We start from the raw sequence: 288,358 nt of genomic DNA on the forward strand, positions 1-288,358 counted from the left end.
CCTTTTCCAGTAAAGCAAGGCCGTCTTGTCTGTTAACATATTTAGAGCAGTAACTGCAAAAATGTGCAATGTTATGGTTGAAGCGTTTTATGCCATATGTGTTGATGGAATGCTTAAAAGTCTCTCTCTGCAATAAACGCAAACCCTGCCAGACTGAATTATTAGGGCCAGCGCAATTCAAGACTGCACCACCGAAACCGCTGAGGTTGGAAGCCTACGTCGCATTCGGAGTGTGTCCAACGCTTCCTCTAACAAAGGCACTATCTTGAGGCAATTTCGCGGGCCATTTTCTCCCTCCCAGCGCCAGCTTTGTCTCCTCGCTGGTGTGAGGCTGAGACTTGGAGAAGCCCCAGCTGCTTTACAGTGCGAGCAAGCTCTGAGCAAGGGCCAGCGTGGGAAGCTCCACCGAGCCGCCGCTGTGGTTTCCTGCAAACTGAGCGTGCCATTAGAGGAAGTTGGAGTGCTGCAGTTGAAAGACATACCTGCAGCCTTAAAATCGGGGCTGGACTTGAACACTACGCATCGATTACTGTCGTATAAAGGAAACTCAGTCGACCGGGGACGTCGGAGGCCCGGGGGCTCTCAGTCTCCACCGCTGGTGGCGGAGGAGTCGGGGTCGGCGTCGCCAGCGTCCCCTCAGGAGGCTGGGGACGGCAGGCAGGCCTCCCCGGGCCTGGGCCTGAGAGGGCCTGACGCCGCGCCTCGTACGCGAACCCCCCTCTCCGCTGCCGCTGCCGCCGCCGCCGTCGGCCCCTCCCCGCAAGGCCCCGGGCCCCCCGCCCCCCGCCGCCCCCCGCCGCCCCCCGCCGCCCCCCGCCGCAGCCGCCGCCGACGTCTGCCCGCGCCGCCCCCGCGCGCGGTGACTGGCTCGCGCCGGCCTCCAGCCCGGCAGTTGGCGGTTAAGGCGAAGCCGGCGGGAGGCCGCCCCGCCCCCGCCAAGAAGCAGTTGCGCGCAGTCTCTTCCCCCTCACCGCTGGGGCGGTGGCGCTGTTGCCGCCGCGGCCTGTGAGGCAGTAACTCCCCTCCGCCCCAGCTCCCTTCCTCCTCCTTTCTCTCCTCTCTCTCCCTCCCCTCCCACCCCTCCCCTCCCCTCGCAGTCTCTCGCTCGAGTGAATGTGGCGCGGCGGCGCGGGACGCAGCCTCGGCCCCTGCCGCGGCCCCGCGAGCTCGTGAGGAGACCCAGCCGCCGCCTGCCCCCACCTCCTGCGCTTCCCCGGGGAGCCACCGTCGCCGGGGAAGAAGAACGAGGAGGGGAGCGAAGGGACGGCGGCGGGAAAACGGGAGAGGGAGGAGAAGAGGGTTCGAGGGCAAGTAGGAAAGGCGGGGAGGGACGGACGGAAGAACGGACGGCCCGACAGACTGCCCGGGGAGGGGGCCGCCTTCGAGCTTGCCCGGCCCCTCGGCTCCGGCCCCGGGCGGCCGCGGCGGCGACGGCGGCGGCGCGGGCGAAGGGCGCGGCAGGCTCTATCGAGACAATAACCCCGCCGCCCGGCTCTGGGGGCGGCGGCGAGGAGGAGCTGGCGGCCTAGCGCGGCCGAGGCTCGCCCAGCGCCCCGGCGGCATCTTGGCCCCTGCCGGCCGGGTTCCGCCGCCGTCGGGTGTGCGGGGCGCGCCGGACGCCCGGAGCCCGAGGCTTTCGGCTGAGGCCCCGTGCCCTCCCCCTCCCCGGCGCGCGCGGAGCTGGTTTTCCGGGTTCCCCTGGACCGAGCTGGATTCTGCTTCTGCGCCAAGGCAGGAAGTGAGTTTCGCACGGTAATTCCGGGCGGTGTCACGAGTGAAAAGTTTTTTTTCGGCGGAGATCCTAGTTGGGGCTGGGAAACTCCTGCATAACTCGAGACCAGGAAACCGGCGCGTTTCCCAACCCCCTCCAAAGCCACCTACTCGTCCTACTGCGGGAGGCCACTCCACATCCGCTCTCACCGGAGAGAGAAATTCGGCTGGATCCAAAGTGACTAATGAAGGGAAGGAAATCATGTCAGGCGAAGCCTTGAAAAAGCTGCCGTGAGACACTGCCCGACCGAAAGGTAATTTTCACGAAAAGCGTGTAAGAGTTAAAAAGCTCTTGGGCCGGGAAAGAGAGGATACTTTAGTGTTTCTCACTTCTTCCCAAGTTGCCCTAGATTAATCTTTTGTAGTGTCGGACTGGATAGTCTTTCAGGTGCTAAAGAGTAGAACTGATTTTTCCTCCTTTCTACCATCTGGACTCTGGTTACTTTAGAAGAGATCGTAAGAATGTGGTGAGACGAAAAGTTTTGAGCAATCGGAAGAAAGAGTGCCTTTGTTCAGCACTAGGTCCAGAAGTTTTAGTTTCCTAGAACATACGCAATGTATAGTTTTTATTTATTAAGTTGCTGAACCTGGCAACTTGTGTTTTGGAAAAAAGTTAGGTCTCTGCAGCGACGGATTTACTGTTGATGAGATGGCTGCCACATTTGTTTATCCTGTTACCGATTATCTGACTTTTGCGTTAATTATATATATAGTTGTTTTAGTTTCAGCCCTTAGAGATGTATTTGGTTGGATTTTATAAACAAATGAACTTTGCTATTCTTTGTGTTTTTTTAGGTGGATAATGTATTTCTTCAGTAACTGGTTCCTTTCAGACACTTACAGTCATATAATACTTGTTTGGTTAATTAATCGAAAGCAAGCGTCTGCTTAATTTTTCTTATAACTGACCTAAGTAGGAGTAGGGGAGAGTAGTTAAGTATTACGGATAGAGTTGTAGTTAAAGAACAAAGTAGTTTGATCTGTTAGGGTTTCTCTGCAGTTAAGACCAGAATGTATAGAAAGGGAAGTAAAATGCTTAAAACGATTTTCATGGGAGTCATATTGATTGTAATAAACATCTGTCCTTTTTGAATAGTACAGTGTTTACATTTTGGTATTGGCCCAAATGTTTTGGCCGGTTCTGCTTAATAAGTGATAGGTACCTACTCTGGGGGCAGGAATTAGTGAAGCATGGGAGACATTCCGCCAGTTAGTTACAAACACTTCTAAACCAATCGGTAGTCTTTATAGATAAAACGGAGTTTCTTCGCAACAAACACAATTGGCTTCTTTATTGGTGTTTTGTTAGGCTTATATTTTTTTTTTCTCAGTACTTTTGTGGTAAAGGAGGTGTAATACTGTGCTTTTGAATAAATATTGAATACGTCTGGCATCCTGTTGGTAATTATATTTCAGCTATAAATTAATATCTAGTTTGCTCATGCTACCCCATGAAAAATAGTTGGCATTCTTTAGTTCAGAGAAAAGATAGCTTTGGAGAGCAGGATCAAATAATTTCACAACTTGTTATTATGTTAAGTACATTTCAAAATGGGAGTCTTTTGACTATCTGTTAATATATATTGTGATTTTGTTCCCCCAGAGTGTAGTCTCTGGAGATCCTTTATAAAAATTTATTGTTTGTTTTATTTATTTGTATTGGTAAGATTGTGAACCATCAGGTCATTCCTGTTAGGTCCAAGTAGCTTTATCAAGGAATTTAAAGTGTATAACTGATCTGCTTTATAATTTTGGAACGTAATGTTAGGCAAGGAGAGAGGTTATTCTTGGGCATCTGAAAGAGCAGAAGAAAATAGATGGCATTGAACTTCATTTTCCTTATATGGCTTATACTTGGCCTCAGAGCAACAGAGCCTTAATAGAGCAAGTCTTTTATAGAGAATTATCACTTTGTGAAGATGTTTCTCTGCATTAGTAAATTTTACAAGTGAAAAGTATAGTAGCACTTGAAAATGACTGCTTAAAACCCTGTTTTTAGATCAAGTTATTGATTTTTTTTTTGAGGGACCAGAAGTAAGTTTAGATACAGACAGCACACTTTAAAAATGTGAAATGTTCACCTTTATAGAACCTTTGATTCCTTTTGTCCCATAAAGGCAAAATTTACTTTGTGGTTTACTGAGAATTTTGTTAGTTTAGTCCCGAATTAACTTAATGAATTTTAAGCTTTATGCTATTGTCAAAGTGTACATATTTTCAAATCCTTGTTTAAAATGTGATCATGGTGTGAAAAGAGGTTAAAGAAAGATGATAATCAGTTAAAATATTTTCAGGTGACCTTTCATTTTGAGTATTCTTCTTCGCATTCTATGGGTTTTCTTAGATTAAATTGGCAAATCTAGAGTACTTCCAAAGGTTTTGTTTACATTGCCCAAGTTACATATTTCATGGCACTCTTTATAGAAGGTACTTAGGAGTTTTCAATAGTGATAAACTTAATCCTTCAACTAATTAATTCACATAGTATGAAGTCCATCTGCTATTTGAGGTGAAACTATTGCACGCTTGTATGAAAAGCTTACAGTGGTTCAAATATGGAAACCAAATTTTTATTGCGTGCTATTTCTTAATGAAGTGATAACTAGTTAGAGAAATTATACATATATCATTAATAAATGTCTAAATTTACTACTTTTAAATTTTTTTTTTTCAACGTTTATTTATTTTTGGGACAGAGAGAGACAGAGCATGAACGGGGGAGGGGCAGAGAGAGAGGGAGACACAGAATCGGAAACAGGCTCCAGGCTCTGAGCCATCAGCCCAGAGCCCGATGCGGGGCTCGAACTCACGGACCGCGAGATCGTGACCTGGCTGAAGTCGGACGCTTAACCGACTGCGCCACCCAGGCGCCCCATAAATTTACTACTTTTAATTCAATAGTGATATTGAACTCTTTGTAGTAAATGATAACTTAAAGAAACAATAATTTCAGAAAATTAGGTGCATATTTCAGTACTTATTTTAAATGTTTATAGGTAACAATTTAGAGTCTAAGCTGTTTGGGTTTAGAATAGATTATGGCAGTGTTTACAAAGTATTTGGCTTTATGCAGAATTTTAGTGATGTTGGATAGCAAAGTAATTTTCTTTTTTTGAGTGCTATATAGCCAGATTCTTTTTAAACATGCTTTGTTGCTTGGATTTTTCATTTTGACTCTTTCCATTGCCCATCTCTTTCCCTGTTAGGTGCTTTTCTTCTAAAGAGGTCTTTCTCTTTTCCTTTCCTGACAACATTAATTGTACTTGTGCTTTGCTGTTCAAAATAGATGATTCAGTTTTTGCATGTACAGTTTGCTCTTGCCATAGAAATATGTACATGAATTAGGCTCTATAATACATACTTTTGAATTTTGTAAGGAAATAAGCTCAGCATTTCTGATCCCCTGACTCCACATTTTTTGTTTCTTTCTTGGTGCCTTTCATCACTAACTCTTGACCCCATGCTACACTCATTTTTCAGATTTACCTTTAGCTTTCTGCTCAGTATTATGTTTCCTAATTGTAAAAAACCTATTATTAGGCTTTCTTTTCTAATTTCTTTAGCTTCCTATTTTTCTGGTTCAGTTCATTGACTTCCCCTATTTTTTCCATGTTCAGCTGTTGTTTTTTGGTATGTTGTCCTTCTCCTGTTTTCTAAACTAGGAGTCCATGCTCATCACCTAAGAAAACTGTTCACAATATAGTAGAAAAAAATTTATTCGGGGGCACCTGGGTAGATCTAGTTGCTTAAGCATCCTCTTGGTTTCTGCTCAGGTAATGATCTCAGGTTTAGTGAGTTCAGTTTCTGCCTCGGGCTCTGTGCTGACTGCACAGAGCCTGCTTGGGATCCTCTCTCCTTCTCTCTGCCCCTCCCCTGCTTGTGTGCTCTTTCTTTCTCTCAAAATAAATTTAAAAACTTAAAAAAAAAAAAAGAAGAGAAAAAATTTATATGCCCCATTTAATTATAAGTATCTCTTTTGCATTCCTATTCAGTTTACATGCCAGTGTTTTAACCTGATGCTCATTAATATATTTTGTTTTTATTTATGTTTACTGAACTCTTTTTTTGTTTGTTTTTTGAATACCCCTGGAATTACCTGTTCATATAACATCAGGTTAATGACTGTATTAAGACTCTGTACAAACCCCTGTACCTTCTTGTTTGATTATGCTTTTGACCTCTTAAAACATACAAGCTTATATCTCTGTGTTTTTCTTCTCCGTTTTGTTCCTTTCCTTTCTGTCCTACCTCTCAAGTTAGATGTCTTTTCTGTCCTAAAATTTTGAAATTGCCTTCCTTTGTTTTTATGAAATAAGCACAGTGGAAATCTATCATCATTTAATTCTTGTCACTTCAAATTTTGTTCCAGGTACCATTGGTTGAAGCTTTATAAAGCTTGCAGGCTTTATAAATTATAGTACGTAAGACAATAGATTATCTAAAAATTAAGATAGTAAACAATACTATCTGGAGATTATTCATGATTTTACGTATATAGAATGTAGTATGAAAAAGTAGAAAATAAAAAGACAAGTAATCAAAATAGGTGTGGTAATATTTGGGGACATCAATTCTAGGGACATCTTTATTCAGAGCCCATTTTTGGTACATAGTGAATGGTTTGCTGGCTTTTTGCTGTACTAGAAGGAGTGAGAAAGGCAGCCTGTGAAATATGACCTTTGGTGTTATCCAGAGGAGTATGAAAACGGAGAGAAGACTCAATAACTTAGGAAATAGGGTAGTCTCAGACAACTTGCTTTGGGACAGTGTGCCTTATACATTGCATTTGTCCTTTGGCAAATTCACTCTATTATAGCATAGTATAATTACAAATAATAGTAGTAGACCTAAGGCAACTGTTCCAAACTTTTTGTTCTTAGGATCCATTTATACTCTTACCAATTACTGAGAACTTCACTGAGCTTTGGTTTTTGTGGGTTATATTTATTTTATTTTCCATATTAGAAAATTTTAAATATCAGTTTGTTTAAAAACCATAAACCATTACTTGTTATGATGACATCAATTTAATAAAATAAAACAAAACAAAACCAACTATTTTCCAAAACAAATCTTAAGCAAAAAGAGTGACACTGTTATATATTTTTGTAAGTCTCTTAATGTCTGGTTAAGTAGAAAACAGCTTGATTCTCGTATCTACTTGTATATTCAATCTTGTAATATGTTGTTTTGGTTGAGGTATATGAAGAAAATCCAGCATTATACAGTTATGTGGTTGGAAAAGGAAGGAGTATTTTCATAGCCTTTTTAGATATGGTGGATATTCATTGATACCACACCAAAATTTCTTAAAGGATAGCTGCAGTGCCCATTCTGACAGTGTATCACTGAATTTTCCATATCTTGTTATCTGAAAATCCTTTGGTTTATCTTGCACTTTGAGTGAATCTTTTACCTGTTTATGATTTTGTGACGTTGTTTGAGAAATACTGGTTCATTGAGTTATATGTGTTCCAAATGTTGATGCATTTTACTAGGTAGTAACAAACAAAAGAAAAAAATTGTTAATATCCCCACTAATTCCATCAAAAGAGTCTAGTATTGTGAAGCTGTCAAGTTCAGGGTGACAGATAAACATTTTCCACATTTCTAAATTTTCACTTGGAAGTTTGAATATTAATCATTGGTAACAGATACTGTTAGTGTGTTTCCCTTGAAGTTGCAGGCTTAGTTGGTTTATTTTTGAGAAAATGTCTGCCAGATTCCTAAGTCTACAAGCATAGTTTTGTCATTTGTTCTTTTAGGTCAAAATGCTGTTTCATGAGAAAAAGGCTAATTTAGCTCATAATTTGAAGTAATTACATAAGTGATTTTCCTCAACATTGCCATTCCTTCACATAAAATGTGACAAAGACATCTATTAAATAGTTGAGATTTAATAAAATTATTATTTAAAAAAATTTTTTCTTAACATTTATTTATTTTTGAGAGACAGAGAGAGACAGAGCATGAGCAGGCGAGGGGCAGAGAGAGAGGGAGACACAGAATCCGAAGCAGGCTCCAGGCTCCGAGCTGTCAGCACAGAGCCTGACACGGGTCTCAAACCCACAAACTGCGAGTCCATGACCTGAGCCGAAGTCAAACGCTCAACTGACTGAGCCACCAAGGCCCCCCAATAAAATCATTATTTTTAGTGTTTATTTTTTGAGAGAGAGGGAGACAGAGTGTGAGCGGGGAAGAGGCAGAGAGAGAAAAGGGGCAAAGAATCTGAAGTAGGCTTCAGGCTCTGAACTGTAAGCACAGAGCCCAATGCTGGGCTCCAACTCTTGAACTGTGAGATCATGATCTGAGCTGAAGTCGGGCACTTAACCTGTTGAGTCACCCAGGGTCCCCAAAATTGTTTTTCTTAAAGTTTATTTACTTATTTTGAGAGAGAGAGAGGAGAGGGCCAGAGAGAGAGGGAGAGAGAGAGAATCCTAAGCAGGCTCCACACTGTCAGTACAGAGCTCAAGGTGAGGCTGCAACTCGTGTACAGTAAAATCATGACCTGAGTGGATATAAAGAGTCTGTCGCTTAACTGACTGAGCCACTCAGGTGCTCTGTAAAATTATTTTTTACTGCTTTATTAAAGATATTAATTGAAAGTGGCACTTAAAAAGAATCTGGAAATTGACTATAGAGAACAAACTGAGAATACTGGAGGGGAGGCGTGGGTTAAACAGGTGGTGGGTATTAAGGACGGCACTTGGGATGAGCACTGGGTGTTATAAGTAATGAATCACTAAATTCTACACCTAAAACTAATATTTAAAAAAAATTTTTTTTTAATGTTTATTTATTTTTGAGAGAGAGAGAGAGAGAGAGAGAGAGACAGAGCACGAGCAGGGGAGGAGCAGAGAGAGAGGGAGACAGAACCCGAAACAGGCTCCAGGCTCTGAGCTGTCAGCACAGAGCCTGACGTGGGGCTTGAACTCGCAAACCGTGAGATCATGACCTGAGCCGAAGCCGGACGCTCAACCAACTGAGCCACCCAGGTGCCCCCTTAAAACTAATATTTTGCTGTATGTTAACTAGCTGGACTTTAAATAAAAACTTGGAAAAAAAAAAAGAACTCTGGGAGTATGAAGTATTGCTTGTATAGCTTGATGCCAGTGCCTTTTCACTAAGGTGCTAGCAGTTTTACCCACCATATTTTTGCACCATTGCTGTTGATATAATGGGAAAGGGCAAATGATGTTTCAGTATTATTATGAAAGTCGTTTTGATCTTGAAGACGCTTTGAAAGTGTCTTAGGACTTCCAAGGTCCGTGGAGCACACTTTGCACTTTGAAAACTTTAGGTGAATGTTGGGATTTATGGAGCTTTCATAACTTCTTTTGATTGTGTGTGTGTGTGTGTGTGTGTGTGTGTGTGTCTGTGTGCTGGTATTACATTCTGAAAGAATCCTGAGGCTTGATATTTTAGCTCATCAATTTGGTCTTCAGTTCTTTTCAATTACTTTATGTAGTGGGGAGAATAGAGATTCTGGGAACTCTTGCTTTTTCATAGGAGTTGATTTTTTCTTTGTAGTTTTGTTTTTGGTTTACTTGTAACCTGTTGAATCTCTGAGATAAAACTTTGTACGTGGTCTCTTTTTTCCCCCCTCTATTAACAGTATAGGAGATTTGATCTTATTGTGCTTGGTATATCCATCCTGCTTCTCGTTTTTCCTCAAGTGTCAGAGTTTTCATTGTGGTTAAAGGTTTCTATTATGGTCCAGATTGCATGGTATTGGTCATTTCATGGTATTCTCCCAGCCCATGTAAATCCCTGTTATTCTGGCTTTGGTATATTTATTTAGGTAATGGCTTTCTCCTTTAGGCTATGTGGGTAGCTTGTCCTCTTACACGTGTTTCCTGTCCCTCAGGGGGATAATATTCCACTGTTTTCACAATTATCCTGCCCAAGTGTCAGATCTCCCACAGTACAGAGAGCTTGCTGGAGGCCTTAACCATGCAGCTGTTCTTCTATGGTTTTATTACCTGGCTCACTGCCCAGGACACACTTCTCCTGATCCTTCTTGGTAAGGAAACTTACTCTTTTTGGAGATCCCTCTTTACGCTTCTTTTGTGTATGTGGTTCCTCATATGTGTTGTGTTCTGTTGTAATCTCCCCACCCCCATTCATTTTGGATTCTCTACAAATTCCATTCTATGTTATTATCTGTAGATATACCCCTCCCTGATACTGCTATAGATTTTTTGTAATTTTTCTTTCATATTTAAAAGTTTGGAATAATGACAAATATACAGAAAAGTTGGAAACATAATACAAAGAACTTCTGTGTTCCTGAACTGTATGACAGTAAGTTGCCTACCCAGTAGTCTATTACCCCCAAATACTTTAATGTTTATTTTTTTTTACAAATAGGGACATTATGCTATGTAACAACATTATAACTATCAAAATTAGGAAGTTAACAAAGAATGCATTACTAACAGCTAAATCTCACCAGTGTCCCTCTGTCTTTTAAAGCAAACAGATCCACTTTAGAATCTTGGATTACATTTAGTTGTCACGTCTTTTAATTTCTTTTAATCCAAACAGTTTCTGTGTTTACTTTCAAGGATTTGGCACTTTTGAAGATTATAGATCTAGTTATTTTGTAGAGTCTGTGATGTCTTTATGATTAGATCTTTGATCAGATTTTCATTAGATCCTTGATTAAATTTATATTTTTATGATCAGATCTTTGGCAGGATTATCATGGAAGTGATGCTGTATTCTTCTCATTGCCTTTTATCAGGTAGTAGGCAATTTCAGTTTTCCTGTTATTGATGATAGTCATTGATTATGTGATTACAGTTGTAATTACCAGATACCTCCTATGTCAAGGTATCCTTTCCTCATTTGTAATTAATAAATATTTGGGGGGTAGATACTTTGGAACTATGTAAACATTTTGTTTGTTATTTTTAACTTATTTATATCTACATGGATCATGGTTAGCTATTCCATTCTCTGGGTTATAATCCATTATCATTTATTTTGATACTCAAATTGTTCTTGATTTGTCTAGTGAGAACCCCTTCCAGCTGGTTTATTTTACTTTTTTCCTTCTTGTTAAACTTGCCTTCTTGAGTACTTCTTTGTATTTAGCATAATATGGTGTTCCAGAGTTACTGTTCAACTAGTGTCAGTTATTTTTAGGGGAAAATGGTACTTAGAAGCCAAGGTCTTAGCAGTTGTTGTCTTCATTGCTCTTGGGGTGTTGCTGCCCTCAGGCCTTCTTCGTATATAAAGCTAGGGGATATTGTTTTCTTTTTTAAAGCTTATTTATTTATTTTGAGAGAGAGAGAGAGAGAGAGAGGAGAGAGAAAGAATTCCAAGCGGGCTCTGCACTGTCAATGTGGAGCCTGATGCAGGCCTCGAACCCATGAACCGTGATATCATGACCTGAGTTGAAACCAAGAGTCAGATGCCCAGCCAACTGAGCCACGCAGGCGCTCCAGCTAAGGGATATTTTTATATGTACACACATATACATTCACATTTAGCATATATTTCTTTTTTTTTTTTTTTAAGTTTTATTTATTCATTTTGATAGAGAGGGTGCGAGCGAGGAAGGAGCAGAGAGAGGGAGAGGGAGAGAATCCCAAGCAGGCTCCGAACTCAGTACTGAGCCTGATATGGGGCTCAAATTGATAAACGGTGAGATCATGACCTGAGGTGAAATCAAGATTTGCCTGCTTAACTGACTGAGCCACCCAGGTACTCCATGAGTATATTTCAATAAATGTAAAATGATTTCTTAATAATACATCCAATTCTAATTCAACGCAACAGTGTTCATTTCTTATGTTTTCCCTTTCCATAGTTGAATTTATCTTTGACACTGAGAACTAGTTTTGTTTCTATACTTTTTTTGATGAGGGAGATGAAGTAAACATTTATTCACACAGACATTTCAGATAGAAGCTGTGTGGTCAAATTAATTTTCAAAGTATTTCTAAAGGGATAAAATTCTAAAGTGTAATATTTGTTACAATACATTTAGATGAAATATTTCATTCCTTAGTAATCCCAGGTTACTATGTGAAAAGTGGCTGGAAAGAGTCAGTCCTTTTAGTGTTTACCCTGGTATGTCCTTGTGGAGGTAATGTTGGAGCTCAATTTTAGTAGAGTGCAGTGATTTTGATGTAATTGTGTTTTTCCACATTGAGGATATATTGTTTGCATGATTCCAAAGTTTGATGCATGGATCTATCTTCTTGTTAATGATGTCCTTGGAATTTCAAACCTTAGACTAAATCTAGAGTCTGGAGGGATAGGTAGGGATCAGATTGTTTTGTTTGTATTAGGACCAATGCAAGAAACCTGTAATTTCCTTGCCAAGGCTATCACTTAGCCTAGAGTAAGTTGGTTTGACTTCCCCATCCCTGGAGATTTTGAAGTGATTTAAGAAGTATACTAGGGTATCTTTTTGTGACTGCAATTAAGATTTACTCTTAGTCTTCTAGGAAAAGATAAGGATCCTGGCAGCAGCACATAAATTCTTTGGATGTCCTGTTAATCTCTGGGGACTTCAAAGATTTTGTTAATTATCCTGGGAGTAACTGCAGAATAACAGAGGCTGTGTATAGTAGACGCACTTTGATTTGTCAGAGATACTTGATATCAACATAGTGTCTTGTCTGCTCTTTTGAAAACCATCCCCAAGCCAGAAACCCTGGGAATTTTCTTCTTGACGTTAGTTACTGAAATCAGTACTACTTCTATCAGTTCTTTCCTTTAAGTATCTGTAGAGTGAGATATTTTAAGGTAGGCTAGGAAGGCTGGTAAGGTACAAAGCAGTGAGAGGCTTTTGGTAGGCAAAGGGCTAAAAATTATGGTAAATTTTTTTCTGATAATAAAAATTCAAATACAGAACCATATAGCAAACCATAATCCCATCTCTTAGAGATACTCATACCAGTGTGTTATATGTTCTTCTGAACACTTCTGTATGTATTCTACTGAGGCAGTGAGCATATATATATATATATATATATATATATATATATGTATTTTTAAATATAAATGGGAGAATGTATTTCATTTATGTGGAGATATAGTAGGCATATATATGTGTTAATTAGCATTAGGATTATTTCTGTGTTGTTATACATGATAGTACTGTACAGAGTATGTGTTCTCTGCGCATAAATGTTTGTACTTTTTAAAAAAAATTTTTTGGTAATGTTTATTTATTTTTGAGACAGAGAGAGCTAGAGCATGAATGGAGGAGGGTCAGAGAGAGAGGGAGACACAGAATCAGAAGCAGGCTCCAGGCTCTGAGCTGTCAGCCAAGAGCCCGACGCGGGGCTCGAACTCACAGACCGCGAGATCGTGACCTGGCTGAAGTCGGACGCTTAACCGACTGAGCCACCCAGGCGCCCCTAAATGTTTGTACTTTTATATGATTTTTTTTTCTGTTGGATAAATACCCAAATTGCATTTGCTATGTGTGTACTTCAAATTGATTGATAGAAGCAAATTCCTTCTGAAGATTTTGTATCAATTTATATTTCCACCAATAGTATGTAAGAGTACCTTTCTATTTTTTTTATATTAAGTATAATTTATTGTCAGATTCGTTTCCATACAACACCCAGTACTCATCCCAACAGGTACCCTCCTCAGTGCCCATCACCCACTTTCCCCTCTCTCCCACCCCCCATCAACCCTCAGTTTGTTCTCTGTATTTAAGTCTCTTATGGTTTGCCTCCCTCTCTGTAACTCCCCCCCCCCCATGTTTCTCTGTTAAGTTTCTCAGGATCCACATATGAGTGAAAACATATGGTAACTGTCTTTCTCTGCCTGACTTGTTTCACTTAGCATAATACCCTCCAGTTCCATTCACGTTGCTGCAAATGGCATGATTTCATTCTTTCTCATTGCCAAATAGTATTCCATTGTATATATAAACCACAATTTCTTTATCCATTCATCAGTTGATGGACATTTAGGCTCTTTCCATAATTTGCCTATTGTTGAGACTGCTGCTATAAACATTGGGGTACAAGTGCCCCTAGGCATCAGTACTCCTGTATCCCTTGGGTAAATTCCTAGCAGTGCTCTTGCTGGGTCATAGGATAGATCTATATTTAATTTTTTGAGGAACCTCCACACTTCTCCAGAGCAGCTGCACCAGTTTGCATTTCCACCAACAGTGCAAGAGGGTTCCCGTTTCTCCACATCCTCTCCAGCATCTATAGTCTCCTGATTTGTTCATTTTAGCCTAAGAATACCTTTCTAAGTCCATTCTTGAACAAATTGGATATTAGCTATCTTAAAATACTTGTGCAAATCTGAAACCAGTAATAAGAACACAGGCTTTGGAGTCAGATTGCCTAGTTTTAAATGTACTACTTACTAATTGTGATGTTGGCAAGTTCAGTATAAGAATTCTTTTAGGAATATTACATTTTTGTGTGCCTTTTCTGTTTCACGTGGATTTAGTTGGTTTGTTGCTTATATGCTTTAGTTATGGTGTTTGCCATATAGAAGTTTAAATTTCAGTGTAATCAAATTAGTCAATATTTATTTTGGGGTTTAATGATATTTTTGGAAAGGATGTGTGCCAAGATTATAAATATAATAACCTAAGTTTTGGCTTAAGGAGTGAAATAATCTTTTGGATTTATTCTTAACCATGTTTTTATCTAGTTATATCACCATTTGTTGGGTAAATCATCTTTTTAACTAAAGTTCTATCTTTATCAATAGTAAATTTCCACATATACTTATGTCAAGATTTTCTTTTTGTTATCTTTTTTGTTATAACTGCTGTCTTGATTTTTTTTCTTCATTTTAGTCTGTTGATATCTGAAGGTGTTGTTTTATCACTGTACTTTAAAATGAATTTTCCAGGTGCACTTGAGGTTTTTACTAATTTCTAAATACTTGTTGGTGTGTTGATTGAAAGTACTTTAAATTCATAGATTAATTTAGGAAGTACAGTAACTTGTTTTGCGAGCATAATTCGTTCTGGAAACATGGCTGTAATCCAGAGCACTTGTATGTCAAAGCAAATGTCAAAAATCATTGGCTCAGTTGTGATCAAGTGACATTACTCATATTACAAGACATCACTCATTTATCAAGTTAAAATTTGATTTTACCTTGCTCGTCTTTGGTACGCCTTGCGGAACACTCACAGAGCAAGTTACTCACAGTCCGACGTTTTCCTGGAATTGATACCTCAAAAATAGCATATCTCTTTATAGCAACGTGTAAATTTTCCATTTATTTAATAGTTTATGCTCTTCACTGGCGATTATGATTTTCTTTCTTGTTCCATCCATGTTTTTTTTATTAGTAATATGTATTTCTTGTAATTATTAAAGAAGGTGTATTTTTGCTGTGTTTATTTTCACAAACTTAAGGAAGAGTGAGAGCTGTTGCTGTTATGAACGGAGCTGTTTTATCAGTTGTATTCTTATCTAGATATTTAAGTGAAGGAGATTGATTTTTTTTTCATATGTTATTACCTACTGTATTATCCTGAAGACTTTAAAAGAAATTGCTAATAGATTTTTAGTTGATGTCCTTGGATCTTCCAGGTATATAATTATAGGTGTAATGGTAATAGTACTTTTTATTTTTAATGTAATTATAAATATATTAGTTAAATTGTATATTCTCATATTTTTGTTATTTAATGTGTATACTAACAAGTAATTAATAACCATCTATTTAACTACAAAATTCCTTTTTAAAAAAAGTTTTTATTTAAATTCTAGTTAACATACAGTGTAGTATTAGTTTCAGGTGTACAATGGGTGATTCAACACTTCTATACATCACCCTGGGGTCATCACAGAAGTGCACTCCTTAATCCCTGTCACCTCTTTCACCCATCTCCCCACCCACCTTCCTTCTGGTGACTATCAGTTTGTTCTCTGTTAACTACACAATTCTTCCCTCAGTTTCCTTCCATTGTTTGAGACCATCCTCCAACATTAGGGTAACATTTAATCTTCAGTAATGGGATAGGGAATTTTTATTGCTGAACAGGAGCTTGTATTTAATCATACTGTATTTGTTTTCTTAACATTGTTTGGCTGTGGGATTGGGAGGGAGAAAAACATAATCTGCTAAATTGAGTGTGATTGGTTAGAGAAATAAAAATCCTTGGGTTGATTTAAGTAGAAGTTGGTGCCTTCTACTACTATTCGGCCCCTTAATTGCCTCTTGAATGTATTTTCATTAATACTAGAATGAACCTTCTTTTGTGTTTTTTAAGAGGTTTAGAAGTGAATTTTAATTCTTTTCCTTTTTTCTTTTTTCTTTTTTCTTTTTTTTTTTTTTTTAGAGAGGAGAAAGAGCATGAAGAGAAGGATAGAGGTGGGGCAGCAAGAAGAAGGGAGGAAGGGGGGAGGATATCATAAGCAGGCTTCGTGCTCAGCGTGGATCCCACAACCCTGGGATCATGACCTGAGCAGAAATCAAGAGTCAGACACTCAACCAACTGAGCCATCCAGGTGTCCCCAATCTTCTTGTTTCTTAACTGCTTTTTGATTTATCTCTGAAAAGAATAATACCAAACATTTTCCTTGAACTCTTAGTACTTAGTTTGATGCTCAGTAGTAATTATGTATATCATTAAATGATAGTTATTTTGGTCTTTTGATTATAATAGTAAATTCTCTACTTAGAGTAGTTTATACACCCTAAATGTTGTTGTCACTTTACATGTTTCACTGGCCTGCACCTTATCCTTCCTTGTAATATAATTAATAGGTAATTTGGTGTGAATGAAAGATATGTTCCCCAGAATGCTGATATTTTTCTTATATTCAATGGCTTTTGTCACTGAAAGTGACAAATTTAGAAAACAGTGTAGTTTCCATAACTATCCTACTTTTTTTTTTTAATGTTTGTTTATTTTTGAGAGAGGGAGAGAGACAAGATTGTGGGCCGGGGAGGGGCATAGAGAGAGGAAGACACAGAATCCAAAGCAGGCTCCAGGCTCTGAGCTGTCATCACAGAGCCGGATGTGGGGCTTGAACCCAAGACCTGTGAGGTTATGACCTGAGCCAAAGAAATACACTCAACCACTCAACCGAGTGAGCCACCCAGGTGCCCCTACGTTTGTTTTTTGTTTTTTGTTTTTTGTTTTTTTAACTTAACAGAAGAGGAAACTATTGACCCAGATGGGGAAGTGAAATCCTAGAGGTCATTTAGTTTGTTAGTGATATAAATGAGGTTAGAAAAAGAAGTCCAGTTTTCCTGATTATATTGGTTTTTCCTTTACACAGATACTTTCTTAGGTATTTTCTGAAGTATACATTTTCTGTAGAATAGCACTTTGTTTTGTGCCACGTTTGTTTTTTGCCTTTTAATTTTCATTCTTCCCCAGCTTTATTAAATTACTGACATAAAACCTTGTGTAAGTGTATGGTATACAGTGTGTTGATCTAATAAATGTATATTGCAGCATGATTGCCTCCCCTGTTAGCTAACACCTTCATCACATCTAAGTACATAATTACTTTTTCTCTTAGCAACTTTCAATTTTATAACATAGTGTTGTTAACTATAATCAGTCACAATGCTGTGCATTAGATCCCCAGAACTATAGTTTTTTGTTTTTGTTTTTTTTTCTCCTCAGAACTATACTTCTAGGGGTACCTGGGTGGCTTAGTCAGTTAAGTGTCTGACTCTTGATCTCATCTCAGGTCATGATGTCAGGGTCATGAGTTTAAGACCCATGTTGGGTTCTGCACTGGGCATGGAGCCTACTTAAAAAAAAAAAAAAAGAACCATACTTGTAACTGGAAGCTAGAATAGCAATAGTTTCCAAATATTTTTAATAGATATCATAGAAAACCAAGCTATGAATTCACATAAATGATGAAACCTTGAACTAATACACCCTTTTTTCCCCATCTTTGGCAGATGCCAGTTTGTTATAGATGATCATTTTTAAATTTAGAAATAACTGGAATACAACTCAGTTTATAAAAAATAAGTAAACATCTATATTTGAGCCAAGGAGATCCATGGAAAGGTTTATGATAATCCAGTATGTAACTGAAGGAAAGGTGCAAAATAGTAAATAAAAATCACATGCATTTCTACCTCTGTGGGATAATCACTATTAATATTTTGTTGTGTTTATTTCTAGTCTTTTCTTGAGCTTGTGTATTTGTGCATGAGATGATATGCTTTTTGTTTAAAAGAAACAAAAACTGTTCCTAACTTTGTGCTCTTTTTATTACAAGCAATTTTGTTTTATGTTTGATGAAATTTTATATATTTGACATTCCCATCCATTTTTTTCATAGCATGATATTTAACACACAATGAATATATTCTTGGTATCTATTAATTTATATGTAGTTATCATACTGAGAATGGTATTTACTTTAAAAAGACAAGACAAATGCTAGTTTACTTTTTCTCCACTTTTTAAACTACTATTTTCTGCCATGCATCGGATACATAGTATTATTGGGCACTTTCTTCAGAGTAGTGTTTAATTCTTTGAACTATGTATGAAGTAAAGAGGTTTCACTGTACCCATTTACAGAGCACAGTTTCTTCCTGTACTACAGTGTCTCACCTATCAAGTCTACTTCCCATGTCAGAGCAGGGACTTGAGACAGATATTTGGAGGACCATATGGCATCTAAAACAACATTTAAGCACCTAGCTTGTGCTAAGGACTGTCCTAGGCTCAGGGGAGAAGACAAGGAACAAATAAATATATTGTCTTCCATAATTATATTCCTAGTCTGTAAATAGCCCTACCTTTATTTTGATAAATAAAGAAACTGAGGTACGTAGGGATTCTTTGGCCAGGATCCATTGTTCTTTTCAGTGTCTTTACTTAAGCATTTAGTTTGCTATGTAACTTTCTAGCATTTTTTGTTTGATCGGTGATTGTTTTATTTTAAGTAATCTTTTTACCCAATGTGGGGCTCGATCTCAACCCCAAAATCAGAAGACGCACACTTTACTGACTGAGCCAGCCAGACGCCCCAATTGGAGATCTTTTCAGCTAACAAATACGAGGTCAGTCTTTTTAATGGTTTTTCCTTTTTTTTTTTTTTTTAAATTTATTTTTGAGAGAGAAAGAGAGAGACAGACCGTATGATCAGGGGAGGGACAGAGAGAGAGGGAGACACAGAATCTGAAGCAGGTTCCAAGCTCCAAACTGTCAGCACAGAGCCCTATGTGGGGTTCAAACCCACGAACCATGAGATCATGACCCTAGCCGAAATTGGACGCTTAACCAACTGAGCCACTCAGGCACCCCCTTGTGTGTTCAATTTGACTGTTATGTTTAATAGTCCTTCTTAAATATAAGATTTGAAGTAACTTTTAATACGATGTGAATGTTATAATTTTTAGAAAATCATGGAAACCATGGAAAGAAATAAGGAAATTAATAGTTTTAAAGTAATATAGTATGATTAGTCTGATAGACCAGATGTGGCTGTGCTTCCTGGGAGCCAAGGTTCTCATTACCCTAAATAAAGAAATGTATCACAAGTTCTCCAGAGGAGACAAAAGATTTTCCTGGCAATTCTAAATGATTTCTGAAATCTAAATTCCCTTATGTAAGAGCTGTTGAGTAACAAATGGGCAATATTGTTGGTGACAGTAAAGTAGCTCATATTCTATGGCTCTCAGGCTCTTTTTCATAATGATTTATTTTATTTTCTTTTTAATTTTTAAAAGTTTATTTTTGAGAGTGCAAGAGAACCTGCTCATGCGCAAGGAAGAGAAGGGCATAGAGGGGCACAGAAGTTCTGAAGAGGGCTCTGCACTGACAGCAGTGGCCCTGACATGGGGCTCGAACTCATGAACCACGAGATTATGACCTGAGCCAAAGTCAGATGCTCAAATCAACTGAGTTACCCAGTCGCCCCTGATATAGTTCATTAATTTTTTTAAATAATTTTTTTAATAAAGAGAAGGGTATAACATAAAAAGCTCAGTGAAGATGGCTTGTATATAAGGATAGGATGATGTAATTCAAAATAATAATTTTTTTTTCTACTTTAACTTAATTTAAGGGTAAAATAAACATGGATACCCCTCCACTTATCATTGTTCTAATTTGGACTTTTGCTAGCTGGATAGCAGATTATTTCAGGATTTTGTTTTCTAATGAAGGAATAGCGTATCAATTCAATTTCACTTATTGGTGCACTGGAAATCAGTTGAGGAAATGGTATGTTTATTTTCATATTATGAAAGTTGAGAAGTATTTATGTCTGAAAGAAGACTATTCCTTCTCTGCAAAGTGTTCTTGGCCATTATAAAGGAGGCACGTTTAAATCTGCTCCTGGCACGTAATGTAGATGCTTTACTGAGACCACTAAAACACCAAAGAATATGATACAGATGATTTTAGCTTAAGAGGTTTTCAGTTTTTCCATTAGTATAACCATTCACATGTTTGCTATTAAAAAATGCTCTTAGTCCCAGGAAATGTCAGATTTTGAGCTGCATGGTGTGCCAATTTGCTTGACTGAGTTGGCTTTGAAAAGAAAAACTTGGGGCATCTGGGTGGCTCAGTCGGTTAGGCGTCCGACTTCAGCTCAGGTCATGACCTCACATTTTGTGGGTTTGAGCCCCGCTTTGGGCTCTGTGCTGACAGCTGTGTGTCTCCCTCTCTCTCTGCCCCTCCCCCACTTGCACTCTGTCTCTCTCTCAAAAACAAATAAAACATTGAAAAAATGTAAAAAATGAATAAGTAGAAAGAAAAAAAGAGAGAGAGAGAAAGAAAGAAAGAAAAAGAGAAAAACTCTTAGAGGCGCCTGGGTGGCTCAGTTGGTTAAGCGTCTGACTGTGGTTTAGGTCTTGATCTCGTGGTTCATGAATTCAGCGCCCCACCTCAGGCTCTGTGCTGACAGTTCAGGGGCTCCATCTCAGGACCGCAAGATCATGACCTGAGCCAGTTATCAAGAATTGGATGCTTAACCAACTGAGCAACCCAGGTACCCCATAGAGTGAGGTATTATTTAACACTGAATGATTGCATGTTGTAATATGAATGTCACTGACAGAAATTGTAATTTTTCCAGTTTAAGTATAGCCATTCCTTTTTCCATAAGAAGTATCAGGACTAGCTGTCCTTTTTTAAAATAGACTTGATTTTCCAGACGAATTTTAGGTTCACAGCAAAATGGAGCATAAGGGTACAGAGATTTTCCCATATACCCCTTGTCCCCATACATGCATAGTGTCTCCGATTACCAGCATTCGGCACCAGAGTAGTTACATTAATTACAGTTGATGAACCTACAGTGACATACAATTATCACCCAAAGTTGATGGTTTATTTTAGGGTTCATTCTAGGTGTCTTACATTCTGTGAATTTGAACAAATGTATGATGACATGCCCATCATTAGAGTATCAGACTGGACAGTTCCATTGCCCTAAAAATCCTCTCTATTTCTGTCTCATCATCCATCTCCCACCTTCAACCCCTGGAAAGCTCTGATGCATAGTTCTGCTTTTTTCAGTATATCATATAGTTGTACTTTTGTATATATGTATATATAGACTTTTCAGAATGACTTCTTTTACTTTGCAATATGCATTTACAATTCTTCCATGTCTTTTCATGGCTTGATAGCTCATTTCTTCTTAACTCAGAATAATCCGTTTACTGAATGCACCAGTTTATTTATCCATTCACCTATTGAAGCAGGTCTTCGTCGCTTCCAAGTAATGACCGTTAGGAATAATGCTGCTATAGACGTCTGTGTGCAGGTTTTTCTGTGGTCCTGTTTTCACCTCCTTTGGGCAAATACCAAGGAACACAACTGCTGGATCATGTGTAAGAGTATGTTTAGTTTTGTAAAAAAACCTCCAAACTGTCTGCCAAAGTGTCTGTACAGTTTTGCGTTCCCACCAGCACCGAATGAGTTTCACATCCTTGGTAGCTTTTGGTGTTGTCAGCCTTCCGGATTTTGGCCACTCTAATAGTTTGCAGTGGTATGTCATTGTTTTAATTTGTGTTACCCTGATAACTTATGACATGGAGCACCTTTTCTTATGCTTATTGGCCATCTGTATTTCTTCTTTAGTGAGGTAAGTATTAAGATCTTTGACCTATTTTTAAATTGGATTGGTTTTCTTATTGTTGAGTTTTCAGAGTTCTTTGTGTATGTTGGGTAACAGTTCTTTATTAGATGTGTCTTTGCAAATATTTTTTTTGCCAGTCTGTGTCTTATCTTCTCATTCTGTGGACATGGTCTTTTGCAGAGTAGAAGTTTATGATTTTCATGAAGTCTTACTTACCAATTATTTCTTTCATGAATCTTGCTTTTTCTTTTTTTATTTATTTTGAGAGAGAGTGTGAGAGTGAGAGAGCAGGGGGAGGTCAGAGAGAGGGAGAGACAAAGGGTTCACACATCAGTGCAAAGCCTGACACTGAGCTTGAACTCATGAACCGTGAAATCATGACCTGAGCCGAGATCCAGAGTTGGATGTTTAACTGTCTGAGCCACCCAGGTGCCCCTCATGAATCTTGCTTTTGGTATTACATCTAAAAAATCCTTACCATAAACAGAGTCCTTTAAGTTTTGTGCTGCCTTATCTTCTAGGAATTTTATTGTTTGTGTTTTACATTTAGGCCTATGATTCTTTTTTTAAAAATTTTTTTACATTTATTTATTTTTGATAGGCAGAGAGAGAGCACAAGTGGGGGAGGGGCAGAGAGAGAGGGAGACACAGAATCCAAAGCAGGCTCCAGGCTGTCAGCACAGAGCCTGACGCAGGGCTCGAACTCACAAACTGCAAGATTGTGACCAGAGCCGAAGTTGAACACTTCACCAACTGAGCCACCCAGGCGCCCCTAGGCCTATGATTCTTTTTTTTTTTTTTAATGTTTTTATTTATTTTTGAGACACAGATAGACAGAGCATGAGTGGAGGAGGGGTAGAGAGAGGGGGAGTAGAGAATTTGAAGCAGCGTCTAGGCTCCATGCTGTCAGCACAGAGCCTGACACGGGGCTTGTACTCACAAATCATGAGATCACGACCTGAGCCGAAATTGGACACTTAACCAACTGAGCCACCCAGGCACCCCTAGGCCTATGATTCATTTTGAGATAATTTTTGTGACGGATGATACAAGGTCTATGTCTAGATTCATTTTTTTGCTTTTGGTTTCCAGTTGTTCTGGCACCGTTTGTTGGAAAGACTGTGTTTGCTCCATTCACTTGTTTTTAGGGCTGTATTTTTAAAATTGCACAAAGATATTTTATGGATTTGTGTTTGCTTTTTCTCAGAGAAAGAGTCATTATGAATTGATAAGTTATTCTAAAGGTGTCAGCGATGTCATTTTTTCCTATCATCTATTTTGACATAAACAGGATATTTGAATTGAAATTTTAGAATGGTTTCTACCCATAGGACATGCATGATATTTTATTGAAGAAGACTCCCAAGTCCATACGCATATAGGTGTTTTTTCAACAGGAACATTAAAAGTGTAGTTTATTATCATATCAGTCCTTGGCATTTGTGGACCTTCATTGTCCTTTCAATGACTGAATCATTGATGTCATGTAATACTCTTATACTTGGAGTCTTTTTTAAGTAATCTCTCCATCCGGCATGGGGCTTGAACTCATGACTCTGATATCAAGAGTCTCATGCTTTACCTACTGAGCCAGCCGGGTGCCCCTATACTTAAGAGTTGTAAAACTTGCCTCTTACTTGTCGATTGACCTTTGTTTATATTTAAATATGAAATATCTAATTTGGAGGGTCTCAGAGTTCATTGTATGTGAATGAACTGGGCATAAAACACTGGCACTTCTTAACTGCTCTAGCAATAATATTTTTTTGCTTCCTTTTCCACAGAGAATTTTAAAGAAATTTATTATTTGGGGAACCTGGGTGCCTCAGTCAGTTAAGCATCTGGCTATTTTTTTTTAAATTTTTTTTAATGTTTATTTCTGAGAGAGAGAGAGACAGACAGACAGACAGACCTTGAGCAGCAGAGGGGCAGAGAGAGAGGGAGACACAGAATCTGAAGCAGGTTCCAGGCTCCAAGCTATCAGCAGGGATCCTGATGTGAGGCTCGAACCCACAAACTATGAGATCGTGACCTGAGCCTAAGTCACACACTTAACCGACTGAACCACCCAGGTGCCCCTACCATCTGACTCTTGATTTTGCCTGAGGTCATGATCTCACAGTTCATGAGATCAAGCCCATGTCAGGCTCTGTGCTGACAGTGTAGACGGAGCTTGCTTGGGATTCTCTCTTCCTCTTTGTTTCTGCCCCCCTCCCTGCTTGCACACTCTCCCAAAATTAATAAACTTAAAAAAATTGTTACTTAACAGAACTACTTTCAGAAGTAATGTTTGAAAAATCAAGGCTGTTTTCCACACATTATAAATTAGATAAGTCCAGGAGGACATAAGTATATGCGGGAAATTTCTACACAGAGTGTGTACAGTGAGTAAAGACATGGGACTATGGAGCCAGCAGGGCTGAGCTCAAGGACTGTTTATGACCACATTCTTAATACAACCTAATTAAGCAACATCGGTTCCTCATCTGAGAAATGGGGATAAAATTAGAACCTCCTTTACAGGATTATTCTGAGAAATAAATGAGATTACACATATAAGCATTTAACAGAATACCTGGCACTGAATAGCTATCACTAAATGCCCATTTTTCTTGTTATTTTCTATCATCAAGTAATGGGACTTAATCCCTAAACTTTCATTTAAATTCTGACTTGTAAACATAGATATTTCTCATAACCTTAGAAATAACAGTAGTTAGAAATTTTCAGTTCCACTTTGGTTAAATGGAATAGTTTATAAAAGTTGGCAATACAGCAAGATAATGTTGTAAATTGTACATTCTCTACAATAGTGATTACTTGCTAACCTTTGGGATTCCTTCAAAGCCTAAACATCATTCTCCTACAAAATAACAACAAAGGAAATAGTTTTCGGGCATCCAGACATCATCTTAATAAAATGTTTTTTTTTGCTTTCTAGAAAATTCTTAATGGTTGCCCTTTAGTTTTTTTTTTTTTTTTTTAGTGTTTATTTATTTATTTTGAGAGGGAGCGAGAGAGAGCGCGAGCGCTGTGTGTGCGTGAGCGCTGGGGAGGGGCAGAGAGAGAGAGGGAGTTGGAGAATCCCAAGCAGGGTCTGCATTGTCAGAGCAGAGCCTGATGCAACTTTGAACTTAAAAACCGTGAGGTCATGACCTGAGCCAAAATCGAGAGTCAGATACTTAACTGATGGAGCCACCCAGGCACCCTAGTCTTACTTTCTAAATTGAATTTGTCTTGTATCCCCTATTATGTTTCTAAGCCCTTTGTGGTTGGAAAACTACATATTATCCTCACAATACTTTTGTAGTAAGGCATTCAGTAAATAGGGAACTAAATGAGGTGGTTAAAAAAAGAAAAAACTGTTTGAGTAATAGAGTGTAAAATTTTCCTTTTATTCTTTTCTATAGGTATGATGCTATTTTACTTAAAAAAAAAAATAGGTAAATCTTTAGGGGTGCCTGGCTGGCTCAGTAGGAAGAGCATAGGACTTTTGACCTCAGGGTTGTGAGTTCAGTCCCCATGTTGGGTGTAGTGATTACTTAAATAAATAAAAATTTTAAAGTAATAGATGAGCCTTTAGCCCTAAGGCATGTTTGGGATGATTTAACAGAGTTGCAGATCTTACACCCACAATATTAATCTGAATCCTAACAATTTTCAAGTGGTGGTATTTTTAAGTTTTACTGATGTGTTAATAGTTAATAATTAAGCTGTAAAATTTTTCTGTAACAAGTGTTGAGAGTGATCTGGTTTTCTTTCGTTGAAAGGTTTGTGATGTTTATAATCCTACCCAAACTAAGTTAACCCCAAAGCAAACACAGCTTTACAGAAAAATGGGGGTCTAAATTGGCCTCTTGTTTTTGTTTTGCTGATTGTTACTTTTTGCTGTTCTTTGCTTGTGGTTTCTTGCCTTGAACCCAGGAAAAAATATGAGGAAATTCCCCTTAGGAAGTTAGGGCCTTGTCTTCATCATTTGAATTTGCATTTTAATAGAAGTTGGTTTTAGAGGGTCCAGAATGTATAACTAAGGGTGGAATTTCAAGAATTGTGGCATTCATGATCAGGATTCTCAAATAAGGTCATGTTTTTCAACAGGTTTAGTTTAGTTTCTAGGGCAGTGTACACACTGCATAAAAACAAATTTTATTTATAGACCTTTTCGTTTAAAATACCACATAGAGAACCAAAGAAGTAATTAGTATGTTGAAGTGGCAGGTGGAATGAGGAGTCTGTGGTAAGGTCAGAGATCTATCTGAGCAAAGGATTTAATTCGATAGTAAAATTATACAAAGCTAAATTGGGATTAGATTATGGAATTTTGGGTGTAAGTAATTTTTCTTAAATTTTTAAAAGGAGAAGGGAGGTGGTAAATAATCTTAAGGAAAAAGTCAGGTGCTACTGAAATCAGTTTGGAATCTGTTGCATTAGTATGTAATAATGGCATTAACTGGTGTCGTATTTTTTTATAAGATATTTTTCTATTGAGTTATAAGTCATACAGTAAAATTCACATGCTTAAAGTGTAATTCAGTAGTTCTTAGTATATTTATATTATTATAATATAATATATTATTATATTCTTCATATATTTATAAGGCTCTGTAACCATCATCACTATCTAATTCCAAAACATCTCATCACCCTAAAAAACCCTGTACCCATTGGTAATTGTTCTTGTTGCCTGCTAGCCCTAGACCCTGGCAACCATTAATCTTTCTGTTTGTATGAATTTGTCTATTCAGGACGTTTCATAAAAATGGAATCATACTATATGTGGCCTTTTGTGTTTGGATTTTTTACTATAGCATAATGTTTCCAAAGTTCATCCATGTTCTATCTTTATCAGTAGTTAATCTCTTTTGAAAGCTGAATAATACTCCATTGTGTGGATAGACAACATTTTGTTTATCCATTCATTAGTTGATGAGTATTCAATTGTTTCCATTTATTGGCCACTATGGATAATGCTGCAATGAACTTTATAGGTTTTTCTGCCAGTGCATGTTTTCACTTCTCTTGGTTATATGCCTGTGAATTGAATTGATGGGTCATATGGTAACTATGTTTAACTTTTTGGAGGAACTGCCAAACTTTTTTTCCAAAGTGACAGTACCAATTTACATTTCCATCTGTGATGTATGAGGGTTCCAATTTCTCCACATCTTCCCTGTCACTTGTTATTTCCTGTCTTTTTGGTTATAGCCATCCTTAGTAGATGTAAAAATTTATTTCATTGTGGTTTTGATTTGTGTTTCTTTAATGACTGATAACGTTGAGCCTCATTTCATTTGCTTATTGACCATTAGTAAATCTTTGAAGAAATGGCTATTCAAATCCTTTGCCCTTTTAAGTTTTGTTGTCTTTTTTTTGTTGTAAGAGTTCTTTATGTATTCTGGATACAAGTCCCTTATCAGATATGTGATTACAAATATTTTCCCTCATTTTGTGTAGGCTGTCTTTTTCACTTACTTGATAGTGTTGATGTTCTTTTAAATTTTAACAGTAATGTTTCTAGTATGTATTTTCATGAACATGACTCAGATGTTTGTTTTTTTATTAAGGAAATATCCTGTTTCTAGTTTACTAAGATTTTTGTCAAGAGTGAATGCTGTCTTTTATTGGATTCCCTTTTGGCATTGTCAAGAAGATCCATTTTCCCCCCGTTCATCTGTTTGTGTGTTGTTACCGTTAATAGATGTTTTTTTCTCTTGGCATTCCTAGAATTAATTTTCCTTAGTCATGTTTAGTATTACTGCTGAATTAGGATTTTTTAAAGTATTTTTGCATATAAATGGTATATTAATGCAGTGTGCTAACTTTGATATGTATTGGTATCAAAATTCTGTTGAATTTATAATATGAACTGAGAACTATTTTAGATTTCTGATGAGTCCTGAACCTTGTGATCATATTCCATTCCTTGTAAGTTTGCAAGTGCTTGGGTGTTCTTTTAGAGTCATATTGATAAACCCTTAAATTTCATCCATGATTTTCTATTTCCTGAGACTGTTTTATAACTTATATATATATGTTGGTGTGTGTGTGTTTTATATATATATAAAATTTTGTTTTAGAGAGAGTGCACCTGCAAGCAGGGGAGAGGGGCAGAGAGAGAGAGAGAGGGAGAATCCCAAGCAGGCTCCAAGCTCAGCACAAAGCCTGACATGGGGCTCAATCCCATGACCCTAGGATTATGACCTGAGCTGAAACCAATAGTCGATGCTCAACCGACTGAGCCACCCAGGTGCCCCTATGATTTATGTTTTTGTAAAAAGTCATGCAAAATTTATGGGTGCCTGGGTGGCTCAGTCAGTTAAGCGTGTGTCTTCGGCTCGAGTCATGATCTTGCAGTTTGTGAATTCAAGCCCCGCATCGGGCTTTGGGCTGACTGCCCAGAGCCTGGAACCTGCTTCAGATTGTGTATCTCCCTCTCTCTCTGCCCCTCCCCTGCTCACACTATCTCTCTGTCTCTCAAAAATCAATAAACGTTAAAAAAAATAAAAAAAAAAGTCATGCAAAATTTAAAACATCACTATATATTTTTATAGTTAATTAACTTATTTATTTATTTTATTTTAAAGTAATCTCTCTACCCAACATGGGGCTCAAACTCATAAGCCTGAGATCAAGAGTTGCCTGCTCCACTGACTGATCCAGCCAGATACCCCAGTAATTAATTTTTTAAAATACTTACTGTTTTGCAATATATGATAAACATTTATTCCAAAATACAAACATAATTTTTATTTGTGCTATTATATTCCCATTCTTATTCCTACTGCTGTGTTTTGTATCTTTAGACTTGCTGGGAAATTGTCTTATTTTTAATGTTTATATTCTGTTCTAGCTGACTCTTGAACAACATGGGGTTTGGGAGTGCTGACTCCTACACAGTCAAAAATTGAAGTATAACTTTTGAGTCCCTCAGAACTTAACTACTAATAGCCTACTCTTTGACCAGAAGCATTATCAATAATAGAAATAGTCGATTAACAAATAGTTTGTGTATATATATTACATATCGTGTTCTTATAATGAAGTAAGCTACAGAACAGAAAATGTTAGTAAGAAAATCATAAGGTAGGAATGCAAGCTGGTGCAGCCACTCTGGAAAACAGTATGGAGGTTCCTCAAAAAACTAAAAATAGAACTACCTTACGACCCAGTAATTGCACTACTAGACATTTATCCAAGGGATACAGTTGTGCTGTTTCAGAGGGACACATGCATCCCCGTGTTTATAGCAGCACTATCAATAATAGCCAAAGTATGCAAATAGCCTAAATGTCCATCGATAGATGAATGGTAAAGAAGATGTGGTGTGTGTATATATATATATATATATGTGTATATATATATATATATACACACACACACACACAGTGGAGTATTACTCAGCAATCATAAAGAATGAAATCTTTCCATTTGCAACTACGTGGATGGAACTGGAGGGTATTATGCTAAGTGAAATTAGTCAGTCAGAGAAAGACAAAAATCATATGACTTCACTCATATGAGGACTTTAAGAGACAAAATAGATGAACATAAAGGAAGGGAAACAAAAATAATATAAAAACAGGGAAGGGGACAAAACAGAAGAGACTCAAGTTTGGAGAACAAACTGAGGGTTACTGAAGGGGTTGTGGGAGGGAGAATGGCTAAATGGGTAAGTGGCACTAAGGAATCTACTCCTGAAATCATTGTTGCACTATATGCTAACTAATTTGGATTTAAATTTTAAAAAATAAAAAATAAAATTAAAAAAAATTATAAGGAAGAGGGAGGGGTGTCTGGGTGGCTCAGTCAGTTGAACATCTGACTTTGGCTCAGATTATGATCTCATGGTTTGTGAGTTTGAGCCCCACATTGGGCTTACTGCTGTTAGTGCAGAACCCGCTTTGGATCCTCTGTCTCCCATTTTCTACTCATCCCCTGTTTGCGCTTGCTCTCTCTCTCTGTCTGTCTCAACAAATAAATAAACAGTAAAAAAAAACCATAAGGACAGATTTCAAGCTGTATTACAAAGCTGTAATCATGAAGACAGTATGGTACTGGCACAAAAACAGACACTCAGATCAATGGAACAGAATAGAGAACCCAGAAATGGACCCACAAACGTATGGCCAACTAATCTTTGACAAAGCACGAAAAACTATTAAATGGAATATGGTGCTGGGAAAACTGAACAGCGACACGCAGAAGAATGAACCTGGACCACTGTCTTACACCATGCACAAAAATAAACTCAAAATGAATGAAAGACCTAAATATAAGACAGGAAGCCATCAAAATCCTTGAGAAGAAAGCGGTCAGAAACCTCTTTGACCTCGGCCACAGCAACTTCTTACTCAACATGTCTCTGGAGGCAAGGGAAACAAAAGCAAAAATGAAGGTCCCAATAGGGACCTCATCGAAATAAAAAGCTTCTGCACAGTGAAGGAAACAATCAGCAAAAGTAAAAGGCAACCAACAGAATGGGAGAAGACATTTGCAAACGACATATCAGATGAAGGGTTAGTATCCAAAATCTATAAAGAACTTATCAAACTCAACACCCGAAAAACAAATAATCCAGTGAAGAAATGGGCAAAAGACATGAACAGACACTTTTCCAAAGACAACATCCAGATGGCCAACTGACACAAGAAAAAATGCTCAACATCACTCATCATCAGGGAAATACAAATCAAAACCACAATAAGATACCGCCTCACACCTGTCAGAATAGCTAACGTTAATAACTCAGGCACCAACAGATGTTGGTGAGGATGCAGAGAAAGAGGATCTCTTTTGTACTGCTGGTGGGAATGCAAACTGGTGCAGCCACTCTGGAAAACAGAGGTTCCTCAAAAAATAAAAATAGAACTACCTTACGACCCAGCAATTGCAATACTAGGTATTTATCCAAGGGATACAGGTATGCTGTTTCGAAAGGGCACATGCACCCCCATATTTATAGCAGCACTATCAACAATAGCCAAAGTATGAAAAGAGCCCAAATGTCCATCGATGGATGAATGGATAAAGAAGATATGGTGTGTATACACACACACACACACACACACACACACACACACACACAATGGAGTATTACTTGGCAATCAAAAAATGAAATCTTGCCATATGCAAGTATGTGGTTCAAACTAGAGGGTATTATGCTAAGTGAAATTAGACAAATATAATATGACTTTACTCACATGAGTACTTTAAGATACAAAACAGATGAACCTAAGAGAAGGAAAAATACATAAAGACAAGGAGGGAGACAAAACATAAAGAGTCTCTTAAATATGGAGAACAAACTGAGGGTTACTGGAGGGGCTGTGGGAGAGGAGATGGACTAAATGGGTAAGGGGCATTAAGGAATCTACTCCTGAAATCGTTGCACTATATGCTCTCTAACTTGGATGCAAATTTAAAAAATAAGTTAAATTTAAAAAGATCATAAGGAAGAGAGGAAAATACATTTATAGCCCTTTACTGTATTTGTAAAAAAAAAAAAAAATCCACTTGAATGTGTGCAATCCAAGAACAGAACCAGCTCTTTGATTCGTTCATCGTTTTTACTCTTTTCTAAATGATTAATTCTTGCTTTTTTCTTTATTTTCCTCCACTAAATGGAGACCTATAACAGGGAGTTGGATATGCAAGCCTGGGGTGGATGTGGGTGGTCTATCTGCAGTGTTAGGCTCTTCTGGTGTCCAGCATCACATCTTCTTGGTTCACCTCTTGTTTTAACTGTAGGTGCAAGAAATAGTACCATAAAAGTTGCCTTCAGATGCCCTTCCCAGTGAAAGTAAGCCCCAGTGATTTCTCTGCTTTGGGAGGCCAGCTGAACCAGAAAGCAAGTATGGGCTGGTAGCCAGTGAAAGTTAATGTCCACAGAGGCAACCCTTAATCATTGGGAAACAGGAGTAATTGGATAACAGCTTGTCTTTCATCCTATAGGCAGACAATTCTGAGAGATTGCCTGTGTGTTTCTCAAGAAGTTTAAGTAGAATGGACCCCTGTCGTCCTTTGGAATGACTTTGACAATATACCATCCCTTATATTGGCTTTTCCTCTGTCTCTGCTTTACTCTTCCTGCTCCCTCAGGTCATTACCTGGACAGACTACCTGTACTTAAGTCCTTATCTAAGCCTTTGCTTTTGGGAGAAACCAAACTAGGACAGGTATCATTCAGGTACTTAGCATTTAAAGAGTTGATACAATTTCAAGACTTGAAAATGGATGATCCTCAAGGCTCTGGTTATGGGGAAGAGGGCCACGATCTGTGTTGTCTGCCACTACAGTGTGTTAAGTGGTTGGCAGAAAGAGGAGCACTAGCAAAGGAGACTGAGGCATAACTAGTGTAGGAACAAAATTTAGGGCATGTGATATCTTGGAAACTAAGAAAATGTGTAAAGTAGTGGGGAATGGTGCTGCTAATGAAATGAGTCAGGTGAGATGTGAACTTAGAATTATATTGAATTTTGGCAATATGTAGGCCATTGATGAACTAGGAAGAATAGTTTCCATTGAAGTGATGGGGACAAAACTGTGATTGGCGTGGGTTTGAGGACAAATGATGAAGGGGCGCCTAGATAGCCCAGTTAGTTAGGTGTCTAACTTTAGCTCAGGTCATGATCTCATGGTTTGTGAGTTTGAGCCCCTAATTGACCCCCCAGCGGCCCCTGGATTCCGGATGCTCTCTTTCTCCCTCTCATAGGTTGGTAGCTGGAGAGGTATCTTGAGGGAGAGTTTTTTTTAAGATGGGAGGAGAATTGCACCTACTTGGTATAGCATATTGCTGCACATGGTCAAAATCAATTACTCCTTTAGAATACTTTAGAGAAGTAGAATTCTCTTTCGTTTATTTGACTGTTTTGTTCATTTCCCAGCAGGGCTTGCCAGATGATGCTTAATGAGTTCAAGGAGGAAAAGAAGTTGTTATTAGCAGTAATTAGCAGAAACTAAGGAGATCTGGTGTTAGTTTTGTGTGGAGATGAATACTGGGAAGTAAAAAGAAATAAGGGAATACACACAAGGAAGTTAATCCACCCACAAGACTGTGTTATGGAGAAGAGTTGAAGATCCAATCAGGACTGTAATGAGAAAGCTATTTCTAGGTTCAGAATAAGGTCAAGATATACTTTACCTACCACAATAAACATTGTGAATATACATTTTTGATACATTTTTCCCCAAGTGTCTTTTTTGTACAGCTTTTATTGACCCATTGAAAATTACAGAAACCACTCTAATGTCAGAAACAATGGAAATTAACTCAAAGACCTCCAGTATTCTTTTTCTGCACAATTTCATTTTCCCAGAGTTTGATTATGAGCCATATTGAGCTGCGTTCTTTCCTCTTTCTTCCTGTGCTTACTCTTTCTGATCATAGAATGATGTAATGTTAGCCTTTCAGAGTTAAGTAAACCAATTCCATTGGGGTATTTGCATTGTAGTATTATTTCTAATTGTGGAGCAAAAGACTTTTTTTTTTGGTAAAAATAACTAGTCCCTCTTCTTCCATAAATTAATGTTATTTTTCCTAAATTGAGATGGAGGAGAATACTGAAGATTTTTCTTCTACCATGACCAAGTTTCCTTGACAAAGGAGTGAGTCAGGCTGGATATCTTCCTTGGGACTCTTTTTTTCTATAAATAAAACAGTTTCATCTACCCTGGAAATGCCCTGATATTTCTGCTTCTCATTAGGCTATCAGAGGACAAGAAAACCTTTGGTTCCGTGGTAAGAATAAGAAAAGCCTGAAAAGAAAGGAATCATGCTTTTAAAAAAATAGGGTAGCAGACATCAGTGGAATTAAGGAATCCTTAGTGAACTGAATTCCAGAGATAATGAACCTCTCCTAGGTGAATCAAGAGTACACCAACTTCCCTGCCTGGCTACATGTGCCTGGTATCAGTATAGGTCATGCCATAAATGGAAAGACTGAAGGAATGAGGATAACTCATCAATTTTTGAATGACCATGTGGACTTTGGAGAAGGGATAAGAATCTGATGGAGCCCCAAAGGCAAAATAAATCATTAAGGCTGATAAATTCTATCTGCCTTGAATTTTGTCTTGAAACAGCAGTAAAGGAGGGGTTGAACGGCTTAGAGAAAGGTATAGTCCTGAAAATTCAATGAGGATATTGACTTGTGGGACTTTGAGTTGTGGAACTCTTGAGTTGTGGGACTCTGCTGGATTTGAATCTATAGGTAAACTAAATGAAAAAATACCTGGAACTGCATCCCAAATTCTTTATACCACAGATTGACAAGATAAAAAATTTGGCTGTGTTTGGGATAGAGAAGTTGTAAGTTGAACTGATCACAGATGAATTCAATCTAAATAAAGTTGCAGCCAGTTTCAGCTCAAATTGATTTCTACTAGTAAAATGAATTATCAGTCATCTATCTGGAGAGAAGATTGTAGACTCTCTGGGAAAACAGGAAAACTTAACAAGAAAGTATTGTGCTTAATTCTCAACTTTAGTCTTACAGCATCTAGGATACTATGAAAAATTATGAAACATACAAAGAAACAGGAAAATGTGATTGTATAAGAGAAAATAGTTAACAAAAGCAAACTTACAGATGACCCAGTTATTAGAATTAAGAGACAAGGATTTTAAGGCAATTTACAGGATATGAGGGATTGGGTATTTCAGGAGAGTAATGGACAACCTGACAAAGAGCCAAATGCACATTCTAAGAACTGAAAAATGCAGTATCTTAGAAAAACCTGCTTAAAAAGGCTTACCAGCAAATTTGTAGTAAGAAACAGACTGAAGGAATTGGTGTGTGAATAAATATGAAATTCTGTTTTCTAGTTTTTAAATTTATATAAATAACAGTTGATAGTGTAAAGCAAAAAATATTATAAGATTTATAATATGTAGAAGTAAAATGTATGGCAATAGCTTAAGATATGGAAGAAAATAAATGTAAGTATAAATTTCTTAGGTCATATGTGAAGTGGCATAACATTTGAATATGGACTATTTGAATTAAGAATGCACTCTGTATATTCCTAGAGGAACCAGAAAAAAGTACAACAAAAAGTCCATAAAATGAGATAGAATGGGGGACAATAGCATTATTTGAACTCCGGAAAAAAGAGGAACAAAGAACAAATAGAAAATAGAAATAATCTTAAATTAAGACATATCAGTAATTATATTAAGTATAAATTGTCTAAGCCTGCCATCAAATCATAAAAATTGTCAGATTGGATAAAATAGTAAGACCTAGCTGTATGCTTCATACAAGTGGACACTTTAAATATAAAGACAAACTTGGTTAAAAGTAATAGATGGGAAAAGATAAACCACATTAATATTTACCAAAAGAAAACTCCTATGGCTATAGTTATACCAAGCAAAATATTTTTCAAGGCAAGGATTGTTAGCAGAGAAAAAGAACATCTTTCAATGATAAAACGATCCATTTATCAAGAAGATAGCACCCTAAACGTGTATTCACTCTATACAACGGCTTCAAAATACATGAGATAAAAATTGACAGTAATAAAAGGAGAAATAGACTTATTTACATTGATAGAGTTTTTAGTACTTTCAATATTTAGTAGGAAAAGAATGCCACAAATTGGTAAGGGTATAGAAGATTTGAACACCACTATCAACCAATTTAACCTAATCAACATTTATAAAGCATTATACCCAAGAGATGCAGAATGTGACTTTCAGGCACACATAAAACACTCACCAAGATAGATTTTTTTGTGGGGCTGTCTGAAAGCTTCAGAATACTGCAAAGATTAGAAACCCTAGGTTCTCTGACTATAATGGAATTAAATTTGAAATCAGAAACAAAATAAGGTTTAGTAGATCTCCACATATTGAATTAAGATGATTCTGAATAACCCATGGATAAAATAATAAATGGAAAAATCAAAAGCATTTTAAATTAACAAAGCATCAAAATTTATGAAGTACAGCTCAAGAGAATTTGTATCTTTAAATCTTTAAGAAAAAAGTATTAGAATCATTTATTTAATCTTTACCTGAAGAGACAGAAAAAAGAGACAAATTCAAAATGAATAAAAGGCAGAAAACATAGAAAAAAATGAAATGTGTGAAATAGAAAACTTACCTTAAGAAAATGAACAAAGTGCTGGGGCGCTTGGGTGGCTCAGTCAGTTGAGCGTCCGACTTTGGCTCAGGTCATGATCTCACAGTTTGTGGGTTTGAGCCCAGCATCCGGCTCTGCTGACAGCTCAGAGCCTGGAGCCTGCTTTGGATTCTGTGTCTAACCTCTCTCTCTGCCCTTCGCCCACTCATGCTCTGTCTCTCTCTCAAAGATAAACATTGGAAAATGTAAAAAAAGAAAATGAACAAAGTGTAAAGTTTTCTCTTTGAAAAAAACCAATATAGTTGATAAACTTATGAAGATTGATGGCTTAAAAAATCAGCCATTTATGTTCTCTTGAATTTGTGAATCAGCATTGTGGTCTTTTATCCCATGCTGCTTTATAACATCATGTTCTCAGGGCAACATTCAAAGAGGGTAAAAGTAGAAGTTTTAAATCTTCTTGAGGCATAGGTACTGTTATTTGCCTAACAAACTGCCATATAAGCAAGTCACAAGGTCAGTCTGAATTCAAGGAATGGGGAAATGGACTCAGTCTTTGATCTTGGGTGGTATAGAACACTGTGGCCATGTTTGTTAACTTATGTGGTTAAGTAAGAAAACAGTGAAGGGTCTAGATTTTACCTTGTTTACAAGCTAGTATGGTAACCTATCAGAAGACACAAGACCTCTAGATCAGAGACAAATAGTTTATTACTCATTACAAATGCAGGGACCAGGGCATATCTTGTGTCAATTACCTGAGCCTTAATCTTCACATGGCTACACAGTGAGGGTCAGATGATTCCTGTAGGAGCAGTACTGTGCATTGCAGGAGAGGAAGCCCGAATTGGGAAACTCTGATTTTACATAGTACCACTGATGATGAGTCTGGTCCTTTCCTCTGAAAGTAAGAGACAAAAACCTTATCTTTAATCTGGAATTTAAGCAAATCTCAAGAGAGGAAATTGGGCTGTCTTAATGTTGCTAAGCATTATTATCTTAGAATGTTTCTTTATACAAGCATATTTAATTGGCTGTAAATGACATTGCTCAAAAGAACCCAGACCATGCAGAAATGTGAGATGTTCAAGGGGAGTTGTTTTCCAGCACAGTGCACAATAATTTACTTTCCTCCCATATGCAAAATTTGATCACTCTCTTCTCCAAAAGTTTTATCATATGAGGTTGTCAGGGCTTGCATTCCAGTGTCTTACCATCTAAATAAGGTCTAAGTATATATGAGGCTCTGCTATGCTATTTGTAATTAGAGAAGGGCAAAACAAAAATACAATGAGATACGGCTATGCACCCGACTACACAGGTTAAAATTAAGAAAGACATAGTATCAAGTGTTGTTGAAAATGTAACCAAAACTCAGGGAGTGTTAAATGATAAAACCACTTTTTTTGTAAAACAACTTAAAAAAAAGTACATATAATTAAATGAAGACTATGACCCAGCAATTTTGCTTCCATGTATTTATCCATGAGAACCAAAGGCTACATTCTTATAATACTTGTACACAAATGTTAAGACAGTCTTATTCAGGACAGGTTGACTTGCCTAGGGTGTTGATGGGAACCAGCTGAGGCGATAGAAGGATTTTATGTGTGTATGTATGTATGTATGTATATAGTTAACTTTTTGACCCCCTTTACTGATTTCTCCCAACCCCCTCCCCCACCTCTGACAACCACCAATCTGTTTTCTACATCCAGGAGGTTTTTTGTTTGTTTTTATTTGGTTTTAGATTCCACATATAAGAGAGATCAAATGGTATTTGTTTTTCTCTGTCTGACTTATTTAACTTAGCCTAATGTCCTCAAGATCCATCCATCCAAGTTATTGCAAGTTGGCAAGATCTCACTTCTTTTTTATGGCTGAGTAATATGCATGTATGTGCGCCTGCATGTGCTGCAGTGAACATGGGTGTGAATAAATCTTTATGAGTTAGTGTTTTTGTTTTCTTCAGATAAATACCCACACATGGAATTGCTGGATCATATGACTGGATCACTTTTTTTTTTTTTTTTTTTGAGAGAACTTCATACTGTTTTCTATAGTAGCTGTGCCAGTTTACATTCTCATTAGAAGTACAGAAGAGTTCCCTTTTCTCCAAATCCTTACCAATACTTGTTATTTCTTGTCTTTTTGATAATATCCATTCTAAAAGGTGAGAGGTGATAATCTTATGATGTACAAGTAGTTTCTCTGATGATTAGTGATGTTGAACATCTTTTCCTGTATCTGTTGGCCATCTGTATGGTTTTTTTTTGAAAAGCATTTGTTCAGATCTTCTGCCCATTTTTAATTGGATTTTTTTTTTGTCATTAAGGTATAGAACTATATTTTGAATACTAGCCTCTTACCAGATATATGGCTTGCATATATTTTCTTCTCTTCTATAGGTTACCTTTTCATTCTGTTGATGGTTTCTTTTGCTGTGCTAGAGACTTTTTAGTATGATGTAGTCCTACTTATGTTTGCTTTTGTTGATTTTGGTGTCAGATTAAAAAAATCATCACCAAGTCAAGAAGCTTACCTACCTGTGTTTTCTTGTAGGAGTTTTATGGTTTTAGGTCTTATGTTTAAGTCTTTAATCCAATTTGAGTTAATTTTTATGTACAATGTTACGATAGTGGTCAAGTTTCATTCTTTTGCATGTGACTGTCCAGTTTTGTCCCCACTCTCATTAATCGAAGGGACTGTATATTCTTGGCTCCTTTGTTGTAAATTAATTGACTGTGTATGAATGGATATATTTTTGAGTGTTCTGTTCCATTGGTCTCTCTGTTTTTATGGCATTATCATGTTGTTTTAATAACTGTAGCTCTATAGCTTTGTAATATACTTTGAAATCACAAGTATGATGCTGCTAGCTTTGTTCTTTCACAAAATTACTTTGGCTCTTTGGAGTTTGTTTGTTTTCTTGTTTTGTGTGGTATCGTACAAATTTTAGGATTATTCTAATTTTTTTGAAAAATGCCATTGGGATTTTGATAGAGATTGCATAGAATCTTTAGATTGCTGGGGCGCCTGGGTGGCTCAGTCAGTTGAGCATCTGACTTCAGCTCAGGTCATGATCTCACGGTCCGTGAGTTCGAGCCCCGCATCGGGCTCTGTGCTGACAGCTCGGAGCCTGGAGCCTGCTTTGGATTCTGTGTCTCCCTCTCTCTGACCCTCCCCTGTTCATGCTCTGTCTCTCTCTGTCTCAAAAATAAATAAACATTAAAAAAAAGAAAAGAATCTTTAGATTGCTTTGGACAGTATGGACATTGTACTCCTACTGATTCTTCTAGTTTATGAGTATGGAATAGCTTTTCATTTATTTGTGTCTTTAATTTCTTTCATTAATGTTTTAGAATTTTCAATATTCAGATCTTTCACCTTCATTAACTTTATTCCTAGGTATTTTATTCTTAGTTACAATTGTAAATGGGATTGTTGTCTTTTTTTTTTTCTGAAAATTTCTTACTAGAAATTCAACTGATTTTTGTATCCTGCAACTTTACTGAATTCACTTAATTAGGTTTAATAGTTTTTTTGATGAAGTCTTTAGGGTTTTTGTATATACTATTATGTCATTTGCAAATAGTGACATTTTTACTTTTTGCTTTCCAGTTTGGATGCCTTTTATTTCTTTTTCTTGCCTGATTGCTGTAGCTAGGACTAGATAGCTTCACTGGTGAATTCTATCAAATATTCAAAGAAGCATTAATACCTATCCTTTTCAAACTCTTCCAGAGAATATAAGGGGAGGGAAGTCTTACAGACTTACTTTATGAGGCTTTCATTGCCTTTATACCAAAACCAGAGAAAGATGCCAAAAGAAAAGAAAATCACAGGGCTATATTCCTGATGAACATAGATGTAAAAATCCTCGAGAAAATATTAGTAAACTGAATTGAACAATACATTAAAAGGATCATACACTATGATCAAGTGAGGTTTATTCTAGGGAAGTAAAGATGGGTCAACGTCCATAAATCAGTCCGTGTGATGTATTATATTAACAAAATGAAGGGTAAAAATCATAATGATCATCTTAGTAAATGTGGAAAAAACATTTGACAAAAATTCAACATCCAGTTATGGTAAAAATTCTCAACAAAGTGAGTAAAAGGAACATACCTCAATATAATAAAGGCCATATATGAGAAGCCCACAGCTGACATTCTACTCGGTGAAAAGCTGAAAATCTTTCTTCTAAGATTAGGAATGAAACAAAGATACCCACTCTTGCCCCTTTTTTTTTCACCGTAGTATTTGATTTTACATCTTCATTGCTGTTGGTTACATGGATGTATACAGTTTCCAGACTATAAGGATCTATTTCATTATGTAAGTAATATGTAGAAATGTAAAAATGGAAATTTTTGCAAATGTGGACCTCTTTAGTAACTTCTATTTGTATATCTACTACTATTATGTATGTAAGATTTTTTAAAAACATGTTTAGGCTAACCATCATTTGATATGAAAATTGGATTAGTAGTGCTGATATTGAAGAAACTCAGATTTCTACTAGATTAGAATCAGGCTAGTAAAGTTCAGACATTGATGTTGCTCTTATAGCCATAAGTGAAACTTAGCTATTTGATCAGACTCCTTTCTCATTTCCTGCTGTATGTTGTAGGCATAGCACATTTTATACATTCAGTTATTGATTTTTCCTTCAGGATCAAATGTTCTTAATAGCATTTATACTTTTTTCATTGAATAAGTTTCTTACCTTTTTTTTTTTTCTTTCTTATCACTGTTTTCATTGTTTACTATTCATGTACTTACCCATAATGAGTTAATAGTGTCCTTTATAAAATTGCCTCAGAACTAAGGACAGATATACCAAATATAAATTAGCAAACAACTGTGATAGCCATGATTAAACTAAAATGATCTTATACAACCACTAAGTGTCAACTAATAGCTGTGGGCATGCCTGAGGAGCCTTTGTTCTACATTTTAACTTTTGAACTCATTTAGAAAGACTAGTCCAACGTTGAAATTTCTGTCAAATCTAGTTAGATATATTGTGTGATCTCTTCAAATCAATAGGAAAATATAATGTACTGTATTTTTAAAAACTTTTATAGTGACTTCACTTTTCAGTCTTTACAGTAATCCAAGCTAAGAGTTTGTCATAATAATAGCAGAGAATGGAGAGGGAGAAAAGATGGTGGTTTGAGCATAGATGAAATAAGATTGAGCATGTATTTATAATTGTTGAGAATGTTGGAGAAAAAGAAGTACATCTGCACTTTAAAATAAAGAATCTTAAGTTTTATATTTAATCTCCAAAATAAGAATCTCTTGAAAGAAGTTATAATAATCTATATTTTTGAAAAATACCCTATGTGTGTTTTATTTAGCTAGTTATACCATTGCACCCAAGGTCTGTTGTTTTCTTTTCCTCCTCATGAGCAGTTTCTTTATTGGTGGGAGATCTTGCTATGACAATCTATGAATTGTTGTCCAAATCTCTTTATAAAAATTTACCAGTGGGCTCTTAAAAAGAAGCTGCCTGAGTGGCTCACTCAGTTAAGTGTCTGTCTCTTGATTTCAGCTCAGGTCATGATCTCATGGTTTGGGAGATGAAGCCCCATATCAGTCTCTGAGCTGACAACGCAGAGTTTGTTTGGGATTCTGTCTCCCACTCTATCTGCTCACCATCCTCTCTCCCCCATCTCCTTCTCTCTCTCTCTCTCTTCTTTCTGTCTCTCTTTCTCTCTCTCAAAATAACATTTTTAAAAAATTTACCAGTGGGCTCTTCTAATTAGATTATTCCAATTGCTTACAAATCAGCTGTTGTGACTCCTGATTCACATTCTACTCTCGCTACTGCTCTATTTTTCTAATGTCCTTTTAGCCAAAGTACCCAAATTATCTTTATTTGTTATGTCAGGTTATCCTCTTTTTTCTTCATTAACCTCCAACATTATTTTGTTTCCACCACTCCATAATAAATGATCTTGTCAAGATGACCAGTGACTTACTTTAATACACAATGACAGTTCTTTTTTTTTTCTTAAAAAAAAAAAAATTTTTTTTTTTACATTTATTTATTTTTGATAGAGACACAGCACAAGTGGGGGAGGGGCAGAGAAAGAAGGAGACACAGAATCTGAAGCAGGCTCCAGGCTTCGAGCTGTGAGCACACAGCCTGACACAGGGCTCGAACTCATGAACTGTGAGATCATGACCTGAGCCGAAGTCGGACACTTAAACGACTGAGCCACCCAGGCGCCCCCACAGTGACAGTTCTTAAATTCTGATTAACATAGTTGATAACTTCTTTCGTCTTGAAACATTTTTTTTTCTCACTTTGCCTTTAGGATATTACTTGGACTCATTGCTTCTCTTCAGTGTCTTTTGCTTGTTCTATCTCTTCTTTCTGATCTCTTATTTTTGTAATATTTCAGGGCTTAATCATTGGCCCTATTCTCTTTTTTGTCTGTGCTTATGCTCTTGATGCTTTCATCTAAATTCATTGCTTTAAATATCATCTGTAGGCAGATGACTTCCAAATTTATATTCTCAGTTTGGATCTGTCCCCACATCTCTGAATGCCCATATTCAGCTGCTTACTAAGGATCCCACTAGGACATCTTTCAGGTATTTTAAACTAACATTTCTAAACACAGATATCTCATCTAGGCTCTCTCCAAACTGCTCTTGCATATAGCGTTATTCTGGTTCAGCTTATTGGCAGTTCTGTTCTACCAGACTGTCACATATGTAGGAGTATGTTGAATGACAAATTTAGTGACCATTTTTGCTTGCTATACACAAAGGTATTTTTTGTAGCATGTGTTACAAGTAGAATTTGTGGTGAAGTTTAAACAACTAAGTAGTACTAAACCATTTAGCATGGGGGAAAATAGCCCAATAAATTTAGGGTGACTCTAAAATTTGGAACATAAATTTATGAATATTACCAATTTTTTAATAGAAAGGTTATGATGTATTTTTGTTAATGTTACTGTTTCAAGTTCAGGCTGTTTCACTTTGTAATGTATTGGCTGTACATGCAGAAAACTTCACAATGGCTTAAGAAAGTGGGGGATTTAGTTTTCTTACATATCAAGACATTCAAAAGTAGGCATTGGTTAACATTGGTCCAGCTTGTTTTGTCTTTCTACTTTGTCAGGCTTATTAGCTGGTTTCTCATACTCACACTTGTTAACTTAATGGTCATAGGATTATGGTTGCAGCAGTAGACATGTTTACATCTGTCCCAGGATAAGGAAAACAAATGTCTGCCCATAACCAACCTCATTCCATCCCCAAAGCAGACTTCATATGTCACTGATCTCAACTATGTCATCTAACCCCTGTGCACCCTTTTCGGAAGGTTCAGTTGTGGATATTTAGCTGGGTCCATTACCACCATGAATAAAGTAAAATTTCTGTAAAGGAAGGAATAGAATCTGATCAGCATTTAGCATTGTATGCCTCCCAAAACAATCAAAAACTACTAAATTTAAATGTAATTGGTAATTAGAATTTGTTTTGCTTAGAAAAAAATTATTATTTCTCAGTTGGTTCAAATAAATGGGATTTTAATGGTAGATAGGCATTTGGTATTTGATATACGTAAGGGCTCGCCATAGTTGACAAATGTATTAAAAACCAGTGGTTAAGAAGCTACTTTTGTATTTAGAAGATAGCAAATTTGTTTCTTTACACTGGTGAATTTTTGATATTTTAACTTACATTTTGAGGCAAATAAATTAGAAGAGATGATCCTTAAAATCATAAAGATCTATTTTTATTGTTAATTTTGTTTCTTTCTTTTCATTTCCATAGAATGTTGGCTCAATTAAGAAACATCAGGGAGAGAACTTCAACCCAGTGGTAAGTAGCTTTAATTTCTTTTGTTAGTCTTATTCTTTTGTTTGTATTATTATTATGACTTTTTTCTTGGTTGGCTTCTCTTTCTGCATTTGATTAGAATATTTTTTATGTGTCCCAGGTTAAGTCTGGCTTATAAAGTGGCTCTTGCTTACCATTACATTAAAATTCTTATGAACATTCCCCAAGTTGATCACTTCCTTTTCAAACCTGACCAGGCTTTCTTCCTTTGGTTTACTTCCTAGTAGTATTGTGTAAGGGAGGATCTCTTTGGTTGTTAGTATTCATTTATTTCTTTCATATGGTATTTTACTCCTGTGCCCTCAATGATTAAGGTCCCTTTCCTTTCTTAACAATCATCAGTTTTAGTCTGCTAAATTAGGGTCCATTTTTGTGTTGGCTTGAGGCCCCCTGAATTTAATCTAAGGTCTAAACTGCTTTCTTCGTAGCCTCTGTCAACAAGAGGTTTTTACTTAAGATGGAACCTTTTTCCTAAAGCATCTGATCTTCGTTTTTTTTTAATAGTTTTTAAAATTTATTAAATATAAAATAGTTTATAAAATTTATTTTTAAAATAGTTTTAAAAATTTATTAATTTTGCGAGAGTCAGAGATAGCGTGAGTAGGGGAGGGGCAGAGAGAGAAAATCCCAAGCAGGCTCCGCGGTACCAGCGCAGAGCCCAATGTGGGGCTCAAACTCACTAACTGAGATCATGAAGTGAGCCGAAACTAAGAGTCGGAGCCTTAACTAACTGAGTCACCCAGGTGCCCCTAATCTTCCTTTTCTGAATTCATTTTCTCTTCTGATATGTTTTAGAATTTCTGACTATCTGTCTGCAACATGATCTATGGTTAGCACTACAGAAGAACCTTGGATGTTGTTTTACCTTCGTTAACCTTTACTCTGGGGGTGCCTGAATGGCTCATTCAGTTGAACATCTGACTCTCGATTTTGACTCAGGTCATAATCTCTGGATGGTGAGATCAAGCCCCACTTTGGACTCAGTGCTGAATGTGGAGCCTGCTTGGGATTCTTTCTCTCCCTCTCTTTGCCCCTCCCTATCTTGTGTACACACACTGGTGCTCTCTCTCTCTCAAAATAAATAAGCAATAAAAAGAACACATTCTGTCTTGTAAATTGTCTTATGCTTCAAGTGTGCTGCACACATGACAACATCTCAAATAAATACCTTCTTTTAAGTTACATATATTTGGTAGTAAACATTTCATGCCCAGTTATAGTCCCAAATCCATTATGATTTCTGGGATTTTTAGGCCCTATCTTCCAAGTTTTGGGGTACTATCGTATTATATAAATAAAAGCATATAGTAGTTATAATATGGTGAACCAGAGCAATAGTTTCAAACATTGAACCAACATTGCCCTATCGAACTTTCTGCACTAATAGAAATGTTCTCAATCTTCTTTTACTGAGTATAGTATCCACTAGCCACATGTGGCTGTTGAACTTTTAAAATGTGCGTAGTGTGACTGATAAAAGAGAATTTTAATTTGATTTGATTTAACTTGAATTTTAAGGTTAAAATGGCTATGTGTCCAGTGGCTACCATATTGGAAAGAACAGATTGAATTCCCCATTGTTCTTAAGTGTCGTCTTAACTCATTATCAGTTGAAATCTTAGAATCCCTGCAGCAAGAAATTTCATATTCATTTTTGGAATCTTTTATTTTTGCTATCCCATAAACACACAAGTATAAGCTAAATTCCCCTTTAGCAGTGAAATTCTCATTAGGTCAATAAAACTGCTTATTCTTGGCAGTAAAACACACCTTCATATAAACATAGATTATTAATAAGCATTCACTAAACTTTTCTGGATATTTCTTTGTTGACAAAGTTTTTTTTGTATTGAAGTATAATGGACATGTAACATTATATTCATTTCAGGTGTACAACATGATTCATTATATGTATATATTGCTAAATGTCCACCACAATAAATCTAATTAATTAACATTCATTACCATATGTAGTTAACAAATTTTTTTCTTACAATGAGAAATTTTTTTTAGAATTTTTTTTAAGTTTATTCATTTATTATTTCTGAGAGAGAGAGAGAGAGAGAGAGAGAGAGGGAGGGAGAGGGAGAAAGAAGAGAGAAAGAGTGCACAAGCAGGATGGGGCAGAAAGAGAGGCAGTCACAGAATCCAAAGCAGGCTCCAGGCTCTGAGCTATCAGCATAGAGCCCAAAGAGGGGCTCCAACCCACAGACTGTGAGTTCATGACCTAAGCCGAAGTTGGATGCCTGATTGTGCTACCCAGGCACCCCTCCATGAGAACTTTTAAGATCTCTCTCAGCAGTTTTCAAATATGCAGTACAGTATTAATTACAGTCACCATGCTGTATGTTATATTCCCATGAGACAAAGATACTATGTAGTAGAAACTTTTGTTTAACACCATAGTGTAGGGGAGGAAAAATTTTTCTTTGACCCTTTTAGGGTCTTTGGCTGGATGTAAAAAGTAAACTTACAAAGACAGATTAACAGGAGAAAGCATGCAAATTTATTTAATGCAAATGTTTTAATTTTTTTTTAATGTTTATTGTATTTTGGAGAGAGAAAGAGAGAGACAGCATGAGTGGGGGAATGGCACAGAGAGAGAGAGAGGGAGACACAGATTCTGAAACAGGCTCCAGGCTCTGACCTGTCAGCACAGAGCCCGACATGGGGCTTGAACTCACTTGGCTAGGTCATGACCTGAACCAAAAGTCAGATGCTTAACTGACTGAGCCACCCGGGTGCCCTATTTAATGCAAGTTTTAAGTGGCACAGGAGCCTTCATAACGAGTAAGGACCGAAAGAAACCATTAAAACTTAATATTTTTATACTACATTTGTTGAAGAGTGTAGAGTTGTGTAGAAGTATAATAGGTCAGAGTATGAGGTTAAGTGTAGTAAAGTGGGGGAAATTTAGTAAAGCCCGTTTTTTAGGACTTTTCTCCATTCTTCAGAGATGGGGCTGCTATTTTCCTCCAGGTATAAGGAAGGCCCCTGTCACATAAGGATTTTATGATCTGTTTCAGGAGAGAAGTGTAAGGGTAAGCGAGCATGACCTTCCTGCTTCTGCTGTTTTCTCAGACTCTTTAAGTGTAAAATATTCAGTATGTCAAGGTGCCATACCTTGGAGTGTTGTGTTCTGAGCTCCATCAGTATTTTGTTTTTGTAAACTATGAAGAAGTGCGTAATAAAGTCCTATTGATATTTTAATCATTTCGAGAAGCTGAGTTCAAGTGTATCATTATATATTGAGAAGCAGTCTAATGTAATAAGAGCACAGAATCAGTTTTATTATGGAAAAATAGGGATTATAGTATATGTGTTGGAAAGGTATAGCAGGTTGAAATGAGAATATACATATATTTTACCTAAAGAACTTAGCACAGTGCCTGGCATATAAATTGACTAAGAATAGTCATATTTTTTAAAAGATTGCAGGTGGAATACTTATTGTTGTAAAACATTTTAAGAATATCGTATAATTTGAAATAGAACTGTTAGAAGCAGTGCCTTGCCGAGCCATATTGAAACCTGAGGCAAAATAGGGGTGTCTGGGTGGCTCAGTTGGTTAAGCATCCGATTTCAGCTCAGGTCATGATCTTACGGTTCATGGATTCGAACCCCAACTGGGGCTCTGTGCTGAGCTCAGAGCCTGGAGCCTACTTTGGATTCTGTGTTACCCTCTGCCCCTCCTCTGCTTGTACTCTTTCTCTCTCAAAAATAAATAAACATTAAAAAAAATAAAAAATAAAAAAACCTGAGCCAAAATAAAAAAGCTCATAATACTACCCTGTGTTTATTTTAAAAATAGTCATTTTGTTCATAAACAGATCATTTTTCAGTGATTTTAATTAAATAATACATTAAAATTTTTAATTTGATTACTGCATTGTTTTGGTGCTTCTTATATTTTGTGCTTGAGGTAATTGCTTCACTGGTTTCAACCTAGTCTTGGCCCTGGTTGGAAGTGATCTATTACTCTAATAGTCATCTGTTCAAAGCAAGAATGTATCATTTTACAAAGAATTGATTACTGATTGGCATTCAGTCTTATTTATTGAAGTAGGTTTTCTTTGGTAATATAATCTTAGACCAGTTGGAATTAACCTATGTGTACACACTGTATTTTTAATAAAATTAGCCTAGAAAATTTTCACTAATTCAGAATTAAACCTTTCCCCCATTTAGTTTGAAACAATGAGATTGGTATACCCTTTAATGAAGCCAGTTTATTCTCTAATGTGTAACCTTACACAAATATAAGACTTTTAAGTTCTTTAGAAAAATTAAAAGGCCAATATTTAATTGGAACAAAATAAACTTGGCATGTACTGGAATTTTGATGTGGAAGATCAAAACTCAAAACTTCCTACTTCCTACTCAAAACTGCATAGAGTCAAATTCTTAATTAAAAAATAGCTCTTACCCGGAAATTAAGGAAATCTTTTTGTTGTATTAGGATTTTTCTAGTTGAGTATAAGCAAGACTCGTCAAGCATGGTTCTTACAGAAGCATATAAGTGGTTAACAGGTCATTTTTTTAAAGTAGGGAAGTACTTGAGTTCATTTGAAATTCAGTATATAAATATATATAAATTTAGATAGTAAAACAATGTTAAATATATTCCATTGGATGTGTGTAAAGGAGAAGATACTTATCTTTGATATATAAATTGTGATAAATGAATTGGAATTATTTGTTTTGAAAAATTGTTGGCTATAATATGTATAACTAAATTTATTTTTATTTGAATATTGCAGTGTCTAAAAATGACTACAAAACGAAGTTTGTTTGTGCGGTTGGTACCATGTCGGTGTCTACGAGGGGAAGAGGAGACTGTAACTACCCTTGATTATTCTCATTGCAGTTTGGAACAGGTTCCCAAAGAGATTTTTACTTTTGAGAAAACTTTGGAGGAACTCTATTTAGATGCTAATCAGATTGAAGAGCTTCCAAAGGTATGTTAATACTATCTTTTAAGAATTACCTTTGGTTTGGGGTGCCTGGGTGGCTCAGTTGGTCAAGTGCATGACTTCAGCTCAGATCAAGATCTCACAGTTCCTGGCTTCAAGCCCCACAACCGGCTCTGTGTGCTGACAGCTCAGAGCTTGGAGCCTGCTTCAGATTCTGTGTCTCCTTCTCTCTCTGCCCCTCCCCTACTCGCACTCTGTCTCTCTCTCAAAAATAAACATTAAAAAAAATTTAAAAAAAAGAATTGCCTGTGGTTATTTTTATGCATAGAGATATAATATTCCCAGTGTTGCCATAATGCTGCCAATATATATGTGTTTCCATTGTTTTCTTTGTTTCTTATCTTTTTTTCTGGTTTAATTTTATCTTAGGGTATGCAACACAATTAAGAATTTTGTAAAATAGAATTTTAAACTTTGTGTCTTCAAGCCAGTTGCTTGAATATTTAAGTAAATAATTAAAATTTTATGTTTAATTTCAGTTTTTTATAGCCAGCAAGATAGAGTAAGACTATACAGTTTTGGCAGCCAGTAGATTTAGCTGGACAAATCCTTAAAATTAATGTTTTCTTTTTGTAGTTTTTATCAGACATTGGTCTATACTATTGCGATTCAGAATAAATTGTCCTTTTGGTTGTCATATAATATTTTTTGTTATTAAACAGTTTTTTAGACGTATTATTCCTTTTGCGACTTAATTTTTTTTTTAAGTTTATTTATTTTGCGAGGAAAATATGAATGGGGTGGGGAAGGGAAGGAAGAGAGAGAATCCCAAACAGGCTTCATACTGTCAGCACAAGCCAATCTCACAAACGGAGATCATGACCTGATCTGAAATAAATGGAAGGAAAAATAAGATCAAAACAGAGAGGGAGGCAAACCATAAGAGACACTTAAATACAGAGAACAAACTGAGGGTTGCTTGCGGGGTGTTGGATGGGGGGATGGGCTAAATGGGTGATGGGCATTAAGGAGGACATTTGTTGGGATGAGCACTGGGGGTTGTGTGTAAGTGATGAATCATTAAATTCTACTCCAGAAGCCATTATTACACTCCATGTTAACTAACTTATATTTAAAAAAAAAAAAAAGAGTCGGATGTATAGCCAACTCAGCCACCCAGGTGCCCGAGAACTTAACTTTTCTGAAATGTAAGAATAACTAGAGGGAGAAAGTTGGTTTGTTGCCATGAAACATCTATCCTCTCACATTATCAAAATTTTTCAGTGGCTACTTGTTTTCCCTTAAATCCTAATCCCTCTTCATTCTCAACTCAGTTTTTTGTTTATTATGGAAAAACTGCAATAGATTTAATTGTTAGAATGTTTTACTACCCAAACAGTAGTGTTTATCACAACTGTGTAGAGAGGCACTGATGGTTCATAAATATGTGTGGCATTTCCAAAAAGCAAACTATGATTTGCACTGGCAGATTTAGAAGATAAAAATAGAAGACACCCAGTGAAATTATAATTTTTTTTATTACGTTTCTTTATTTTTGAGAGGCAGAGAGAGACAGAGCATGAGTGGGGGGAGGGGCAGAGAGAGAGGGAGACAAAGAATCTGAAGCAGGCTCCAGACTTTGAGCCGTCAGCCCAGAGCCCAGAGCCCGACACAGGGCTCCAACCCACAAACCATGAGATCATGACCTGAGCTGAAGTCGGACACTCAACCGACTGAGCCACCCAGGCACCCCTGAAATTATAATTTTTAGATGAATGGTGAATAATTTTTAATGTAAGTGTTTTATGCAATAAATGGGGCATACTTCTACTAAAAATTATTCATTATTTCCAGAAGTTCGAATTTCATCTGGCAACCCTAACTTGAGATAGAATAGAAAGTAGAGTGTGTTGCATGTGTCCATTGTTGCATGAAATATTTGTGTTAAATGTCTCTGTGTGTACATACTGGATGGCAGTCCTTTGAAAAAGGCTTTTCTTTCAGTGGCCACTAGTAAAAATATTTTGAAAGCTAGTGCCATCCAAGCTTGTCTTATAAAGAAATCTGTGTATGGCTAAGGATAAAATATTAAAGATTGCAGTTGTACGTTTATAAATTACTTCCCTAGTTATAATAAGGTGCTTTGTAAATTATTTTTTCCTTATATAGTTCTTTAGAAAATAATTTATCTTCCTTTTGTTATTTTGGAAAACTTGAAAGTCTAAGAGTAGTCTCTTTCTGTAATAAGTACTAGTAGGGTCTCAGTCTGAGGATTGAGGGGAAAAGAGAGGTTTGCTGTGAAAGTGCAAATAACTGAACCACTTAAGCATAACTTAGCATTTTTAGAAGAATGCTCTTCTCAAATAGGGCTTATTCAGTGCCATCCTGATTAACAGTTTTTTGTTTGTTTTTTAAACACTTTAACATTTTAAGAACAGTTGTAGGTTCACAGCAAAATCGAGATTTCTCATATACCTACACTGTTCCCACACATGCATAGCCTCCACCATTGTCAACATACTTGAGCAGAGTGGTGCTTACATTAAAATTGATGAACCTATGTTGAAAAATTACAATCACCCACAGTCCATAGTTTGCAGTATAGTTGTACATTTATGGGTTTGGACAAATGTATAATGAAATGTTTCCATGATTGTGGTATCATACAGAGTATTTTCATTGCCCTAAAAATTCTCTGTGCTCCATATAGTCTGTAGTTTTTTGGTATGGAAGTTAGAAGTGACCCATTTACCTACACTTCTGGTTGAATATATTTTATTTAAAATATATTTTACTTAAATAAATATATTGTATTTTAATGTATTATTGTGATTTTAGCATAATAGGATATTTGTTCCCTTATTTTTTTGTTTTCCCAAATCAGAACTGTGTTTTTGTTTTTTAGCTTTGTTTGTTTGTTTTTGTTTTTATGAGACAGGGAAAGAGAGAATTCCAAGCAGGCTCCATGCTGTCAGCACAGGGCCCAACTTGGGGCTCGATCTCACAAACCATGAGATCATAACCTGAGCTGAAATCAAAAGTTAGGTGCTTAACCGACTGAACCACGCAAGTGCCCCTATTTTGAATCATTTTAAATCCATTGTACTTATTTGAATTTAATTTTTATAAACTTTCGTTTTGGAATAAGGATGTTTGAAATACAAGTTTCAAACTTTAGCTTATTTAATAGCCACTTATTCTTTACTACTTTAACCAAGAATACAGCCATATAATTGTTCTTATTAAGTGCATTTTGCTTAGGGCTGAAGTGTGAATATGTAAATGATTGAGTAGTTCAGTTGTGTTCAAATCTATGATAGCAGGAAACAATTAGAGATCTTTCTTGGTATTTATGTAGATACAATTCATTCAGTTTTAGTTACACTAATATTTTTTTGTATAAATGTTAATAAAATATTTAAGGAAACTTAAATAATCAAAAACTTTTCTTTCCTTGTTTCAATAGCAACTTTTTAACTGTCAGTCTCTACATAAACTGAGTTTGCCAGACAATGATTTAACAACATTACCAGCATCTATTGCAAATCTCATTAATCTCAGGGAACTGGATGTCAGCAAGAATGGTAAGATTTTCCCCCCCCCGACCTAAGTGGGAACACGTTATTTTGTTAAGATTTCTATTGTGTGTTAACAAACAAAAATATAAAATTTAAAAGTATTATTGTATTAGCTTCTGTATATATATATATAACTTACATATATGATAGCTTAAAGCACTATGGAGAATAAATGTAAAAAATTTTAAATGACCTTTTAATTAAAATGTTATGGATACATGCATGTACATATTTATATATCTTTACCTTTATATATTTATAAATATTCACTGTCCTTTTGTTTGTAATGATGAGAAACTACTAACAACTGTAGTGTTCATTGTTCATGACACTGTTTGGTACAGTCATAGAGTGGAATCTAATGCAGCTCTATCAATACGGACATGAAATATTTACGGTATAGTCTTAACTGTTTAAAAAAATGTTGTGCAACATTAGAAATGAATTGAACATCTTTAAATCTTTATTGAGAGACCAGTTTTTGCCAAGTACTTTATTAGGACCTAGGATTATGTTTAATGATGAGAAACAAAAGGACATGGTGACTGTTCTCCTGCTGCATACAGTTTTGGTTTAGTACGTTTAGTTTGATATAGACTGAAAACATCGGGGAAAATACATTCCAAAATGTTAAGTGCTTATCTTGTCTGAGAGAGACAAGTAGATACTTGAAAATTTTAGAACGAGCATGTATTTATTACATAATTACAAAAACAAATCACAAGACAGTAAATGTTAAATGGTCTGTCAAAAGATAAGACTTCAACGAACACTAAATACCAAGTCATATTCATATAATTCTTTGTAACATTTGGAGAAAATCTTTATAAACGAGGTCCAAAAGTTAGTGCAGTAGCACCAGTAAATGCCTAGCAATCCTATTCCATAGCTCTTGGTTGCAGAGTTACTTTTTGTCTTGATGATATGAATATCCAGGAGTAATCTTTCCAACATATCAATTCCACGTTTTAGGACTCATTATGAAAACCACATTAGGACCGATTAAAAAGATCATCCTCTTTTCACAATTAACAGTTAACTTGGAATTAATTAACGATGGTGTCTACCCATTGCCATAAAAAAATACTTAAAAGTCAATAAATACATTTACTGCATGCCTTGATACTGCTAAGCCCTAATTATCTTAGTTGTGGGCATTCCATATCAAATAATTGTATATTTTGTAGGAAAATCATCAAATCTATACCTTTTTCAGGATTAAATCCTTTTTAAGGAGGTATAATATGTCCATATGCACTCTAGATTCAGGTTCAGGTTACACTGGTTAGTGCTCTACTGGGTTTCAATTGTCAATAGCCAATAAATTTTAAGTTTAAAAGTTTTAATTTTTTTATTTAAATTTTTTTAATGAAATTTATTGTCAAATTGGTTTCCATACAACACCCAGTGCTCATCCCAAAAAATGCTCTCTTCAATACCCATCACCCACCCTCTCCTCCCTCCCTCCCACCACCCCCCCCCCCCCAACCCTCAGTTCTCAGTTTTTAAGAGTCTCTTATGCTTTGGCTCTCTCCCACTCTAACCTCTTTTTTTTTTTTTCCTTCCCCTCCCCATGGGTTTCTGTTAAGTTTCTCATGATCCACATAAAAAAGTTTTAATTTTTAAGATTGTTATTGGATCATTTAACTTTATTGTTAAATTTTTCTGTTATATGAAAAAAAATCTGTGTTTAAAAAAAATTTTTTTTTTTTTAAATGTTTATTTATTTTTGAGAGAGACAGAGACAGGATGTGAGTGGGTTAGGGGCAGAGAGAGAGGGAGACAAAGAATCCAAAGCAGGCTCCAGGCTCTGAGCTGTCAGCACAGAGCCCGATGCAGGCCTCAAACTCACGAGCTGTGAGATCATGACCTGAGCCGAAGTCGGACACTCAACTGGCTGAGCCACCCAGGTGCCTCGAAAAAATCTGTTTTAAATAAAAATTTAGAATTTTTCCTTTAGATTGGATTCATTTATATCCTGTTTTTCTTCAATTTATTTCAAAAATTTCGTAGTCAAAATAAAAGCCTACGTAAGAATTGACAGAACGCTCATGGTTTCACCCACCATTAGCATTTTGCCATATTTGCTTTCTTTCTTTTTTAAAAATACGAATTTTTGAATTTAATGTTCAAGGAAAAGATATATTGTTGCTTATATAAAATTTCTTTTTAGTAAACTTACTTAACATTTTAGGTTGCAGACATGAACTTTACCATTAAATACTGGAAGTAGCATTTCTCAAGAACTTGGAAATCCTTACATATAACCATAATATCATTATCACTTTCAAGAAATCTGACATTACATTTTCCCTCTTGCCTAAAAATGCCCCTTTTAGCTATTTCCTCCCCCACCTCCAAAGTTAAAGATCACATAGCGTTCACTTGTGTCTCTTTGATCTTTTAAAATCAGGAATAGTTTGCCCATCTTTTTGTGTTTTTCATGACGTTGCCATTTTGAGGAGTTTAGGTCAGTTGGTTTTCAATTTGTGTGACTTTTCCCATCATGGTTATATTTAGGTTAAATAGATTTCCTCAGCTTGAAACTTCTCTTTAAGGGCAGTTTGAAATTAGTTTCAATTCCTGGTGCTTCGTAGAATGACAAGTATTGCCTGATAAATTTCAAAGTAAATGAACTTAATCCATTGCCTTTGTAGCTCTCCATATGCTGATAGTTAAGTCAGCTCCATAGTATTCTAGAATTGTGACAGTAGAAGTCATTAAATGTAACCTCCATCCTAAAGGGCTATGTTTTCTACTTTTTGATCTTTTTAAATGGGAGATGTTAAGGTATAAGGAAAGAGACCTGACTATTACTAATACAATTGTATGCACCTGGGAAAGGCTGGTAAATTGATGCCACAGTCATGGTATGAAAATATAGTTGGTTTGGGGCACCTGTGTGACCCAGTTGGTTAAGCGTCTGACTTAGGCTCAGATCATGCTCTTGTGGTCTCTGGGCTCAAGCCCCACGTGCTGAGCTATCAGCACAGAGCCTGAACCTGCTTGGATTCTGTGTCTCCCTGTCTCTCTGCCCCTCCCCTGCTCTCTCAAAATTAAATAAATGTTAAAAAAATTAAAAAAAAAAAGAAAATATTACTTGGCTCAATAATGAACATATACCTCCTGAAAATGCATTAACCCCAGGTTTATTACTCTGAATTGAGAATGGTGTGATTATGGTCGTGCAGAGTCCTTAAATCAATATTTAATTTAACTTAATATAATTTAATTTAATTTAATCCTATTTTATTTTATGTTATTTTAAAATGTTTTTTTATTATTTATTTTTGAGAGAGAGAGACAGATCATGAGTGGGGAGGGTCAGGAAGAGAGGGAGACACAGAATCTGAAGAAGCTCCAGGCTCTGAGCTGTCAGCACAGAGCCCAACACAGGGCTCAAACTCACAAACCGTGGGATCATGACATGAGCCAAAGTTGGACACTTAATGGACTGAGCCACCCAGGTGCCCCTTAAATCAGTGTTTTAGACTTTTGTGCAACTTTTAAAAGTAATGTGTTTGAGTTATGGCAACCCATTGGACTGTAGTCTCTCTCTCTCTCTCTCTTTTAATGTTTATTTATTTATTTTGAGAGAAACAGGGAGGGGCAGAGAGAACAAGAGAGAATCCCTTGCAGGCTCCACGCTGTCAGTGCAGAGCCTGACACGGGGCCTGATCCCACAAACTGCTAGATCATGACCTAAGCTGAAATTGGATGTTCAACCAAGTGAGCCACCCAGGCACCCCCCCTTTCTTTTTTTCAGCCGTTTCTTGCTGCTTATATTGAAAACCTGTTTTATACAATTCCATCATCTTGTGAGTGTTCTTTTTATGAGTAAAGTCATATGACTTTATGAATCTTCCTTTTATGACTAAAGTTTTGGTTTATTGTTAGCTTTTTAAAGAAAGAAAAAGCTCACCAAGCTGCTATCCCAAGTCATTGCAAACAGCAACTAGTGTTCGAGAAGTTCTTATCTCTTGTGTTCAAATGGCCTTTCCTTCTTGAGAAGACTAATGGTGATGATGATTAAAATATTCTGCCAGAGTAATTGATTGGGGATGCTGGTTGGGAAGGGGAGATAAAAGAAATGAAGACTGCCTACTTGTTAATTCATCTGTTTGAGCACATGGAATGGAAAGCCAGAAAATTGTAAGAAAACCAGAGAAACCAGAAAGAGTAGTTCAGATCTTTCTGATACGGGAATGCTAGAGAGGTTAAATAAGGCCTTTCTTTTTAATTGAGTCCAAAAGCCCAGTAAGAATGAATTGAAAGTTCATGGTGAAAACAGAAAGCAGTTCATTGAACCTGAGAAAATATGATTGGGGACCAACTGCTGGCAAAGGCTCTTCACTTTAAGGTCAGAGAAGTTAAATTGATGATGAGGAAAATTACAGATGTCTTGGGAAGTCATTTTAAGATAAAAAAAGAAGAAAAACCATGTGTTAAACTAACCTGGAACTTAAAAATATTTAGACCAGTGATCACTTGTCATTGCCAAGTATGTTAATGATGTAGACTGTAACTGGGGGTGCACTCACTGTGCCTTACCATGGGCCTTATCACTCATGTTATATACCTTGTCAAATCATACATCTATTATCCCTTGATCGGTATAATTATTTGAGTTTGCAGTTCCTGGTTTTGACTGTTTTGAATGGAACTCCCTATTATATTCTGTGCTATTTATTACCATAGCATTTCAAGTGCAGTAACATTAAGGAGCCACTATTAACTTATATTCTGTAATTAGGACATTGGAATATTGATGCCCTTTCAGCAGAGATCACCAGAAACTCACCTGTGGTTGAACAGTTTGGGTTTATTACTTGATGCAGTGAGTAAAAACCCATACTGTGGGAATCTAAGTGGTGTCTCAAGGTATTAAAAATAAAGACTTATTACAGGATTTGAGCTTTTGTTTGGTGATTTGGGGGAGGGTTTAGAATATGAGGTTTTACTCTGGACACAATGCTGTCAAGAAGTAGAGGTAGCTCTCTAATTGGGAATTAGAATAAATCTTACCTGTTAGGGAGGGCATATTACAGCAAGGCTAAAATTGTAATTGATAAAGAAACAGCAGTCCCTCAACAGTTGGGAGAAGGGGTTGTTTGATATTTTATGTTTTGGACGATGTTCATATTTGTTCAGATGTAATTACATTTGATTGTGTTTGTTCAGACATGATGATGGTTGACCCTTGAACGATGTAGGAGTTAGGAGCACCAACCCTGTACACTGTTGAAAATCTGTGTATAACTTTTGGTTCCCCTCAAACTTAACTATGCTAGTAGTCTACTGTTGACAAGAAGCCTTACCCCTAACATATATTATGTATGTATAATAAACATAACATACAACATATTTTGTATATGTCTTATATAATGTATTATTACAATAAAGTTAGTGGAAAAATGTTATTAAGAAAGTCATAAGAGAAAACACATTTACAGTACTGTAAGAAACATCCTTGTATAAGTGGACCTGCACCATTCAAACCCATGTTGTTTGAAGGTTAACTGTACAAATTTGCTGTTGTCTTGATCTTTCATGGTCATAGAGTGGCCTGGTCTGATGTTGATACTCTTTGAAATTACTTAGTTTAACAAGAGAATACCAAGACCTCTCTTTGAATGCCAAGTAGATGGTTCATAGTAAGACACAGGACTTGCTCATAGTACCAGGCCAGCTCCTAGATGTCAGGAGGTATATGCTCTGTCCCAGCAGTAGAGAAAGAGTTCTTCTGTAACGAAGCAATAGTAAGATAAAGAGGACAGCCACATTTTGTAACATCTGATCTAGTGTTTTCCATTTACTAAGTTTGAGCAACAGAGTCAAATTCTTATAAAAAGGGTATATGACAAAGAAAGAGCAGTATTCAATTGGAAATGAAAAAGGAACAGATATTTGAAATTGTTAGAGAATTAAGAAGTAACTCATGATAAAATTCAGGTTCTGCATACTTTAAGGATAAAATGAGCCATCTTTGAAGACTGGCTAACATAAGCTTTGAGAGTAGGCCTCCTTGAGACAGTGACATGAGCAAGGACTTGAGAAGTTAGCCATGTAGGTATCTAAGGTAAGAAGTACCAGAAAGGGAACAGCCAGTGTAAAGTTTGTAAGGTGCAAGTGTCCATAATATGTATGGGAAACAGAAGGCCAGGGTAACTAAAAGATAGTAAGCAAGATGGAAGAGCGAGAAGAGTAGTGGTCAGAGAGTGAGAGCCTTGTAGGTAATAGTATGTTCTTTGACATTTACTCTCAGTGATATGGAATCATTTGGAAAGCTTTGAGCAGATCAATCAGAGCATGATCTGATTTGTATTTTAAAGATTTATGCTGGTCATGTGTGGAAACATTGTGGGTACAAGGGTGAAAAGTAACCAGTTGGGATGTTATCTCTGATGATAGTGATAGAAGCAGTGAAATGTGGACAGACTCTAGATGTCTTGAAGGTTGAGTCGACAAGATTTTAAGATGGGTTGCATGTGGAACCCAAGATAAGAGGTAAAGATGACCTCAGTGGTATTGATCTATGCAAGTGGAAGGATAGAGGTGCTGACAGTCGAAAAGGGGTCATCTGTGGGAGTTGCAGTTTTTAGTGGAAAAAATCAGGTCATTTTTGGACACGTTTTATTTGAAATAAGATACCTAGTTATTCACAGGGGTCATGAGTTCTCAGTCAAGAGGGAACTGTGCTAGCTCTTCATATATGGGAGTTGTCAGCACAGAGATGGTATATACAGCTGGAGATTAGAAATAGTAGCCAAGGCCTTGTGTGTGAAAGACAAGAAACCCAAAGAATGAGCCCTGGGGGGCAACCCACCATTAAGAGACCTAGAAGAAGAGAGGAAAGGTGCAAAAGATCCTGCGAAGGAAGACTCCTGAGGAAGGAAATAAACTGGTGGGGTGAAAACTTTTTTTTTTTTTTTTTTGGCTCAGTTTTAGCTTCTCAAGAAAAGGGACCTTGTCTTGGTATCTACAGTCTTTAGCATAGTGTCTTACACTGTGTGCAGTTGGTACGTATTTGCTGAATAATACAAAGTATAGGTAATTTCAGTGTGGCCCATGTTTTGTTTGAGATACCTAAGCAGTATGTAAAAGGCATTTGAAAATTCTTTTTTGAAGTTAAGGAGAGGGCAGGGTACCAGAGATACAGATTTGGAACCTGTAGGGATTGAAGTCAGTAAATGCAGTGCTAGCAATTTATACAAGTAGAAAAGTATTTCAAAAGTAATTCAGAAGTATTTCAAAAGTAATTGTTTATGGAAAAATTATTACTCTGTATCTGAAAGCTGAAGATGATTTAGAATTACTAATTTCATAGATAAGGATTGGTTACTTTTTATAAACCTCAAGCTATGGAATAAAGTACTTTAAATTTTTAAAAATATAAAATATGTGTTTATTTGTGGAAGATGATAAAAACATTACTTTTCCATGAAATATTAAAATTATAGAAATCTAATATAGAACTCTTGAAATTATTCTTTCTCCACGTAAAAGTTTAGATCAGTAAAACATACCAAACTAATTGGTCTTTTTTCTCCTTAGTAGACTTGATCATGTACTAAAAATATTATAGCTCTTGGATAATATCTTTTATATAGACAGTTTCATGACACTTTAAGGACTTAAAAAGGCCAAAGAAATGAGATATTTAGCTAAGTTTTCAAATGAAGTGGGTGCTAATGAAAACTGTGGAATGCCCTTCCCCTGCCACCCCCAAGTGGGATGCTCTGCAGATACTCAAAGTTACTTCAGTATTTGAAAATGAATTCGTATAATTCACCACATCAAGAGCCATGTAATTAACTCAGTCATTGCATTCCTTGGTGTTTACAGAAGAGAAATGAAATGTATGTTTATGGAGTGAATTGTTTTAACAGATGTTCATTGCACCTTTTTCCTGATATTCCAAACCCTTTGTCTTTTTTGCCCTTTTCTTCCGTGTCTCCCACTTCTGGCCCCTGAGCACCGCATCTACCTTGGAAACCCTGCTGCCACCCCCATACAATTTTTTTTTTTTTGAAAATTTTATTTTTTATATTATTTTTTAAATTTACATCCAAGTTAGTTAGCATATAGTCAATTATTTTTTTAATGTTTGTTTATTTTTGAGAGCAAGAGCAAGAGCTAGCACTGCAAGTTGGGGAGGGGCAGAGAGAGAGGGAGACCGAGGATCTGAAGTGGACTCTGTGCTGACTTTAGCACCGAACCATGAGATCATGACCTGAGCCAAAGTCCGACGCTTAACCAACTGAGCCACCCAGGCACCCCCAAGTTTTTTAAAGTATAAAGTCATTTTAGCAAAGGGGTACTGTTTTAATCTATTAAAGTGTTTTTAATGTGTCCTCAACAGAATTACCACTTGAGACAAATTATTTGTCTCACATTATTTAAAGGACTGATAAGAATTTAACTCCTAAAGAACATGATTCAGTAACCTTAAATATTTTGTTGTTGTTGTTGCTTGAGAGAGAGAGAGAGAGAGAGAGAGAGTGAGCTCAAGCCAGGAGGCGCAGAGGGAGAGGGACAGAAAGATTCTCAGTACAGAGCCCAGACTCGGGGCTCAATGTCAGGACTGTGAGATCAGGACCTGAGCCAAAATCAACCTGAGCCAAAATTCAGGAGTTGGACGCCCAACTCTCTGAACCACCCAGGTACTCATTACATATTTTGTATGTAAATGAATGAGAGGAAAGAAGGAAGAAAATTAGTGTAAAAAAATAGGGATGTTATGGGTAGTAAGTCAAATTTAGCAAATGTTTGTTGTGCAAAAAGGTAAAATATACTAAATAGTTATAAGTGCTTTGAATAGAAAATCTAAGCAACGTGAGGGGCGCCTGGGTGGCGCAGTCGGTTAAGCGTCCGACTTCAGCCAGGTCACGATCTCGCGGTCCGTGAGTTCGAGCCCCGCGTCAGGCTCTGGGCTGATGGCTCAGAGCCTGGAGCCTGTTTCCGATTCTGTGTCTCCCTCTCTCTCTGCCCCTCGCCCGTTCTTGCTCTGTCTCTCTCTGTCCCCAAAAAAATAAATAAACGTTGGAAAAAAAAAAAAATTAAAAAAAAAAAGAATGGTTACAGTCAATAATGAAAAGATAATCCAGTAGAAAAATGTGTAGTAGACAAGGTGTTCAAGAAGAAAGAAAAAATGATCACTAAACACATGAAAAGGTATTGGGCATCATTAGAAAATACCTAGAAAGTATATTCAGTATCACTAGAAAATATCAAGAACATACCTAGCTTTAATTTAAATTTAAATTTATATTATTGCTGGTGAGGTTCAACCCCTTACATTGGCATTTAAAGATAATAGTGGATGTCAACAAGAATATGTATAAATAGGGGCACCTGGGTGGCTTATTTGGTTAAGCACCCAACTCTTGATTTTGGCTCGGGTCATCATCTTGCAGTTTGTGAGTTTGAGCCCCGCTTCAGGCTCCACGATGGTGGCATGGAGCCTTCTTGGGTTCTTCTGTCTCTTCCTCTCTTTCTCTCTGCCCCTCCCCTCTTGTGCTTGCACAGGTGTTCTCTCTCTCTCTCTCTCTCTCTCTCTCTCTCAAAAATAAGTTAATGAACTTTAAAACAAAAATAGAATATGTGTAGATGCTGTGGTATGAAACTTGGCATTGCCACCCTGGAGAGGAGTTTGGAAGTATCTGGTGACATTGATAACTGCCATGTCCAATTCAAGTAGTAAAGAAAGAGAAAGCAAAGGTTCTCCCTTCAAAACCCAAGAGCTCACTTTACGTTAGCCAATTTGACAATATATTAACAAAAACAGAAAAAAAAGAGCATGTATTTTTAGTGGTAGGCTGGTAAATAAACTTCTAAAGATAGATAAATACATGTTAGCCTGTTTGAAATTGTCTGTGTATTCTCAGTTTTGTTGATTTTTTTTTTCATTCTTTTTTTTCTCCCGTGTTTCAGATTGGCTAATTTTTGTTGCCATGACTTCTGGCTCACTGAAATTTTCTCCTACAGTGTCTAGTCTTTTTTTCTTTTTTAAAATATGTTTATTTTTGAGAGAGCGTGAGAGGGAGGGTGGGAGATGGGGGACAGAAGAGAGAGAGAGAGGGAGAGAGGGGGAGAGGGGGAGAGAGAGAGAGAGAGAGAGAGAGAGAGAAAGAAAGAATGAATATCTGAAGCAGGCTCTGGGCTCCGAGTTATGAGCACAGAGCCCGACACGGGGCTCGAACCAACAAACCTCGAGATCGTGACCTGAGCTGAAGTCAGATGCTTAACTGCTTAATTGACTGAGCCAACCAGGCACCCTGTGTAATCTTCTTTTAATCCTGTCCTGTGGATTTTTCATTTAGATAGTTTATTTTTCATTTGTGAAGTTTCTGTTTATTTCTTAAATAATGTACCATTTTGGGGCACCTGCGTGGTTCGGTTGGTTAAGCGTCTGACTTTAGTTCAGGTCATGATCTCGCAGTTCATGAGTTCAAGCCCCGCGTCGGGCTCCGTGCTGACAGCTTGGGGCCTGGAGCCAGCTTCTGATTCTGTGTCTCCCTCTCTCTCTCTCTGCCCCTCCACCACTCACTCTCTGTCTCTCTCTCTCTCAAAAATAAATAAAGATTAAAAATAAAAAATAGATAATGTTCCATTTTTCCCCCTTTAAGAATAGTAACTGTTTTGAAGTCCTTTTGTGTCTGAGTCTGTTTTTAGTAACTGAGCAGTCGTAATCTTTTATAGTGAAAAATTTCAAGCATTCACAAAAGTAGAATAATAGAATAAGCCTGTATACCTTTCAATTTCAGCATTATCAGTATCTTAAATACCTCCTACTCTACCTCCATCCATACCTCCTATTTTGCCATCTCTGATTGTTTGAAAGCAAATCGTGGATAACCTTTTTCATACATAAGTGTGTCAAGATGAAATCACTCTATTGCCATACTTAAACCCAGCTAACAGTAATTCCTTAATATCATAAGATATCCATCATTGCTTATATTTGCTGATTTGGAGATTTACATGAACTCTATAAATTTCAGCAAAAGTTCCTAAAACTGAAATTGAGAAAATGAATTATTTTGACTGTTAGAGAAATTGAATTTGTAAAAAAACAATGGTACTAAAACCTTCCCGTGGGAATCATTGAGCCCAGATTTCTTTAATTGAAATTTTTATTGAGATAATTGTAAATGCATGTACAGTTCTAAGAATTATAGAGTAATCCTATGTGCTTGTTACCTAGTTTCCCCAATGGTAACTTTTTGTAATATTCTAGAACAAGATAGATACTGACATTGATACAGTCTCCCAGTTGTACTCTTGGGTCTCTTACCTGAGTAGCTCTCAATCTTCCTTTTGTCTCTTTTGACCTTGATAGTTTTAAAGTTTGTTGCCAGTTCCACAGTGGAATTTCCCTAAATTTGGATTTGTTTGATGTTTGCTTATGATTAACTTCATGTTACATATTTTTGGCAAGAATATGAGAGTAATGATATTGCATCTTCTCAGTGCATCTTAGATTAGGTGCCACATGATGATGCTGGTAACTAGTGATGCTAACTTTGAAGCAGTTTAGGACGGTGCCTGTGAAATTTCTTCACTATAATTGCTCTATTCCTTTTATGATTAGTAAGTATCTTTTTTGGAGAAACTTTGAGACTATATTAATATCCAATTTTTCATCAATATTTTACCCACTAATATTATATGAATTTTGACTGGACAGTTATTACTGCACTATTTGCCAGTTGGTGATTTTGTGCCATTCATATTTCATCACCTGAAATCCTGTGTTTGGCACTGTGGTAAACTTGCTTACTTAGAATGATATAGTGACGAGGATGTGTGGGTGGCTCAGTTGGTTAAGCATCTGACTTTGGCTCGGGTCACGATCTCACAGTTCATGGGTTTGAGCCCTGTGTCAGTCTCTGTGTTGCCAGCTCAGAGCTGCAGCTTGCTTCGGATTCTGTGCCTCCTTTTCTCTGTGTTCCTACCCTGCTCGCACTCTGTCTCTCTCTCCAAAACAAATAAACATTAAAAATTTTTTTTAAAAAAGAATGATACAGTGATGAAGTTGAAAGAAGTTTAAATGATCTTTTAGTGTCAACCATGTGGAATAATCATACTGTGTCATTACAGGAATGAATCTTACAAACAGAGTTTTTGGAATATTTGAAAAAGATTTCACATTCTTTTAGTTTGGATTACAACATTGCTACTTAAAGTTTGTGGGTTATTCACAAATTATTAATATATTTTTGCAGAGATAGTTTGTGAAAATAAGATTAAGTGCTTAGAAAGCTTACTGTAATTTGTCTTGTCACAACATTTGTATGGTATTTTACAGAAATTTTGCTCAGCAGCTGCCTTCTGGCATATTTGCTGTCATATCAAACATAGATTTTTTTTTTTTAACCTCTTCTGTCTTCAGCTTTGTTTTCAATTTTGTCCTTACATATATACATATGTTAGGGGCCACCTTAATTTGGAGCCCAGCATTAAAAAAAGTAATTCATCTTTGTACAGCAGAAAAATAGGTAGATTGCTAAGTGTTCTGCATTTTGTATCCTTCACATCATCAAATAGAGAAGGTATTAACTAATTTTCAGAAGAACTCAAGGAAAAAAAGGCAGGTAAAATTAGTAATTGACAGTCATAAAGAGGCACATGAAAAAAGATGAAGAGAAAAGAGAGAAATCGTTGTAGAGGTAGTTCTGTTAGATTGATGTTGGTGTCAATTTATCTAGATCCTACTTAGTTGGTAAATTTTGAATCTGCAAGGTATATGGTAATTTTATGTTATTATTTTATCTTTTATAAAAGATCCTTTTAATTTGATTATTGATTATCTGTTCATTTTCTAGGAATACAGGAATTTCCAGAAAATATAAAAAATTGTAAAGTTTTGACAGTTGTGGAGGCCAGTGTAAACCCTATTTCCAAGTAAGTTCTCAGTTGAGTTGTAAGTTACTTTTGTGAATAAAACATCTGTGAGATAGTAGTAGAAAATTGTTTTCTATATTTTAATGATTAGTTGATATCAGCCTTAAATCTGTACAAAATTTTAATGTTAGATTAAAAAGAAACCTCTTAAGTATTTTTTCTAAACCCATATTTTACAAAAGTAAATTAAACATCCAAACAGATAACGCAGGTGTTTTGTTCCAGGTCTCGCAGATAGTTTGTATCAGAAACGAGGCTAGAATCCAGGTCTCCTTGTTCAGTGATATTTGCACAATGTAAGAATATCTTCACTTGCAAATCAGCTGTGCAGCACATTAAAACTTTCGAAAATAATAAAAGACAGTGAAAGATCAAGAAGGTAAAAAACAACAACAAAACCATGTGATTGGTTACACCGTATACCAGAGGTCATAAATATTCTTTTATGATGGTAGTGGCTATAAATAGAACGCTTTCCTGACACCAAAACTGTTAAATTTTGCAAAAATTGAATGGTGAAACAAAAGATGAATAGAGCATAGCTTAATATAGCTAAGTCGAACACTAAAACCAACTTTCATGTATTACAGTACTGTATTTTATGAGTTTTTCTGAACAGTGATGCTTCATTTGCTGTGGTAGATGAAGGAGTGTGATGTAGGAGAGAAACAAGATCAGTCAAAGACTCTGGGATGTCTCACTGCAAGAGAATTTTGTACTTGTTAAAATCCAGGAAAAACATGTACAGATGATGTTTCATCTTTAGCTGAAAATATTCCTCTAGCATCCAGTTATAGATCTGTAGTTTGTTTTGCAAACCAGAGGAAATAAAGGTAAAGTTAATACATACATAGATTCTTAGATGGCCTTAAGATTTTATTTAGCTTTTTTAAATCATTTCTTTTCATTTGCTTATTATAAAATTATGCAGTCTTTTTGTGATTGTTTAAGGGCCTGATGTTGAAATTGAAAATAATCTCAACTAGTGGTTCTCAAATGGGAATGATTTTGCCCCTAAGGATCATTTAGCAAATTCTGGAGACAATTTTGGTTTTTACAACATGTGGGGGGTAGGTGGTGCTCCTGGCTTCTAATGGCTGAAGGCCAGGGTTGCTGCTAAACATACTACAGTGCAGAAGACAGCCTCCCCACTACAAAGAATTATCCAGCCCCAAAAGTCAAAACTGTCAAGGTTTGGAATTCCTTATCTAATCCTTTGGACTGATGTTAGATAAGGCAGATTTCAGTAGTGTCTGCTGATGTCATAGTTATGTACTAAATACATTTCTCTGTATTTTGGCTCATTCAGACTTGATCTTTTAATGCACATTTTATCTTCTTGAGACAAATACTGTTTCATTTCCTTTTTACAAAGAGATGAAATTATAAACATTGAAACAGACAAATTATTACAAAAGGGAAATGTTTGAGGATCCCTCATAAAAGTAAAAAGGTGCCTATTATCTGTTAAGAGCATGTGCTGGGTAGACACATTCTTAGAGAGATTCAGTAAGATACTGAAATTCTGTGTATTAATTTAACTTAAATTCTGATATATTTTATATAGGCTTCCTGATGGATTTTCTCAGCTGTTAAACCTAACCCAGCTATATCTAAATGATGCTTTCCTTGAGTTCTTGCCAGCTAATTTCGGCAGGTAAATTACAGTTTCTTCTGAAACCTTTTCTTGTTAACTCTTACAAAGTTTACAAAACAAGTTGCTTCAGTTATACTATTAATTACACTTTCATAGGCTCTTCTTTTGTAATTATTTTCAAGCATTGTGGTTTTTATAGTTTTTTCAGAACTTGTTATTTTGTCTTTGAATTTATTTTCCCAAGTAAATTATAAGCAGTGAATATTGAGAAGAAAAGGCAATGTAAGACTTGAATTGGTATTTATTTAAAATATGCAAAAATGGTTTAAATGTGGGTAATTTCTGTATATTTGAGATACAGAATGCTTTATTCTTAGCATTTATCACATCTGAAAATGATCTGATTATTGATTTATATGTTTTCTCCATTGGACTCAGAGTTCTGGAGAAAAGAAAGTGTGTTTCCGGGGTCTACCCCATTACACACCTCTGCCAGTATCTGAACATGCAGTTCTTCTTGTCATTATAGTGTCTGAGTAATTTTTCTTAATGAAAAGACAAATCAGTGAATGAATGAATAATAGGTATCAAATTATTACTGTTTTTATTTTTATTTTTTTTAATGTCTATTTATTTATTGAAAGAGAGTAAAAGAGAGAACATGTGAGCATGGGAGGGCAGAGAGAGAGGGGGAGGGAATCCCAAGCAGGCTGTCGTGGTGTCAGCTCATAGCCTGATGCAGGACTCAATTTCACGAACCATGAGATCATGACCTGAGTCAAAATCCAGAGTCGGATGCTTCACCAGCCGAGCCACCCGAGAGCCCCAGAATTATTACTGTTTTTAAACTAATTACTAGAGAAAGTGCTGTTCAGTGGCACGTTAATTTTATCTTTTAGTCTATAAATAAAGACAGTACTGTATGATCTCACTTGTGTGTGGAATCTTAAAAAAAAAACAAAAGTTGAGCTTCTTAGATGCAGAGAGAACAGATTGGTGGTTGCCATTGGGTGAGAGTGGGCAAAATTGGTGAAGGTGGTCAAAAAGTACCAGTTATAAAATAAATAAATTACGAGTATATATGTACAGCATGGTGGCCATAGTTAACAATACTGAATTGCATATTTGGAAGTTGCTAAGAGAATAGATCTCAGAAGTTCTCATCATAAGAAAAAAAATTTTGTAACTATGGTGATCGATGTTAACTATACTTACTTTGGTGATCATTTCACACTATATACAAATATCACATCATTATGTTGTATACCTGAAACTAATAATGTCATATGTCAACTATATTTCAATTAAGAAAAAATGAATTCTGGGCATTGTGGTCCAGTGACTGTTTTGTAGGAGCTATGTTATCATGCTACATATATTTATATACAAACACCTATATGTATGTATATATAATATGCGTATACATTATATATGTAAATATATAAAAATTAATGTGCTTGATAGATTGCTTTTCTGTGTCTGGCTTTTGGACCACTTTTTAAAAAAATATTTTTGACACATAGTATAAGTTTAAGGAATACACATGTGTTAAGGTATACACATGTGTTAAGGTATACAAAGGCATGCAGTGTATACAAAGGTATACAATGTGTTAAGGTATACAAATATAAACAAATATGTTGATTTGATACATTTATGTTTTGTAATATGATTAACATTCTGGTATTAGCTAGCATGTCTGGACTGCCTAATCTGCTCATTTTCCCTCTAATTTTATTGGAATGTGCATCACTGAACAGCCAGAGGATTTCCCCTTTTTTATATCACCTTACATTCTTTTATTCTTTTTTCTCTCAGAGCCAGACTCTGGAGATGAATTATTGTTCTCTAATCTACTACCGGCTAATAATTTGGGAAGGCATTTTCACAGAAAATGCTGTAGGATTTATATTTAAGTACATTATGTGCTTTAAGTATGTAGAAGTGTTTAACTCTCCCCCTCCCTCACTAATTCTGAGGAGCAGAAATCGTCTTTTCTTACTTTATAATTACACAATAAAAATTGGTTGCTTTGAAACTGTAGGGCGTGACATTACATCATAATTAAATTCATTGTCTTTGTCATAGATTATTGATTTGTTGTTTTGTTTTGCAGATTAACTAAACTCCAGATATTAGAACTTAGAGAAAACCAGTTGAAAATGTTGCCAAAGTAAGTAAAGGTGTTATCCTTTCTAAAATAAGAATTTTTAAGTAATTCTTAAAGATTTTATTTTTGAAGATTTTTAAGTAATCTCTACACCCGATGAGAGGCTTGGATTTACAACCCCCTAGAGCAGAAGTCACATGCCCTACTAACTGAGCCAGCCAGGCACCCAAAAATTTTGAATTCTTACATCCTTAGAGAAATGTTAACTTTGTAATACCTAAAATATGAGTGAAAATTATTTTAAAAGGCTGACATTTGTGGTCACATTTTAATTAGTAGTGTTGAATATAAAACTTTTGCAGCTGTTGGTATTTTGTAGTGATTTCATAGCTTTCTGGAACTCTGTCTTGTGTTAAAATATGAAAATAATATGTATATAAAGCCCACCTGAGTCCCCAATATAGGTCCCAGTTCATATACTAGAGCTTTCATATATAGGACTCGTTAGTGAGATCGATAGGGTCTTCATGTGAAGTCGAGTAACTATAATTTCTAAGAATTTGTCTGATTTTGTAGTCTATTGTAAATTAGAAGTGGGATGGAGGGCCCCCTACTGGTAAGCTAACATCAGAAGAGATGGCCATCCAAGAGCAAATAAGATAAAACTAAAACAGATCTACAGACTCAAAGTGCCCTGTAGTCTATGTCCATTTAGGAGTACCTTAAAACTCACTGAATTCATTGCTACATTCTTACAGTGTAAGCATTGGCAAAATACAGTCTTGTTAAATCTGGCCCACTGTTTATTTTTGTCAGTAAAGTTTCACTGGAAACACATTCATGTATGAACTGCTTATGGCTTCTTTTGCTCTCTAATGTTAGAGTCAGGTAGCTGTGACAGAGACTGTATACAAAGCATAAATTACTTACTTTCTGATCCTTTATAGAAAATGTTGCCGACTTCTATTGTGATTGAATTGTCAAGAGTTAATTGTTACCTCTTCTTTGGCATCTTATTTATATCTGTTATGAAATTTACCACATAATTCTTTTTTTATATATACATTTTACTCCCATTTTACCTGACCAACTAATATGCACGTGCACATGTACTTGTAACCTTCCCCCCATGAATGTACGTCTTTGAGGACAAAGAGCATATCTCCTTTTGATTCCCAGAAGACATTATGTATTAACTGAGTCATTGTTCAGCGCACGAATGATTGGAGCTTGTAGTGATGGTTGTGAGTATAAATTAAAATGGAAATTAACCATATTAAATTCAAAAAGGTTTAAGTATTTTACAGATGGGATACTGGCATTGATGACTCATTAGTTCAAAACCTAACTGCTAAAAGATTCAAATATGATGTAAATTGGGGCACCTGCGTGGCTTAGTCAGTTAAGCATCTGACTTTTGATCTCAGGATGTGAGTTCAAGCCCCACGTTGGGCTCTCTGCTGGGCGTGAAGCCTACTTAAAAAAAAAAAAAAAAAAGGAGGGGCTCCTGAGTGGCTCAGTCGGTTAAGCGTCTGACTTCGGCTAAGGTCATCATCTCGGCTAAGATCATCATCTCACGGTTTGTGAGTCCTGCTTTGGGCTCTCTGCTCTCAGCAGGGGGGGCCCACTTGGGATCCTCTGTCCGTCTCTCTCTCTGCCCCTCCTCCGTCCTTTTTCTGTCTCTCAAAAATACATAAAACTTGAAAACAAAGATGTAAATTGTTTACTCAACTAGCTAAGCTTACAATTAATATGGTTTATCTGATATCATACTTTTAACTCATTATTTTATTGCCCTATTTAACTTGAAATTGGGCTCTGTCTGATGTATTTTAAAATATAATTCTTACCTATTTTCTTCTTAAGACTCATGATTAACACTTTTGAGACCTCACAAACTATAAACAGACTGTAGTTTTTGCATGTTACAAAAGTAGTATGCATTCACGTTCATGTGAATGAACCTTCTTATAATCAAAGATAGTGCATGGAAAAGCTGTTTTAGATATGTAGCTAAGTGAAATTTAATATCATCTTCATACTGGAGGGCATGGGACCAAGCACACAAAAGATGGGCATTTTTCCTCTGTGACATGAGAAGAAATGGTAAAAGGGAGTCAAATACAAAGGAATTTTTAGAAGTACACAGGAAGAAATTTGAGGGGTATTGTTTTTAGTTTATCCTTGAAGAAAGAAGCTGGATCTTAAATGAAAAGACTTGAAAGTGAAAAAACATAACATTTTGTCTTAGATAGACTTTTGAGGTGTTTAAGTAGGATCAAAGTTGCCAATAATGCAAGTTGAGATGGAGATGCTTCTAGGATTTTACACTATATTTCCTTGTTTTGTTTTTATTTGTTTTGAGAAAGAAAGAGAATCTTAAACAGGCTCCACCTCCAAGTGCAGACCCAGACATGGAGCTTGATCTCACATACGGTGAGATCGAGACCTGAGCTGAAATCAGGAAGAGTCGGATCAGACGCTTAACCAACTAAGCCACCCCGGCACCCCTATATTTCCTTGTTAATTATGTGCATGTGTTGTTCCCGTTTTTGTAAATCACTTTTAAAACCTCAATTTCTAAAGCTATCATTCGTAATTGAGTTTTTCCAGTGCGCTACTTTTCTTTTTTGTACTCTTGTATCACTTACCCTGTTGATGTAGTGTTTAACTGCTGTGTGTGGATTTGCTGTGTTCTTTTGTCATGTTAAGAATACTGAATTAAGAAAAATAAGATTGTTTTGTTTCAGTCTTCACCTCCTTCCTCAAAGACCTCTCTACTTTTCTCAAATGTTTACCTAGTATGATATTATGGACCTAAGAGTTTAATATCATAGCATCTAATCTTTCTTTAGAAGGATCCTGGATACACCTTTTGCTTTGTTACAAAGCAAACTAGAACTGACTTAGAGATTTTCTGGACAAAGATCTGAGTAAGGGAAGTAGAATTATAGTATTTATAGTACCCGAGACTAGGCCTTTAATAAATCTATGTTAAATAAAGCAGCTTTGAGAAAATCTGGTGTGAAATAATTTAAATTAAAGGAATGTTGATAGAATGGCACATTTAAAATGGAAGAGCTGGGGAAAATTTGCGTCCTCTAATGTTAGGTCAGTAACATAGTGTCATTACATTTATGTGTGTTCTTAAGTTTGTTAGTTTTTTCACCAAAAAGCCAGAGAAATGTTTTAAGTGAATTTTATTTTGCTTTTTCTAATTTGTTAAATTCCCAGCGAAGATAAAAATAGTCTTTTGTTCTTGTGTTGTGATTTAAGGATGCTGTTGCTTTTTAATGATGTTAATTTTTAACTTACTAGCATATTAATACATATTGATAATATGATAATTGTATTTTGCTTTCATTTTGTCATATCCAAAAAAAATCATAACACAGAGTTCTTTATCTGGGTAGCTAGTAGTACCTCAATCTGTCAAATGCTAGGTTTCTCTAAAAATACTAACTTAAGAGTATAAATATGTGCTTGAATTAATTAGTTAAGGTTTTTAAAGTGCCATTTTGATGGAGACAGAAAACTACAACTTAGTTTATTATGAATTAGTTTTTGTACATTTCTCAAGTCTCTATAATTTCAGAAAAATATTGATATTAAGTTGGAAGTTAAAAATAGTGTGTTCTGGCTTTAATTTAAAATAAATTTCAGCTACTCATATTTGTGATTCTTATAAAACTTTATTTTGAGTTGTATTGAATTTAATTTGAAAATATGGGGAGAAATGTCATATTTACTGTTCTTAGAATTTTGAGTATTAATTTTCAGAATCAGCTCTACTGAAGGTTTATAAATATATGACAAGGCTTGAAAGAAGATAATAATAACTATGTAGCTGCCAGTCTAATTTATTAGTTGACTTATATGAAAATTTTTTCTGTGAAACAAATGAAAGCCAGTTACTCACATTCTGGTCTACAGGGTTTAAACTTACTGCAGTTACTTATGAATAGAAATGAAAACCTGGTGAGAAGCCAAAATTAGAGAATAATTTAAAAATTGCTTTGTTTAGAAATTAATTATAGATGACTTTTCTGAGAAATTGTTTTTATTTTCTCAATATGTGAAAGCCTATACATAAGGTATTACATAAGAACATTTAACACATTAGTTTTGAAAGCTTACAGGTAATTGATATTTTTGTATACTTAATTCTTCATTAATCCCTTGTACATAGAACCATGAATAGACTGACCCAACTGGAAAGATTGGATTTGGGAAGTAATGAATTCACAGAAGTGGTAAGTTCACACCAGTCTCTGTCCATAAGTCTTATATTTGAGAACATGTGAAAATTAATGTATTTATTTCTTTGTATTTTTTTGGTTTATTTGTTTATTTTTGAGAGAGAGAGAGAGAGGAAGAGAGAGAATCTCATGCAGGCTCCATGCTGTCAGTGCAGAGCCTGACATGGGGCTCAATCCCATGAAACAAGAGATTATGACCTGAGCCAAAATCAAGAGTCAGACATTTAACCAACTGAGCCAGGCACCCAGGTGCCCCTTTTTTTGAAAATTTTTAAATGTTTATTCTTGAGAGAGAGAAAGAGAGAGAAACAGACAGACAGACAGAGTATGAGTGGGGAGGGGCAGAGAGAGAGGGAGACACAGACTCTGAAGCAAGTTCCAGACAACTTTGTGAGCTGTCAGCACAGAGCCCGATGTGGAGATTGAACCCCTGAACAGTGAGATCATGACTTGAGCCGAAGTCGGACGCTTAACTGACTGAGCCACTGAGACGCCCCTATTTCTTTGCGTTTTTAAGTATAAAATAGGGTAAAGATATACACATATTTTTAAGAGAAAAGATATGAAAATTCTTAACAGGGAAGAGTAACCAAACAGATAGAAGTAGCTGATAGTAGTGAGAATAAAACATGAAAAAAAAAAAAAGGGAAACCCATGGAAAAGATAACTAAAAGTTTTTAGGCACACTAAGTAGACAATGTGAGAGATTATAAGGAAAAAACAAAGTTATATCAGCCTAGACTATATCAGAAAAAATATTTCTGCCCCTCCCTCTTCTTGCCCTCTGTCTCTCAAAAATTAATAAACATTAAAAAATCTTTAAAAAAAAAAAAGTATTTCTAAGTCAAAATTAACTCCCTAAGGGTATTGGTCAGAAATTTATTCAATGATAAAATATTTTTCTATAATTTTACTGAATAGCTAAAGGAAAAACATTGAGTGAAACAATTTTTGAGTTTGCAGGTAGACTTCTGAATTGTTTTTGCTTTGTATGCAAAATGTGCTATGATATGGAATCAGAAAGGAAAGGAGTATGTGAGTAGATTTTTGTCGTTAGTGAGTTCTCCAAAAGAACTCAGAAAATAAGCTAGATATTTTTTTGGAAAGGAATTCGTGGATCTAAATATCATTACAATTTTTACATTATGTTTGTTTCTTTCTTAAAATTATGGTTGATTTCAAATGACAATCTTTTTTTAATTCTAGTATAATTAACATGGAACGTTAACATTAGTTTTAGATGTATCATTTGTGTGATTCAGCAACTCTGTACATTGCTCAGTGCTCATTAAGAGCACTCATAATCCCTTTCACCTGTTTCACCCATCTGCACATCCACTTCCATCAGTTCTCTATAGTTGAGATTCTGATTCTGGATTTGTCTCTTTTTTTTTTTTCTTTGCTCATTTGATTTGTTTCTTAAATTCCACATGTAAGTGAAGTCATGTGGTATTTGTCTTTGTCTGACAGACTTATTTTGCTTAGCATTATGCTCTAGAGCTATTCATGTTGTTGCAGATAGCAAGATCTCATTCTTTTTTACGTCTGAATCATGTTCCATTGTATCTGTATACACATTTTCTTTATCCGTTCGTCTATCAGTGGACACTTGGGTTGTTCCATATTTTGGCTATTGTAAATAATGCTGTCATAAACATAGGGGTACATATATCTTTTCGAATTAGTGTTTTTGTGTTCTTTGAGTAAATACCCAGTGGTGAAATTGCTGAATCATAGTTTTAATTTGTTAAGGTATCTGCATACTTTAAGGTTTTCCACTATGGCTGTACCACTTTGCATTCCCACCAGCAGTATAAGAGGGTTCCTTTTTTTCCACATCCTCACCAAAACTTGTTTCTTGTCTTGTTGATTTTAGCCATTCTGACAGGTGTGAGGTGATATTTTTTTGTGGGTTTTGATTTGTATTTCCCTGATGATGAGTGGCATTGAGCGTCTTTTCATGTGTCTTGTCAAATGATAATCTTAAAAACAAGAATTTCTCAATATTGTCAGCTTCATGATTACCCTATAGGTTATTGTATTATACATTTGTTCACCTATTAGTTAACTTTCAATGTCAGTGGGAGAGCATGGTTGTTTTGGATACTTCATTTATTTTCTGAAATACTCTTTCATATTCTTTATTTTATTTTAATTGCAGATGGCTTATGATGGGTTTTATTGTGTGTTGGTAGAAGTTTTTACTCCTTTTGAGAAAAATACATATACTATGCTTCCTAACTTATTAAACTTAACATTTTTATATGTATTAATCTATTTCCACATTAACTATTTGAAAAATCTTCATTATTGTTAATTCTGTGAATCAACAACTTTCCAATTCATTAATTTTTGTACATTTTGGTCTCCAGCATTATACATTTTTTTAAAACTTACCCTTAGAATGGTAACAGATAAAGCACAGAAGAATATTTCTTTTTATCCAAGTTACACTTAGAATTCTTACCTGTATTTTTACATTAGCAGTGAATCTGAACAACATGACTTTTACATATTAATTGTGTTATTATGTTGATTAGATATGATGGTACTCTCTGCCATCACAGTGTTAATGACTCGACACAGGTTTGTGTGGTGACAGAAATACCTTTGAAGAATGCATTCAACAGAGCCTGCAAGGGCAAAATGCCCAAGATCAAGTTTTGTCTCAATACCAAGAAGGCCCACTGCAACCCTCTCATTAATTTTTTGGTTGTTAACCACATACTACAAACAATATTTCACTTTGTAATTGCTGGAAGTTCAAAATAACAGAATATGTGTGCCATGTGATTATGCCTTGGTTTACTTACCTTTCCTTTTTTATTGGACATTTAAGATTTTTTTTTTTTTCCTTATTTTCCTCTCTCTTAGTCATCAGGGAGTATCTTTGTGGTTTTTATAAAAGGCTAAATCTTTTTACAGATAATAATTAAGAGTATCTTTTTATCATACTCTTAAAAGCAATGGGTCTTATTTTTATTTCTTTATTAATTTTATAAATACTCAAGCCTGTTGTGTAATCAAAAGCTTAAATGAGTTTTATGCATTCTACTCTTCTGGAATGCCTATCTTTGAGTTCTTTTTTAGTAATATCACTGTAATAACTGTTATGTAGTGGAAAGTCTCGAATCTTGGCTTTGCTTCCCACCCCCCAGTTATTTATTTAATGTTTTAAAGTAGAAGTCATCATTAGAAGTTCCCTAGAGCTTCTTTTGCCAAATAAAAACTTTCAAGTAAAGTATTGAACCTCTTCGCCCCCTTCTTATCCAAACAGCCTGAAGTACTTGAGCAACTAAGTGGATTGAAAGAATTTTGGATGGATGGTAATAGACTGACTTTTATCCCAGGGGTATGTATATCAAACTTTAAATGGCTTCTCTTATTGCTATCTGTCCTTTGCAGTTTTATGAATTGTACATTTTCAGATTACTATTAAATAGAACTAAATTACTTTTTTTTTTTTTTACTATTAATACATCCTTGATTAAAATCAGAAACTTCCCATAGTAAACTTTTATAATATAATCGCTTTTTAATATCCTGGACTGTATCCTTCTCTGTGGTTGCAATTGAGTTTATATCCTAATTCGTTTTGTCCAGAGAATTGTTAAGTAGGGTATTTTCCACATAGTTTGTGTCTTATCAGCTGACGTTTTGCTTATTCCCATACCTGAAGAACATGAGATTGCCTATATGTCCTATCGCCCTAGTCAGTGGTGACAGCTGAGTTCCCAAAGAAAAGTATAAGCCCATTGTCACTCTGCTAGGCTCTTAGCAGGAGCTCTTAGCTTTATTACTGAATACATTACTTATGGCATTTTTTAAAAATTTGTTCATTTATTTTGAGAGACAGAGCATGTGAGCAGAGGAGGAACAGAGAGAAAGGGAGAGAGAAAATCCCAAGGAGGCTCTGCGCTGTCAGCACAGAGCCAGACATGGGTCTCAATCTCACAGACCATAGAGATCATGACCTGAGCTGAAATCAAGAGTCAGATGTTTAACTGACTGAGCCACCCAGGCACCCCTACTCATGGCATTTGCTAAAAAATTGAATCTTTTCTCTCATATAAATGTGTAGTAATGAATTATAACTTGGTATTGAGTTTATTACCTAAACTTGGCATAAATAAGCTTAATAGAGTCATTAGATTTCCCATTTTTTACTTCTAGTTTATTGGTAGTTTGAAACAGCTCACATATTTGGATGTTTCTAAGAATAATATTGAAATGATTGAAGAAGGAATTTCAGCATGTGAAAACCTTCAGGACCTCCTGTTATCAAGCAATTCACTTCAACAACTGCCTGAGACTATTGGTTTGTATTGCTTTCTAATTCATATAATTAGTTTTTACTAATGTGAACTTTCAGAAATTCCCTTTTTGTCATTGCTTGACTCAAAGTTTTCATATATCACATTTCATTTGTGATGAGCTAGTTTTTATTTTTTTTTAGGTTTATTTATTTATTTAGTTTTTTGAAAGAGATAGAGGTCATGTGGGAGGGGCAGGAAGAGAATCCCAAACAAGCTCCATACTATCAGCGCAGAGCCGGATGTGGGGCTCAAAACTCACAAAATATGAGATCATGACCTGAGCCAAAATCAAGAGTCACATGCTCAACCAACTGTGAGCCACCCAGGGACCCTCGTTGTGAGCTAATTTTCTTATACTGCCAGTCACGAATCTTATATGAATTTTTTCTTCATGTGATCACTTACACATTTTACTTCTTAGTTGAAATTTACTGCATTTTTCTTTACGGAAATGTCATTTTTATCACTCTAATAAAATTTAAATTCTTTAAAAAGAGGTTAAGTTATCGAAACTTTGTTTAACTTCTAATCATAGCCCTCATCTAGTAACTTTTTTTTAGTCTTCCTTCATTTTAGGCTCACAGATGAAAAAACAAACCAGTTTAGCAAATCCTATGAGAGCCTACATATGTGTAGTTGCTTGTAGTCTGATGATGCTTCAAGGAAATTGAATTAAAGAACCAAAAACGTAAACCTTGCCATCTTCATGATGTTTAAACATAGGAACCAAAAAATATTTATACATATTTATCAGGTTATGTAGTTGTTTTGGCTCATGTTACATTTTGCAAATTCTGCTATGATTTATTCGCCACTTTTAATTCCACACTCGATTTTTATTGTTTCAGTATTTAGAGTACATAGAATAGTTTGTTATATGCTTACTATTTCCTTTTTGTTTGTACTCACTTGTGCCATGCCATTGTTTTAAGGAGCAGGGCTACAACTGTGAACAAACAGACAGAAGTCCCTACACTTATGAAGCTTACATTTTAGTGGGAGTAAAATAAATACACACTAATGTTAAAAGGTGATATATAGGTGAAAATTGAAAATATAGGGTAAGGGAGTACAGAGTTATGAGATGAGGAGTGAGGAGATGAGATTAGGTTGATTTCTTTTTTAGATAAGTTGACTAAGAAAGTTCTACATGATTCCTGTCAAATGTAATATATACTCACATTAACTGTTGATTGACTTGCTTCTAGTTCCAGCTGGAAAATTGAATATTATTTCTTCCCTCAAATAGGTTCATTGAAGAATGTAACAACTCTAAAAATAGATGAAAATCAGTTAATGTATCTGCCAGACTCTATAGGAGGGTAAGATTTTTCTGAATCACTAGAAGAGTTGGCTTTCATTCAGCTTTATATATTTATGTTTATATGTATATCATATATATGTTTCATTCAGCCATATATATTTTCAGATAAATGCAAAAGTAGCATCTAAGGGAGATTCCATAAGCATTTAAATAAGTAATTGGTTATAGGTTGGATAGATTTAAAGCAAAGATAGACCTATTTTAATAAGTTTAGTGGAGATAGAGCTTTGCTAGATTTGTTAAAGTCAAGTTCAAATGTTTATATATTCTAAAGTTTTGGATTATATGTAGGAAACTTTTAAAAAATAATGTATGTCATTTATTTTAACTAAAGGTTAGTATCAATAGAAGAACTGGATTGTAGCTTCAATGAAGTTGAAGCTTTGCCTTCATCTGTTGGACAGCTTACTAATATAAGAACCTTTGCTGCAGATCATAATTACTTACAACAGTTACCCCCAGAGGTACAATATTTTAAATTTGCCTTGAATTTTTTTTCATATTATTTATTATGGCTATCCAGTGGGTTTTTTTCTGTTTTCTTTCAGAAATAATTATGTAACTAAGTTATTTAATTTCTGAATAATAATTAGCTATACTGTTTTACAGAGATACCAACTTTTCTTTATACGTGAAAATTAATAAATAAAAATATGATTCCTTTTATAAATGAGAAAAATGTTGGAAAATTGTATTTTACCTATGTCTATTAAGCAGTAGGCCAGAATTTTGATCCCCAATTTTATGTTTCTCTTTCAGATTGGAAGCTGGAAAAATATAACTGTGCTATTTCTCCATTCCAATAAACTTGAGACACTTCCAGAGGAAATGGGTGATATGCAAAAATTAAAAGTCATCAATTTAAGTGACAATAGGTTTGTAATGCTGTTGGTTTATAGAAGACACTGAATGGATGAAATTAAAGTTTCATTATATGATAGAAAATCAAATGCATGTTTTTCTTTTCAACTTCTTTTTGGTTTTTAAATAGAATTTTCATTTGAAAGAATGACCTAATTTTATCTGTGGTTTTATACTGTGGTTATTTGTTGCAGTCCATTTCGTGTCAACTTCAGCCATATAACTTGCAAGTTTAGTTCTACATCTTTCCTTATAGTCACCTTTTAAAAAATTTTTGTTTTTAATGTTTATTTTTGAGAGAGAGAGACAGAGCGTGAGCAGGGTAGGGGCAGAGAGAGGGAGACACAGAATCCAAAACAGCCCCAGGCTCTGAGCTGTCAGCACAGAGCCTGATTGGGGCTTGAACCCACAAACTGTGAGACCATGACCTGAGCCAAAGTTGGACACTCAACCGACTGAGCCACCTAGGCGCCCCTCTTATCGTCACCTTTTTTATCCCTAAAGTCAGATCTTCACCTTAATACTGCTGCTGAATGGCACAACTTTTAATCTGATCTGCTTCCTGTGCTTTTCTGAGCAGAGATGTGATTAGGCACCTATTCACATAGCTCGGGAAACACAGTCAAGGTGCAGAGTAAATAGATCACTAGAGCTGCTAAATTGGAATAATTTTTAAGTTAAGAACAGATTGTCTGTAATTTTTCTTGAAGTAAAGGTCCTAATAATGATAAAAGAATGGTTGTAGAGGGGTTTTACATTTTGCTTTCAAAGTATCTTATGAAGCATTCAAAACAACACTGTGAAATAGTACGATACATACTGTCATTTTATGAGAAGAAAATTAAAACTTGAATTTAAGATGACTCACTTAGCTTGTAAAGTAGAACTTTAATATAAGCCCAGTTTTCTGACTAATTAGCATTTTCAGACTGTTGCATTTTATTTAAGAATAACCACTGCTTTTTTAAAAAAAAAAAAACAGGGGCGCCTGGGTGGCTCAGTCGGTTAAGCGTCCGATTCGGCTCAGGTCATGATCTCACGGTCCGTGAGTTCGAGCCCCGCGTCGGGCTCTGTGCTGCCAGCTCAGAGCCTGGAGCCTGCTTCAGATTCTGTGTCTCCCTCTCTCTCTGACCCTCCCCCGTTCATGCTCTGTCTCTCTCTGTCTCAAAAATAAATAAACATTAAAAAAAAAAAAAGTAAAAAAAAAAAAAAAATCATTCCTGATTTCTGCCTATACTTTGTACCCCAAAGCTAGAGCTATAGGTTCCAGCAAATTGCCTTGGAAGATAGGCATAGCAGAGCAGATAGGCATAATAAGATAGAAGGTTTAAATAGATATTCTGTTTTAAATAGGGTGCTATTTTAATTTGGCATTTTAATGAGTTCTTCATATTACTTTGTTTTTTACTCATTACAGTGTTTAAATAGTCTTTGGGATATGAAAGTTTTGGCTCATAATGAAACCCAGAACAGTGCTTTTTTTTTTTTATTAACAAACTATCACTAAGGCTTCATATAATAATTTGTTCTTTTAAATATAAATAAAATATCCAGAGCAATTTTATGAGACATTGCCTAATGTGTTCTTGTCTTTACATTAAAGTAGGGATAGTTAACATTTTTTCTTAGCAGATAATTTTTTTGAGATTATTAAATTATTCATTTTTCCCCTAGCTGAATTGATTGAAGAATTATATTTTTAAATGAATTCTTTTTTTTTTTTTAATTTTTTTTTCAACGTTTATTTATTTTTGGGACAGAGAGAGACAGAGCATGAATGGGGGAGGGGCAGAGAGAGAGGGAGACACAGAATCGGAAACAGGCTCCAGGCTCTGAGCCATCAGCCCAGAGCCTGACGCGGGGCTCGAACTCACGGACCGCAAGATCGTGACCTGGCTGAAGTCAGACGCTTAACCGACTGCGCCACCCAGGCGCCCCTTAAATGAATTCTTATAAAATAATATTTTGTCTTATAACTTATGTGAAAGACCTATATTGGCTTCTCTACTAAATTACATATTTTTCTGTTTTCATATTCAATAATATAAAATTGTTTAGAAGACCATTAGATTTTGCTCTTATATTTTAACATTTCTTATTTTACTTTTGTATTTTTTGTATTCACAGATTAAAGAATTTGCCCTTTAGCTTTACAAAACTTCAGCAGTTGACTGCTATGTGGCTCTCAGATAATCAGGTAGGCATTCTGAGTTTGTATGTTACTGCAATTCCAACTGTGTTATATGATTATGCATAATAATTTATGTAGGCTCATTTAAGAGCAGTTATACTCTGGTACACATTTTAAAATGTATGTAAGGAAAAATGAAAATATTTAGATACAGGTAATTTATGTGCAATTTGTGTAGATTGAAAACAGTAAATCCTGTTGGACTGTCTAATTTCTCCTGAATCTGTAAAAAGATAAATTAAGAAATCAGATTCAATACTGTCTCACTTTTTGAAGGTTTTATAGTGATCCTCTTGAGTATACGTGTAGAGATTTGATAATGAAGTTTCACACACCTTAAAGAAGTGTTTCTAAGGAATTAAAAGTTATTTCCTGGACTTGGATAGATAAACATTTTTTGAAGGCTTACAATAGTCCATGAACTGCTCTGGAAACTTGAGATACATTGATGAAGCAAATAGAATATTCTTATATTCTCATTGAGCTTACATTTTCAAGGGAGATAGAAACAAGTAATTATGTAATAGTATGTCAGAGCCACAAAGAAAAACAGAACCTGAGACGTTAGAAAAGTAGCAGGGCAAGAGTAAACATCCTATTTTAAATAGGATGATTTAGGAAGTGTCTCTCTCTGAGGAAGAGGACCAGTAGAGCAGACAGGCACATGAAATTAGGAGTGAACCATACATAGACTGGGACAGTGAGTTGGTAGAAGAGGTGCATTTAAATAATTTTAAGAGTGCAACTCTTAATATTCGAATGAGCTTGGTGTAACTGAGGAATAGATAAAGCACTCAGGGCTGGAATAAAGTGAGTAAGGAAGAGAATTGAGTAAGATTAGATCAGATAGGAAAACTGGCACTATAGATCACATATGACCTTGTAGGCCATGCTAATGAATTGGGGTTTTACTCTGACTTAGATAGAAATCTGCTGAAGTATTTCATGCTAGGGAATGGCAAGATGTGATGTACATTTTTGAAAGATTATTTTGACACTTATGTGAGAAACAGTCTGTGGGTGCTTAGGGTGAGAGTGGAATATCCTATATTGCAAGGAGAAAATTCAATAAAGAGGCTTTTGTAGTAGTTTAGAAGGAGGTATTGCTGGGCTTCAACTATTGAGTGGAGACGATGAAAAGGAATGTAGGAACATCAGGCCAGTAGTTGACTGTCAAGTATACTGGCTGGAGATAAAATATGGGAGTCAACATTGTACAAAAGGAGGATTTAACACCATGGAAGTGCATGAAATTACTAGGGAGAGAGGATGGAGAAGAAAAGGTCAAAGATTGAGCTCAGGAATGAGAGGGGCCCCAAAAGGAGAATAAGAAGAACCAGCCAATCAGGAGGGTGTGTTATCTAGAGAGCCATCTGAAGGAAGATCAACTGCGACAGATTGTTGCTGGTGGGTCCCGTAGATGAGGACTTGTAATTGACCACGAGGTTTGTCAAGTCAGAAGTAGTTACTGACCTTGAGAAGAGTACATAGTTTTAGCAGAATAGTGGGGATGAAATACTAATTTAAGTGTATATAATGCATGGGAGGCAGGAAGGTCATGACTGTGGATTTACCCTAGTACTGTGGCTCAGTTCCCATTTGGACAGTTGATGGATGTATCTCTCTGTATTTGCCTTGGTTTTAGAATTAAATGTGAGCATTTTATCCTTGCAAATAGTAGCTATAATTCACCTGTGAAAAACATTGGAAAAATGTATTTTGAGTTTAATTTGAAATGTCTTAGGATTCGCAGTGTAGATTGTTAGAAACGTACTTTAAATGATAAGAAATCTCCTGTATAATGTCACCAAAATAATAGATTGTAGGTCCTAAACAAAATAAGGGTTAACTTACTATCTGTAAGTATGAGGAAATCTTTTTTCCTTATCTATTCTCAGCTATGTCTTACTGTTTTGTTTTGTTTTGTTTTGTTTTGTTTTAGCAAGGCAGAGTACCCTTTTAATAAATTAATGCTTAGCATTTGACTTTGAGCAATACCTTATAATAATCTATCTGTATATTTTCCCAAGGTTTGGATACATGAGTCTCATAAGATATTCTTAAGTTCCATAGTTGAATTTGCTCAGGAGACTGTGTTGTATCCTTCTTTTGGATTATATTAACAACTCTTACATGTTACTAGAGTAAAGAAACCCACTTGGCTATATTTCAAGATTCTGCAAACTTCTTAACCAAGACCTCTTTTCTTACCTCTCATTACTGAACTAAAAGCCTTAAATTGTCAATCCATGCTTCAGAATCAGATTGTAGTATTTTCTTGTTCTACAAGTTAGGGTAGGAAATACTAAAATGATGATACCTTTGCTTCTGTTACAGCTTAAACACAGTGATTACTTCATCATCATTAAATGTGTCAGTTCATGTATATGTAGAACTCCTATTTCTAATCCCTCTTAATTGAGTATTTAATGTGAAATGTTACGAAATTTTGCATCTGGATTCACAGAACATTGCTGGGCTCTGGCTTATCCGAGTTAGTTATTATAGTATAAATGAGACATGGCTCCTGGTCTTGAGGACTCTTGAGACTTTTTTAGTATAATAGCGCTATTTTAGGTAATGAATACCAGCAAGGTATGTTAGACAACTCATTTTAGTGAAATTATCTGGTATCTAAGACAGTTTTTCATATTTACAATGTTCTCTCATTATCTTCTCCTTGTTCCCCATCTGTTAATTACTTATAAAAAATAAAAATTGTAGTGATGAGGGGTTTTGTGTTTTTCTCAAAGTTTGACAGAATAGTAAAGTAATAAATCATGAAGCATCCTGTGTAAGCCATATTACCTCCCTTACAATATGAAGTAGTCATTTTGCTGTGGACGTACAAATTATAGGGGAGAAGGTATGTAAAAGTAGTCTGATTATGAATTATCAGAATAAATTGCTCTTGAATATTTCACTGACCATGTAGCACCTGCAGAACATGGAATAACATGGTTTTTCATGAGTCTTTGAAGTCTTAAACAGAACAGTTGGTTTGTTTCCTCGTTCATTTTGTCATTTTCATTCAAGAACTGTTTATTGAACACTGTTTTGTGCCAGGCAGACTAAGCTGGGATACATAAGGCTGTTAAGAAGGTCATTGTAATACAATGTGATAAAAGACTTGGTAGGACTGGGCTTCAGGTTCAAAAAAGAGTTTAACTTGGGGGTGTAAAGGCAGGTTTTCCAGAGGAGGAGATTCCTGCAATGACTAATTCTCAAAATAATCATAGGATTTAAACAAAGAAAGGGGAAGAATATTCTGGTTAGAAGGAATATTATAAACCTGAGCACTTTTTGATGAAGAAGTCTAGTGTACTAGGTAACTGTACAAGTGGTTCATTGTAACTAGAACATAACCTTTGAGATGGAAGAGTAGCAAATGAGGCCAAAGAGATAAACAGGTCATGGAAGATCTTATATTTCAAGAGGAACTTGCGTTGTATTTCAAGAATGGTAAATAGATGTTTTTTTTAATCTTGCATGTTAACACTGATAAATTATGAGTGACTTCTGAAAGATTGTTTTAAGGATTGGAAGTCTTATTCAGGCTCTGTGGAAAATTGCCGTGATTAGGGTGTCTCTGTAATTTATTGTCCATGTTATCGAAAAGGGGCTTTACAATAATTGTGTCAAAACTGCATGTGTAAAATGTGAATGTCCCAGGCAAACTGGGTGTTTGGTCATCATAGTCCTAATCAATTATTCATATATGCCGTCAGTTTAAGAGGAAGAAGTGATCCTGTGATACATGTCAACCCTACTGTAGTTGATGGTGAACCATTATAACATATGAACAAGCAAGTAGTAAGATCAGATTGATATTTTGGAATGTTTTTTGGGCTGCGTTGTGAAAGGTGGATTTAACTAGGAAGGGTGGTGACAAGTGTGAAGGCAGGAGAGACTGGTTGGAGGGCGTTTCTATTGCCATACTCAAGGCAATAGAAAATGTTGGCTTGAAGTAAGATAATGACAGTAGGGCCAAAGAAGAGCTGGTATATTTAGGGCATAACTTAAAAGGTCACATCAATGGAGTATGTGAAAAATGCATGTGTGTGAGAAGAAAGGCAGTAAAAGCAAAGATGAGCTTCAGAGATGTGGCTGAAGTGACAAGATGGAAATCGATAAAATTACCAAGATGAGGAACTGTGACAGAAAGAAAAATGTTTATGGGAGGATATTAAGTTCCAGTCAGGCATGTTTATTTTTTGGATAGGCATGTTGAGGACAGTTCTAGTGGCCATGATTCTCTGCCCCCCTTCTTCCCCCTGCCGCCTCGACTGTTTTAGACTGTCGTTTCTCTGCTGTTGGTTTCCCCATTCTTTTAATTTCTAACCTCCTGGGATTTCTCAGAATTGCTCCTGAAGGCATGATTTCCTTTTTCCCAGGATCATTATAGATTTTGTTTGTTTCTTTAAAAAAATTTTTTAGGGGCGCCTGGGTGGTTCTGTCGGTTAAGCATATTACTTTGGCTCAGGTCATGATCTCACGGTTTGTGAGTTTGAGCCCCGCATCGGGCTCTGTGCTGACAGCTCAGAGCCTGGAGCCTGCTTCAGATTCTGTGTCTCCCTCTCTGTCTGTCCACTCCCCTGGCTCACACTCTGTCTCTCTCTTCCTCAAAAATAAAATAAACATTTAAAAAAACAATAAATATTTTTAATGTTTATTTTATTTTTGAGAGTGAGATAGACCATAAGTGCGGGACTTTTTTTATCCACATAGAATAAATTCTATGAATTTATTTATTTAAATGTTCAGGATGGATGAATCCCAAGCAGTACTAACATTTAAATGGCAGATGGATTAATAAGCTTAGAGTGGCCATAGAGGTAGAAGAAAAACTATATGATAGTGGATTCAAGTTAAGGATGAAGCAGATAGCTTAAGGGAAGAAGCTGTAAGGGGATAAATGCTATTGAGGTGTCAATTCAAATGAAGTCTGGAAAATATGCAAGTTGGGTATAACATGCCAACTTATTTTGACTATAGCTAATGTAATTTTAGAGGTGTACATCAAAAACCTGATTGACACAATTTAAAGAATAAGTAAATGAGAAAATTGCACCATACAATAGTTGATTAAGCTTTTAATAAGGTTGGATAAGAAAGTAGAGGGGTGGAACATAAAGAAATTGGTAGCTAGAGGCACATAAGAAGGAATTCTTTAAGCATTTTTATAGGTTGTTGCGAGGAGACTGTGGAGAATTAGATTAAGGATATGAGAAGAAGTTGGATAACTGGTGTGTAACCGACAGAATTTAAAACTGTGGCAGGGATTCTTGTCCTTTTGAAAGCAGCTTGGTCTGAAGTTTGTGAGAGGCAGAGCTAATGTATATGTTGAAATTCTTAGAATGTAGCAGGTTCCGAGCAGATTTTACATCCTATTTTTGTTCTTTAAAAAAAAATCTTTGAGAAAATAGTATCTTCAGAATATAATTTAGGAAACATAGAAGGATTTTTAGGCACCATTGAGAATCCCTGTTGAAGTTGGTTACCACAGATCTGTAGTTACATTAATTTGCTCATTGGGTAATATAGAGAAAGCACACGGTTGGAACGATTCTGGGTTGCAGCTTTGCCAAGCCAGGTGTAAAGAGAAAGACAATGCAACAAGGTGGTCCTCGTAATTGGCACAAAAGTATTTATAATGAGGTCTGGTGAGGTACAAAAAGAAAGCAAATAAAAGAAAGTTGAAAGTTCAAGGGAGTGTCAATTTTGGTGAGCTTGACTAGCAAATATTGTGGAAACAGTGGAGAGAGAGCAGACGTGGTGTCTCTGTTACCATCCTCTACTGCTTGTCCTTGTGCTTGACCGCTCCTCTGTTTCCTTTTCAGGAATTTTTCTTCTGCCAGTCTTAGATATTGGTGCCCCATATGGTACTCAAGGCTCATCTTGAGTTTCTTTCCATATACTTAACTCTAGGAAAGATGCAATTACTATCTATATGCCGTTATTCCTAACAGTATCCTCAGCTCTCAGTTCTCTTTCCTTTACTGTACACTCATTTTCTACTTAACATTGCCACCCAGATGTCTCAAATTCAACCAGTCTAAAAGTGAACGTGCTATCCTCTGCTCCCAATCTTTTTCTTTTCCTGGGTTCCCTAGATTAGTAAAAAGTACTTGCTAGAGACAGACTTGGGAGTATAACTCTTAACTACTGTTAATCACCGAAGTCTATTTAGTCTTAATTCTTATATATCTCAGGTGTTTTTCTGCTTTGCTTTATCCCTGCTTTCACTTCCCTTAAATATAATCATCTTAAATATAGTGTATCATCTCCAGTACAGTAGGCACCAGTGTCATATGTCTGGTCCAAATTGAGATGTGCTCTAAGTGTAAAATATATTCCAGATTTTGTATATTTCATATAAACAAAGAAAATAAAATAATCACATTAACAATTTTTGATCATATAACAGAATTCTATTTTGAACATAGAAGATATGTTAAATTTAATGTATTATCAAAATTTAACTTATTTTTGCTTTTTAGAAACATGTGGCTGCTAAAAATTTGTAAATTATCTATGGTTCTCATCTTCACCTTACTCTTGTTGACTTGGACTACTGAGATATGAAATAGATCTCTGCCTCCAGTGTTGCCACCACCTCCAATCTCAAACCACCCTAATTTCATTCTGAACCACACTGCAACTCAAGTGATCCTATTATCTGATTCCAGCACTAACCAGGAGATCAGTGGATATTAGGAAAGGATGTAGAATGGCAGAGGCAGAGTTCAGAATGGTAGAGGCAGAATTTAATGTCCCTCAAAAGAACAGGTATTTATACTTGAAGAGAGAAAAGTGATGATCTCACAGCATTTGTAAGCTCTAAATTTACCTATCTCCTGACGTAGGGTTTATGATCTTTGAGAGAATAACCCTATTTTTGAGAAGAGTACAGGGAAGTACTGTCCTAGGGAAGAAGTATATCTGCCATATCTGTTATCTGAGGAGGTCAAGGAAAGTTTTCAGTGAAGATGTTTGAGATGCAGGGCAGTTTGTTTATTGTGGAACAAGTTGAGGGCCATGGAGGAAATGTTTGAATGGGAGTAAGATCACAGGATACATTAGCTAGCTGCAAGGTTTTCACAAGAGTCAGTCTAAAGAATTAATTGATAGGTTGGCACGTGAGGGAGAGATTGGGTAGTTTCCTGCCTGTCTGGAGTCAGTCAGGGCATGGATTGATAGGATTTTGGGTTAATAGACTGGCCAAAGTTATTAGTTATATTAAGAATAAGTTGAAAACACTTCATAACCAATTAGGAGAGAAGTTTTAAAAAATGTCCAAAAAAAAGTTTTATAGTTCCACCATTGAGTAAGTAAATTTGTGGTATCATTAATGGAGATAGGAGACATGGGAGAAGAGAGAACCAGGTTACAACTTAATGTTTGTTATAAGTACAATTTTTGCAGCTAGAATTAACTGTGGGTAACTATACTAAACCTTCTAAACCATTTCTATAAAAGCCTCTTCCCAAAGGGGGAAAGATAATGTAAAGGAGGCACAATAACATAAAATCCAAAAGCTTGTTTTATAGCTTTATTAAATCACTGTGATAAGTAATTACTGGACTGTGGATACACTTAATATATGAGATCTTTTTAAATTGTATTGACAATCAGGGATAATTGCAATTCAGTGTGAGTTTTGTTTTATACTAAAACTAAATGATATTTTGTAGATTTTTATAAGGTTTCAAATCATTGCTTAAAGTGTTACTATGTATATATAAGCTTGTTTTTGTAATCTACACATTGATACTTTATAGAAAAGCATGGTGAGTACTTATTCAGAGGAATTGCTGGATATGTATTTGCTTTAGGATTATTAAAAGTTAAACATTTATTTTCTTTCCCTAGTCCAAACCCCTGATACCTCTTCAAAAAGAGACTGATTCAGAGACCCAGAAAATGGTGCTTACTAACTACATGTTCCCTCAGCAGCCAAGGACTGAGGATGGTAGGAGTTTAAAAATCTCTTTTCTTTTGGGGCACCTGGGTGGCTCAGTCTACTGAACGCCTGACTGTTGATTTCGGCTCAGGTCATGATCCCGGGGTTGTGGGGTTGAGCCCCAGGTTGGGCTTTGTGCTGAGGCTGGAGCCTGCTTGGGGGGGGGTCTCGGTGTCTCTCTCTCTCTCTCTGTCCCCCCCCCTTCCCCCCCCCGCCCCCTCAGCCCTCTCCCTCTGCTTCTCTCCCTAGTTCACGTAGTCTCTCTGAAAATGAGAAAATAAGTATGTCAGGGCTATAGGTAGTTGAATTTGGAGGTACATGTAGACCATATGCTTCCTTAAATGATTTCTTGAAATTAAACAGTCAACTTCATTTGTTATAGATCTCTCTATTCTTTGCTAAATGTCAGGAATGCATGTTAAATGTAGTTAGGACTGTTGAACCAGGAACTGTTTCATTCACTTGTTTTGTTGTAGACTAAATACTATCTTTGGATCTACATACCAGATAAGGATAATATGTAAAATTCTGCATAAAGTGTTGTTTCTAAGTTCTTAGGTTTTGCCTAGAAAGGGGAACATACCCTTTTCTATTGACCATACATGTTTTGCAACAGTTTTGGTATGAAAGCCTTTTAGACTAAGGAGCAGATTGGTTCCAATACATGTTGTTTTGGGGTGGTGGTAGAGTTCAGAGCTGATGGCCAAGAAAGAATTCTTAAAGACATCTTTGGTGCAAAAAGGTGATTTTATTAAAGCATGGAGACAGGACCCATGGACAGAAAAGCTGCACTGGGGTTGTGGGGAGTGACTGATTATATACCCTCAGGTTGGTGGGGGTTAGGGACAGGGGCAGTCTCTAAGGAATTTTGGAAACAAGGTTTGAGGACCTCTAGGGGCTAGGTGTTAGGAAAACGTCATTTACATTTAGTAAAACCTTAGTCATGAGACCCTTTAAATGTATATCAGGGACCATATGCTTGGAGTATTATTGCCAACATATACTTGGGGACTGAAGATAAAGGAGGTTTGCAAAGGAATTTTTAAGTGTTTAAGGAGACTCACAGGATCTCAGGGGTCAGGATAATGTTAGGCCAGGATTCCCTTTTGCCCCTAGCAAAGTGTCGTCATTGAGGCAGCTGAGCTCGTAGATGAAGGTCAGTCTGCCTGTTTCATGGACTTGTCAGTGGGCTGTAGGTATTAAGGGAATTTAATTTTTCATTTGCCTTAGTTTTCCCACATCACCATGGCAAGCACTTAAACTCCTTTCCTTTGTTCTTGAGCACCTAGGAGTGTCTAAGAAATATCACCCATACACCTGGGGATGGGGAGGGGTGCTAGCTTTGGCACCCCTTTGTAAAGCAAACTTGTACAAAGCAAACTTTGCACTCAGTTTGCCTTCTGGTCCCTCATCATGTGTGTAAAGTATATATTATGTTACACTTACTAATATAATTTTTATGGGGCGCCTGGGTGGCTCAGTCAGTTAAGTGTCCAACTTTGGCTCAGGTCATGATCTCACGGTTCATGGGTCCGAGCCCCGCACCAGGCTCTGTGCTGACAGCTCAGAGCCTGGACCCTGCTTTGGTTTCTGTGTCTCCCTCTCACTCTGCTCCTCCCTCACGCTCTGTCTCTCTCTCTCTCAAAAATAAATAAACATTAAAAAAAAATTTTTTAAAGAATATTTTTATATGTATATTTTTCTGACAGCAGTGAAAGTATTTATGGCTCAAAGATATTTAGAAATTAACTCTTAATACATAAAAACATTGAAGAAAAAAATCTAAATTGATCATTAATTTTAATTTATAAATATACCAGAGGCAAGTTAAATAAATTCTGGAGCTTCAGTTTCCTTACCTTGAAATAATGATAATAGTATCAGTTTTGCAGGGTTTTTGTACAGATGAGAAGCACTGAATATAAAGTGCTTAGTTAGCACTATGGCAGAATCACATTGGTTATTATTATTCTTACATTGTTTTGGCAGGTTTAGCAAACAGTTATGAAATACTTAAATAGATTAAAAAGTAAAATCATTCAATTTCCATTATTAGTGATAAATAATTGGAGAACTCATTTATCTATGTTCATTATTTCTTGTTCTTTGCAGGAAGGAATAAAAGACTTGCTTTGATAAGTTATTTCATGGGAATGTTAAATGAGGTTTATTTGGGTAAAGCAAAACTATTTAGCTTTTGAATTGAATTAAAAGTTAAGACTTGTGAGATGTTAGATGTGAATAGTTTACTTCATTGGGAATCTATAATGCTTAGAGAATAGGTTTGTAAGCACAAGCTCTCTTCCATATATTTAAATCAACCCCTAATTTCCATATTTAGCAATATAATTTGGAAACATGTATCCATAATAAAATAATAGCATATTTAATTTTAGGCATTCGATGTTGAAGTATTATTTTATGCAAGTACTCTATATGTACATTAGAAGTTAATGAGTTCAGGGGCACCTGGATGTCTCAGTCGGTTCAAGTGTCTGATTTCAGCTCTGGTCATGATCTCATGGTTCATGGGTTTGAGCCCACATTGGGCTCTGTGGCTGACAGCTCAGAGCTTGGAGCCTGCTTCAGATTCTGTGTCCCCCTCTCTCTCTGCCCCTCCCCCACTCACGCTCTGTCTTTCTCAAAAATAAATAAATGTTTAAAAAAAATTCTTTTTTTTTTTTTTTTTTAAAGAAGTTCAAGGACACCTGGCTGGCTTAGTCAGTAGAGCATGCAACTCTTGATCTCAGGGTTGTGAATTTAGGCTCCACATTGGGCATAGAGATTACCAAAAAAAAGTAAAAAAAAAAAAAAGAAAGAAAGAAATTAAAAAATTCAAAATAGATATACCACTAACTCTGGCTTATGCCCGATTTTGCATTGTGGGGAATTATAGTGAATGTTTGGATACATCAGTAGGTGTTTTTTTCTTCGTTTGCCATAGTCACTGGAATTCATGTCTCAATTTCCAATTTTATCTCTGAAGTTGATTTCTGGATATTAGAAATTAGTAAGAGTGAGTATCGCTATAAATAGTATTACTGCCAGCCAGACATAATATATTCTAATAGTTGTTCTTTTATGTGGGAAGATAGAATGTTAATACTTAAAATATTTGTGAGGAAAAGGAAGAATAAATTCTTAGTGTAAGAAGAGACGTTAATGTCCTTCCTGTTGATGGGGCAGCAAATTATTTAAGTAAAGGACAATTTAATAAATATCGGCTTCATAGACCATAGGTTTCTGTGATAGCTGCTTGATGCTGCCTGTTTAGTGCAAAAAACAGTCACAGACAATATGTAAACAAATGAGCATAGGTGTGTTCTAATAAGATTTTATTTATGGACAGAGAAATTTAGATTTCATGTAATTTTCATGTATTATGAAAAATTTTTTTATGTTTTGGGTTTTTTTCCCCCCAGTATTTAAAAATTTTAAAACTATTGTTAGGTTGTAGACTATACAAAAACAGAAAGTGGGCCAGATTTAATAGCTTTCTGTCCCTGGGGGCACCTGGGTGGCTCAGTCGATTAGGCGACTTCAGCTCAGGTCATGATCATCATGGTCCGTGAGTTTAAGCCCCGCATCGGGCTCTGTGCTGTCAATTCAGAGCCTGGAGCTTGCTTCAGATTCTGTCTCCCTCTCTCTCTGCCCCTCCCCCACTCACTCTCTGTCTCTATCAAAAAATGAATAAACGGTTAAAAAAAAAAAAAAAGCTAAATAGCTTTCTGTCCCTGTTTTAAACGATAGGAACAACACATTGGGAAAATTTGTTTTTATTCTCATTTGCTACTTTTACTTTAGAAAAATAATAAAAACTGGTAATTATTAAAAATCAAATACAGATATTATTCTGAAGGAAGATTCTCAGCAAAATTATTTTTTCCTTTGTGAAGAAACCAAGTCTGTAAAGGACATATTTAATCTTTGATATTATTATATTCATGTGGTATTAGTGCTTTCCCTCTTTGCTTTTGTCACTGCCATATAGAAACCTGAGAATGTTTTATTTTGCTTTCATTTTAACGCACACTCAAATAACCAAACATGATTCCAACAATGAATAAAACTACTCAACAGCTTATATCTTTTTATTTGAATAATGAACTAAAGTATTAAATACATAATGTGAGATATTGTTGAAGACCCCCTTCCAGGGAACAACCAGATAAATATCTTTTGTCATAACACTTTTTGTTCCAGTCAGAGTGATTGACACACTGTGGCCCATGGGCCATGTCTGGCCTGCTACCTGTTTTTGTGTGGCCCACAAGGTAAGAATAGTTTTTACAGGTGACTCTTTGCATCAGTTTGATGATAGCCAGCACCAGTTAAGCAAAATGTTACTCCTAACAGCGAGACCTTCAGTCTTCTCATTAGTAGAACTATAATACAATAATGGTACTCAGTTATTAGTACATATATCTTAAATTTGTCAGAAATCTTGTGGAAATTTGATTTCTGTCCTAAGCACCTACCATAGTGTCTCCACATTGGTCTCTGGGCTCACAAAGCTAACCATATTTATTATCTGACCACTTAACAGAAGTTTGGTGACTGCTGCTTAGAACTGTTCTAATCATGGGTGTACTCGTGCTTTGATTTCTCTTACTGTCTTCTGTTTTCATGATTCAGATTTACCTGGCCTTCTATCATTTCTGTCATTTCAATTTATCCTCTTACTGTTTCTTTTTAAAAGAGGTCATAGTTCAGTTAAGAAATTTATTTCTGATACAAAGAGTAGAAGTAGCAAAATAAAATCTTGCCACTTTGAATTTTTGATTTGAGAGATGTGTTTTAGAATGGAAGAGTCTTAAAAGGATAGGTCTGAAATACACTTAGAATGTTTAAGTCCTCGTAGAGTTTACGTGTTTCTTAAAGTATTTCCATATAGCACTGTAACATACTGCACTTACAATACCAAGTCAGAAACTACATTGACATGGCCAACTGGGTGGATTTCTTTTCAAATGCAGTAAAAGCTTTTTCCTTTATGACTTTGCCTCAAAGAAATAAACAAGTCAGAAAACACAGTGTTCTTGACTTGGAGTTTTATATACTTTAAGAGGAATAGATGCTTTGTTCACATTTAATTCATTCAATTTTTTTTTTTTTGATGTTTATTTATTTTTGAGAGAGACAGAGACAGAATGTGAGTGGGTTAGGGGCAGAGAGAGAGGGAGAAACAGAATCCCAGGCAAGCTCCAGGCTCTGAAATGTCAGCACAGAGCCCCAAGCGGGACTCCAACTCACGAGCTGTGAGATCATGACCTGAGCTGAAGTCGGACGCTCAACCGACTGAGCCACCCAGGTGCCCCAAATTCATTCAATTTTTATTGAACACCTGTGTTAGATCTAAGCCGTGTGTTAAATCTGAATATTTAAAAAGAAAAATCTATGCTTTCAAGAAGCTCGTGTTCTGGGGCACCTGGCTGGCTCAGTTGGTAGAGCACACAACTCTTGATCTCAGGGTTGTGAGTTCAAGCTCCATAATGGGTGTACAGATTACTTAAAAATAAAATCTTAAAAAAAAAAAAAAAAAGCTCATGTTGTAGAGGGGGATAATGATGGGTGAATTTGAAAGAGAAGGCCTGGTATTTTGGGCCTGCTTAGAAGAATCATTGTTGAATGGGAAGTATGCATCCATATAACAGTTTGTAGCTGGGGGAAGCAGGTTGTTGCAGGTGTGGGGGCATTTATCAGTTTGAGGCTTTTGATTGCTTTTCTTTACTCACTGATCTCAAAGAAAAAATTGCCTCTAGAGGTTGAGGGAAGGACCTTTGAGGTAAGTGACTTATAGTGGGAGAAAAGACCAACTAGAAATAAATAGGATTCCTGGGCGGCGCTGAAGATGGAGCAAAGATGAGGGGATACCATAAGTATGTAATGGTTCTAAACAACAAGGTGATGTCACTCTTCTCCGGTAGAAGTCAGCAGTCTAAAACAAGGTGATTGAAGTAACACATTATGGGTTTTGTTGAATAGGTATTACCTAAGGAAAAGGGGCAAGAAATGTGAGAGTGGTTAAAATAATATATCATGAAATCTAAGCTGGATAGAAAAGAAAGTAAAACCTAGAGTGATTTTACAGGGAGAGTGAGAAATGAGAATAAGGAACTCAAAGTTTATGAACAATAATAGGGAAGTGAATGATTTGAAAGGACAAGTGTGTAGTGGTCAAGGAGGAGGAAGAGTTACAGAAGCCTAGGTCTTGAGTGTGACCATGGTTAGGAATCACATTGGTGAAATGCAGGTGGATACTGGAATGAGGAAATTGAGGAACTATGAAATTGTAGTGTTGAAGTGGGGAGGGGGGTGGTCTTCACACGTTGTTATCATTCAGGATATTGGCAGGTTTTAAGTGGAGAGAAAGACTGTAGGCAAACACTAGAATCTTCCATGAATATGCCAGGGTGATCAGTCTTAGTGGCTAAAATACAGAGAAAGTGATATTATCACCTGATACCCTGAATCTCAAAAGATGTGAGATTTATACTAAAGGGTAGAAAGTGTAAGTGACCAGAAGTTGGCAAGAATGAAAGGCATGGTGAAAGTTACTTATCTTAAGGTTCTGAAAAAGTTCTAGCGTAAGATTACTTTGGCATGATGTAAAAACAGTTAAGGGATTTCTGGCCTAGGCTGGTGATTAAAATTACTGCCTGGAAGTAGGTTGTTGCAGACTGCTTGGGTTGGCTTACCTTCCCAAGTCTACAACAGAAATCTATAGATATTCCTAGGAATTTGAATCACATTCCACAAACAAACAAAAACTAACTTTCTGATTCATTAGCTGTTGAGCAATGCCACAAAGTAATTAAAGAAAAAATTCTCTGGCACAAAAACAGACACATAGACCAATGGAATAGAATAGAAACCCCAGAACTAGACCCACAAACGTATGGCCAACTCATCTTTGACAAAGCAGGAATGAACATCCAATGGAAAAAAGACAGTCTCTTTAACAAATGGTGCTGGGAGAACTGGACAGCAACATGCAGAAGGTTGAAACTAGACCACTTCTCACACCATTCACAAAAATAAACTCAAAATGGATAAAGGACCTGAATGTGAGACAGGAAACCATCAAAACCTTAGAGGAGAAAGCAGGAAAAGACCTCTCTGACCTCAGCCGTAGCAATCTCTTACTCGACACATCCCCAAAGGCAGGGGAATTAAAAGCAAAAGTGAATTACTGGGACCTTATGAAGATAAAAAGCTTCTGCACAGCAAAGGAAACAACCAACAAAACTAAAAGGCAACCAACGGAATGGGAAAAGATATTTGCAAATGACATATCGGACAAAGGGCTAGTATCCAAAATCTATAAAGAGCTCACCACACTCCACACCCGAAAAACAAATAACCCAGTGAAGAAATGGGCAGAAAACATGAATAGACACTTCTCTAAAGAAAACATCCGGACGGCCAACAGGCACATGAAAAGATGTTCAACGTAGCTCCTTATCAGGGAAATACAAATCAAAACCACACTCAGATATCACCTCACGCCAGTCAGAGTGGCCAAAATGAACAAATCAGGAGACTATAGATGCTGGCGAGGATGTGGAGAAACGGGAACCCTCTTGCACTGTTGGTGGGAATGCAAATTGGTGCAGCCGCTCTGGAAAGCGGTGTGGAGGTTCCTCAGAAAATTACAAATAGACCTACCCTATGACCCAGCAATAGCACTGCTAGGAATTTATCCAAGGGATACAGGAGTACTGATGCATAGGGGCACTTGTACCCCAATGTTTATAGCAGCACTCTCAACAATAGCCAAATTATGGAAAGAGCCTAAATGTCCATCAACTAATGAATGGATAAAGAAATTGTGGTTTATATACACAATGGAATACTACATGGCAATGAGAAAAAATGAAATATGGCCTTTTGTAGCAACGTGGATGGAACTGGAGAGCGTGATGCTAAGTGAAGCCATACAGAGAAAGACAGATACCATATGGTTTCACTCTTACGTGGATCCTGAGAAACTTAACAGAAACCCATGAGGGAGGGGAAGGAAAAAAAAAAAAAGTTAGAGTGGGAGAGAGCCAAAGCATAAGAGACTCTTAAAACCTGAGAACAAACTGAGGGTTGATGGGGGGTGGGAGGGAGGGGAGGGTGGGTGTTGGGTATTGAGGGGGGCACCTTTTGGGATGAGCACTGGGTGTTGTATGGAAACCAATTTGACAATAAATTTCATATATTAAAAAAAAAAAAAGAAAAGAAAAAATTCTCGAACCAGGTAATGAAAACAAGGAAAAGCTGAAGACAAAAACTCGATTCCAATTGTTCATATTTGGTTTTGTGGTATTTAGTTTGGATATGAAATTAAAGTATGGTAAGAAGCCCAAAATAAGGACTAAAAATTAACAGTGTTTATGCTACTTTTGCATAAGTGTTCAAACTGACCACATATGGGTATTCCAGGAATTTCGTTTTTTTCTGTTCGCTAATTTTAGGTGCTTTTAATTCCTTTTGAGTAGGTATAGTCATTTTCTTTTAATTGGCAGAAAACAATTTGTGATTTGATCTTGTATTGCACAAACTTCTGTATGGTGATATATAATAGACAAATGGATTAATTTTTAAGCCTTAGATCTTAGTTGCCTAATTGAAAAACTGTAACAGCTGTTAAATCTTTACCTTTAATTGTATGTTGCATAGGAGGATATATAGTGTTGAGTTTATATTAGATTTTTAATTTTCCTTGCATTTTGATATAGAAAATATCTTGTAAGCACTTTACTTAAGTAAAGCTATATAAAATATCATGTTTAATGCAAGGATGTAATTACAAGGCTTCAGGGTAATCTTTTTTAGCTCAAAATAACTCACTTTGTCTTCACCTTCCTTTCCCCCATACATAATGAACAATATTGGAATTGGGAAGATTATTCTGAATGCAAAAACTTGGATGAAATAATTTATATATTACCATGTGGTATATGTATTGCCGAAGTGAGCACTGTTACCATGCTGTTTTTTGTAGGAAACTGCACACAGTCACCTTTCTACCCTGTTGTAATTGTTAGATTCTTATCAGGAACCCTTCTGGTAACAAGACACATTACCTTTAAGGAAGAAAAGATACATGATGAATATTGTAAAGAAATACTAGAATCGCAGCCTACTTCTTAATGTCGCATTTAATGCTGGTGGCGTTGACCAGTCTTAACTTAATGAATGTCATTCCTAAAGAAAGTTATAAACAAGTAGTAGCTTTTCATAATACTGTAAAATATAGTGGATTTTGTTTTTGTTTTTTGTTTGTTTTCCTCTAGTTATGTTCATATCAGATAATGAAAGTTTTAATCCTTCATTGTGGGAGGAACAGAGGAAACAGCGTGCTCAAGTGGCATTTGATTGTGATGAAGACAAAGATGAAAGGGAAGCACCTCCCCGGGTGAGTCCTGAAGAGAAAAACCTGATTGTTTTTCCCTCTTCCCTTTTTTTAATGATTTATTATTATTTACTTATATTCTAGAGATAAAGAATTCTGTTTTGAACAATTTTTTCTTTATGAGATTGAGAGTGTGGCAGTGACAAGTAGTGAATAATACGTTTCCAAGTTACTCATGAATGTAATTATTTTTACCTTATGTAAACTAGCTGAATCCCAGAAAGTGACATTAGGCTGACTTTGGAAGTACTTGGTTCTTGGCATATAAGATGTATATAATTGTAGGAGGTTTATATATGTCTGGGTAAATACCAGAAAACAACTGTTTGAAAGCCTAGTGATGGTATTGGCAATATCCACACCATAAATCTTAAAATGGAATATATTTAAGTCTGCTAAAAAAAAGTTTCAAAACATTAGTTAAATCTGTAACTATAAATTCTTTTACTATTGATAAAACCATGCTTTTATTGTGTCTAAAATGCTTTCAATGGCCTATTCTCTGTTTTTAAAGCTACCCCAGGAGCCAGATAACCAATGTAATTAAGATGCATTGTAGATTAAATTTTGAGGTTGATGTTAAAATATTTATCCATATTTCAAATTTCATTTATTTTATTTCCCTAGGAGGGAAATTTAAAGAGATATCCAACACCATACCCAGATGAACTTAAGAATATGGTCAAAACTGTTCAAACCATTGTACATAGATTAAAAGATGAAGAGACTTATGAAGATTCTGGAAAAGATTTGAAACCACATGAAGATCAGCAAGTTGTAAATAATGATGTGGGTGTGAAGGTTAGAAAACTCATTTTAAATTTTTTTTTTTTTTATTTGTTTTTAGAGATAGAACAGGAGCAGGGGAGAGGGGAAGAAGGAGGGAGAAAGAATCCTCAACAGGCTCCACGCTCAGTACGGAGCCTGACATGGGGCTCGATCCCACGACCCCAGGATCATGACCTGACTTGAAACCAAGAGTCTGACCCTCGACCAACTGAGCCACCCAGGCACCCCAGAAAACTCATTTTAAAGAAATTGACTAGGGGCACCTGGGTGGTTCATTCAGTCGAGCGGCCGACTCTTGATTTCAGCTCAGGGTCATCATCTCAGATCATGGGATTGAACCCCACGTCGGGCTCTACACTGAAAACACAGAGCCTACTTGGGATTCTCTCTCTCCCTTTCTCTCTCTGCCTCTCCCCTGCTCTCATTCTCTCTCTCCCTCTCTCTTTTTCTCTTTCAAAATAAGTAAGTAAACTGAAAAAAAAATTAAAAATAAAAGAATTGACTAAAACTTATTTCAAGCACTTTAAAACTTTAATAATTTATATAATGATTCTTTTTGTATACGCTATAATGTCCTCCCAGATTTAGGCTGTTCCCGGCTATTTGAAGTAAGAGCTGGAATAATTAGCAAACTCTCTAATTGCTATTCTTACCACTTCAGTATGGTTATAGGCTTTCCAGATGGGCAGGGTAGCATCAACATAACTTTTAAAAAATCTTGTCTGAATAAAAAATAAGATAACGAATATCCTTAAATTTATTGTTACGGAAATACTGTTTTTCCCCTGAGAACATTGACCCACCCTACCCAATTCTAATTTTAAATGTAATTGCTATGACAGACCATGGTACTTTCCTTGGGATGTTTCAGAAACCTAGACAAATCCTTAAAGTGTGTGTTCCTTTAATGGGCTTTTCTTTCCCACATTATATCACAGAAACAAAAGTTTTACCACATCACTAGAGTTGCTATATATTCTACATTCAGCAGAAAACAATCTAACCATCTTGATTTTGACCTTGCTGAGCTAAATGAACACCAGCTCTGCAGCCTTTGAGATGAAATGTAGCCTCAACTAAATTGTAGAGTTTAATGTGGTTCATGAAACTTTGGGGACCCCCTGCTCCCCGAATGCATATTTATCTGTGAGTGCTGCAGATTTCCATCTTTAAAGTTTCCTTGATTTATTCAGAATAGGAAGATGTTAAAATATTTATTTTTTTAATAATCTCTACGCCCACTGTGTATCTCACACCCACAACCCCGAGATCAAGAGTCACACTCTCTTCCTACTTAGCCAGCCAGGAGCTCCTACTTTTAAATTCTAATCTGAACTGTAGTAAAAAAATAGATACAAAGCTTTAAGGAATATGAATTCTTTATCTTTTCTTTTACTTAGACTTCAGAAAGTACCACTCCAGTGAGAATCAAAGCTGATGAAAGAGAAAAGTATATGATTGGAAACTCTCCACAGAAGACCAGTGAATCTGAAGCTGAGATTAGTCCTGGAAGTCTACCAGTGACTGCAAACACAAAAGCTTCTGAGAACTTGAAGCATATCGTTAATCATGATGATGTTTTTGAGGTATGGCTTTGTGATTATTCCCTGGAACAATTAGTTGTTAACAACTGTAAGAATTTAGTATTTCATTGTTGCTAACTAAAGATAGAAGAAAACTGATACTGAAAACAAAATATGCTAACTCATTTGCCATAAAGAAATCTCATGATGTGTGCTATAGTATCTCTCATTTATCACTTTGAACTTAAAATTTTCTACCTGCATTGCACTCAGATATTTACTATGTAAATTAGATCGTGGTGGTTCTATTCTAATTCTTTAAATACATAATAGCAGTTGCTTAACAATGAAACTTAACAATGAAAAGGTTACCATTGGTGTATTTAAATTATTTCACTCGTTAAGCATTTATCATTGCTTAATTGTGAAGTATTTTTTTTCTTGAATGTCTACGATTTTTAAAATTTCAGGGTAGTTAGCATACAGTGTTATATTAGCTAAGGGTGTACAATATAAAAAAAAATTTTTTTTAAATAAAAGGGACCCGGGGCACCTGTGTGGCTTAGTCAGTTGAGCGTCCAACTCTTAATTTCGACTCAGGTTATGATCTCACACTTCATGTGTTCAAGCCTCACCTCGGGCTCTGCGCTGCAGCATAAAATCTGCTTGGGATTCTCTCTCTAACCCTCCCCTGCTTGCACTCTCTCTCTCAAATGAATATTTTAAAAAGATAAAAGAGGGGCGCCTGGATGGCTCAGTCAGGCGTCGGACTTCGGCTTAAATCATGATCTCACAATTCGTGGGTTCGAGCCCCACATCGGGCTTTGTGCCTGACAGCTTGGAGCCTGGAGCCTGCTTTGGATTCTGTGTCTCCCTCTCTCTGTTCCTCCCCTGCTCGCTCGCTCTCTCTCTCTCTCTCTCAAAAATAAAGATTAAAAAAAAATTTTTTTAAGATGAAAGAGACTAATGTAAAAAAAATAAAGTGTACAATATGGTGATTCAACACTTCCATACACTATGTGGTGCTCATTATAACAAGTGCTCTCCTTAATCCCCATCACATATTTCACCCATCCCTCCTTTGACCTCCCTTCTGGTAACCATCAGTTTGTTCTCTGTAGTTGAGAGTCTGATTCTCAATTTGTTTCTTTTTTTTCCTTTGTTCTGTTTCTTAAATTCCATTTATGAGTGAAGTCATATGATATTTGTCTTTCTCTGACTTATTTCACTTAAAATTAATACTCTCTAGGTCCATCCATGTTGTTGCAAATAGCAAGATCTCTTTCTTTTTTCTGTCTAATATTCTGTTGTGTGTATATCTACTTCTTTATCCATTCATCTATCTACAGACACTTGGGCTACTTCCATATTTTGGCTATTATAAATAATGCCAAAAAACATAGGGGTGTATATATCTTTTCAAATTAGTGTTCTCATAGTCTTTGGGTAAATACCCAGTAGTGAAATTACTGGATCATATAGTAATTCTATTTTTAATTTTGGGAGGGAACTTCCATATTGTTCTCCACAGTGACTGTATCAGTTTGCACTCCCAACAGCAGTGCAAGAGGGTTCCTTTTTCTCCCCATCCTCACCAATACTTGTTGTTTCTTGCTTTTGATTTTAGCCATTCTGACAGGTGTGGTGATACTCCATTGTGGTTTTGATTTGCATTTCCCTGATGAAGAGTGATATTGAGCATCTTTTCATGTGTCTGTTGGCCATCTGTATGACCTCTTTGGAGAAATGTCTTTTAATGTTGTCTGCCCATTTTTTTTAATGTTTTTTTTTTTTAATGTTTATTTATCTTTGGGAGAGAGAGAGACAGAGTACGAGTAGGGGATGAACAGAGAGAAAGGGAGACACAGAATCCTAAGCAGGTTCCAGGCTCTCAGTTGTCAGCACAGAGCCCGATGCAGGGCTTGAACTCATGAACCACAAGATCATAACCTGAGCCAAAGTCACACGCTTAACAAGCAGGCGCCCCTCTGCCCATTTTTTAATCGGATTATTTGGGGGTTTTTTGGTGTTGTGTACATTTTTATATATTTTGGATACTAACCGTTTATCAGATGTTCATTTGCAAATATCTTCTTTCATTCAGTAGGTTGTCTTTTAGTTTTATTATTTGCTTTGCAGAAGCTTTTTATTTTGATGTAGTCCTAATGGTTTATTTTTGCTTTTGTTTCTCTTGCCTCCAGAGACATTATCTAGAAAAATGTTGCTATGGCCAATCTCAGAGAAATTACTGCCTTTGTTCTCTCCTAGGATTTCTCACATTTAGGTCCTTAATCCATTTTGAGTTTATTTCTGTGTATGGTTTAAAGAAGTGATCCAGTGTCATTGTTTTGCATGTTGAAGTCTACTTTTCCCAACACCATTTGTTCAAGAGACATTCTTTTTCCCATTGGATATTCTTTCTTGCTTTGTTGAGGATTAGTTGACTATATGACTGGGTTTATTGCTGGGTTCTTTTCTCTTCCGTTGATCTATGTTTCTGTTTTTGTGCCAATATCATACTGTTTTGATTACTGCAGCTTTGTGGTATATCTTGAATTCCAGGATTATTCTACTTCCAGTTTTGTTCTTCTTTATTTTATTTTGTTTGCTTTGTTTTAAGTAGGTCCCATGCCCAACGTGGGGCTTGAATTCCCAACCCTGAGATCAGGAGTCACATGCTCTATCACCTGAGTCAGCCAGGTTCCCCCATTCTTCTTTTTCAAGATTGCTTTGGCTACTTTGGGGTCTTTGAGGGTTCCATACAAATTTTAGGATTATTTGTTCTAGTTCTTTATAAACTGCTATTAGTATTTTGATATTGATTACATTAAATCTATAGACTGCTTTGGGTACCGTGGACATTTTAACAATATTTGTCCTTCCAATCCATGAGCATGGAATATCTTTCCATTTGTTTGTGTCATCTTCAATTTCTTTCATCAGTGTTTTTGCAGTTTTTAGAGTTAACCTCCTTGGTTAAGTTTATTCTTAGGTATTTTATTATTTTTGGAGCAATTGTAAGTGGGATTATTTTCTTAATTTATCTTTCTACTTCATTTTTAGTGTATAGAAATGCAATGGATTTCTGTATATTGATTTTATATCCTGTGGCTTTCTGAATTCATTTACCAGTTCTAGTAGTTTTTTGGTGGCGTCTGAGACTTTAAAGAGTCTTCTGGTGGATCAATAAAAGCTGTGACTTTTTTTTTTAACAGCTTGTTTGAGGTATAACTCACATACTATATAATTCACCCATTTAAATACAGGGTACTATTCAGTAACTATTGGCATACTAGAAGTTGTCCATCCTTCACTTGTAGAACATTTGTTACCCCAGAAAGAAATCCAATACTTCTTAGCCATTTCCCCACAACTTCTCTGTACCCCTGAGTCCTAGACATCTTATCTACTTTATCTGCCTCTGTAGATTTGGCTGTTGTTGGCATTTTATATTAATGATTTAATCATATGATAGCTAGTCTTTTGTAACTTTTCTTTAACTTAGTATTTTAGATTATCCATGTTATAACATATATCAATACTGTTTTATTGTATTGGTTCATTTTTTTATGTATCAGTTCACTTTTATGTCAGTAATACTCCATTGTAATTGTTAACAATGGATATTTTGGTTATTTCCACATTTTGGCAATAGTGCATAAAGCTATTGTGAATATTTGTGTACAAATTTTTGTGTCGGTATATATTTTCTTTTTTGTTAGATACATGCCTAAGAGTAGAATTGTTGAATCGTATGGTTACTCTGTGTTTACCCGTGTGAGAAACTGCCAGTTTTTCATAAGCGGCCACACCTTTTGTTTGTTTGCATTCCCCTCATATGCTGGTGGAAGTCATGTAAAACAGTAAAGCTCTAACTTTACAAAATAAAATTCTGGAGGGTTTTTGATTTATAGCTACATTGTCCACTATGTATCCACTAGTTATAAGTGGCTATTTAAATTTAAGTAAATAAAGAACTTTCCTTCTTAGTTTTACTAGCCTACATTTTAAGTGGTCAATAGCCACATGTCTAGCTAGTTAGTGTTTACCAAATTGAACTGCACAGATAGAGCATTTCTGTCATTATAGAAAGTTCTGTTGGAGAATAGTATACAAATAGTGATACTGTGGGTTTATAATAGCCTCTTTATTCCTGAAAATTTAAATGCATTCAAAGCACATCTGTCTTCAGGGTTATCCTTTGAGCTAATATTTACTACAAGAAAGAAACTTCGTGGTTTGTAAATGTATTTTGAATGGATCACATCTTTCAGTACACTTACTATATACATTGAACCTAATATAACAAAGTCTGTGAAAAGGTTATAAGGTTTGTTCCAGTGTACTTAATACTTCATTTAGTATAATTCTGTGTGTGAGGCATTGTGTTTGGAGCTTTGGTGGCAGAATGGATAAATGGGTATATAGAATATAATTAGGGTTAGACAATGCTGAGTGTATAAGAAAAATACTAAGTAATAAAAATATTAAGTGCTACGTAAATTTAGAAAAGAGATACTTTCTGGCTAGGAACAACCAAGAATGCTTTAGGGTGAAGGAAGCATTTAACCTATACCTTGGAATAGTTCATCTAACAGAAATAGGAGAACTGAATAAAGTGTGAAAGGAATAATGGTAGCATAAGAGTGGTGTTTGAGAAATATAGAAAAGAACATGTTTCATCTAGCTGAGCATATCAGGGTGGTGGAATGAAACAAAATTAGTACAGTAGATTGGGTCCTGATGATGAGGCTCTTGAAAGCCATGCTATGAATTGTTGTATAGTCTTTGAGGAGCCATGAAGGCCTTTTAGCAGAGCATTACTTGTGATAGAGCTATGTACTAGGGTTATCTGGCAACAGCTACTGAATTCTCCCAAGTTTGAGGGCTTTTTGAATAATAATAGTAGACCATGTGGACTGGAACTTAGTTGTCCAAATGTAAGAGATTTAGTATGGAAATATTCCTGACTGTAAGGAATGGGGGAGAGGGGACAGTCACATAACCATGTTTGAATGGATGATGATGCCATCAACTGAACTCGGGTGTTAAAAGAATAAACAGGCTTAGAAGGTCTAGTTTGTTTTTGGATATGTGGAATTTGAACACTTAACAGGTATCTTTAGCTTAGAAAAGAAACGAAAACGGGATTATAAATCAAATTATCTACATTACACATAATCATTGAAGAAAATGCAATATCCAAGGGGAAAGAGTAAGAAAGGGAAAAATAAATGCTAACTGCAGGAGGATTCATTGATTTGAGCACAAAAGACAGAAAGGTAGGAGGACATCTAGGAGGCTACAGCTCCCAGACACCCAGGTGTAGTATAATTCATGAAGAAGGAAGTCTGCTCAGCAGTTGAAAGTACTGCCCATGTCAAAGATTAGGACAGACCATTTGCCCTTCTTTCTTTTGCTCTCTCGTTTTTTGCATTCATTTTATCATTAAGTCCTGTTAGTGCCAAAATTTCTTTCAAATTCTTTATTTCTTTATCAGCTGTCATCACTGCCATTGGCTAAGGACAGATAAAGTTTTTTCATTAGGACTGTTAGGATAGCTAGATCCCTTTCTGCCGGTTTCTTTCTCTTCCCATATATTCTTAATACCAGAGTTACCATTTTATTTTTGTATTCTTTAAATGTTTATATATTTTTGAGAGATACAGCATAATTGGGGGAGGGGCAGAGAGAGGGAGACAGAATCCAACGCAGGCTCCAGGTTCTGAGCTCTGAGCTGTCGGCACAGAGCCCAAACCTTGACACAGGGCTTGAACCCACGAACCGTGGGATCATGACTTGAGCCGAAGTCAGATGCCCAACTGGCTGAGCCACCCAGGTGCCCCCAGAGTTATCATTTTAAAAGATAATCTCATGTTGCGAGTTCCTGGCTTGGCAATGTCCAGTAATGACCAACACATAATTTCCTACTCAGTCCAACCTAACTTTTCTGTCTCCTGCCAGTTATCTGAGCTCCAACTACATGGAGTTGACATGCTTTACATACCTTCTCTTATTTCCATGCTTTCCTCTGTTCAGAATGTCATTCCTGTCTTAACTCACCCTTCTCTTACTTCCACTTTTACTTTGTCTGACTATTCTAATTAGAAGTCTCTTTCCATTGTAGTACAGTCCTACAAATGGGATTTGGCAAACTATGTATGGCCTGTGGCCTATATCTGGCCCACTGCCTGTCTTTTATATGGCTTGCAAGCTAAGAACAGCTTTTATGTTATTAAAGGGTTGAATAAAAATCAAAAGAATATTTCACAACATGTGAAAAATTAGGTGAAATTCAGTTTTTCTGGCACATAGCCACAGTCATTTGTTTACATGTTGTCTGTGGCAAAGTTGTGCTACCGTGACATAGTTGGGTAGTTGAAGAGACTTTTAGGGCCCTTGAAGTGTAACATATTTATGATCTGGCATTTTTACTGAAATAGTTTGCTGACCCTGGTCCATGTCTTTATTATGTCACTTGTGAGTACCTAAAAGTCTTAGTACTTTTAACAGAACAGTTTTTAAGAATTTTTATTTATTTTCATCCTTAATTATGAATAATTTAACGTGCAAAAGATTTGTTTTTATATAGAGAGTATGCGCATTGTTAAAATTTTTGTATAAATGTTTGTTCACTACCAGGTCCTCCTCCCTCCCCTGCACCCCCTTTCACTTAGTAGCACTCAGTGGCAGATAATCTGGGATAGTTGCCAAATATTAGAGAAAAATTCATGGAGATTAATAAAAAATTCTGTCTTCAAATTGGGCAAAAATTGCCATGAATTCATTTTAATAGAAGAATACCTCAGTCCTTCTGATTCCTTGGAACCTGATAATTTTAGAATAAATTTGAGAAATTCGGAAGGGACTTTTTTTGGAGCACCTTCGCTAAACAAGTTTTTCTAAGACAGGGATTATGTTTTATTCATTTTTGTATTTGTAGCACTTGACATAGTAACAGCACATAGTAATCATTAATACACTTGAATTAAGGCCTACCACGGAATTTTATCCCATAGCCATTCGACATATTGTTAATAATTACCATAGTTTTATTGCCATATCTTGAAAAATTTAAGTCATATACTAGTTTTAGTCAATATTACCATAAAAAAGTTTCATCCATGTTCTAAATATTCTTTTCTCTTTGAAGTTCTTATGAGTTAATATGTATTCATTTAAAGAAACCAAAATTTATTTAAATATTTTCTTTCTTTTTTCTTTACATAAGGAATCTGAAGAACTTTCTTCTGATGAAGAGATGAAAATGGCAGAGATGCGACCACCGTTAATTGAAAGCTCTATTAACCAGCCAAAAGTTGTAGCTCTTAGTAATAACAAAAAAGGTTAGATATTGAAAGCACTAGGAATAGAAATGGGCTGGATTTATCAAATTTATAAATTTTTTTGAAATAAATTTCACTAAATATCATTATGTTACTTAAAACACTTTTTAGAAACAATTTTTAAAACGTGCTTTTTTAAAAGTTCTGTTCCTAATCTTCCTAGTTTTTAAAGAAGAATATTGTTAGATTTTTTTTCTTTTACCTCATACAAGTTTACTTATAAGGTCATGGGCTTCACAGGCACACAAAACTGGATTATGATTCCATTTCTGCCACTTACTTACCATGTAATCCTTGAGCTACTTAATTCTATCCATATGAAGTTACCTGACTTGACATACGCTGAGGCTAATGAAGGACTTTATGAGTATCAGATGTACTAGATTATTCATTGTACTCAGATCTAGCACTGTATCTGATGTAGAATAGCTGCTTATTGTTATTTTTCTGTCCTAGAACTCTTTTTTAAACCATTCCCACACCCTAGCCATTTTTCACGTAACACAGAATCTCAGGCCCTTCTTAGAAATGAAAGGGAATTTGAAGGGTATCTATCCTTTCCTTTCATCCTTGCCTCACTCCTCCCCATAAGTGCCTGAACTGGTCTGTAGTATCTCTACCAAATATTTATCCAGCCTTTGCCTTTATGGCGTTAATGAAACTTACTATCCAGCTGGCCCTTAGATAGTTTAGGTTTCATGATAATAGTGGTAGTGATATTTGAGTACTTAGTAGTTGTTGCTTATTACTATGCTAAATATTTTACATATTACTTTCTAACTGTCACAATGAGGTAGAAGAAGAGGAATATGTCTAGGAAAGAACTTACCTGCCATCTTGTTTAACGATATTTTAAAAATTAAAAACCTAGCACCCAAATACCTTAAAATTGAAGATCCTGAGCCCTATGTACTATTACTGACAACTGTAAACACAAATTCAGACTAATTGAACTGTGTTCCTTTTGGAACAAAAAAAATATTTTTAATTCATACAATCTCCTATTTCTGTGTCTATATATACAGTTTCTATGATTTGGGTAGAATTGCATTAGTTAAAAACAGCCTTTAGGGTTGTAAAAATACTGTTATTATCTTCTTTTGTTTTGTTTTTAAGTAAGCTCTGTGCCCAACTTGGAGCTTGAAGTCCTGACCCTGAGTTCCACAGTCGCGTGCTCCACCAACTGAGCCAGCCAAGTGCCCAAGTTATTATCTTTTCATTATTACTTAAAAAAAAAATAATACTTTTTAATGTACCTGTCTATAATGGAGTATAAATATTGTCTATTTCTGTTTATATAAAAAAAAAGCCATTTCATATATTGATAGTTTATTTTTCATATGCAGTTCTTTGAAATGGCTTAAAAACAGGAAAAGAGAGCTGACCTTGTGAAAACTCCTTGATTGGTAATTTTTTTTAATTGACTGTATTGCTCATTTTATTTTCAGGATAGATCAAAACGGTTGCATACATGTATGAAATAATTTCTTCCCCGGATAAATTTACCTAAGCTGTGAACTATACTATTTATTCTTTATTTTTATGACTTTTTAAAGTAATGAATGTGGGGGCACCTGGCTGGCTTAGTCAATAGGGCATGCAAGTCTTGATCTCTGGGTTGTGAGTTCAAGCCTCACATTGGGCATAGAGCCTACTTTCAAAAGACAATTGTAACTGAGTGGAAGAGCCATAGTCACTAAAATTAATTGATGTCCTTAGAAAAACATTGTGTAATATCATCTTGCCAGTAGTAAAAACTAAATCAAATTGTCGGTAACCTTAACATATATTTGTCAAAAACTAATGGTATTACGAGTTTTAAATTCTTTAATCTTTGTGTGTATTAGGACTGAATTTTCAAAAGTGGCTTTGGTTGTCTTTATCCCTATAACTTTTTATATATTTGAACCAGTACAATATAAATGCCATTTGTCTTCACTTCAAAGTATTAAACACAAATTCTTAGTGACTTTATCAACGGCTTAAGTTTTTTTGTTTCAGATGATACAAAGGATACAGATTCTTTATCAGATGAAGTTACACACAATAGCAATCAGAATAACAGCAACTGTTCTTCTCCATCTCGGATGTCTGATTCAGTTTCTCTTAATACTGATAGTAGTCAAGATACCTCACTCTGCTCTCCAATGAAACAAACCCATATTGGTGGTATTAATTCCAAAATCAGGTTTGTGATATCTTAACAGAATAATTTTTTTGTACAATAGAGATAATAAGGCAAATCAATATATGGACTAAAACCAAAGATTTCACAAATTAATATTATAGAAGTAGATCAGGTAGTGTATGGTTTCTTCTCCATTTTATTACTAATTACTTAACTTTTCTACATTTCCATTTTAAATTAGTTTTTTAAATGGGGAAGCAGAAGGGACCAGGCTGGCTCAGTCCAAACAGTTTGTGACTCTTGATCACTGGGTTCTGGGTTCAAGCCTCACATGGGTGTAGGGATTACTAAAAAAAATAAACTTTTAAAAATATAAATGGGGAAGAAAAGATTTAAAATATCCTAATTCTCCTCATTAAAAAGTTGAACACCTTTATGATATTTTTAGGTATTACAACATAAATAGCTTGTTTGGAGTAATTCAAGTTGAAATAGGTTTTTTTTAGATACTCTTTTTGGGGGAGTGTCATTAAAGAGCATTCAGTACTTTTAATTACTTCTGTATCTTTGACTTAGACTTAAATTTGTAGGTCAGACTCTGAAACAAGACTTAATTCCTACAGGCTGAAATTAGCTGAAGTTTAAAACATCTATTATTTGAGCTCTCAATATATTTGGCTATCAAAATAAGACTGTTGTTTTACTTTCATGTTATAATATATCAGCTAGGTGCCTATTAGAAAGATTTGGGTTTCTACTGAACCCACAGCTAATTGTGTAGAAACTGTTGACTACTTTTTAGAGGCAAATGATTCTTAAATTCCAGGCATCTTAAGTCAAATTTTGTATTTATTGATTTGAATTGTTGTAAAAGGAAAATGAATTTTATGTCTCAAAATGAGTTTAGCCGTTATGTAGTTGTAATTATGATTATTTATATGTTTTCTGAATTTGAGACTAAAACCTAGTGGTAAAATAATAATTTTTATAACCTCTTAGATGTTAAAATAATGAGTAATTTCTTGAATAATAAAATGTTACTGATATTTTGTTGGGAATTACTTGAGTATTTTATAAATCATGTTTTTTATGTAATGAAATAAAGGCTAAGAAAGGGATATATCCACAACTTTCTTTGTTGTATTTCTAATAATATAGTCTATTACCCAATGGGAAGATGAATACTAAGGAATACTTGTTGAAACATAACTTGAATATTTATACAAAATGACACAAATATGTTTTCATATTTGTGTGAAATAGATTTTTTTATTTCTACCAAGTAGAAATAAAATGTTTTCTGTAATTTTGGAAGAGCACATTTATAAATATTTGCCAAATAAAATGAAGTCATTTAGACATCATTAGATTTAGTTTTGCTTTTGATCTTCAAATTATTTTTTCAATGTTGCATTTTTTATTTTATTTTTTTAAATCAACATACGGTAAAATAGAATTTTTGTTGAGTTCTACAAGTTTTGTTTTTAGTATTGTTGATTGTCTTTACATTTTGTAGATCTTTGAGTAATTGTTTATTTCTTACCTTTTTATAATGTATTTATGTATTTGAATCTAATAATTACTTAGTTAATGATTAACTATAGTTAATAATTATTAGTAATTATTATTAACTGCAGTTAATGTAAGGTTTCAGAATTATTTGTAAAAATGTTTTGTGCTCTTCACTCAACACTTGAAGTCATTGGCTTTCCATGTATCTACCTATCTTTCAAGCATTTCATGTTTTAGCATTCGTGAAAACGTGCATAAGTCCATTTTTCTTCACCATTTAGCCTTATTAATCTATATCGTGGCAAAGTGATTGGTATTATTGATTGTGAATTTTAAGTAATGTTTTACTTATCTCCATTTAATGTAAATCTACATTACTTTATTATTCGATAATATTTTAAAATAACATACTTGCTAATAAATGACTTTCGTCTTTGACTCTCATCAGCTCTTTTAACTTTGTGTAGCTACACATTAATTAGTTATTAATGTTTTTGTTACTAAGAAACTTGGCTTGATGATGTTTATGATAACATTATCTTTGTTTTAGGCAAGAAGATGAAAATTTTAACAGCCTTTTACAAAATGGAGATATTTTAAATCATTCAACAGAAGAAAACTACCAGGTTCATGATAAAAAAGATTTTAACTTACCTGAATATGATTTGAATATTGAAGAACGATTAGTTCTTATTGAGAAAGGTGTTGACTCAACAGCCACATCTGATGAATCTCACACATTAGACCATATCAATATGAATCTTAATAAACTTGTAACTAATGATACATTTCAACCAGAAATAGTGGAAAGATCCCAGACACAAGATATAGTGCTTGGAACGGACTTTTTAAGCATTAATGCTAAAGGAGAAGCTGAGCACTTGGAAAATGGAAATAAGTATCCTAATCTGGAATGTGTAAATAAGACAAATGGACATCCTGAGGACACTCCACAGTCCCCTAGGAGGACTGAACCACATGACACTGATTCGTCTGTTGATATGGGTATTTCCAAAAGCACTGAAGATCTCTCCCCTCAGAAAAGTGGGCCAATTGGATCTGTTGTGAAATCTCATAGTATAACTAATATGGAGACTGGAGGACTAAAAATCTATGACATTGTTAGTGATAATGGACCACAGCAGCCAAGTACAACAGTTAAAGTAACATCTACTGTTGATGGAAAAAATATTGTCAGGAGCAAGTCTGCTACACTTTTGTATGATCAACCATTGCAAGTATTTACTGGTTCTTCTTCATCTTCTGATTTAATATCAGGTACAAAGGCAATTTTCAAGTTTGACTCAAATCATAATCCTGAAGAGCCAAATATAATAAGAGGCTCCACAATAAGTGGCCCACAATCTACACCTCAAATATATGGTCCTCCACAATATAATATTCAATACAGTAGCAGTGCTGCTGTCAAGGACACTATGTGGCACAGCAAACAAAATCCCCAGATAGATCATGTCAGTTTTCCTCCTCAGCGCCTTCCTAGATCAGAGAGCACAGAAAATCACGGTTACGCTAAGCATTCTGCCAATATGAATTTCTCTAACCATAACAATGTTCGAGCTAGTACTGGATACCATTTACATCAGAGAATGGGCCCAGGAAGACATGGGGAAGTGTGGGCCATCTCACCAAATGAACGACTCATTCCTGGAGCAACTCGAACTACGATTCAGCGACAAAGTAGTGTGTCCTCTACAGCTTCTGTAAATCTTGGTGAGTCAGGTCCCACAAGGCGGGCCCAAATTCCAGAAGGAGATTATTTGTCGTACAGAGAGTTACATTCAGTGGGAAGAACTCCAGTGATGTCAGGATCACAGAGACCTCTTTCTGCACGAACATACAGCATCGATGGTCCAAATGCATCAAGGCCTCAGAGTGCTCGACCCTCCGTTAGTGAAATACCAGAGAGAACTATGTCAGTTAGTGATTTTAATTATTCACGGACTAGTCCTTCAAAAAGACCAAATGCAAGAGTTGGTTCTGAGCATTCTTTATTAGATCCTCCAGGAAAAAGTAAAGTTCCTCATGACTGGCGAGAGCAAGTACTACGACACATCGAGGCCAAAAAATTAGAAAAGGTAATTAAATATGAATTTTTCATTTTCCTCTCTGTGAATTTATTTTTCTTAAAAATATTTGGTATTCTTTGTTTTTTAAACAAGGTGATACAAGATGCTCTGAATTACTGAATACATACTTAACATTTGAGGAGTTTTTTCTTAGTGTTTACAATAGAGTCTAAGTTTAGACTTAGCCAGACTCAAAAACAACTGAGATGGTAGTGTATGCTTCTTTTCTGCCTCTTATTCCCCAGTGTTTTCTAATGATCTTAAATTCATTGCCTGTGTTTATGTGTGTATCTCTTTTAGATTCTGCCACACATACTGTAAATAATACATGTGTATACATGTGTACCTCCTTTTAGCAGTTTTTGACCTCCTGCTCTCGTCTATTAATTACTCTTGGTTATGTAAATATGTGTATAAAAATATAACTATATAGTTAGAAAAATAACAAGAAATACAAATATTTCATCTAAGATTTTTTTTTCCCAGAGAATGTTAAAAGACTAACACTGTCACTGACATAGATTGCTGGCACGGCATTTATTCTTGACTTTTTTGAACTGCATTTCTGACTTCTCTGACCTCAAGTGTCTGTCGCTCTAATGAAGTTTAGAAATGATTGGTAAAACAAGAGGCTTCTCTTCAGTTTAACTTCACATGTAGATGTCATTTTTTTGAAAGGAGTTAAAATTTTTTAAAATTACATAAAACTGATAAATTAGTGTCACAGTTCTTTGGCTTTGGCTCAAGTGTATGGGGCACATTTTTAAAGATTTAATTTCATATCTCTCAGTAGTTTTTACCCAAGAATTTTGTTATCTCTGCTTATTAAATATGTTTTTTAAAACAGCTAAATGTATACAACCTCAATTAGTCATTTAAAAAAAATTCCCTAGGTCTAATTTTTTTAGAAGTAAACCCGTAAAATATGATTAGTACCATATATCAATTCACATTAAACTTCTGCCTGTAATTATTAGCTCTTTTCAGTGCTGTCTTCCCAACTTTAAATAGCTGTGCATCTAATGGTCTTAGGCAACCTCATTCTCTTCCATTTTGTTTCAGTATAACTGTATAAATTGTTGGTTCTTTGGACTTGTGTGCCTTTTCTAAGGAATTTGGAAATTTCTTAAGCAGAGGAATACCATAGCTGTTTTATAAGTAAACTTCTGGAGATAATATGGAATTGGAAGGAGGGAGGGCTATAGTTTTTTGTTGTTGTTTTGTTTTGTTTTTTTGAGAAGGAAGAGGCTACAGTTAAGTTGATTGAGCTATGAGGCTATCTAGTGGTCCAGAAAATAAATGAGAAATGTTTCGAAGGAACTGAGACAAAGGCAAGAATTCAAGGCACCGTTTTGAAACACACTTTATAATATCTGACTCGTGATTGGAATATTCCTCTAATAATAAGTCTTTGAGGAAAAGGGATTAAGCTTGAGTGGTGCCTTGAATGACTGGTTGTTGGGATTGCCAGAATAGAGAAGGAATAACAGATTTGGATAAAGAGATGAGTCTGGTTATCATTATATTCTATAGAGTTGACATGTCAGGAGCTATTCTCCCACTACTGTCTGACTGAGATATACCTAGACTTTAGTCATCAGGAAGCAGGTAGCAGCTACCCCATTGTTCATTGTATCTCTCTGCTTTTTATATTTAGAAATTTGCTATACAATTACTTGAGGACTACATGCCAGTAGTTTCCCACTTGTGCCCACTGGTAATTTAGAAGTGAAAATTAGTCCAAGGAAACTAAGAAAAGCCTTGTGAGGACACAGAGCAACATGATTTAGGCCAAACACTTGAAAGCTTTGGTTGAAAATGGTGGAGGGTGATGGAAAATCTCTTTGGCTCCTCTGCAATTCCTCTTCCTCCCCCAAATATAATTCTGATGGCAGGTAGACATTTGAAAAATTTCCCCAGGGAATTTCACAATGCCCAACCCTCCCTTTAGAGGTAAGTCCCCAAATCATAAGTTGCTACTTTGCCCAGCTTAGTTGTTTAGCATTAATACAATGATTAGATAAGTTAAAGCTTACTTGGTTTTTAAACCTTGTTATAGTAACTTTCCTTCCTGTCCCTGCAACAAAACTGTACCTGGAACCCAAACATGTGATTATATCTCACCTCATTCTTCTCAAGACTTGTTTAATTAAACTAATGATTCTTATAAGAAGCACTCAACCAGAATATGATTAATGTAACATGAAAATTGCCACATTCATTTGCTTTTATACAGCTATTAGCCTGTAATGAACATCATTGTCCAGGACATATTCCTTAACTGAGCTCTGCACAATGTGTTGTGTTGTAACAGGATGCAGTTTTATATGGACGTCTATGTACAACCCTGAATTACAAACCAGATGTGTTCTGAGCTTCAGCCTTCTTAGTCAGTGAAATATTTACAAAAACCTTACATAGGTTCAAAGACAACAGAAAAAGCTTTGATTCCTGGATTTACATATCATTAAAAAGGGTCATTTGTAACACATGAGTATGTGTTGTTTATGTTGGGGCGGGGGGGTTAGTGTGTGTAATTTCTTTATTTTTACATTCTAATCAAATGTTTATGGAACCTCTGAATTGCCACTGCCAAATCCTTGTTGTTTGTGAAATGGTCTGGGAAAGTATAGTTGTGGCCTCTTAAGTTTAGCTTTTTCTTTACTCATTACTTTGGAATCCACAAAATAACTAAAAGAGTGCATTGTAATTTTATAGATCTCTTTCATTCTGGAAGGCCATATTAATGTCTTGATATTAGAGATCAACTTCATAATCGGGAGAAGGTATATAGGTTCTCTGAGAGTAATATAGAAATGCTTGTAAGCTTACAAGCTTGTAATGACAACGTACACATATAATGCTTACAAGCATTTCTATACTTCTTGATAAGCAAGCCGTGCTCAAAGTGTGGTTACTCTCAATTTAACCATAAGACCGTCCAATATTCAGGGACATAAGTAAAAGCATCCACATGAAAAAACAGCATTTAACAGCCCTAGGAGTAAACAAGCAGGAACAATGAAAATCAGGCATTGTGTTTATTGAGGTACATTTTTTAGGCAGCTCTGGGATTAGTGATTGGGCATTCATGTAAACTCAGTCTGCATGAAGATTCCATCAGTGATTATTCAAGTTTAAGCAGCAAATGCCACTGCTAACTCCTAAAATCTTAAGTATCTATTTATTTGAATGGGAAATTTTTTTTACAAGTACATTTTCTAGGGGTTTTTTTCTTCTGGTAATTTGAGAGCAGGGAGAGCCTTGTAAATGCTATATACTAAAACTTTGTGTTATATACTAAAACTATGTTAACCTTTTTTCTAATGTAAGACATGTTTCTAAATGTAGAAGGTAATTTTTTTTTAGAGATGGTAATGGCCAAAGAAAGAAAGAAAGAAAGAAAGAAAGAAAGAAAGAAAAATTGCAATGGCCAAAAGCCAAGTGTTTTTTGCCGATAATATTTTGTGCTATGTACGTATGTTTAAACTGAAGCTGAGAAATCAGCTTGTATTCCTTATAGAACTACACATATATACATACATTTAAGTTTGACATCAATTCCTGTTTTCTGATAAACTTCCAATAAGATGTATTAGGAGTAAAGGAAATAATTGCATTGTAAAAGACACTATATGTTTGTACTTTCTTTAGTGTTTAAACATGTGAATGGTTGGATTTACATGTACTTTATGTGTATATGTGTATGTTGTCATGTAAATAATATGGTAAATAGTGCCAATTTCTTGCAGTGGCACTGAAAATTCAGTGCATGATATTCCTGTGTGGTATTGGGGTTACTTATAAATACGTCTATGTACATAACATGTCTTGTGAATTTTGCATGCTACACTAATCTCTGTTAAATCTATCCCCTCTTTATTCAGAGCATGCTGTCAAGGTCCTTTAATTCCAATTTTACTGCTGTAAGCAACTTTCACTATGGCAGCTCTAGGGATCTGCATGGCAGCCAAGGTAGCCTTGCCTTGAGTGTTGCAGACGGAAGAGGTTCTGGTGGGCACATTTTTCGAGTGAGTACCTGTAGTAGACCAGTACTTTTAGTACACAGAAGAGAAAAAAAGACCCCACATTTTAATGCTTTCATGTTTTTAGAAAATACGTTTTTACTGTGGGTTAGATACTTTGATAACCTTCTGGTTCTTCCATGGCTTAGTTCTAAAACTTTCTGCAAAGCCGATTTAGTATTTATCTCTCAAGTTTCTCTGGCCATCAGCTAAGGATGTAGTCTGCTCTTGTTTATGTAAATAGGGGTGAGCAATAGGAATAACTGAGAGTTGTTTTTTTTTCTACTTATTATGCTTTATGGTGTTTTCTCTTAATAAAATTAACTAACTCTCCCTAAATCAAGGTTTAAGGCTATGCTGTATATAGTACACAGTGGGGTTGTGGGGAAGAATAATTTTTAGTGATTGAGAATTGGCAGATGAAAAGCACTGCCTAGAAGTAAGTTTAATCACAGTTTGCTAGATAGGATTAAATGTGAGACTGGAGAAATTCTAAGAAATACCAATGAAAAGGCAAAAGCCAGATTCTTTTATTAATGGTTAATAGTCATTAACGGTATTTATTTATTTATTTATTTATTTATTTATTGAGAAAGAGAGAGAATCCCAAGCAGACTCCTCCTCATTTAATGCAGAGCCTGACACGGGGCTCAATCCCATAAACCATGAGATCAAGACCTGAGCTGAGATTTAGAGTTGGATGTTTAACCGACTGAGCCAACCAAGCTCCCCAATGGCATATTCTTTTAATGAAAGTTAAGGGTAAGGGTTAAGAATGGCAGAGAAGGAGAAAGAACAGAACAGCTCTGGCCTGGCTCTATTTTAAGATTTTTCTCTTTTTTTTTTTTTTTTTTTTTTAATTTTTTTTTTTTTTAATTTTTTTTTTTTTTAATTTTTTTTTTTTCAACGTTTATTTATTTTTTGGGACAGAGAGAGACAGAGCATGAACGGGGGAGGGGCAGAGAGAGAGGGAGACACAGAATCGGAAACAGGCTCCAGGCTCTGAGCAGTCAGCACAGAGCCCGACGCGGGGCTCGAACTCACGGACCGCGAGATCGTGACCTGGCTGAAGTCGGACGCTTAACCGACTGTGCCACCCAGGCGCCCCAAGATTTTTCTCTTAATAACAACGTGAGGTGTAGTATGGCCTCAAAATAAATACTTCCTTCTCCCCCTTTCCTTTCATTCCAAAAAGATTTTTCTCCTTTTTACAGCCTTACTTGTCTCCTCCCCATAGTTTTATTTCCATGTTTACTCTGATTACTTCTGGGTCCTTTGCTTTTTCCTGAGGGTCCCCATCCTCTTTTTAGTACATAGCTTGCTTTGCTCTGTTGTGTTCTAAGGCAAGAGCAGTCTCCTGGATTCACTCCGCTGTGGCTGAGCTTCACTCTTCTTGCTCTGCCCTCTGTCATCTGCCACCACTTGGATTCCATGTTAGAGTGATAGCATTTGTTTTGTAATTTATCCCTTTGAAATGGAGAGAGAAGGGTGATAGCTATTAAGCCCAGCATTTCTGGTACTCTTTCCAACTGAAGCCAAAGAATGGACACAAGAGGCTTTTATCAACTCAGGGGTTATCTTTATAGTCATCTGGAACAGTTATTCTTTCCAAATTCTTGTACAGTAATATTTTTTGCTTGTTATTCTTACATTCAGAGCCTTTGAGTCTATTGCATTTTACTTTTTCATTCATAATATATAGTTGTTCTTTTAAAGACCTGAATAGACTGGAGTTTAAACTTGAAGCTATGACCTAAGTTGATTACTGTGGGTTCTGAGAGCACATCTCAGAAATGAGGAAGGAAGGCAAAATATTCATTGCATAAATACACAAAATTAGATCAAACCAAATCTAAAAATGCTAATCCATGCTTTGAATGAGCAACTAACTACACATGATAGCTCTGTTGCAGATAAAGTTTATAAGATTAAATTACAAGCCCTTAGGTTTTTATGTATCCTGTGGTATATCATAATGAAGTAGATTTCAGATTATTTTTCAGTATGATGATGTAGTTTACATACCTGTGTTGCTAGCCACATACTGTTTTGAAAGTTACAATAGTGCTATTTATCACAATCCCTTTAGTTTTCAAGAATATAGCTAGGTATATTTAGAACTAGATTAAAATGAAAAGTACAGGCATCTTTCTTCCCAGCATGTTTGTAAAAAATATTCAGAGATAATGAGATAACTGAGTCTGCTTTTTTCTCTAAACCTGTCATTGAGGTAAACTAGAAGGATATTATTGGTCATATAAAAATATGAACTCTAGTTAATTTTAAGTGTTTCACCAAACCATTGGTTTTGAAAATACTGAGCTAATACTATGATACAATTAAGTTAAAGTGAATTTTATGAGACTATATATTTATTAATACTGTTCATCATTAAAAAGAAGATCCCAGGTGGCACTGTGCTGTTAAAAGAATAGCAGTTAATTTTTTTTCCAAAAAACCCAAAAACATTTATATATACTCAACAAGAGATTGTTTTAGTTGCTCTTAAAATTTGGGACTCTTAACTTTGATTAATAACTAAATTCTTCACAGTATTGAAAGCTAGGTATTACTGTAAATATAACGGAAAGCATTATGAAGAAATAGCTTAACAGTGTATGTTAAAAGTACTAATAATTTTTACAGTTTTGTTGAGATGTAATTGACATATTAGTATTAGTCCAAAGTATATATCATAATAATTTGATATATGTATATATTGTGAAATGAATGCCACAACAAATTTAGTTAATGTCCATCGTCAAGGTACTGATATTAATGGCAGTTATGATGGTGATGTTTATTGGGTTCTTCATCTTCCCATGATCTAGTAATATTTTTTCCTAATCTCCTTTCACGTGTCATCATCATTTTGATTTTACATCTTAAAGAACATTGTTTGTTTACTTTTTATTTTCCCCTCATTTGAAGCATCCCCAGACATCCTGTCCAGGAGATCCTTGTCAAGACGATCTATTCATTTCAGGACAGCCGAACTACTCATCAGCTACACTTAGTCACAAAGATGTTCCTCCAGACAGCTTGATAAAAGTAGGTGCTCAGGAAATAAATGAACACATCTCTTTGAAATTACTCTGTTTTACAGATTTTAAACTGGAAATATCATGTATGCTTTAACAATGAAAATAAGTTTTTGAGGACTTTTCCTCCTTGATCAGTAAAGATTTTTTTTAAAAACTAATTTAGAAATATGAAATATATTTTTGCCCTGTTATTTCCTGGTTTAGTCCATGATTTTTTTTCCACACTGGAGATTCATTTTATTGTTTTTGATTTCTCTACTATCACTTACTTACCTTATTGTTTGAGTCAGAGGCTCTTTGGCATTCCTGTTTGAGTCAGAGGCTTTTTGGTATTGGAGAATTAAAGATGAACCTGTCTTAAATTCCTCACTTGAGGATATTTTATCATTACTAAAGACATTTTAAAATTCTTTAAATGTAATTAAAAGTCACCTTGAAAGCGTTTTGTGTGTGATAAATGATTGTATTCTTAATACTTTTGTTACTAAAGCATCACTTACTCACAGATTTTACTTTTCTGTCACCCAATACCAGATAGTTAACTCTTTTCTTTAATATTCTCACTCAGCTATTCTTTCTCTTAACTAATTCCGTATCCCTTGTATAACGAGATACAATTATATGAAGCATACTTAACGTATTATATAAAAACTTTTGCATTGTTCTTGAGAGTAGGAACCCAGACATATAGCATAAATTCATACATATCTATTTATTTTACCTTTTTTTTTCTTTTTCTTTTAATTGAGCTATGTTAACCAGTTTCTTTTTCTTTTTAATATCAATTTTGTATTCTAGGTTACTGGGTTTGTTTTCATACTTTTATTCTCCTGAGCCATCTGCTAATGATAGCTTATTTTATTCCATGGGTATGTTTAACATTGATGTAAAGTGTCAGGCACAACCAAGAATCTAGGTGTCTAGAAGTCTGAAGCATGGGTCAGAAGTAATTACTGTTTGGAATATTTTCCTTAGGAGAAAGGTATTGAATCTGCACATAGGAATAAATGGTATAAATGTGGAGAAAAGCAAGAGCTATGTGCTGAGTTGTATAAGTAATAAAATAACAGCACAAGCAGTTAAATACTCCTGGGCAGATGAATTGCTTCAAATCTACAGAGTTCAAGTAGTAAGCAACCACAATTTAAAAAAAAAAGATATAAAGATAATAAAATACCTCATTCTCTTTTTCTCCAACCAGTGTAAGATTTGTCATAGAGTAATATCATCTTTGTGCTCTGTTATAAAACCCCCATATAAGTTTCCAAACTTGAGAAATAACCAAGTTCTCAAATATAACACAGTGAAAAGGTAACTTTTTTTTAAAGTAAAAATCTTCACCAAAAGGGAAGCTTCTTTGTTTCCTTCAGCAAGGTTGATGTAAAAAAAGCATGTAGTTCTGAAACAATTGCCATAATCTTTTCCCAAACTTTTCTACTTTGGAATAATTTTAGGAGAATGGGGCTCAGTATTTATCTCATAGTTTTTCTATAATTCACTTGTGGATGAGATCACCTTTTTATTAATAATCAACAATGAAATTTTAAATGATTGAATAGCTTAAAAGTATTTCCTCTTATATACAAAAATCTCTATATGCAAATATTTATAATACAAATGTAAACTTATTTTTCAGATAGGTTTCTCATACTGGGGCACCTGGGTGGCTCAGTCGGTTAAGCGTCCAGATCTTGATTTCCACTCAGGTCATGATATCACAGTATGTGAGATTGAGCCCCACGTTGGGCTGTGCTCTGACAATGGGCCTGCTTGGGATTGCTTCTCTCCCTCTCTCTGCCCCTCCCTGCTCGCACTCTTGCTTGCTCTCTCTCAAAATAAATAAAAAATTCCTCATACCGACATAACAGCCACATTTCCACAAAGGTGGCTTTAAGTCTAAAACTCAGATTCATTCATTCTGAACAATGAGAAGCATTAAAACAAGGATAATTCTTTAACAAAATAATCACCTCAGATTTTTTTGCGTAGCTTGTGAAGAGTAAAACAATGTCAAGGCTTAATTTTTGTGGTTAATATTTTATGGAACTAACATTTAGAGAGTTTAAAAATTGCTAACTGGTACACACACACACAAGGAATAAATTTGCTTTTTAATATATTTGTACTTGTTAATTCTGGAAAGAAAGGAATAAAAGTAGAAAATATACTCAGAATAGTAAAAAAATTCTACCACAAAACTTGTTACTTCTGTTCAGAAGAAACATGAAAAAATGCATCTTCTATGTGTGTGTGAGATGGGAAAATTTACCCTTTTACTGGGCTTAAATTTTAAAATTTTAACATAATTACCGTTTGCTGTTATTGTAAGAAAAAACAGGTCCATGCATACCAAATAGAAAAGCAAATAATTTTATGATAACTTATTTGAAACTTTAAAGAGTGAGAATCTGTCTGCCAAGGACTCAGGCAAGTTTAGAATTCATAGCTTTTTTTCTTTTAAAAGTGTAAAATTAGAAAAAATAGTGTAAGTGTCTTGATAATGTGTGATTTAGAATGTTACACTCTAGTGCTTTTGTAATACTCCAAGAAGAAAATCCAACTATTTGTAATAAGACATTATTATTGGTCATTTTAAGACACTTCGTGTTTTTCTTAGATGCCTTTGAGTAATGGACAGATGGGCCAGACCCTCAGGCCTCAGGCAAATTATAGTCAAATACATCACCCCCTTCCTCAGGCTTCTGTGGCAAGGCATCCCTCTAGAGAACAACTAATTGATTACTTGATGCTGAAGGTGGCCCACCAGCCTCCATATACACAGCCCCATTGTTCTCCTAGACAAGGCCATGAACTGGCAAGGCAAGAGGTAAGAACAATCAAGAATACTTGAAATATGAAACTAAGCTCTTAATGTACTTTATAGGTTATTTAATTATTAGCAATAAATCCGTGTAGATTTTTAACATAGTTTTTACCATTTTGTTTAAAGGTGTGGTTTCATGTTAAGTTAATAAGGTGTCAAACTTTGTATTTAACTTGACTCTATGATCTCCCATGTTCTGATTAATTGACATAGCATTTAGTGTTTTGGATGTGATTATTTTTTTCCTAAGGTGGTTGCGTATCCAAAACTTTTTGATGATATTCCAGTAATCAGACCTTCAGGAATATGAATAGTAGACCATGAAACTTGACTGGCATGTTATGGTTTCCTATTGTTAATTGACACAGAGAGTTTGAAATTTGACCATAGTCTCCAAACTACTTCAAGAATTAAATCTTACAAAGTAGTATTTAAAAGGTGGCTAATCATACATTTGTATATTTGGATAGTTTATTGATAAAATAATACTATTAGAAATGTAGGTAGAGAACAAATGCTTTATTCCTTTTGCTTTAGTCTCTGGGGAAAGGGAGGGTCTTGCAACAAGTTTAGTTCTTGATCTTTTTTTATAACGTGGTTATAAAAAATACTATCAATTGATCATCAATCCTAACATCTTGTGAGCATAGAAACAAATTCAGGAAATGAATCCAACAACCACCCAGGGATTTTTAAATATCTTCTGAAACACCCAGTACACAGAGATACTATGTAATTTAGATATTTTACAGATGGAAACTGATCCTAAAATACATTTTTTGTTTGTATACTCTATATCATTAAAATCCATGATATAAAAAAACAAACAAACAAACAAACAAAAAACCCCACAGGGTCAACATTAATCAATTGCCTGTCCTTGTAAAACAGCAATAGATTAAGTTAGGAGCTATGCTTTATAATCTCAGCTGTGCCTTTAACTCACTAACTCATTAACATGATATTCCATGTTGTAGTTTCCCTTTATCTGCCTGAATGTTTATTTTAGATGAATCTTTATGTATTTTACCAATAGTTCAATACTGTGTGTAGCTTTTTCTGAGATAGTAGTAATAGTTTATTTTCATACTAATTTAGATCCGAGTGAGAGTTGAAAAGGATCCAGAACTTGGATTCAGCATATCAGGAGGTGTTGGGGGCAGAGGAAATCCATTCAGACCCGAAGACGATGTGAGTTTGTTTGTATGTCTTTGAGATATCCATAAGGATTTATTCACTAACATAGTGCTCTTATACGTATAATAAGTGAAAATCTAACAGATACTTTTATAAATCGAGAAAACACATCACCTTTTTTATTTCTCTCTTTATTCAGCTTTTTGTCTTGAAATACCACTTCATATGAATTGTTTGAGGAAAGCAAATTAAACCCCCAATTTTATTTTATTTTTTTCCTGGCGATTTTATTTATTTATTTATTTATTTATTTATTTATTTATTTAAGTATGAAATTTATTGTCAAATTGGTTTCCATACAACACCCAGTGCTCATCCCAACAGGTGCCCTTCTCAGTGCCCATCACCCACTTTCCCCCTCCCTCCCACCCCCCATCAACCCTCAGTTTATTCTCAGTTTTTAAGAGTCTCTTATGGTTTGCCTCCCTCCCTCTCTTTTTTTTCTTCCCCCTCCCCCATGGTCTTCTGTTAAGTTTCTCAGGATCCACATAAGAGTGAAACCATATGGTATCTGTCTTTCTCTGTGTGACTTATTTCACTTAGCATAACCCTCTCCAGTTCCATCCACATTGCTACAAAAGGCCATATTTCATTCTTTCTCATTGCCAAGTAGTATTCCATTGTGTATATAAACCACAATCTTTTTATCCATTCATCAGTTGATGGACATTTAGGCTCTTTCCATAATTTGGCTATTGTTGAAAGTGCTGCTATAAACATTGGGGTACAAGTGACCCTATGCATCAGCACTCCTGTATCCCTTGGGTAAAGTCATAGGAGTGCTATTGCTGGGTCATAGGGTAGATCTATTTTTATTTTTTGAGGAACCTCCACACTGTTTTCCAGAGCTAAACCCCCCAATTTTAAATGTCCATTATATTATGAAGTGATTTTTAAATTTTGTTATTGCTTTTCTGCACATCTGTAGAAATAATTCCATCACTTTAATGAAAATCACTATACTCAAGTCAGAATTATCAGCACCAAAAAAAACATTGGGCTGTGACAATATTCAGAGAAAACTGGGAGAAAAATTGTACTGTAATTCAAGTGTTTGCATACTGTTAAAGAAAAATTGTTCCTTGTTACTCTGTTATTTATGCATCCTGTTTTCCATTAAATGTTTATCTTTTTTGTTGTTACTGAAGGGTATATTTGTAACAAGGGTACAGCCTGAAGGACCAGCCTCAAAATTATTACAGCCAGGTGATAAAATTATTCAGGTAAATAAGATACATCTTTTTATTATTTTCTTAGTTTTTCATTTTATAACATCTTCCTCATCAAGGAATTATTAAATGCCAGATTTTGAAAATAACTCTTTTGTGAAGTTTATTTTTATATATTTGTGGGTGAAAAACAGTGGCATTTCTTATAAGCTACTCTCTATTATTTTCATCATTTAAAATATTTCTTTCTTGTACGTTGCAAAATCATATGGATATTTTTGAATACATGTTTGATATTTCCTAGCATTTTGTTTAAGTTTAGGAATGCTAACTTCTTTAAAATAGGTTGAAAGAATCTTTTTGCTACAAGAATTAAAGAATTTAGTTCATTTGAAGCACTTGGAACTGTGTGTGTGATATATAGCAAGACTTCAATAAATGTTAGGCCTAAATTATAAGAAATGTAGTGTTTATTGATGGCCCAAGGCAATATGAAGAGTAGGCCTTGCTCTCTGCTATCCTTGCATCTCGGTTGCCTTATTTATATATTAGCACATACACATAACACCTGTCTGACACTGTGTCTTAGACAAGTGCTTCCTAACATTGGATTGCTAATAAGAATTATCTGAAGACAAGGTTCCTGAGTCCCACCTTCAGAGATTTTATTTCCATAGATGTGGGGTAGGGCCCAGGAGTCTACATGTTATTTTAAATTGCCAAAATAATTCTTATTTTCTGCCAGGTTTGTGGACTACCCAGCAGAAATTTAAGTGCACAGATGCAAATACATTATTATGAAATGTTTTTCTGAAAGATATTTTTCTTCTTTCTTCTAGGCTAATGGCTACAGTTTTATCAATATTGAACATGGACAAGCAGTATCTTTGCTAAAAACTTTCCAGAACACAGTAGAGCTCATCATTGTACGAGAGGTTTCCTCATAAGGAATGTGGACAAAAAGAGGGGGAAGGCAGCAAGATTTATTGGAAGATATTTGCAGGGGAAATTAATATTTTGACTATTTTTATATGTAAAGAAGAACTCAAAAATTATGTTCAAATTTGTACATTAATGAAATCATGGAACTCGTGGTTAGAGGGAAAGAACCACTGTACAGTATATAGGGGAGACTGTTGAATTCATACCATATAAAACTTCTTGTTAGGTTTTTAAACATAGCAATCAAGGCTACAAAAACAAACATATGTTGTTTTTGTATAGATTGTAGGTTTATTTTTGGATTTCATACACATGACTGAACTCTGTGCAAGGCTCTAGTTAGCCTTGATTGTAGCCCAGAGACAGATGGCAGAGCTCTCTGTCTCATAGCTTTTATGCCCTTATTTTTATTCAACTCATATTAATGTTTTTCTGCTGAAACTACTTTTTTTTAATGTGGGCAAGAGATTTGAAGTGTTGGTTTTTGCTATGTGCTTATTGAATTGAAGAGTGAGTAGGTGAAGGTGGTGCTGGTGGGTTCACTTTCCAAGGCCAGATTAAAACCATCAATTCCTATAAAAATCTGGAAGCAAAGATTGAAAAAAACAGCTGTTAATGTGTTTTTATTAATAGAATAATGCAATAAAAATGTAATGTCTTTTTAAAGAAATAAAAAAAGACGATAATTGCATTTTACGAGCTCTACAGGATCTGTTCTTGTTCTAGCCATTGACAATGCATTTGCTACCGGTGATTCAATTTTTAATTTTTTAGTCACAGGAAATTTTTAACTCTACTGTAGATGCCTGTCCATGCATTTCTTGTGATATGGAAATCCTTTGATTTTTTGCAAATGGTGGTGTTTCATAATTAGTACTCCGTTTTAATCTTAATTTATAATTTTTATTTTAAGCAGCAAATGAAACTAAAATGGCCAGTTTTGAGATTGTGTTGCTGTAACACAAAACGTAAGCAGATTTAGGAAAGTCTCTCGATCTTGTTTGGTCTCACATTGCCTTGGTAAAGTAAAAGGAAACAGTACGCATGGAGCTAGGAAACCAAAGCAAGTTTGTGAAATTGGCACAGTGATAGAGAATTGCTGTGGAGAGTTGTAGAGCAAAGGGATGGGTCTCTGAGGCCTTCCAGTGTGTCACGGTATTCAAATAAAGGGCTGTTCCTACAGGTAACATTAAATGTGAACTCGACACTTCAGAGTCTTTAAAGGGTTTCTAAGTGTATCAGTGTAATAGAATAGTGTTTTACCACCAGCTGCCTTTGTTCCTCGTTAGTGTAACAAATATTTCATAGATGTCATTAATTTGTTTATCCAAACCATTAATTTTATTTGTTTTTGTTCTGTCTGTGTAATTAAATAAAATTTTAGTAACATGAAATGGTAAGAATTAATGCATGGTTATTTGGACCAGAAAAAAGTGCCACAGAAGACCAATAACTGTTTTTAGTCAAGGCTAGTCTGGAGCCTTTCATTAGAGCAATATTCAGTTATTGCGATTCATTTTTAATTAGTAAGAAATATAATTTTGGAATTTTTAATCTCTTATGCTTTGTTCTTCAACCTTGTTTTAATTAAGACTTTTATAGGACTAGCAAAAATGGCAATTTACATTATTTTTGCAAAAAAAGTTGGACTTGTTGTTTTCTTGCTAGTCAGAGTAAATAGGCAGTAATTTTGAAAAGATGTGAACTCAAATATTGCACTTCTTTCAAGATGTTATCAATTGGTTATTGTACTGTATAGTTTTAATATTAATTGAAACCCTTTAACAACTCTTTGTAAATTTTAACTCATTTTAGTTGTTTTTCAGTACTATTTACATAGGAATTGATTTTTATGGATATAGTAGAAGAAATGTGCTGTATTTTGATAAAATTCATTTATTGTATGTGTGTTGTAATCTCTAAAAAAAAATGACAAACAGCTTCTTTAAGACAAGCCTCAGTGTTCCCTTTATTCATAGTTTATTGTAAAATATTTTGGCACGTCATTTTTTGTTGATCTCAAATTTTCAGTCACATGCCTCAATGTTCCCTTTATTCATAGTTTATTGTAAAATATTTTGGCACATCATTTTTTTGTTGCTCTCAAATTTTCAGTCACATTCTACTATTAATAAGGAATACATGAAATAGTTATAATCGTGACATTTTCAACTAGTTTATCTTGAATCAGATACATGGACTATAATTTTGGAAAAGGAAATAAGCCACAAAGAACCTTAAGTTAATTGTCTGCATATTATACTGATTTACTACATGTGCAGCAAGTGTTAAATGCACCAGTATTTTATTCTCCTCTTGTTAATTAAAAAAATTTTTTACTGCTCTTATAACACTAAGTTCAGTGAGAAAATTAGTTACAAAGGAGTGGGAGTAACATGATACAGTATATAACAAAAAAATAGCAAAAATGTTTTGCACTTAATAGCCATAATTTTCTTCTAAAATATTGGAAAATTAAAATGAAGTAAGAACTCTTTGTTAGAATTTTTGTTTTGGTAATGATAAGTTTTCAAAATCTGAATAGAAGGTTAAATATTCTGAGGAAACAACATTTTTATTTTACATATTGTTGAGTAATTTGTAGTCACAACCTCTACATACCCTTAGCTGACCTTATTTAAATATTATGTAGCAAACCATCAAAACCAAAACTGTCTTATTTTTAGTGACAGCGTTTAAAATTGACCACTCTACAGGTGCCTGGGTGGCTCAGTCGGTTGAGCATCTGACTTCGGATCGGGTCATGACCTCACAGTTCATGGGTTTGATCCCCACATCAGGCTCTGTGCTGACAGCTTGGAGCCTGGAGCCTGCTTCGGATTCTGTGTCTTCCTCTCTCTCTGCCCCTTCCCTGCTCATGATCTGTATTTCTCTGTCTCTCAAAAATAAATAAATGTTAAAAAAAAAAAAAAAAACTTTAAAATTGACCACCCTAAGATTTTAAACTGTTAAAAGTTGTATGTTCAGAGTAATATATTCTGTACAGAATTGTTTACACAAACTGAAGCTTTATACTGATGCACTAGAGAATCATCAGTTCATCTAAATCCATGAAATTCTAAAATTTCCTACACATTTATTATGTAAATATTTTTCTGACCTCTTTGGACTTAAGTTGTGTATATACTTCAAAAATTCTTTAAACACAAACATTGCCATAAACAGAACTAAACTTTTAAGTATTAATTTGTTGTGCTTCAAAAGAAATCCCATTAGCAGCCATGTAATATTTTTATCAGTCAGCATTTATAAAACATTCCAAATTTTTTTGTGCATATTTAGATTGCTTGAAGTAACATAGTGAATAGGTAATAAACTAATTCTGTTTAAAGTTGTTTGATTTATTTTATGAAATTCAGGGTGAGAAGAATTGTCATAGAAAGATATACTTCTGTTTTTGTTTTTTGTTTTTTTGGCTATTTAAACCCTTGCATTTCTGGGTATGGAGGAAATGTAATTTACCTTAAACTACTGTTTTTTACTTCTAAAGGAAGCCCCTGGAATGGGAAATGTTTTCCAGTTCAAGATTGGTGACCAGTCATATCTATTTGAAAGGGTATTTTTTTCATTCCTTTTGTTGAAATTCATATTAGCTTATTCTTTTGGTGTGTAGTAATAAATTTCTTATGAAATAGACATTGAAATTAAAATAATTTTGTGTTTCATCAAAAGCATTAATGAATACATGTAATTGATGTACAAGGGACCAACAAGATACCACTTTTATTTTTATTTTTTTAATGTTTATTTTTTAGAGAGAGTGTGTGAGCAGGGGAGGGGCAGAGAGACAGGGGCATAGAGGATCCGAATCAGGCCCTGAACAGACAGCAGCAAGCCCAATGCAGGGCTTGAACTCATGAACCGTGAGATCATGACCTGAGCTGAAGAAATCAGATGCTCAACCAACTGAGCCACCCATGTGCCCTGATACCACTTTTCTTTTAAAGAATAATCTAAATTGTATGGGCAGCCTGCTCCAACCTTTAGGGATTCCCTTTGTTTCTTTTTTTCCTCCCTCCCTTCCTTTCTTCCTTCCAGCTCCATGCCCAGCATAGGGCTCAAACTCACAACGCTGAGATCAATAGTCTCATGCTCTACTGACTGAGCCAGCCAAGTGCCCTCCCCCTGTTTCTTAATAGAGAGTTCAAAAAAGTTGTCCATTTTATACCTAAAGCTGCGGTTTCTTTACCTCTGCAGAATTTTTAATCCCAGGGTGTAGTAGGCATAGTCCATTACAGTTTGGGGAAATTTTTAAGACAATGCTATCATCTTTATTTTAGAACTATGCATTCTCTTTGTGAAGCAATTTGCATTCTAAACAGAAAAAATTTTTAGGAAAAAGATCTCAGTAGAATCTCCTCACATTTTATTTTAGACAACAATTTAAGGCATTTCTAAAACCTTTCTATAGGATGGTTGGGAAAAGGGCTGAAAAAGAAATAATCCTGTTGATAATAATTGCCTTTTCAAATGTAACAATTGAGACATGATCTCCCTTGGGATTTCATGTGGCCGTGTAGCTTCTTAACCAGCCCCTTAATCCAATCGCAGAATGAAATATGAGAAGCTCACATATCACCAGTAAAGGAAAAAGTCCATACTATAATATTATAGTCCCTGTCCCCGCCATGACTCATTATTTTCCATGAAAAATTGTTAAGTCTATACACATTTTTCCTGAACCAATGTTCCTTTAATCAGGCCAATTTTGTTCCCTGCAAACCACAGCTCTAGAAGAATCTCTTTTTGGGGCGCCTGGGTGACTCAGTTAAGCATCTGACTTCTGCTCGGGTCATGATCTCACTGTTCATGAGTTAGAGCCCACTTCAGATCCTCTGTTCCCCTGTTTCTCTGCATGTCCCCTGCTTGCCCCCCCCCAAAAAAATAAAACTTTAAAAAAAGAATAGAATGATCACTTTTTTCTTTAATGTGTTCTTTCTAACTAACTTCCTTGTCAGAAAACCTAAAGAAAAATAAGTATTGAAGAATTGGAAGAAAATGCAGAGATCATGGATATTTAAGATGGATGATTGGAAGTCTCATCTTCACTGAAGGCAAAACTTAATACTCAGAACTAATGCTATCCCAAAATGGATATTAAAACATCTTGCACGTTTGAATCATCCTTCAAAAGCACTTTTGTTTTCCCAAGAATAGGAGGAAACATGTACAGGCTTAGTTGTCAAAAGGTAAATTAATTGTTCAAGTTTGCACCCTGGTGCATGCTTCAAGCTCCTCCTTCCATCCACATCCCTAGAAGTGACAGAAAAGACTATTATTTCATACTATGATAGGTAAAAGTATTGTTTTATCTCCACAGTTTGGGGAAATAAAGGAGAGCACTTGTTAGATAAATTTTAAGGAATTCTTTGAAATCCTAGGGCAGAAAGGACCAGAGAACTCTACAATGAAAGGTGAATTTGGTCTCAGGGATGCTTCAAAAGTAGACACAGCATAAAAGATTATCTAGAAAGAATTCTAGATAATGGGGTACTGCATCATTAGAAATTGTTTATAATAATCACCTTTTTTAATACCAAACAGTAAGCAAAAGGTGATATATGGCTCAAGGCATGAGCAATGAGTTATTATATTAGAAACGAAAACCAGTATGGGCTATTTTGAGGTAGCATGTCTTACCCAGTGTTGTATCCTTCCTTTTGCCTATCGTTGGGGCAAATAGTTTGCAGTAAGCCAATAACATTCTCAGACAAGTTTATACTAATATGAGAACAACATTTACTGAACATTTAAAGAAGGGCAACACCATGAAGAGAGTCCCCAAAGAGAAGTACCAATATTTAAAGAAATCAAAAAAAAAATATTTATTTTGAAAGAGACAGACACAGCACAAGCCGGGGAGGGGCAGAGAGAGGGAGAGAGAATCCCAAGCTGGTGCCACGCTGCCATTGCAGAGCCTGACATGGGGCTCAAACCCATGAACCGCAAGATAAGACCTGAGCTGAAATCAAGAGTTGGACTCTTGACTGACAGCCACTCAGGTGCCCCAAGAAACCAGAATTTTAAAATAGTGTCTTCTCCTGGATAAATGAGTATATTGAATTTGCAAAATCAACTCTTAGGGAAGCATTTAAGTATCTTCATAATGCAAAGTAGAATTTGTCACAAATTCAGTAGTTGTGCTGAGGATTAAGAAGGATACCCCTAAAGAGCAAATCTCCAAGTTCTTAGGAATTGGATTCTATGGAAAGTAATGCAAATGAGCCACAAAATAGTGTGAAATGAGACGTGAAAGAAGTCTTGTGTTCCAACATGATTCTAATAGTTCAAAGGGAGAGAGAAGGGTATGGATACACAAGAAAAAAACACCATCTCAAGAAAATGTCCTAAACCTGAAGCATAGCATGGGTCCTCAGACCAAATGGGTCTATTCATGGCCAATCAAAAACTATAAACATGCACACACTTCAGATATGTCTACATGAAGTTTCAGATCAGGTATGTAGAACATTTTTAAAAGTTTCAGAAGAAGCATCTTATGTACCACAATGTGAAGGCAGTAACTTGCAAAGTGAACAAAATCAGAACTTTAATCACCCACTTTGGATGCAAGAATATCTAAAGCTGTTCAAGTCACAGGGCAAAATAAGGACATTTTCAGATCAAGGTGTCAAAATTAACCTCCCACAGAGCCTCTCCAAAACATGTACCAAGGAATATATTTGAACAACATGAGAAATCTCAAAAGTAGATTTGAGGTCCAAGAAATAATGACCAAAACCAGATGTAGTGGAGCTAAAGTAGTGTAATTAGTGCTGATCATGGACTTCAAGCTGTATTACAAAGTTGTAATCATCAAGACAGTGTGGTACTGGCACAAAAACAGACACTCAGATCAATGGAACAGAATAGAGAACCCAGAAATGGACCCACAAACATATGGCCAACTAATCTTCAACAAAGCAGGAAAGAATATCCAGTGGAATAAAGACAGTCTTTTCAGCAAATGGTGTTGGGAAAACTGGACAGTGACATACAGAAAAGTGAACCTGGACCACTTTCTTACACCATACACAAAAGTAAACTCAAAATGGATGAAAGGCCTAAAGTAAGGAAGCCATCAAAATCCTTGAGAAAGCAGGCAAAAACCTCTTTGATCTTGGCCGCAGCAACTTTTCACTCAACACATCTCCAGAGGCAAGGGAAACAAAAGCAAAAATCAACTATTGGGACCTCATCAAAATAAAAAGCTTCTGCACAGCGAAGGAAACAATCAGCAAAACTAAAAGGCAACCAGCGGAATGGGAGAAGATACTTGCAAATGACATATCAGATAAAGAGTTAGTATCCCGAATCTATAGAGAACTTACCAAACTCAACACCCAAAGAACAAATAATCCATTGAAGAAATGGGCAAAAGACATGAATAGATACTTCTCCAAAGAAGACATCCAGATGGCCAACTGACACATGAAAAAATGCTCCACATCACTCATCATCAGGGAAATACAAATCAAAACTACAATGAGATACCACCTTGCACCTGTCAGAATGGCTAACATTAACAACTCAGGCAACAACAGATGTTGACGAGGATGCAAAGAAAGAGGATCTCTTTTGCACTGTTGGTGGGAATGCAAGCTGGTGCAGCCACTCTGGGCAACAGTATGGAGGTTTGTCAAAAAGCTAAAAATAGAACTACCCTACGACCCAGCAATTGCACTACTAGGCATTTATCCACGGGATACAGGTGTGCTGTTTCAAAAGGACATATGCACCTCAATATTTATACCAGCACTATCAACAATAGCCAAAGTATGGAAAGAGCCCAAATGTCCATCGATGGATGAATGGATAAAGAAGTGGTATATACACACACACACACACACACACACACACACACACACACATATACACAATGGAGTATTACTCAGCAATCAAAAAGAAGGAAATCTTGCCATTTGCAACTACGTGGATGGAACTGGAGGGTATTATGCTAAGCGAAATTAGAGAAAGACAAATATCATGACTTCACTCATATGAAGACTTTCAGAGACAAAACAGATGAACATAAGGGAAGGGAAACAAAAATAATATAAAAACAGGGAGGGGGACAAAACATAAGAGACTCTTAAATATGGAAAACAGAGGCTTATTGGAGGGGTTGTGGGAGGGGGGGGATGGGCTAAATGGGTAAGGGGCATTAAGGAATCTACTCCTGAAATCATTGTTGCACTATATGCTAACTAATTTGGATGTAAATTTTAAAAAATTAAAAAAAAATATGTGGTATATATATATAACGGAGTATTACTCAACAATCAAAAAGAAAGAAATCTTGCCATTCACAACTACGTGGATGGAACTAGAGGGCATTATGCTAAGTGAAATTAGAGAAAGACAAATATCATATGACTTAACTCATGTGAGGATTTTAAGATACAAAACAGATGAACCTAAGGGAAGGGAAGCAAAAATAATAAAAAACAGGGAGAGGGACAAAACATAAGAGACTCTTAAATATGGAGAACAAGCAGGGTTATTAGAGGGGTTGTGGGAGGGGGATGGGCTATATGGGCAAGGGGCATTAAGAAATATACTCCTGAAATAATTGTTCCACTATATGCTAATTTGGATGTAAATATAAAAAATAAAGTAAATGGTAAAAAAATTAATTAAAAGTTAAAAAAATTAGTGCTGATCATAAATACGAATGAGGATGTAAAAAAACAAAAGTGAATATAAAGTAGTAGATGATGTCTACAAGTGAGGATTATACTTTTTCTAAAAAAATTATGCATGGGGTGCCTGGCTGGCTCAGTTGGGTCAGCCTCATGTTGGGTGTAGAGTACTTTGAAAAAAAAAAGAAACTCTCCATTAATTGGTTAACTTTGGTTAATTAATTAGTTAATTTTAAATTCTTATACTAAAGTCTAAGTTGGAATTTATAGGGTGAATAATGATTATAAAAATAGTGTTGGTATCTTATTTAATAAATGCAATAGGCTATATAGATTTTTTTTACAAGAATAGATTTTTTTACACGAATGTATATACCTGTATATATAAAGGCATGAATTGACTGCATTTGACTCAGCAGTTTTTCTAGTGATGAATACCTATGATTATTCTACTTCACTCCCTGCTTTCATAAACACCACAGTGGTGAGTATCCTCATTCATGTTATTTTTTGAACCTTTGTGAAAATTTCATGCCTAGGATTACAATTGCTAGGTCAAAGATACTATTAATTTCACAAAGTACTACTGAAGTACTTCCCAGAAAGTCTGCACCAGTTTACACTCTTACTAGGTAGACATGGATCTCATTCTCCACATATTTGCAAACAGTTTTATGTGACTTCAAGTTTTGCTTGTTTAATGAATAACGTATCTTGACATTGGTTTACTTTCCATTCCTTTGATTACTAGTGTCTGACAAGTACATAGACTTGTTAGCCCGTAAGGTTTACTATTGTGTAATTTCCTATTCCCATCCCCTATTTTTATGATTTTTCAAGACTGATTTGTACAAGTTTCTTGTCCAGAGATACTACTGTTCTGTCGTTTTAGTCATTCTCCCAGAGCACAATCTGTTTACTTTTGTTTATGATATCCTTTGTTTAAAAAAATTTTTTAACGTAAATGAAGATAAATCTATCATGTATGCTTCATTGTTCTTAAGTCTTCCCCATCCCTGAGTCAAAAAATTATTTTCCACATTCACTCCTATTAGCTGGGTATATTTACTTAGGTTTAGTAGGTATATTTGTATCCAATGTATTAGGTATATTTATTTCGGTTTTAATCCATCTAGAGCCCACCATTGTACGTGAGGCAAAGTTGGGATCAAACTCCATGTTTTCACTGCAAGGTCAAACATGTCTACTTTTTTTCTATTGATCTGTGATGCAATGTTGATTATAACAAGTACCTATGCAAACATGCTTGAGCTTTCTGTAGTGTTCTTTGGTCTATTTTTATGTTCCTATGTTTGTATCATTTTTTTCCAGCAAATTTGGACGTTTTATAATAAACACCTAAACATCAGTTCTTCCATTAACATTTTTCTATATTTGCTTTTATATACTATGTTACTTTTATAACTAGAAGTTTATATATCCTAATATCTTAAAGCAGTGATTCTCACCAGGAGGGCTTGTTGGGTCTCATCCACCAGGCTTTTGATTAAGTAACTCTGTGCCCAAGAATTTCTATTTCTACTTGCTTGCTGTTTATGGTTTGGGGATAATACTTAGAGAATTGTTGTCTTAAAGGGTAAGTGTTCTCTCTTTGTTCCTGTTTTCAAAACTGGTTTAGGCATATGTAGATTTTTTATTTTTTCATTTACACTTAAGAGTAAATTTATTGGCATTGGTTGTTCTAGTCATTATGGATTTATCTTCCCTCTTCAAATGACCAAAAACAGACAAAATATATGAAATACTGATTTTCAAAATACTGGATATCAGGCAGTGAAGGACAGTGATAGCTGAAGGATGGCTGTAAAAAGAGGTGAACTTCATGAATGCCCCAGTTTCCCACCCCAGAATTTCAGGTCATGGAGCATAGAAGGGGAATCCAGGCAAGGCTGGCAAACTCCCTAAATTGAGGAGGTGGAGCTAAGACTCTAGGCAAACCAAAGGAGGTACAGTCCACCAGGCAAAAGGACAGGAGAGAGCTGCACAGAACTGGAGAGATCTGCATGGGATCCCCTTCATGAATTCAGCTGAGTCCTGATCAGCATATGTGTGAGGAAAGTCCTCAGGGCAGAGTAAAGAACTACCCAAAAGGATTTGAGTTGACAGTGACCTACACTTGCAGGTAAGAGTGCACTGTGTTCATACAGGGTGAGTAAAAATGCCCATTTTTATCAGCAACTGTGGAAATCTTCATGATTCACAGGCATCAGGTATACAGAAGGCATTGGTAATGAGGAATCTTTAGCCTTAGATTAGAGACAACTCCAGTACCACCGGTATTGACTATTTTCCATAGTGGTATGCTTTGATTCTGTTCTTTTAATCTTTTGTGAATCTACTGTAGGTTTTTGCTTTGTAATTACCATGAGACTTGCATAAAGCATCTTATATACAGTCTTCTTTAAGCTGATAACAACTTTAGTGGAAAATTCACGAATGTGTGGACATTAAACAGCATACTCTTGATAACTAATGAGTCAAGGAAGACACCAAAATGGAAAAAATAAGAATATGCTGAAATTCTAGAAGCATCCCCACTAAACAAGAAAAGGAAGATTTTCATCATTATTACTACTTGACAATATAGTGAAATTCTAACTAAGGTAACATTAAATAAAGTAATAAATAAATAAAATATGGTATAGGGGTGCCTGGGTGGCTCAGTTGGTTAAGTGTTTGACTTTGGCTCAGGTCATGATCTCGAAGTTCTTGGGTTTGAGCCCCACGTCAGGCTCTGTGCTGACAGCTCAGAGCCTAGAGCCTGCTTTGGATTCTGTGTCTCTGTCACTCTCTACCCCTCCCCTGCTCGCTCTCTCTCTCTCTCTCAAAAAATAAATAAAATAAAATAAAAATGTTTTAAGGTTGAAATCATATGAAATGCTTTCTCCTACCACAATGGAATCAAACTAGAAATTACTAGCAGTAGGAAAATCTATAAATATGTTGAACATGAACAATGTATTTTTAAATTAAAAAGGGGGCAAAAATAAATCACAAAGAAATGTAGAAAACATGTGAAGATAAGTGAAAATGAAAACAACATACGAAAACTTTTGGGATATAGCAAAATCAGTACTAAAAGGGAAGGTCATAATGGTAAGTTCTCAAAGCTCTCAAGTCAACACTCTAACATGCACCTCAAGGGACTAGAAAAAGAACAAACTAAATGCAGAATTAGCAGCAGAAAAAAAGAGTAAAGATTACAGCAGAGATGGATGAAATAAAGAATAGAAAAACAAAGAGACATTACAACTGGTAACTACCCAACAAACTGGACAACCTGAAAGAAATGGATAAGTTCCTAGAAACAACCTTTGAAGACTGAATCAAGACAAACAAAATCTGAATAGACCTATAACTTGTAAGGGGAATGAATAATCAAAAACCTCCCATCAAAGTAAAGTCCAGGGCCAGATGGTTTCACTGAAGAATTCTACAAAACATTTAGATAGGAACTAATGCCAATCCTTCTCAAACTCTTTCAACAATTGAAGAGGATAGAATGCTCCCAAACTCAGTCTATGGGGCTAACATCACCCTTATACCAAAAACAGACAAAGACATCGTAAGAAAAAACTACAGACCAATATCCCTGATGAACACTGATTCAAAAACCCTAAACAAAATACTAGGAAAATAAATTCAATAACATATGTAGGGATTAAGCACCATGACAGGAGGGATTTGTATCTGGAATGAACGATGGTTATATATATGAAAATACTCAGTGGATTATACCATATTAACAAAAATAAACCAAAACCACAGGATCATCTCAAAAGATGCAGAAAAGCATTTGATAAAATTCAGCACCCTTTCATGATAAAAGCATTCAGCAAACTAGGAACAGAAAGGAACTACCTCAACACAATAAAAGCCATATAGGAAAAGCCCATTGTACTCAGTGGTAAAAGACTGAGAGGTTTTTATCTAAGTTTAGGAGCAAGATAAGAATGAACATTCTCACCACTACTATTCAACATAGTACTAGAAGTGCTAGCCAGAGCAATTAGAGAAGAAAAAGATGTAAAAGTCATTCAAATTAGAAAAGAAATGAAAGTAATCTCTTAGCAGATGACACAATCTTATTTCTTGAAAACCCTGAAGATTACACACACACACACACACACACACACACACACAGCTATTACAACTAATAATTTTAGTAAAGTTACAGGATCGAAAAATCAATTTTATTTACTAATGCATCCAAAAGGATAAAGCACTTAGGAATAAATTCAACTAAGGATATGAAAGACTTGTACACGAAAAAGAACAAGATATTGCTGAAAGAAATTTTTAAAAAGATACAAATAAATGGAATACACCAAACTGGATAACCTGTGCTTGTGACTTGGAAGATGTCCTCTTGTTAAAATGATCATACTGCCCAAAACAATGTATGGACTCAATGCAGTCTTTGTCAAAATCTCAAAGGTATATTTCACAGAAATAGGAAAAACCATCCTAAAATTCATAGGGGATCTCAAGGGACCCTGAATAGCAAAACATCCTTGAAGAAGAAGAACAAAGTTGGAGACCTCGGACATCTTCATTTTAAAACATACTACAAAGCAGGAAAAATTAAGACAGTACAGTACTGACATAATGATAGATGTATAAACCAATGGCAGAGAATAGAAAGTCCAAAAATAAACACTTGCTTATATGGCCAAATAATTTTTGATAAGAGTGCCAAGACTACACATGGGAAAAGGAGAATCTCATGCAAACGAATGATGCTGGAACATTTACCTTATACTAAATACAAAAACTAAGAATGAGTTAGAGACCTAAACCTAAGAGTTACAACTGTAAAATGACTAGGAGAAAACATGGGGGAAAGCTTCAGATTTCCCAAACATTAGATTTGGCAATGATTTCCTGCATGTGACACCAAAAGCACAGCTAACAAAAAATAGACAAATGAGACTACATCAAAACTAAAAAATTCTGCACATCAGAGGAAACAACAAAGCGAAAAGGCAACAAAGTGAAATGTGGAAAGGGAGAAAATGATTGCAAACCACATATGTGACAAGGGGTTAATATCTATAATACACAGGGAACTTATAAACCATCAATTAAAAAAAAAACTTGATTAAAAAATGGTCAAAGGACTTGAATAGACATTTCTCCAAAGAAGATATACAAATAGCTGTCAAGAGTTTAAGTTGCTTCATGGGTATTTCTGCCTCAGTATCTATTTTGTGTAGCAAAGAAATCTACAGGGACCTTAATCTGATATCAGCTCCCTTATGTAAGCACATGTCCTAGAGAGAAACCACAGAGTCACAGCAAATTTAAGTCCTGGTGTCAATGCCCCAACAGCCCTTTTGTTCAACAATTTTCCCTGCCTCCCAGTGCCTGTATGCCTTATGGCTACCTTAGATAAAACACTGTGGGGCTTACCAAAACTCCACTCTTATAGTTTGGCCCAAGCCCAGGACCCCCAAAGCATTCCCCACTGTAGTGCCTCAGGTTCTGCTTCTTTTTCTACTCTCTGCCTTGACCTCCCTGTGTGGCCTCTCAAGGCATGCAGTATACTTCCTCCAGAACTCGTAAGTAATAAAATTCTCAGTATACTTCCTCCAGAACTTGTGAGTAATAAAGTTCTCAATTTCAATTTCTCTTGTGATCTCTTGTTAAAGTTCAACTCACTATTCTGTGCTCCACTTAAAAATGTTAATTTAGGGGCTCCTGGGTGGCTCAGTCAGCGTCAGTAAGCGTCTGACTTTGGCTCAAGTCATGATCTCATGGTTCGTGGGTTTGAGCCCCACGTCGGGCTCTGTGCTGACAGCACGGAGCCTGGAGCCTGCTTTGGATTCTGTGTCTCCCTCTCTCTACCCCTCTGTCCCTCGTGGTTTCTCTCTCTGTCTCTCTCTTTGTCTCTCTCAAAAATAAGTAAACATTAAAAAAAAAGTTAGAAATAGAACTACCCTACAATCTAGCAATTGCACTACTAGGTATTTACCCAAAGAATACAAAGATACTAATTCAAAGGGGTACATGTACCCCAGTGTTTATAGGAGTATTATCCACAGTAGCCAAATTATGGAAACACCCCAAATGTCCATCCACTGAAGAATGGATAAAGAAGGTGTGGTATACATGTACAATGGTATAACACTCAGCCATCAAAAAGAATGAAATCTTGCTATTTGCAACAACACAGATGGATCTAGACAGTATTATGCTAAGTGAAATAAGTCAGAGAAAGACATCACTTCTAGGCCTTTTGGCTAAGATCAAGGGTAATCAGAAAGACAAATACCATATGATTTCACTCATGTGGAATTTAATGTTTATTTTTTTAACTTGTTTTATTTTTTATTTTTTAAAATTTACATCCAAATTAGTTAGCATATGGTGAAACAATGATTTCAGGAGTAGATTCCTTAGTGCCCCTTACCCATTTAGCCCATCTCCCCTCCCACAGCCCCTCCAGTAACCCTCAGTTTGTTCTCCATATTTACGAGTCTGTTTTGTCCCCCTCCCTGTTTTTATATTATTTTTGTTTCCCTTCCCTTAAGTTCATCTGTTTTGTCTCTTAAAGTCCTCATGTGAGTGAGGACTTACATGATTTTTGTCTTTCTCTGACTGACTAATTTCACTTAGCATAATACCCTCCAGTTCCATCCACATAGTTGCAAATGGCAAGATTTCATTCTTTTTGATTGCTGAGTAATACTCCATTGTATGCATATATATACCACATCTTCTTTATCCATTCATCCATCGATGGACATTTGGGCTCTTTCCATACTTTGACTATTGTTGATAGTGCTGCTATAGACATGGAGTGTATGTGTCCCTTCAAAACAGCACACCTGTATCCCGTGGATAAATGCCTAGTAGTGCAATTGCTGGGTCGTAGGGTAGTTCTATTTTTAGTTTTTTGAGAAACCTCCATACTGTTTTCTAGAGTGGCTGCACCAGCTTGCATTCCCATGTTTATTTATTTTTGAGAGAGAGAGAGAGAGAGAGAGTTTAAGCAGAGGAAGGGCAGAGAGAGAGGGAGACACAGAATCTGAAGCAGGCTCCAGTCTCCAGGCTCCAAGCTGTCAAAACAGACACAGGGCTCGAACTCACAAACTGTGAGATCATGACCTGAGCCGAAGTTGGATGTTTAACCGACTGAGCCACCCAGGTGCCTCACGAGAGCCTCACATTTAGATATCATTGTCTCTGTCATGTAGATCCTGTTTGAATGGCAGGCACCTGTGAGATTTAGTCACATTTCAGAGGAAATCCCAGGTTGATATTATTACTGTCAGTACCCTCTTTCCTGACACCCACAGATCCACCTCTGCGAAAAAAGTCAACTTCTGTCTCCAGCTACTCCTCCTCCTGCATTTTTTTTCATTCACTACCACTATGGGTAGGACATAAGCTACCCAACTGTCCCCACCCAAGCTGTCTCGAATTCCAGATCTACTAGTTAGCTAGGACTGGTTGTGTGAACTTAGAGAAGTTCTTTAACATTTCTGTGCCTCATTTCCCAATCTGGGGAATAGGGATAGTAATAGTGACTAGTAAATAAATTAATGGATGACAATACACACTCAAGTTATAGAAAAGAAGTGTAAAAAAAAGCATAAATACAAAAAAAGAAAAATTGCCTTTCATAATGTATTTTCTTTTTTTAATTAATTTTTTAATGTTTCTTTTTTGAGAGAGACAGAGCGTGAGCAAGGGAGCTGGACAAATAGAGAGGGAGACACAGTATCTGAAAAAGGCTCCAGGCTCTGAGTTGTCAGCACAGAGCCTGACATGGGGCTCAAACCCACAAACTGCAAGATCATGACCGAGTTGAAGTCAGACACTTAACCGACTGAGCCACCCAGGTGCCCCTCATACTGTATTTTCATGGCTAGGATCAGAGAGGGAGGGATAATAAAATAGAGGAGGTACAGAATTAAGGATGTATTTTGAGAGAGAGATAGGCAGGCAGACAGACACCAGGCCGTCTCTAAATGACCTGAAGCAAGAAAGATGTTCTCCTCTTGAGCTTGAAGAAGCAACCGTATTGTGAACTGCCTATGGAGAGAGGCAACCTCTAAGAGCTGAGGGCTTCAGTTCTACAACTGCCAGGAGCTGAATTCTGCTAACAACCTGAACGAGCCTGAAAGAGGACCCCAAGTACCAGATGAGATTGGAGTCCAGCTGTGCTCAGTGCTGCCTGTGGATCCCTGAGCAGAGGTCCCATCCAAGCCCTGCCTGGGCTCCTGACCTCCAGGAACTTTGAGATAGTATATGTGTGAAGTTTTGAACTGCTAATTTTGCAGTCATGGCAGTAGAAATTGGATGCAACAAGCAGAGTTCATTTTCTACTTTTGCTCCCCCTGATTCCTATAATTCTCCCCAATAGAGCTGGATCAGAACCTATCCAAGAGCCAAAAACTTTGGCCTTGGCTTTGTCCCTAGAACATTTCCAAAGTCCCTCTCCTAGACCCCGTTCCACTCCCTTGGATCAGACCCCCTTGATTAATATTGGCCCTAGTGGGACTTGTTAGATTTGGTAATAAGGAAAATACCCTACTGTCTGCCGTCAGACAGGAGAGCATTCAGAATGTCATCTGGAAAGGCTTGGTGACAAGAAGGACCGTTGATATCATGCAAAAGATTTTATTCCAAGAGCAATAGTGACATAAATGATTTGATTTGAACTTTAAAAAGATCACTATGTTGTATGTAAAATAGATGGGGTAGTAGTGGCTGGGCTTAGGGAAAAGAAACTTAGAGTTAGTACATGGTTAGAAGGTTCTTGTAAAACCCACAATAGAGATGACATTGGCACCAGCCAAGGTGCTGAAAAAGGAAGTTTAGGGAGGAAAATGTATACCTAGGACATACTTAAGAAGTCCCAGGATAATAAGATGCAGATGAGGGGGAGGGGGCAGTTAGGAGGCATGAAGGGTGACTTCCAGGTTCTGGCTGTTCTTGGAAGACAGGTAGTGATGCCACTAATTGAAATCAGGAATAATACGGTTGCCTGGGTGGTTCAGTTGGTTAAGCATCTGACTCTTGGTTTTGGCTCAGGTCCTGATCTCATGGCTTGTGAGTTTGAGCCCCGTGTTGGGCTCTGTGCTTACAGTGTGGAGCCTACTTGGGATTCTCTCTTTCTCCCTCTCTGTGTGCCCCTCCCCTGCTCTCTCTCTGTCAAAATAAATAAATAAAGTTAATAAAAAAATAAATCAGGATTAATAAATTCAGATTCGCACTTGCTTAGTTTGGAGCATTTAGAAATATCCACCTGGTACTCAGGGGAAAGTAAGGGGAGAAAAAGAAAGATTCGGAAGCCTTCCTTTTAATGATAAAAAATAAATAAAGTAATAATAAACAGTAAATAAAGTCATGATGATAACTGGGTACAAGGATATAGTCTTCATCATGCCCTTTCTGAATGCTGAACTTTGCTGTTCTTTGATATTTAAAACTTATTCAGTTTATAACTTACAGCAACAATTTATTTATTATTATATTGTCATGTGTGTTTGCTTTTTTTTTTAGTCTCATTTCTGAAATTATTGGAAACTCCTCGAAGGAAGATCTTTCATATCCACTCTGATGTGCTGGGTATCCAGTAAGTGCTCAACCTAGTGTAAAGGATCATTTCTTTCCATAGAGTGGAATTTTATACTTCATCCACATGAAGAGAGTCAGACAGAGGGAGAGGGAAAGAGGGAGGGCAAGAAGAGGTCAGATATATAAGGAAGTTTGTGTAGGGTCTGTTAGGCCATTGTAAGGATCACTTTGGTTTTTACTCTGAGAGAGAGATTATAAAAACAAATTGATAAATGCCATGGGGAGAGATACAGGAGGAACAGGGGAATTCACAGGAAGCCCCATGCTGATTTGCAGTCTAATCAGCTTTGAAAACAAAAGGTTTGTTATGTACATATTAAAGCAGTCAACAGTTAAGTTCAATAAATATTTGTGGGTGACGAATAAATTATGCTTGTGCTGTTCAGATGGTGACATAGTATCATACAAATAGCAACATTTCACATTAGCAATATTTCCAGGCAAGCACATACATTCATTGAAAAACTGACATCAGCCAACTGTCAAAAGTGAATCCTAAATTGGCTGCTTGGCCCCATAGGAGGTTATAATGAAGCCGTTCATTGCTTTAAGAAAAAGTAGTGAAGATGTCTTCTGACTGGCAAATCCTGGATGGCACTTCTTTAGTTGATTGAGGTATTATCAGCACCGTATGCTAGAACATTAGCCAGCTCCTGCTGCCGACAGTCAGGCTTGCCTGCTCTATGCCAAAAATCCCATCTGCTCTCTATCCTCACTTTCTTCACAACCCAACAGCATGTTCATTATCTTTAGGGACAAAAGCAAAAACATTGCTACTTCAATCATCCTGCTCATGGTTTTAAAATGAATTGGATGTAACTGGTTACATTTCAAATACTATTTATTGATCTATCAAATCAGAAAATAGAACATCAGCTTTTCTACTTCAATATTTATGAAATCGTCCTTGCTTCCATGTTAGGAAAATGGTACACAGTTGTACATAATCTTACATTTCTAAATATAGTTATTTGTGCTATAGTTTTGTATACGTATATGCTACTAGCCAGTTAAGAATTTCTTTTATCAAGTGTTTATTATAAAATGTATTGGCAAAGCCAGTTTGTACTGAAACTTTTAAATTATTTTTTAATTAAAAAATGTTTATTTTTGAGAGACAGTGTGAGTGGGGGAGGGACAAAGGGAGAGAGAGACACGGAATCTGAAGCAGGCTCCAGGCTCTGAGCTGTCAGCCCAGAGCCTGACACAGGGCTTGAACCCACAAGCCATGAGATCATGACCTGATCAGAAATCAGATGGCCTAACTGACTGAGCCACCCAGTCACCCCTGTATTGAAATTCTTAAAAAGAAGGAAGGATTCTGCTGGAATAGTACATCAGAAAAAATCAAACATTTCTTTATTTGTATTTAGTAGTCCCTGGGCATTTTTAATTTTGGTCAAAAACAAAACAAGAGGGGCACCTGGGTGGCTCAGTCGGTTGAGCGTCTGGCTTCGGATCAGGTCATGATCTCATGGTCCGTGAGTTCGAGCCCCGCATCAGGCTCTGTGCTGACAGCTCAGAACCTGGAGCCCGTTTTGGATTCTGTGTCTCCTTCTCTCTCTGCCCCTCCCCTCCTCATGCTCTGCCTCTCTCTGTCTCAAAAATAAATAAAAACATTAAAAAAAAAACCAAAACAAGAAAAATTTCTAAATTGTTCCATCACTCTGAAAAACCAGAAAAAAGAAGCTCTCTATAACTGTAAGAAATAATCTGGATATTATTTAATTACAGACAATTTCTATATGTGTATATTATCTAGTTTGCTTTAAACTCTGCTAAATATGAAACAAACATGGTACAAATTAAAATATTGATTTTTGAATTGGTTGTCATCAGACACAAATGGGATTACTGGTGTCACTGAGCCTTAACAGTTATTTTGGTGTTCATGGAAGTACTATATGTTAAAGCAAAAAACTGGTAGCAACCCAAATAAGCAATAATATGAGAATAATTAATTAAAGCAGGTCCTTGGTCTACTGTATAAATTTTATTTTTTTTTAATTTTTTTTTTCAACGTTTATTTGTTTTTGGGACAGAGAGAGACAGAGCATGAACGGGGGAGGGGCAGAGAGTGGGAGACACAGAATCGGAAACAGGCTCCAGGCTCTGAGCCATCAGCCCAGAGCCTGACGCGGGGCTCGAACTCACGGACCGTGAGATCGTGACCTGACTGAAGTCGGACGCTTAACCGACTGCGCCACCCAGGTGCCCCTACTGTATAAATTTTAAATGATAATTAGAAATATAGGAAGACAACACAAAAACTGATTATAATAAACATAATGATAAGTGGGAAAGGCAATTTATGAAAATACATGGGGGTGTCTGGGTGGCTCTGTTGGGTTAATCGTCCAACTTCCACTCAGGTCATGATCTCACCATTGGTGAGTTCAAGCCCTGCATCGGGCTCTGTGCTGACAGCTCAGAGCCTGAAGCCTGCTTTGGATTCTTTGTCTCTCTCTCTCTCTCTCTCTCTCTTTCTCCCCCCTCCCCCACTCAATCTCTGTGCCTCTCTCTCTCTCTCAAAAACAAACATTAAAAAATTAAAAAAATATATATGTACATTATGATTGCCACTCCAGAAGTGTTATATAAAGACTGGAGTGGTAGGGGCACCTGGGTGGCTCAGTCGGGTGGGCGTCTGACTTCAGCTCAGGTCATGATCTCAACCTCTTTGGGTTTGAGCCCCACATCGGGCTCTGTGCTGACAGCTCAGTGCCTGGAGTCTGCTTTGGATTCTGTGTCTCCCTCTCTCTCTGCCCCTCCCCCGCTCATGCTCTGTCTCTGAAAAATGAATAAACCTTAAAAAAAATTTTTTTTTTAAGACTGGAGTGATAGCTTTATGGATTGTGTTGGCCTTATTATCAAAACTTGCTGTAATTGCTATGTTGTCTGTCTAAATTTTAAGGGAAAAAGTGAACTTGGGTCAGTCATTATCAAATATGATAGTAAATATTTGACCACCAGCAACTCATGGATAAGTTTGAACGCAGACATTAACAAATGGTGATGTAGGAGAGCCCAACTGCATCCTTCCCTAAATATCAACAATTAGACAGCTATTTGTGAACAAAAAAACAGCTCTGGAGACTACTTTAGAAATTTTAGCAACACAGTGGACCAAAAGACCTAAGAATAACTGCATAAGAAGAGGAAGACAGCTTCATTTTTCCTGCATCATCCCATTCCCCAAATCAGCATTTCTGATGCCAAGAGGGAATTTCCTAGCCTTTAAGAGTTCCTCTCACCCGGAAAGGAAGAGTGGAGTGAGCAACCAGCTTCCTCAGTCTTTGGGGCACTGCATGAAGGTCCCGCTTTGGTTTCAGTCCTCCTAGATGGGCAAAGCTGAGATGTAAAGCTGGCTAGAAGCAAGGAAGCAAAACAGTTGCTCCCAGTAGCAGGAGTCATTGTGGTTCACAGCCTGCTCTGCTGACAAACCCTGTATATTTTGTATATTTTGAGCATATTTTGCCCCTGAAGAAACGAACAACCAGTATATTCACTGGAAACACCCTACAGATTTTACTATCTTTTGCCCCACAGGTATTTAGTTTTTATACCAACTGTCTGATACTCTCCCCTCTATGTACCCCTTTCACAGCCTGGGAACCACAGTGGTAATGAGCTCAGGACCCTGCAGCTTTACAAGTGAAGACACAAGCCTAGCCACTGGCAGCTGACACCTATTACCCATGCACCTGCTTGAGTCTAGCCCCTCCAGCTTTGCACTGGCATGCTGCTGACCTGACATCTGTCACCAACCTCCATTGCAGTGTGTGTGCCCAAGGGAAGACTGTGCAGACAAGAAACAGCACATCAATAACCAGGGCACTGACAGTTGCTTGTGGGTCTGGATCAGGCCCTGATTTCTGTCACTGGCCTGCATCACCATGTTTGTCTACAGCTGTCCCCTCTGGCTGTATACTTACACACCTCTGACCCAACCCTTGTAACTGGCCTCCACTGCAATGTGCAAACCCAAGGGAGGTTGTGCAGCTATAGGAAACCATGCTGACAGACAGGGCCCCTGCAGCTTCCAGTGAGCCTGCAGTTGGCCCTTGGCCCTTGTTGCTTACCCTAGCCATCACCATTATGTGTGTGTGTCTACAACAGGCCCTTGCCACTACATAGGCACCTGCAGCTGGCACATGCAGCCAAGTATATGTATACCACTAGTTCTGGCCACCACTGCTGCTTGCCCTGGTCCCTAGCCACTGGACCTGGAGGCATTGCTAAAGACCCCAACAGCCCTTGTAGCTACTTATAGACCCCCCCCCCACAGTGCTCACCCAGGACCACACAGTTGCTGTGGATCCCAGCAGCCTGAGCCAAAAAGACATGCCCCCTGCTGTCCCTCAGACCCAGTGCCACCACATATCTGTGCATTTGGAACTCTGTGCTTCAGATCCAGGGTGATAACATTCTTCAGCATGCTGTCACCCACTGGTGAAAGCCTTCTTTTACTCAAGTTAGTCCAGAAAGTCTAGAAAAAGTAATTGCTTTTTCAACACACAGACAACTGCACAACATTTTGAGTATGTCATGGATGATGTAGAATTAGGGAAACATAACTCCACTAAAGGAATACAGTATGCCTCCAGCAACTGGCCCCAAAGAAATGGAGATATAGAAACTGTCAAAGAATTCAAAATAATTGTTCTAAAGAGCTGCAAAAGAACACAAATAAAAAGTTAACAATATCAAGAAAGCCAAGCGAGAACAAAATGAGAAGTTCAACAAAGAGATAGAACATAAAGTAGAACCAAACAGAAATTTTGAGACTGAAGAACTCATTGCCTGACCTGGAAAATTCAATAGAGAGCTTCAACATTAGTCTTTTTTTTTTCAATTTTTTAATGTTTATTTATTTTGAGAGAGAGAGAGAGACAGAGTGTGAATCGGGGAGGAGCATCAAGAGAGGAAGATGCAAAATCTGAAGCAGGCTCCAGGCTCTGAGCTGTCAGCACAGAGCCCAATGTGGGGCACAAACCCATGAACTCAGATCATGAACTGAGGTGAAGTCAGATGCTTACCAGACTGAGCCACTCAAGTGCCCTTAGAGCTTCAACATTAGTATTAAGTCAGAAGAAAGAATGGTTGAGCTAAAAGACAGATCAATTGCAATTATCCAATCAGGGGAGCAAATAAACAAAAAGAATGGAAATGAATGAAGAAAGCCTATAGGACATATCGGGATACCATCAAGAGAACTACTGTACGTATCACTGGAATCTGAGAAGGACAAGACAGGGAGAAAAAGGTAGAAAGCTTATGTACAGAAATAATGGCTGAGGACTGCCCAAACCCAGAAGAGATTGGAACATCCGAGTTTGTGAAGTTAATAGATTACCCTAAAATGTCAATCTAATCACCTTTCACACATTTTAATAAAGCTGTCCAAAGTCAAAGACTGAGAATTCTAAAAGCAGCAAGAGAAAAAAAAAAAAAAAGATCTCATACAAGGAAATCCCTATAAGGCAATCAGTAAACTTCTCAGCAGAGATATTGCAGGTCAGGAGACAGTCAGATGACATACTCAAAATGTTGAAAGAAAAAACCTGCCTACCAAGAATACTTTACTCAGCAAGGCTTGCCCTTCAGAGGTGAAGTAAAGGTAAATAATTTCCAAAACAAACAGAAGCTGAAGGAGTTCACTACCACTAGACCTGCCTTGCAAAATAGGCTGAAGGAGTTTCTCAAGTTGAATGAAAGGATGCTACTCAGTAACATGAAAACATATGAAAATATACAACACACTTGTAGGGGTAAGCTTACAGTCGGATTCAGAATACTCCAATACAGTTAACTACTTAACTCTACTTAACTCTTAACTATGTTAACTACTTAACTCCAGTATAAAGACTAAAAGACCCAAGTATTAAAAATAGCTATACCTGCAACAATTTCTTAATGTCATATTGTGTAACACTGTCTATAATGTTATATTGTTATACAGTATAAAAGGAGGTGAATTGTGCATCAAACTCATAAAAGATGGGGAGTAAAAGCGTAGAAGTTTCATATGCAATCGAAGTTAAGTTGTTGTCAGTGTGAAATAAACTGTTACAAATATAAGATGTTTTATTGTAAACCTAATGGTAACCAGCAGCAAAAACTATAGTAGATTCCAAATATGAAGTGAAAGGGAACAAATATGTCACTATCAATTTGTGAAGGAAGGGAGCAAAAGAGGAAGAAAAGAATAAGGAAACTACAAAACAGCAAGAAAACACTAAGGTGGCATTACTGAGTCCTTACCTGTTAATAATTACCTTAAATGTCAATAGATTGAATTCTCCAATCAAAACACATAGAGCAGCTGGATGGGTGAAAAAAATAAGACCCAATCATACACTGTTTGGAAAAGACTCACTTCAACTTTAATGACACACATAGGCTCAAGGTGAAGGGATGGAAAAACATATGCCATGCAGGTGAAAACCAAAGGAGAGTAAGGTAACTATGCTTATATCAGACAAAATAGACTATAGGCCAAAAATGGTAACAAGAGACAAAGAATTTTTTTTTTAATTTTTTATAACGTTTATTTATTTTTGAAAGAGAGAGAGAGGCAGAGTACGAGCGAGGAAGGGGCAGAGTGAGAGGGAGGCACAGAATCCAAAGCAGGCTCCAGCCTCTGAGCTGTCAGCACAGAGCCCAACATGGGGCTCGAACTCACGAGCCATGAGATCATGATCTGAGCCGAAGTCAGATGCCCAACTGACCGAGCCACCCAGGTACCCTGAGACAAAGAAGATATTTATATAATGGTATAAAGATAAATTCATCTAGAAGATACAAAATCATAAGTATATATGTACACAACATAAGAGCTTTTAAATATATAAAGCAAATACTGACAGATCTGATGGGACAAATAGATCATAATAAAACAACAGTAGGGGACGTCAACACCTCACTTTTAACAATGGATAGATCGTCCAGACAGAAATCAGCAGGGAAATGTTGGACTTGGACCATACTTTAGAGAAAGTGGATGTAATAGACACACACCATCCTACAGCAGAAGAATACACATTCTTCTCAAGTACATATGAAACATTCTCTAGGAGACATCATAAACAACGGCACAAAACAATCTTAGCAAAATTTTTTTTGTAACATTTATTTTTTTTTATTTTTATTTTTTTTAATTTTATTTTATTTTATTATTTTTTTAATATATGAAATTTATTGTCAAATTGGTTTCCATACAACACCCAGTGCTCATCCCAAAAGGTGCCCTCCTCAATACCCATCACCCACCCTCCCTTCCCTCCCACCCCCCATCAACCCTCAGTTTGTTCTCAGTCTTTAACAGTCTCCTATAATCTTAGCAAATTTAAGAAGACTGAAACCATACAGAGTATTTTTTCTGACTACAATGGTATGAAACTAGAAATCAATACAAGGAGGAAAACTAGAAAATTCACAAATGTGTAGACATTAAACAACACTTACCTGAACAACTAATGGGTCAAGGGAGACACTGAAAAGAAAAGTTAAAAATCACTTGAAAAAACAAAAATGTAGAAACAACACACAGAACCTATGGGATGCTGCAAAAGCTGTTCTAAGTGGGAAGTTTTCTAGTGCTAAATACCCACATTAAGAAAAAATAAAGGGGCGCCTGAGTGGCTCAGTCAGTTAAGCATCTGACTTTAGCTCAGGTCAGAATCTCATGGCTCACTGAGTTTGAGCCCCACATTGGGCTTTCTGCTGACAGCACAGAACCTGTTTCAGATCCTCTATCCCCCTCTCTCTCTGCCCTTCCCCCACTTTCTCTCTACCCCACCCAAAAATAAATGAATGAATTAATTAAAGATGTCAAATAAACAACCTAACTTTATACACCAAAATGCTAGCAAAAGAACAAACTAAACCTAAAGTTAGCAGAAGGAAGAATATAAAAAAGATGAGACGGGAAATAAATGAAATAGAGACCAAAAAAACAAAAAAACAAAAAAAACAAAAAAAGCAGAAAAAAAAGAAAAGATCACTGAAACTACAGGCTGTTTGTTTTTTAAAGATAAACAAAATTTACAACCTTTAGCTAGACTAAGAAAAAAAGAGAGAAAACTCCAATAAATCAAATCAGAAATGAAAGAGGAGATATTACAACTGATATCAAAGAAATACAAAGGCCCCCGTTCATGCTCTGTCTCTCTCTGTCCCAAGAATAAATAAACGTTGAAAAAAAAAAATTAAAAAAAAAAAAAAAAAAAGGGGCGCCTGGGTGGCGCAGTCGGTTAAGCGTCCGACTTCAGCCAGGTCACGATCTTGCGGTCCGTGAGTTCGAGCCCCGCGTCGGGCTCTGGGCTGATGGCTCAGAGCCTGGAGCCTGTTTCTGATTCTGTGTCTCCCTCTCTCTCTGCCCCTCCCCCGTTCATGCTCTGTCTCTCTCTGTCCCAAGAATAAATAAACGTTGAAAAAAAAAAAATTTTTAAAAAAGAAATACAAAGGATCCTAAGAGACTATAATGAACAATTATGGCTCAGTTGGTTGGGCGTCTGACTTGAGCTCAGATCATGATCTCACAGTTCATGAGTTTGAGGCCCGCGTTGGGCTCTGTGCTGTCAGCACAGAGCTGCTTTAGATCCTCTGTCCCCCTCTCACTCTGTCCCTCCCTCGCTTTCTCTCTCTCTCTCATAAATAAATAAATAAATAAATAAATAAATAAAAGATGTCAAACGACCAAACTTTACACACCAGAGCCTGGAGTCTGCCTCAGATTCTGTGTCTCTGCCTCTTTCTGCCCCTCACCTGCTCAGGATCTGTCTCTGTCTCTCAAAAATGGATAAACATTAAAAACAAAATTTGGGGTGCCTGAATGGCTCAGTAGGTTGAGCGTCCGACTTTGGCTCAGGTCATGATCTCACAGTTTGTGAGTTTGACCCCCGTGTCCGGCTCTGTGCTGACAGCTCAGAGCCTGGAGCCTGATTCGGATTCTGTGTCTCCTTCTCTCGCTGCCCCTCCCCCACTTGCAGTCTGCCTCTCTCTGTCTCTCAAAACTAAATAAAATGTAAAAAAAATAAAATAAATAAAAAAAACAAATGATAACCTGGGAAAAAACAGATACACTTTTGGAAACATATAACCTACCAAGACTAAATCAGAAAGAAGTAGAACATCTGGACTGACCTATAACTAGGAAAGAGATTGACTCGGTAATCCAAAACCTCCCGTGTACCACATAAAGCCCAGACCAAGTGATTTCACTGAAAAATTCTACCAAACATTTAAAGAAGAATTAATATCGATCTTTCTCAACCTATTTCAAAAAACTGAAGACAGAGCACTCTCAAACTCATTTTGCAATGACAGCAATACCCTGCTACCAAAACCAGACAAGGATACCACAGGACAAGAAAATTATAGGCCAATATCCCTGATGAACACAGTTGCAGAAATTCTCAAAAAAAAAATAATCAGAAAACTGAGTTCAATAACACATTAAGAGATCCTATATCATGAGCAAATGGGATTTATCCCTGGGATGTAAAAATGGTTTAACATATGCAAACCAAAAATGATACACTACATTAGCAGAATGAAAGATGATTTTTTGGATATGATGCTTAAAGCACAAGCAACAAAATAGAAAATACAAAAGTGGGACTACTTCCAGTGAAAAAGCTTTTGCACAGCCAAAGAAATAATCAATAAAATGAAAAGGCAGCCTGTATAATGGGAGGAAATATTTGTAAATCATATATCTGATAAGAGGCTAATATCCAAAGTATATAGGGAATTCAAGCAACTCAACAGCAAAAACAAACAAACAAACAAACAAAAAACACAATCTGATTAAAAAATGTGCCCAGGAACTAAATTGATATTTTCCCAAAGAAGAAATACAAATGGCCAACAGGTACATAAAAAGGTGCTTTACTTCAATAATCTTTGGGAAAAGGCAAATCACCACCACAATGTGATGCTATCTCACAGCTGTCAGAATGGCTGTCATTAGGGGCGCCTGAGTGGCTCAGTCGGTTAAGCACCCTAGTTTGGCTCAGGTCATGATCTCATGTTCATGGGTTTGAGCCCTGTGTGAGGCTCTGTGCTGACAGCTCAGAGCCTGGGTCCTGCTTCAGATTCTGTGTCTCCCTCTGTTTACCCCTTCCCAGCTTGCACTCTGTCTCTCTGTCTTTCTCAAAAATAAATAAACATTAAAAAATTAAAAAAAAAAAGAATGGCTGTCATTAACAAGACAAGAGAGAACTAGCATTGGTGAGGATGTGGAGAAAAGGGAAACTTGTGCCTTTTTGGTGGGGATGCAAAACGGTGCAGCTACAGTGGAAAACAGTATGGAGAGTCCTTAAAAAGTTAAAAATAGAATTGCCATATGATTCAACAATTCCACTCCTGGGTATGTCCCCTGCTAAAAATGAAATCAGGATCTCGAGAAGATATCTGCATTCCCACGTTTATTGCAGCATTATTCACAACAACCAAGGTATGGAAACAACCTACGTGTTAGCGGATAAATGCATGAAGATGTGAGGTACGTGTATATAATTCAGCCATGAGAAAGAAGGAAACCCTTCAATTTGTGACAATATGGAAGGACCTTGAGGGCATCATCCGAGTGAAAGAAGACAGATAGAGACAGACAACTACTATATGATTTCATTTACATGTAGAATCTAAAAAAGCCAAACACTTAGAAACAGAAAGTATGAGCAGTGGTTACCACGGGCTGAGGGGGTGTGGGAAATGGGGAGATGTTGATGAAAGGGCATAAACTTCCATTTATCAACTGAATAGCTTGTGGGGACCCTATGTACAGCATGGTGATTATAGTTAATTATACTGTATTATAAACTTGGAAGTTGCCAAGATTTTTTTAAATGTTAAATTCAAATCTATTTTCTGATAATATGAAAAAGTAATCCTTGAAAATCAGAACACTTAATGGGAAAGAGCATACTAACTTAGATGTTAAACATCTATATGCAATAACCATTGTAAAGCTCGACAAACATGCATGCTCACAACATGCAATTATTAAAAAAAAAAAATAAAAGCAGACATTGCATATAAATGAGAACCACATATGATATTTAAGGTAGCTCTTTTGAAAAGGACTGAAATATTTCCATAAAAAGTTTTGAATTTATGCAGGAAAGGAATTTTCCCTACTAAATGGTTTTTCTTACTTTCTCCAATATTCTTCATATTTTTAGTTTATCTGTAAGTTAATCAATATATCCATTTTGAAATTCAACTTGATCATCTGGGATGTTTGCACAAACACCCACTGTGCCACAACATATGGTGACCTTTGGTTTATTATAGACTAATTATAAGCCTGAAGGGGCTCTGCCATATGCCATTGAAAGTTGTTTTTCCACAGATTTCCACTAGATCACAGGTCCTGTCTGACCTGTTTGTTCCAGAGGCACTTTCTAAACTAAAACAAAAAAATAGTAATTTAATTTGGTTTAATTGTGTTTCATAAGATCTTTGAACACAGCTAAATACTGAACTGATTCTGAGACGTCTCAGGTTGGATACCTGTGTGGCAAATCAAAACGTGGCCCTAGTTCATCTGTGACACAGTGACCAGCATGTGTGCATGGTAGTCATACTGTTGCAAGTGTCCAGAGCACATGGAGTCTATTTTGGTCTCTATTTTTTTTGTTCTCAGTTTAATAATCCAGTAATGAGAGAGACATTGACTACCACTTACTGGTGTATCATTGGTAAAACATTTTCCAAGTGTTCCTTCCTCACAGTTCACTTTGGTAGATGATTTTTCAAATGTAACAAATTTATCTTCTTAGCAAAATATTGTTAAACAAATGTACTGAGTGATAAATGGTGAGTCCCTTAAGATCAGAGACTTAGCTCATTCATTTTTTGTTTCTTGTTGGCAGGATAGCAAAAGATTTGAAAACTGAACTATAACAAAAACTGCCACCCCCAGTCCCAACCTACCCCTGAGAGGGATAAACAACCTGGATGGCTATAAAGCAGCCTACCAGAGGTTTTGAAAACTGAACTCATATCGGAACCATGACTGATACAAAGTGAGACAGAGTTGAAGTCCAAACGAGGATATGTATATGTAGGTATGTAAAGACATCCTTCATATGGTTTTATCAGGATCTGAGCTCTCACACTGCAGTATTCAAAATATCTAGGATACAACCCAAGAGTACTTGAGGCTACAGGCTGAATATTTATGTCCCCTCACAAATTTATATGTTGAAATCTTAACTCCCAAGGTGATGGTGTCAGAAAGTGGGTCCTTTAGGAGGTAATGCTCTCACAAAAGAGGCTGCAGAACACTCCCTTGTCCCCATTTGCTATGTGAAGACATAGTGAGGAGAGGGGGCATCTGTGAACCAGGCCCATGAAGGAGACCTTCCCCATCCACCAAACCTGTGGGCAATTGGATAAATTATTTTTCTGTCATCAAGTCTTTCCTTTGTTACCTTATTCTGCATTGAGGGAGCATTTTTATTTCAAATGTTGTGTTTTCAGTTCCAAAATGTCTGTTTTGTTCTATGTTTTGGTTCCTATTTTTCTGCTAAGAACTTCTATCTTTTGATTCATTTCAACAGTGCTAACCTTTAACTCATGGCACATAGTTACAATAGCTGCTTTATTTATTTAAAAAGATTTTATTTTTAAGTAATCTCTACACCCACCATGGGGCTCAAATTTACAACCCTGAGATCAAGAGTCGCAGCTATACAACTGAATCAGTCATGTGCCCCCCTCTGTATATTTTTAAAATATTGAAGGTGTGTTATTTTTGTAAATTAGATTTTAAAAAACGTTTCTTTATTGATTTTGAGAGACAGAGAGAGAGGGAGAGCATGTGTGCAGGGGAGAGGTAGAGAGGGAGAGAGACAATCCCAAGCAGGCTCCACAGTCAACTCGGAGCCCCCCTGTGGGGCTCGATGCTACAACCAGGAGATCATGACCTGAGCTGAAATCAAGAGTCAGATGCTTAACCAACTGAGCCACCCAGGTGCCCCTTTTTGTAATTAGGTTTTGTAAGTGTTACTTTCAGAGAGGAAAAAAAAAATCACTGCTCTTTTCCTATTTCTCAACTCCTTATATATAACGCTCAGTTAACTCAATGCTAAAAATAATCAGGTCTTAATTAAACTCAGGTCCGAAAGCCTCACAGTCATTTTCTGTTTCCAGGATTATTCGCTTGGTTTTCTTTGCTTCAAACAAATACACTTTTGTCTCTAGAGGTAGAGAAATAAGTCTGATTTATCAAAAAGTATAGCTCCATGTAGAGTTTAAAGAGAAGTCCACGTGAAATTTGTTTTGCAAATTCTGATTTTAATTCAAATTTTCTAATTCAAGACCTCAGATATATGTGGGAGGCCCACCTCATTCAGATGTTAATCTAGATATTCCTCACTGAATCCAGTTCTGAACATGTGTTCTATGTAAACCAATAAATTATATGAGCATGTAGGAAGCTTGGTATTTAAAGAAATCATATGGTAAAGTTAAGATCCCTTTTGTCACTTAAAAATCATTCTTAATTTATCTTGTTTTTAAAGTAGAAGTTTAGTTTGCTCCTTTGGTTTTAGGTAAAGCACAACATAACTGAATGACATTTTGATGTTTTAAAATTAGATACCCTTTGTGACACTTGGCTTATTTTCTCAAATTTTTTTTTTACTTTTGAAAAATAAAGCCTAGAAGAAAATTGAAAACCTAGTACCATGAACACCTGTATTCTTTTTACTTCATTTCCCCAGTTTGTTATTCACTTAATTTTAACTGTAAGACTAAATCACTCCGTTCTCTCAGCTCTAGTTTATATTGCTTCTTGTTTTCCTGTTTCTCCAAATACAAAACCAGGAAAATCAGGAAGGAGATTTCAGTTTGGGGAGGAAAGATGATTAATTTGTTTTACCTAATTAATGCAATTTCATGTAGATAGAGATCCAAAAAAACTCATTAAAAAAATCCAGTTCTCATGGGGTGCATGGGTGGCTCAGTTGGTTAAGCGTTTGACTTCTGCCCAGGTCACGATCTCATGGTTCGTGGGTTAGAGCCCTGCATCAGGCTCTGTGCTGATGGATCAGAGCCTGGAGCCTGCTTCAGATTCTGTGTCTTCCTCTCTCTTTCTGACCTTCCCAGCTCACACTCTGTCTCTGTCTCTGTCAAAAATAAATAAATGTTAAAAAAAAATCCAGTTATCAAATGTTATTTAGCCATAAAAAGAAGGGAATCTTGTGACAAGATTTATGATAACATGGATGGACCTTAAAGGAAAAGACAAATATATATGGTTCTTTTTTTTTAACTTCTTTAAATGTGTACTTATTTTTGAGGGAGGGAGAGAGAGCCTTTGTGTGTGCATAAGTGGGGAAGGGGCAAAGAGAGAGGGGCTAGAAGATCTGAAGTGGGGTTTGCATACTGACAGCAGAGGGCCCAATGTGGGGATCAAACTCACAATGTGAGAGATCATGACCTGAGCTAAAGTCTAATGCTTAACCTACTGAGCCACCTAGGCACTCTTGTTTGATTTCACTTACCTGTGGAATCTAAAGAAAAACAAAAACAAAACCATACAACCCCCACAAAACCTCATTCATAGAGAACAAACTGGTGGTTGCCAGAAGGAGGGGGGTAGGGTGGGCAAAATAGGTGAAGGGGATCAAAAAGGTACACATTTCCGGTAATAAAATAAAGAAGTTACAGGGATGTAATGTACAGCATGATGACAATAGTTAACAATACTGTATTGCATATTTGGAAGTTGCTAAGGGAGGTCTTAAAAGTTCTCATCATAAGAAAAAATGTGTAACTATGATGATGGGTGTTAATGTATTGTGATTATCATTTCACAATACACACAAATATTGAATAATTATGTTATACACATGAAACTAATATAATTTTCTGTGTCAGTTATACCTTCACAAAAAAATAAATCAGTAAGCTAAATCTAATTCAACCAGTAGAGTATATTAAAGAAAATGCAGTCTCTATTAAATACCGAAACTTTAAGAAGTTTTTTTTACCTTTAAACATAAAGAAATTAGTTATTAGTTTTGTCTCCAGGGTGAATGAGAGAAAAAGGGGGGAAAGTGACTATCATGAAATTGAATGCAAATATTATGAGCCCTTGGTGAGTTTCCCATTGTATCTGCAGTTCTCCTGCCAGCCTCCCAGTCCCTGCCAATCCATGAAGTCCCTCAGAGAGAGACTTCCAGGGAACAGGTTTGGACAGATGTGTATATACTGGTATTTACTGACACTTTGCTCTAGGCTAGTTGAACTAGACTGAAGTAAGAATCAACTGGACCACCTATTCAAAAAAAATCAATTGAACCCACCTCTAGCAATGCTTCTCCTTGAGGGCAGAGTGAAGAGCTTTAAGCATTTCATAGTGAAAAGTTCTGCTTTAATTTTTATTCTTCCGTTAAGTCGTTAAGAAGAAAACTAGGTCTACATAGTCAACCAGGGCAAGAGTGTAAAATTTCTGCTTGTTTTTTTCTAAATGCTTATTTGTGTATTTTGAGAAAGAGAGAGAGAGAGAGAGAGAGAGAGAGAGAGCGCCGGGGAGGCTGAGAGAGAGGGAGAGAATTCCAAGCAGGCTCTGGCTGTCAGTGCAGAGCTGAACATGAGACTTGATCCCACAAACTGTGAGATCATGACTTGAGCTGAAACCAAGAGTCAGACACTTAACCAGCTGAGCCACCCAGGTGCCCCTAAAATGTCAGCTCCTAAAATTTGCAAATATTTCTATGAAGCTTTGTGGGAATTAATTAGATAAGAATGTTTATTCTTTAGATGTTTCGGTGAATGTTTCTTTGATGTTACCTCCCAAACTTCCTGAAATAGGTCAGGAAAAGCTTTTTCTTCAATTTGTTTCAGTTTATTAGAAGACCATGCTCTATACCAGGCTAAGAAGTCATCCCTATTGTATCTTGCATATTGTATATACAATATTGTATCTTGCATATTTATATACAGTGAGAACTACAGTGAGCAGAATTCTCTGACACCCATTTGCATGTATAGCATGACTGAGAAATAAACATGTACTGTTTTTATTTAAAAAATATGGAGTGCCTGCATGGTGCAGTCGTTTAAGCATCAGACTCTTGATTTTGGCTCAGGTTATGATCTCAAAGTTCCATGGGATGGAGCCCATATCAGGCTCTGGGCTGGTGGCAGGGAGGCTGCTTGGGATTCTCTCTCCCACTCTCTCTCTCTGCCCGCCCCTCCTACCCCCAACTTGTGTGGTGTATGCTCATGCACTTAGGCTCTCTTTCTCGCTCAAAAATAAATGGATAGACATTAAAAAAAAATGAAGCTAAAAAAAATCCTGTCTCTTTTTATATGGGTCTTAACACTGTACCTTGTGTATGCGGTTACTTTGAAATACTTTTGTTAAAACCTATTAGGCACCTGGTTGAGTGTTAGGCCAAGAACCTTGTGAATCAAACAGTACAATATGTTCTCCCATGAAAGGGAGACTGCGTGGCTGGGAAATAGGAATTGGGAGAGATTTTTAACCCTTTTGTAAATTTTGAATTTTGAATTACATGCATGTATTCAAACATTTTTTTTAATCAAAATAAAAAAGTATAGGTGATCCCCTGCTTAAGGATTTTCTTCTAAAACACTATGGTTTAGGGGTGCTTGGGTGGCTCAGTTGTTTGAGCCTTTGACTCTTTTTCGGCTCAGGTCGTGATCCCAGGATTGTAGGATGGAGCCCCAAGTTGGGCTCCATGCTAAGTGTGGAGTCTACTTAAGATCCTCTCTGTCTCTGTCTCTGTCTCTGTCTCTGTCTCTTTCTCTCTCTCTCTCTCCCCCGCTCTACCCAGCCCTCTCCCCATGTTCTCTTTTTCTAAGTTAAAAAAAAAAAATTATGAAAAAATGATAAAACACTATGGTTTAATGAATAAAGGAAATAACTAGGTATTAGAAAAACCATGTTTAAGTCTTGGTGAGCCTTTTTTTTTTTTTTTTAAGTCTGTTTGTTTGTTTATGTAATCTCTACACCCAATGTTTAGGCTCAAACTTACAACCACATGGATCAGAGATCCAGAGTCATATGCTCCTCTGACTGAGCCAGTCGGGTGCCCCATCGATAATGCTTTTTTTTGTTTTCTGAACACTCGTTTTTTATGCTTCAGTTTAGCCTTCATTAAAATTTCTACTTCATGAGCGGCATCTGTGGCTCATGTCATCTGTGGCTCAGTCACTTAAGCATTCGACTTTGGCTCAGGTCATGATCTCACAGTTCTTGAGTTGGAGCCCTGCTTCGGGCTCTATGCTGTCAATCCACAGAGCCTTCTTGGGATTCTCTCTCTCTCAATCTCTCTCTCTCTCTCTACCCTTCTCTACTCTCTCTCTCAAAAGTTCTACTTAATGCATTTCTGAAAAAGAATAAATAAGATAAAATTGTTGAAAGTTCAATTTACACTGAAAAGCATTATGCACAGTTAAGCCATTGCTGAGGAGTGTCAGGGACTGAATGTTCGTGTCCCCCACACCCCAAATTTATGTGTTGAAATCCTAGCCCTCATTGTGGTGGTATTGGGATGTGGGCCTTTGGGAGGTGCTTAGGTCATGATCGGAGCCCTCATGAATAGGATTATAAAAGGGACCCCAGGGATTTCTCTTGCCCCTTGCATCATGTGAGGACGCAGGAAGAACATGGTTGTCTAGGACTCAGGAAGCAGGTCTTCACTAGACACTGAATCTGCTGGCACCTTAATCTTGGACTTCTCAACTTCCAGAACTGTGAGAAATAACTTGGTTGTTTAAGCCATTCAGTCTATGGTGTTTTGTTATAATAGTTCAACAGACTAAGACAAAGGAAAATGTGGAGAAGTAAGAAGAGCTTTGGAGTCAAACATACTGGAATCATCACTCATCGGATAGGTGATTCTGGACAAGTGTCATAGTCTCCAGAATGAAATTCACTGGAATGTCATCATGTGGGTAGGGCTTTTTTCTTCATTACGGTGCCTAGAATAGCATCTGACACAAAGTACTCAACAAATGTGTTTTGTGTAGATCTCTCTGTGCTTTAGTTCCTTTGTGTGTAAATTATGGAAAATATGGTCTGTAATGAGAGAAATTTTTAGAGCTTGGCCATGTGGCTGCTACCTCCTTAGGAGCCTCACAGTAATGACAGTTGTTTATCATGAAATTATTCCCAGAGGTGAATGAATGTCCATTTCAAAGTGTACTGGCAGGGGCTTCTGGCCCTTGTGGGGTAAAGTGGCTGGCAAGTGCTCTTTCCCAGAAACAACTAAACTGGTCAGAACCAGCCATTTCAGAGCTCTGGAAAATTGACTAAAGCAAACCAATCAAGAAGTGCTTATTAATGAAAAACTGCTGCTGAATTGTAAGAGCAGTGGGGAGTCTGTGGGGTTCTTGCCCGGGGCTGTTCCCATTCCCATCCCACCTCTTGCTCCAATGGCGTGGATGTTCTACCGGACTGGAGCTGGCTGTGGAAAGCAGCAGCTTTACTGACAGACTGATGATTTGTATCAAGAGCAGAAAATATAACCCAGTAGTGTGGTCAGCAAAAGTGGCGAATCTGGTAAGAAATGAATGGGCATAGTCTACCATTCTGCTAATCTTAGGTTATAGCGCTAGTTGGAGAAGTAGCCAGCAAGAAACATAGCAGGGACATAGCATAGCATCCCGGAAATAACAGAGACACAGAGAGGCTACAAAAGCTCTTCACACATCTCTGGCTGCCTGAGGGGCTGCAAGCAGATTCAGGGGAGACCTGAGAGAGTCTGGCGAGAACTAAAAGTTGACCAGGACTCAAACAATTCCTGAATTTTGAATGTGCTCATAAACCTGCAAATCCATTGGCAAGGGTTGGAAATCTTACTGGTTTGAAGTGTTTTAGCACAGCCTTGGGCCAATCAGCAGCTGACTATCAGGCAATACACACAGAGGAGGGACACCTAGCAAGCAATTCAAAATATAAAAGTAAGAATTGAAAACCAAAAATACCGAGCAGGGACATTAATGGCCACACACCACTGGAGAGACGTTTTATTGTCTCTTAGCTAGAAATTCACCCTGGATTATTAGCTCTGTGGAAAAGAATACTATTGTTTAAATATTATTTGAATTGAGGCTTTTAAATAGTTTTTCTTGGCCAGATGGCACAACATTAGACTTGTTTAGTAGAGAGCAATTAATAATCACTACAACAGGAAAGGATTTGATTTCCCTTGCTGATTTCCCGTGTCTTTATGCACAGCTCCTGTAGCATTCATGGTTCACCATGGTTCAGCTCCTACCATGTGCATGGTTGCTCTCTACCATGGATAGCTTCTCCACTACTAGGATCCTGCAATAGCGTGTTACATAAGCATCTTGGGTATCAGTGCCGTCAACTAACCTGACCTAAGTGACATTTACAGACCACTGCACACAACTGTCGCAGAATACACATTTTTTTTCAAGTGCACAAAGAACAATTTCCACGACAGAACATATGTTAGGCCATAAAACATGTCTCAGTAAATGTAAAAGAATTGAAATTATTTGCAGCAAGTTTTCCAACCACAACAATTAAATTATAAATCAATAACAAAAAGAAATTTGGATTTGTAGCATAGTGCTTCTGGTGAGACATTTAGCTCTGAATAGTTTTTCTGAACACTGTAAAAAGAATATTCCCCACAGTGCTTAGAGTAAAGTTTACAGCATTAAATGGTAATATTAGAAAACAAAGTCTCAAATCAATAATGTAAGCTTCCTCTTTAAGAAACCAGAAAAGAAGAGCAGATTTACCTCAAAGCAGGCAGAAGCAAGGAAATGATAAAAAATCAGAGTCAAAATGTATAAAACAGAAACAAAATAGAGAAAAATCAATAAAACTCAAAGATGCTTCTTTGAAAAGATCAACAAAATTAACAAGGCTTTAAGCTAGACGGACCAGGAAAAATGAGAAGGCATAAATTATCAGGATTGAAAGAGGATATTAGTACTGATCTTTCAGAAATTGAGAGGATAATAAGGACTATCTGAACATCTTTTGGTAAACAAATGATAAAAACTTAGATGAAATGGACAAATTCCCAAAAAGACAAAAACTTCCATAATTATTTTAAGAGGTAGAAAATCTGAATAGAGTGTAAGAAATACAAATTTAGCTTGGTGATGAAAAATATTTCCATAAAGAAAATCTCAAACTAATGTAACATTGTATTTTTTCAAAATGTTTATTTATTTTTGAGAGAGAAAGAGACAGAGTGTGAGCCGGGGAGGGGCAGAGAGAGAGGGGGAACACAGAATCTGAAGCAAGTTCCAGGCTCTCAGCTGTCAGCACAGAGCCTGATGCAGGGCTCAGACTCATGAACTGTGAGATCATGACCTGAGCCAAAGTTGGACGCTTCACCTCCTGAGCCACCCATGTGCCCCTGTAACACTGTATGTTAACTCTACTTCAGTAGGAAAGAAAGAAAGAAAGAAAGAAAGAAAGAAAGACCCAAGGACAAATGGCTTCACAGGTAAATTCTAATTAAAGAAAGAGTATCATTCCTACAAAACTCCTTCGCAAAACAGAAGAAGAAGGAACACTTCTTAACTCACGCAGTGAAACCAGTATTATCTTGACATCAGAGCCAGCCAGATAAATGTTGTGAAAAAAGTAACTATAAACTACAGTTTATAAACCATAAAACTCATAACACTATGAACCAAAATCCCTCATAAAAATAAATACAAAAATCCTTAACAAAATATTGGCAAGCCAAATCTAGCAACATATAAAAAGGATGACCCAACATGACCAAGTGGAATTTATCCCAGAAATATCACGATCATCTCCAAACATGCAGAAAAAGCATTTTAAAAAATCTAACATCCGTTCATAATGAAAATTCTCAATAGTACAGAACTGTAATGGAACTTTCCTCACCCAATAGAGTCTCTTCAAAAACCCTGCAGCTAGGGGCGCCTGGGTGGCTCAGTTGGTTAAGCATCCGACTTCGGCTCAGGTCATGATCTCATGGTTTGTGAGTTTAAGCCTCATTTCAGCCTCTGTGCTGACTGCTCAGAGCCTGGAGCCTGCTTTGGATTCTGTGTCTCCCTCTCTCTCTGACCCTACCCCCCTTGTGCTCTGTCGCTCTCTCTCTCTCTCTCTCTCTCTCTCTCCCTCAAAAATAAATAAACATTTTTTTTAAAAGTCTTCTTATAGAAAAAAAAAACCCTGCAGCTAACCTCATACTTAATGGTGAATGACTGATCACTTCTTCCAAGGATCAGGAATAAGACAAGGATGTCTGTTTTCATCAATTGTATTAAACATTGTACTTCAGGCTCTAGTCAGGGCATTTAGAAAAGAAAAAATAAAGACATACCTATTAGAAGGAAAAAAAAGCAATAAAATTGCTCTTATATGCAGATGACATGATCCTGTATAAAGAAAATTGAAAGTAATCAACAAAAAACCTACCAGAACTAGTTTAGCAAGGTCTCAAGATACAAGATCAATGTTTAAAAATAATCTTATTTCTGCGTACTAGCAAAGAACAGTTCAAAAATGAAATTAAGAAAACCATCCTGGGGCGCCTGGGTGGCTCAGTCAGTTGAGCAACCAACTTCAGCTCAGGTCATGATCTCACGATTTGTGAGTTCGAGCCCCGCGTCGGGCTCTGTGCTGACAGCTCAGAGCCTGGAGCCTGCTTCTGATTCTTTGTCTCCCTCTCTCTCTGTCCCTCCCCTGCTCATGCTCTGTCTCTGTCTCAAAAATAAATAAATATAAAAGAAAAATTAAAAAAAAAGAAAACCATCCTATTTCCAGTAACATCAAAAAGAGTAAAATACTTTGAAATACATTTTATTTTTTTTTTTCAACGTTTATTTATTTTTGGGACAGAGAGAGACAGAGCATGAATGGGCGAGGGGCAGAGAGAGGGAGACACAGAATCAGAAACAGGCTCCAGGCTCTGAGCCATCAGCCCAGAGCCCGACGCGGGCCTCGAACTCACGGACCGCGAGATCGTGACCTGGCTGAAGTCGGACGCTTAACCGACTGCGCCACCCAGGCGCCCCTGAAATACATTTTAAAAGAAGTGCAAAAACACTACAAAACACTACTGAGAACGTAGTGAAGATTTTTTTAAATGTTTATTTATTTTTGAGAGAGAGAGAGAGAGCAGTGGAGGGTCAGAGAGAGGGGGATAGAGGATTTGAAGTGGGCTCCATGTTGACAGCAGTGATTCTGATGCAGGGCTCGAACTCACAAACTGTGAGATCATGACCTGAGCCGAAGTCAGATGGTCAACCAACTGAGACACCCAGACACCCCAAAAGTAATGAAGATCTAAATAAACAGAGAGAAATTCTAGACTCAAAATTGACATATAGAGACAATGCAATCCTTATCATAATCCCAGCAGGTTTCTATTTTGTTTTTTGTTTTTGTAGAAATATATAAGCTGATCCTAAAGTTTACAAGGGAGCAAAAGGGACCTAGAATAGTTAAAAGACTTTTGGAAAAGAAGAACAGAGTTGGATGGCTCACACTACTCAATTTCAAAACATATTATGAATACAGTAAGTAAGACAGTATGGTATTAGTGTAAGGATAGATATGTAGATGAGTAGACCAGAACTTATAGTTCAGAAATCAATCCTTCAACTTACAGTCAATTGAATTTTGACAAAGGGGCTCAGATAATGCAATGGGGAATATATAGTCCTTTCATTAATTGGTGCTGAAACAATTTGGTATATGAAGAAGAAGAAGGAGGAAGGCAAGGAGGAGGCAGAAGAGAAACAACACAACAACAACAACAACAGCAACAATGAACCTTACGTCACACAACACATAAAATTTAACTAAGGATGGATCAGAAGCCTAAATGTAAGAGATAAAACTAAAAGTTTCCAGAAGAAACACAGGAGAAAACCTTGTGGGGGCACCTGGCTGCCTCCATTGGTAGAGCATTTGACTCTTGATCTTGGTGGGGGGAGGGGGGTGGGAATGAGTTCAAGTCCCATAAAGCCTACTTAAAAAGAAAAGAAAATCTCTGTCCAAAAATAAATAAACGTTGAAAAAAAAAAAAAAAGAAAAGAAAAGAAAAGAAAAGAAAAGAAAGGAAAGGAAAAAAGAAAAAGAAAGGGGGCGCCTGGGTGGCTCAGTCAGTTAAGCATCCAACTTTGGCTCAGGTCACAATCTCACAGTTTGTGGGTTTAGGCCCCATGTTGGGTTCTGTGCTGACAGCTCAGAGCCTGGAGCCTGCTTCAGATTCTCTCCCTCTCTCTCTGCCCCACCCCCCACTTGCACTCTGTCTCTCTCTCTCAAAAGTAAATAAAACATTAAAAAAAGAAAAGCAAAGAAAAGAAAAGAAAAGAAAAAAGAAAAGAAAAGAAAGAAAAGGAAAGAAAATCTTTGTGACTTCGGGTTAGGCAAAGATTTCTTAGATGTGATAATGAAAACACAATCCATCAAAGAAAACATTGATAATTTGGAGTTCATCAAAATAAAAAACTTTTACTCTTTAAAAGACACTATTAAAAAATGGAAAGACAAGTTACAGATGAAAAAATATTTGCGAGTCGTATGTCTGATAATAGATTTGTATCCAGAATCATAAAGAACTCCTTTAATTCTATGAAAAGAGACAGACAACTTCATTTGAAAATGACAAAAGAGGGGCGCCTGGGTGGCTCAGTCAGTTAAGCATTTGACTCTTGATCCTGGCTCAGGTCATGATCTCATGGTTCAAGAGACTGAGTCCTGTGTTGGGCTCCATGCTGACAGCATGGGGCTTGCTTGAGAGTCTCTCTCTTCTCTCTCTCTCTCTCTGCCTCTCTCTCAAAATAAATAGATAACTGTAAAAAATGCCAAAAGATTTGAGTATTTAAATAGACGTATCATCAGAGAAGATATATGAAAGGCTAATTAGCACATGGTAAGTTGTTCAACTTTATTAGTCATTAGAGCAGTCAAAATTAAAGCCATGAGGAGATACCAGTACATGCCAACTAGAATGGCTGTAATCAAAAAGGATGACAATATTAAGTGTTGATAAAGACGGAGACCATCTGTAACTTTTACATATTGTTGATGGGAATGTAAAATGGTATATATAGCCCCTTTGGGAAAACAGTTTACCAGTTTCTTAAAAAGTCAAACAAACTTACCATATGACCCAGTGATTCTACTCCTAGATATCTACCCAAAAGAAATTAGACCTGTATATGAATGTTCATAATAGCATTATTCATAATAGCCCTACCTGGAAACAACCCAAATGTCCATTAGCTGTTGAACAAATCAACAAAGCTTTGAATATTCATACCACACTCTATCATTTGGCACTAAAAAGGAATGAAACTACTGATATAGGCATGCTTCTTCTATATGCATGAACCCTGAAAACACTAGGCTTGATGCAAGTTAGACACTCAAGATTATGTATATATCACTACATTCATATAGAATTTTCAAAAAGCCAAATGCATCGAAACAGAAAGCAGATTAGTGATTGCCAAGAACTGGGGAATCACTGGAATTGATTTACCTTTTTGGCAACACACTTGAAATGATTTATGAATGTCTCCTGCTAATGTTTCCAGAACTCCCCTGGTCAATTCCTTTCCTAAGATTTCTATGTGTAATTCTTTCCAAAATTCCATTAAGTATCTTAGTTGCCTTCTCACACATTTTTGGATTCATTTAGGGTAGCCAACATCTGTTGTACTCATGTCCTAGTCATACTTCTAAAGATTTGGTTGTGCCATCATTTCTTGTGCTTTATGAGGCAACCTTGCCATCATTCCTTTCTGATTAAGCTATCTAGAGTAATTTCTTAGTAGTTAAAAAAAAAGGTTATGCCAAATGATATTTTTTCAAAATCAGTCCACTAGAGACATGATGAACGAATCAAGAGTTCTGGATTCTGAAAGAAGAAGGTGATGTGGTTACACACAGGAAAGACTAAGAGTTTCTGCTATTATTTCTGGAAGAGTCCTATTTCAAGACACACTACACACATGAACACATATGTGCACACACATAGTGCACTCATGCATGCAAAGCTCTCACTCCGTTTCTGAGTCTTTCTAGTTATTAACCTTCCTCCCAGTGCTTTCTCGCTGTGCTCAGTCTACAGTCAGCGCTCCTCCTTCAAAGACAGGGCTACTTCTAGACCTTTCTTTACTTGAAATTACCTCTAAATTATTCTCTGTCAAAGTTTCTTTTAAAATTCCATAGAGCAGATTCACTGAAGATCTCCTTTGTTCAAAAAGCCAAACAAGACCAGAGGCAGCCCAGCCTCTTTTAAGTACGATCCACAGTCATCTCCATAGCTTCACAGATCCAACATTTTCTTCCACAGGCTGAACTTCCCAACCTATTCCTCCACAGTCCAGCTCTGGGTTCTGAATCCAAGAAATACATATAACTTTAATGTCAATCTTCATTTTTTTTTGTTATTCACTTATTTACTGGAGTTTATCTTTCTTATTTTTGGTTTCTGGTTTCGTCTTAGGGTCCTCGTCCTGATTGTGAGGAGACTTCTCTGCCCTGAAACTTCGTCACTGGTTGTCTCACTGCTTTAGAAGTTGTCGGGTCAGTAAGCAGATGAAACCAAGAGGCCTAAGTGATAAAGAAATATCTGCAAAAGGGGGCAATGAGAGTGGTTACAGAGGTTGGAGACAGAGCATGGTATAAAGGTCGAATTTCTTTTTTTTTTCCCCCCAAAGTTGATTTATTTACTTTGACAGAGAGAGCACACATGCACTTGAGTGAGAGTGTGCAGGGGAGAGGCAGAGAGAAAGGGAGAGAGAGAGAATCCCTAGCAGGCTCTGTGCTGCCAGTGAGGAGCTTGACATGGGGCTCAAACCTACAAACTGTGAGATCATGGCCTGAGCTGAAATCAAGAGTCAGACACTTAGCTGACTGAGCCATCCAGTTACCCCAAGGTTGGCTTTCTAAAATGCATGTAAAAATGCCCCCAGGGTGGAACAGTTTGTCATTGGCCAAAGTGACAGGGCCATGCCAGGCCCAGGGGTGGGAAGTTTTGCAGGAAGATTTACAGAGGAATCAAGGGAAGTGATGTCATGGCCTTTGCTTCTCTAAACTGGTTCCTATAGCTTTAGTCTCAGTAGTCACGTTATATTTACCAATGGGCAGATTTTATCCCTGATTTTGTCGTCTTACAGAATTTGATACTTTTCGTCATTCTTTCCTCACTCTTCACTTTTTCCTTATTAGAATTTTTTCCTCCCTTAACTTTTATGACTGTCCTCCCTCCTGGTTTTCCTCCTAGCTTTTGTTTGTTTTTGGCTAGTGTTTTAATCCCTTTAACGTTGCCCACTGCACTTCTGCTACACATGTGCTTCTACTTTCAAGCTTAAATCACATACTGTATCTTAGTTCTAGATATTTTCTCTAAATTTCATTTCAGAAACTTGTCCATAATGGATCTCAATATTCTTTGCTCCTTCCTATCGCAGTTGCCCTTCCTTCCTATTTTTGGTCCTAAATTATGGCACTTGTACACAATCCCCCAGGCCAGGAACAAATTCTTCCCTTTGCTTTACCATCAACAGTAGATAGTAAATGTACTAAGTATTGCTTTTAAGACCTTCTAAATCAGGGGCTCTCAAAGTGGGGTTCTCAGATCACCACCAGCAGCAGCAGCAGCACTTGGGAACTTGTCAGAAATTAAAATTTTCAGGCCCCACTCTGGTCGTACTCAGGATGAAGGCAGAGGTCTGTTTTAACATGCCCTCTGAGTGACTTTGATGTACACTGAAGTCTGAGGACTGCTTTTCTAAACTTGGAATTGTTAATCCTAGGGATCCATGTTGGGCTTCAGGAGGACCAAAAAACATCTGTAATTGTACCTAAAACTGAGTGTATTTCCATATATATATATTTCCAAGTGGATGATTTTTATTCCTTTTCCTTTTTTTTTTTTTTTAATGTTTATTTTTGAGAGACAGAGACAGAGTGTGAGCGGCAGAGGGGCAGAGAGAGAAGGAGACACAGAATCCTAGGCAGGCTCCAGATTCCCGATCTGTCAGCAGAGAGGGTTCGAACTCATGGGGACCAGACTGCAAGATCATGACCTGAGCCAAAATTAGACACTTAACCAACAGAGTCACCCAGTTACCCCACTTCCTTTTACTTTTAAATGGGTTCAATGCTTCCCAAATTTGGGACTGTTCTTTGCTTTCCCTTAATACCACCACTTATACTTTGATCTAGTTCTTTTGCCTTTAGTCTCCACCCTTTTCAATGGATCTTCATGTTGCAGTGACAATGATCATTCTAAAACCTGAACCTGAACCCGCTCAAAGGTCTTCAACGACTCTCAATAGCATATAAAGTGTATAATAAAATAACCTCTTAGCATGACAAATAGCACCTTTCATCAAAGCTTATTCTTTTCCATGCATCTGAATATTCTGCACCTCACTTCGGCCCTCATACCTCCCTGCATTTGTATATTCTGCATACTCAGTCTATAGACTTCCCTTCAATGCCCCACCCCTCCCCCACCCCCTCCCTTAGCCTACCTAATTCCTGTTTAAGATTCAGAACAAGGAATCTCTTTTCTGGGAAGTCTTCCGTTAGGACTAAGTTTAAGTGGCCCTCCTACATGCTCCCAATTTTTGTCTGAGCTTATCCCTCTGGTAGTATGTCTCAAACATTCATTTAAGACCCCTATACACTCTCAGAAATTATTGAGGAATTTACCACTTTAGAAATTAAATCTGAGAAACTTATTTTAAAACATTTAAAAACACTCATAAACCGAGTGTATGTTATTTTTTAAAAATATTTTAAACATTTATTTATTTTTGAGAGATAGAGCACAAGCGAGTGAGGGGCACAGAGAGAGGGAGACACAGGATTTGAAGCAGGCTTCAGGCTCTGAGCTGTCAGCACAGAGCCGGACATGGGGCTTGAACCCACAAACTGTGAGATCATGGCCTGAGCCAAAGTCGGATGCCCAACTGACTGAGCCACCCAGGCACCCCAAACCGATTGTATGTTAATGTAAATGATACATTTTTATGATAAAATGATACTTTGCAAAAAAGAATTTGAGAAAAGTGGCATTGTTTTACATTTTTCAAACCTCTTTAATGTTTGGCTTAATAGAAGACAGCTGGATTCTCCTATTCATGCATTCAATCTGTTGTGATATATTTTGGTTGAAACATATGAAGAAAATCTGGTCTCACTCAGATAAGGAGTTGGAAAAGGGAAAACTACTTTCATAGCCTTTCTAGATAATTCTAGATATTCTTCTTTGATATCACACCAAAGTTGACATATGGCAGTTTCTTAAGAGTGCAGTTGCAATGTGGACTGAGTCTGAAACTGTATCAATTAACTTTATATTCCGCTACATTAAAATGCATAGATCTATTTTCGACTTTGATGACTCATTTTGATTTTGTAATAGCATGCACTGGTTATTCTGAAAATAGTTGTTCATTGAGTTGTAGAGATCTTCCAAATGTTCACATATTTCATTATATAATGTCGAAAAATACATGTGTTAATATCACTAGTATTTTTTAACAGAAAAGACTTTACTGTGAAGTGGTAACTTAAGGGGGTGTATACAGGATGTATACAGGTTTTACACAATTTGTATTTCTGTGTGATTACTCAATCACACAAGTGCTTTTTTTGGAGAAAACTCTTACTTACTTGGGCATGCAGTGTTAAATACTTACCATTTCTTCACGCACATTAGAAAGACGGTATGCTAGGGTGAAGATTTAATGAAATTAATAATTTTTACTCCTTTGTCAAGGACACTCAGTTTATTTAAACAATCTTTTTTTTTTTTAATGTTTATTTTTGAGAGAGAGAGAGAGAGAGAGAGAGTGAGTCAAGAGCTCAAGCCCCGGGGCAGGGCTGAGAGAGAAGCAGACACAGAATCAGAGGCAGGTTCCAGGCTCTGAGCTGCCAGCACAGAGCCTGCTGTGGGGCTGGAACTCACACACCACAAGATCATGACCTGAGCAAAAGTCAGGGGCTCAGCCGACTGAGCCATCCAGGTGCCCCCACTTAAAGATTCTTAAATTTTGTATGCTACCATTGCAAGGAGGTGAAACATAGAAAATATACTACTCTTGGTGCATTTTGGCGCCACTGCCTCGATTCCTGCTACGTTGCCAGCAGTTTAACCTTGTATTGCTTTTACATCCTCAGTGCAAGTGTCAACGAAGTGAAAAAGGTCAACAAAGTCTTAGCATTATATTGTAAACTGTTTTGACCTTGCGGACCCACTGAAAGGGCCTTGAGTACCCTCAGGGTTCTGGGGATGGCATTTTGGGAGCAGCTGCCTTCGTTTCACATACTTGGTTGTCCCTCGTTAGGTTGCAAGTTCCATGTGGACTGTCCGTAACTGTCTTTTACGTGCCCTTGTCTAAAAGTGCCTGGTATGTAATGCTCAATAAATATTAATATTTATATAAATATTGTAAATAAATATCTGCGAAATGAGCGAATAAATGGCAAGTTATAAACAACCACTGCAGAGCCTTCATCTTACTGCCTCCTTTCTTAATTCTATCGGAACTTAAAGGTTGTGTAAATTTTTCCAAGTTGTTTTTAATTAGGACGCCGGCCAATGTTTTCAACAGTTGGGCGGTTTCAATAGTTGGGGCGGGGAAGCCGCCTATACGTGATCATGACCGGCGATAGTTTAGCCAAGCATTAATCTGTGATGCCCGAGAGGCATTCCTCCTTCACCGCCCCAGACCGGCAGGCCAGGCCTCTTGGTTCCCCAGTTCTACCTAGGGTAAAGACGGGAAAGACCTGGGTCTCCCCAATTACGCGAGCACAGAAATGTATTCAGTTGAAGCGAGGGGGGGATGGGGAACCCATAAAAATTCTGACGAAGACAAAACTAACAGGAGCTACCGCCTCGGGCACCCGGGAGCCCCAGGCTACAGCCTCCGCCGACCCGCCGGGTTGCCGGGGCGACGCTTCCGGCAGGCGCGCGCAGCCCTGGGAGCAGAGGAGTTGCGGAATGGGTGGCTAGACCTGCCCGCCTCCGTGAATTCGCCAGCGGGAGCGCGCTCGCGGCCGCGCGTACTTCGCTTTCCCGGCTCCGTCGCTGACGCGTCGTAGACGTTGGGGAGCGGGAGACAGCAGCAAGCGGGTCGGGATGAACCCCGGCGGCGGCTTCGGGTTGGCTTTAGGCTTCGGCCTCACCCCTACGGCGGTGATTCAGGTGACCAATCTGTCGTCGGCGGTGACCAGCGAGCAGATGCGTACGCTTTTTTCCTTCGTAGGAGAAATAGAGGAGCTGCGGCTCTACCCCCCGGAGTAAGTGCTCGAGCTTGGCTGGGGGAGGGGCGCGGGCGCCATAGAGACCTCGGGCACCGAGGCGTGGGGGAGAGCGCGGACGGGGGCGCGCTGTGCCCGTCACGTGATCTCCCGGGCTTACCTTGGTGCCCATGTTTGATTAGGGCACCCCGGCGCTGGGGCCCTGCGGTTCTGCTCTCCTTGTTAGTCTGACTTTGGGGGTTAACCTCTGATCGAACCGTTACAGAGAATGTAGAGAAGTTGTTTATTTTCGTGCCTCCCCGATTTGTGGTCTCCGCTGGGTCCTCGTATTCAGTGTCTCTCCTTTTTCTTTTTTCTTCCCGAACTTAAGATGGCCGCAGGTGGGCCCGGAATAGTCCTCATGGCAAACGCCTGTTAGCGTTCTTGTAATGTAAAAATCGCGGAGACCGCGCCGGACGAACTGTCCCACTTGTTAGGGCTTTAGTGTCAGGCCGTTGTGCTGATTACAAAGCCTGCGGCTGATGACAACTTGGAATTAGGGCTACCATTTGTTCTCTAGGGTGGTGTTCACAAATTCAGCATCTTCTTGTCTAATCTGACCGAGCCCATCCATGTTGTTAAAGATCATGTCTTTTCGCCCTTTTGGCAGCGGATTAAAATTTCCGCTTTGAAGGTCACACTGTCCTAAGCCTTTCAGAGAAAGTATTAGTCGGTGAAGGATTATCCTTGGTGTATGCTCTAAAAGTCTAGATCTTTATTGGCATTTAGAGCTTGCGGCCAATTCCCAAGTATGTATTTTGAAGTAAGATTTCCCTTGTACAGTACTGTGTACTCACAAAATTTGTAAGGGTTTACGGGTTCACATTCTTACACGCATAAACTTTTTTTTTTTTAATGGTAGAGCTTAGAATTTTAAAATAGTATTTTGTTCATTGTTTCAAAATCCTTTGAAGGAAGGGCTAGTAGTTGCCCAGGATTTCTTTCTTTCAAAAAAATTGTCTTTGACTTTTTGGTTCATTTCATAATGATGCACGTAGACCTATTTTTCTTTCGGTTTCTATGTGTAAGTATATCGCATGGCTACGGTATAAGATATTGGTAAAAGTTGGCATTTGGATTTAAATTTAAATTTTACTTTTTAAAGTTACTCTCTTTGTTTTGAAATATTTAATGCAAACTAAAAAGTTGAACGAATAACACCCACGTTTCCTTTATACCTGTATTCTTTCTTTACCAGTTGATTTTTTTCTCTGTCTCCCCCTCTAGCTATCTGCACCCTCTACACTTCCTCTTTCTTCCCATCTTTTTCAAAGTAGTTGCAGACCGCATGATTATTTTTTTCTCAACACTTAAGTCTCTCTCTTCAGAACAGGTACATTCTCCTACATTACCACAATACTATTAACGTGTCTAAGAAATTTAACACTGGTATATATAACAAGTAGTTCATATTTAAATTTAACCAATTATTATAATCATTTTTTTTCTTTTTCTTTTTTTGGTCTAGAATATAATCGGAAACCACCACTGCATTTAGATGCTACCTCCTTTAATCTAGAACAGTCCCCTGTTGCTTTTAAAAAAATATTCCGTAACAGTGATATTTTGTTTTGTAGTTTGTTTTGTAGAATGATGCATAATCTGGGTTTATATAGATTGTTTCAGATTAGATTGTTTATATTGATTAGATTCAGATAATACATTTTTTGTTCAAGAATACTTCATCATAAGTGCATGCACATACATATTTATTTATTGACTAGCTGTGGCATATATGGCTTGAATATCTTATTTAACTTTTGAAAATGATTTCTGCTATCTCTTCATTTAAGCATTCAGAACATTTCTTAATAACTGAGAAGTACTTGGAGGAGTGCTGTAGCCTTAGGAGTTGGATTCGAGCACTAAAATTTTGTACATGAACCCTTGTAAACTAACCTTGCTTTCAAGGTTGTGGTAATAAGTTGTCTCATAGGTAGAAGAAATAGTTCACAATGCCAACGTAATATCACTTTCATTGTTAAAACCAGGGTTAGGGTGGCAATATGCTGCCAGTTATAATGTGACCTTAGTAATGGGCTGTTTATTGAAATTAGATTTTCATTACTTGGAGTTTAAAAGTCAAAAAGAATAAAAAGCTTGTAAACATAGTGGAGTTAGTGTGTTACAAACTGTGATACATTTTGCAAAATTGTAACCTAAATATGACACATATGGGCCAGGAAAAATTCTTCAGTTTTTCCTCAAGTGCAGTCCCTTCCTGCTTTTCAAAAATATTGCCATGATTTAACAGTGTGTTTTCTGCTCTATAATGAAGTTGTCATAACCTAGTCTTTATATTAAAGATATATTTGTACATTTGAGCTGAAATGGATAACATTGCAATAGTAGTAGTAATGAAGACAGATATGATTGTTTTGCAGTCTCTTGGAAACTGTATTTTATGATTAATGTTTGGAAGCGGAGTTAGTATTTCATTTGTTTTAAATTTGGAAATATATTTCTTTAATAGAATGGGAAAATCATTTCTCATTAACATTTTAAGAATAAGTTGCTAATATGACAATTCAGATTTTAAATCTAACTTTTTTGGAATGAGGCAGTGATTCACTTTTTAATTTTTAAACATTGAGAATTAGTGTAAATATTCATTGTACATGTTTAAAATTCTCAATTGTGATCCTTTTTTGTGCAGCCGGCTGATAAATATCCAGAATTTTTTTTTTAGCTTGTTGCACAACAAATGAATATCATGTCATGAACACCTTTTTATGGCAGTAAAAAAATTTTTTGTGGTTTTTTTTCAGTAACCTTTTTTTTATTAGGTATAATGTACATACAGAAAAGTGAATGGATAAACATGCAGCTTGATGAATTTTCACAAAGCGAACATACCTGTGTAATCAGCATCCACATCAGGCTTATCTGCACCCTAGAAGTTTCCCATTGTCCCCTCCAAGTGACTAACCCCCAAAGGGTAATCCTATCCTGATTTTCAACACCATTTCTGACAACATCAACACCTATGTTGATTTTTTTGCTTACTGGTTTTCTTCACTTCTGTGGTCTTCAAAAATAGTAACAAGCAAGGGAAAATGTGTTAACTACTTACTTAGTTAAGAAAAATAGAATCAGTATAGTCATTTTATGAGACATAGAGAAAAAGAAACACCACTTAAGATCTTACCATCCTATCAAAACCTCTCTTCATTTCCATGTATTTGCCTGCAATTCTTTTTATATGTGCTTATTTTAATGTAGTGTAATAGAATGATTTATACACTGATAGTAAACTTTTTCGTTCCATGTGTAATAAGCGTTTTTTCATATTACTCTGTCTTATTTATAGTAATAACATTTTAAAGTCTGTAATTATGTCTTGTGTGTTTTTGAAATTCTATCACTGGATATATTGGTCACTTTTTTGGTGTTTTGAGTTTGTGGATTTTAGCTAGAAATGTGTATTTTTGATTGTCAACAGTGATTGGAGTGCCTTCTGGCATTTGATGGGCAAGTGTCAGTAATTCATAAGAAAATCTTAACATAAGGAAAAATTGTGCCATCCAAAGTATCGCTGTAGTCCTACTGGGAAATCATGTTATAAATTATGTGTCAGTTAATATTTTTATATATAAGTCCATGTACTTTGTCCATGCTTTGGATTATATCCTTTTTGATCTAACAATACTGGGTATATTATACCACATTGACTTTTAAAAAATTGTAGAGTGCCATTACCTGTTTAATGAAAAATAAAATAACCAGTTAGGGCCCACAAAATTTGATGCTCAAAAAAGTTGGTTCTGTAATTTCTGCATTAAACTCCTAGTCAGAAATTTCTGATTTTTTGGAAAAATGATTGTAGAAAGTTTTGCATTTGAAAAAAGAAACAAAATTGGATTCAGCAAATGAGGTTAAAGTAAAATCTGCTATACTTGGATACTGGTACTTTGTTCAGAAGCATACACTTAGAACAAATGGAATATGTAACATCCTTTTAAACATTAAAAATTAATTAAAATTAAAGCTTGGGTGACTTGGATGAGTGTCCGACTCTTGTTTTCGGCTCAGGTCATGATCCTAGGGTCATGGGACCGAACCCTCAGAGGCTTTATTGTCCCCAGTTCTCTCTCCCTCAAATAAAAAAAAAAAAATTTTTTTTAATTAAATAAAATTAAAATTCTAGGTCCAAATTACATTTATCTATTTATTTTTGTAAAGTTTATTTATTTTTGAGAGAGAAAGAGAGCACGTGCAAGCAAGTGGGGTAAGGGCAGAGAGAGAGGGAGACCGGAGACAGAGAATCCCAAGCAAGTTCTGTGCTGTCAGCACAGTCCAGTGCTGGGCTCTGAACTCATGAACTGTGAGATCATGACCTGAGCCAAAGTGAGGAGTTGGATGTTTAGCCAACTGAGTCACTGTGGAGCCTCCAAAGTTACGTTTAAAAATAATAATTCTATTTAATTAAAAACTAAGTCTATTTAAAAGTTTACACTTATTAGAATGAAAGACATAAGTATAAAAATTGGAAACAATGACTTATAAATACACATTTGTTGAGAAATTCATCATGTGTATTTAGACTTGCCACTGTATTGTATTTTAGATTATAATGTTCAAAATTAAAGTGTTAACTGTAAGCTGAACTTTATTTTGTATTTTTAGAAAGGTAATTGGAGATGAAGATAAAGAGAATTTCTTAGAGCACTGTGTAAACCATACCTAGATATCCACATTACTATGATAATATTGGGTCAGAACAGATCAACCTTTTCAACCCACTTCCTGGGCTTCTCAAATCTTAACGTGTAGTTGCTTTACTAACCAGTGTCCTATTTCCTACTCATCTGGATGTTTTAAATTTGAAGCGATGTGGTTTTAAGTAGGAGTATTGGAAAGTGCATTTTTAGTTTTCAACAGTGACGATTTAGGTTTCCATTCTCTCATAAAAGGACCTGTCAGTTTAGGCATGTCATCTCACTGGCAGTTTGTTAGGCTTTTGCAGATTTCAGTGCTAAAAGAGAGTGTGCTTGTAATTGCTAGGGCTTTAGTAGTTCTTTGTAATTATATGGTTTTTGGGGGGGGGGTGGTTTGCAAAAGACAGAAACACTGCTACCCAGTCTGGCTCAAGAAGAGGTAAAATTATTAAAAAGATGGATATATCTCTAAATTAACTAGGCCTCATGGGAACTGGGACTGGGAACCAGAAAGATACCAGCATCCAAGGTGATTATCTGCCTCTTCTCACAGGCTTTATTGTCCGCTCAGTTTGTTTCTGTGTATCTGCTCTATTTTCTTTGCGGACTTATTTTGTACTTGGTCATCTGGCATCTGGCCCAAGCCCTGACTCTAAGTGACTTTTCAGCCCAAGAGAGAGAATCTGATTGTTGCAAGTTCATTTGATCAAGCCATCCAAATGATAAGCTATTGGTTAGCCAGTGAAATGGGCCTTTGTGTCATGTGACTAATCAACTGTGACTAGAGGCCTCCCAAAATCTGATGAGGGTTTCATCTAAGGAAACTGCTAAGGCCTGTGCTGAAAGTGTATAGAATGTGGGGGGTACCTACCTAATCACTTTGTTATCTTAAAATGGTTTTCCAGAAGATTTGTAAACTTGAGCCTTGAATAAAAGTGGAATTACCATTCAAAAAGGAGAGGTAGGATATCATAGGCAAATGGAACAACATGTGCAGAGATGACCCAGATATTCAGAATGTGTTCTGGAAACCACAAATATTTCTAATGCCTGGATTTTGGGGTGAATTTATATGATAAAGCAATAACAGAAGCATGTCTTTGAGGAAATTTAAGCAGTGTGGAATGACATGACAAAATTTAGGGTTTAGAAAGATCACTCTGGCAGCTTTTGTGAAGACCATTATTAAGTAGTTCAGATTGGAGTCATTGTGATTTTTTTAGGAGCCATTGTAAATAATCTGGGTGAGAAATGATGAGGGCCTGAATTAAGGCCTTGATAATGACAGTGATAAAGGGATTAATGTGTACAAATATTTGGGATGCAGTCTTCACAGGACTTTATGAAGAAGATGAAGAAGAGTGAGGGTCAAGTATGGAAACAACCCCCAAATCTCAGTAGTTTTGTAAAAACAGCTTATTTTTAATGCTAAGCTTGCAGAGTAGGGAACTCTACTCACTGTGGTTGCTCACTCTGAGATGAAGCTGATGTAGCAGCCACCCATTTCTTGAATGTGGCTAGTCACTGTGGCAGAGGAAAAGAGCCAAGTGGTGGCCCTTAAAGCTCCTGAATGTCAATTCTGCTCATATTTAATTGGCCAAAACAAGTTGCATAGCCACACTTAACTTCAGGGAACAAAGACATAGATTTTTACCATGTAGTCAGAAGAGATTTGGAAATGTTTAGGGAACTGTACTAATGACGGTTACATTTAGTGACTCCAGATTCATAACATGGGTAATACAGTGATGTTTTTAACTGAGAGATGAAGTATAGGACAGGGACCAGGATTGGTGAGAAAGAGGGATGATGAATTTATTTTAGACCCAATAAGTTTTGGGGGATGGGCCCTGTGACCATCACGGTGCAGTATTCCAGCAAGCACTTAGATCTGGGAGTCTAAAGCTCAAGAAAGGCTTCAATTGGAGATTGGGTAATGTAAAGGTGAGTTAAGTCTAGAGGTGAATGTTTTTACCTCAGTGACAAATTCATAAAGTGCTGGTCTTAGTTGTTTGGGGGTTGGGGTAGTCATTGTTGGAGAGTGCCTGTGGAAGCCTGAACTGGATAGGCTTAGGTAGGAGTGAATTGGGTTGGGTTGGGTGAGAAAGAGGTAGTTTGATTTTGTTAACTTGTATTACCCTGTTTATGTTAATAGTATAAATAGTTTCAAGTTCTAAATGCAAATGTGTTCTGTTATCACAGTATTTTATTAATAGCATTAATATGTATGTTTAACCATTGTCAAGATGGATATGTTGCTTTATGTAAAAGATTTTTTTTTAATTTTGAAAACGGCTTCTGTTTGTGGAATTGCTAATTAAATAGTACATTAAGATGCTTTAAAATTCTGTATTAGTTGAATGAATAAGATTGCATGAGATTTGGATTTAGATGATTAGACTTAGACTGAAGTCCCAGTTTTGCCATTTACTCAGGTTAGGATTATGGTCAACTTCCGTGATCTCTTTTGTAAAGTAAATGCCTTACTGCACAACGCAAATATGATACTTTTCAAATGGTCTATTTGTTTATTTTTTAATGTTTATTTATTTTTGAGAGAGAGAGACACAGACAATGCAAGTGCAGGAGGGACAGAGAGAGGGAGACAGAGTCTGAAGGAGGCCCCAGGCTCTGAGCTGTCACCACAGAGCCTGATGCGGGGCTCAAACCCACGAGATGTGAGATCATGACCTGGGCTGAAGTCGGATGCTTAACCGACCGAGCCACCCAGGAGCCCCTGGTCTCTCCTGTTTTAGTGTGAAATATCTTAATGCTTTAAAGGACTGTATATATTATATATTAGGTATATATTTAGCTTCGGTGGCTTTTGTCCTTGCTAAAGACAGTTTTAGACTTTAATTGAACATAATCGTGGACAGATTGACAAAATGATCATCACTGAGATATTTTGGAATCTAAAAAGATGGATTCATATTCTGGAAAAACTGCTTTCATCTGGGCTGTGTCTGGCTTGCCAGACTGAACTGAATCTGATAGGATTTAGAAGGGTCTATGCTTTTCTGGGTATAAAATATGTAAAATTTTGTTTGTAAAATCTTTTGTCTGGAAAATCGCAATGCTGCCTAGGGTAAAGCAGTGTAGTATATGCAAAACACCTTAATTTTCATACCATGATGTCTGTCTGTAAGATTCTGGTGAAGTTTTTAGTTAAAAGGTTTGGAAATGGTTACAAAATTTGAAGTCTTGAGGATTGGGGCTTCTATAAAGTGATTGTGCCTATTGATGATGTACTGGTTGAACATTTTTGGGTTAAATCAACTGTTTTCATGTTTCACTCTGATTAAGTACTCATTAATTTACATGTCAAGTTTTTACCGATGAGGTGATAGGCCTTCCTAAATTGCTGTCACCCTTTGCAGGCAAATTACCATTAAAAGACTAAATTTTGCCTGGTGCAGCCACTCCAGACAGCAGTATGGAGGTTCCTCAAAAAGTTAAAAATAGAACTACCCTACCATCCAGCAGTTGCACTACTAGGTATTTACCCAAAGAATACAAAAATACTGATTCAGAGGGGGTACATGCACCTCGATGTTTATAGCCAAATTATGGAAATAGCACAAATGTCCCATTGACTGGTGAATGGACAAAGAAGACACACACACACACACACACACACACACAGTGGAATATTACTCGGCATAAGAAAGAATGAAATCTTGCCATTTGCAATGAAATGGATGGAGCTGAAGAGTCTTATGCTGGGCGTATTAAGTCAGAGAAAGACAAATACTTTGTGATTTCACTCATATGTGGAATTTAAGAAACAGAACAAATGAGCAAAGGGAAAAGGAGACAAACCAGGAAACAGACTCTTAACTACAGAGAACAAACTAATGGTTACCAGAGGAGCTGTGGGTGAGGGGATGGGTTAAATAGGTGATGGGGATTAAGGAGTGCACTTGCTGTGATGAGCACTACCAGGTGATGTATGGAAGTGTTGAATCACTATATTGTAACCTTGAAACTAATACTACCCTGTGTGTTTACTGGAATTTGAATAAAAACTTTAAAAAGGCTAAGTTTTCATGTCTTAATGAAGACATTAATGAAAGACATTTTCATGTCTTAATGATTCTTAGCAGTCAAAATTCTTGTCTTGATTATGTAAGACTGTGTAAAGATCTGAGAAAGAAATTTCAAATGAAAATGACAAAATCAGCCAAATGTTTATTAGTCCAATTGTTTTTCTTTTTATTTTGCAGCAACACACCTCTTGCTTTTTCTTCCAAAGTATGTTATGTTAAGTTTCGTGACCCATCAAGTGTTGGCGTGGCCCAGCATCTAACTAACACGGTTTTTATTGACAGAGCTCTGATAGTTGTACCTTGTGCAGAAGGTTGGTATCTTATGTGTTTTTTTTCTATTATTGTAATCTCTGTCCTGTGTGTTACTACCTTTGGCTTTCCTAGAAATTGGTAGGTAGATAGTACTCTGTTGTGTGTGTGTGCATGTGTGTATGAATGAAATTTGGAGAAGGAAATAATTTTTACCTAATAATAAAATATATTAAAATGGTTGACTTACTACTTCTATATGCTTGAGATTTAATAGCCAAACATTTAAAAATTTCATGAATTACTTGGCTTCTCTGGTTTGCTTTTGTTTTTTGTAGTTAATTTGCAAGTTGTAAACGAAGCTTTCTGAAATTAAAATATTAGGGTGGTAGGGGAAATTATTTTTAATATGTAAATAAGTGAGCATTTGCCCCTATATATACAATATTAATTGTATTACATAAATAAAAGCTATGCATTTTGCCAAATTGGGGATAAATGGTATTTGTAAGAAAAATATTCATAATTTAATCTCTGACGTATCCTCGTAAGGTAATTCACCTTGTTGCTGGGACCATTATTTTATATTCAGTGTGACTGCTGTGCAACTGAAATTTATGTTTTTATTTTAATGGCTTGCTTTTCTTGGAGGGTAGGTTGGGTAATTGAAGAAAAATAATGGAAAGTAATTTTCCAAGGCCTCCATCAAGGAAATAGATGTTGAAGATGGGAACAAGGCCAAAGCCTTACAGAGCTAATTATTACTAATACTTATTTTTTAGTAACTTCTATTTACAGATCATTCACATATAATAGGCTGTGCTGAATTTGACAGTTCTAGTGTGTGATTAACTTTTATTCAGAGTACAGATTATGGCATGTGTACATGGATTTTAGAATAGGTTATTATAATTTAAATGTCTTTAAAACTTGTTTTCACTAGCGGATGGTAAATGTTTTATAACATAAAAAATTTACCTGGAACAATTTAATGAATTTTCATATGTCATGTTTTAAAAACCTCTTTTAGATATCAGGTTAATATTAAAATAACCTAGTATATGGTAAACATTGCTGTGCTTCGAAAGTTTTATACTTATTTCAGAATGCCTATTCTGGGATGTCAGAAACATTATAGTTAGATACAGTGAGCTCCATTCTGTTGGTTTTGAAGTCCCAGAATAGCACATTCTGTATTTTTTCAGATAAATTTGAAAGTCTTTTCCCATGCCTGGGGTTTAGAACGGAGTAGGGGGAATAAAATGGGTTAAAGGTAATTATTTGTTGAATCCCCATCCTTACCTGTTGATCTGTAAGTGGACCGTGAGCCCACAGTTGGAGAGCAAGGTGAGAAAGCTGGTAATGGTTTAGTTGTGCATATCAAGTTCCTATCAGTTTCATGCCAGGTAAACTGCACGGGAAAAAAGAAATTAGTATATTAATTGGGAATATTAATCATATCTGAAAATTATGCCATCACCAGCACAGGACCTTGTATTATGTTAGCTCATTACTGAATTGGAAGGAAGAATACTTACCAGTGTTGCTTCGTTGGAACCTTGCTATATTCCATTGATTTTTTTTCATCTATTTGAGAAGCCCAGACCGTTATTTGTCATAAGTTTTCAAGGTTATGGGTGTGTAAGAGGTTCCCTTTTTTTGTTTGTTTTGCTTAATAAAGATTAATAAATACAAATTTATTATAATAGCCCTTGAGTATTACTAGTGTTGCCATTTTGAGACCATTTCACTGGTTTTGAACATGAAAGTTTAGTTGTATTTTAGAGCACTGACCGATAAAATAATTGGTATTAGAGAAGCATTCAGATACACATTTTTCACTAGTTTAACTAAATACCACAGAATGACTTTATAGAAACTGAACTATGTTACAGTGAGCTGTCAAAGATCTGATTATGTGCTGCAAGCAAAGTTATGATGTATTGTTATACTAAAAGAGTAGCAAAGTGAGTTTGAAGTAAACCAAAGTGAAGAGTTCCCGTGGAGTAAGTTCTCTTAGAGGAGATGGGTGCTGTAAACATTCTTGTGTTCACTTTACTGACTGCATTCTTTCTTTGATGTTACAGAAACAGCATTATGAAAGAAACGAGAAAACCATAGAAACAGTTTTAAGAAAATTTTTTCAGTTTCTTTCAATTTGCTGTTTTTGTAATGCAGACAGTTTTGTAACAAGCTCCTAAAGCTGTATAAGTAATGTTTGGTGTGTAAGTTTCCTACAGAGTAAGCATTAACTATTGTTAACGAAACATGCCATTTCAAAATAAAATATACTTTCATTATACTTGTCCAAATATGACCTTTTTGTTGTTGCGTGCATCTCAGATTTCTTTTTTATAAATGTTAACACTTAGAAAAAGATAAGGTCAAACATAACAAGGGTGTCAAGCCTAATCATCAGTCGTAACTTTATGTCCACATTTTCTGGTAGATGGATTTTGACTATTAATTTGGTTTTGTATGTTTTCTCTATGTGATATTTGTGCATTATTAGATGACTAGACTGGCCAAGGCAGACCTGTTACACTTGCCTGAGTTAGGCATTGTTTGCCATGCCACTAAACCTGCCGTCAAGTGAAACCTTCATTGGGGAAATGAGATCGGAGTCTGAACCGCAGAAGATGGACGCCCTGTCTCTGTTTTTTATTGTTTTACTTTAATTTCATTTCTTTTTCTTTATTTTGTCCCTTTTTTTTGTTTTTGTTTTTGTTTTTGTTTTTGTTTTGTTAAATCTCTTTCACTTTAACTTGTGAGCTGGTTTTCCAGTTCTTTGTAAATGGTATTCCATTAAGGGTTCATAACATTGCTTTGCAGATTATATTGGGAGATGATTAGCAGAGCTCAAGCTTACGATAAAGTAAATTTTCATAGTAAACTAGGATACAGTGTTGTGAAGCTCAGTGAGTCTTAATTGGTATTATAGACTGCACAGGTACATTTTGTTCTCAAAACACTAAAACACTGGTAGAATTGTTAGGAACATTTTGTGATCTCATTGCAGCATTTTTGCAGTTTTTCTCCCAAATCTACATCTTTCATAAAAACCAACTGATAGTTTTTAATTTTCATCCTTCCCCCTAGAATTTTAAGCATACAAAATCCTCAAGGAAAATAAGTAAATTTCTTAGAAAATAACTTACTTCCTTGACTTATGAAGACTTTTACTTGCCTGCATGGGGAATGGATATTTGAGAAGCTTGAAAACTTACTTTCATGTATGTTTCTCTGCTTGAATTTTTTGAAAAATTTTCAGATGTTACCAGCTTCTAAATGGAATCTGAGGATTAGGATTAGTACTTAATTTTAATACCATGAGAGCTCTTTTTCCTCTCAGTTGTTTTTGAGGAGTATAGTTTGGGAAAATGCTAAATGCTTGTTTGCTTTATACTTTGATATACTCTGATAGTATTTGGAAGGTAATTTTGATAGAAGTCTGTCTTGGAAGTTAAGCAATGGGACTTTTTTCTTAAAGGATCTTTAATGGTAATTAGAATTAAAACATGTGCCTACCTATGGTTAGACTTAATATTTATAGTAGTTTATTACTACTGTGATAGGCAGTGAGGGTAAGACAACCTATTGATGAGTGAGTCTTTGTAATATTAAGTATTCAACTTTTAGCCTGTGTTGAATACGTTGTGTAGTTTTACTACACTGTCTTGTAGACACTTATGCTTATTTAATTGACAAGTAATTCTAAATTGGGAACATTTACAGATTGAAACTGTTTGTTTTTTGGGTGCACACATTAGGGTAATGAAGCATAAGATTTACACTGTGGAACCTCAGTTGATTTATCAAGATGTGTTCAGGTTTTGTAAGCATTTGAAAAATAATACATAAAATGGGTCCGGTAGTAATATAAATAGCTTAGTATATATGTGGGTATACAGATACGTGTATTAATACCAATAACATAAAATAAATTCTTGTTATTTCATGTCTTCAGTAAGGCCTACCTACATTTTATTTATATTTATGCATGTTTAAAAAATTCTTTGCTTGTGCAGAATTTACATGAAATAAAAAGACAACTGTTTTCGAAATTAGTACATTAATGGAGACTTAGATGTTGCAAAATTTAGGGAAAAGGCGTTTGTTAAAGCTAATCAAATGTAATTTTTCTGTTATAACAAAGGTGTAACCATTATTTAAAGCAAAATTTAAAAGCTGTCTTGAATTCCATCCATGTTTAGAGGTATATGCAGATAATATTGTTTAGAGATTTATCCTGCACATCTGGTTGTTTTAAATAGAATTTCTTCTTCTAAAATCCAGCATGGTGCTTTTGAAACGTATTCCATATGCTATTTCCAATTTAGTGTGACTTTGTACACTGTGTTTTAAATTATTTTTGAAGACTCCATAATGGAAGTGTATAGCCAACTACCACATAATTATAAGTAGTTCTTCTAAAATCGATATCTGTAGTCAACTTTTTAAGAACTATTTTAGTGGGGGCGGTAAGAGAGAGAGGACACAATGGGAAAACGTGTGAAAGTTGCAGTTCTTATCAAAATTAATTGGTTAGAATTTAATAGTTAAATACAGCAAATTGAACTTATTTTAGAGTAGATTTTTCATTAATTGTAGGGATTTTTTTCTTAGTGTCTAAGAATATTTTAGTGTTTTTGTCATTATTTTTATTAGGCAGTTAAGATACTTACAAGCAAGACATTTAGGCATTAACCACCCCTCTTCAGACAAGGATACATAAATTGGTTCTAAAAGTCAGGAGTTTAAGAAGTTTCCTGAGACTAGGGAACTTTTATTGTTAGGAATTCTCAAAAATTTTAAGTTTCCCAAGGCATATTCTTTGAAATTGGATTCTTTTAGGCGTCTCTGACCTAGTTGGTGAGATGTCTTCTTAACTGGATGGGTGTAGGCTTCCTTTTAAATTGAAGCTGATTGCTTGCAGTAGGCTTTTGTTTTTTTCTGTCTACTTGAAAGTGATTGGAATTTATTGGGAGGTTATTAAAATTGTTTGCATCACCAGTAGGTAGGTTTAGTAACCAGGATAGGGGCACCCATTAAGGAACAAATTTCAATTCGCACATATTTGTTTTTCCTTTTCTTTTTTTTGACTAATTTGGTTATTTGCCATTTCTGGGGATTAAACTTTAAAAAATGTTCTTCTTTTCTGTATCTGATGTTCTGTGTGCTATTAGTGATGCAGCCAACACGAACGGTTGTCATGTGTAACACAACTTTCGATCACCGCGAAAACACCGTCCTGGGAAAGCGTCCATGCTTGATATCGTTTGGTTCATGAACATTAAGTTTCCAGTACAGGTGACCCATAGCTCAAAGTGTTAAATAATTGTCTACATTATTCAATTTTTAAAATAATATTCCATTATTGAGATTGTTAGTCTTTGAAGTTTTGCTCACTTTTATTTTTCCTAGTAGAGCAGGATAAAAGGAAAGACTTAAGTTCTTATTTATTTCTTTATACAGATCTGATAGATAGATTCATTTATTATTATTATTTTTTAAGTGCAAGGGTAATTGTAAAATCATAGTGTAAAGTTTGTGTGGTGTTTCTGCTTTCCATAATGTTTGGAACTTGCCTCTGCAGGTAAAATTCCAGAGGAATCCAAAGCTCTCTCTTTATTGGCTCCTGCTCCAACCATGACAAGTCTCATGCCTGGGGCAGGCTTGCTTCCCATTCCGACCCCAAATCCCTTGACTACAGTAAGTATTACACACCCTTTTTTGAAACGGATTTATGTTTACTTGTGTAATTAGCTGAATAAAGAGCTTAGAAAATTATTTCTGTTTAAAATTTTTTTTTAAATGAAAAGGATTCAGAATGTCTACTTAAACGCCCCCCCTGCCCCCCCCCCCCCCCCCCCCGCCGTTATCACTGACAGTTTAAACTGACTTTCGGAATTACTTCTGAAGTAATTGGCATTCATTTAAATTTGAGAACTAAAATAGATTATTCATTAGAAAATCAGTTATTGACACTTAGCATTTTAGATCACATGGGGAATTGGAAAATCTAGGTAACTGTATTCCCCATTTCATGAAGACTAAATCTATTAAAGTAAAATAAAATGACCCATAGCTTTGTAACAGGAAAAAAACCTCTGAGAAATATTTGTCTGATATTGAGAAAATGTAACAAGATAAAAACATGGCAGAAATATTTTTTTCATTAACTGTGTACAATTAAATAGGAATTTATTACTGTTTTTGTAATTTCTAGGAGGGGTTAAAAAAGATTTTGCTGCTACTGGGCTCTTGGTTTTTTGTTTTTGTTTTTGTTTTTAGAGAGAAAGAGATCATGTGCATGAGGGTGGGAGACAGTGCAGAGGGCGAGAGAGAGAAAATCTCCAGAAGGCTCCATGCTCAGCACAGGGCTTGATTCCACTACCTTGGGATCGTGACCTAAGCCTAAATCAAGGCTCAGTTCCTCAACCAACTGAACCACCCAGGTGCTCCTGGGCTCTTGGTTTTTATGTAAAAGATTCCAGTCATATTTAATTTAAAGAAGGGTCATTTTTCTTCAGAAATTAATGGAAGCCAAAGTATAAAATTCACCTTAATTGCAAGTTGTATCTTAGCTTTGTGGTTTTAGATTATTAGGGGATGAACTAATACTAGCTTTATGATAGTAATTTTTTTTAAATACCTCTTTTCTTTCTTATTTTTAAAAATTTTGAGTAATCACTTCACCCAGTGTGGGGCTTGAACTCACAACCCAGAGATCAAGAGTTGCATGCTCCACCAACTGAACTACAAACCGCCCCCCCCCCCCCACCTCTTTTTAAAGTAAGCTTTGCCCCTGTTGTGCTTGAACTCATGACGTGGAGATCAAGGGTAGCAGGCTCTACTGACTGTATCAGCTAGGTGTCCTGGGATGGTAGTTTGTTTAATCAGGTTATAAAAGTGGTCTTTGGAACTTTGAAATGCACAATTTTAGTTCTTGTTTGCATAAGATTGTTCTGCTGGAGACCTGCATTGTGATCCGTGGTGGGAAAATGCTTTTTTAAAAAAAAATGTTTATTTATTTTTGAGAGAGAGAGAGACAGAGCATGAGCAGGGGAGGGGCATAGAGAGAGGGAGACACAGAATCTGAAGCAGGCTCCAGGCTCTGAGCTGTCAGCACAGAGCCTGACGCGGGGCTCAAACCCACACACTATGAGATCATGATCTGAGCCAGTCAGATGCTTAACTGTCTGAGCCACCCAGACGCCCGGGAAAATGCTTTTTTTTTTTTTTTTTAATTTTTTTTTTAAGCATTTATTCATTTTTGAGAGACAAGAGAAACAGCATGAGTGGGGAAGGGGCAGAGAGAGAAGGAGACACAGAATCCGAAGCAAGCTCCAGGTTCTGAGCTGTCAGCACAGAGCCCGATGCGGGGCTCTAACTCATGAACTGTGAGATAATGACCTGAGCTGAAGTCAGACGCTCAACCAACTGAGCCACCCAGGCGCCCCCTGGGAAAATGCTTTTTTAATAGAACATCTGATCATTTGAGTTGGGCTTTTTAGAAATTTTCTAGAAAATTTTAATTTGGTTATTTTGTGGTATATTTTACCATATCAATTTCTGGATCATTACCTTTTTCTCAGACAGTATTGTCTTCTTATCTTGAAAATTCTTAGGGTTTATTTAGCAATAGCCTAAAGTTTTTATTTAATTTGTTGCCTTGAGAGGAAATGGTTTTCTCTTATTTCAGCTGTAGATATCTATTACGTTGAAATTTAATTTATGAAGAACATATTGAGTTAGAAAACAGGGAAGTGGTCCATTATGACTTGGTACTTGCTTACCTCACTGACTTTTTTTTCTACCTGTTTTCCTGGCTTACTTTATATTGGCCATATTGGTTTTGTTGTTTCTTGGACGTTACAAGCATATTTTTGCCTTAGGACTTTTGTACTTTTGTATTCATCTCTGCCTAGAATATTTCGTCTTCAGGGAGACCATAGTTTCTATGTCAGAAAGCAAAAGTGTTACATCAGGAACCTAGATCATCTTTACCCCATCAAAGACCAAAAGGGTAAATACTTCGGTTTCTTAGACCAGAGCTGGAAAGTAGACTAATAAAAAGAAGGGTAATTTTATTGTTACAGAGCATCCACATTCAACAGAACTTTCTGCTGTACTGGAAATGCCTGTGTCTGTACTATTGAGTGTGGTAGCCACTAGTAATATGGGGCTGTTGAGCACTTGAATAGTGGCTCTTGTGACTGAGGCTCTGAATTTTAATTAAAATTCAAACAGCTGTGTGTGATTAGTGACAACCCTATTAAATAGCATAGGTATATGCAGAATAGTATAGTAAAAAGAGACAGAAAAAAGTTCCTAAAGAACTGAATGGTCTTTAAATTTGAGAAACAAAGGGGTTGGATTAGATGCTTTGGAAAAGCCCATTCCAAGTATGGTGTCCCAGTGGAGAAAATTTGCAGATCAAAGAGATTTACAACTGTAAAGGCCTGTTTAATGCTTTAAATCCATGCAAAACTAATAAATAATAAGACCCATATTTGTTATTTAACTTAATGGGATGTAGTAATTCTTTTGCACAGTAAAACAAATTTAATGTTATGCTCAAACATCTTTGTACCTTATACAATAGAAGACAAGGGGTGAGGGGAAAAAAGGAGTGTCAGTACAGAAGCAAACATGGAGAAAAACTAGGCTCAGATGGTGGTAGTCTTGATTCATAGAGATCACTCACTCACTCTGAACTAAGATATTTTATACAACTTTATGATAACTTGAAATGGTAATGCTGAGCAACAAATCTAACATCTGTTAGCAAGATACTACAGATTATAGTATGTGCTATGAAGAACAAAACAGTGATGTTGTAGAGAGTAAATGAAGCTTTATATAAAGTCAGGGAAAGCCTCTTAGAGGGGATCGGTGACATGATGCCTGAAGGATTTGACTGGCAGAAGCTGGGAGAAGAGTGTTTTGGCAGAAGGAATGCCAAATGAAATGCATCAGGTGGGAAAAACTTGTGTTTTCAATGAATAAATAGAATGGCAGTCCGTATAGCTGAAGCTTTGTAAATGGGGGCGGTGGAAGTATGTGTTGTGAGATTTTGGAGAGAGAGATAGGGTACTGATTATAGGGCTTTTTGGCCATGGAAAGGAATTTGAATTTTATTCTAAAGGTAATTAGAAGCCATTGATTAGTTTTAAGCAGGGTAAGACATGACTTTGGCATGTTTTAAGAAGATGATACACAGGACACTTGACAAGTGTAAGTGATAATTGTTTCATCAACTTACATTTTCACCTTTAGGAAGTCTTGTTCTTTGGTATTTGCTTAATCTTAGTTTGTAATAATATACAGTCAGTGCTCAAAATTTTCTTAAATTGCATAAATGGAAAGTTGTAGTGTTTTTTTCCCCCTTGAAATGTCTTCGCATTTTTCTGCAGAATTTTCCATTTTCAAATCTTGAGATACTTTCTTTTCTAATTTAAGTTCACATTAAAAACATGTTCCTTGGGGCACCTGGGTGGCTCAGTTGATTAAGTGTACTGCTCTTTGTTTCGGCTCAGGTATGATTCTGCAGCTTCGTGAGTTCAGGCCCCATATTGGGCTCTGTGCTGGCAACATGGAGCCTGCTTGGGATTCTCTCTCTCTGCCCCTCCCCCATTCACGCTCTGTATCTCAAATAAATTTTAAAAAAGTTCCTTAATGCTTGAACTAAAAACTGAATTTAATTATGTTACGAAAGATCATCCAAAGGTTTTTTTCTGTTCCTACCAGAGTATAAGTAAGTTTAATATTTTCGATTTCTTTTCTTAGGTAAACTTTGTACCTGTTTTAGTTTTAGTCTGTATATAGTGGTTCCCTGCCTTTACCACTTGGTAGCTCAATAGCTTTGGGAAAATCATTAACTTCTGTAAGTCCTTTTCTTTGTGAAATTGGCATAATATTCATATCTATCTTCTAGGGTTAGCAAAAGTTAGGAGCCATGATTATTAACTATTAGGAACTTAGTCACTGTTGCTGAATGCCCAGGATACACTTGATTCTGACTATTTGTGAATTCTGTGCTTGTGAATTCACCAACTAGCTAAAATATGTTTGAAACCTCAAAATCAGTACATGGCGGTACTTTCTGGTCATTTCTTGACCCACAGAATGATGAATAATTTGAATTGCTTGATATGTTCCTTTTCAGCTAAGTTCAAACAGCAGTACCCTGCCTTCTTGTCTTACCTGTAATGCTGTAATATTTTTTGTGTATTTTTTTTGCTGATTTTGCTTTTTAAGCTAGTACCCAAGTATTGAAGTGCTGTCTCATGTTCCTGAGGGGCTGGAAGGCTGTGATGGGCCTTACGGAGAAAACCCAGGGGTTAGATAAGGTTCATTGAAGCACTGGTTGATAGTGCTTCTGGCTGTGAGTTCAATGTTAATGAATCAGCATTATATATTACATTAGGTGTCTTTAACTAGAAACACGTAAAACTAGATAATGCAGTTATTGGTGATGAAACTGTGACCAGAAGCTTTCAGGAACCTAGCTCTGTATTTTCCCTAGAAGTGATAACATATTCAATAATCCAGTTCATGGCAACTTCATAGTACGTAACTACTGTGAAAATGAGAATTTACTGTTCATTTTTAGTTTCAAGTTTGAAAGTATTTAAAATACCCAGATAAGAATTATGTTGTATTTCTGGGGTGTTTCGGTGGCTCAGTCAATTAAAAGTGTCTGGCTTTGGCTCAGGTCATGATCTTGTGGTTAATGAGTTCGAGCCCCACGTCAGGCTCTGTACCCACAGTCAGAGCCTAGAGCCTGCTTTGGAGTGTGTGTCTCCCTCTCTCTCTGCCCTTCCCTGATTGCAATCTCTCTCTCTCTCTCAAAAATAAATAAACATTAAAGACATTTTTATTTCTCAAAAAAAAAGAATTAGGTTACATTTCTAATTGTACATAGAACTTCTGTGACCTCACTTTCAATAATTTAGACACACACCTGGACTCCCTAGTCACTTTCCATTCTTGTTGAGTTGATTGTTGCTTTTTAAGATTAAAGAGTGGTAATGTTTGATGCTAATAGAAAATATGTGATTTTTTGTTTGTTTGTTTGTTTTTTTGTAGTTGGGTGTTTCCCTTAGCAGTTTGGGAGCTATACCAGCAGCAGCACTAGACCCCAACATTGCAACACTTGGAGAGATACCACAGCCACCGCTTATGGGAAATGTGGATCCTTCCAAAATTGATGAAATTAGGAGAACAGTCTACGTTGGCAATTTGAATTCCCAGGTAACTAATTTAACAAAAAAGTGAGTGGTAGGACCTCTTAATCTTTTCCCATTCTTAAAAGTCCTATCGATTGGGGCGCCTGGGTGGCGCAGTCGGTTAAGCGTCCGACTTCGGCCAGGTCACGATCTCGCGGTCCGTGAGTTTGAGCCCCGCGTCAGGCTCTGGGCGTTGGCTCAGAGCCTGGAGCCTGTTTCCGATTCTGTGTCTCCTTCTCTCTCTGCCCCTCCCCCGTTCATGCTCTGTCTCTCTCTGTTCCAAAAATAAATAAACGTTGAAAAAAAAAAAAAAGTCCTATCGATTGATAAAATAATATTTACCTAATTTTTAAAAAAGAGTATACTTTATTAAAGCGTGACTTTGTTTCTTCAGACAACGACAGCTGATCAACTTCTTGAATTTTTTAAACAAGTTGGAGAAGTGAAGTTTGTGCGGATGGCAGGTGATGAGACTCAGCCAACTCGGTTTGCTTTTGTGGAATTTGCAGACCAAAATTCTGTACCAAGGGCCCTTGCTTTTAATGGAGTTATGTTTGGAGACAGGCCACTGAAGTAAGAAACCCTAAACAAAGAAATTTTAATGATTTTGGAAAAACTTAAAGTATTGCTGATATAATTAAGGCCTTTTTTTTTTCTTTTTAATAGTAATTGGCAATTTGTGGAAAGGAAGACTTTGTGTTAAGTATAAATGAAATACATGGGTTACTTACCATTTTAGTCTTTAAAGTTATATTTCACAATGTCTTATTTTCTATTTTATAAGATCTGATTTGATGTTAACCTTATATGCTTTGTGTAATGATTGTAGGTCTTTTTCTATAAGCTATAATAAGATTGGTTTTGCTTTATAACTAGACTTACAGATGATTTAACATAGAGTTGAACTTAGAGTAATACAGTAATGAGAATTTTGGTAAGTCCAAGATCCCAGGAAGAAAATAGTATTAAATATTTAGAAATGCTTTAAATCATACATTTTGAATTTTAATATTTTCTGATATTCTTGTTTGCAAAATGAAAAATTGGTGTAGACTTTACATGTTCAAGACCAGAAATTCTATTTCATGCAGATTATTGAGGCAGCAGTTTTATCTGAACTTCGTAGGTAATTGCATTAGTTATACAGCTTGATCACGATTCAGGTATGAAAGGATAAAAATCTCTTTCTAGTGAATGCTTGTCTTCTCAATGTGAAAGGGGTAAAGCGAGACTCACCAAATTCATTTATGTGCATCAGAGAAACCACTGTAACCTGCTAGGGAAGAGTTTTATCAGGTGCTTCCCACGTTCAAAGTTATAGCTGACTCACCCATGGTTCACAGTTGATTAAAATTGTGCACATAATACACAGCTTCCCCTTCAACCTCCTGGGGTGCAGAGCTATCAACAAAATCTTGTAAGACGAGAAATGATTCATTTTAATATTGGTGTTAGCATTTTAATTTATTATAATTCTAAGTTGTGTGGAAAAGCACTTGTCCTGGTATATTGAAGTTGTTAAAGAAATCAACTAGGGTTCAGTTTTTCCTTCTTTTTTTCCTTGCTTTTGACTTTGTTAGCAAGAGGTAAGGATGGGTGATAACAAGAAGAATTATGGTTTTGATGTTGGTTTTGGTTATTCTGTATTTAGCTGTATTGTTCTTAGTGTGCTTTCAAGCTGTCCTCACATATGTAAATCTTTGTATCATGTAAACATTTGTTTTATGTTTTGTAAAATATGGTGTGTATTTGTGATATGCTAATATTTTTAATTTAGAATTAATCACTCCAACAATGCAATAGTAAAACCCCCTGAGATGACACCTCAGGCTGCAGCTAAGGAGTTAGAAGAAGTAATGAAGCGAGTGCGAGAGGCTCAGTCATTTATCTCAGCAGCCATTGAACCAGGTAAGGCAATAGTGTTGTTACATAGGTCACACTTTAAGATCAGAGAATCGTAGAACTGGAAGGAATTTTAGAAATTATCTTGGTTAGTCCCTTCATTTTACAAGAAGACTGAAACTCAAGAAAGAGTAAGTGACTTACTAGTGTCTAAGGTCAAAGAACTGCTTAGCCCAAATATGTTTTCCCTTGATACTGAATTTTAAGGCACATTAGCTTGAGTTAATCAGTTCTTTATATTTTCATAGCACAGTTAGTGCTCAAAACTGATTTGCTTAAAGCAAGGTATAAATGTTATTATGAAGCTAAAAACAAGAACAAATATACTTAAAATGTTCTAATTGAGAAGATTCACTTTCCTTCAAAGTTTTAATTTTAAAAATAGGAAAGAGAACCCATGATTCAGAAAAAATACAGGGACTGTTTTAGCAAGATAAAAAGGAACACCTACTGAGACTTTATGTTGCTTTTACTAAAAGTTAAAAATCCAAGCAAAAATGTGTAGGTGGTTTACAGTTGAGCACATTTTCTAAATTAGCACTCAGAATTTAAGCTTCACTCTAGCAAAATAAATGGAGAGAAGATTTACAGTCACTGTCCTAGGAATTACAGACATGTTATAATCGTACGTTATGGCAGCAACAAAATACTACGAACAGCTGTTTATAATCATCTGGTTTATATGTACTGCTGCAGGGTGGCTGCACTCAACGAGTTTATGCAATGACTTTCTTGGATGTTTCTGAAGGATAATTGCACAGGAGGAGGATGTACAGAGAGTAGGCCCCTTGCACTATATGTGGTACATTCCACTTGTGCCTGATTATTAACTGGGATCTTTAATTGTTCTGAGCTTACACTGCAAAGTGGTTTTTTCCTCCCAGAGTCTGGAAAGAGCAATGAAAGAAAAGGCGGTCGATCTCGTTCCCACACTCGCTCAAAATCCAGGTCTAGTTCAAAATCCCATTCTAGACGAAAAAGATCACAGTCAAAACACAGGTGAGAATTTCTGCTATCATCTTCTAAAGTTTTGTTGTCTTGTATTTAAAATAGTTAAGATTTTCTGATTTTTCTTTAAATATCAGAATTTAGAAACTTCAGCGGAGTTCAGGAATTATGGTTACCATTAAATGTTGCTTTAATTATAATACTGTAGTTAAGAATGAAATTTTATCTAATCACTGTATAATTTTTATGATCTCAACTAATTTTCAGTTTTAGAAGTTGGTTTTCTTTTGTAAGATGCTCTAATCCTGAATTTTCTACGACTAAACCAGCCTTCATACAGAAGCGGCAGAAACTTTTCATTCTTTTTATTGAGAAAAGGGAACTCCACCCAACCCCCTGTCTTCTCAAGGCTTGGGGTATAGAACTTCAGATCTTGGTTTCCAGTAGTTACCTATCTCTAGTTCCATGCGTCAAATGGGGTGCTTCACATCTTTGGTAACATTGATGGTAAGAGCCTTCTCCACCCACTTTGGGAGCTGAAACACAGGAGTAACTTGGCAGCTGTAGCTCCAGCTGTTATGCTTCAACTCTGTTTCTTTTCTATTTATCTTTTTGTTTTTGTTGTTTCTTTATTTTGAGAGAGAGAATGCGTGCATGTGAGTAGGGAGGCATAGAGAGAAAGAAGAATCCCAAGCAGGCCCTGCGCTGTCAGTGGGTATCGCAAAGAGTGGTTTGATCCCACAACCGTGAGATCATGACCTGAGCCAAAATCAAGGGTTGGATGTTTGACTGAGCCACCCAGCTGTCCATATTTATCTTACTTTTGAGTACAATTCTATCCTTTTAATTTTCTTTATTAAAAAAAATTCTGTTTCTTTGTATTTAGTCCAGAGTGGACCTCAGAATGTAAACTTGTGATAGCACCTTGATTGGAAGTGTCCTAAAGAATCGTGGCTAAAGTGATAACTTCTATTGTCTTCTTTAAGATACGGGGGGAGGTGATATTGAAATGTGAAATTGTATATAATGGATCCTAATTATGTGTTATATGTGCGTGCATGCTGCAGTCTAAAGAGAAGGGGTAAAGGAAGGTGTGTGTGTGTCTGTGCTGGGTGTGTGGTGGTATTAGAGGAGGAGGAGGGCTCGAGGGGAGGGAAAAAAGGAAACCAGTATGTGGTATGTTGAACCTCATTAGCAAGCTCAGTTTAGTCTGTTTTTCTACGATACCAAGGAAATTAAAGCAATGAAATGGAAAAAAAAATACGATGTTCTTTATTTGACTCTAGTGAACTATTCTTCTAGCTATTTACTCGTATATACTTTTCTGTTATTAGTTTGTAAAATCTTGTTGGGGATATGGTTTTACTGTTTCCCTTCAAGGCCTTCCAGCAAGGCAAGTTCAGATCCAAGTGAAGGAAGTTGTGTCACGTACAAGAAACAAGGCAGTGCCACAGGAGCCAGAGTTGGAGAAGGAAAGTGGTACAGAAACAGTGGTACTAGGTTGTGGATATTTCTGCAGGTTGACAGGCTGTGATGAAGGTAAAGGAGTTACAGGAAATACAGAATTGAGCTGGAGAGTAATTACTTTTTTTCTGAAGAAAAAAAGAGACCCGAGACCTGAATCTCATTTTGTGTTGATGACAAGAGGTGTGCTCCAAGTCTGATACCTTCATGGTTTTTTAAGGAAAAAAGCAAAACTTGATTAACATTTGTTTCTTTGATGAGGTCTGTGAATTCAGATTTATCTGTTGGAGTATATTATTTAATTCTGTTTTAAGGTGCTTGGTCTTATTTTAGGTTAGGTATATTTGGATGTTTTCCCTTTCCAAGGGTTAGTGGGAGAAGGATTATTCAGTCTAAAATGAAATTTATGAAATAAATATTTAAAGTAATTTGTTAATTGTTCTTAATTCGTGGGAATGCTTTCCTGTAGGTCTGACTACATAGCAATAGAAATTGCTTGGGTTTTTTTTTTTTTTTGTATTTTTTTAAATGTTTGTTTATTTTTGGGAGAGAGAGAGTGGGGGAGGGGCAGAGAGAGAGGGAGACACAGAATTTGAAGCATACTCCAGGCTCTGAGCTGTCAGCACAGAGCCCAATGTGGGGCTTGAACTCAGGAGCTGTGAGATCGTGACCTGAGCCAAAGTCGGATGCTTAACCTACTCAGCCACCCTGAATTACTGGGTAATTTCAGGTGTTCCAGAAATTGCTTGTTCTTGACATATACATGCACATATATATATATACCTACCACTCACATAGATTTATTTTATAAATTTGTGCTATTTTTATATATGTAGAACCACATGTGACCTTTACTGAGCTCATAAATACAAAAGAAGATAGGTTTTTTTTAAGGGGACAAAAAAAATCCCTTACTCAGAAACATTTGACTTATGGATCTTGATATGGAGGAACCTACTCCTGTTACCACTTCCCTGGTAGGGGAGGAGGGGGATGGTAGGCCTTTCTTGTCTTCCCCTCCCCTGCTAGTTGGATTTGATACCAACCTCAGCTCTGGCTCTCCCCCACTAAACTTAATAGCAGGAGTGTGAGTTTAGAATCCTTTGCTTTTGAAGGCCTACCCTCTTCCACTTTCTCAGCATCCTCAGATGCTTCTAGAGCCCTCCTTCTAGGCCCAACACCCCTGCGCCCCCATCCTTTCCCTGTTCCTTCCCCTTTTATAATAGGAGGTAGGAAGGAGTTTCTTGTCACTTTGACCTTCATGAGTAACCTTGACAGACCAGCATGGGAACTCTTAAGACATTTTATAGTATTTTAATGGGAAACAGCGGACTTAGAGTTGAACTTTGATGAGACATAATGGTAAGTTGCCCTGTATTTGCAGTTTAATTTATAAATGCAGCTTTGTATTTTATGCTAAAATAAGATCTCCTAATGATCACTGAAGTCTTTATCTGTGGTTGGATTAGATTTGCTTTTGACTTGAAGCTTTTAGCGATCCTAATCAAAACACTTCTTATAGGTGACTAGTGGGTGAGATAGGGACTTGAAAGTATTTAATGTTAAAATTAAAATACTACAGTAATTACTCTTGGGACTTTCAAACTCTGAGGACCATAGGGTAAGATATGAAGCCACGTGAACAGCGTTTTTTAAATTAATTTTTACTTACTAAGGCTACACTTAATTTTTTAAAAGGTGTTTCTTTGTTTAAGGTTGGAAAGCAGTGTTGGAGGAAAACAAAATTACTATGTATATTTTCAGTAAGATTAACTAGAACAGAAATGTTAAGACTTTCAAGTAAGTACATAGAAGCAAAGGCCTTATGAAATATTACCATTATGTGGATTCCTATAAATGGATTAAAAAAGTTTTCAGTTTTGCCTTAATATCTAGTACTTGACTATTAGTAATAAAGATGTCTACAAACTGTGACTTACCTTCTTGTATCAAAAATGTGGTATGAAGATGAACGTATAATTTTAAAGCAATATAATAGATGAGCGATTCAGTTGAGAATTAGCTATTAGAAAACAAATTTTAACTAACTGAAAAATGTGTTTAAAAAACAAGATTTGATTAATGGAAAATTGGAGATTTTTCTGTTTTTTTAGCATACCACAAACATTTAACTGTATGTATTTTATAGATCTTTGTTTTTAATTCCTGAAAACATGACTATCAAGATGAATTTTAATTGTATAAAGCATACTTGTGGAAGTTTATATGATCTCCTTGGAATATATAAAGATAGAAAGTTTTCATTTATGTTAATTATTAATAGTGATGTTATTGAGCATTAAGGATCTTAAGCATTTACTCTGTGCCAGACTGCTAGGCAGTTTTCCGTGTATCATCTGACTCAGTCCTCATGACAGCCATAGGTGATGTAGGTATGATTTTGACTCCCAACTTTATAGATGAAGAAACTAGGCTTAGAGAGGGTAATGACTAGCCGGAGTTCTCAGAGCCAGCTAGTGTGTGGCACAGCTGTGTCAGAGCCGGATTGTTTCACTCCAAAGCTGGTGAGTCTTATCACTTTGTTATTTAAGTCGTGTGCATTCAGTTTTGTTATATTTTAATACATAGTTGCTAAGATATGACATTATGAGAAAAGTCACGTCACATAAGTAAGATTTCAGTGGGAAGAAGGGGCCTAGAGAATTTCAGAATTGGAGTAAGAGTTATTATTTTTCCTGCAAGAATTCCAGTAATAAAGGTTTCTTTTAATAGCTGTGTTTATGTAGTTATAAAATCAAGGTCTTGCGAATCCAACATTTAATTATATATAGCTTTAACTCATGAGTGATGTTTACTTTCCTGTCACATGAGCAGCATAATTAGTACTGTGCATCCTTAATACATTCTTAGTATATGTTGTGACAAACCTTTCACAGCCATTTAGAGAAACCATTCAGGCATACAACCACTGTTTCTTGTCGGACTTTAACCACAAGCTGTCCTGTTCCATGTAAGTCAAGAGTTAAATTTAATTTATGCTATAAAAACTTGTTCTGTGAGAGCAGTCCTATAATAATTGGTATATAATAATTAGCAAAGGAAAGCCAAAAGCCACACTTGGATATACCAGCTTCAGTCTGACATAGAAGAGAACTTAATTTCTTTCTCTGTCTTTGTGTTCCTGGATAATGAACTATTTGGTAAAGTTGCCAATAAATAATTTATTTCAAATAATCTAAAGCATTTCATAATAGAGAATTTTAAAATACCGATAAATACTGTTGGGGTCAGTTTAAAATTTTTCTTACCTGAAAGACATCTTTAATTTTTAAAAACAAATTCTAAGAGTAAGTTTTGACGTTCCAACAACTTGTTTTTCTTTAGGAGTAGATCCCATAATAGATCACGTTCAAGACAAAAAGACAGACGTAGATCTAAGAGCCCACATAAAAAGCGCTCTAAATCAAGGGAGAGACGGAAGTCACGGAGTCGTTCACGTTCACGGTGAGTTTTGGGGAAGTTAGTGTTAATTTTTTTATGGCTTTATTTGTTAAAAAATTACTGTGGTTTAGGTTTCTAATGGGAGACATGCAACTTATTTCTGATTGTTTTAGTAGTGATTAATATTGATTGCCATTGATTTGAGTCTAATGATCAGAATGACTCTTGAGGTTTCTAAAATACTTAATTGAGCCTGATAATTGTTTCATTTAGCAGCTTCATGTGCACCTGGGTTATATAGAAATTATTATGTAATGTATTCTAAGCTAGTATAAATTGTTTTGTGTTGATAATTGTTGAGGACAGAGAGGGAGGTCCTTTTTGGGGAGTAGAATAATTTTAGTTGTGAATTTATTTATTTATTTTTGTTTTTAAAGGGACAAGAGAAAAGACACCCGAGAAAAGATCAAGGAAAAGGAAAGAGTGAAAGAAAAAGATAGAGAAAAGGAAAGGGAAAAAGAGAGAGACAGGGAGAAGGAACGTGAAAAAGAAAAGGAACGGGGTAAAAACAAAGATAAAGACCGGGAAAAGGACCGGGATAAAGACAAGGAAAAAGACAGAGAGAGAGAGCGGGAAAAAGAGCATGAAAAGGAGCGAGACAAGGAAAAGGAAAAGGAGCAGGACAAAGAAAAGGAACGGGACAAGGACAGATCCAAAGAGATAGATGAGAAAAGAAAGAAGGATAAAAAATCCAGAACACCACCCAGAAGTTACAATGCATCAAGAAGATCTCGTAGTTCCAGCAGGTTTGATAATGCTTAAAATTTTTACTGGTGACAAATGAAAACGTAAATTATTCCGTGCAAGAGAAAACAGTCCAATAATACGAGAACATTTCCTTCTAATTGCAGAGTAAACATTTCTCTCTTAGAGCATTTGCCACAGTGTTGAATCTGTGAGGAGGAAGATATGATAATCGGGCAAAATGATCTGAAAAGTTTTAACTGTTGTTTGTAATCCACTGTTTTAACCCTGGTGGTGGCAGTGGCTGCTATTGCTTATTTTCTTGGAGGATGAGGTAGCAAGGGCGAGTTTTTCTTTTCTTTCTTTCTTTCTTTCTTTCTTTCTTTCTTTCTTTCTTTCTTTCTTTCAAATAGGGAAGAATCGATCTCAGACTTCTATATTTTTTTGGAATGATATGGTAAATTTAATATGCAAAATGATTACTAAAATTGCAATTTTAGTCCTTTTTGTCTTTTTAATTTTTACTGCTCTCTTTTCTTGAGTGAGTGCGTGATGTTTAAATTTTGGTTTTCGTTTATCTGTCAATTTTAAGGTTTTGCTTTTTTCTTAGAGATTGTTCCCTCTATTAATAAGTACACTGCCACCAGGTGGCAGCAGGTTGCCATAGTAACAGCTGCAGAAAAGAGGACCTTCCTTGATTCAAGATTATCTAAACCTGTATCCATTACTCCAGAGGATACCATAACTGATAAACGGAGGTTCCTAACTTGTGTTAAGCTAGATATTAAAAATACATGTGTTAGCCAGTGTTATGTATACTTTAAATGTGGTTTTGCATAGAAAATAATTGGAGATGAATGTATATTTCCTGTTTTTATTAACTTTAGGCTGTTCTTAATACCAGTCTTTGGTTAGGTAATACAAGATAATTGCAGGCATTTATTGAATGCCTTACCATATACCAGATTTTGTCTCAGCACAGTTTGTCATGACCTACCTTATTTAATCTTCACAGTAAGTCTGTGAAAAGACTGTTACTATCATGGTTTCAAAATATGAAGAAATTGAAGCTTAGGGGAAATTCTCCATCTGCTCTGCACTTTCATATTAGAAGTACAGTAGCTCTTTTCTCTTCTTTTTAGGAGGTTAAGTTTAGTTGAGAGTTCTATAACCAGTACTTGGTACCTGATTTTAAAAACTGCCTCAGAAGGATGAAGTTGAGAGCAGCAGTCTATGTTCAAATGGGGCTTATAATAGATGGCTGCCATATTTTGGCACACTGGACCTGAAACTGAAGAATTACCTTGGCCTCATTGCTGTGGATACCAGTTGAGCCTCACAACTGCCGCTTCACTGCACAGTGATTTTATTGTCACATATTCTGTTGTGTTTATGTGGTCATTTAGTCACTGCCCTTTGTAACACAAATACTGTTTTGATTCCTTTTAAATTAGTTGCATTTACTTTTTTGTTGACTTTGAAGTGTTTAATTTTTTCAGGGGCCATTTTAAGTTGCGTTGACATTCAAGAAAGTTCAGATATTACATTCATTCTTTTTTTTTTTTTTTTTTTTTTTAATTTTTTTTCAACGTCTATTTATTTTTGGGACAGAGAGAGACAGAGTATGAACGGGGGAGGGGCAGAGAGAGACGGAGACACAGAATCGGAAACAGGCTCCAGGCTCTGAGCCATCAGCCCAGAGCCCGACGCGGGGCTCGAACTCCCGGAACGCAAGATCGTGACCTGGCTGAAGTCGGACGCTTAACCGACTGCGCCACCCAGGCGCCCCTCACATTCATTCTTAAATATATTCTTAACTAGCCACTGGAGCCTGGAGAATAAACGCTGACTGACATCCGTTTCTAAAGGTTCAGAAGTTTGGAATGTTTCATGCTTTCACAAGAGCTTGGCAAAGAGTTACAGTTTGTTAGCTTTTAGCGTTTTTCTGTTTCTCATGTGCTCTGAATTGTTGAGTACACAGGAAACATTTTAACTGCTCAGAAAAAGAGTGTGCTTGGTATTTTTTATTTTCAAGATTGTCCCCTAATCTGCATTTTTTAAAAAACATTTTGATGTTTAAGCAGAAAATATTTATTGACACTGGGTTTGTGCGAGAGACTGTACTTGGTGCTTTACAAGTATTATCTTAAATCCTCATCACAGCACCACAAGGCATGAGTTATTAACTCCGTTTTCCAGTTGGAAAAATTGAGACTCAGATTATGTAATATGACCCTAGTTACGCAGCTGATAAGGTGTGGAACCAAAGTTTCAATCTAAGTCTAACCAACTACAGTTCTTCAAACTACAGCTGACTGCTTTTTTCTCAACAAATCGACACTCTAGATTGCTGTCTTTCCAGCCTTAGCTCTCAGTGACATCAGGTATTAGTCATTAGATGTCCCCCTGTACATAGTGCTTCTTGAGTGAAGACTTAAACTGGTCAGAGTAGAATCATTTTGTGTAAACAAGTAAGATACACTGACATTCTCATGCTGTGAGATAAGTACCTCCCGTACTTGTGCTGAGCTGTTAAGACATGGCATTAACTGAATGGAATATCGTTACCTAATTTTCACTTTAGTCAGGACGTGTAATTTTGGGGTGTCATGGAACTAAAATTGGGTAATGGATGAGAGAGCCTTAGGTAGAATTGGAATTGTGTTTCCAAAGGTCTTGAGGTTTTTTTTTTAAACATCTGTATCTACCACATCTGAGCATTATCTAGTTTTTTTTTTATATTTTATAATGAGAGATGTTGGCAAAATGTTTTATTAGCCTAGAATCTTCTTGCTGAAGTGGTATGGAGGACTTGAATTCTAGGGGATTTGGTTCTTTCACCTATATGGCCTAATAATCAGGGCTTCTTGTGAGATAGGTCGTTAGACACATTAATTGTAATTAGTATGTTCCCCTATCTTATCCCCTGAATTATGGACATCTTGAAATTCATTGTTTCTCATTTGGCCAGGTTTTCAATGAAGTAATTTTGAATATGCATCATTTGCTAACAAGTTAAGCAAAATAGTTTTTAATAATACTAAACAATGTTAATCAAGGTAGTAGTTATTTTTTATTTCATATTTAAGCCCCAGGCTTTAACTGTTTTACTTTTGTCTTAGTAACTTGTGCACTCAGTTTTAAATGAATAGAGTAATAAAATGGTAGGAAGTTGGAGGGTAAAACAATTTCTCTGTAAAGTGAATTAATGTAAATACTTTTTTAGAGACATTCTAAATGCTCAGATCTGATAAGTTCACTTTTTACAAGCCAACTTAATCTTTTAGTTCTTGAAAAGGACCTATTACCTTGTTAAATAATCCACAGTGGGGCAGCGAGGAGCTAGAAGCATGACAGAGGATCTGGATACATAAAACATGTTTTAGATGCTGAGGAAGAACCTACTTGAGAGAATCAGAAACATCTAATATTCTTTCTATTCAGGAAATTATTGTTCACATAAACCAGATGAAAAGAAGGTCTTCTACCTTTTCTATTATGAAATCTTAGAACATATTTTCCATGTCTATAAAATTGCTCAGAATTTGACCTGCACTGAAATGAGATAACATGAGTTTAAACTAACCTTTTAAGAATACTGTTCACTTGAGAGCATTAAGGATTCTTTTCTTTTGTATATTTGAATTGTCCTGTATTTAAATTGCTATATTTTTAAATGACATATTTTCATCTTTCAGGGAAAGGCGTAGGAGGAGAAGCAGGAGTTCTTCCAGATCACCAAGAACATCAAAAACTGTAAAAAGGAAATCTTCTAGGTCTCCATCCCCTAGGGGGTAGGTTGAAAGCATGTGCTAAATCCAAGGACCGAAGTGGGGGAAGAGAAATTTTCTTTTTAATCTATTTTTAAACTTGATTTATTTATTTTTATTTTTTTTAATGTTTTATTTATTTTTGAGAGAGACAGAGTGTGAGCGGGGGAGGGGCAGAGAGAGAGAGGGAGACACAGAATCCAAAGCAGGCTCCAGGTTCTGAGCTGTCAGCACAGAGCCTGACGTGGGGCTCGAACCCACGAGCTGTGAGTTCATGACCTGAGCTGAAGTTGGACACTCAACCGACTGAGCCACCCAGGTGCCCCTGTTTTTAGTTTTTTAAGGCTTATTTATAGAGAAGGAACATTAGCAGGTGGGGGGCAGAGAGAGGGAGAAAGACAACAGGAATGGGGGGGGCACAGAGGGAGAGAGAGAGAATACAGGCAAGGGAGGGACAGAGAGTGAGTGGGGGGTGGAGAGAATCCCAAGCAGGCTCCATGCTGTCAGCACTGAGCCCGATGTGTAGCTTGATCTCAACACAGGACTGGGCTGGATCTCATGAACCGTGAGGTCATAACCTGAGTGGAAATCAAGAGTTGGATGCTTAACTGGCTGAGCCTACCAGGTGCTCCAAAAACTTAAATTTTCCAACACTAATTTGATATGTTGCCTTTTCAGGTACTGAGTGTTTCTATTTGTGTTTGGGTCTGTTTCTGGGCCTTCTCTGGAGTGGTTTGATGATTCATGCCAGTGCCCATGATTTTTATTATTCGGTTTGTGTAATATTTTTTTAACATTTAGTAGGGTCGATTCTCCTCCACACTTCTGTTTTTTTGAGCTTTCTTGACCATTCTTGTGTGTTTTTCCATTTGAACATAAGAGTCAGTTGTTGAGGTTCTAAAAGTAAAATCTGGTGATGATGTGAATTATAGTTGCATTAAATTTCTTTCCTTCCTTCCTTCCTTCCTTCCTTTCTTCTTTCTTTCTTTCTTTCTTTCTTTCTTTCTTTCTTTCTTTCTTTCTTTCTTTCTTTCTTTCTTTCTCTTTCTTTCCTTTTTTCTTTCCTTTTTTCTTCCCAGTTACTTAAATTCAAGTTAGTTAACACATAGTGTATTGGTTTCAGGAATAGAATTTAGTGATTCATCACTTACATACCATGCTCAGTGCTCATCACAAGTGCCCTCCTTACGCCTATCATCCATTTAGCCCATCCCCCACCCACCTCGCTTATCAACCCTCAGTTTGTTTTCTGTCTTTTTTTTTTTTTTATTTTTTATTTTTTTTTATTTTTTTTAATTTTTTTTTTTTTCAACGTTTATTTATTTTTGGGACAGAGAGAGACAGAGCATGAACGGGCGAGGGGCAGAGAGAGAGGGAGACACAGAATCGGAAACAGGCTCCAGGCTCTGAGCCATCAGCCCAGAGCCCGACGCGGGGCTCAAACTCACGGACGGCGAGATTGTGACCTGGCTGAAGTCGGACGCTTAACCGACTGCGCCACCCAGGCGCCCTGTTTTCTGTCTTTAAAAGAGTCTCTCTTGGGGCGCCTGAGTGGCTCAGTCGGTTAGGCATCCAGCTTCGGCTCAGGTCATGATCTCATGGTCCGCGAGTTTGAGCCCTGCGTTGGGCTCTGTGCTGACAGCTCAGAGCCTGGAGCCCGTTTCAGATTCTGTGTCTCCCTCTCTCTCTGCCCCTCCCCTGTTCATGCTCCATCTCTCTCTGTCTCAAAAATAAACAAACGTTAAAAAAAAAAAAAAAGAGTCTTTTATGGGGGTGCCTAGATGGCTCAATTGGTCAAGCATCCAACTTTAGCTCAGGTCATGATCTCATGGTTCGTGAGTTTGAGTCCCACATTACACTCTATACTGACTGTGGAATGTGCTTGGGATTCTCACTCTACCCTTTCTCTTTGTCTCTCTCTCTCTCTCTCTCTCTCTCTCTCTCTCCAAATAAACAAATAAACTTAAAAAAAAAGTTAAAAAAAATTTAATCATTAAAAGAAGTCTCCTGGTTTGCCTTCCTTTGTATTACTATTTTTCCTTCCTTCCCCCATGTTCATCTTTTTGTTTCTTAGATTCTACATATGACTGAAATCATATGGTACTTGTCTTTCTCTGACTTATTTCGCTTCGTGTAATACACTCTAGTTCACTCCGTCCACGTCATTGCAAGTGGCAAGATTTTATTCTTTTTGATCGCCATATCTTTATCCATTTATCAGTCGATGGACGTTTGGACTCTTTCCATAATTTGGCTGTTGTTGGTAATGCTGCTGTGAACATTGGGGTGCATGTGCTCCTTTGAATCAATATTTTTGTATCCTTTGAGTAAGTAAATACCTAGTAGTCCAATTGCTTGGTCACAGGGTAGTTTATTTTTAACTTTGTGAAGAACTTCCATACTATCCGAGTAGCTGCACCAGTTTGCATTCCCACCAGCAGTGTAAGAGGGTTTCCCTTTCTGCACATCCTTGCCAACATCTGTTGTGTCCTGAGTTGTTAATTTTAGCCATTCTGACAGATGTGAGGTGGGGTCTCATTATGGTTTTGATTTATATTTCCCTGGTGATAAGTGATGTTCAGCATTTTTTTCATGTGTCTGTTAGGCATTTGTATGTCTTCTTTGGAGAAACTTCTTTGATAAGTTATCAGTACTTTATAGATTTTGGATACTAGCCCTTTATTTAATAAGTCATTTGTAAATATCTTCTCCCATTTTGTCATTTGCCTCTTAGTTTTGTTGATGGTTTTCTTCACTATGCAGAAGCTTTTTATTTGATGAGGTCCCAATTGTTCATTTTTGCTTCTGTTTCCTTTGTCTCTGGAGACATGTTAAGTAACACCTTGCTACAGCCGAGGTCAGAGAGGTTTGCTTCCTGTGTTCTCTTCTAGGATTTTGTTCCTGTGTTACATTTAGGTCTTGGGTCCATTTTGAATTTATTTTTGTGTGTGGTGTAAGAAAGTGGTCTAGGTTCATTCTTTGGCTTGTTGCTGTCCAGTTTTCCCAGCACCATTTGTTAAAGAGCTTCTTTTTTTTCCATCGGATATTTTTCCCTGCTTTGTTGAAGATTAGTTGACCATATAGTTTTGGGTCCATTTGTGGGTTCTTTATTTTGTTCCATTGATCTGTATGTCTCTTTTTATGCGGGTACCATACTGTCCTGATAATTACAGCTTTGTAATACAAGTTGTGGTCTGGAATTGTGGTGCCTCCTGCTTTGTTTTTCTTTCTTTGTTTTTTTAAAAAAAATTTTTTAATGTTTATTTATTTTTGAGAGCGGGAGAGAGCACTAGCCGGGAAGGGACAGAGAGAGACAGCTCCAAAGCAGGCTCTGCTGTCAGCACAGAACCTGATGTGGGGCTTGAACTCATGCACTGTGAGATCATGACCTGAGCAGAAGTCAGATGCCTAACCCACTGAACCACTCAGACGCCTCTTTTTTTTCTTTTTCTTTTTAAAAAAGTTTGTTTATTTATTTATTGAAAGAGAGAATCTCACGTAGGCTCCATGCTGTCAGCACCGAGCCCAGTGTGGGGCTCAGTCACCACCTGAACCAAAACCAAGAGTCAGAAGCTTAACTGCCTGAGCCACCCAGGCACCCCTTGCTTTTCTTTTTCAACATTACTTTGGCTATTTAGGGTCTTAACCAGGTTTCATACAAATTTTAGAATTATTTGTTCTAGCTCTGTGAAAAATGCTGGCGTTATTTTGATAGGGGTTGCATTGAATGTGTAGATTGGTTTGTTTTAACAGTATTTGCTCTTCCAATCCATGAGCATGGAGTATTTTTCCACTCTTTTGTGTCGTCTTCATTTTTTTTCATAAGTGTTCTGTAGTTTTTAGAGTACAGATCTTTGACTTCTTTGGTTAGGTTTATTCCTAGGTGTCTTAAGGTTTTTGGTGCAGTCGTAAATGTCATGTACTCCTTGATTTCTCTTTCTGTTGCTTCATTATTGGTGTATAGAAATGCAGCATTTCTGTATGTTGATTTTATATCCCGCGACATTGCTGAATTTGTGTTTTTGCAGAGTCTTTCTGGTTTTCTACATAGCATATGTTGTCTGTCAAGAGTGAAAGTTTGACTTCCTCCTTGCTGATGTGGATGCATTTTATTTCTTTTTGTTGTCTCATTGCTGAGGCTAGGACTTCAAGTACTATGTTGAACAACAGTGGTGAGAGCGGACATCCCTGTGTGTTCCTGACCTTAGGGGAAAAGCACTTAGTTTTCCCCATTGAGGATGGTATTAGCTGTGGGTCTTTGGTATTAGCTGTGGGTCTATATGACTTTTGTGATGTTGAGGTATGTTCCTTCTTTCTCTACTTTCTTGAGGGTTTTTATCAGGAAAGAATGCTGTATTTTGTTAAATACTTTTTTTTGTATATTTTGAGATGATTGTATGGTCCTTATCCTTTTATTTATGTGGTGTATCACATTGATTTGTGGATATTAAACCACCACTGCAGCCCAGGAATAAATCCCACTTGATCGTGGTGAATAATTCTCTTAATGTATTGTTGGATTCGATTTGGTAGTATCTTTTTGAGAGTTTTTGCATCGATGTTCATCAGGGATATTGCTCTAATTCTCCTTTTTACTGGGCACCAGTTGGATTAACTTTATTAACTTAGAAGAAATTTATAGGTTTATTAATAAATAAAGCCTTACGATGGTGAGTCTATCCAGGAACATGGTATATATTTCTACTTATTTAAATCGTCCTTTTTTTTTTTTTTTTTTTTTAATTTTATTTTTAAGATAGAGCAAGCAGGGGAAGGGCAGAAAGAGAGGAGGACAGAGGATCCAAAGCAGGTTAGGTGCTCACAGCACAGAACCCGATGCGGGGCTCGAACTCCGGAACCGAACCATGAGATCATGACCTCATCTGATGTCGGACACTTACCCGACTGAGCCACCCAGGCGACACTAAATCGTCCTTAGTATTTTTTAGGAGTGCTTCAGTGTTTGTTTCATACAGATTTTATGCACCTTCTGTGTTAATGAGGTCTTTTGTTGTTAATGAGGTCTTTTCTTTCATTAAGTCCTCTAATTGGATGTTTTGTGCAAATGAAGGTTATTGATTTCTCTATATTTATTTTTCATCCCATCACCTTAATAATTGGTCAGAGTTTTTCAGTTGGTTTTCTCTGGTTTTCTTGGTATGGAACAGAGAAATTGACAAACTTTGCCAGAGTGTGAAGAGGGGCATGTTTCTCAGCAGGTGTCTTGTGTTTATTTGCTTGTGGGTTATTGTTTTTAGGTGAGAATAATGGAAAGCATAGGATACTGTAGTTGTGGGTCATATAAATGTATTTTTAATACTTTGCTCATATAAATTAAAACTTTACTATTATGAACTCAAATTAGACAAAAAGATGGGTTCACAAAGTCATTCCATCCTCATTTCTTCTACCTTGCGTCCTATCCACCTTCTGTAAGTGATCCATTGTTTTTATCCTTGTGTTTCTTTTGCAAAATTAAGTAGATCTATCTTAGGATTTCTCCTTCAGAATAGACAGCATATACAATATATATACTGTGTGTGAGTGTGACTGTATGTAGCCCCACTTAAACTTTGGATGTGTGTTTTTTTTAATTGAGAAATAACCCAAATATTATAAAATTCACTTGTTTAAATGTGCAATTGGTTTTTAGTTAGGTTCACAGTAGTGTCCATGACTAGTCTGACTTACTGTGTCTGTGAATTTGCCAGGTCTGGACATTTCATGTATGGACTCATGCAGTACATGTAGTGTTTTGTTTCTGGCTTCTTTGACTAAATGTAATGTTTTCAAGGTTCATGTTTTACCTTGTATCAATACTTCTTTCCATATGTGAGCAATATTCCATTGTGTGGATGAAGCTGTGTTTTATTTATCCATTCTTTAGTTGATGAACTTCTTCGTATTGTTTCTGTGTTTTAGCTGTTAAGAGTAGCTGCTATGGGGGTGCCTGGGTGGCCCAGTCGGTTGAGCGTCTGACTTCAGCTCAGGTCATGATTTCGCAGTTTGTGAGTTCAAGTCCTGTATCGGGCTCTGTGCTGACAGCTCAGAGTCTGGAACCTGCTTCAGATTCAGTGTCTCCTCCTCTTTGCCCCTCCCATGCTCATGCTCTGTCTCTCTCTGTCTCTCAATAATAAACATTAAGGAAAAAAAAAAAACTGCTATGAACATTCATGTACACGTTTTTGTGTGGATATATGGTTGCATTTCTCTGGGATACCTGTCTGGGAGCGGTAATTGCTGAATCCTGTGGTACTCTCTCATTATCTTGTTGAGTAACTGCCAGACTGTTTTCACACATTTACCTTCCCAACAGCAATGTGCAAGGGCTCCAGTTTCTCCACGTATTCACCAACACTTGTTATTGTCTGCTTCTGATTATAGTCATTCTTCAGGAGTGTAGTAGCATCTCATTGTGGTTTTGATTTGCATTTTTCTAATGAATGGTGATGTTGAGCATCTTCTTGTGTGCTTAATTGACCATCTCTGTACCTTTGGAGACCTGTCTTTGCAAGCTTTTTGCCCATTTCAAATTGGGTTATTTGTATTATTTATTTATTTTTTTTAGTGTTTTATTTATTTTTGAGAGAGACAATGTGAGTGGGAGAGTGCCAGAGAGAGAGGGAGACACAGAATCCGAAGCAGGCTCTAGGCTCTAATTGTAGTTCTTTAAATTCATTTATCCTATACCAGATAAATGATTTGCAAATATTTCTCCTATTTTGTGGGATGTCTTTTCACATGCCTAAAGTTTTTAATTTTGATGAAGACAGATTTATCTATTTTTTCCATTTGTTGTCTTTGCTTCTGGTGTCATGTCCAAGCAATCACTGCCAAATCCAGTGTCATGAAGATTTTCTCCTATGTTTTCATCCAAGAGTTTTATGGTTTTAGCATCTACATTTAGGTGTTTGATCCAAGCTTTTTGAATCAAAAAAACTTTTTTTTTTTTTTTTTAATTTTTTTTTTTCCAACGTTTTTTATTTTATTTTTGGGACAGAGAGAGACAGAACATGAACGGGGGAGGGGCAGAGAGAGAGGGAGACACAGAATCGGAAACAGGCTCCAGGCTCTGAGCCATCAGCCCAGAGCCTGACGCGGGGCTCGAACTCACGGACCGCGAGATCGTGACCTGGCTGAAGTCGGACGCTTAACCGACTGCGCCACCCAGGCGCCCCACTGAATCAAAAAAACTTTGACTCAGGTTTTTAATATAGTATAAGATAATGGTCCATCCTCGTTCTTAATGCAGGAGGATATCCATATCCAGTTTTCCCAGTACCATTTGTTGAAAAGATTGTCCTTTCCCCATTAAATGGGTTTTGGCATCTATGTCAAAAATCATTTGAGCCATATATGTGGAAGTTTATTTCTGGAGTTTCTGCTGTATTCCATGGGTTTATTTTCAGTCCTTATGTAATACTACACTGCTTTGGTTACTGTACCTTTTGTGTAGTAGGTTTTGAAGTTCGGAAAAGCTTCGACCTTTGTTCTTTTTAAGATCTTTTTGTTGATTTGATGTCCTTTAAGATAGTACATGAATTTTAGGATGGGTTTTTCTATTTCTGGTAACAACAGCAATGGGATTTTGATAGGGGTTGCATTGAATCTGTAGGTGGCTTTGGACACTGTTGTCATCTTAACAGTATTTAAATCTTCTAGTCCATAAACATGGATATTTATTTATTTGTCTTCATTTCTTTCAGCACATTTTTTGCCTCCTTGGTTCAATTTATTCCTAAGGATTTTATGCAGTTTGATATGGTTGTTCCTTTGACATTTAAGAATTATGTAGAAAGATATACTATGTGGAGTTGCACACATGTATTTCTTTTATTGTACCTGAAGTTTTAGTTATGGTTAAAAATCTTTCTTTTTGGGGCGCCTGGGTGGCTCAGTCGGTTGAGTGTCCAGCTTCGGCTCAGGTCATGATCTCACAGTTTGTGAGTTCGAGCCCCGTGTCGGGCTCTGAGCTGACAGCTCAGAGCCTGGAGCCTGTTTCGGATTCTGTGTCTCCCTCTGTCTCTGCTCCTCCCCCACTCGTGCTCTGTCTCTCTCTCTCTCAAAAATGAATAAAACATTTAAAAAAAAAATATTTCTTTTTACCCAGTTAGTAAAGAAGTTCACCCATGTTTTCTTCTAGCAGCTGCATTTTATTTTAAAAATTTAGGTCTCTGATCCATTTGGACTTATTTATATATTATGGAATGAGATAAGAGATGTAGATCCAGTTTTAGCACTTACCAGATAATAATCCAATTGTCTCCAAACCTTTTACTGACAAAAGATCATCTTTTCTTCAATGATTTGAGATGCCACCCTTGTTAAACTAAATTTTCGTATGTATTTAGATCTATTTGCTAAGTATCTTTGTTTTCCTGGTCTTTGTCTTTATTTTTATGTATTTATTTTTTAAAGTTTATTTATTTATTTCAAGGGAGAGAGGGGGGCACGGGGGGGGGGAGGGGCTCTGCACTGCCAGCACAGAACCCGATGCAGGGCTCGAACTCATGAACTGTAAAGTCATGACCTGAGCCGAAATCAAGAGTCAGGCACTCAGCCAACTGAGCCACCCAGGCGCCCCCTGTTTGTCTTTATTTTTAAACTATTCATAGTTACGAGAAAAAAGGTTAGAGTTCCCTATTAAGGTTGATCTTTTAAAGTCGAAGGTATTATACCTCTGCTCTGAATTTTTTTTTCTCTCTAATTCTAAAGGTATATTATTTTTATACATGGAACTTGTTCATTTAGTCTTCTTTTAACTTTCATCTTGAATCGGTGGGTGTCCTTTTAATGGTGAATGATGAGGGCAGTGCACAGTAGGTTGTTTGAAGTCTGAAGTTTTGCTAGTAGTCATTCAGCCCTCCATGGGAGCTACCTCTGATTCTTTATCCTTTTCATTCCTGTCTGTTTATTCATTTTTTTGCTTTGAAAAAGTAGGTAAAACACTATATTTTGTTTTATTTTAATCTCATTACAGCAGATAAATTAATCTTGAACTAAGAAATTGAAAAAACTAAATTGTGTTTTATGTGAACACATGGTGGCCTCTATGTATCTTTAAAAAGCTAATTGGGGTATGGGGTGGAGTAGGTGGGGTTATAACGTCCATTTATATTACTTGGTCAAACCAGGTTACTGATAACGCTTATTTACAACATATTAGTGTTAGATAAGGCTGTTTTGTCAACAGCATGGTAGGTCTTTAATTTCTTAGGCATTCACTGGCATATATTCTCAATATTCTTATAGCAGAAATAAGAAGGATAAAAAGAGAGAAAAAGAAAGGGACCACATCAGTGAAAGAAGAGAGAGAGAACGTTCAACCTCTACAAGAAAGAGTTCTAATGACCGAGATGGAAAGGAAAAGTTGGAGAAGAATAATACTTCACTTAAAGTAAGCAACATTCAGTGTTTAGGCTTTGAATAATTAATAATTGATATTGTTATTTTTATACAGAACTAGTTTCAGGCCAAAAACTTCTTGAGAGCTATAGTATCTTGTATGTTTTTGGTATTCTTTAATGTTCAATTGATAACTTTTTTAAGCTGAAGTTTTGAAGGGATGAGGTACGAGCTAACTGAAACTCAGACAAATGCATTCCTTATTTTAGAGAGTCCTAGACTGGCATACAAAAAGACTGTCTATAGGTAACGTAGATTTGATTTTATATAAGGTTTCTGATTGGGGCCATTTTCCTCAGAATATATCTGTTTCCTGTGAAATATATTTGTTTCAGCAAATTTGACAAAACTTTTGTCATCATTCGTTTTATAATGTGTACTGAAATTAGGTTTGTTGAATTAGAATAATCAATGGAAAAGCAAATTCTACCAAGTCAGTTTTTTGGATAAATATTTAACTACTTGTGAATTACATTAATTCTTTTGTTATACCAGTAAGTGTATTTGTATTTGGAAATGAATTATGAGTTCTGGAGCTTTCATGTTCTGGTTTTATTTACGCTTATATTCATAGAGATTTAGTATCATCGTCAATAGTATTGATACCGTCTCTTGAGCATCACCGTGTGTCAGGCACTGTTCCACATGTTCTCATGTAATTCTCCTTTAACTGAGGGCAGAATTGGACTGTTCTTGAGCAGTCTTTGCTAGGATGAATTGCGATTTCTTTTTCTACAGCCTCTGAATTTTGCTTCTTTGGTATGCAGATTATAAATCTATCCTGGCATCTTTGGCACCTATTTAACTCTTTCAACAGATCTGTCCCACTTTTTCAATTAAGTAACATTTTTTCAACACTTAGACTTTCTCCTCAACTGTTTTATTCTAATTTACAATTCCCAGAGGACATATTGATACATGTTTGTGTATCTTATTTATCTGAAAAGGTAATGGGAGAAAATACTGTTTTATTAAGCTCACTGAAGTACATATTTTAGCCATAACCAGATGTAATAGCAGACAATATTAAGTATACAACTTAATATTCATTGTAGGAGAAGGAACACAATAAAGAACCAGATTCAAGTGTGGGCAAAGAAGTAGATGACAAGGATGCACCAAGGACTGAGGAAAACAAAGTCCAGCAAAATGGGAATTGTCAGCCAAATGAAGAAAACCTCTCTACCAAAACAGAAGCAGTGTAGGACTGACAGATGCACCTCTAAACACACGCTGGAATAAAATCCAAAGCTATTAATTCTTCCAACAAGATGTTATACAGTGAAGAAATCCAGTTGAGTATGAAGATATGAACTAACAGCTTTTCTAGTTGTTAGGTGACTTTGTGGCCATCTTGTTACTGAGTAAGAAAATAAAGCATGGACATCGTGAAAATAACAGGTGTTACCCAAACTCCTCATCTTCTAGAATTTGTGCATTTCCATGGTGGCTGACACACTTGTCATGTGGTTTGTTAGTGTTTGCCAAGAACCATTGCAAATAAATGGGACGTCAAAGATCCAAATTTGTACTGTCCACAGAGACTGGAGATAAGCATTGGAGGCTCTTTTAAAAAATGGTTGTTACTGAATTTTGTATTGTTTTACTTTTTTTTTTTTTTAATTTCAATATATACAGATTTGATGATGTGCTTGAAATCGGTGCAAATATATACACACCCTTGTAAGTGCAGAGTAAGAAGTTTTAACATTTACTTCACAGGATTTACGGTGGTTGTGTTAAATTCTCACTATTGTGTTTTCTTTTGCTCACTGTTTAGGACAACAGTTTTTTGTTAAAATAGTTTTACAGACTAAAATTGCTTAAATAAGTGGATTAACAAACAACTGACAATGCATGCTACTGTTCTCTTTCAAAAGGAAGAGCAACTGTATTGAATACTAATAATAATGGATTAGTATTCAGCGTTTAGAATCATTGGGTCTCCTCACAAAGTAAGCATTTCCTTTTGAACTTTTTTTGACATTTCCAAGCTTATTATGAATAATATTGCAGTGTGTGTTGTCAGCTGTAGGTGGCAAAGGTGTCATTATTAAAAGAAAACTGGGTTTTCAAAACGGGCTATGGGAGCACAAGCTGAAGCTTTAGTGCCTTCTACAATGTGGTATACTGTTTTCTAGAATTTTATATGTGCTAGTCATTCTCAATTCATACGGAACTTAGATGGATATTTCATTCACTCCCATAGAGAAAGTGTCCAAAATAGTGTGTCAGAGAAGAGCTTCTTACATAGCTCACCTAACATGAGGGAAGTCCTGCTTCTAAGAATGACTTCAGAGCTTAAAACAACAATGCAGTTTTGGGACCATCAGTTTTATACTGTGATAATTGAATATGAAGCATGTTCTTACTTTACTTAAATCAGAGCGAACACTTTCGTTGTCTCCATTGGATGGCCTTAATTATTACCTCTTAATCATCTTCTCGTAAGTGATGTGCAGAAATTATATGTAAAAGAGAACACGTGAGATTATTTGTTTTAAGGATATGTTTACTTGAGTTTAAAATATAGGTCATCCGTTACTCTTAGGCTCACTTTTTGCAGGAAGTATGCAAGTAGTAAAATGACAACATTGCTAATATTTTCCCCAAAGCCATAACTCATAATTTCAGAGATCTTTTCATTATTGTTATATTCCCCCAAAAGTTATACCTTTCAATTCGCATGTTATTAAAAAAAATCAAGTATAATTATTTTAATGCAATCTAATACAATCAAATTACTCCGTTGCCTTACCTCATGGGAAGAGTTACTTATAGATTTAAAAAGCTGAGTAGCACATCAGTTACTTGGTTTCAACTTGAGTTTTCTTTTAATGTTCATACTATTGAAACTTAAGTATTTGATAGAAAATGGAAAGAATTGCCCTTATTGCAAGTAATGAAGCCTGGTTTGATTATGAAGCTGCTTAATTACTCTTCATGTGTTCAGAATTACTGTGTTTTTTTTTCCTTTTTGTCACCGTGTACATTAAAATTTTTGAAAATGCTTTACTATGTAAAGTATAGATGGTCATTTTAATCATTCAACCACATACGGTTGGCTGGTAAACAGCTTATTCTGATACAAGAATGCTTGGGTGCATATGGAAAGATTGTGAGTGTGTGTCTTGCATCAACAGCTGTCTTATTTATAATATGTAGTAGAATAGAGCAAATGTTTGAATCTTTGTTATTTTTAGTACCATTTCTCTAATAAAGCTAAGTATTTTAGAGGAGAGTATTTGTTTATGCATTTCAAAACAGCATCTTAGTTTATCATGTCTATCTTGTTTTAGTTGGCATAGAAATTGTTTCAACGTGGAGAAAACATGTTTGTGTGGTGTTTTGAGTTATTTCTTGTACTCTGGACTCAATGTTTCCTTTGTTGGCAGTTAATATATAGGTTCCTGCTACTAATTGTTTTTCTTGCTGATGATATTCAGTTTTAAAATAATACTTCTTTTGAAAGACACTGATTTGTAAAAGGAGGACATGAATAGGAATATAGGAGATCTAGAGAGAGTGAAACATGTTCTTAAATGTGTTTATGGAAGCAAAGTTTTCTAGGGCTTGGAGGTATTGGAGTGGTTGTGTGCGAGAGAGAGAGATTGAGAGAGAGAGAGAGAGGGATAGGTTTTCTTTTCTTTGTTCACTTATAGGAGCCTGGTAGGTTTCCATTTATTTGTTACTTTCTTTCAAGGTATTTTGTTTTTTCTTTAAGACTATTCTTTTTCATCCCAGGTAGATGTCAGGAAAACTTGAGGTAAGGCCAAGAAGACAGTAATTTTATACTTGATCCCTTTTTTAATTACGTTTTTTTTTTTTTAGCTTGATTATACAGAGAGTACATTCTGTTCCTTAATTGTGGTTGCTATTTATCATTCTAGACAAATTCTGTTGATCCTCATGTTTCTTTTCACAGTGCATGATGAATTATTTATATTAAGGTGGACCTTCATAATAAGGTGACCAGTTTTATGTGTGAAAACAAGCATAAATCCTTAACTTCTGCAGTTGCCTCTGTATTATTTCTCCATCTAGTCTAATTTATAATTGCAAACACTAGTCAACTTGTGATTTTGTTTAGAATTCTTACATTCAGTAGTTTCAATCTGTACCATATTGATCTTCAGAAGTGTCAGAGGCTTAAATTTTGACATGCTTAAAAGAAAAATTCAAGTTTAGAATCCTTTCTTGTCAAGAAAGTAACTTCATTTGTGACATTATTTGCAGGACCTGATTCATTCCTATATATATGTTGCTATCTTTATCTTAAAACTTTAAAAAGTCTTTAAATCAGCCCTGAAGATACTATTTAATTTTAAGAATTACAATATGTAGTAATAGGCCCTTAATCATTTAAAAAAATCTATTAGAAGTAATATGATTTGATAAAATCATATTTTTATGATTAGTCTTTTTAGTGGTTGACTTAGCTATTAGTATGAATCCTTTTGGAAGGATGCATTAAATAACATTTCAGTGCATTATTTCTTATATTTTCACTAAAAGATAGTATCTGATTTTAACGGACTGGGTTATGAAGTAGAGCCGTGTCCACAAAGTATGTTCCTTATATGTTTAACTATTTTTTCTTTTCACTACCTACATACTTAGTATCCTCACATTTATTTAGCTAGTGTAATAATTCATTTAAAATTGTTTATTTTCAAATTTCAAAAGTTAGGGCTCTTAAAAGGGCTAAATTAGATTTCTGGAAGCAGTAGTAAGTATAGTGTAATATAAAGTCTTTTAAAATAAAATTGACTTCCTTACCTAATTTTGGGTTTGTGGGTGAATTTTTCTTAAATACGCTCTTATTGGTGATTTTGCCTGAAGATTGATACCTTACTTTAAAAACAAAAGCTAAAGCTATTGATGGTTTTTTGGTCCATATTCAGTTAGGTTGGTAGTAAGTAATAATTACATTTCTTTCCATTCTATTTTAAGGTATTTTTGTATTTCCTAGCAAGTAATTTATCATAATAATTAGTTTATATCTAAGACAACATTTCTTGATATATTGTTTTTAAACACAGGGTTTTAGTTTGTTTCCTGATTTTTAAATTAACTTTGTATGTAGCTAACATTTTAATTTTGAAAATTGCCAACTTGTGGGAAACTTCACATATTTTACTGCTAAGATTTATTTCCCTGGGATTGGAATGGAATAGTAGTTCTCTCCATTCTTAACTTTCTTTTGCTAGATAGATAATTTCTTGACTCTATGTGCAAGTTCAAATTTATGAAAATCATGCTGAAAGAATTAGAATTGAAGAGATGGAGTTCCATCAACTTGAGGCAGCGTGGTAGGCAACAAATGGTTGGGGGGCAATCTGCAGAACTCCCTGATTTCCACAGAAGATTACATCTGGGTGTATTGTGTCGTTGTATAGGTAGTTCAGTTTAATAGTTAAATATTCTTCTTAATCTTACAATAGTGTTCTTTACATGATGCTATGGGTTATCAAGGGAAGAGTTTAATAATGTAAACATAAGATGCTGCATAGGTCGTGTATATTTATGTGAGTAGGGCTACTTCTAAGTGGTACTAGTAAAGATTTATCAAATGATGCTGCTATTGTGTTGCTATATTTTTAATAAAATGAAAATCTTAAAATCTCACCACTGTTGAGTAGTAATTTCACTTATTTCTGAGACATTTATGTACTTATTTATGACTTATTTTTTATAACTGAAAGGTGGTAATGGGCTCTTCTAGGGGTGTGTCGTATCTTTCTGGTTTTGGTTTATAGTGCTAGCCTAACAGGATGATGTGGAAAATGTTCCCTCATCTTCAGTTCTCTGAAGGACTTTGTATCATATTGTCATTACTTCTTCCATAAATGTTAGGTAGAATTTCACAATAAAGCTAACCTGAGTCTGGAATTTCCTTCTCACATTACAAATCAATTTGAAAAGTAGATTTAGGATTATTTATGTTTTTTCTTCTTCTTCTTCTTCTTGAGTAAGCTTTGGTGTTTGTGCATCTTCAAAGGAATTTGTTGTCCAGTCTATTCCAAGTCTGTTCTAACTTGTCAAATCTATTGGCATAAAGTTCATGGAATCTCATTCCTAATATTGTTAATATGTTTTTTTTAATCTGTTTATTGATTTAAAATAAGTCAGATTTTGCTTTCATCAGATTTCCTCTGTTGTTTTTCTGCTTTTTATTTCACTGATTTCTGCTCTTTGTTATTTCTTCTGCTTATTTCAGAATTTATTCTGCTTATTTCAGAAGTATTTATCTATTTATTTATTGCTCTTTCCTAAGTTTAAGTTTTTTAAAGGTTTTTTAAGAGAGCATGAGCAGGGGAGGGGCAGAGAGAGAGGAGACAGAATCTAAAGCAGGCTCCAGGCTCTGAGCTGTCAGCACAGAGCCCAACACGGGGCTCAAACTCATGGACTGAGATCATGACCTGAGCTGAAATTGGATGCTTAACTGACCGAGCCACCCAGGTGCCTCAATAACTTGTGATTTTTAGGTGGTTTTAGGTTTTATTGTGTGTGAATTGTAATTTGTCATAGTCTAGTTTAAATTTTTTTTTTAGCCTTTATTTATTTTTGAGACAGAGAGAGACAGAGCATGAACGGGGGAGGATCAGAGAGAGGGAGACACAGAATCTGAAACAGGCTCCAGGCTCTGAGCTGTCAGTACAGAGCCCGACGCAGGGCTCGAACTCACGGACCGCGAGATAATGACCTGAGCCGAAGTCGGCCGCTTAAACCGACTGAGCCACCCAGGCGCCCCAATGTCATAGTCTAGTTTATTTTTTTATTTTTTTATTTAAAAAAAAATTTTTTTTTTTTAACATTTATTTATTTTTGAGACAGAGAGAGACAGAGCATGAACGGGGGAGGGTCAGAGAGAGGGAGACACAGAATCTGAAACAGGCTCCAGGCTCTGAGCTGTCAGCACATAGCCCGATGCGGGGCTCGAACCCATGGACCGCGAGATCATGACCTGAACTGAAGTCAGCCAATTAACCGACTGAGCCACCCAGGCGCCCCTGTCATAGTCTAGTTTAAAGTGTGAGCTCTTTTTCTAGTTTAAAGTGTGAGCTGGAGTCACTGACTTGAGACCTTCTTTTCTGATACAGGTATTTTAATGCTGTGAATTTCCCTCTAAGTACTGCTTAGGTACATTCAACAAATTTTGACATAGTGTGTCTTTGTTTTTGTTCAGTTCAGAACACTTAATAATTTCCCATTTGGCGTTGTCTTTGATCCGTGGGTTATTTTCAATGTGTGTTCAAATATTTGGGCATTTCCAAAGATCTTTGTTAGTGACTCCTAACTTTATTCCATTTTGGTTAGTAAATAGTTTGTATGATTTGATTCCTTTTAAATTTTCTAAGACTTTCTTTATGGCTTGCAGCGTATCTTCTTAAGTGTTCCATATGCCCTTGTTAAGAATGTATCGTATGATTCTTTTTGAGTGAAATAATCTGTAATGCCAGTTAGGTCATGTTGACTGATGGTTTTGTTGTCCATATCTTCTATGTCCGTACTGATTTTCTGTCATTGCTAATTTTTAAGGTTGGGGTCTTGAAATTCCTTGGTAGATTGTGGATTTTGTCTTTTTTTTTTTTAGTTCTTTCATGTAGTTCTTTCTTTCTGATTTTGCTTTATGTATTTTGAAACTCTTAAGAGCTCATGAATGTTTGGGATTGTTAATGTGCTCCTGTTGAATTGACATATCATTATTTAGTTGTCCTTTTATTCCTGGTAATATTCTTTGCTTCAAAATCTTCTTGTTAGGTTAATCCTAGCAGGAATTTTTTAAAAATTTCACATTAGCATAGTATTATCTTTTCCTATCCTTTTACTCCAGACCTGTTTGTGTTTATATATTTTAAGTGTGCATTTTGTGGACAGCATAGATTTTGGTTTTGCCTTTTTCTTTAAAAAAAAAAATTCTTTTAAATGTTTATTTTATTTTTAGAGAGATGGAGGGAGGGAGAGAGAGAGCGGGGGAGGAGCACACAGAGGGAGACACAGAATCCGAAGCAGGCTCCAGGCTCCAAGCCATCAGCACAGAGCCCGACGCGGGGCTCAAACCCATGAACCGTGAGATCATGCCCTAAGCTGAAGTTGGACACTTAACCGACTGAGCCACCCAGGCACCGTTTGCCTTTTTCTTTTTTAATCCAGTCTCCCTATGCCTTAGTTGGGAGTGTTAAAACCAGTCGCATTCAATGTGAATATTGGTGTCATTATATTTAAATCTACCATCTTAAGTTTTTGTCCCCCTTTTTATCTGCCTTCTTTTGGACTACTTGAATATTTTGTATTACTCCATTTCATCCTTTTTGTTGTCTTCTTAGCTACAATAACTTGTGATTTCTTTAAATAATTTTTTTTAATGTTCGTTTTAGAGAGAGAGAGAGAGACAAAATCTGAAGTAGGCTTCAGGCTCTGAGCTGTTAGCACAGAGCCTGACTCAGGGCTCAAACTGATGAAGGGTGAGATCACAACCTGAGTTGAAGTCGGACGCTTAACCGACTGAGCCACCCAGGTGCCTCAATAACTTGTGATTTTTAGGTGGTTTTAGGGTTTATTGTGTGTGAATTGTAATTTGTCATAGTCTATTCTTAAGTAATATGCTACTTCATTTATAGTGTAAGAACTTTGCAATTATGCTTTTCTATTTTTCCTACTTGCAGTTTGTGCTTTTTTTGTTACACATTTTACTTCATATATGTGTTAAAGTCCCCACAATACACTGTTAGCAAGTTTTGCTTATACAATTTTAAAGAGATTTTGAAGAAGGGAAAAGTCTCAGATATTTACCTATCTACTTACAATTTATGGTGTTCTTCATTTCTTTGTGTAGATCCAGGGTTCTACTTGGTACTGTTTTCCTTCTGCCTGAGACCTCTTTTAACATTTCTTATAGTTCAGGTCTGCTGGTAATGGATTCTCTCACCTTTTTCAGGCTGAAGTTTTTATTTCAACTTAATATTTTAAAAGATATTTTTGCTGGATATCGACTTCTACAGTGACTGTTTTTTCCTTTCCACTTTCCACTGTCCACTGGTTTACTTTGTTTGCAGCAAGAGTTCTACTATTATTATTGTTCCTCTACCCAGAAAGTAGCCTTTTTCTTGTGATCACTTTTTTTTTGCAGTTTATTTTCAAGTAATCTCTACACCCATTGTGGGCTTGAACTCAGGATCCTGACATCAAGCATCACATGCTCTTCTGACTGAGCCAGCAGGTGTCCCTTCCTGTGACCACCTTTAGGATTTTCGCCTTTCATTGGTTTTAATCAGTTTATATGCCTTGGTCTTGTTTTTTTTTATGTTTAAGTGCTTGTGGTTCCTTGTGCTTCTTGGGTCTGCATGTTTTGAGTTTTAAGTTTGGAAAATTTTTGATCATTTCTTCAAAAACGATTTCTTTCTCCTCCCCTCTTTGTAGTCTCCTATTAATGTCTGTTGTCACTTGAAGTTGTCCCACTGCTTGCATCAGTCTTTTTTTTCAGCTGTGTGTGTATGTGAGAAGAGAGAGAGAGAGAGAGAGAGACTTTGGATACTTCTCTTGCTATATCTCTTGCTATATATTTTCTGTAGAGTCTAATCTGTTCATTTTATCCAAGTATATCTATTTCAAAATAACCTCAAGTAACTTTATATCTTCCATGTCTCTTTTACATATTTAAATGTAATTTAAGCATATGAAAGTGGAAGTCTGCTGTTACCCTTTCTAACCTACTTATTTGGCTCCATACTTTTTACTGATTCTGTCTATTCTCTACAAAAAATTTTGATCAGAGTCTTGGAAAAGATCCATGCAAGTGATGGGTCCTGAAGCTTAAACTTTATTGTTCTCACAGTAAATCCATCTTAGGGCCTATTTAAGAAAAGAGGAAGGACAAGATCTCAAATGGAGGTTTCATTCCAGCCTCATTAGACTGCCATGTGCAACGTGGCCAGTGACACCTGATTAAGGAAATAGTATTTACAAAGACTTATTATTTCTTGATGGATCATGAAAGCTCATTTGCTTAAAGATTCAGTGATGCCACTCAGCCAGGAGCTTGGACCCAATGGACCTCCTGTGCTCCAGGGTCAGGCAGCCTGGTCTACCAATAGCCCCAGGAACACCCTGGGGGTTGGGGCGTCGGAGAAGTCTCACTTTACAAGTACCACATGAGCTGAACCTGTGGTACATGTTTTTGTTTTTCTTGTCCTAATTTGAAGCGCCTACTAGCTTCATGGTGTAAGAACAAGCTAATGTCAGAAACTTGAATAGAGGTTAATCTGAATACATCTTAATCAGGATAATGTGATTATAAAACATTACAAAACTAACCATGTAAGGTACAACTAGCAACTCAGATTGTTGGCATGATAGAGTATGGCGATAGAAGCACGACTAGAATTTTGAAATTCTACAGCCAGTCTGTTTGATTTCAGAGTTTTCTAGGTTCTTATGTGTGTAGGCTCTATCCGTTCTTAAGAATAAGTGATAGTAAACAGTAAGCAGTTAATAGCAATAATAATTATATTCTGAAACTGCTTTCTCTGAAACAAGGAATCTGGCAGCTTCTTACAGAAACTTTGAAATCCAGGGAGGTTGTTCAGGGCTGCTGCTGCTGCTGTGAGCCTCTTTGTTGCCTTTGTGTGAATTAGGAAAAGGTGCTGCGTCTAGGTGATGTAAACTCATGGACGCTTGGCTTGGCAAATGGGGCTCAGATGAGTTCAGCCTCCCTTGTCTCCGAGACTGGGCATTCCTGTGCAATAAACAGACTACAGAATTGTCTGTGGGGCACCAGTGACTGGAGGTGGCTCCAACAAGTCTCCCTGCAGCCACAACATCTGGCTGGCTTGTTCGGCAGATAGAGGCACTGAGATCAGCGAGACATTTCTTGGTGTAAAAAAGGATAAAAGCCTGACTCCGAAATCCTGAGCCAATATAAATACGCTGCAGAGGAGTAAGAAAAGGTTCACATATAACACTATTTTAGAGCTTGAAAGGATTTGGGAAATGATATAGTTCTTCCTTTCTTGCTCTTTAATGGATGAGAATCCCAAAGCTCAGAGGAAATGAGTAGCCCCACGTTGACCGGTACAAAGTAGCAGAGTCTGGCCAGGGCCATCAGCAATTTCCTATCCTATCCAATGTTTAATTACTATTTTTAATGGTACATTAAAACTCATCTCAAAAATGCAGATAAAAAGATAAGTTTTCTGATTCAATGAGTAAAACTCCCAAACATCATCATTTACAGTATTTGGAAAAACACAGTTTTCATTTCCGTAGAATCATGGCTTCTGGCAGTAATAATTCCATTACTCTTGATGAACCAACTGAGACTTCCGAGTTAATGCAATTTGTGTTCGAAGATGTCCTAAAAGGCTGATGTAACTTCATTATCCGCGCATGACTGTTAAAAGTACTACCACTATTAAGCAATGAGAACGTCTTCTAACATGACTGTAATAGGATTTTCTGTTCTTTCAGGTCAGGTGGCAAAAGTTTAATGAGCAATTTAATTGCTTGAAGAACTCAATATGTCTTATTTTTTGCTTCAGGGGTTGGGTAACATTGGTTCAGATGAGATATGAGAGTTTTTACCTTCGGGGAAGAAAACCGCCTTAGAAATCATGTCTTGGTTTTCCAGATCCTATATTGGGCCTAACTTCACTCCTTACTAATTACTCTTCATAAAATCTACAAAACTTGGAGCTACATTTCATTTTAAAAATTACTCACTTTAGTCGAGTGAGAGTCAACCACCACAAACTGGGTGGCTTAAGACAACAGGAAACCATCCTCTCAGAGCTCTAGTTCAGAGGCCAAGGGTCTGAGACCAAGGTGTTCTCAGCGCCATGCTCCCTCTGAAGGCTCCAGGGGAGAATCTGTCCCAGGCCTTTCTTTTAGCTTCTGGTGCTGCTGGCATTCCTGGACTTCCTTGGCTGATTGATACATCACTCCAGGCTCTGTTCCGTTGTCATATGGCATTCTCCCTCTAAGTGCCCTGAGTCTCCTCTTTTAAATTTTTTTTTTTCCAACGTTTATTTATTTTTGGGACAGAGAGAGACAGAGCATGAACGGGGGAGGCGCAGAGAGAGAGGGAGACACAGAATCGGAAGCAGGCTCCAGGCTCTGAGCCATCAGCCCAGAGCCCGACGCGGGGCTCGAACTCACGGACCGCGAGATCGTGACCTGGCTGAAGTCGGACGCTCAACCGACTGCGCCACCCAGGCGCCCCCTGAGTCTCCTCTTTTAAGGACACTAGTCCCATTGGATTAAGCGTCCTGATTAGTCCAGTATGACCTCATCTTAACTAATTATATCTTCAGCAGCCCTATGTGTGACTAAGGTCACATCCACAGGGGTTAGGAAATGAACATATCTTTTGGGGGGGATATAGTTCTACATACTACAGCATGCAACCTTACTCCTATGAATACAAAAACACTAAGTAGTTATTAATTACCTTTCTGTGGGGCTCTTTGAGTCAGGTGAAGGTGGGGTGTGAGGAATCCTCATTTACATCAATCATTCTTGTCCTCACAAAGCTTATGGAAAAACTGATGATAAATAAATCACATATATTAGTCATAGTAGGTATTCATCAGAAAAAAAATAGATCTGTATAGGACACAGTTCACATAATGTGGTCAGGGGAGGCCTGAGGATATACATGTGAACTGAAAAAGGTTGAAATGAGCCAGTGATGGGAAAGGCAAGGAGAAAAACATTCCAGGTGGAGGCAACAGCAAATAGTAAGGCTCCAGGGTGGGAAAGAGCTCAAAACTCCAGGTCCTGAAGGAACAAAGAGGGGAGATGAGAGAAGAGGAGATCGAAGATGCAGGCGGGGTCTTAACCTGATGGGTGATACCTGCCTCCCCAGTTTTTTGTCCGCAACACTGCAGCTTAGAAATATGGGTACATAGATGTATATGTACACACACACACACACACACACACAAGTGTATGGTAAAAAGAGAAGTTTTTAGTTACATTTTGGAGATGGCATCTCAGGATGCTAATGTATCATTTTAAAGCCATGAGAAATAGGTGAGATTTGAGGAAAGAGTAAAGGAGGAGAGTGGGAGCAAGCCCTAAACCGAGGCCAAACCAGGCAATCACTAAGTGTGTTAGTCACATTATTTTGTGCCTACCAGAGCACACAGCGCCAATGCTACAGGGTGTAGTGAGCCGAGACTTGGCATCCCAGCAAAGCAGCATGTGAATTCTAGCCTTGATTTGTCCTAGCTGTGTGACTGGAGCAAGTTCTTAATCTCTCTGAACTGCTGTTTCCATATCTTTAAAGTGGGATCCGTATTACCTACTTCGCAGAGTAGGTTGTAGGTAGGCTTCACTCAGTACTTGTTGGTTTCCTTTCCATTTCCCCCTGGACATGTATTTCAGGGCTTGGACGATGGGGGAAGCAGAGAGGGCAAGAGAAAAAGGTGATTTAGAGCAACTTGAATTTATTTAGTGCCTTGCTTAACGCCATACAGATATCACATTATATATGATGCAGATATATAATTTAGTAGGTTGAGGTCTTCCTCTTCTGTTGAGGAAATGTGTGTTCCTTTGAATCGGGAGACCCCAATCTGTTGCCACCTGGGCCAGTCTCCTTTTCTGTATGCCATATGCCTGCTGGCATTCTTTTAAAAAAAATTTTTTTTTTAATGTTTATTTCTGAGACAGAGAATGAGCGGGGGAGGGGCAGAAAGAGAGAGGGAGACACAGAATCCAAAGCAAGCTCCAGGCTCCGAGCTGTCAGCACAGAGCCCGACGCGGGGCTCGAACTCACAAACCATGAGATCATGACCTGAACCGAAGTCAGTTGCTCAACCGACTGAGCCATCCAGGTGCCCGTATGCATTTTCATTTTATTGTGAGCTCTTTTTTTATTAAAAAAAATTTTTTTTAATGTTTTTATTTTCTTTTTGAGGGAGAGGGACACAAAGTGAGAGCAGGGGAGGGGCAGAGAGAGAGGGAGACACAGAATCTGAAGCAGGCTCCAGGCTCTGAGCTGTCAGCACAGAGCCCGACGCGGGGCTTGAACCCCTGAATTGCGAAATCATGACCTGAGCCAAAGTATGACACTTAACCCACTGAGCCACCCGGGTGCCCCAGAGACAAGCTATTTCAAAGGGTAAGTGGCTAGTGTAAACAAGGGCACCAGGAGCTGATTCTGGAATTTTCCTCTTTTCTCCTGAGTTTCAGTAATCCAAAGTGTCTCCTAAAAATCCATCTTGCAAGCCCAGGATGGTGTCTTCGGATGTTAAGCTGCTGAAATCAAAACCACAGAGATTATCACTTAAATAAAAGCAAGTTTCCTCCACTTGTTTCAAGCTGAATAGCTCTCAACCCAGTGTGCCTCCTGTGAGTGTGTACGTGTGTGCGTGCGTATGTGCTGAAGGGCTTCTCTGAGGTAAAGTGAAGTTCATGAGCCGAGACTGAGCTGAGCTGTCCAAATTGGTTTCAGCTGAGGGCCTTTGTTAGTGGAGGCCACGCTCCTGCTATCCGTCTTGTTATTTTTTTCATTTTCTCTCTGAATTCATTTCTTGAGCTTGGGGCCTCAAAAATAACAAGCTTTTAAAATGACTGAGTATGCTCTCAGGCTCCACAGGACCCAGCACCGCCTGCTTTGTGAAGCAGGACTCTGGGTCCTGTTTTCCAGACAAGTCCAGTAGAACGGTGGGAGGGACCCATGTCTGTTAGCGCTCTCAGCTGGAGGAGGAGGGAAATGAAGGTCAGGAGGGCAGGAAAGGCGTAGGGAAATGCTCATAAGTAATGGCTAAATTCTCAACCATTGTCTTTATTTATTTATTTATTTATTTATTTAACATTTATTCATTTTTTGAGAGAGGAAGAGCACAAGCAGGGAGGGGCAGACAGAGAGGCAGACACAGAAGCAGAAGCAGGTTCCAGGCTCCAAGCTGTCAGCTCAGAGCCCGATGTGGGGCTCAAACTCACAAACCGTGAGATTATGACCTGAGCCAAAGTCGGACGCTTAACCGACTGAGCCATCCAGTCTCCCGTCAAGCGTTCTTGAGCAGTCTTCACATTGTACTGAAGTTTGAAATTGCTGGGCACATGCCTTTTGGTAATGGATTCCTCTTAGGTTCTTGCTCATTCTCTCTGGGACCACGTTATAGGCACCTGTGGGAAACTGCCAGGCACTTAGCCAGGCATGCCCTCCTAAGAGGGTTTTGTCTTCCTTAAGATCTGCCCCACCACAATTTGCTCTAGACCAGAGTCAGAGTCAGAGTGAAGCACAGCCCCAGGGCGCAGAGGAAATATTGCCCTTGTGGAAAGAATTGCCGTAACAAGGTCCTGAAGTGTCTGGATCTGGGTGCTGTGTGTGGACAGAGTGTGAAGGGTTGAACTGGGGCTGGGGAAAACTTACTGATGGGGGAGCCCCTTCTGGCAAAGACATCTAGGCGAGTCCTGATGGGCTGCTGGCTTGCTCTTTTGTTTTTTTCTCACCTTTATTTTTAATTTTTATTTCTTTTAATTTGGAGAGACAGAGAGAGAGCGCGCGTGCAAATGGGGGAAAGGGGCAAAGGGAGAGAGAGAGAGACTCTCAAGCAGGCTCCATGCTTAGCGGCGCTCCATCCCACGACTCTGGGATCATGACCTGTGCCAAAATCAAGAGTTGGATGCTCAACTGATTGAGCCACCCCGGCGCCCCATGGCTCGCTTTTTAAGACAAGGACAGAGTGGTGGCCTACGGTTAACCAGCTGCAAAGCAGAGCTGCCTGAGAAGAGTTGAGCAGAGTGCTGAGCAAGGGCTCCAGAGCTCGGGGGCCAGGGGTGTTAGAAGGGATTTATTTGGTGAGGCCAGAGTACGTGCCCCCACCTATGTTCCTTGAGAGAACTCAAGGAGCACTCCCTTCACCAAGCTGATGAAGGCGTGTACTGGGGAGGAGGCAGGGAAGGCTGCAGGTGACCTGCTTCCACCGAACTGGCCCCTCCAGTATCACTGGGGATGACAGAGTCACCAAATGGCAGACATGAAGTGGATGGAACTAACCTAATAGGCAGGGGAAAGTCAACGCTGGTTTATAATGATAAAGACCATAGAGAGGTGCTTCAGCACCCAAGGGTCGAAGTTATAAAGTGAATGTTCTCTTCTTTTTCTGCAAATCACTGTTGACAGTCTGGTGCTTGTGCTTCCGTGACAACCTGGAGGAAGCTGGCTTGTGGAGGGAGTAAGTGAGGCCGACACCCATTGGTGAGTACAGCTGAGGGAAGGGGACAGAGACAAATGGAAGGTATTTTTAGTGCTTAGGTCCAATCATATCTGAGGCTGGCAGCAGCCCTGGGATTTCCAGTTATGAGAGCCGATGAAGTCCCTTCATTTGTGACTCAGCTAATTTGAATTCGGTTTCAGCTCCTTTCATTGGAAGAGTCCCCTCCTGATGCAGGCCATATCCGTCTTTACATCCCACGTTCCCTTCTCCTTCTTTCTTTCTTTCTTTTTAAATGTTTATTTATTTATTTTGAGAGAGAGAGAGAGACAGCGTGAGTGGAGGAGGGACACAGAGAGAGACACAGAATCCAAAGCAGGCTCCAGGTTCTGAGCTGTCAGCACAGAGCCCAATGCAGGGCTTGAACCCACAAACTGTGAGATCATGACCTGATCCAAAGTCGGATGCTTAACCGACAGAGCCACCGAGGCATCCCTCTCCTTTAAATATATACCTTGGGGGTGCCTGGGTGGCTCAGTCAGTTAAGCATCCGACTGCAGCTTTGGTCATGATCTCATGCTTCCTGGGTTCCAGTTCTGCATCAGACTCCCCACTCTCAGTGCAGAACCCACTTTAGATCCTCTGTCCCCCTCTCTCTCTGCCCTTCCCCCACTTTCTCTCTCCCTCTCTCAAATAAACATATATGTATATACATATATATATACATATATACATATGTATATACATATGTATATACATATATATACCCTGTGTGTTCTAGGCACGCTCTGCTCCCCACGACTTGGCCCCTTTCCTGTGTCCTTGCCTTCTCAACGTGGAATATCATCTGCTCCCCATCCTCTCCGATTGCATTTCTCCAAGTCCAAATCCACTTCCACAATGCCCAATGCAATGGGTCTCCTCCATGAAAAGTTCTCTCAGATATTGTCTTAAGCTGCGTGGCCTGCTATAACAAACTATCACAGACTGGGTGACTTATAAAAACAGAAATTTGGGGCGCCTGGGTGGCTCAGTCAGTTAAGCGTCCAACTCGTGGTTTCAGCTCAGGTCATGATCTCGTTCATGAGTTCAAGCCCCACATTGTGCACTGCGTGTGGAGCCTGCTTGGGATTCTCTCCCTCCCTCTCTCTCTACCCCTCCCCTGCTTTCTCTCTCACTCTCTCTCTCTCTCTCTCAAAATAAGTAAATAAACATTAAAAAAAAAAAGCAAACCCTAGAAATTTCTCACAGTTCTAGAGGCTAGGAAGTCCAAGATCAAGGTGCTGGCATGGGCTGGTACAGGCTCTCTTCCCAGTTCCTAACTGATACCTTCTCATTGTATCTTTTCTTGGTAGAAGAGGCTGGGGTCTCTCTGCAGCCTGATTTATAAGGGCGATAATCCCACTTAGGAGCGCTCCACCTTTATGGCTTAAGTCCCACCACCTGATACCATCATCTTTGTGGGATAGGATTTCAACATATGGATTGGGATGGGCACATTCAGAGCACAGTAGATATTATAGTTAAATGGTTAGATACTGTTCCTTTCTGTGGGCTCTGCAGCTTGGTCTAAAACATTTCAAAGTAACAAGCACGTATGGTGATCAGAGAGCTGTGGTCTTTCAGAAGTGGATACACTGTGCTCTGGCAGGACCTGCCCACAGAGCCCCAAGACGAAACAAGCATCACACCATTTATCATAAAAATTGATTTTTCTCCACAATGTATTGCTAAGATATATCCATCTTACTTTGAACTTGGAATGTGCTGCAGCACAAAAATCACAATAAGCATTTAGCAGCAAGGTCAGTCGAAGGTATTGATGCTCAGAAACATAAATTGTTTCACTCTGATCTTAGAATCAAGAATGGTTCTTGGTTTGCACAAAACTCTCTCCAGGTTTGCACAAAACTCTCTCCAACTATCTCAGCCTTTTTGTTGAATATTATTTGGGAGGAGGTTTAAGGGCCATAGTCCAGACCCACGAGTTCACAAATCTTTTTTTACTGGCTTGTACTAATTTTGGATTCATGAGTTGAACTCTGTATCAAAATATAGCAAACCAGCCCAGTTTTGTCAGCTATAGAATTAGAATATTAAAGAAGAGGCACGAGGGTGCGTGGGTGGCTGGGTTGGGCATCTGACTTTTGGTTTCAGCTCAGGTCATGATCTCGCGGTTCATGAATTTGAGCTCCCCCATCGGGCTTTGTGCCCCTGGAGCCTGCTTTGGATTCTGTGTCTCCCTTTCTCTCTGCCCCTCCCCCACTTGCATTCTGTCTCTCTCTCAAAAATAAATAAACATTAAAAAAAAATCTTAAAAAAAAAAAAGAGTTGGTTGCTTAATCGCCTGAGCCATCCAGGTGCCCCAATGATGTTCTTATTCTAATATCACCACCACACAAATCCCTTTACTTCCTCCCCCTGTGCTGTAATGATCTATATGACATCTACATCCAACAAAATCTCATCAGACAATGTTACAATTTTTGTGTTCAACTGCCATATATATTTTAAAGAACTCAAGAGGAGAATAATAGTCTATTATATTTGCCATCTTGTTTCCATTCCTTTGTTTCCTTTTGGTATTGTTTCCCCACTGTTTGAACAACTTAATGAATTCTCTTAGTTTCTCTTAGTGTGAGAATGCCTTCTCTCCTGAGAGATGTTGCCCTGGATATAGAATCCTGACAGTTCTAGGGGCATCTGGGTGGCTCAGTTGGTTAAGTGTCTGACTTAGGCTCAGGTCATGATCTCATGCTTCATGAGTTCAGGCCCCACCTTGGGCTCCAAGCTGATGGCATGGAGCCTGCTTGGGATTCTCTCTCTTTCTCTGTCGCTCTGCCCCTCCCGTGTTCTCTCTCTCTCAAAATAAATTAAAAAGAAAAAAAAAACTTAAAAAAAATCTATAGATATAAAAAAAGAACCCTGATGGTTTTTTTCTTTCAGACTTGCAAAATATTGCCCTCTTCTTTCCAGTCTCCAGGGCCTCGGAGAAGTCTGCACTTACTCAAGACATTTTCTTTGCCTTTAGTTTCCAGCAGCTTGATTATGATGCGTCTGGCTGGTTTTTTTGGGTTCATCCCATTGGAGTTGCTGACATTCTTGAATCGGTAGGTTTGTGTCTTTCACCAAATTCAGGAAATGTTCAGCTATTGTTTCTTCAAAAAAAAATTCTTTTATAGCCCACTCTATTCCTCTCCTCCTGTGACTCTGATGACATGAATGCTTTTAGACCTTTTGGTATTTCGTCTTTTATTCTCTTTGTTGCTCTAATCGTATAATTTCTACTGGCATGTTCTTATGTGCACTGGCCCTTTCCTCTGTCATCTCCATTCTGCCAATAAGCCCCTTCCATGAGTTTTGTTTGTTTGTTTGACATTTTCCATTTGGCTCTTCTTCCTGTCTTCTATTTCTTTGCTGATACTTTCTTTTGTTCATTTCGAGAATGCTCATCCTCCTGGGTGCAGGAATTCTGTAATAGCTGTTGTAAAGTCTAAATCGGATAATTCCAACGTCTATTTTGTTTTTGTTTTTGTTTTGGTATTGAATTGTATGAGTTCTTTCTATATTTTGGATGTTATCCCCTTATTAAAGATATCATTTGTTGGGGCACCTGGGTGGCTCGGTTGATTAAGCATCCGACTCTTGGTTTCGGCTCAGGTCATGATCTCTTGGGTTCAAGCCCGCATCAGGTTCAGCGCTGACAGTGTAGAGCCTGCTTGGGATTCTCTGTGCCCCCTTCTCTGCTCCTCCCCCACTCACACACACTCTCTCTCTCTTTCAAAAATAAATAAATAAACTAAACAAAAAAGATATCATTGGCAAATGTCTTCTCCCCTTCAGTAGGTTGCCTTTCCATTTTGTTGATGGCTTCCTTCCCTGCACACAAAAGCTTTTTAGTTTGATGTAGTCCCTAGTCTGAGGAGATGGATCCTGAAAAGTGTTGGTAAGGCTGATGTCCAAGAGATTACAGGCTGCAAGTTCTCAAGCAGCATTTTGTGGGATGTGGTTTCAATGCCAGTTCATTTTTTTTTTTTAATTTTTCAACGTTTATTTATTTTTGGGACAGAGAGAGACAGAGCATGAACGGGGGAGGGGCAGAGAGAGAGGGAGACACAGAATCGGAAGCAGGCTCCAGGTTCTGAGCTATCAGCCCAGAGCCCGACGCGGGGCTCGAACTCACGGACCGCGAGATCGTGACCTGGCTGAAGTCGGACGCTTAACCGACTGCGCCACCCAGGTGCCCCAGTGCCAGTTCATTTTCAAACCTTTGCAGGGCTATTTAGATCTGTCCCATGTGTGTGCCATCAGCCTGACACTTGGGTGGTGGTTTATCTCATAGCGCAGCTCTCCAAGTCGTTGTTATGCTGGTTAGGATTAAGTCCGTGCATGGGCAGCTTGGCAGTAAGTCCAGGGGTCATCAAGAGCTCGATGGGACTGATTTTCCAAGCTCCTTTCTCTCTGTGACTCCTTCAGTTCTTGCCAGTTCCCCGGGGAGTCTTCTATCTGCTACTTCCCACAGAAAGCTGTGGCTTTATTTACCTTGCTCTAAGTGCACGCCCCCAAGTGTGTTAGCCTAATGGACTGAGCACTGAGTAGAGACAGAGATAAAAAAGCAATGGAATCTGCTCTGTTCGTTTGGGAATACAGCTCTCTGATTACAGAAGAAGTTTCTCCCCCAGAGTTTTAGGTGTCTGCAGACTGCTTTTGCCAATACTGTCGCTACCAAGAGACTCCATTTACTGCTCCTAGAGCCGGCTGTCTGCTGGATGGACTGGGGCTCCTCCTCCGGCAACCCCCGCCCCCCACACCTCAGCATGCAGGCAAGGGCATGCAGGAGTGAAGCCAAATGGTAAGCTCTCTGCTGGCTCAGGGATTCTTCAAAGGCTGATCTTCTTCCCCAACCCTCCTGCTACTCTATCAGATCGTTGGGCCTGGAGTTATGTCCAGGTTTAGTAACTGCATTCTGTGGGGGAGAGACAGGGGTGGACCGCCTATCCCATTTACCCCAGATCTGCAACCCTACTAGTCAGGGATAAACATTGTTAGTATTTTGGTCTTTTCTTCCAGTGTGTTATCTTTGTGAACATACACACGAAATTGGAACCACACCCTGTGTATAGTTTAGTAGTTTAGTTTTTACAATTATCATTGTGAGACTTTCCCCAAATATTAACATAGGAGTAAAATATTTTAAATCTGATTTCAAAGTGTTACGTACTTATTGTTGAAATACTGGGTGAAGGAGAAAATCATAAACAATAAAATAAAAAGGATGTGTAGTCCCACCACCAGAAAGAAGTGTGAACATTTTGATGTATGCCCTTCCAGGCTTCTAAATACTTTCTGGATATAAATTAATGTACACACTACTTTGAGACTTTTTTTTTGAACTTGGTAACACTGTGAATATTTTCCATACTAATTAATAATCTTCTTCAGCACATTTTGAAGGGCTGTGTTGTAATCCATTACATGGATGTACCAGAATATATCCTAATGTACTTAAATAACCAGAATTCGTTGTAAATTTAAGTTGCTCATACTTTTTCTTAGCATTCATAGAAATGACTCTTTTTGTACATCTCTGTTTTTATCCTTAGGATAAATCCTAGCATATTATTTCTAGGCCAGACGTTTTACACATGTTGCCAAGTTGTCCTTGGAAGAGATCATACCTATTTAGAATATTAACATACCCCTACACTTATGCCAAATTAGTTATCACCATTTAAATATATATTCTAGGGGTGCCTGGGTGATTCAGCTGGTTGAGCGCTGACTTTGGCTCTGGTCATGGTATCACAATTCTTGGGTTTGAGCCCTGCATTGGGCTCTGTGCTGACAGCTCAGAGCCTGGAGCCTGCTTCAGAATCTGTGCCTCCCTCTCTCTCTGCCCTTCCCCTGCTCCTGCTCTGTCTCTGTCTATCTCTCTCAAAAAAAAAAAAAATAAAATAAAAATAAATAAAAATACATATATATTCTAATTTGATAGGTTAACATAGGCTATTAATCAATTCCATTTCATTACTATTTTGTGTATACTATTGAAAATATTTTATGATTGAATAATATTTCACAATGTGATGGAACATTCTTTTATAATTGGACTTTTTTGTACTATTCTACATAATTGTCCCACAAACCTATGTCTCTATCTTTATCGATAATATTGGTGTTATCTAATATTCGTATATTTGTATCTATCATCTACCTAGCGTAGCTTTTCCTACAGCTCTCTTTAGATTTACTGAATGAGCTTATTGCATCAAAGATTATTCAATTTTTCCCTTTTATATATGTAAATATATATATATATATGAGAGTAAAATGTATATTATTTTATATATAATATATAATATATATAAAAAAAGAGAAAGAGAAGCTGGGGGAGTGAGAAAAAGAGAAAGAAGCCTGGAGGCTATTTCTTTTTAAAAATTTTTTTGAACATTTATTTATTTTTGAGAGAGAGAGAGTACAAGCAGGGGAGGGGCAGAGAAAGAGGGAGACACAGAATCCAAAGCAGGCTCCAGGCTCTGAGCTGTCAGCATAGATACCAACACGGGGCTCGAATCCAAGAACTGTGAGATCATGACTTGAGCTGAAGTCAGATGCTCAACCCACTGAGCCACCCAGGCGCCCCAAGGCTATTTCAAAATCTAGCCTTGGGCATGGTGTCTTGGGTCATTACAGTAGCAGTGGCTTCAGGGAGAGAAGAATGTAGATGTGTCTGGAATATAGAGCCCATATGATTTCCCCATACACCGGATGTGGGGGTGGTGAGTCAGTCTCCAGAGGGTGGACAGAGAGACCTTTCTACAGTGTAAATTTCAAGAGTAAACAGCCTAAAACCCTTCAAGAGCTCCCCCTCATTCACCAAGAATAAATGTCAAGGTTAAACTTTAACAGAAACATTCTGGGCCCTCCATAATCCAGCCCAAGGCTGTTGTCATCTCGCCATTTTGTGTTTTACACCCTAGTCACAATCAAACATTGACCTCTCCCCCTGTATCTCTACACCCTGTATGAGTCAGCGCCTGCATTTTTTTCCTTCTAAAGTCTTTCCCAATTCTTGGTATGTTAGTTTCCTGTTCCTCCTGAGGAAACTGACACAAATCTTGTGGTTTAAAACAATAGAAATGTGTCCTCTGGTGGTTCTGCAGGCCAGAGTCCTAATCAAGGTGTTGGCAGGGCTTTGCTCCCTCTGGGGGTTCAGGGGGTGGGGGTGGGAGGACTTTTCCTTCACTTTCTAACTTTTAGTGACTGTCGCCATTCCAAGGCTGGGTGCCTCATCCAATTTCCTCTGTCCTCACTTGGCCTTCTTTTCTGTGTGTGACAAATCTCCCTCTGCCTCCTTTTTACAAGGACGCTTATGATCAGAGTTTGGGCACAGTAGGACAATCCAGGGTAATCCCCCACATCCAGATCCTTAACTCAATCCCATCTTTGAAGACCCTTCTTCCTTATAAGGTGGCATTTCCAGGTCTCAGGGGCTGGGGCCTGCCATCTTTGAATAGCCATTGGCTACACTTGTTGGAGGCCCTTAGTGAGGTGAGTTCTGGCACAGAGTTCCTTCCTCTGCAGCGCTTACACACTCGCTCTTATGACCCGTTTTCCAGCGGGTGTTCACACACAGGTGTTCCTTCTACACTTCGCTCATCAAAGCCGGGTATCGTGCCCAGTTACCGATCACTGTTTTTCTCATCACAGCTGATGGTCAGGGCACAGTGATGGGTGAGGGAACGAAGATTCATGCAGCAGGGTCTGTAACTGCTATGTGCTCTTGAGACTTAATCATCTTAGGAAAATTAAAGTAGGATTGGATTCCTCAGAAATCTGCTCGGTGGCTTTCCTGTTTTCTTTTCATGTCCGGCTGTTGAATTAGATTATCTCCACTCAACAAACCTGCTCAGTCTGGCCTTGGGCCCAGTTATAGCCCTTGATAAACATAGCTATTGTTGGATAGAAGGAGGATATATGTTGTCCTTTAACTGGTGTATGGAATCTAGAATTTAGTATTTTTTTTAATTAAAAAAATGTTTATTTTTGAGAGAGAGAGAGAGAGAGAGAGAGAGAGAGAGAGAGAGAGTTGAAGTGCAAGTGTGGGAGGGGCAGACAGAGAGGGAGACAGAATCTGAAGCAAACTTCAGGCTCAGAGCTGGAACTCATGAGTTGTGAGATCATGACCTGAGCTGAAGTCGGATGCTTAACCGACTGAGCCACCCAGGCACCCCTAGAATTTAGTATCTTTGAGGTTATCTGGGGTGCTAAGGAGGCTGGTCATGGTGCCTATTTAGAACATCAGATCTCAAGATTATATGTGAGGGTAGCAGGACATCCCAACAATGACCCTTCCTGTGTTATGTAGGTAATCATGGTATTGTGTGAGAAGGCAAGTAGGCCTGTTAGGACATTACTTGGAAGTTACTTTGACCTTGCTTATAAAAAAATCTGTGCATTCTTCTGTCTATTTGTGTTAGGATTTAGCTGGGGCATTGGCTTACATGGTGTGTCACATGAGGTCAAAATAATCTCCCAAGTTTCTACTTGCCAAATTGTTTCTGATTTTATTTACATTTCCCAGGACTTAGTCACACATGGCTATGAGGAGAATAGGTTCTTGTGGCTAAAAAGTGAATCAGTGTCATTCTTTTGCAACAGGTTTTGTCAGCCCCCAAAAGGCACAGTATTTGATTTTCTTCCTTGAAAATTAGTTTCCTATCCTTTTCTCTCTCTGTTCCTTCGATTATTGTGAGCAATATTTGCAGACAACAGTGCCCTACTTTGCTATATTTAAGTAAGTCAAATTTATTATTGACCTATTTTGACACAGACCAGACACACTTCAACATGATGCTAGTTGAAAGCATATGTTTTTAAGATCCCTATGGGGCAAACTGCATCACATTTTAAAATTCTTGAGCAAAGTCTGGGTAAATGGAATGATAAATTTCCCCAGCTGTTACAGAAATGCAATGATTTGTATTAAGAATTTGCCTGAATGCAGAGTCCAGAATGACCTCTGTCTTTTTACTTATGTCCTTCCTTGTATACTCGCAGCTTGTCCCCAGTGCCCCTTAGGCAGCCCAAGCCCAAGGAACCCGGATCTCACTTTTATCAATGAGAAAATCCTAAATGTGTTGACAATGAGACATCCGGTAGAGAAATTGAAATTGAAGAGGAGAGGGGAAATGGAGGAGAGCTGTAGGAAAGCTCTTTCAGCTGGGTTCACCTGGGTCCCTTTAAACTTGCTGTCACTTCTGACATTTTTGCAGTGACTGTCACTAAAACAGGCATCATGGGCTGTGCTCTGTCCTGTGCTGTGTGTGTTAAAGGGCGGGGAAGAGCAGGAAAGCAGTGTGCTCAGTCGGAGGAGGGGGCAGGGCGGGGAGGAGCTGGGTAACAAAGAGCTGCCTGAGAGCCCAGGGCACCCAGGTGGTTTGGCAGTAAACGAGGGCCTGCTGTTGGCATGTATTCACTGGGGTCCTCTGCTGTTACTGCCAGGGAGCGGCACTCATTGCTGCAGGTGCCTTTAGAGCCTCCCCCACATCCGCACGGAGGCTGGGCCTCTCAGACCTGCCAGCCCTTCAGGCTCTTACCTGGCTCCCAGCACTCGCCTAGCCAGGCCCTCCTCAGGGGAGCTCTGTGGTGGGTTAAAATGAGGAATTTCTCCAGTGAGACATTTGCATTTATTTTATTTTTTAATTATTTATTTTTTAAATTTATTTTTCCTAATATGAAATTTATTGTCAAATTGGTTTCCATACAACACCCAGTGCTCATCCCAACAGGTGCCCTCCTCAATGCCCATCATCCACCGCCCCCTCCCTCCCACCCCCCATCAACCCTCAGTTTGTTCTCAGTTTTTAAGGGTGTCTTATGTTTTGGCTCCCTCCCTCTCTAACCTTTTTTTCCTTCCCCTCCCCCATGGTCTTCTATTAAGTTTCTCAGGATCCACATAGAGTGAAAACATACGGTATCTGTCTTTCTCTGTGTGACTTATTTCACTTAGCATAACCCTCTCCAGTTCCATCCACATTGCTACAAAAGGCCATTATTTCATTCTTTCTCATTGCCAAGTAGTATTCCATTGCATATATAAACCACATCTTTATCCATTCATCAGTTGATGGACATTTGGCTCTTTCCATAATTTGGCTACTGTTGAAAGTGCTGCTATAAACATTGGGGTACAAGTTTGAAAGTGCTGCTCTAAACATTGGGGTACAAGTGCCTCTAGGCATCAGCACTCCTGTATCCCTTGGGTAAATTCCTAGCAGTGCTATTGCTGGGTCATAGGGTAGATCTATTTTTAATTTTTTGAAGAACCTCCACACTGTTTTCCAGAGTGGCTGCACCAGTTTGCATTCCCACCAACAGTGCAAGAGGGTTTCCCGTTTCTCCACATCCTCGCCAGCATCTATAGTCTCCTGATTTGTTCATTTTAGCCACTCTGACTGGTGTGAGGTGATATCTGAGTGTGGTTTTGATTTGTATTTCCCTGATGAGGAGCGATGTTGAGCATCTTTTCATGTGTCTGTTGGCCATCTGGATGTCTTCTTTAGAGAAGTGTCTATTCATGTCTTCTGCCCATTTCTTCACTGGATTATGTGTTTTTCGGGTGTGGAGTTTGATGAGTTCTTTATAGATTTTGGATACTAACCTTTTATCTGATAAGTCATTTGCATATATCTTTTCCCATTCCGTCAGTTGCCTTTTAGTTTTGTTGATTATTTCCTTTACAGTGCAGAAGCTTTTTATCTTCATGAGGTTCCAATAGTTCATTTTTGCTTTTAATTCCCTTGCCTTTGGAGATGTGTTGAGCAAGAAACTGCTGCAGCTGAGATCAAAGAGGTTGTTGCCTGCTTTCTCCTCGAGGATTTTGATAGTTTCCTGTCTCACATTTAGGTCTTTCATCCATTTTGAGTTTATTTTTGTGAATGGTGTAAAAAAATGGTCAACATTCATTCTTCTGCATGTTGCTGTCCAGTTCTCCCAGCATCATTTGTTAAAGAGATTGTCTTTTCTCCATTGGATATTCTTTCCTGCTTTGTCAAAGATTAGTTGGTTATACTTTTGTGGGTCTGATTATGGGGTTTCTATTCTATTCCATTGGTCTATGTGTCTGTTTCTGTGCCAATACCATGCTGTCTTGATGATTACAGCTTTGTAGTAAAGGGTAAAGTCTGGGATTGTGATGCCTCCCACTTTTGTCTTCTTCTTCAAAATTACTTTGGCTATCCAGGGTCTTTTGTGGTTCCGTACACATTTTAGGATTTCTTGTTCTACCTTCGAGAAGAATGCTGGTGGTGCAATTTTGATTGGGATTGCATTGAATGTGTAGATAGCTTTGGGTAGTATTGACATTTTAACAATATTTATTCTTCCAATCCATGAGCATGGAATGATTTTCCATTTCTTTGTATCTTCTTCAATTTCCTTCATAAGCTTTCTATAGTTTTCAGCATACAGACTTATTACATCTTTGGTTAGGTTTATTCCTAGGTATTTTATGCTTCTTGGTGCAATTGTGAATGGGATCAGTTTCTTTATTTGTCTTTCTGTTGCTTCATTGTTAGTGTATAAGAATGCAACTGATTTCTGTACGTTGATTTTGTATCCTGCGACTTTGCTGAATTCATGTATCAGTTGTAGCAGACTTTTGGTGGAGTCTATCGGGTTTTCCATGTATAATATCATGTCATATGCAAAAAGTGAAAGCTTGACTTCATCTTTGCCAATTTTGATGTCTTTGATTTCCTTTTGTTGTCTGATTGCTGATTCTAGGACTTCCAACACTATGTTAAACAACAGCGGTGAGAGTGGACATCCCTGTCATGTTCCTGATCTCATGGGGAAAGCCCTCAGTTTTTCCCCATTGAGGATGATATTAGCTGTGGGCTTGTCATAAATGGCTTTTAAGTATGTTACTTCTATCCCCACTTTCTTGAGGGTTTTTATTACGAAAGGATGCTGAATTTTGTCAAATGCCTTTTCTGCATCGATTGACAGGATCATATGGTTCTTATCTTTTCTTTTATTAATGTGATGTATCACATTGATTGATTTGCGAATATTGAACCAGCCCTGCAGCCCAGGAATGAATCCCACTTAATCATGGTGAATAATTCTTTTCATATGCTGTTGAATTCTATTTGCTAGTATCTTGTTGAGAATTTTTGCATCCCTTTTCATCAGGGCTATTGGCCTGTAGTTCTCTTTTTTTGCTGGGTCTCTGTCTGGTTTAGGAATCCAAGGAATGCTGGCTTCATAGAATGAGTCTGGAAGTTTTCCTTCCCTTTCTATTTTTTGGCACAGGTTGAGAAGGATAGGTATTATCTCTACTTTAAATGTCTGGTAGAATTCCCCAGGGAAGCCATCTGTTCCTGGACTCTTATTTGTTGGGAGATTTTTGATAACTGATTCAATTTCTTTGCTGGTTATGGGTCTGTTTAAGTTTTCTATTTCTTCCTGTTTGAGTTTTGGAAGTGTGTGGGTGCTTAGGAATTTGTCCATTTCTTCCAGGTTGTCCAGTTTGTTGGAATATAATTTTTCATAGTATTCCCTGATAATTGATGGTATTTCTAAGTGATTGGTTGTAATAATTCCATTTTCATTCATGATTTTATCTAATAGGGTCATCTCCCTTTTCTTTTTGAGAAGCCTGGCTAGAGGTTTATCAATTTTGTTTATTTTTTCAAAAAACCAACTCTTGGTTTCATTGATCTGCTCTACAGTTTTTTTAGATTCTATATTGTTTATTTCTGCTCTGATCTTTCTTATTTCTCTTCTTCTGCTGGGTTTGGGGTGTCTTTGCTGTTCTGCTTCTACTTCCTTTAGGTGTGCTGTTAGATTTTGTATTTGGGATTTTTCTTGTTTCTTGAGATAAGCCTGGATTGCAATGTATTTTCCTCTCAGGACTGCCTTCGCTGCATCCCAAAGCGTTTGGATTGTTGTATTTTCATCTTCACTTGTTTCCATATATTTTAAAATTTCTTCTCTAATTGCCTGGTTGACCCATTCATTCTTTAGTAGGGTGTTTTTTAACCTCCATGCTTTTGGAGGTTTTTCCAGACTTTTTCCTGTGGTTGATTTCAAGTTTCATAGCTTTGTGGTCTGAAAGTGTGCATGGTATGATCTCAATTCTTTTATGCTTGTTAAGGGCTGTTTTGTGACCCAGTATGTGATCTATCTTGGAGAATGTTCCATGTGCACTCGAGAAGAAAGTATATTCTGTTGCTTTGGGATGCAGAGTTCTAAATATATCTGTCAAGTCCATCTGATCCAGTGTATCATTCAGGGCCCTTGTTTCTTTATTGATCCTGTGTCTAGATGATCTATCCAATGTTGTAAGTGGAGTATTAAAATCCCCTGCAATTACCACATTCTTATCAATAAGGTTGCTTATGTTTGTGATTGTTTTACATATTTGGGGGCTCCCATATTCGGTGCTTAGACATTTATAATTGTTAGCTCTTCCTGATGGATAGACCCTGTAATTATTATATAATGCCCTTCTTCATCTCTTGTTACAGCCCTTCATTTAAAGTCTAGTTTGTCTGATGTAAGTATGGCTACTCCAGCTTTCTTTTGGCTTCCAGTAGCATGATAGATGGTTCTCCATCCTCTCACTTTCAATCTGAAGGTGTCCTCAGGTCTAAAATCAGTGTCTTGTAGGCAGCAAATAGATGGGTCTTTTTTTTTTTTTTTATCCATTCTGATACCCTTTGTCTTTTGGTTGGAGCATTTAGTCCATTTACATTCAGTGTTATTGAAAGATATGGGTTTAGAGTCATTGTGATGTCTGTAGGTTTCATGCTTGTAGTGATGTCTCTGGTACTTTGTGGTCCTTGCAACATTTCACTCACAGAATCCCACTTAGGATCTCTTGTTGGGCTGGTTTAGTGGTGATTAATTCCTTCAGTTTTTGTTTGTTTGGGAAGACCTTTATCTCTACTTCTTTTCTGAATGACAGACTTGCTGGATAAAGGATTCTCGGCTGCATATTTTTTCTGTTCATCACATTGAAGATTTCCTGCCATTCCTTTCTGGCCTGCCAAGGTTCAGTAGATAGGTCTGCCAGTAGTCTTATGGGTCCCCCTTTATAAGTTAGAACCTGTTTATCCCTAGCTGCTTTCAGAATTTTCTCTTTATCCTTGTATTTGACCAGTTTCACCATGATATGCTGTGCAGAAGATCGATTCAAGTTATGTCTGAAGGGAGTTCTCTGTGCCTCTTGGATTTCAATGCCTTTTTCCTTCCCCAGATCAGGGAAGTGCTCAGCTATGATTTTTCAAGTACACCTTCTGTCCCTTTCTCTCTCTCTTCCTCTTCTGGAATTCCTATGATATGGATATTGTTCCGTTTGATTGCATCACTTAGTTCTCTGATTCTCCCCTCATACTCCTGGATTTTTTTATCTCTCTTTTTCTCAGTTTCCTCTTTTTCCTTAATTTTATCTTCTAATTCACCTATTCTCTCCTCTGCCTCTTCAATCTGAGCTGTGGTCGCCTCCATTTTATTTTATGCCTCATTTATAGCATTTTTTAGCTCCTCATGACTATTTCTTTGTCCTTTGATCTCTGTAGCAATAGATACTCTGCTGTCCTCTATACTTTTTTCAAGCCCAGCAATTAATTGTATGACTATTATTCTAAATTCTTGTTCCATTATATTGCTTAAATCGTTTTTTTAAGTTTTTTATTTTTTAAAATTTACATCCAAATTAGTTAGCATATAGTGAAGCAGTGATTTCAGTAGATTCCTTAATGCCCCTTACCCATTTAGCCCATCCCCCCTCCCACAACCCCTTGAGCCACCCTCAGTTTGTTCTCCATATTTATGAGTCTCTTTTGTTTTGCCTCTCCATGTTTTTATATTATTTTTGTTTCCCTTCCCTTCTGTTCATCTGTTTTGTCTCTTAAAGTCTTCATATGAGTGACGTCATGATTTTTGTCTTTCTCTGACTAATTTCACTTAGCTTAATACCCTCCAGTTCTATCCACGTAGTTGCAAATGGCAAGATTTCATTCTTTTTGATTGCTGAGTAATACCCTGTTGTATATACATATACCACATCTTCTTTATCCATTCACCCATCGATGGACATTTGGGCTCTTTCCATACTTTGGCTATTGTTGATAGTGCTGCTATAGACATGGGGGTCATGTGTCCCTTTGAAACAGCACACCTGTATCCCGTGGATAAATGCCTAGTAGTGCAATTGCTGGGTCGTAGGGTAGTTCTATTTTTAGCTTTTTGAGAAACCTCCATACTGTCTTCCAGAGTGGCTGCACCAGCTTGCATTCCCACCAACAATGCAAAAGAGAATCTCTTTCTCAGCATCCTCACCAACATCTGTTATTGTCTGAGTTGTTAATGTTAGTCATTCTGACAGGTGTAAGGTGGTATCTCATTGTGGTTTTGATTTGTAGTTCCCTGATGATGAGTGATGTGGAGCATTTTTTTCATGTGTCAGTTGGCCATCTGGATGTCTTCTTTGGAGAAGTGTCTATTCATGTCTTTTGCCCATTTCTTCACTGGATTATTTGTTTTTTGGGTGTTGAGTTTGATAAGTTCTTTTTAGATTTTGGATACTAACCTTTTATCTGATATGTCATTTGCACATATCTTCTCCCATTCTGTCAGTTGCCTTTTAGTCTTGCTGATAGTTTCCTTCGCTGTGCAGAAGCTTTTTATCTTGATGAGGTCCCAGTAGTTCATTTTTGCTTTTGTTTCCCTTGCCTCCAGAGACGTGTTAAGTAAGAAATTGCTGCGGGCAAGATCAAAGAGGTTTTGCCTGCTTTCTCCTCGAGGATTTTGATGGCTTCCTGTCTCACATTGAGGTCTTTCATCCATTTTGAGTTTATTTTTGTGAATGGTGTAAGAAAGTGGTCCAGGTTCATTCTCCTGCCTGTCACTGTCCAGTTTTCCCAGCACCACTTGCTGAAGAGACTGTCTTTATTCCATTGGATATTCTTTCCTGCTTTGTCAAAGATTAGTTGCCCATACATTTGTGGGTCCATTTCTGGGTTCTCTATTCTATTCCATTGACCTGAGTGTCTGTTCTTGTGCCAGTACCATACTGTCCTGATTACAGCTTTGTAGTATAGCTTGAAGTCTGAGATTGTGATGCCTCCTGCTTTGGTTTTCTTTTTCAAGATTTCTTTGGCTATTCGGGGTCTTTTCTGGATCCATACAAATTTTAGGATTATTTGTTCTAGCTCTGGGAAGAATGCTGGTGTTACTTTAAAAAAAAAATTTTTTTTTTAACGTTTATTTATTTTTGAGACAGAGAGAGACAGAACATGAATGGGGGAGGGTCAGAGAGAGAGAGGGAGACACAGAATCTGAAACAGGCTCCAGGCTCTGAGCTGTCAGCACGGAGCCCGATGCAGGGCTTGAACTCATGAACTGCAAGATCATGACCTGAGCCGAAGTCGGACGCTTTAACCGACTGAGCCACCCAGGAGCCCCAAATGCTGGTGTTACTTTGATAGGGATCACATTGAATATGTAGATTGCTTTGGGTAGTATCAACATTTTAACAATATTTGTTCTTGCTATCCAGGAGCATAGAATCTTTTTCCATTTTTTATGTCTTCTTCAATTTCTTTCATCAGCTTTCTATAGTTTTCAGTATGTAGATTTTTCACCTCTTTGGTTAGATTTATTCATAGGTATTTTATGGTTTTTGGTGCAACTGTAAATGGGATCGATTCCTTGATTTCTCTTTCTGTTGCTTCATTGTTGGTGTATAGGAATGCAACTGATTTCTGTGCATTGGTTTTATATCCTGCAACTTTGCTGAATTCATGAATTAGTTCTAGCAGTTTTTTGGTGGAATCTTTTGGGTTTTCCATATAGAATATCATGTCATCTGTGAAGAGTGAAAGTTTGACCTCCTCCTGGCTGATTTGGGTGCCTTTTATTTCTTTGTGTTGTCTGATTGCAGAGGCTAAGACTTCCAATACTATGTTGAATAACAGTGGCAAGAGTGGACATCTCTGTCTTGTTCCTGACCTGAGGGGGAAAGCTGTTAGTGTTTCCCCAGTGAGGATGATATTAGCGTTGGGTTGCTCATATATGGCTTTTATGATCTTGAAGTCTGATCCTTCTATCTCTACTTTCTTGAGGGTTTTTATCAGGAAAGGATGCTGTATTTTGTCAAATGCTTTCTCTGCATCTATTGAGAGGATCATATAGTTCTTGTCCTTTCTTGTATTGATGTGATGAATCACGTTAATTGTTTTGCATATATTGAACCAGCCCTGCATCCCACGTATAAATCCCATTTGGTCGTGGTGAATAATTTTTTTAATGTATTTTTGGATCCAGCTGGCTAATATCTTGTTGAGGATTTTTGCATCCATGTTCATCAGAGAAATTGGTCTATAGTTCTCCTTTTTTAGTGGGGTCTCTGTCTGGTTTTGGAATCAGGGTAATGCTGGCTTCATAGAAAGAGTTTGGAAGTTTTCCTTCCATTTCTATTTTTTGGAACAGTTTCAAGAGAATAGGTGTTAACTCTTCCTTCAATGTTTGGTAGAATTTTCCTGGAAATCCATCTGGCCCTGGACTCTTGTGTTTTGGCAGATATTTGATTACTAATTCGATTTCCTTACTGTTTATGGGTCTGTTCAAATTTTCTATTTCTTCCTGTTTCAGTTTGGGGAGTGTATATGTTTCTAGGAATTTGTCCATTTCTTCCAGATTGCCCATTTTATTGGCATATAATTGCTCATAATCTCTTATTATTGTTTTTATTTCTGTTGTGTTGGTTTTGATTTCTCCTCTTTTATTCTTGATTTTACTTATTTGGGTCCTTTCCTTTTTCTTCTTGATCAAACTGGCTAGTGGTTTATCAGTTTTGTTTACTCTTTCAAAGAACCAGCTTCTGGTTTCATTGATCTGTTCTACTGTTTTTTTTTGGTTTTAATAGCATTAATTTCTGCTCTAATCTTTATTATTTCCTGTCTTCTGCTGGTTTGGGTTTTTTTTTTGTTTTTGTTTTTGTTTTGTTTTTTTGCTGTTCTTTTTCCAGCTCCTTACGGCGTAAGGTTAGGTTGTGTATCTGAGATCTTTCTTCTTTCTTTAGGAAGGCCTGGATTGCTATATATGCAGCCTTTGCTGCATCCCAGAGGTTTTGGGTTGTGGTGCTATCATTTTCATTGACTTCCATATACTTTTTAATTTCTTCTTTAACTGCTTGGTTAGCCCATTCATTCTTTAGTAGGATGTTCTTCAGTCTCCGAGTATTTGTTACCTTTCCAAATTTTTTCTTGTGGTTGATTTTGAGTTTCATAGTTTTGTGGTCTGAGAATATGCACGGTATGATCTTGATCTTTTTGTACTTACTTAGGGCTGATTTGTGTCCCAGTATATGATCTATTCTGGAGAACGTTCCATGTGCACTGGAGAAGAATGTATATTCTGTTGCTTTAGGATGAAATGTTCTGAATATATCTGTTAAGTCCATCTGGTCCAATGTGTCATTCAAAGCCATTGTTTCCTTGTTGATTTTTTGATTAGATGATTGTCCATTGCTGTGAGTGGGGTGTTGAAGTCTCCTACTATTATGGTATTACTATTGATGAGTTTCTTTATTTTTGTGATTAATTGATTTATATATTTGGGTGTCCCACATTTGGCACATAAATGTTTACAATTGTTAGGTCTTCTTGGTCTATAGACCCCTTGATTATGATGTAATGCCCTTCTGCATCTCTTGATACAGTCTTTGTTTTAAAGTCTAGATTGTCTGATAGAAGTATGGCTACTCTGGCTTTCTTTTGTTTACCATTAGCATGATAGATGTTTCTCTATCTCCTTATTTTCAATCTGTAGGTGTCTTTAGGTCTAAAGTGGGTCTCTTGTAAACAGCATATAGATGGGTCTTGTTTTCTTATCCATTCTGTTACCCTATGTCTTTTGATTGGAGTATTGAGTCCATTGATGTTTAGAGTGAGTACTGAAAGATATGAATTTATTGCCATTATGATGCTTGTAGAGTTAGAGTTTCTGGTGGTGTTCTCTCGTCCTTTCTAATCTTTTGTTGCTTTTGATGTAAATATCAATATATATTATATATATATATATGTATAATATGTAAATATCAATATATATTATTGATGTAAATATCAATATATATTATATATATATATAATTTCATCTTTTCTCCCCTCAGAGAGTCACCCTTAATGTTTCTTGCAGGGCTGGTTTAGTGGTCACAAACTCCTTTAAGTTTTGTTTGTCTGGGAAAATTTTCTGTCTCCTATTTTGAATGACAGCCTTGCTGGATAAAGAATTCTTGGCTGCATATTTTTCTCATTTAGCACACTGAATATATCCTGCCATTCCTTTCTGGCCTGCCAGGTTTCTGTGGATAGTTTTGCTGCAAATCTGATCTGTCTTCCCTTGTAGGTTAGGGACTTTTTTTCCCTTGCTGCTTTCATGATTCTCTCCTTGCCTGAGTATTTTGTGAATTTGACTATGATATGCCTTGCTGATGGTCAGTTTTTGTTGAATCTTATGGGAGTCCTCTGTGCCTCCTGGATTTTGATGTCTATGTCTTTCCCCAGGTTAGGTAAGTTTTCTGCTATGATTTGCTCACATAACCCTTCTACCCCTATTTCCCTCTCTTCCTCCTCTGGGACCCCTATGATTCTGATGTTCCTTTTTAATGAGTCACTGATTTCTCTAATTCTTAAATTATGCTCTTTTGCCTTAATCTCCCTCTTTTTCTCTGCTTCGTTATTCTGTATAAGTTTGTCCTCTATATCGCTGATTCTCTGTTCTGCCTCGTCCATCCTTGCCGCCGCTGCATCCATCCGTGATTGCAGCTCAGTTATAGCATTTTTAATTTCATTCTGGCTATCTTTTACTTCTTTTATCTCTGCAGAAAGGGATTCTAATCTATTTTTGACTCCAGCTATTATTCTTATTATCGTGATTCTAAATTCTGGTTCAGACATCTTGCTTGTGTCTGTGTTGGTTAAATCCCTGGCTGTCGTTTCTTCATGCTCTTTTTTGGGGGGTGAATTCCTTCGTTTTGTCATTTTGAAGGGAGAAAAGGAATTAATGAAGTAGAAAAATTGAAATTAAAAAAATTGAAATTAAAAAAATATTAAATTTAAAAATTAGGGGCGCCTGGGTGGCTCAGTCAGTTGAGCAACCAACTTCAGCTCAGGTCATGATCTCGCGGTCTGTGAGTTCAAGCCCCGCGTCGGGCTCTGGGCTGACAGCTCAGAGCCTGGAGCCTGCTTCATATTCTGGGTCTCCCTCTCTCTCTCTCTGCCCTCTCCCACCCATTCTGTCTCTCTCTGTCACTCAAAAATAAATAAACACTAAAAAAAAAAATAAAAAAAATAAAATTAAAAATACACCCACACAAAAATCGAATAGGTGATGCTAGATCCCAGGTGTGTTTTGGTCTGGGTGTAGAAAGTGGTTTGACAGATTACAGAAAAAATCAAACAAATGAAAAAGGGGGGGGAGAGAAAAAAAAGGAAATCGTTTGAGAATTTGAAAAATGAATACACTAAAGTAAACTAAAATACACAAAAGTAGAGAATATAGTAGAAAAAATTATGGAAAAATATTTTTAATAAAAATTAAAAAGAAATATGAGGGGCGCCTGGGTGGCGCAGTCGGTTAAGCGTCCGACTTCAGCCAGGTCACGATCTCGTGGTCCACGAGTTCGAGCCCCGCGTCGGGCTCTGGGCTGATGGCTCAGAGCCTGGAGCCTGTTTCCGATTCTGTGTCTCCCTCTCTCTCTGCCCCTCCCCCGTTCATGCTCTGTCTCTCTCTGTCCCAAAAATAAATAAACGTTGAAAAAAAATTAAAAAAAAAAAAAGAAATATGAATTTTTTCATTTTCTGTATTTAAGAAAAAAGAAAAATGAAAAAGAGAAAAAAGGTAAAAAAAGAAAAATGGAAAAGACAAAAAAAAGAAATCATTTGAAAATTTGAAAAAGTGAATACACTGTAGTAGACTGAAATAAAATGATGGGAGTAAGATAGAATTTGAAAAAAATTTCTTAAAAGCAAAAAATATAGTAATAAAAATTAAATAAAAATATTTTTAAAGGAAATTGAAAGTAAAAATGAAGTTGTTCTCTTTCTGCATTCAAGAAAATGAAAAGAAATGAAAAAGAGAAAAAAAGAAGAAAAAAGGAAATTGTTTGAAAATTTGAAAAGGTGAGTACACTGAAGTAGACTAAAATAAAATGATGGAAGTAAAGTAGAATTTGAAAAAATTTACACAAAAGTAAAAAATATAGTAATAAAAATTAAAGACAGATATTTTTAATAAAAATTGAAAATAAAAATGAGTTTTTTCTCTTTCTGTATTCAAGAAAATAAAAGAATTGTAAAAGAGAAAAAGGAGGAAGAGAGGAAGAAAAATTGAAGAGATGAGCCTAACAGATTGAAGTAGGACTAAATTGCTTCTTTTTCCCCTAGAGGTCAGTCCATGTAGCTCTTTATAGTCCATAAATTAAGCCGGCGGTGAGGTTTGTGTTCTTGAAGAGTGAAGTTGGCCCAGTTGGGCGGGGCTCGGTGTAACAGCTCCGCTCTCCCCTAGATGGCGCTGCTAGCCTACTGGGGTGGATTGTTGCAGTGGTCGTTGGTGCGCATGCTCGGGAGTGGTGAAAAATGGCGTCACGCCGCCACCCACTGTATTCTCCCAGATCAGCAGTCGCGCACCGTTCCTCCGTCTTCAGCTCTCGTCCACTCCCCGGTTTTCCACTTTCTGTTAACAGGCCCCAGGCAGTACCTCTCTCCCAAGTTTTGTCTCAGATGCGGCTGTTTTCCCCGGTCCCTTACTTCCGAAGGACTGCGGCTTTGACCCGCTCCGCCTCTCTGCGGGAGGATCTCACCGAGTGATGGCCGAATGAGCAATGGCCGAATGTCGGCTGCACCCAGGAACGCCCGCTGGACCCTGCTGTTGCTCATGCCCTGAGACTGCAGCCATGTGCCAGCCCGCCCCCCAAAAAAATCACGAGACAGTGTAGCCTCAGCGTTTCAGGGACCATGGAAAATCGCAACCCACATCTGGCACCAGGCTTCACCCTCAACAACCTTGCCCCAGCACCAGTGAATGTGGCTGCCTTCTGGGGTCTGCTGGGACCAGGTGGCTTCAACAGTCTCTACCAAATGTCCTTCCTGCAGTGGAACCACTTCTCCCCCTGTGGCCCAAGAACCTCCCGGATCCCAGTCTGTTCCTGGGGATTCACCTTTCCCACCAGAGCACAGCCAGGTATCGAGCTGCGGAGTTGCAGCCTTTGCGCTCCCCTTGTTTACAGTCTTAATGGAATTTAAACCCTCTCCTTTCTCCTTTCTCCCTTTTTAGTTTAGTACCTGTGGCTGCTTCCAATTTTCCACTTTCTCTCCAGCTGCTTTTGGGGAGGGGTGCTTTTCCCGTATGCTCCCCGCCTCCCCAGTCTCCGTCCTCTCTCCACCTGCAAAAGCGGTTCCCACCTTTCGGGGCTTCTTGCTCCCCAAGTTCAGTTCTTTGTGTCACCTGCTGAATTCTGTGGTTCGGGTTGTGCAGATTGTTGTGTTAATCTTCCAATCGGTTTTCTAGGCGTGTAGGATGGGTTAGTATTGGTCTGGCTGTATTTCATGGATGCGAGACACACAAAAAGCTTCCATGCTGTTTCGCCATCTTGGCTCCTCCTCTTAAATCGTTTTTGATCACTTCATTAGCTGTTGCTACTTCCTGGAGTTTCCTTTGAGGAGAGGTCTTCCGTTTCATCATTTTGGGTAGTCCCTGGGGTGGTGTGGAACTGCAGGGAACTTCCCCTGTGCTGTCTGGAGTAACTTGTTGGTGGGCGGGGCCGTGGTCAGACCCGATGTCTGTCCCCAGCCCACTGCTGGGGCCACAGACTGGTGTGTACCTTATCTTTCCCTCTCCCAGGGGCAGGACTCACTGTGGAGTGGTGTGGCCCCTGTTTGGGCTACTTGGACACTGCCAGGCTTGTGGTGCTGCTCCCATGGGATCTGGTGTATTAGCCGGGGTGGATCCGCAAGGTGCACAGGAATGGGAGGGGCAGGCTTAGCTCACTTTGCCTCGGTGGTCCCCTGCGGGAGGTGCCATGCAGAACCGGGAGGGAGGCAGACCCCTCGGAAGGATGGATCCACAGAAGCACAGGGTTGGGTGTTCGCGCATTGCAAGCAAGTTCGGTGATGGGAACTGGTTCCCTTTGGGATTTTGGCTGGGGGATGGGCGAGGGAGATGGTGCTGGCCAGTGCCTTTGTTCCCACTGAGCTGAGCTCTGTCTTCCAGGGCTCAACACCTCTCCCTCCCGGTGTCCTCTCGCCCTCCCCACTCTCCGAGAGCAGAGCTGTTGACTTTTAACATTCCAGATGTTAAGTCCCACTGGCTGTCAGAACTCACTCCATCCTGCCCCTCCGCTTTTGCAAGCCAGACTCTGGGGGCTCTGCCTTGCAGGGCGGGCCGCCCTTCCACCACCCCGCTCCCTCCCACCAGTCCGTGTAGCGCACACCACCTCTCCACCCTTCCTACCCTCTTCCGTGGGTCTCTCATCTATGCTTGGCTCCTGAGAGTCCGTTCTGCTAGTCTTCTGGCGGTTTTCTGGGTTATTTAGGCAGATGTGGGTGGAATCTAAGTGACGGGCAGGAGGAGGTGAGTCCAGTGTCTTCCTGTGCCGCCATCTCCCCAAATTCCTGAGACATTTGCATTTTAACAATGAACATAAATCTGATTTTTACTATTATTTTGTAAATATTGTTGCTGAAGTATAACGTCCGTACAACAAAGTACCCAAGCGTTAAGTGTATAGCCTGAATTCTTACGAGGTAAAGTCACAACCCAGATCAAGGCTACTATGTTAGCAGCAACTTGTGCCATGTCTGGGTCACCCTGTTGTCAAAGGTAACTGCCCTTCTGATTTCTATAAGCACAGGTGAGTTTTGCCCATGTTCAATGGCTTTATAAGGTATATAATTTTTGGGAATCTGGTTTCATTGTTCAACATTATGTCTGTTAGAGTTATGAATGTTATTGCTAGTCGTGTTATTCTTTTTCCTTCCTTTTCCTTTCATTTCATTCTATAGTACTCAATTTTGTGGAAAAAAAAAAAAACCTCACAGTTTATTCACTGTGTTGTTGATGAACATGTTGTATTGTTGATGAACATGTGGATTGATTTTGGCTGCTATGAATATACCCCTATGAATATCCTTACAGATGTTCTTTTTTTTTCTTTGAATAAATTAGTTTATTTAGTTTTCTTTCAACATATAAAATTTATTGTCAGATTGGTTTCCATACAACACCCAGTGCTCATCCCAAAAGGTGCCCTCCTCAATACCCATCACCCACCCTCCCCTCCCTCCCACCCCCCCATCAACCCTCAGTTTGTTCTCAGTTTTTAAGAGTCTCTTATGGTTTGGCTCTCTCCCACTCTAACCTCTTTTTTTTTTTCCTTCCCCTCCCCCATGGGTTTCTGTTAGGTTTACAGATGTTCTTTCATATACATGTGTGCAATGGTTTGGGGGATACATCTAGGAGTGGAATTGCTGGGTCATAGAGTGTGTATATGTTCATTGGACTCATAATGGACAATTCCCTGTGTAGTTCTCTACCCAGTGACGTTCTCACCAGCAATATCAGTTCCAGAAACTCCCCACCTCACTAATTTGGGGGATTGTCAGGTGTTACCAATTGGTTTATTTTAATTTTCTCCACTCTGCTGGGTAGGTAATGGTGTCTCATCATAGCTTGAATTTGCATTTCCATGGCTACTAGATGTTGTTGAGCATCTTTAATAGTCTTATTGGCCATTTCTGTATTCTCTTTTCTGGAGTGTCTGTGCAGTAGACAATAGATTTCTGTGGATGGTCTGTGTACCCCCATATCACATATACTAAAAACATATACATATACTATATATTAGATATATATAGTTAATTTTTTAAAGTTTTTTTAAATATTTTTATTTGGAGAGAGAGAGAGAGAGAGAGAGCAAGTGAGTGGGGGAGGAGCAGAGAGAGAGGAAGATAGAGAATCCCAACCAGGTTTCACTGAGCACAGAGCCCGTGGTGGGGCTTGAAGTTAAGAATTGTGAGATCATGACCTGAACCGAAATCAAGACTTGGGTGCTTAACCAAGTGAGCCACCCAGGTACCCCTATACAGTTAATAATTTTAAAGCATAATTGGGATAATGTAGCACATGCTAGTGACATATTGAAAGTTGGCTCCAATTCTTGATCTCTCCATTTATTCAGAACATTTGCAGTATGATTTTCCAAATCTTTTATCAAGAGGCAGTATCAGTCTTTGCTGGCCTTGTGACAGGTTTTGGCCAATACAATGCAGTGGAAGTTCTGATGTGAGGCCTCGAGAAGCCCATGTATTTCCATTCTCTCTCCACGCCTGCCTTCTCCATGATAATAAACCCAGGCTGGTCTGATGCAGAATGAGTGAGTGTAGGAACCTCAGCTGGTAGCCAGCATCCTAAGGTAGTCTTTGCCTTAATAAGGTAGTCCTGTCCTTAATGAGGTACTCCTTATTAAAGGAAAAATAACCAAATTTGGTAGATGAACATAGTATTATATTATAATTTGTGTTCTTGATTACTAGTAAAGTTGAACATTAAAGATGTATTTAATAGCTCTTGTTCATATCCTTTGCATAGTTTCTCTTGAGGTTTTCATCTATTTGCAGAGCTTTTTATATAGGAAGGATATTAATTCTGTGTTGCGTGCAGAAAATTTGTTTTTGAGTTTGTTGTTTTCCCACAAAGTTTATTTGTGGTATCTCTATATTAAAAAGTTTTAGGGGCGCCTGGGTGGCGCAGTCGGTTAAGCGTCCGACTTCAGCCAGGTCACGATCTCGCGGTCCGTGAGTTCGAGCCCCGCGTCGGGCTCTGGGCTGATGGCTCAGAGCCTGGAGCCTGTTTCCGATTCTGTGTCTCCCTCTCTCTCTGCCCCTCCCCCGTTCATGCTCTGTCTCTCTCTGTCCCAAAAATAAATAAACGTTGAAAAAAAAAATTAAAAAAAAAAGTTTTAAATTTTTATTTAGTTACATTATTTTAGTTACATGTACTAATATTTTTCTTTATAAATTATTTCCTTTTGTGCAGTACTAAGAAAAATAGTCCCATTTCTAAGATTATATAGTTAAATACCTATTATCTATTAAAGAACACAAATATTCTAGGACTAAATCTCTAATTGTGGAATATGGCTGTTTGGTAGGTGTTAAGTAAGATAATTGGGACAGGGAACCAATACTAATTAGGATGCTTTTATGTGCCAGTGACAGAAACTCTGCTTCAAATTAGTTAAAAATAAAGACAGATTTTGTTTCATATAATAAGTTCAGAAGTATGACAGAGTCAAAAAATTGTTAAGTCAGCAACTCAATGGATTTGTTGGCACAGACCCAGTTTTTTTCCATCGTGCCACATTGCCCTTTGTGGGATGCTGGCTTTGTCTTCATGTAGTTTTTTCATGGCTGCAGTATGGCTGCCATTTAGGCAAAGGACAACAAATTTCCTTGTTTTTTCCAAGAGTATCTCTCTACATTGAATATAGGCCCCTCCTTTCAGTATAACTGGGCTAAGGTCAGGTGCTCACGCATGGACCTTGATTGGAGAATGCCAGTCTAGGTTTCTCTTATTTCTATCAGGACTCTCCTTTGGGAGCTAGAAATTGGATGATTAAATATATAACATAATTGAGGTTCAGATAGAAAGGAGGAAAGAGGGGAAGGGTATTGGACAGGTCACCGACAGCCGTCACTCTAGGCCCTTGTAGGCATACCTTAAATTGGATACCATTTCTCAACGTGTAACCTAAAAAAATTTTGTAGCCATTTTCAATGTAGTCTAAAATAATGATCAACTTTGGATTCAGCTCAACCTTGATTTGGATTGAGGCTCTGCTTTTTATCATCTGTAGCATCTACTGTAGCTTATTCAACTTCTCTAAGCCTTTAGGTTCCCCATCTGTAAAATATGAATAACAGCTATCTTGTTTGGTGCATACTAAGTCCTTAATAAATGGTATTTATCATTATGACCACTCATAAATCAGTTCCTAATTCCAATTTCCTTTGCTCTTTTTTGTCTCAACAAGACATTTGAGTCCATTCATGTTTAATGAGCTTTAGCTTACTTTGAGGCCAGTTTTATTTATTGATTTTTTTTAAAGGTTTTATTTTTAAGTACTCTCTGAACCCATTGTGGGGCTCAAACTCACATCCTGGAGATCAAGAGTTGCATGCTTTAGGGACTGAACCAGCCAGGCGCCCTGAGGCCAGTTTTAAACACTGACCTGGCTTTTTTTCTTTCTAATAACACTCCCATTTGTCCTTCCACTAGCCTTCTCTTTCTCCTGTACACTCATGAGTTTGGGCGTTTTCTGCACTTTATACACAAATGGCATTGATCCCACCCTTCCTACCCCCCACCATTGAATTATGGCTGACTTAACATTTTGAGGGTTAGCATTTACAAAAAGATGATTCTGTCTGTGGTGACACTGCCAACTCCCCAACACGCATTGAATCATCCTTGGGTTTTATAATAAAAACCAACTGCCTTTTCCCATTTGAAACTAATGTAAGCAGAGTTCTTTAATTTATCTTCCCTCATGCTTATCAAGTGAAGCCAAGCTCCTCTCAGGCATCGCCTGTGTGTGTGTGTGTGTGTGTGTGTGCGCGCGCGCTGTTTTTCCCCTAACAGGATACAAGGCATTCTATCGTTCTGACCGTGAGGAATGGGTCTCAGAGGTAGGAAGACCGAGAAGCAGAAAGCCTCCTTGTGCTTTCATTCTGGGCTGATGAACTGGGGCCTCCGTGCACACGGCAGAGCAATCAACACTAATGCTTGGGTCAGGACCAAGTCGGTGTTTCTGCAGCCGACAGCCATGATGGCCCGGACTTGAGCTAAGGCAGTGTTGCTTTCCCTTTTAGTGATAGGAGTAACTGCCTCCTCATTTATCCAAACACTGCATGAACCATGTGGACCTCCAGAACATGCCACAACAGAGTTATGTGTCGTGATTGTTACTCATGGGTTACTTTTACCCAAAGACAATGTGACACCCCCAATATCTTCAGAAGCATTTGGATATTCTTGCCATCGTTGTGTTTATTTTTTCTCAAGGGAGCTTCCCTATTAGGCCATAAGATTGGAAGGTGCTACCAACTCATAATTAAGCATATAGGCTCAAATCAGCCTACCCATGTTACTAGTTGTATAACTTTTTGCAAGTTAATTAGCCTGAGTTGTACTTTTCCCATATGTACAAAGAAGAGAACAATAGCCGCTTGTGATATCATAGAAAACTACTTAGTCTTTGTCCTAGGTTGCTGACTTAGAGCTCCAAAAACCCTTGTAATTTGCTGAGTGATAAGAGTGTTCAAGTGCCTTTTATTCTAATGATATGACTCTTCATGGGCCCTTAGATAGTTTCATGATGGGGGCCAGTCTCCAGAAAGACTAAGGCTTGAATAGAGGATTGGAAATCTTACCCCACCTCTTGACTTCTAGAGCAGGGCAATGGGGGCTGGGAGAGGGGTTAGAGATTGAGTTGAGTCACCAATGGCCAATGATTTCATCATGTCTGTGTAATGGAACCTCCGTCTAAACAATGGGGTTCAGACTCTTCATCTGGCTGTTGATTTGTATCCTTTATAATAAACTGGTAATACTAAATAAAGTGTCTTCCTGAGTTCTGTGAGCTGTTCTAGCAAATTATTGAAACTGAAATGAGGAGGTATGGGAGCCCTCAAATTTGTAGCTATGTTAGACAGAGAGTGGGTACCCTGGGCACCCAATACTCGCAACCTGCAGTCTTGTGGGACAGAGCCCATAAACCTGTGGGGTCTGATGTTAACTCCCAGTAGTTAGTGTCAGAATTGAACTGAATTGTGGAACACCCAGTTGATGCTAGAGTGTTGGAGAGCTGGTAGATGGTGTGGAAAAAGCCCACACATTTGATGTCAGAAGTGTTGTGAGTAAAAGCAGCTCCTACCACTGCAGAGGTAATACTGAAAAGTGTCAAGCCTGGGGCCTGACTCACAGTAAACTCCTAACAAGTGTTAGTGTTGATAAGGGTTAGTATTATTATTATTTTTTTTAGCCACAATGAGAACAATTCATGAACGGATTATACCGGCTTGTTCACTTGGGAATTAGTGTCTTATTTCATCTTTCCCAATTGTCTAGTTGACTTTTGTTCAAACATTCAGCATATCATCCGTTTCTTGACTCTATGTTTTGAAGACTAGTCACCACTACTCATTTCTTTGTGGGATGGCATTGACACTTGTTTGTTTTTTTTTAAAGCAATTTCTACATCCAGTGTCAGGCTTGAGCCCATGACCCCAAAATCAAGAGTCACATATTCCACCGACTGAGCCAGCCAGGCACGCTGGCATTGATGCTTTCAAATAAGTATGGAGAAATACATCTTTGTAGGTTAATAGAGAAAAGCAGCATTTTGAATCAGCTAAAAGCCTTTTTGTTTGTTTGTAATGTCTATTTTCCTCTCTGAGTTTGTCTTCTAGAGAAAGAGCTCAGGTTTGATGCTCTCTTCTCCTGCAGCTGGTATGTGGTTTTCTGTGTTGGACACTCCTTGCACCGGGAAGGGCTGAGAGGCAAGCCTGGGCAGGGGTAAGAGGGTAGCACTTAGTCTTTTCTGGGTCTCGCTGGACCATAGGCACAAAGTGTGTATGCGCAGAGGCTGGCTGGCGTCATCACGTGGTGTTGAAGATCCAGGTGCGGCCTGCCTGAACACCTTAAGACAATGAAACTGCATTCGGCATGTGGCCTGCAAAATTGATCTCATCCTGTGTGCTCTGGGATGAAATTAAGTGGTGGCTTGTTTGTGTCTCTGAAACTTCCAGAGGGCCTTCAATTTGGCTGGCTTGTGTTCTGCTTGCACAGTAGCTTTGCAGAACGCACATTTCTGGGAAGGCTGGACAGAGGTGGAGGACCTGTGGGGTGGAGTCTTCAGCCTGGTGTTGGTGGGAGCCATCATCCAGAATAGGGTCCAGTCCTCTGCTTCTCTGTGTGGTCAGGAGGATGTAACTCCGCGGCCCTGCTGAGAAGGCAGCTTCACACAGTTGTGGAGATGTGCCTGGTGGGAGGTGGGGAGGTGGGGAAGGTTTTCCTGCTACATGTCACTCAGAGGCTATGGCTCAGGTCTCTCCTGTCATGGACAGGATCTCCTTCCTTCTGTACTCTGTCCCCAAGGCCATCAAGAGGCACTGACTTGCCTCGGTCTTGCAGGGCCAGGACTTGGAGGAGAGCTCATGGATGGCTTGTGCTTGGGGAGCATCTTGAAGTGCCGGGGCTGAGGGCTATGGACGTCTAGAGCAGGGCTCTCCAGCCACCACGTACTTGTGCACCACGTGGAGTTCTTGTTAGAACATGGCTTCTGCCCCAGTAAGTCTGGGAGAAAGTCCAAGATGCTGTGTTTGTCACAGGTTCCCTTGTGTTGCTGCTGGTGGTTCTGGGACTACACTGATAGGTAAGGGTCCAGAGCAGAGGGTCTCAGGCAGGGGTGGGGGCACCCAGCAGCAGCGGCACCCACGAACCCACTACAAGTGCAAATGCATGCATTTGACCCCAGTTGCACTGAAACAGGGATTCTAGATGTGGGCCCACAATCTGCATTTTAAGAAGCCCAGCAGGTGATTCTGATGTTTGCTCAACTTTGAGAACCGCTGGTCTGGGGTACGAGCCCACTTTACCAATCTGATATCACCAATGCATGTTTTCTCAGAACAACAGAGGGGAAGTTTTTAGAATATTCATGTGTCTTTGCAATAGCCAGGTTGGAATAGAAAGTTTCTTGAACAGATCACATTTAACCATGCCCATGTTACTGCCTGCATATGGCTCTTGCCATGTGGTTAGTAGCCGTGAATGAAGAGGGGGAAAAAAGAAATACCTGTAGTTACAAAAGAAGTCCTTGTTCACTTTTGAAAACTCACAGAATACTGAACACTATAACCGCAGAAGTGAAGTGTCTTATCTTTTGTCTCTCATTTCCTGTGGGAAGTAACCATGGCTGACAACTTGCCATGTAATATAAACCCCTGCTTTTTTTTACACAACTAAAGACCTGCACACAAATACATTATGGAGGGTCCTTTTTTTTTTTTTTTAGAGTAGGAGAATGTTCTTTTCATTTTTTTCCTCTAAATGTAATTGTTAAGTTAGCTAACATACAGTGTATACAGTGTGCTCTTGACTTCAGTAGATTCCCATGATTCATCGCTTACATGCAACATCCAGTGCTCATCCCAGCAAGTGCCCTCTTCAATGCCCATCACCCATTTCCTCTTCTCTCCCATCCCCACATCCACCCTGAGTTTGTTCTCTGTATTTAAGAGTCTGTTATGGTTTGCCTCTCTGTCTGTTTGAAACTATTTTTTCCCTTTTCCTTCCCCCATGGTCTTCTGTTAAGTTTCTCAAATTCCACATATGAGTGAAAACATATGATATCTGTTTTTCTCTGACTGACTTATTTGACTTAGCATAATACCCTCCAGTTCCATCCACATTGTTGCAAATGGCAAGATTTCACTCTTTCTCATTGCCGAGTAGTTTTCCATTGTATATATAAACCACATCTTCTTTTTTTTTTTTTTTTAATTTTTTTTTCAACGTTTATTTATTTTTGGGACAGAGAGAGACAGAGCATGAACGGGCGAGGGGGAGAGAGAGAGGGAGACACGGAATCGGAAACAGGCTCCAGGCTCTGAGCCATCAGCCCAGAGCCCGACGCGGGGCTCGAACTCACGGACCGCGAGATCGTGACCTGGCTGAAGTCGGACGCTTAACCGACTGCGCCACCCAGGCGCCCCTAAACCACATCTTCTTTAGCCATTCCTCACTTGGGCTCTTTGCATAAGGTGGCTATTGTTGGTAGCACTGCTATAAATATTGGGGTACGTGTGCCTGGAGGGTCCTTTTTTAAATACAAAAATTAGCGTGTCCTACACACTGTTCTCCAGTTTGTTTATTGCAGCTCACCTTCTTCCACAGGTGTGTGGAATTTTCTGAAAATCTTGGGCCAGAAGGGAGCCATTTCTGTGACCCCATGTTGATGTGGAGGTAGCCTGCCAGGGCTGTGCCCCACAGAGGGCTCCGGATGGGGAGCAAGGCTTGAAGGTTCCTCTGCTTCGGGAGGGCTGCATTCTGTCTGAGGTATCTCCTGCCTCTGCATGTTGCCCCAGACAGGGGTGTTCGGAATGTGCGTGCTTCACTATCTGCTTCTCCTCCCTCTGTCCTTCTTCCCATACCCATCTGTTGGGAAGGACAAACCTATCTCTTCTTCTTCTTGTTTATTTTATTTATTTATTTATTTTTTTAAATTTTTTTTTTCAACGTTGATTTTTTTTATTTTTGGGACAGAGAGAGACAGAGCATGAACGGGGGAGGGGCAGAGAGAGAGGGAGACACAGAATCGGAAACAGGCTCCAGGCTCTGAGCCATCAGCCCAGAGCCTGACGCGGGGCTCGAACTCACGGACCGCGAGATCGTGACCTGGCTGAAGTCGGACGCTTAACCGACTGCGCCACCCAGGCGCCCCTCTTCTTCTTGTTTAATAAGATCCATTCTGGACTCATCTCAAGTGCATTCTGCACTGTGAAAGAAACCTGATCTGAATTGGCTAGCTGGGATCCTAATAAAGAAGCAATGACTGTTCGGCCTGGTAGCAATCCCTCTGGTTAGTTTGAACGTAAACAGATGGCATACATTGTGCTGGACAGGCTAGAGGAAGAGGCTCTAGGCTGAGCTGCAAAAAGTGACTCCCAGAACAACCCTGCAGAATTAGCCCAAGGGTGCTGCTGCTTCAGCTGGGATATTCAGGAAACCTCTGCCTCAGGTGCAGGACCACTTGGCCTCAGCTAGCACCACTCCAGCAAAACGTGTCCCTGTGTTCTGCCACCGAGGATTTGTGTGTCTCCTGTGGTGTGTCAGTTTGATGGAACCCTGGTAATGGGGTGGAGGGGGGGGCGGTGCTGAGATCTAAGGAGATCAGGAGAATGAGTCTTGCTTTCCAGCCTGTATGTTCAGCAAGGCAACTGGGGGGTAGAATGGTAATGCCTGAGACGATCTTCACTATCTACGACAGAACAGCTGATGACTAGGAAAAAAAAAAGGATGAAATTCTGTTGGCTTAATACTCCCCTGTTACTGTTATCATTGGAATTCCACAGCTACCGTGTCCTTAATCCTCATGGGTTTAAACTTTTCTAAAACTCTTACAATCTCTGATACTTAAGGGATGTGTCCTTTCATTGTCCTCCACAGATGCTCATTGCTGACATCTGCAGGCCAGAGCTAGGTGCTAAGGGAAAACTCAAAATGAAAACAGTGATGCCTGGGCCCCAGGGGATGTGCAGTCAAGTGGGACTCAGAGGGGCTACCTGCTAATAGTAACAGTCACTAGTGAGCAATCACAATGTACAATTGAGTGGCTGTTGTGTACACATCATCTCATTGATGCCTCAGCACAGTCCTGCCAGATAAAGATTATTTGTCCCTTTGGATAGATGAGCATTGTGAATTTCAGAGGGGTTGGGTAATTGATCCAGGTCACAGCTGACATGTGGGAGGACTGGAATTTGAACCCAGAACTGGTTTCAGTCAAAGTTGATGCACTTTTCACTGTATCCCACAGCTTCCTGTACTTGCCTACTACTTGGAACACAAGGACACGTTCAGTCTAATTGCATTTTTACAGATTTGAACCAGGGTTAGCAAAGTATGGCCCATGGGTCAAATGCAATCTGTTAAACTTTTTTTTTTTTTTTGTAAATAGAATTTTTTGGAGCACAACTATGCCTATGTGTTTATTGTACAAGGCTGCTTTTATGTTACAATAGCAGAGATGGGTAGTTAAGACAGAGTCCGAATAGCCTGAAAAGCATGAAATATTTACTCTCTGGCCTTTTATAGAGTTTGCCCTGATTTAAACAATTCCAAGAAGACTCCTGTTTGTCCTTCATCTTTATCTTTTTTAAACTGTATTTATTTATTTTTGGAGACAGAGACAGAGAGCGAGCGAGCAAGTGGGGGAGAGACAGAGAGAAAGGGGGACAGAGGATCTGAAGCAGGGTCCATGCTGTCAGCACAGAGCCCGATGTGGGCTTGAATCCACACACCATGAGATCATGCTTAACCAACTGAGCCACCCAGGTGCCCCTATCCTTATCTTTAAAATAAGGGCACAGCAGACTCCTCATTTGCGGGCTTGACATTTGTTTGTGTCTATTTGTGAGCTCGCCCAGGCATGCCTTATGTGAGACTGGGAAGTTTATTAGTGATAACTAAGTGTTCAAGCCCCAGTTCTGCCCCTAACTTGCTCTATGGCCTTTGAGAAACTACTTTATCTGCCTAAATCTGTTTGTTCTCGTTTATCCATTCACTGGTTCACAAATATTTATTGAGTACCTACTATGTGCCACTGACCTATGTGTTGAAGACCTAGCAGAAGGAAACAAAGCTCTGCCTTGCTGGAGTTGGCATTCCACCAGGTGGAGGCAGACACTAAGGAAAGAAGGAAAGTTTATAGCATGAAGATGACAATAAGTATCATGAAGGAAAACAGCAAGAGAGGGGGACAGGGCAGGGAGAGAGGGTATAGAAGGGCCGCAGTTTTAAATTGGGTGGTCAGGGAAGCCCTCGATGAGAAGGTGATCTTATTAAAGACCAGAGCAGCAAGGAAAGGAAGTGACCAATGAGGAAACATTCCCGGCTGAGGTGAGAGAAAGAGCAAGAGCCCAAGGTAGAAGTGGGTCTGGTATATTGGAGAGGTAGCAAGGAGGTCAGAGCGAGTGGAGCAGAATAGCCAAATGGGTGCACCATGGAAGGAGGTCCAAGACGTGTGGGCTACCCTCACCCCTCACGTCTTTGAAGTTACTGTGAGGGCTTTGGCTTTTACTTTTAATGTGACAGGAATCCAGGGATGTCTGGGCGACTAGTCAGTTGAGCGTCCAACTGCAGCTCAGGCCATGATCTCATGGTTTGTGAGTTTGAGCCCTGCATCTGTGCCGACAGCTCAGAGCCTGGAGCCTGCTTCGGATTCTGTCTCTGTCTCTCTTTGCCCCTCCCCAGCTCACGCTCTGTCTCTCTCTCAAAAATAAATAAAACATTAATGTGATAGGATGCCAGTGGAGAGCTTTTGAGGAGAGGAGGCCATAACCTGTTGTATGCCTTAAATGGTCTACTTGGTATCACTGTGCTGAGAAGACATTGGAGGCAAGAAGGGTCACCAAGAGTAAAACAGTGGGACCACTTGAGTGAGAGAAGATGGGGGTGCCCATCACAGCAGTCGTGGTGAGGTGGTGAGATTTGGGTGGATTCTGGAAATATTTTAAGGTAGATCCACCAGGATTTCTTAACAGACTGGATGTGGGGTTTGAGAAAGATTCAAGTTTTCGGTCCACACACCAGGAAGCGTGGGGCTGCCAAGTTTGAGATGGCCATTAGATAAGTGGGGATATTGAAGAGGCAGTTGGATATATGAATGAAATACTTGAAATCTATGTTGTGGAGGAGATGCTGTTAATGGAAATGATGAGGTCCAGGGTGTGACCACAGGAGTGAGTGGCTTAGGTCAGGTGGAGGACAAGAGCTTTAGGATGTGAAAAGGCAGCATATTGGCAAGACTGTCCATGAGGATATTGAAAGCACTGTTGGAGAAATTAACAGTGAGCCAAGAGCGAAAATTGTACAGGAATGAGAGGTGATGTTGGGGCTCAGTAGATGAGTATAACCAGGAGGGATAGTGGGTGGGAATGGTGTGATGCCATAAAATCAAAGCCAGAGTTGGAGGGTGTCGAAAGAAGAAAGGTCTAGAAGTGGCAGTGAGGAGCAGATGACAGTTACTGCATCTCCACTCCAGTGTTTTAAGGGGTGTGAGGGAGAAAACAGCCACCACTTGAAAGGGCTGCAGGAGAAACAATATTGTCAGGTTTTAGTCAGAGCAAGAGATGAAGGAAATGGCCCCAGAGGAAGCTGAGAACAGTAGAGATTTCCCTGAGGACTCTAATGTGACTCAGCAGGTACAGTAGAGATTTCGGAGGCTTGGGCTCAGTGATGGTGGGAGAGAGGGTCCAAAAGGTGAATTCCAGATGCTCCGGGGCCCTGGCCTTCCTGCCATGTGCAGTGGCTGCTGCAGCAGGAGAAAGAACCTGTGGTCACAGGCAAAGGGTGGTGGCCAGGTGTGAGTAGCTGGGGGAAATGGAGGAGGGGGGGCGTGCCTGCTGCTGGAGCCTGCTGAGTCCTGGGACTCCCTCTTGGCTCCTGCTAACCAAGGGAATAGGTCTTTCTTGGGGGTATAGAGTGCTTTCCTGTCTCCCACCATCAGAGGCAGGGAGGTCACAGCCAGAAACAGAAGAAATTCAGTCTAGTTTAGGAAAAAGGGAGTTTGCTGGCAGATTGCTTGTGAGCTCCAAGGTGGCCTGGACCTCTGCAGTGGGAGCTCACGGCCCCTCTTTTGGGTCTGCCGCTAAGACTCTGCAACCAAATTTGAGTCTCCCTTGCTCTCAGGTCAAATTTGGGATTTTGACTGGCTTAATTGACCAAATCAGGGGGTATAAGCATGTTTCCAGGGGAGCCACTTCACTGGAGTGTGGGGCAAAGATGGGGGCATTCAAAGAGATGAGAAAATGAGTATGATCAGTAGAGACTCTTGCTGAAGTGTCTCATTCATTAAACTTAAAATTCTCATCTATCAAGTGTGGGATGCTGATAGTATTTGTCTCGTTCAGTTGATGTGAAGATTAAATGAGCTGATGTATAGACAACATTCAGCACAGTGCCCAGTACCCAGTTGGCACTCCACACATGGTTGCTGTCATTTCTAGCATCATGGCGTCTAATGATTTGTCATTGTACTGAGGGACCAATTTGACTTGTTCCTACTGTAAGTGAATCATTCAGGTGTAGAAATCTGGGGAGAAGGCATTTGTGTGCTGGGCAGGATGGTCACCCTGGGGTCTGGCTAGGTCCCCAGCAGGACTCCCAGCAATGGACATTGACATTTCAATGTGGCTTTGTTGTTCTTTACGTGAGTCTGAAAGAGCATTGTGTTTCTCATTGTATTTTATTGCTTTTTATTGAGGAATCATATCCTATAGAGACTTGCTTGAATGTGGGGACCCCTGATGGTCTGGGGACTCATTCCCAGCTAATGCCAAGGGTCTCTGTGGGTCTCCTCTTGGTGCCGACTGCTACTGGCTGCCATGGCAGCCCCTTCATCTCCCTGACCTTCACAGCTGACCTCCACTAGCTTGCTTTTGTTTGGTTTCTCACTCAGTTTCTATTAGGACAGATCTTGAATGTGAGCAGCCATGCATTCACCCTTTGGATAAGAATTTTAGTTCTTTTATTTAGTTATTTAGGATTTATTGGCTTATATATCTATCTGAGCGCTTTTGGATGAATGTGGGCACAATGCATAGGTGTGCCCTCTATTGTGTGCTTTAAAGAGATCATAAATGTATTGATGGAAGCTGTGTGATAAGAAAAATGTGGTGTGTGCTGGAATAATTTTGGTTCCTACTGAGAAATCCCGAGGATGCTTAAGTGCACTGAGTCTGTAATGTATTATTGGAAAGGAGACTATTATAATTCAGATCACAGTGATTTGCAGCTACTGCAAGGTCACTGAGACCCATTCTGTGATCTCCTCTCAGATGTCTCAGGTAGCAGAGAATGCTAAGCTGTGGATATCAAATACTGATTTTTCTGATTTCTTGCTTTATTGCTGTGGATTTTGCTGTAAAACATGGGCACAATTTTGGGGAAATAAACTGCTGTGGAATTGAGGAGCAAAAGTCCCAAGGCATTTTTGACATGAGTCATAAATAATGCACAGTTGTAACTCGGGGAATATATGATAATAAAAATTCTCTGGGTTTATTACTGATGACATTATTTGATCAGTTTCTTCCAATGTATCCTATCAGATGTCTGAAAAAAGTAGATAAGTGACCATAGACAGGTGTTTTAAAATAGATGATTTAAAAAACATTGGAGTTTTTATGCCTACCCTCTAGTGACACACAAAATTTCTGAAGCCAAGTGACTTTTCCTCATTATTATGAATGACAAATGATGAGCTTCACATAAAATTTCTTATCAGGACTCGTATTCGATTACAGCTGTTTTTGAATGGGGCATGAAATATACTGGTCGGTCCTCTTTCGAATATCATAGTATTTTGTCACTTTACTGTCTCCTGTTTTGAAGGATTTCACGACAAAGCACATACTTTATTACTTTACGTGGATTTTAAAGATACATGGTGAAACCCTGCATTATTATTATAAAAGGAAGTCAGTTGATTCAATTTGATTCTTGGAACAGGAAAATTTTTAAAGTTATCTTAAGTTATCAACTAAGTTGCGAAGAACCATCTTCAAAAAAAAATTTTTTTTGTTTATTTATTTTTGGCAGAGAGAGAGAGAGAGCGAGCAAGCATGAGTGGGGGAGGGGCAGAGAGAGAGCGAGACACAGAATCCGAAGCAGGCTCCAGGCTCCGAGTTGTCAGCACAGAGCCTGACGCAGGGCTCGAACTCACGGACTGTGAGATCATGACCTGACCCGAAGTCGGACACTCACAGACTGAGCCACCCGGGCGCCCCAACAAAGAACCATCTTTTTATTGATAGAGCAATCCATTAGGGTAAACATGATATACACACTGAATTTTATATAGGGGAATAGATTTTGATTGTCACAGACCATAAAATGTGGTGCCCAGAGTCACCAATTAATGCTACACTGAAAAATAAATTGTGAACCTGCTTTATTCCCTCTTCCATGGCTCTGTGTTAGATCCCGTTTCTCACCCATGTTGGGTCATGGTGATTTGAACAGCTCCTGGGCCACAGTGGGGTGACTTACCAAGCAGTTCTCCCCCAAGGCATCAAGAGAGAATGGAGAGTGTTTATAAAAGTGTATTTGGGGCAAGATCCAGCCCTGGAATCAGGATGCCTCTTCACAAGTGAGCCAGGCCGGTTTTGCTATTACTTATCAAAGCTGCTGCCAGTGGGCAGACCGAGATTACAATAACCCTGGGCATTGAGCAACCATTTGGCCCCAAGCAGAGATCCCAGTACGCCCCCCAAGAAGAGAATGTGGACTAACTTGACATCTAACTCTGAGCTCCTGCCCCAAGAAGACAGTTGCTGTTTGTGTGAGGCTAGGTATCCCTTTCCCAAAGCAAGGTATTTTAATCCCCATGGATTAGTTGGTATCTACATGGAGAGCTTCAAGGCAATTGCTTTCATTTTTTCCAGTTGACTCTTTCATCTCTATGCCTTTACACAGACTCTTCCATCTGCCTGGAACACCCGTCTCACCAGCCCTTCTCCTGGCTAATTTCTATTTGTCATTCAGAGCTTGGGTTAGAGGCCTCTTCCCTAGGATCCCCGACCTGGCTTAGATGCATGGCTAGCCCTCTGTACTTCTGCTAGTGAAGCCCTTCCCACTCCACATTGGAATTTTGGTTTGAATCACTATGTCCAACGCTAGGCTATACATTTTTTCTTGGTACTTTAAAAAATTGTTTCTGTTTTCTATTTAAATCTTTAATTTATGTTGATTTCCTCTGGTGTAAAGTATGAAGTAGAGATCTAGCTTAAGGAAGAATCCTTCCCTTAATCCTTTCCTTACCTACATCAAGAGGATCACTACATACTCATTCAGTACTTATTGAGGGACCACAATGTATCAGCCACAGTAGTTGATGCTGGGGAGAAGTGCATGATATGGCTCCTGACCTCAAGAAGCTCACATTCAGTGCGAAAAGACCTAACTGCAAGCAATCATTAGACCACATGAAAGTGCCATTTTTGTAGGTCAAGAATGATCAAATATTGATTTTTTCATATAGTTGAAACCAATACAAAATAAACACACTGTCTTACCTTGACTTTCTCTGAACATGGAGCCCCGAGATAGATACGTGCGGTTTATTTGGAAGTGATTCAAGGGGGCATACTAAGGCGGGGGGGGGGGGGGACCAGGGCAGTGAAATGGGAAAGGAGACAAAGCTGGTACACAAGGATGTTTTTGGAGTTGGCCACTGCTGCAGCTGCTGGTGCTCAGTCCACTGGAACTTCTTTTTTTTTTTTTAAGTTTTTTTTTTTTTTAATGTTTATTCATTTTTGAGAGAGAGAGAAAGAGCCAGAGCATGAGTGGGGGAGGGGCAGAGAGAGAGAGGGAGACACAGAATCTGAAGCAGGCTCCAGGCTCTGAGCCGTCAGCACAGAGCCTAACGTGGGGCTCGAACCCACAAACTGAGATCGTGACCTGAGCTGAAGTCAGATGTCCAACCGACTGAGCCACCCAGGCACCCTAGTCCACTGGAACTTCTGAGGGACTTGATGAAATGTGAGTCCGAATGGCCTGCACAGGTGATGAGAAGGGAGTATCCACGAGAAGGGAGTAGCCCTGAAGTGTTTGCTTCCCTGAGTTTCTTCCATTTGGCCCATGTGTATATCTAGTGGGTTTCTGTGGGTGTTCCATTCTTGGCTTCAGAGAAGGCCCGGGCCAGGCAGTGAGAAGCCAGGCAGTTTGTTGTTTCTACTACAAACAACAGTAGTGGTATATCTAACGAGGAGTGGTGAATTCTGTGGAGGTTTGGCTGGGAGGGAGAAGGGCATAGCGACTAGAGACACAGAAGAGGGGACGGTTGAGCTGAGCCTCCAGGACTCCTGGGTGCCCCCCCCAGGTTGAAGGGGGCTGGTATTGGGCATTCCAGGTAGAGGGAGCCATGTGGGCATAAGCTCAGAGGCACAAAACATGCTACATTTGGAGAATGTGAAGCAGATATGGCTGGATTATAAAGCTTGGGGGTGTCAGGGGGGATGTGGCTGGAGAGACAGGCAGGGGTTAGATCAAGAAGCTGACTGGGAATTGTATTCCTTTTCTTGGGTGACCATAACAAAATGGTAGAAACAGGAGAACTTGAACAAGAGAAACATATTTTCTCTGGGTTCTGGAGGCCACAAGTTCAAGATCGAGGTGTTGACAGGTTCGGTTCCTTCTGAGGCATGTGAGGGAGCATCTGCTCTGGGCCTCTCCCCTACCTTCCAGTGATTTGCTGTCAGTCTCTGGCATTCTTCGGTCATAGAACCATCACCCCCATCTTTGCCTCTGTCTTCACATGCCTATCTTCAAATGTCCTTTTTTTTTTTTTTTTTTTCCAACGTTTATTTATTTTTGGGACAGAGAGAGACAGAGCATGAACGGGGGAGGGGCAGAGAGAGAGGGAGACACAGAATCGGAAACAGGCTCCAGGCTCTGAGCCATCAGCCCAGAGCCCGACGCGGGGCTCGAACTCCCGGACCGCGAGATCGTGACCTGGCTGAAGTCGGACGCTTAACCGACTGCGCCACCGAGGCGCCCCAAAATGTCCTTTTTTTAATAAAGATACTGGTCATACTGAATTAGCACCTACCTTAATTATTTCATTAAAAAGATGTTCTTTTTTAATGTTTTTATTTATTGTGAGAGAGAGTGTGACACAGCGTGAGTGGGGAGAAGCAGACAGAGAGGGAGATGCAGAATCTGAAACAGGCTCCAGGTTCTAAGCTGTCAGCACAGAGCCGGACGCAGGGCTAGAACTCAAAAACTGTGAGATCATGACCTGAGCCAAAGTCAAATGCTGAACTGGTTTAGTCCCCCAGGTGCCCCTAGTGATCTCATTTTAACTTGATTATCTCTCTAAAGATCCTATCTCAAAAATGAGGTTATGTTTTGAGGTACTGTTAACATTTCAACATATGAATTTGGGAGAGGGGCAGAAATCAATCCATAATAGGAGGGAAATAAGAAAATGTGTTGGGAATCAGAAGTTGAACTGAGTAGCCTCTCCTGAGCTCTGCTAAGATATTGCATCCCAACTCCCCACACTTTGCTCTGGGCCCCAGGGCTAAGTGCCACTTCCTATGCTTGGACTGTTTGCCTCCCCAAACTGCTGAGTTCAGCATCGGACAGCATTTACATGGGGCTGGATATTTGAACAAAGGGCTTACAAAATGTCTTTAAACATCTGAATTTGCAACATCTTTCCCAGGCTAGATCACTTTGGTTCAAATTTCATCCCTTGGAGTTGTCATAACCCTTTTATTAGAATTTGTGTGTATGTCTGTGTTGTTAAAGAAGGCTGGTGTTAGCAGGCCCAGGTGGCTTCGTCAGCTAAGTATCAGACTCTTGGTTTTGACTCAAGTCACAATCTCGGTGGTTTATGAGATTGAGCCCTGTTTGGGCTCTGTGCTGACAATGCGGAGCCTGTTTGGGATTCTCTGTCTCCCTCTCTCTCTGCCTCTTCACCACTTGTGCTGTCTCTGTCTCTTGCAAAATAAATATATAAACTTAAGAGAGAACAAAAAAGAAGGCTGGTGTTAATGAGCTTGGACTTGATTGGGTAGGAACTGAGGAGATATCGAAGAGTTTTCAGGCAAGAATGGCATGACAAAATTAGTGTTTTTAAAGGATCATCCTGGAAAAAAAAAAGATCATTCTAAAAGCAGGATGAAGAAGGAATTTGAAGAAATCAAAACTGGAGGCAGGGCCCAGGATTATGACTCAGACTATCATTCAGATGAGGAACAATCAGAGTGTAAATAAACTAAGTCATGGGTGCATGGTAGGTGCCCCCCCGAATTTTCAAACCCCACCTCAGACCAACTAAACCACAGTCTTTGGAAGTAGGACCCAGACACTGGCCCAGTTTTATAAATGCTGTCTAGGTGATTCCAGTGTGATGTCAAGGCTGTCTGTGAACCAGTGCCCTTAGGCAAGGCAATGGCGAAGGTTAATAGCAGATGGAGTTAAGAGATCCTAAGGAAGTAGAACCACAGGTTTTGGCAACCCGTTCAGTGAAAGACTGATGGGCAGGACAAATATGGAGGGTGAGTCTGATGTTCTTGCTTACTTGAGCACTACTATGGCTACCAGATATACATTATAAATTTCTAAAGAATTAGAATATTCTTTTTAAGCTTATTTATTTATTTTGAGAGAGAGAGTGAGCAGAGGGAGGGGCAGAGAGAGGGAGAGAGAGGATCCCAAGCAGGCTCTGCACTGTCAGCATGAGCCCGACGAGGGACTCGATTGCACAAACTGTGAGATCCTGACCTGAGCCGATATCAAGAGTTGGACGCTTAACCAACTAAAACCACCCCCAGCGCCCCAAGAATTAGAATGTTTTGAGGCACACTAACACCAAAATTATATTAAATGCGATTATGGGATGCCTGGGTGGCTCAGTCGGTTGAGTGTTCCACTTTGGCTTAGGTCATGATCTCATGTTTCATGAGTTTAAGCCCTGTGTTGGGCTTTGTGCTGACATCTTGGAGCCTGGAGCCTGCTTCAGATTCTGTGTCTCCCTCTCTCTCTGCCCCTCCCCCTTTCACACTCTGTCTCTGTGTCTCTTGCCCAAGATTGAATACACATTAAAAACAAAACATTGAAAAATCCCACAAAACAAACAAAAACAAAAGACAAATGTGATTTAATTTTTGATTCAGAAGGCATTTGGGATTTTCCATAATCTGTACGGGATTGTTATGTGTGTAACTGAGTTTCTCTTCAACACTACACTAGATGTCCATGTAGAAGAAGGATTGGAGCACAGACTACTGCCATCACCATTTTCCTGTGGTGCCTTTCACTTGCCTTACTGTCCCGCTCAGTAACCTTTGGTGACCCACCAGTGTTTACATAATAAATTCCACATTCCTTCCCTGGAATTCAAAACCCAGTGCTTCCACCCATCCCTTAAGTAAACCCATTGCTCAAACTGTTTTCTGTAGGTTTTAGAATATTTTACTATAAATTAGTACCAGTATTGGGTGTGTGATATGCAACAGGCACTGTTTGAGGCATTTAAATCTATATTCTTCCTAGTTCTCCTAACAACACTGTATGGTTGGTCAGCATTATCAACTCTCTTACATGTGAGGAAACTTAGGCTCAGCAATGTTATGCAGCACCCCCTAAGTTCAGCCGGTTAGTAAATAGCAGAACTGGATTTGAACCCATGACTGTAGCTCATATTATTACTGCCCCACCACACCGTCCTCTTCACTGTGAGTGTTCCAGCCTCTGCCATTTTGCACATGCTGTTATTTCTTTGTGATGTGGCCTTCCTCCAGGTGTGTGCTGGCTCGTGTTTCACAACTGGCTTTCTCACTGAACTTCTGCCACGAGTATTGGTTGACATTTTTATTTACATCAATAAGGGTTTCAGAACTTCACTGTTCATCAATGGCATGAGGGACTTTGCTGAATTACATAACCATTCCCAAGTGCTGGAATATTTCTTCAATTTTTTGGTGCCATTCACAATGTGACAACTACCAACATGATTTTTTTAAAAAGATTTTATTTTTAATGAATCTCTACAACCAATGCAGAGCTCCAACTCACAGCCGCAAGATCAAGAGTTGCTCATTCTTCCAAGCGAGCCAGCTAGGCACCCCCCAATGTGAAATATATATATAAACTTAAAAAAATGTTTATTTATTTGTGAGAGAGAGAGAGACAGAGAGTGTGAGCGAGGAGACAGAGCATCTGACACAGGCCCCAGGCTCTGAGCTGTCAACACAGAGCCCAAAATGGGGCTTGAACCCATGAACTGTGAGATCATGACCTGAACCCAAGTTGGATGCTTAACCAGCTGAACCACCCAGGCGTCCATAAAAAATTTTTTTCTTAAAGTTTATTTATTTATTTTGAGAGAGTCAAAGCATGAGTGGAGGAGGGGCAGAGAGAGGGAGAGAGAGAGAATCCCAAGGAGGCTCCCCACTGCTAGCACAGAGCACAGGGCTCAGACTCCCAAAACTGTGAGATCATGACCTGAGCCAAAACCAAGAGTCAGACGCTTAACCAACTGAGCTACTCAGGTGCCCCTACATACCATAATATGTGTGTGTGTGTGTGTGTGTGTGTGTGTGTGTGTGTGTGTATTTTTTTTTTTTTTTGAAGCAGACTTCACACCCAGTGCAGAGCCCAATTTGGGGCTTGAACTCATGACCATGAGATCAAGATCTGAGCTGAGACCAAGAGTTGCACACTTAACCAACTGAGCCACCCAGGTACCACCAACATGATATATTTTAAAGCTGAATCTATGTTATTAAGATTTTCCCATGACTTTCTTAGGCCTAAACAACCAGTGGAACAATAGATCAAGCCCTAATTCATAGCATTGCAGATTTCTGCTATGTAAATGCTCCCAGCATGGAAGAAATTTGGAAAAGATGTACAGTAGCACATTATATGGTATTATTATATCTATTATGTATATAATAGATATTAATGCCATATATTATTGTGTAGCATATCCACCATATAGATGCAATAGATGTAAATAACCTGAAGAGCAGAGATTACAGTGAAATAATTAAGAAGCCATGGGTTCTGAGTGTTTAGGTAATATATAATATTAAATTAAAAATACAAATTATGAAATATTTAATTGTAAGACTGTATAAGTTAGTTTTTAGTAATGGCTGTGTTTAACAACTGGCTGACAATATTCCTGAAAAATGTAGCAACCAGATGTCATGAGATAGCGCAAGCTGGCTCCCACACACCCCTGCTGTTCCTCCTTACCAGTGACTCAAATTCAACCCAATCCGCAAGGTCCAGCCAAAACTCCAGCTTGCTCTAAGACCTCCCAAGTACACCATCAGGTCTTTCTTTGCATAAATCCTTCTGTCCTTTTAGTTGATACCTGTCCTTAACACCTATCTGATACCATTATTCAATTCTGTCTTTTATTTTTAGAGGCTCTGTTGTATCAACACTACGGTCAACTCTCTGAGGGCAGGGGGCTTGCTTCGTACCTGTGCACTTTCTGAAAATAGTTGGCATAATCTTCACACATGAGGTACTTGATATTATGCTGTTAGTTTAGTTGCTTCCTGGATAAATTAGCTATGTGCAGTTCTATCCTCTCCATTTGTCCCCATCTCCTAAAGATGAGCACAGAAAAAGCAAATGGGAGTCTATTGTATTTGCATAGCTCAGACATCAGTGACTTTAGAGGTTGCAAAACTCACTTAGTGTGACCTTGGCACACACTGTTCACATCTCCAGACTCTCTTTCTTTGAAAAGATCATCCTTTGGCCCTCAGAGCCCTGGGCAGCCCACATCCAAGCATCATTACCGTATGGCGTTACTTGCCTCCCCTGAGTCACCTCATCCTTTTCTTATGCAGGGGCTCTGTCTACCTGTTGAATTTTGAATGAAAATCCAATGAACAGAAGCTCTGCACTGAATTCTATATTTTGTTCCTTGCTGTGCTTCCATGAATATAAAACACCAAGACAAAGGGGAGAGTCAGCAGGTAGAGATCAACACTATCCATATTTAATGGAAAGAGAGCCTGGCTTCATAGATGGGAAAAACCATGTTAGAAGAAGGCCAAGTTCGGTAACTTGTCCGTGCTTACTGAGCCTCTGGCAAAAAAAGGAGTATATATCTTATTACAAATTTTCCTGGGTTGTAGTACCATCATTTTAACTCCTAAGGAGAAAAAAACCCAAACAAGTAAGGGATTAAATGATTGGTAATCAGGAAACGTCTTTCACGTACAATGGAGTACAAAAGTGGGGACAGGGCTCTACATCTTTCACCAAGAATTTAAGTTCTCTGTGACTGGGCTGGCCCAGTGCCCACCAGTTTCTCTCTTTAGGAGGTAGACACTGGAACACCCAGTCTCCATCCTCTACCAGAAAGTCACAGGTTGTAAGGCAGAATTGCCGGAGATAGTGGTCTCCCTACCTGTCACTGGGTATGTGGTTCCCACTGTGAAACCCACAGTGGCTCTTGGCAAGGCTCTCCTAGTGAAAGCATATCTCAGCAGTTTCTTCTCTGGTTCTCTATGGTTTTCAACATCTTTCTCAGGGAACTCCTCTGTTGGCAACATGGTCAGTAGCAGTAGCTTCAGTTACAGCACCTGTAGCTCTCAATAGCTGTGCCTTCCAGAATCCTTTTCAGGGCTCCTGGGATCTCTCCTGGGTCTCAAGACTCTCCAGGAGATGCCACATCTCTTTGCAGCTGGGCAGACACCATCACTTTTTCTGCATTAAATATATAAATAGGGGCACCTGAGTGGCTCAGTTGATTATGTCTCTGACTCTTGATATTGGCTCAGGTCACGTTCTCACATTTCCTGAGATCGAGCCCCACATGGGGCTCCTTTTGCACTAGACATAGGAACATTAATGAAAATCTTCTAGAAAGATCCGGAAGCTCCCAACCTACACTCTGTAGGACAATGGGCTGCTTCTTGTACTCACCTCTGCCTCCTCATTTACCTAGTTGCTCATTGACTCATTCAACCACCCACTCAATATTTGTTGAATACCTACTATGTGCCTGGCATGGAGAATTAGAAATAGTGCTCCTTTTCAAGGTGCTCACCGTCTAATAATAATTGTTACTGTTATGTCAACAACAACTGAAAATACTTATAGAATGCTTAGTATGTGCCATTCCTCAATACCATTAGGTAAATACTCTCATTCTTCCCCACTTTCAAGTGAGAAACCAAGGCACAGAGCTCCCCGTGTTCACACAGCTAGACAAATAAATAGACACTGACTACTTCATGTCATAGCCCGGTGATGCAGAGAAGTCCCTGGCCAGACTGTATATTCACAAGTCAGTTGTGATTCAAACATAACCTGCTATATACTCATACCCTTTCCTAATTCTAGGATTTTCCAGAGGTAATGTCATTTAAAAAAGAAAAAATAGGGGTGCTTGGATGGCATAGTCAGCTGTCTGACTTCTGCTCAGGTCATGATCTCCCACTGTGAGTGGTGTGAGATTGAGCCCTACTTTGGGCTCCGTGCCAAATGGTAGCCTGCTTGGGATGCTCTCTCTCTCTCTTTCTCTCTGCTCCTCTACTCGTGCATGCGCTTTTTCTCAAAATAAATAAATAAACTAAAAAAAAAGAAAAAATATTTTTAAGAGAAACTAACAGGAAATCAATAACAATAAAATGAGAAAATGGTCATCTAAAATGGAAAAACCCTTCAGTTTTAAGATTGGCATGACCTTTAACCTACAGGTGTCTTTAGTCATTCGGGCAAAGTTCAACCCCATTTTTGGAGAAATGGTCTTTATAGGGCTGAATTAGAAAGAGTCTGAGAGATCTGTGATTGTTAAGGAACTCTCAGGAAACCTTCTCAAAGTAGAAAAGGTGAGGCACATGGAGCCCCGCTCCTTGCGCCTGGGAGAAAGCCTTCTGGTGGGGGGTGGGGTGGGGGGGAAACTCCTGGAGCAGCAAGGCTGCTCTCACACTGTGCATCTGCAGAGCTGCACCTCCCACCAGTGTGCCAAGTTAATTTGGCAGCTCTTTGAAGGTGAAGCGATGCCAGATCTCCTTGTGCTAGGCTATTAAGGACTGAAAGAGGGCATTTGAACATAAATCAGATGACCCACAGTTTGAGAGGCTTAATCAATGCACGCTCTGGCTATAGCCACATGATACCACATCCTTCATTGGCTCTATCAATTCAGAGAGGAAGAAAAGTCAGTACAGTGCAACCCCCCGCTAAGTTTCATGAGATTGGAAGAAGTCCTTACACTGACCTCCTCAGCCAGTGGTTTTCCTGTCATGTAGCAATGACAGCCCGTAGTTGGTTTCTGTCTTTTGGGTGATAATCTGCTTTGGAGATCAGCTAAGAACACTTGCTCCGAGAGCTGAATCCTCCTGGTGGTTATTTTTCCACACTAGTTGGGGGCACGAGAAGTTTTTCCTGTTGGCAAGAACAGAAGATGATGCCAAAAGGAAAGAGTTTAATGAGCTCTTGGCAGTGATTGTGCACTTATTTTTAGAAGAAGAGCATTACATTCCAATGTGGTTTTGCAAAGCAATAATTCTTTGTTGTCTTCTTCATAGCCATACTTTTCCTGACTGTGGGGAGACAGCGACAGTAAATCACTTTAAGTAATACAGGACATTTAATGAAAATTTTTTGTTTGATGCTAAGAGATTGGAGGAGGCTTTGCCAATTATTTTTTTTTGCTTTTATTTCTTCAAATATTCTCTCTCTCTCTCTCTCTCTCTCCTCCTTCTGGGACTCCCATTGTGCGTCTGTTGGTATGATTGATGGCGCTCAACAGGCTTCTTCAATTTTTTTCATTTTATTATTTTTTCTTTCATTTTCTTGGACTGAATATTCTCAATGGACTTATTTTCAAGTAGTAAATTTTAATTCCAGTTACTGTAATTTTCAACTCCAGAATTTCTATTTGGTTCCTTTTAATAATTTCTCTCTTTATTGATATTGTCCATTTGGTCAGACACTGTTCTCATGATTTCCTTTAGCTCTTTGAACATATTTAAAATAGCTGATTTAAAATCTTTTTCTAGTAACTCCAGTATCTGGACTACTTCAGAGACAGTTTCTATTGGGTGTGTTCCCCCCCGTGTATGGACCATAATTTCTTGTTTTCCTACAGTTTTTTTTTTAAGTTTATTTATTTTGAGAGAAAGAGAGAGAGAGAGGCAGGGAGGGAGAGAAAATCCCAAGTAGGCTCCATGCTGTCAGCGCAGAGGCCAATGCAGGGCTTGATCTCATGAACCATGAGATCATGACCTGAGTTGAAATCAAGAGTTGGATGCTTAAACAACTGAGCCACCCAGGTGACCCCATATCACCCAACTTCTATTTATTTATTAAAAATACTTTTTAAGGTTTATTTTATTTTTGAGAGACAGCGAGAGAGAGACCCAGAGCACCAGCGGGGGAGGGGCATGGAGAGGGAGACACAGGATCCGAAGCAGGCTCCAGGCTCTGAGCTGTCAGTACAGAGCCTGACATGGGGCTTGACCTTATAGACTGCAAGATCATGACCTGAGCTGAAGTCGGACACTTAACCAACTGAGCCACCCAGGTGCCCCAACAACTTTTAAATGAAAACTGGATATTGAGGGCATTATAATGTATGACTCTGGAAGTAAGATTCTCCATCTTCCCCAGAGTTTGTTGTTTCTGCTTGTTTTCATTGTTTGTTTTCTAGTGACTTTTTTGGCCCAGAGTTTAAGTCTATATTTTTGTCATTTGTGACCACTGAAGTTTCTTTTCTGTTAGCCTCGTGATCAGTTAATGAGTGCATACAGATTTCCTTGAAAGTTTGGAAATCGCATATCTCCTATTTTTGCATAGGGGCTGTCTGTGGGTGTTGGGATCCACCTTCAGTACTCAGCCCAGAAGTTTGTAAGTCTGCCTGAGTCTTCACTCCCTGTGTGTGTGCAGAGTTCAGGTCAGCCAGGAGTGAGGGCGTAAGGCCTTCTCAGGTCTTTCGTGAATATGTGCACAGTCTTGTTTATGTATGTGGCTTTCCAGATTACAAGGAACACGTTGGAACTTTTCAAAGCCCTTTTGCCCCAAGTGTATTATTTCCCAGACTTTCCTCCATGCCTTTTTTCATTTCATTTCATTTTTTTTTAGTTTTATGTATGTATGTATGTATGTATGTATGTATGTATGTATGTATTTAAGTAATCTCTACCCCCCAGTGTGGGACTTGAACTTATGACCCTGAGATCAAGAGTCACCTGTCACTGAGCCACCCAGGTGCCCCTCCTCCATGCTTTTTAATCTATTGTTCATTCCAATTGTGAATTGTAGATATTTTTACAACATTTACAATCATAACATTGTATTTTTTTAAAATTAATTAATTAATTTATTTTTTACATTGTAAGTATTTTTGACAAATGCCCCTTGGATATTGGTTATCTTGCTGGGGGTGTTCCAGGAAGTGAGAAAAGCATGCCCTTTGAGCTGGTCTTTCAGGGAAGCACAAGACAGATCAACTGAGGACAGTTCTTGGCAAAAGAGAGTCATTCTGCTCCCTCTGGTATCAGTACTGATACTGGGAATGAGGGCTGTTACTTTCAAGGCAACTGTTAAGCTGAGGACAAGTCAACGGGACTAGGGTAAATTAAAATGCTCCAGAGCTCACTGTTCTTACAGAGATTCAGCCTTTTTTCTTGATTAAGTGCCCCCAAAGTTGTAGCAAGCTATTGGTTCGTTTACAGGGTTCCAGAGAAAGTTGATTCTGACAGTTTTTGCCAGTGTTTAAGTTGCTCTTACGGAGGAGTGGACTTTTGCAGTTTCTTACTCTGACATTGTCACTGGCACCACCTTGCCTATTTTTCTCCCAGGGTTGTTGGACCTTATTCTTGTATTCTTAGAAGTTCTTTCTCTATTACAGATATTAATACCCCATGATCTTGGCTCTAAATAGTTTTGCCCAGTTCATCTTTTGGTATTTTACTTTGTTCATGGTGCTTTGGCCTATGCAAAAGTTTTTGATTATTCTATTATCAAATGTACTAATCTTTTCTCATATGGATTTGAGTCATAGTGAGGAAAATTGACCCTGTCTCTAATTCTAGATCTGTTTACCAATGTTTTCTTATGGTATTTATATAGATTTAAGTTTTACATGTAAATCTTTAATCGATTTAACAGTGTGTAGTGTGAGAAATGGATCCAATTTTATCTTTTTCATATAGCTAGTCAGTTACACTCTTAGCGTGTATCTTTCCTCTCTGACTTGATGCTTTCTTTATTGTATATGAAATTTTCCTGTGCACTTAGGCCTATATCTGAATTTTCTGTTCTATTGCATCGGTTTCTCTAGTCATGTGCCACCACTTAAAGAGGCTTTATTTTATATAAGCTAGTTTCCTGTCCTGCTCACATTATTTTTCTTTTATTTAGGTTCCCCCCAACCTGGCTATTATTTATTTTTCTTCTCAGTAAACTTTATAGTACACTTAGTTTGTGCCAGACAAAAATTCTAATGATATTTTACATTGGGGTTGTGTTAAACTTATGTATTACCTTCATGGTAACTGATATGCCAAAACATGCTGTATTTCTCTACTTTTTCAGATCAACTTTTGGGACTTAAGGGAGTGCTTTGTAGCTTCTCTCATACAGATTTTGGGCATTTCTTAAGTTTGCACCTATGTGTTCATGGATTGGAAGAACACATATTGTTAAAATGTTGATACTACCCAAAGTAGTATCTACATATTCAGTGCAATCCCTATGAAAATAATTACCAGCATTCCTCACAGAGCTGGAACGAACAATCCTAAAATATGTATGTAACCAGAAAAGACCCTGAATAGAGAAAGCAATCCTGAAAAAGAAAACCAAAGCTGGAGGCATCACAATCCCAGACATCAAGATGTATTACAAAGCGGTAATCATCAAGACAGTATGGTACTGGCCCCAAAACAGACACTCAGGTCAGTGGAACAGAATAGAGAGTGCAGAAATGGACCCACAAATGTATGGCCAACTCATCTTTGGCAAAGCAGGAAAGAATATCCAGTGGAATAAAGACAGTCTCTTCAGCAAGTGGTGCTGGGAAAACTGGACAGCGACATGCAGAAAAATGAACCTGGACCACTTTCTTACACCATACACAAAATTAATCTCAAAATGGATGAAAGACTTAAACAGGAAGCCATCAAAATCCTAGAGGAGAAAGCAGGAAAAAATCTCTTTGACCTCAGCTGCAGCAACTTCTTACTCAATACATCTCTGGAGTCAAGGGAAACCAAAACAAAAATGAACTATTGGGACCTCATCAAAATAAAAAGCTTCTGCCCAGCAAAGGAAACAATCAGCAAAACTAAAAGGCAACCAGCGGAATGGGAGAAGATACTTGCAAATGACATATCAGATAATGGGTTAGTACCCAAAATTTATAAAGAACTTATCAAACTCAATACCCAAAAAACAATCCAGTGAAGAAATGGGCAAAAGACATGAATAGACACTTCCCCTAAGAAGACATCCAGATGGCCAACCGACATGTGAAAAAATGCTCAACATCACTCATCATCAGGCAAATACAAATCAAAACCACCACGAGATACCACCTCACACCTGTCAGAATGGCTAATATTAACAACTCAGGCAATAACAGATGTTGGCAAGGATGCAGAGTAAGAGGATCTCTTTTGCACTGCTGGTGGGAATACAAACTGGTGCAGCCACTGTGGAAAACAGTGAGGTTCCTCAAAAAGTTAAAAATAGAACTACCCTATGGCCCAGAAATTGCACTACTACTTATTTATCCAAGGGATACGGGTACGCTGTTTCAGAGGGGCACATGCACTCTAATGTTTATAGCAGCACTACCGACAATAGTCAAAGTATGGAAAGAGCCCAAATGTCCATTGACGGATGAATGGATAAAAAAGATGTGTGTGTGTGTGTGTGTGTGTGTGCGTGTGTGTGTATACACATACATGTACACAATGGGGTATTACTCAGCAATCAAAAAGAATGAAATCTTGCCATTTGCAGCTACATGGATGGAACTGGAAGGTATTGTGCTAAATAAAATTAGAGAAAGACAAATACATGACTTCACTCATATAAGGACTTTAAGAGACAAAACAGATGAACATAAGGGAAGGGAAGCAAAAATAATAAAAATGAGGGGGACAAAGCATAAGAGACTCTTAAATACAGAGAACAAACTGAGGGCTGCTGGAGGGGTTGTGGGTAGGGAGATGGGCTAAGTGGGCAAGGGGCATTAAGGAAGACACTTGTTGGGATGAGCACTAGGTGCTATACATAGGGGATGGATCACTAGAATCTACTCCTGAAATCATTACCGCACTGTGTGCTTATTTGGATGTAAATTAAAAAAAAAAGTTTGCACCTATGTGTTTTATTTCATATTTTGATATCATAAATGGGCATTCTCTTTCATTCTGCTTCTTTGTATATGTAAAGTCTATTAATTTTGGTTTATTGATTTTATAATCTGCTATTTTATTATTATAAATGATAGTTTTTCCACGAGTTCTTTTGGGTTTTCCAAATATAAAATAATAACAGCCTCTGAGATATCACATTTTGGTGGTTTTGGCAAGGACTGTGAAAACTCCCTGATGACAAAGTTCTGGACATCAATATTTATTGATAAGACCCATACACCAACGTTATCTCTCATGCCTTTCAGTGTTTCTTA

General features: G+C 37.7%; 2 protein-coding genes across 18 annotated transcripts; both read left to right on the forward strand.

The window, feature by feature from the left end:
• The first annotated feature begins 1,599 nt into the window (after nucleotides 1–1,599).
• Nucleotides 1,600–129,682, forward strand: ERBIN (erbb2 interacting protein). 11 transcript variants are annotated; one of them, XM_030322167.1, is made up of 27 exons: nucleotides 1,602–2,024; nucleotides 43,691–43,738; nucleotides 48,517–48,714; nucleotides 52,136–52,253; nucleotides 65,075–65,153; nucleotides 66,721–66,810; nucleotides 68,867–68,923; nucleotides 73,050–73,113; nucleotides 76,397–76,471; nucleotides 77,293–77,437; nucleotides 78,685–78,757; nucleotides 79,094–79,223; nucleotides 79,519–79,634; nucleotides 81,748–81,817; nucleotides 89,684–89,783; nucleotides 99,059–99,180; nucleotides 99,805–99,978; nucleotides 101,367–101,552; nucleotides 108,721–108,835; nucleotides 110,837–111,023; nucleotides 113,026–114,571; nucleotides 118,450–118,593; nucleotides 121,519–121,638; nucleotides 124,330–124,458; nucleotides 125,554–125,646; nucleotides 126,801–126,875; nucleotides 127,661–129,682. In XM_030322167.1, the coding sequence occupies exons 3-27, from the start codon at nucleotides 48,526–48,528 to the stop codon at nucleotides 127,766–127,768; spliced, it is 4,305 nt and encodes a 1,434-aa protein (XP_030178027.1). In that variant the 5' UTR covers nucleotides 1,602–2,024; nucleotides 43,691–43,738; nucleotides 48,517–48,525; the 3' UTR covers nucleotides 127,769–129,682. The 11 variants fall into 11 exon arrangements, with proteins under 11 accessions (XP_030178019.1, XP_030178064.1, XP_030178027.1 ...); XM_030322151.1 differs by having other exon boundaries at nucleotides 1,603–2,024; nucleotides 124,249–124,458; XM_030322213.1 differs by lacking the exon at nucleotides 1,602–2,024 and adding an exon at nucleotides 40,201–40,225 and having other exon boundaries at nucleotides 124,249–124,458.
• Nucleotides 129,683–176,114: 46,432 nt separating this feature from the next.
• On the forward strand, nucleotides 176,115–221,390 carry SREK1 (splicing regulatory glutamic acid and lysine rich protein 1). 7 transcript variants are annotated; one of them, XM_030322220.1, is made up of 12 exons: nucleotides 176,119–176,324; nucleotides 185,209–185,342; nucleotides 190,877–190,992; nucleotides 196,375–196,539; nucleotides 196,909–197,087; nucleotides 198,292–198,422; nucleotides 199,301–199,415; nucleotides 204,174–204,293; nucleotides 204,668–205,036; nucleotides 208,673–208,768; nucleotides 217,997–218,141; nucleotides 219,205–221,390. In XM_030322220.1, exons 1-12 carry the CDS (start codon nucleotides 176,164–176,166, stop codon nucleotides 219,352–219,354), a joined length of 1,881 nt encoding a protein of 626 aa, XP_030178080.1. In that variant the 5' UTR covers nucleotides 176,119–176,163; the 3' UTR covers nucleotides 219,355–221,390. The 7 variants fall into 7 exon arrangements, with proteins under 7 accessions (XP_030178103.1, XP_030178095.1, XP_030178091.1 ...); XM_030322226.1 differs by having other exon boundaries at nucleotides 218,000–218,141; XM_030322239.1 differs by lacking the exons at nucleotides 176,119–176,324; nucleotides 185,209–185,342 and adding exons at nucleotides 187,802–187,930; nucleotides 190,467–190,590.
• Nucleotides 221,391–288,358: the final 66,968 nt, after the last annotated feature.

The sequence above is a fragment of the Lynx canadensis genome, chromosome A1 (assembly GCF_007474595.2).
Source record: "Lynx canadensis isolate LIC74 chromosome A1, mLynCan4.pri.v2, whole genome shotgun sequence".
NCBI lineage: Eukaryota > Metazoa > Chordata > Mammalia > Carnivora > Felidae > Lynx > Lynx canadensis.

Bases quoted from the DNA above. Each gene is read 5' to 3' on its own strand.
- ERBIN (XM_030322151.1), top strand. From the start codon at position 48,526: ATGACTACAAAACGAAGTTTGTTTGTGCGGTTGGTACCATGTCGGTGT. The intron at 66,811-68,866 runs GTAAATTACAGT...TTTGTTTTGCAG, and splicing joins TTGCCAGCTAATTTCGGCAG to ATTAACTAAACTCCAGATAT. The intron at 108,836-110,836 runs GTTAGATATTGA...TTTTTGTTTCAG, and splicing joins TCTTAGTAATAACAAAAAAG to ATGATACAAAGGATACAGAT.
- SREK1 (XM_030322220.1), top strand. From the start codon at position 176,164: ATGAACCCCGGCGGCGGCTTCGGGTTGGCTTTAGGCTTCGGCCTCACC. The intron at 205,037-208,672 runs GTTTGATAATGC...TTCATCTTTCAG, and splicing joins AGATCTCGTAGTTCCAGCAG to GGAAAGGCGTAGGAGGAGAA. The intron at 218,142-219,204 runs GTAAGCAACATT...TATTCATTGTAG, and splicing joins AGAATAATACTTCACTTAAA to GAGAAGGAACACAATAAAGA.